Source organism: Spermophilus citellus (assembly GCF_964194105.1).
Source record: "Spermophilus citellus genome assembly, chromosome: 5".
Taxonomy (NCBI): Eukaryota; Metazoa; Chordata; class Mammalia; order Rodentia; family Sciuridae; genus Spermophilus; species Spermophilus citellus.
The window spans coordinates 119,338,634-119,626,991 of record NC_138186.1 but is presented as its reverse complement, the minus strand read 5'-3'; the positions used below and the strand labels follow the sequence as shown (position 1 = coordinate 119,626,991).

At 37.4% G+C, this 288,358-nt stretch overlaps 4 protein-coding genes and 2 long non-coding RNA genes across 12 annotated transcripts; 3 read left to right on the top strand and 3 right to left on the bottom strand.

Annotated features, from left to right (window-relative positions):
- Nucleotides 1–66,541: 66,541 nt before the first annotated feature.
- Nucleotides 66,542–214,329, top strand: LAMA4 (laminin subunit alpha 4). 3 transcript variants are annotated; one of them, XM_081294261.1, is made up of 39 exons: nucleotides 66,542–66,667; nucleotides 66,875–67,157; nucleotides 100,723–100,824; nucleotides 111,472–111,596; nucleotides 116,907–116,987; nucleotides 125,983–126,197; nucleotides 128,726–128,782; nucleotides 130,462–130,613; nucleotides 132,254–132,364; nucleotides 138,244–138,355; nucleotides 140,975–141,142; nucleotides 142,730–142,923; nucleotides 149,806–149,922; nucleotides 156,693–156,841; nucleotides 166,274–166,415; nucleotides 167,024–167,120; nucleotides 171,464–171,580; nucleotides 173,165–173,344; nucleotides 176,050–176,189; nucleotides 178,072–178,245; nucleotides 178,878–179,023; nucleotides 179,650–179,812; nucleotides 180,661–180,794; nucleotides 181,670–181,841; nucleotides 184,212–184,343; nucleotides 185,940–186,082; nucleotides 186,874–187,012; nucleotides 187,470–187,607; nucleotides 189,256–189,389; nucleotides 190,489–190,653; nucleotides 191,695–191,848; nucleotides 196,331–196,518; nucleotides 197,762–197,951; nucleotides 198,861–199,016; nucleotides 199,835–199,994; nucleotides 203,275–203,405; nucleotides 204,531–204,624; nucleotides 205,102–205,221; nucleotides 208,945–214,329. In XM_081294261.1, the coding sequence occupies exons 2-39, from the start codon at nucleotides 66,972–66,974 to the stop codon at nucleotides 209,088–209,090; spliced, it is 5,424 nt and encodes a 1,807-aa protein (XP_081150387.1). In that variant the 5' UTR covers nucleotides 66,542–66,667; nucleotides 66,875–66,971; the 3' UTR covers nucleotides 209,091–214,329. The 3 variants fall into 3 exon arrangements, with proteins under 3 accessions (XP_081150387.1, XP_081150386.1, XP_081150388.1); XM_081294260.1 differs by having other exon boundaries at nucleotides 128,726–128,821; XM_081294262.1 differs by lacking the exon at nucleotides 66,542–66,667 and having other exon boundaries at nucleotides 66,726–67,157; nucleotides 128,726–128,821.
- LOC308649003 lies at nucleotides 173,358–203,245 on the bottom strand. The gene is made up of 3 exons (XR_014021955.1): nucleotides 202,854–203,245; nucleotides 197,759–197,903; nucleotides 173,358–175,350 (listed from the first exon to the last, which is right to left on the bottom strand). It is a non-coding gene; the product is annotated as an uncharacterized lncRNA (long non-coding RNA).
- A 139-nt stretch (nucleotides 214,330–214,468) lies between the features above and the next one.
- Nucleotides 214,469–229,512, bottom strand: FAM229B (family with sequence similarity 229 member B). Of its 4 annotated transcripts, none has more exons than XM_081294267.1 (4): nucleotides 229,365–229,512; nucleotides 220,054–220,213; nucleotides 218,249–218,387; nucleotides 214,469–214,688 (listed from the first exon to the last, which is right to left on the bottom strand). In XM_081294267.1, the coding sequence occupies exons 3-4, from the start codon at nucleotides 218,371–218,373 to the stop codon at nucleotides 214,571–214,573; spliced, it is 243 nt and encodes an 80-aa protein (XP_081150393.1). In that variant the 5' UTR covers nucleotides 218,374–218,387; nucleotides 220,054–220,213; nucleotides 229,365–229,512; the 3' UTR covers nucleotides 214,469–214,570. The 4 variants fall into 4 exon arrangements, with proteins under 4 accessions (XP_081150393.1, XP_081150394.1, XP_081150395.1 ...); XM_081294268.1 differs by having other exon boundaries at nucleotides 229,395–229,507; XM_081294269.1 differs by having other exon boundaries at nucleotides 220,054–220,210; nucleotides 229,395–229,507.
- A 62-nt stretch (nucleotides 229,513–229,574) lies between these two features.
- Nucleotides 229,575–244,473, top strand: TUBE1 (tubulin epsilon 1). The gene is made up of 12 exons (XM_081294264.1): nucleotides 229,575–229,706; nucleotides 229,805–229,878; nucleotides 230,472–230,524; nucleotides 233,030–233,087; nucleotides 235,775–235,890; nucleotides 236,947–237,068; nucleotides 239,394–239,581; nucleotides 239,786–239,961; nucleotides 240,709–240,849; nucleotides 242,802–242,942; nucleotides 243,707–243,881; nucleotides 244,177–244,473. The coding sequence occupies exons 1-12, from the start codon at nucleotides 229,682–229,684 to the stop codon at nucleotides 244,333–244,335; spliced, it is 1,428 nt and encodes a 475-aa protein (XP_081150390.1). The 5' UTR covers nucleotides 229,575–229,681; the 3' UTR covers nucleotides 244,336–244,473.
- Nucleotides 244,474–245,680: 1,207 nt separating this feature from the next.
- On the bottom strand, nucleotides 245,681–262,325 carry CCN6 (cellular communication network factor 6). 2 transcript variants are annotated; one of them, XM_081294265.1, is made up of 5 exons: nucleotides 262,147–262,325; nucleotides 254,842–255,136; nucleotides 250,754–250,996; nucleotides 247,248–247,441; nucleotides 245,681–246,036 (listed from the first exon to the last, which is right to left on the bottom strand). In XM_081294265.1, the coding sequence occupies exons 1-5, from the start codon at nucleotides 262,192–262,194 to the stop codon at nucleotides 245,755–245,757; spliced, it is 1,062 nt and encodes a 353-aa protein (XP_081150391.1). In that variant the 5' UTR covers nucleotides 262,195–262,325; the 3' UTR covers nucleotides 245,681–245,754. The 2 variants fall into 2 exon arrangements, with proteins under 2 accessions (XP_081150391.1, XP_081150392.1); XM_081294266.1 differs by lacking the exon at nucleotides 250,754–250,996 and adding an exon at nucleotides 248,488–248,606 and having other exon boundaries at nucleotides 254,865–255,136.
- On the top strand, nucleotides 247,965–262,117 carry LOC308649004. Its single transcript, XR_014021956.1, has 3 exons — nucleotides 247,965–248,092; nucleotides 260,665–260,757; nucleotides 262,093–262,117. It is a non-coding gene; the product is annotated as an uncharacterized lncRNA (long non-coding RNA).
- Nucleotides 262,326–288,358: the final 26,033 nt, after the last annotated feature.

Genomic DNA, 288,358 nt, shown 5'->3' with positions numbered 1-288,358 from the left:
ATATGACTTAATAGCAGGCAGCTAATGTATCCCAGAGAAGATCTGTAACCTTAAACCAAGGATACAAACCTATCATGTTGACACACAGCAGATGGAAATGAATTGTTTCATTCTTCACCTTCCTAAACAACCCATCACTCATTCTTTCAACTAAACTTAGCATGATTTGCCTGTGTTTTTTACATTCTGTTCTTTATTAGATGAGGGATGGCAGGTATACCTTGTTCATGACATGACTTGATGTAAACACACATTTGCAAACTAATGCTGTCTTCAAGATTGTTATTAGGATGCCCAAACTCCACAAAGAAAAAAGAAAGCTTGTGTCCAACTGTCCTCCATTCTGAGCTCAGTACAGAGAACTCCTCCCAAGTTAAACAGGACTTTTTATAGAATTTGTTCAGAAAAAAATTAATATCCTTCTGAAATATTTCAAAAGAAAAAGGTGGTATCTAAAACCAGCTGCAGACTTTTATTATTAGTAAATTTGAATACTCCTCAATATACAGTAGGATTACATCCTGACAAAACCATCATTAAGCTGAAAATATTCTAAGTCAAAAATGTGTTTAATCCCTCTAACCTACTAAGCACCATAGCTTAGTAACAGAGCACACTGTAGTGTCTCTGTTTCCCCATGATCACACAACTACTGCTCATCACTGTCCAGCACCATGAGAGTGTATTGTAACCCATATTACCAACCTGATAAAAGCACAAAAATTTAAAAACCGAAATACAGTTTCTACTGAATTCATATCACTCATAAAGTCAAAAATTGTAACTTGAACTATTGTAAGTCAGGGACCATCTGTATTGCATACATATTTATATATTCTTCTCTGTGGTTTGTATGTTCATGACATTTGCCCACTTTTCTATTTCAGTGCTTATCTTTTTCCATGATATTCAAGTCCTCAATATTAGGAATAATAATAAGGTCATTAAATAGATATCAAATATTATTCTAGTTTTGGGAAATGTAATCAAATCTGTCTTTTCTTTCATGATCCTTTTCATTGAAACATTTTTCTCTTTATTGTAACTTTGTGTTATAACTCTACTACTGGCATTTAATGTTACACAGAGGTTTAGGGAGATGAGGACCCAAGAATTAGTTATTCCATTAAACTATTAGAATGCCTTTTTCACTTTTAGAGAGCAATGTCCATATACTTGTGGGCTCTGACCCCAAACTGCAAGAGTGTGAGCAATAAGTTCAGTCTAACATTTCCAGAGCATCTCTATGCAGGAAACAGGCACCACAATGTCTATGGATGGGAGGAGCGAAGGTGCTGACCTCAGTTTTTTATTTGGCTGATGTAATGTGCCTTCAGAGTGACGGTGTTCTTTCCTCATGTGGCAGTGACCCACTTTAGTGATTAACTCTATCCTCAGAAAGGAATATTTCAGTCCCATGACCCTGCATTAGGTGACATCTCTGAAATAAAGGAGGTTATGCATCACTGTCATCCTAATGGTGACGTACGTTTGAAAGCTTTGAAGCATTTCTCCACATTATTTCATCCTAACCTCGGGTCAAAAGAGAGAGGTAGAGAGGTATTATTATCTCCATTTCAAAGTACAGAAAAAATGAATTTCAGAAAATTTAATTAATTGGCTAAACCTGGTATGGCATCCCAGTGTGAAATACCAAGCTATATTCTTATCATTAAGAATGTATCCTCAGCTTTGTAATGTTTTGAACAACCAATAAAAAAAAAGAATGTATCCTCTTATGAGTGAGGAAAGATACAGTGAAGGAAAAATTAGGAGTTAAAAAAACACACAAATCAAATATAAATAAGGTTAATATAAATTAAATACAATAAAATATGAATGTATTGTACTAATAAGTGCTGACTAGGTAGATAAGAAAGTTGGCTCCGATCTACAGATTGTGGGGTCGGGCTCCAAATTCCTTAATAGGACACCCATAGCACAAGAGTTAATAACAAGAATCAACAAATGGGACTTTCTTAAACTGAAAAGTTTTTTCTCAGCAAGAGAAACAATAAGAGAGGTAAATAGGGAGCCTACATCCTGGGAACAAATTTTTACTCCTCACACTTCAGATAGAGCCCTAATATCCAGAGTATACAAAGAACTCAAAAAATTAGACAATAAGATAACAAATAACCCAATCAACAAATGGGCCAAGGACCTGAACAGACACTTCTCAGAGGAGGACATACAATCAATCAAAAAGTACATGAAAAAATGCTCACCATCTCTAGCAGTCAAGGAAATGCAAATCAAAACCACCCTAAGATACCACCTCACCCCAGTAAGATTGGCAGCCATGATGAAGTCAAACAACAATGAGTGCTGGCGAGGATGTGGGGAAAAGGGTACTCTTGTACACTGCTGGTGGGACTGCAAACGGGTGCGGCTAATTTGGAAAGCAGTATGGAGATTCCTGGGAAAGCTGGGAATGGAACCACCATTTGACCCAGCTATTGCCCTTCTCGGACTATTTCCTGAAGACCTTAAAAGAGCACACTACAGGGATACTGCCACATCGATGTTCATGGCAGCACAATTCACAATTGCTAGACTGTGGAATCAACCCATATGCCCTTCAATAGATGAATGGATAAAAAAAAATGTGGCATTTATACACCATGGAGTATTACGCAGCACTAAAAAATGACAAAATCACGGAATTTGCAGGGAAATGGATGGCACTAGAGCAGATTATGCTTAGTGAAGCTAGCCAATCCCTAAAAAACAAATACCAAATGTCTTCTTTGATATAATGAGAGCAACTAAGAACAGAACAGGGAGGAAGAGCAGGAAGAAAAGATTAACATTAAACAGAGACATGAGGTGGGAGGGAAAAGGAGAAAAAAAGGGAAATCACATGGAAATGGAGGGAGACCCTCATTGTTATACAAAATTACATATAAGAGGTTATGAGGGGAATGGGATAACAAACATGGAGGGAAATGAATTACAGTAGATGGGGTAGAGAGAGAAGATGGGAGGGGAGGGGAGGGGGGATAGTAGAGGATAGGAAAGGTAGCAGAATACAACAGTCACTAATATGGCAGTATGTAAAAATGTGATGTGTAACCAATGTGATTCTGCAATCTGTATTTGGGGTAAAAATGGGAGTTCATAACCCACTTGATTCTAATGTATGAAATATGATATGTCAAGAGCTTTGTAATGTTGTGAACAACCAATAAAAAAAAGAAAGGATCATATCAATATTGGCCAGATTTTTAGAAAAGGTGGAAACATAGTATTTTAAATGGGAATTAGATTTCAATACATAAAGAGAAAGAAAACATTCTAGAGGAGGACAGAATGAAAAAGCAGCAGGTAAGATTGTAAGCCTGGTGTGGGGAAGAAGGGAGGCAGCCGTGCTTGGAATACGATTTGTTAGAAAGAGAGAGGATATTCGCTGGAGCAATGCAATCAGAAATTGAAGATTCTGGGTGCACATCTTAAATACCGGGGTGAACATCTTAAAACTGAATCTTTGAGTAATGAAGAAGTGGAGCTTCCAAAGGGAGAGGAAAATGAATAAAGAAGTCTTCTTTAGCAGATAAAAGGAAAGGGTGCTTGAAGACTTGAAAAATTAAGGTGCTAAAACAGCCATGAAGATGTAAAGCAATGAGCCATTTATGATGGTAGTGGGGTAAAAAATAAAAAGATAGCAAAGGAATAAATTCAGAATCAAAGATGCTGACAAACTTCTTCCCAAGTGCTGAACTCCAGGGAGTGGAGATAGTCTGATGTCAGGGAAGAAAGACAGGTAAATAGAGAGTTTAACTAAGAAAAGCAAATGATACAGCAACTATGGAGAAAAGTTGGAGAAGAGGGCCTGACAAAAAATTTTAAATTTATATATATTTATATATTTTATACATTTACACACACACACACACACACACACACACACACACACACACTGTGCTCATGTACAGGCACCCAATAAACGCTTGCTCCCTGCTCCACCTCCAATGTCCTGGAGATGACCTATCCTAAAATGTTAGTGGTTTAGACATCATAACAGGACTGTGAGGATAGATAAGCCATCAGATGCCACATATGCAGAAATCTGTTAACAATTGCAGGTGTAAGGAGTAGAACTCACAGAACACACACAGTTAATAGGAGAATCTAACAAAGGAGATTAAGGAGCAGGAGAGAGCCACAGTTTCCTCTAAAAATGCACAATTCCCTTCTAAAGCATTAGGCTTAAAGCTTCATATTCATTGTTAAGGGTGTGAATGGTAAAATGAATCAAGAGAGAAGAGTTATTCTGCCAAGGAGACGCATTTGAAAGTGAAATAGAGGTCAAAACCCCACTGTAACATGAAAATTAGAAACTGCCAGATGTTCCAACGCTGAAGTATAGTTCAAAAGGGGAAGAATTGACGGATTATTAACCATGCCAGCTGGCATCGTAGAATTTATGTTTTCTTTGTTATGTGGAATGTACAATCATAACAGAAACATTAAAACCTGAGTAAGTTCAAGGAAGGGCATAAAGCAATATAAATCAAATTTTATTGTAATGAATAAAACTAACAGCAGAGGGCCCCCTTCGATGCCCAGCAAATTCTTAAGGCAGACAAACTCCCAAATGGGGGAGCTTTAATTTTGTGGTAACTTCTAGTTACAATTGAAATTTTCCATACTTAGGAAATAGAGCAAAGTAATTTTTTTTTTGCAATTAAATTACAATTTAAAAATTTAGACCTTCAGGTTCTAAGTCTCCTTTCTTCAAAATGTTTCCCATTGTGCTCTTTGCTAATGAAAAATTTTATCTGATGTTATTAATGCAATAATTCAGGGAGGTCTAGGTATAAAATGACTCAAGACAGTAGAGTACTTTTTATAATCGTCTAAAATATTCCATATTATTCACCTGGTGACATAGAGAGCATTTCCATAAAATTGCAGGTTTTTAGCTATAATAAAATTTTAAAATCATAAACACAAGAGGGCTGCACTCTGCAACCTGGAATCTTTAGGAATTCAAGGCCTTTGGGAGAACTGACATCTGGCTAAACAACAAAATGTTTTAATATCAAATCACATTTTTATTTATATTTTAAAGGATATTTTTTAAAGTCAAGTGTTTTGAAACATTTATAGAACACATTGTTCCACATAATGAACTCTGTAGGTCATCTGTGTTTTTATAGCCAACTATGTTTATTTATTAAGAAAAATATGGGTAAAAGTAAGGTTTGCCTCAATTATCATTCAATTTGCACTTTGTCCTTGGAAAGTACGATGATTTTTTAAAGACCAGTCTTATTGCTGGTAAAGTAAGGCACTCATTTGAATATTAATTTTTTTAGATGCACATTTTTATGGCTCCTTTGGATTCATTAAGATTTATCAACTACACCAGAATTCAGCAAACAATGACTTAAAGGGCCAAATGTAGCCTGCTACCTATTTTTGTATGATCTGCAAGCTGGGAATGATATTTACATTATTAAATGATTGAAAAAATCAAAAGAAATAAAATATGTCATGACATGTAAAAATTATGTGAAATTCAGAGTTAAATGTCCATAAAGATTTGAAATTTTCTTTAAAATTTTGTGGAAATTTTTTTTCCTGGCACATAAGCATTTACCTGATACCCTCAATTTTGCTTCTTGGCCCACAAAACCTAAAATATTTTACTTACTTTCTGGCTGTATACAGAAAGAGTTTGCCAAACCCTGAACTATGCCAGACCTGAATACTATTCTTTGATGCTCCTTGAGTTCCTCATAAATAATAAAACATTTTGCCCCTTTACCATTAGAAACAAATAGTCTATAGCACTGGTTCCCAAAATAATTTTTATGTTACAATCATCTGGGACGCTTCCAAAAACTATTGATGTTAATGTCCAAGCCCCAGCTTGTGCCTTAATTGGCGTAAAGTGTAAACTAAACCTTAAATTTTTTTAAGATCCCCACATGATTCTGATGTGGGGTTGGGAATCCCTAATTTAGTGCTTTGGCAAATTCAATCTCACCAACTTTATCTGGGCCTATAGATCCCTTTGTTCTTCCTGCATATCCTTCAGCAAATGGGACTCCAGAGCTGTCCCAAGCTCTCTCAACTCAATTTAACTTTTCCATTAATATCACCACAGGCTCCATTTCTAACAGCAAGTGGCTGCCTCACCAACTCAACTGAGAAGACAAAGGCTGACCCATCCCCGAGTTGGCCTGTTTGACTTCCTGAGCAGAATTCCTTCCATAAGTCCATTTTCTTCTCTCCAACACTACATGGTTGAAAAGAAATCTTAAATCAGGCAGACCTGAATGTGAGTCCCTGTGCCTCTACTAAAGATGTGTGATGTGGAACAAATTATTTAATCAGTTTGATCATCAATGCCCTCATTCATAAAGTAGGATTAAAAATATCTACTTTGTAGGAATCTTTATAAAGATTAGTGGGATTTTCATGACACTTGAAGTGTGGTTCCTGTACTAGAATAATTGGCATGACCAAGGCACTAGTTAGACCCTCAGAATCTCAGTTCCCACCCAGACCTCTGCATCAGAACCCACACGTTGATGATATTCCAAAGTGATTTGTGTTCACATTAGAGTTTTGGTGCTAGAAGCTTTTTATTTCACTCCACACCCAGACTATCCCTTCTTAGCACTTTTTCAAAGTCAATGGCATATGTTAATGGTCCTCTTGAGAGTGGCTTTTACATCCAAGAAGAGACTTGCTTGATTCAAAAATCCTCCTCCTCCTCCTCCTCCTCCTCCTCCTCCTCATCATCATCATCATCATCATCATCAGCTATGTACAGCATAATTTGAAACCGGAAGAGACTGAAACAGGGCCAGGGTGATTAAGAGATATAGGGTCATCTTCAGGAAATTTAGAAAAAGATACTCACTCTGAACAGACATGACTCCCCAAATACACCTCTCGTGAGCTAAGTGAGCCCATGTGCAGTATTAAAAAGCTCCTTCCCAGGCTGAATCTGCCCTGTTTCAGACCCTGTGACTTGATGAGTAGAGCAAGGCTTCAGCCAATTGTCCTTGAGCACTATGTGGCAACCAGGAGAGGGTAAGATTAGATGAGGGCCTCAGCTAGGGTGTGGTCAACTGGAACAAAAAGCAAGGAAGGAATCCAGAAAACACCAAGATGGTGGAGAGCAATGGGGAAAAGGTAGGATGGAAAATGAACTTATTACTTATTAAGGAAGATTTCTGGAGGGGATAGGATTGAACCCAAATCCCAAGGGCTTCTAAAATTGAAGTATGAGGGTAAAGTAGAAAAGAAGTTGAATCTTCCTAATCTGAACATCAAAATGTGAAATGCTTCACAATCTGAAACTTTTTGAGTGCTGACATGATACCACAAGTGCAAGATTCTGCTATGGACCTCATGCAACAGAGGGTAGTCAAATGCCAGAGCATGAAAATATGGTATAAAATTACCTTCCTTCTATGTGTAGAGGTGTTTTTGAAACAAACATGAATTTTGTGTTTAGACTTATGATTCCATCCCCAAGATAGTTGCCTGTCATGTATTAGCAAATACTCCAAAATTTTAAAAATAATAAACCCAAATCCTAAACACTTCTGGTTTAGGATACTCAACCTGTATTTAAAATGTCATGAATGGCACTGGGTTATGAGAGAGATGATGTTCAGAGAAGGCCAGCAGGCAGCACCTTATGGCAGGAAGAACAGTGGACCACAAAATGTGATGGGGTCATTAAACACTCAATTCATTGTTATAAATATAACATCTGAGCCTTATTTCATATCTTTTCAATAATTTCATTTTATTGAGAGTTAATGATATGATATATTCAGTTCAAAACTTTCTTTCCCAGTCAAGTGCATGGACTTTATCAGAGGCTTTTCCTCTTCCTCCTGTTTCCCTGACCCATGGCCTCTAGTATTGGGCAGGACAGAGTGAGGCTGTAGACCTCTCCTTAACTGCCACCCCTGCTTGCCGGTGATTCCACTGTGTCTCATCCTCCTCAACACACACCCTCCAACGAGCAGCTCCATGTACTGGCTGCTCCTCCAGAAATGTGACTGCATCTCTGGCTAACCCAGGTAACACTTTTGTGTCACATTCTTTGGTCTCTCACTGGAAGACTCCTCCAGAGGCAAGTTGCCCCTGTTAATAGGCAAACGTTGTGCATTAAAATTGTAGAGAGTTTATTTGAGCAGATGGCATTTCATGAATTGGGCAGCTCAAAATCAGAAGTAGTTTGGATCTCTGATGCCGGGACAAAGGAGAAAGTTTTTACAGGGTAAATGTGGAAGCAGAACAAGAAAATTATTTGCCTGAGTCTAGTTTGATCAATTGCCTTATTTGGACTGTCCCAGTGGGAAGTTCAAGACAATATGACTCATGCCTAGTTGTCTACTTAGGATTGGCTAAGGTTAAGTTTCATTTTTTTTTAATTCTGAGGTTTGCTTTTGCAAGAACTGAGGTTATGAGCCACCTCAGTCTAACAGCCTCCCCTTGAATTATTTAAACACCTCCAACCTCATCTAACCTCCACAGCCAGCTCATTAGTCTACAGTAAGTCCATGTAGGAACCAAGTTACTTCAGGATCTCTTGAAAAGGGACCCATGTCAATGCACTGCAGAAGGGTCCTTTCTAACATGCAAGTTCCTTGTGTGAATACACACACACACACACACACACACACACACACACACACACCCCTAGCAGCTCAAAGGCAGTTTTCTGGCCCTGCTAACTAAGCAGACATTCAAAATGGAATAAAGTATCGTCTGCTCTTCTTTAGCCACCTTCCAGTTTATGAATGAATCTCTTAAAATATTCTTCTCTTGCCTCCAACAGAAAGAATGACAAAAGGAAATGAACACTTTTCTCCCCCAAATGATTTCTATTACCAGTTTTCTTACATCATCAGGTAAAGGACAGTGGTAAGGTCAAGTTTGCAAGTATGCTAAAAATTTTATTTTTTTGTACCGAGAATCAACCCAGAGCTCTACCACTGAGCTAAATCCACAGTCTTTTCTTATTTTTTTTTTAATTTTGAGACAGGATGTCACTAAGTTGCTCAGAGTCTTGCTAAGTTACTGAGGTTGACCTCAAACTTTTGACCTTCCTACCACAGACTCCCCAGCTGCTGGGATTACAGGCATGCACCACTGCAACTGGCTGAGATAATAATTCTCAGAAAGCACTGCAAGGTGGTAGTGTGAGCCAGTAGCTACCATTCTCTGAGCTTAGAATTTGAGGTACATTCTCCATTTGGAGTCCTTTTGACAATCTGGAATTCCAAGAACAGTCCTACTCTGCTCTTGAGGTCACTCTGTCACAACATTAAGAAATTAATTCTTCGGGAACAAAAGATAGTTTCCCAATTTACATATTAACTCAGAGATGGGATTTAACTACCAATATTATCCTCCCTCTGTTTTTTGTAAGGTCACTCCATCTATTGACAACGAGAAAGCTTTTGTACTAGATGACTGCAGGAAATGAAAGGGGACAACCACATTTTAAAAGCACAAGCATCAGTCTATCCCTGGGAGTACCCCGCATGATTTCTACAACTTGAGTTGCTCAACCATGGTGTGGAATGCTGAGCCAAACTCACTCCAGTTACAAACATCCCAATGTATTATGAAAATGAGAAAAAGTAAAATCCATTCACCATTTTCCAAAGTATCTATTATGTCACAGATTGCTTAACTCTGGGCCAAAGCTAAGAGGCATGAGTCCAACCAGTCAGGGAACAGAAAAGAACTTCCTTTAGGAAGCATAGCTCCGCTTACATCAAGACATTCCAATCTATGGTGGTGGACAACTACACTAAGGCCAGCTTCCTGTGCCTTCAGAAAAGTCAAGCTGGAGATTTTCTTAGCTAAACATTTATTTCTAAGTTAGGCCAGGTCTATACAAGAGAGGGAGAGAGAATATTCCACCATTCACTCAAGCATTTGGTTCATCTCCAAGGAACAAACCAAGATTATTTAGAGACATGTGTTAGAGGTAGGACACTGAGTATTTACTTACATCTCCAAGGTACTGAATGTTTATGCCATCCTTCATCTTAGTGGGTGTTAGAAGGCTCATGAGGAAACTGAACTCTGAGAAATCTGGTGCTGGGCTGTGCCCAAGGGGTTCATAACAAAGGTGCTTTGGAGACAATTCAGGTCAAACATTATGTCAGCAAACAAGCACAGAAAAATACTGTCCTATAAGAGGTTGTACTCCATTACTCGATATATCTTCTCTGTGACAAAGAGATCTTTTCTTTGCATTTTGTCTAAAGTCACAATAGAGAGATGGGTGATATGGCCAAACTCTCACTGTCTCATCCCTCCTTATTTGTGCACTGGGCCATACTGCCTAGGTCCAAGGTCTCTACTGCATTCCACATGAAAAAATCTGCTTTCCTTTCTTGATATAATTCATTTTGATTTGATACCACCAGGGAAATCTTGCTTGCTTCCCCTAACTGTGTTGTCAGTCCAGTTCTGAGACCAAATTTTCAAAAAAGAAAGGAAAGGAAAGGGGCAGGTGAGAAAAAAGGCCAAGGTTAATTCTAGCCCCTAGGTATACAGCTGTAATCCATGACTTCTTGAAGTGGAATTAATGTGCCATTCTCCAGATGCTCAATATTGTAGGGGACAGAGCCCCAGAGAAATGTTCAAGCATTGTGGTTAGAAAGCCAATATTAAGTATCTTGTTGTGGTTAGATGATGAATTCCCTCGTTTTTAGGTGGATCTCTTCTTCTTAAGGAGAGATAATAAGTAAACATTTAATGAATGAATAAAAGGATAAATAAATGACCAAAGGCAACCTGAGTGTTTCTGTGCCTACCCATGGAAACTAGTGATCTGTGACAACTGATGGAAGGAAATAAAGGGCCCAAGAAAAGTCTAGGACTCTCAGTAAGTGGGACTGGGAGCATGGATGGAGGGGGGAGGGGTAGGTTTGCTGCCCAATGTGCAATGCTATTGGCCTAGATGTAACTTGTAGATTTGGAACATTTAGATCATGTGGTAGAAACAGTAGAAGCTGCTATATAGTTGGAAGGTGATGTCTATGGAAAAGAATAATAAAAATTGATTCAGTTTCCTTTGTAAAAGTAGCTCAGTGCTGTTTTTGTAAAGAACCAAGCAATGAATTGTCTTATTGGAAGATTTTTTAAAAAATAACAATGGAAGAAATGAGAGAAGACAAGAAATAGAGAAAGAAAAAGGAGGGAGCCGAGAGACATGGGCTCTCTACAGAGAGAGTGGCTCCTTATTTTGGAGTGGACCTGTGATTGCAGTCACAAAATAAAAAGCACACCTCTGCTTGAGAGATGGCATTATATTAGAACTAATACCATGTATGAGACATCAATCCTCTGCTAATGCCACCAAGAAAAGATGAAGCACTTCCAATGGTTTGAGTCAGCTTAGTGAGGACTGGGAGCCCGCAGTCTTTTTGCCAAGTTTGTTTCAGAAATGGAAAAAGAATGAAGTGCAACAACAAAATTTATGTTCCTCCTTGGTCCCTAGCTGAAATAAGCTCTGGTGTGTGAGATTAATGTAATATCATTCCCTCAAGTGTTTTGTTTTCAAATGTGTTCTTGCCTGCTCCAGGAAAATTGATATTTAGTAGAAAATGTGGCTGCATAGAATTCAATGGATGGGCATTGTTATGATGTTGATTTTGCTTTAAAATATTTCAGCATAAGTAGCATGTATTCGTTTAAATAGAGTTTTCCTATTGTCTGTTTTCCTAAGCAGAAACTCCCAATCTAAAGGCTGATTATTTAGCTAATTAGTAGTTAATTGGGAAGCCCACACTCCAGAGACTAGCACAAGTCTTCAGCTATACTTCCTTCCATCTGCACCAGAGATTAGGAAATTGGAAAGAATATTAGAAATGGGTACTCACTGATTAAATCAATAGCATGCTAGGTATACAGATGAGCTAATAAAATGGTTTCAGGACACTCCCAACCCTAGAAAAAGGATCTAACAAGGTGTATGTTTGTTATGGGTTGGATGTGGTATCCCCAAAAGCTCATGTGTAAAACAATGCAAAAAGGTTTGGAGAAGAAATGATCAGGTTATAATCTTAACCGAATCAGTGAATTAATCTCTGATGGGATTAAATGGGTGATGACTGGAGGCAGGTGAGGTGGGCTAGAGGAAATGGTTCATTGGGGGCATGGCTATGGGGCATGTGTTTTGTATCTGGCGAATGAAGTCTCTCCCTCTCTCTCTCTCTCTCTCTATCATCATCATCATCATCATCATCATCATCATCATGTGAGCTGCTTCCCTCTGCCACATTCTTCCATCATAATGTTCAACCTCACCGTGAGTCCCAAGGAATGGAACCTGCTGTCTATGGTTGGAGACCTATGAAACCATAAGTACCTGAATGAATAAACCTTTTCTCCTCTATAATTGTGTTGGTCAGGTCTTTTAGTCACAGCAAAAAAAAAAAAAAAAAAAAAAAAAAAACCTAACTAAAACAATGTCCTGTGCCTGCATGCTTTAACCAGCTAGAAGATCAGAGGCTTGTGATTATTTGATGTCAACTCTCAGGGTAAACATATCCTGCCTGCAGGAAATCAGCATGTCTGCCTCCAGTGAACAAAGCTTCCATTCGAGAGTGTTGAAGTCCCTAAAGACAGAACCAGGACCTCCTCAGGCCTGAAAATCGGGTGTTATGCAAAGTAGCTTATAGATAGAATGAACTAGAGGCCTAATGTACAGCATGAGAACCATGGTTAATAAAATTGCACAGTAAAAGGATTTCGTTAAATAAGTGGATTTTAACTGTTCTGGTCACACTCAAAAGTAACAATGTTAGATGATGGATATGTTAATTTGCTTCACTATAATAACCATGTCACTAATTATTTGTATTCTATAGCATCATGTTATAAACCTCAAATATACATGATTAATTTTATTTTCTAAAAATGATGCATAGGTAGATTGAACTGGCTTGGCCGTGGTGACTCAGAATTTTGAGACTTTCATCAGCAGCTGATATGAAGGTAGTCTGAGAGAAGTGAAACTTCATCCATATCAAGCTAGTTGGAATCTCCTATTTTCTACCAAAGGTAAGAGTTGTGCATTTCCAAAGTGGCCTGAGTCAGTTTACAGTAGATAAATAATTAAACTTCACAGGTAGGTCTGTGCCTGCCTTCTAATTGCCTTTCAAACATTGAAAAGCACAGCTCAAAACAGAGTCCCTTGGGTACCAGCCCCTGCAAGCCTGGACTCTGAGTGACAACTCTAGCTGCTGATTGCAAGAACTATCCTTGCTTGTGATTTTGGCCTTATGATCACTGAAACTGGCTGCCACATGCAACACTGACCATTTGGGTCCCAGCCATGTATGCCTGTTTCAGCATTTCAACATTTGCTTTGGTTTCCTATCTTGCATGATTTATGTGCCCAATATGTCTATGCTTCATTATGTCTAGGGTATTAATGTAGAAGATTGGGATAATGAGGTAAATTACTGTATATTTTAGGCAGAATATATTCCACTAAAGTGAACATTGACTTCCAGGAATGTCAAACATGTAATCAACAATTCAACATTAAGCCATGTTAAATACAAGTCATCAATGTAGCTTGTGTTCAGCAAATACATTTTCAGCTGAGCCTGCATGGTGAGTTTGAAAGAAAAATAACTTAGACAAACAATGTTTGATTCAATGCTGAGAAGTTTTGATGATGCTTAACTGGCTCATCACAACTAATATGCTAAAGCCTATTTCCTCAGATGTCCAAAACATTTTACCAAGAGTTTCATCTCTTAATTTTTAAAACATTACTATGCTGACTTGGTAGATGAGTAAACTGAAGAATAGCAATTCTTGCATCCACTCCTATTGTAGAACATAAAAGAACAAAGACCAACTGAAAATAGTGACTCTGAGAAAATCTTTTTAAAATCCTTTTTCACCCCATAGGAAGGGATGCAATGTAAGTTTCAACTTCCTTTGTCTCAAGTCTAAAGAAACTGTTCTTCAAAGTAACCATGAGAAGAATTTGCATGTGGTCCCTGCAGTGGGAACACAGTAGATGTGTGTTGAACTCTTCCTGCCCAGGAAATCCAAAAGGACTGAGGCCAGCCAGCTTCTTTGAACAAACAGAAAGACAAACAGAAAGCTGAAGGTGTTTGGAAGCAGCTATGCTCCCCTCTGACAGCAGGTGAAAGTTTATGAAATTCAAGGACCAGATGTAGCACCCATGGTGTGTGTGGCGGACGTAACCTAAGGTGACCTCCAATGAGTCATGGCCCTGTACAATCTCCTCCTGTTGAATATGTGCAGAACCTGCAACTTGTTTGTAGCCAACAGAATGTGACAAAAACAATTGGATGTCTTTGATTATGTTAGACTGTGTGGCAAAGTAAAGGGATATCATTCCCTTGATTAGGCAAAGGTGAAAAGACAGTCACCCCTGTCATTATGTCACACTCCATCTTAGTGAGCTAGATAGAGAAATTATCCTGTCTTTGAAAGGCTGTTGTCATGTTGCCAAAGGGTCTGTGAGAGGAACATAGCAAAGAATTGCAAGTGGCCTCTGCAAGCAGCCCTCAGCTAACCTTGGCAAGAATACACCGGACCTCAGTCTTACACCTACCCAGAACTGTATTCCTCCAACAACCACAGGGCTTGGAAGAGGACCCCAAGCTCCAGAAAGCAACTCAACTCATGCAACACCTTGATCGCTATGTTGTGAGTTATTGAACAGAAGAGCCTGCTAAGCCATAACCATACCCCAGATATATAGAAACTGAGATCATAAAATCATAAATGTGTGTTGTTTTAAGCCACTAAGTGTGCAGTGATTTTATATAACAGTAGAAAGCTAATGTAAAAAGAAAGTTGCTTTGCAGTGATATAAGGAAGAATCCTGCCCAGAGGACAAAGAGACCACCAACAATAAGAGTCTATGGGGTTTATCATCTGCAACCAGAAACTGACTGAGGGATGGGAGTAGCCAAAGGACAGCTTGCACAGTTCATCATATCACAGAGTTTGAAGAGACAGGGTACCTGATGATAAATGTCTCCTAAGAACTCATCCCAAAGAACTCATAAGTCAGGGAAAGAGTCAGAACTGTCTATCAGACTAGAGAGCTCAAAGCCGCCACAACTCAGTACTAATTTCTTAATCACTACCCTAAGAAGTGTGGTGGTAAGACACCTCTTCAGAAGGAGCTACTCTGATTGGCAGCCTTTGTGCATCTCTATGGTATAGACACACTATAACTGATTTCAAGCTACCAATGGTTTAACAACCAGCTCATAACATTCCTGGTATTTAACAACTGGTTCTTAGGAGCTAGAGCTCAACACAACACCACGACCTCCATTTACTCCACTTTCCTCTCCACCCTAGGGCAATCAGCCAGCCTGGGGGAGTGGGTACAGACAGCAGATGCCTGACCCTTCAAGAACAGGAGAGAGGTGAGAAAAGACCTCAAATAGAGACTGGAATGTGGATTAACACCTTAGACTAAGCATTTTGAAGATTGAGACTCCAAGATTTTGAATTAAGAGGACATAGAACAATCTATTATATAAGAGTGAGCAAAAAGTCATGGAATCTTCACAGATTTTCACACACACACACCAAAGGCATAAATAGAATATGCTAACAAATTCATTTTATCTTTATATTACCTATCCAAGATATAGATAAAAAATCCAGAGCTACTATTTCCTTTTACTATTCTCAATATTCTTCTGTTTTTCACACACAAAAAAATGTCATGGGTGAGGTGCTTCCTATAGTCTGAAGTTCTGAATAGAAGAATGAACAGTTAACTGACTGAATAAAGTCGCTTTTGTAATGTGTTCCTCTGTTTGAAAGTGCTGTGCCTGCCTCCCAGGAGGCCCCCAGGAGCTGAGCTACTTTTTCATGAAGGATGCATGAAAGTACACTACTGTGAGGAATCTCATGAGAATGCTTGGGATAAACCATCAAATTTTGAAAGCAGTGAGAATGTGATGACTTTGCATAGCTAAACAGACCTGACAGCTAAATGGGAAACAACATGGGCGCTGAACATGAATATTTGCTTCAGGAAAATCACAGGGTGGGGAAAGGAAAGAAACATAAACACAGGGTGGACTTAGACCTCTAGGGTCAAAAGGAATCTGTCTGCATTATTTCCACCCAAAAGCTTTTGGGTGAGTTGTCTGGGAGAATTTGTGCAGTCGTTATAAATTACTCTCGTTTTAGAATATTCTCCAAAGGATCAAGGCCCTGAAGTTTACCTACATCTATGCTGAGTTCTGGAGAAATATTTTTAGCTATATATAAAACAGGTAGACATGAGTAACATATGCCAACTGTTCTTCATACCACCGCCTTAGGGTCCTTCTCAACCCCAAGTCTTGCCTTCATTCTGCTTAAGTGAAACTCTAACAAATAAACACTGTTTAATAGAGATAAGTTCAAAAGTAGTGAATCTGTCAAATTTATACCTTCATGAAATTTCGGACTATCCTTCCTCTTAGCTGCTGACATTAATTCTCATTTCACTGAAGAAATAGAAGCAATTCAAAGGAAATTTCCACAGGCTATGCCAAATTACCTTCTGTTATGGTTTGGATGTGAGGTGTCCCCCAAAAGCTCATATGTGCAATGATGCAAGAAGGTGCAGAGGAGAAATAATTGAGTTAAAACCCTCAACCCACTGAATCAATCCCCTAATGGGATTAACTGAGTGGTAACTGAAGGCAGGTGGAATGTAGCTGGAGGAGGTAGGTCCCTGGGGGTGTACCTTTGGGGTATATATTTTGTAACTGGCAAGTGGAGTCTCTCTCTACTTTCTGATCATCATGTGAGCCACTTCCTTCCATCACACTCTTCACTGACTTACCTCAAGCCCCAAGCATTGAAGCCTGCTGTCTATGGACTGAGACCTCTGAAATGGTGAGCCTCCAAATAAACTTTTCCTCCTCTAAAATTGTCAGGTCCTTTAGTCATAGCAACAAAAAAGCTGACAAAAACACATTCCCACCCCTCCCATAAATGAAATTTTCAGCCCCTCCTTTTATGTACCAGGTCCCATGTGTCTTGCCTAATGAAGGATATCTTTCTTTTTTTTTTTTTTTTGATTTTAGCGTTTTATTGACACGAGAATTAAGAATATGTAATTAGTAATAAGTAGTAAAATAACAAAGGAGCTAGCAAAAAAAAAAAAAAAAACTTGGATACCAGTAACCAAAATACTGCGCAATTGATTACTAGACCTTACTAGTAATTTTATGTGATGTTATTGTAATCAGTCTTTTAATATATATATTAATATATATTGAGCAGCTTCTTTGATTGATGCCCAAATCAGAATTTGGGGTTTTTTTCGTTTTTTTTTTTAATTTTTTTATTGTTGGTCGTTCAAAACATTACATAGTTCTTAATATATCATATTTCACAGTTTGATTCAAGTGGGTTATGAACTCCCATTTTTACCCCATATACAGATTGCTGTATCACATCAGTTACACTTCCATTGATTTACATATTGCCTTTCTAGTGACTGATGTATTCTGCTGTCTATCCTATTCTCTACTATCCCCCTTCCCCTCCCCTCCCCTCCCCTCCCCTTTTCTCTCTCTACCCCCTCTACTATAAATCATTTCTTCCACTTGTATTATTATTCTCTTACCCCTCCTTTCCTCTTATATGTAATTTTTTATAACCCTGAGGATCACCTTCTATTTCCATGCGATTTCCCTTCTCACTCCCTTTCCCTCCCACCTCTCATCCCTGTTTAATGTTAATCTTCTTCTCAAGCTCTTCGTCCCTACCCTGTCCTTGGTTACTCCCCTTATATCAAAGAAGTCATTTGGCATTTGTTTTTTAAGGATTGGCTAGCTTCACTTAGCATAATCTGCTCTAATGCCATCCATTTCCCTCCAAATTCTATGATTTTGTCATTTTTCAATGCAGAGTAATACTCCATTGTGTATAAATGCCAAATTTTTTTATCCATTCATCTATTGAAGGGCATCTAGGTTGGTTCCACAATCTTGCTATTGTGAATTGTGCTGCTATGAACATCGATGTAGCAGTGTCCCTGTAGCATGCTCTTATTAGGTCTTTAGGGAATAGACCGAGAAGGGGAATAGCTGGGTCAAATGGTGGTTCCATTCCCAGCTTTCCAAGAAATCTCCATACTGCTTTCCAAATTGGCTGCACCAATTTGCAGTCCCACCAACAATGAACAAGTGTACCCTTTTCCCCACATCCTCTCCAGCACTTGTTGTTGTTGGACTTCATAATGGCTGCCAATCTTACTGGAGTGAGATGGTATCTTAGGGTGGTTTTGATTTGCATTTCTCTGACTGCTAGCGATGGTGAGCATTTTTTCATGTACTTATTGATTGATTGTATGTCCTCCTCTGAGAAGTGTCTGTTCAGGTCCTTGGCCCATTTGTTGATTGGGTTATTTGTTATCTTATTGTCTAATTTTTTGAGTTCTTTGCATACTCTGGATATTAGGGCTCTATCTGAAGTGTGTGGAGTAAGATTTGTTCCCAGGATGTAGGCTCCCTGTTTATCTCTCTTATTGTTTCTTTTGCTGAGAAAAAACTTTTTAGTTTGAGTAAGTCCCATTTGTTGATTCTAGTTGTTAACTCTTGCGCTATGGGTGTCCTATTGAGGAATTTGGAGCCCGACCCCACAGTATGTAGATCATAGCCAACTTTTTCTTCTATCAGACGCCGTGTCTCTGATTTAATATCAAGCTCCTTGATCCATTTTGAGTTAACTTTTGTGCATGGCAAGAGAAAGGGATTCAGTTTCATTTTGATGCAAATGGATTTCCAGTTTTCCCAGCACCATTTGTTGAAGATGCTATCCTTTCTCCATTGCATGCTTTTAGCCCCTTTATCAAATATAAGATAGTTGTAGTTTTGTGGATTGGTTTCTGTGTCCTCTATTCTGTACCATTGGTCCACCCGCCTGTTTTGGTACCAGTACCATGCTGTTTTTGTTACTATTGCTCTGTAGTATAGTTTGAAGTCTGGTATCGCTATACCGCCTGATTCACACTTCCTGCTTAGCATTGTTTTTGCTATTCTGGGTCTTTTATTATTCCATATGAATTTCCTGATTCTTTTATCTATTTCTACAAGAAATGCTGTTGGGATTTTGATTGGCATTGCATTGAACTTATAGAGAACTTTTGGTAATATCACCATTTTGATGATGTTAGTTCTGCCTATCCATGAACAGGGTATATTTTTCCATCTTCTGAGGTCTTCTTCTATATCTCTCTTTAGGGTTCTGTAGTTTTCATTGTATAAGTCTTTCACCTCTTTTGTTAGGTTGATTCCCAAGTATTTTATTTTCTGGGGGGATATTGTGAATGGAGTAGTTGTCCTCATTTCCATTTCAGAGGATTTGTCGCTGATATACAGGAATGCATTTGATTTATGTGTGTTCATTTTATATCCTGCCACTTTGCTGAATTCATTTATTAGCTCTAATAGTTTCTTTGTAGACCCCTTTGGGTCTGCTAGGTATAGAATCATGTCATCTGCAAATAGTGATAATTTAAGTTCTTCTTTTCCTATTTTTATGCCTTTAATTTCTTTCATCTGTCTAATTGCTCTGGCCAGTGTTTCGAGGACTATGTTGAACAGAAGTGGTGAGAGAGGGCATCCCTGTCTTGTACCAGATCTTAGAGGGAATGCCTTCAATTTTTCTCCATTCAGAATGATGCTGGCCTGTGGCTTAGCATAGATTGCTTTTACAATGTTGAGGTATGATCCTGTTATCCCTAATTTTTCTAGAGTTTTGAACATAAAGGGATGCTGTACTTTGTCGAATGCTTTTTCTGCATCTATCGAGATGATCATATGGTTCTTATTTTTAAGTCTATTGATGTGGTGAATAACATTTATTGATTTCCGTATATTGAACCAGCCTTGCATCCCAGGGATGAATCCTACTTGATCATGGTGCACAATTTTTTTGATATGTTTTTGAATCCGATTAGCCAGAATTTTATTGAGGATTTTTGCATCTAGGTTCATTAGAGATATTGGTCTGTAGTTTTCTTTCTTTGAAGTGTCTCTGTCTGGTTTAGGCATCAGGGTGATGTTGGCCTCGTAGAATGTATTTGGAAGTTCTCCCTCTTTTTCTATTTCCTGAAATAGCTTGAAAAGTATTGGTGTTAGTTCCTCTTTAAAGGTTTTGTAAAACTCTGCTGTATACCCATCCGGTCATGGGCTTTTCTTAGTTGGTAGTCTTTTGATGGTTTCTTCTATTTCCTCTATTGTTATTGGTCTGTTTAGGTTGTCTATATCCTCCTGACTCAATCTGGGCATCATATGACTTAAGGAATTTATCTATGCCTTCACTATCTTCTATTTTATTGGAGTATAAGGATTCAAAATAATTTCTGATTATCTTCTGTATTTCTGAAGTGCCTGTTCTGATATTGCCTTTTTCATCCCGTATGCTAGTAATTTGGGTTCTCTCTCTTCTTCTCTTCATTACCATGGCTAAGGGTCTGTCAATTTTATTTATTTTTTCAAAGAACCAACTTTTAGTTTTGTCAATTTTTTCAATTGTTTTTTTTGTTTCGATTTCATTAATTTCAGCTCTGATTTTAATTATTTCTTGCCTTCTACTTCTTTTGCTGTTGTTTTGCTCTTCTTTTTCTAGGATTTTGAGATGAAGTATGAGATCATTTATTTGTTGGTTTTTTCTTTTTTTAAGGAATGAGCTCCAAGCAATGAATTTTCCTCTTAGAACTGCTTTCAATGTGTCCCATAGATTCCGATATGTTGTGTCTGTGTTTTCATTTAACTCTAAGAAGTTTTTAATTTCCTCCTTGATGTCTTCTAAAACCCATTGATCATTCAGTAACCTATTGTTCATTCTCCAAGTGATGCATGATTTTTCCTTCCTTCTTTTATCGTTGATTTTCAGTTTCATTCCATTATGATCAGATAAGATGCATGGTATTATCTCTACTCCTTTATATTGTCTAAGAGTTGCCCTGTGACATAATATATGATCTATTTTTGAGAAGGATCCATGTGCTGCTGAGAAAAAAGTGTAACTACTTGATGTTGGGTGGTATATTCTATATATGTCAATTAAGTCTAGGTTGTTAATTGTGTTATTGAGTTCTATAGTTTCCTTATTCAACTTTTGTTTGGAAGATCTGTCCAGTGGTGAGAGAGGTGTGTTGAAGTCTCCCATGATTATTGTATGGTGGTCTATTAGACTCTTGAACTTGAGAAGAGTTTGCTTGATGAACATAGCTGCACCATTGTTTGGGGCATATATATTTATGATTGTTATCTCTTGTTGGTGTATGGTTCCCTTGAGCAGTATGTAGTGTCCCTCTTTATCCCTTTTGATTAACTTTGGCTTGAAATCTATTTTATTAGATATGAGTATGGACACTCCTGCTTGTTTCCGAAGTCCATATGAGTGGTATGATTTTTCCCAACCTTTCACCTTCAGTCTATGTATATCTTTTCCTATCAAATGCGTCTCCTGTAGGCAGCATATTGTTGGGTCTTGTTTTGTGATCCATTCTACTAGCCTGTGTCTCTTAACTGGTGAGTTTAAGTCATTAACATTTAGGGTTATTATTGAGATATGGTTTGTTCTTCCAGCCATATTTGTTTATTAATGTTACTAAACCTGATTTGTTTTCCTCTTTGATTACTTTCCCCCCTTTACTGTCCTACCTCCCACTGTTGGTTTTCAATGTTATTTTCCATTTCCTCTTCCTGTAATGTTTTGCCAAGGATTTTTTGAAGAGATGGTTTTCTAGCTGCGAATTCTTTTAACTTTTGTTTATCATGGAAGGTTTTAATTTCATCTTCCATCCTGAAGCTTAATTTTGCCGGATACACGATTCTTGGTTGTAACCCATTTTCTTTCAGTGTTTGAAATATTATTCCAGGATCTTCTAGCTTTCAGAGTCTGTGTTGAGAGATCAGCTGTTATCCTGATTGGTTTACCCCTAAATGTAATCTGCTTCCTTTCTCTTGTAGCTTTTAAAATTCTCTCCTTATTCTGTATGTTAGACATCTTCATTATAATGTGTCTAGGTGTGGATCTCTTATGATTTTGCACATTCGGCGTCCTGTAGGCTTCTAGGATTTGGGATTCTGTTTCATTCTTCAAGTCTGGGAAGTTTTCTCGTATTATTTCATTGAATAGATTGCTCATTCCTTTGGTTTGGCGCTCTGTGCCTTCCTGTATCCCAATGACTCTTAAGTTTGGTCATTTAATGTTATCCCATATTTCTTGGATGTTCTGCTCATGGTTTATTAGCAGACTTGCTGAGCTGTCTATGTTCTTTTCAAGTTGAAATACTTTGTCTTCATTGTCTGATGTTCTATCTTCTAAGTATTCTACTCTGCTGGTAGTATTCTCAATTGAGTTTTTAAGTTGGTTTATTGCTTCCTGCATTTCTAGGATTTCTATTTGTTTGTTTTTTATTGCCTCTATCTCCCTGTGAAATTGATCTTTTACTTCCTGGATTTGTTTATGTAGTTCCTTGTCAAAGTGATCTTTCATTGTCTGATTTTGCTGTCTCATGTCTTCCTTGAGACTCCAGATCATCTGAAGCATGTATATCCTGAACTCTTTATCTGACATTCCATCTGTTGCAGCTATTACCTCTTCTAAAGTTGAGTTGACCTGCATTGCTTGTGGTCCTTTCTTTCCTTGTCTTTTCATACTGCTCGCGTTTCTTTCTGCTTGGTGAAACTGTTGTGTTTTTGAAATTTTCCCCCTATTTATTTATATTGCTCTTGTATAGTTGGGAAATCTCCCTTGCAGGGTGGTTAGTGGCTGTGCTCCTCCTCTAATTAGGGTGATCTGTCTACCACGCTGGTTGGTCGCAGGTCTGCCCACCCTGCGGGCGCGGGTGGTAACTCTGCTCTGCCCCCACTCCAATTGTGGTGATGTAACTACCACACCCTAGGGTCGTTGGTCCTGATCCGGATGTGGGCGGCGGCTCTGCTCGGCCCCTACTCCAATTGTTGTGACGTGTCTGCCATGCTGGCAGGCCTCTAGGCCTGTTCCGCAGGTGGGTCGCATGTCTGCCTACCTTGCGGGCTCGGGCGGCAGTTCTGCTCAGCCCCCACTCCCAATGGGGGTACCTGACTGCCTCTCCAACAGGTCGCTGGGCCTTTTCCGGACACGGGCGGCGGCTCTGCTCCACCCCCACTCCAACCAGTGTGACGTGACTGCCTCGGTGCTACTTGTTCACCACGCTGGCAGGCTACCGGGCCTGTCCTGCCAGTGGGTCGCAGGTCTGCCTACCTTGCAGGCTCAGATGGCAGCTCTGCACAGCCCCTACTCCAAATGGGGTGACTTGGCTACCGCGCCGTCGGGTCGCTGGTCCTGTTCTAGGCGTGGGTGGCTACTCTCTTCGGCCCCAGCTGCAGTTGGGGTGTCGTGATACCACGCCGGCGGGTCATTTGGCCTGCTCTGGGCGCAGGCGGCAGCTCCACTCTGCCCCCCTGGCCCCAACAGCACCCAGCACAACCCGGACCAAGAAGCAGTCACCGCAGGTTCCCCAGCCCCAGGCCAAAGCAGCCCCGGGAGCCAGAGCCCGGTGCACGCTCCGCTGGGAGCAGGCTCAAAGACGCAGTCCCCGCGGGCTCCCCAGCCCCGGGCCAAAACTGTTCCGGGAGTCAGAGCCCAGCCACCCCGAGCTCAGCGCACGCTCCACTTGGAGCTGGCCTCAACACGCAGTCTCCACAGGTTCCCCAGCCCTGGGCCAAAGCAGCCCGGGGAACCAGAATCCGGCCGCTCAAAGCCTGGTGCACGCCTTGCCAGGAGCGAGCCCCAAGGAGTATTCTCCACAGGTTCTCCAGCCCCGAGCCTGAGCAATCTGTCTGTGAGATGTAGGCAAGTACCAGCCTGAAATCACCTGTTCCGTAGCTGAATGAGCTGAGATCAGTAGATAACAGGGATGATTACATCCGCTCTCCAAGATGGCGGCTGCTGTCCTCCTCCGTGGTCCGACCGGTGTTGAGAATCGAACTGGACCGCTTCTCTCCTCTGTCTCAAAGCCGGAGCTCAGCACTAAGCACGGCCATTGCACCACTGGCAGGAGTCCTCAGAATCCGCATCGCTGCACTCCCGCTCCAGCACCTCACCGCTTCCCAGCGTGCGCTGCAGACTCCAGCTGCTGGGCGGTCCGCTGATCCTAATGAAGGATTTCAATCTACCAAATTCTCCTATCTCTGATACCATTCGTTTTTCACTGTTGGATAATTCTATCAGAATTCAAAAATGCTGCTATTTGTTCCATCTTAAGTAGAAAAGAAACTCTCATATCTCTCTCTCTCTCTCTCTCTCTCTCTCTCTCTCTCCCTTTACCTTTCCCACTGCCCCATTTTTTTATTTGCTCCCCTTTGCAATAAGCCACCTGGCAATTCTAGTTCCTTTCTTCTTCCATTCTGTCTTGGAATCCCCTCAATCAGGTTATTGCCCCCACCACACCAGACCCTACTCACTGTTCTTGACAAAGCCATCAATAATTTCCACATTGCTGAATCCAATGTTCAGTTCTCATTGATTTTCTTACTTGGTCTGTCGGCTCCACATGTCACAAGGTTGATCACTCACTCTTCCTTAACATAATTTCTTTGTGTGTCTACCAGGAGAACACACTTCAGTTTCCCTTCTCACTTACAGGTCACTCTTTCTCAGTCTCCTTGTGTGCTTTTTCGACTTCTCCCTATAACTTAGTGTTGGAGACACTCAAGTCTCCGTCCTTGACCTCTTCTCCAATTACTCTCAGTCCATTAGTGATCTCATCAAGTCCCATATCCTTCCTCATTGTTGGTATGTTGATGAATGCTAAATTAGTATCTCCCACGCAGACCTCTCTTCCATATTCTAGACTCATATAACCAATTGTCCCCTCTGTGTCTTAAACTGCCTCCTCCCTATCTGCATCTGGATGCCTAACCATGCAAATTGGGGAGGTTCAAACTGATTTTCCCACAAAAGCTGCCAGACTAGTAACATTCTGCATTTTGATTGGGGACACCTTCATCCTTCTGGTTTCTCAGGTCAAAAACCTTGGATTCATCCTTGACTCTTCCTTCTCCCACAGACCCCTCACCACCAGTCAGCAGTAAATTCTGGCTTTACTTGCAGAATATATCAAGACTTTGACAAATTTTCACTACCTTTCCTGCTCCCAGGATGACCCCAGTTACTACCTTCTGTCAACTGAGTTCCTGCAATTGTCTTCTAGCCCCCTGCCGTCCAGTGTTGCCCCCTAGTGTCTTGCCAACACAACAGCAACAATAACCCCTTTAAAACATAAGTTTTATTATTTCTCTTTTTAAAATCCTGCAGTCCTCTAAATTCCCCTTCAGGACAATTGCCTCAGGTTGTGGTAGGTTCTTCTGGCTAAGGGAAATAAGTCTTCTAGTCAAAGAAGAAAAACTGCCTCTACTGTCAAAGTCAACTACATTTAAAGGTTCAATTTCTTCTGCTACGTTAGAGTCTGCCTGCATGTTCCCATCCCAATTTTCAGGGTCTACTTCTTCCTAAACAATGTCATAGCTTCAACAAAAACAATCCCAAGAGATTTTAAATCAATTCACTGCTTCTGGGTACTGTACTGATTTTATCAAACAGATTTTTATATGCAGTGTTTTCCTTGTCATTCATTTTTGCATCATTTGTAAGTTTGAGTGATTTCCTTGTCAAACCAAAATTGTTTGTCAGGTGGTTTTCTGCAAAAGGGGAAAAAAATAAGGCACTAGAAAAGGTAGAGTCAAAACAAGCATGTGTAGGTTTTTTTATTTTTCATTTTCTACTCAAGTTGCAATAGATGCAAATATGCTATTAAAGCTTTTCTATTCTTATTAATGTCTACTTTGTTGTGCTACTGAGAAACAATGCATTGTTGTGTGTGGTTTCTTCTTTCTTAAACATATTTATTTCAAGTCAAATACATGGACAATGTTTATAACGTTCCTGTGTGTTTGAAAAGCAAAGCCATACTCGATTTTTAGAACTGATTCATTGCTGGCAATTCATATGTTAAATTTGTTTATCAGTTACCCTCTGGCATTACAAACTTTGTGTTGACTTGAACAAACCAAGCACTGGTGGTAACTCCTACACTGCGTAGAGATAAAGCTCAGTCCCTGTGGTGTCTGCAACACCCTCGCTGCCTCTATTACTGGATTCTTCCAGTTTTTCTCCTCCTTCTCTGCTCACTTGGTTCTTGGTAGAAGCTTCCTCACTGCCATACAAATATTCCCTTTAAAGGAGATGCAAGATGGCAGAGTAGAGGAGGGCAGCATTCCTAGTTGCTCCATGGCTCAGGAACTAAGCATCTCGAGTATAGCTTCTCTGTGAAATGGATAAAAATGGGATTTTGCAAAACTTCAATATTGGACAATATGAATGTCTTGGAGACTCAGAAATTCAGGAGCATTGAACAAGGAAGAAGGAATACATTGGAACCAAGCATGGTTGTGGCACCAGCAGCAGCAGTGGCGCTGGTTCACCACAGAGGGGAGGGAGAACACAGAAAGAGAAACAATGGACAGATTTGGTACTGAAAGACCATAGATCTGAAAAGCAGCCTGAACTTCCTGATCCAGAGGCTGCACCATGAACTGGTGTTTGAAACCTGCCCTGTTTCTCCACAGACCAGAGAAAGCTGAGGCAGGAGCCTTCTTGAGACAGCCAGCTGCTATTGTGGAGCTGGGAGATCAGAGCAAATATTTCCTTTTGTCCAGGCAAGCACCTACCATCTAGCCTTGGGTATTCTTAGTAGAAAGTAAAAAAGGCACAGAAAAGATTGCACCAGGAGGATTCAAGTCATAAAAATGAAGGGGAGCCCTATTTATTTTTCCTTTGAGTCTGGCTGCTCACATGACCAGATGAAGTGGGTAGGGAATATGACCAGGTGGGTGTGAATACACTAAGGGACTAAGTCTGGGGAGGTTGTGTTTATAGGCAGCAGCATTGGGGTAAGATTGGCCCCCTACCCCATGAATAGAATTCTTGGGACACTTTTGAGATCTAGACACCCAGAGAAATGGGCAAATGCCAGGCCCTAGGGATGTGTTGATCTAATCTCTCCAGAGAAGGTACCACCCAACAAAGCCCTAAGGTCTGATTAGATTAAGCCCCTCTCACCCAGGATTCCCTCATAGAACTCTGCAGCTGACCCACCTTGGGAGTATGTCAATCTGGTCTGTGCAGACAAAGCTCCAACTGACCATACTTCCCACTTCATCCTACCTTAGAATGGTAACAAGGGGGCTGACAATTGTTTCAACCAGCTTTAGTCTTAGGCCACTTCAACTGGCAGCTCATTGAGTGACACAAAAAGAGAGAGGGGTTAATGCTTCCCAGCCACCACCACCGCCCCCACACACTCTGTACAAATCCCAGGAAGAAAGACACTTGGGCATAGACAGTCAACATCTGCTCTTGTCGATTATTTTGACCACCTCAAAGATTCTTTAATTTTTCAGTAAGAATATTTATTCTTTTTTTTCACTGTTTTCATTAGATTGTTTGTTTGTTTGGTATCCTTGCTGTTCTGATTGGTTCATGAATAGATAAATAGATAGATACATGTGTATGTATATATATATTTTTTCTCATTCTTACTATTTTTAATGAAGTTATTTTTCTTTGTCTTATCTTTTGAGAGTTAGGGTTTTTGCTTTGTTTGTTTTATTTTTGTTTTGTTTTTGTTTGTTTCTCTTTCTCTTTTTTCTTCTCCCACTAACAGCCAAATTCTCTTGTTCTTTCATTCTCTCTCCCATTACTTTGTTTTTCCTAATTTTTTTCCTCCTTCCTTATAATCATTACTTGCTACATCTCTTCTGCATTCTCTCTGTTCACATTTTGATCATTGTAAACATTCTTCTACCTTCCTATTGCAACTAAAGTTTTAAGATGAAACTCCATCCATTGCTTCAGCAGGCAGATAGGGTCTACACAAGCTTCAGACCTCTGCAGACAAGAAATGTTGCAGCTCTTAATGGTGGACTGTGCACCTGCAGAGTTACAGCAGACCTTAGCAGCTCACTATCAGTTTTTTCTTTCTGGGTCTTTGTCTTGTGAATTTGAAGAGTGAAATCCAGAGACCAGGATGTAGATGTCATAGTAGGAACTGGGTACTTATTCAAGCATGCATAGGGTTGCCATCTGAGTGTGCTAGTCTAGGGGTTTATGGGCCAATGTTATTCGTCCAAACTTATGCTAATTGGGATTTGGAAAAGTAATAACACTATTGGTTAACCCTGAATCCCTTTCATGTTTGCCTTACTCCAATTTTCTCCCCGCTTTTGGGAAGTGGAAGATTGAAGTCATTGAATTGTGCATGCTCAGGGGCCTGGTCTGGAGCTGCAGCACCGTGTGGAGTGTTTCTGCAGTGAGCACCTGCTCTGTGTGCAGGCTGGGCTGCCGTGCGGTGATAGGTCAGTTTGCCCTGGCTCATCTCTGTGATAGCCCACCTCACCTCATGCCCTCACCACCATGGTAGGCTCTGCCTGGCAGCCTTTCCTTCTTGCCTGTACTTCAGCCCTCTACAGCTGTCATTCTGCCACTTTATCACTCCCCTGTCCCTTCTCATCAGAGACCAGAGGGCTGGCTGCTGGCTTGGTAGCCAGGAAGCCATGTCACCATCATATTTTCTTTCTCTTAATGAACTGTATTCTTACAATCTTTGATAATTAATTGGTTTATATAACTTCTGCTCCCACCATTCTTGTTGTGGCACTTGTTACTGCTATAGATGACATAGTTGATACCTGCTGTTTGCTTTAACGCTAGATCTAGTTCATGGTCATTTATTGGTTCTGCTGTTGTCAATTGCCATCCTGTTTTTGTGGTAAATACTATTGTAGATGTAATAGTAGGAACTGGGTATTTATTTTAATGTTATGTATTGTTTGCATTGGTTGTTGTTATTGTTTGTTCCTCCCTATTCTGTGCAGTGCTGGAAACCTACAGGTACACTACAAATTCACAGGGTAGAGACTGCTGCTGAAATATACTCATCCATAAAACAGCACGCCTTGCTCCTTACACAAATTAACAACACTCAAATTTTAGTTATACATTAATACAAAGAATAGAAGAGACAAAAACCCAAACAACCAGGTCCCAAGTAGGAACAGCTGAGGTGGGCACTCAGGTACCACTCATGGACATCCACACTACAACAAACACAGAATTAACACAAAGGATAGGGATGCCATATCTACATGAGGATCTCAATTTGGATCCCTCTGGGGCAATTTGGCAAGGGAAGGATGTGTCCTAAAAAGGTCCACATTTAAGAGTAAGTGAGAAATCCATTATAACGAATGCATAAAACCTAACAAAGGAATATAAAAAACAAAGTAACACAACACCTCTTAAAGTTTATAAATTTACCAGCAATTGACTCTAAAGATACTGAAGTGGTTGAAATACCAGATAAACAATTCAAAAGAATGATTATAAAAATAATCAATAAATTCTAGGAGTACACAGAAAAAACAACTGAATGAGTTAAGGAAGTCAGTTCAGGATATGACTGAGAAATTCTATAAAGAGATGGAGATATTGAAAAAGAACCAAACAGAAATTTTGGAAATGAAAGACAAAATAAGTCAAATGAACTGTTCAGTCAAAAGTCTCTCTTAATAGAGTATACCATGCTGAAGACATAATCTCAGAGCTGGAAGACAAAGTGGCCAACTTTGTACTTTCAGACAGTATTAAAGAAAAGAAAATAAGCAACCCTGTACAGAAACTCTGGGACAACATTAAAAGATAAAATTAAAGAGTCATTGGAATTCAGAAAGATTGTGAGATGCAGGGTAATGGCATGGATAACAGACATTTTTCCAAACCTAGAGAATGATATGGCATTCCAAACTCCAGAGGCATTCAGAACTCCAAATAGACAAAATCAAAAAAAGAACCTCTCCATGACACATTGTAATTAAAATGACTAACATACAGAACAAGGATAGAAGTTAAAGTCCTCAAAAGAAAAACATATCATTTAGAGAAAAATCAATAAGGATTACTTATGATTTATCAGCACAAACTCTTAAAGTCAGGAGAGCTTGGAATGAGGTGTTCCAAGTCCTGGAAAAAAAAAATCTCAGATTGTTATATCTAACAAAACTATCCTTCAGTATGAAACAGGAAACAAAGTCCTTCCAAGAGAAGCAGAAACTAAAGGAATTCCTCACTACTAAGCTATTATTACAAAATTTACTTTAAAAAATACTCCACATAGAAGAAATAAAAAACAAACCCCAGAACTCACAAATAAACAAATCTCATTTGAAAAGTAGCTAAACAAATGAGACACAGGAACAAAATAAGTATTAGAAGTGAATCAAAATTGCAGGAATTAATAAAATCCCTCTCATAATAACATTGAATGTGAATGGTCTCAATTCTCCAGTTTAAAAACATAGGCTGTCAGAACGAATTTAAAAAACAATACCAAACTATATGTTGTTTGCAAGAGACTCATCTTTCAGGCAACGACAGCAACAAGCTGAAAGCAAAAGAATGAAAATCAATATACCATGCAAATGGAGCCTGAAAACAAGCCAGAGCTCTTGTATCTGATAAAAATAGACTTCAAACCAAAATTAATCAGAAGAGACAAAGAAGATCACTTCATACAGTTACAGAAAACATTCCAACAAAAATATATAACAATAGTAAATACCCCAAACATGGTTACAACTAATTGTGTAAAAGAGACACTGCTTGAATCAAAGCCTCAGACAGATGCCAGTACAATAATACTGGGTAATTTCAACACACCTCTTTCACCAATAGAAACTCAGTAAAGACTGTTTGGACCTGAAAAATATTACAAATCAAATTGATTTAACATACACTATAAAATATTCATTCAACAACAGATGAATACATCTTCTTAGCAGTTATGGAAATTTCTCCAAAATAGACCATATTTCAGGCTACAAAGCAACTCTTAGCAAGTGAGAAAAATTGATATAATTCCTTGCATATTATCAGATCATAACGGAATGACATTAGAACTGAATAACAAAAACAACAACAACAACAAAAAAAACCCTACGGAAATTATGTAAACACATGGAGATAGAACGATACACTTTTGAATAATGAATGGGTAAGAAAGAAATCAGGGAAAAAACTTTTACATTCTTAGGCTCAACTGAGAATAGTGATACAACATATCAGAACCTCTGGGATGCTGTGAAGGCAATTCTAAGAGGAAAGTTTATAGATATGAGTGCATACATAAGAAAATTAGAAAGATCTCAAATTGTCAACCTAATAATGCATCTCAAGTCTCTTGAAAAAATAAAAGAGCAAACCAATTCCAAAACCAGTAGAAGGAAGGAAATAATTAAGATTAAAACTGAAATCAATAAAATTGAGAACAATAAAAACAACAATAACAAAATACACACAAAGGATCAGTGAAACAAAGAAGTGATTCTTTGAAAACAAACAAGATTGATAAGCCCTCTGCCACTAACCAAAAGAAAAAGGGAGAAGACCTAAATTAATAAAATTAAAGGTTAAAAAAAAGAAGAAATCACCAGAGATGTCACAGGAATCCTACAGATCATTAGGGACTATTTCAAAAACTTATACTCCAATGAATCTGAAAACTTAGAAGAAACAGATACATGTCTAGATACATACAACCTGCCTAAACTGAATCAAGAGGACACAGAAAACCTAAACAGACCAATCATTAGCAATGAGATAGAAGCAGTAATAAAAAAAAAATTTCAACAAAAACAGGCCCATTCCTCGATGTACTTTCAGATGAATTCTATCAGATCATTAAAGAATTAATCCCGGGCTGGGGATGTGGCTCAAGCGGTAGCGCGCTCGCCTGGCATGCGTGCAGCCCAGGTTCGATCCTCAGCACCACATACCAACAAAGATGTTGTGTCTGCCGAGAACTAAAAAATAAATATTAAAAATTCTCTCTCTCTCACTCTCTCTCCTCTCTCACTCTCTCTTAAAAAAAAAAAAAAAAAAAAGAATTAATCCCAATGCTCCTCAAATTATTCCATGAAATAGAAAGGGATAGAACCCTTCCAAATTCATTCTATGAAGCCAGTATCACCCTCATATCAAAATCAGATAAGGACATATCAAGGAAAGAAAAATACAAACCTATATCCCTGATGAACTTCTTTCCAACAATGCTTAATAAAATGTTAGCAAATCATATGCAACAACATATTAAAAAGATTGTACATCATGACCAAGTTGGTTTTATCCCAGAGATGCAAAGGTGGTTTAACACAGGCAAATGAATAAATGTAATTCACCTCATAAATAGAAGCGATTAGGTAAGAAAAGGAAATAAAAGGATAAAAACAGGAAGGAAAAAAGTCAAATTACTATTGTTTGCAGATGATATGATTCTATACTTAGAAGATCCAAAAAGCTCCACTAAAGACTGCTAGAGCTAATAAAAAAAATTCAGCAAAGTAGCAAGTTACAAAATCAACATATAACAATTAATAGTTTTTCTATATCCCAACATCAATCTGCTGAGAAAGGAATCAATCACAATCACAATAGCCTGAGGGCCGGGGAATGGGGGCAGGGGGGTAAAGCTAGGCATAAATCTCACCAAAGAGGTGAAAGGCTTCTACAATGAAAAGTATAGAAATAAATTGAAGACAAGAAACTAGAAAGACTTCCCATGTTCATGGATAGGTAGAATTAATATTTTTAAAATGGCCATCCTGTCAAAAGCAATATACAGATTCAGTGCAATCCCCATCAAAGAAACAATGACATCTTTCACAGAACAACAACAACAAAAATCAGTCCTAAAATTTATTTAGAACATGAAAAGACCCAGAATAGCCAAAACAATTCTAAGCCAAAAAAGCAATGCTGGAGGCATCATAATACCTGACTTCAAATTATACTACAGAGCTATAGCAACAAAAGCTACTTTGTGCTGGCATAAAAACAGAGACATAGACCAATGGTCCTGAATAGAAGATACAGAAATAACCCACAAAGATACATGTCATCTGATTCTTGCTGAATGTGCCAAAAACATACATTGAGGAAAAGAGAGCCTTTTTAACAAATGGTGCTGAGAAAACTAATTATCAATTATAAAAGAATGAGACTAGGCTTTTATCTCTCACCCTGCTCAAAAATCAACTCAACATGGATCAAAGACCTAAGAATTAGACCAGAAACTAATGAACCACCTATAGGAAAATGTAGTGTCAATATATCAGCAACCTCCTTAAGCTGCTCTAGTTTTCTCTATTTCACAGCATTTGTATCACAAACTGTAACATCCTATACAGTTTACTTATTTTGCTTATTTTTTATGGTATGTCTTCTCTAACTCAATATGAATTCTATTAGAGACAGATGTTTGCTGTTTTTTCCATTAAATTATTCCAAAACCCAGAACTTAATCTGGTACGTAGCAATAGTTTTATGAACACTTGAAAAATGAAGGATCTAGCCTTAGATCAGAGCTTCCATTTGGGTGTCCTTTCATGGGATAGAAGTTGCAGTCTAAGGCTTTAATCAACACTCTGTTGGGAAAAAGTAAATAAGCTCTAAATTAGCAATAGGTCTTATTATGAAATCAGATCACAATACATCTGTATTTTAGTTATTTGATTTAAGAATTCAATTTAAGTTGTATAAAATTATGCTATTACTTCTTGAAAGATTCCCATGTTTGGTGTTTATCAATGTTTTTTAACTCACTATCCTCATTGAGAACCTCCAAGAATAAGTACACACATGTATTTTCCTTTAATTTTCAGAGAATCCAAGGAAACCCTGACACTTCTACATCAATCTGTAGGTATTCATGGACCCCAGTAAGCAGCTTCATGCACACACATACTCACAGAGACATATACATACACACATGGCCTCACAAATTTCAATCTTTCATTACCAGTATTTTTTACAGGCTTTATTCTACATCTTACTAAGTTATTGTTGTGGTGTGTGGGGGGGGTTGTTATTGCAATAACTTTAAAGTGTTTCAGATTCACTAGAAGCTTCCAAGTATAGGGCAGCCATATGAAAATCTGGATATACATCAAATGCAAATTTTTACTTCAAAGCAAATGGAATGCAAAATAAAGATGTGAAAATAATCGGCTGGTCCATAAATATTTATTAAGCTCTTGGACTCATTATGGTCAAGTGGCAAAGTTACAATATATTGTATTTAGAAATAAAATATATATGTTTCACTCGATTCTTTGTGTGAAAAACTATTCAACATATCAATTGTATTTCTTATACTTGAATCACTTATGTCTTTTGAAGTAACATATTCATAACTAGAATTGTCAAAGACAGGTCTGTCTGAGGTATCTGAACAATTTTTTTTTCCTATAAAGACCTTAAAAGTCTCTTCTGGGGAAATGTCATAGGCAGGTTCTATTTGTCCTAGAAACACATGGTTTTACAGCACCTAAACTGTACAAGAATCACTTGTGGCATTTGAGAGTTAGGCAGCTTCCCTCAGGCTTGTTGAATCAGTCTCCCAGGTGGAGCCCAGATGTGTGTATGTTTGCTTTCATTTTTTTTGTTGAATTATACTTATACATAATGGTGGGACTAATTGTTACATATTCATACATGCAGATGATAGAACAATATAATTCAGTCGTATTTTTTAAAACTTCCAGATGACTTTTTCAGGACAATTTGAGAAGCATTGCACAGGCAAAGGGAAGCCATGATCTTCACTTTTGCTTTTTAATTTTTTATTTTGGAATAATGTCTAATTTATAGAAAAGTTGCTAAGATAGTAGATTTTCCACATACCTTTCACCCAGTTCCTCCTAATCCTAACATCTTGCATGTTCACCAAGCAACTGTCAAAAGAATAGAATTAGCAATGGAACATTACTATTTATTAAACTAGAGATTTCACTTGGATTTCACCAACTTCTGTACGAATGTGCTTTTTCTTTCCTAATATCTAGTCCAGGGCACCACATTACATTTAGTCATCATGTGTCCTTGGTTTCCTCCAACCTGTGAAAGTTTCTTAATCTTCCTTGTATTTCATGACATTGACACTTTCCAAAGAATATTCATCAGGAGTTCTGTACAACATCCCTGTTTTAGTCAGCTTTTTAGCTGCTGTGACCAAAGACCTGACAAGAACAATTTTAAAGGAGGAAAAGTTTATTTGGGGGCTTACGGTTTGAAAGGTCTCTGTTCATAGATGGCTGACTCCCTAGCTCAGGGCTTGAGGTGAAGCAGAACATCATGGTGGAAGGGTGTGGCAGGGGAAAGGGACTCAGGATAGCATCTCAGGGTATGACAATCAAGAAGCAGAGAGAGAGAAGGGGAGTGGCTCTGTTCACAGGACAAAATATATACCCTAAAGGCGTGCCCCCAAGGGTGCACCTCCTCCAGCCGCACCCTACCTGCCTACAGTTACCAATCCTTTAATCCCAGTCTGGGGAGCAATTCACAGATTGGATTAAGGCTCTTATAATCCAATCATTTCACCTCTAAATCTTCTTGCATTTTCTCACACATGAGCTTTCGGGGACACCTTATATAAACCATAACAATCCCTCAATGTCAGTTTTTCTTATGTTTTCTCATGATTTGGGAGAGGGGGATACCCAAAATGATTAGAACCTGGAGTGAAGTAGAGGGAAGAGGAAAAAAAAAACTCTGATGTTTTAAGATGCAACAAATGTGTCAACAATGATAACATTTACCAATGTTCTTCTAGAATACAAATTGGAAGAACATGCTTTAGAAGCTAGGTAATGGTTTTGTTTTGGGATGTGTCAAGTTTGAGAATCTTCAGGTCATCCAGATGGAGCAGTTTAACAATCAGTTTGGGAGTTTGTGCCTGATGCTCAGATAAGCGGATCAAGCTGAAAGCAGAAATTGTAGAGAAAATGTTGGAGCTCAGGCCAAGAGATCAGTGGAGCTTACTAGGGTGATTTGCAAAGCTGAAGAAAAGAAAACCAAATACAGTTGGAAATTTAGATAGCATTTAATATTTGACTGGAGGAAGAGAAACAAGTAAAGGAAAGAAAGGAGGGAAAGACTTGGTCTGATAGCTAAGAGAGAACCAGATGATGTAAATAGAGTCTATAAAGTAAAAATAGCGAAGTTCAGAGAATGGAGTGGTCAACTATGTCAGTGCTGCAGTCATAAAAGATGAGGAGGTTTCCAAGGACAGAAAGAGTCAAGGACACATAGGTAACACAGGTCCCCTCTGCTTCCAAGAATATGAAAGGGAACAAAACCCAGAAACACAGGGTGGCCTGTTGAGGAGATGCTAAGGTAAAAGAGAAGTACTGTTTCCTTTCTTTCCTTATTAGAATCAGAGAGACTTGACAAGTGAAAGGGCTGGAGGTAGGCAGACTCACAGAAGTATGACTGGTCCAGCCGGGTCTCTTGCCCGTCAAATTACTTTTATAGCCCAAAGGCTTAATGAGGAATTATAACAATAAGTGAGGAATGTGACAATCTTCAGTGTGAGATAGGTGAAGGTAAAGATGACAGAAAAAAATAAAGTCTTCCTAAGGAATGCAAAAGAAAATAACAAAGAAGTTAATTTATGAAAAAATGGTGTTTAGGGGAACTGTTACATGTAATTAAAACTAAAACTGGGTTTATTTGGGGAAAAAATCATAACAACACAACTTTGTGCTTTTTACCCAGGATATGGTTTTTGAAGTCAGTCAATCTATCTATAATGCTCCAGTGGTTTGAGAAAAATAATACAATGTGTTTCCTGAGGGCTTCAGATACATAATGACCTTGAGCATGGATGGAACTCCACTATAATACTGTGAACGGCATCTAAGCATCAAAGGAAAAATCAACATCTCATTCCTCACATGGGAGTAAATGTTTTAGACTTGTCTGAACAAACAACTTCAACATATTTATTTATGTGACATTTTATAGAAGAATGTATTGGAAGCATAAACAATACTGAACTGAAATATGGGCTGTTTATTTATTGAACAGCTCTTTTAAAATAATAATATGCATCACAGAAGTTTGCTTTTCCCTTTATAATACAGCCTAGAATTTTCTTTTGATGTGAACAAAATATTTAATGATAAGTAAACAAATGGAAATATTTAAATTCAATTTTTTAAAAAATTAAGAATACTGATTTAAATCAAACTTTAGCTGAACTTAGAATATATACCCTTTACTTACTATATTATACTATTCTGTACATTTATTATGATGTAAGTACATTCTGTAGAGGAGTGTCCCTGGTGAGGAGTGACAGATAGCACCTTGAGTCCTAGTCCTAGTAATGTAGCCTAGTGGCAAGTCTTTTCCTTCCCTGGATTTTGGTCAGGATATATTTTGCAGATAATTTTATTCTAATCTCCATTATATGTGTAAACCTCCCATAATCTGGGGAAAGCAGAGAGAGTATTTTGATGGCGATACAAAGGTGAAAATAATTCACTGGTTTATTAAATATAAAAAACAAAGACTTGGAAAGAGATGAAGTAAACCAGAAACTCTTAATTCACAGCAGCACAGTGCAGTGGGTTAAGACAGGCCCTAGAGTCAGACTGAGTTCACACCCAGCCTTTGTAATTTACTAGCTGGAACTCTGGAGTGAGTAATTTAACCTCAGTATCCCCATCCTAAAAAATGGGCTAATAATAAACCTGACTGTCCGGGGTTGTTGTGAGGAACAAATGAGTCAATATAAGAAAAAGACTTAGAATGGTGCCTGCCTCCTGTACAGACTCAAAAACAAAATGTGTTAGCTTTCTATATTTATTTGCACAACGTTTTTCATATTTAACCTTCAAGGGTTTGAATTTCTTATAAATACAGATGCATTCGTCAAACATGATATAGATTGAACTATTGCTCAAAAAGTCACTTGATCAGGGACAGACCCAGGTAGTAAGTGGCCTAAAGATTATACAATTCGGGAGGGCAGTTTTAAGAAACAGAACACAGAGTGATAAATTATGAATGCAACAAGGCTCCTTCCTGCCAGAACCCAGACATTTAAGGAGCCTGAATCTCACGCATGGATAGTGTCCCTGTAGGGCCCCTCTGACCTCCACCATGCTGCAGAATGTAGTGTGTTCCTGTGACTTGAAAGCTGTCTTCTTGCTGTCAAACAGAACAAATGCTAAGAATTCTTCCACAAATTAGCTACAGCATAATCCTGACTCCTCGGAGAGGTTCTTGGATCTCCTACAACTCAAAGCTGAGAGACTCACAGAATATTCAAAGTTGGAAGAGACCAACTTGATGTTTTTTTATTATTAAAAACATGCTTTACGTGCAGGCTCAGAGGCCAACTCTGTAATTGCCGGGCCCTGAAATCCAGAAGGAGCAGGGGGGAGTTGTGAGGCTGCCAAGAGCAGGGCCCCAGCAGCTGCCTGTGGTGTGTGAGTGCTGAGAGAGGGCCTTCCCAGACGGTCCTCCAGGAGGGCTCAAGTTACCCAGCGCCTGGGAGAAGTTGGACTGTTTTTTATTCCAAAAGAATATAGCTGAGAAAGGAAAACAGAGAAGATAGGGTAAAAGAGAAAGAAGGCAAAAGTTGTTTCCTGTCTATCCTCTTGAAAGGCAATGAGACATTGCCCCCAAGGGCTTCACTCTTGACAGGGAAACACCCCCTTGAGGACTTGACAGTTAGGAGGTGAATGGAAGGCCTGGCCTTTGGAGAACAGGAGCAAATAAAGCAAGCAACCAGAGAGAATATTTTTTCTTTTCTTTTTTTTTTTTCAGTTTGTCTTGCAAACCATCCAAGACCCCTTCAAGTTGTCTTTAATTTATCTGCATGAAGCAAATTCTATAAACTAATAGGATTTTCTTTTCTTTGAAGGGGAGCAGGAGGATTGTGTTGTAGAAGAAAAAGAGGAATATTAGAGTTATCTTTATAGCTCATCTGTAAAACTCCTTCTCTTTTGCAGGAGACAGAATAGTTCAGTGATTAACATGGGCTTGGGTGCCGTGCCTAGCACCATCAAGATCCCAGCTGCATCTTGAACAATAGGTAGACCTTTCAAAACTTCAGCTTCCTTGTACATAAATGGGGAAGAAACATAGACCTGCTTCCCTGGAGGTAGAAGATTGCTGGGAAGATTGAAAGGGATACAACAAATCAAACTCCCAGCAAGGTGCCTAGTACCTACTAAGTGCTCTAAGAGTGCAGCTATCATTATTCTGTTATGCACGATTTGATATCTTCTTTTTCCAAAATATATATCACTTAACCCATCAAAGGAATTATGATCCAACATTTTCTTGAAAGTAGCAATTACTAAGCCCTTTCTTCTTTTTCTTTATTGCTGACTTATCTCTCCGATTGTATGTAGACCTGTTCTTTTAATTTTTTAAATGTGAAAAAAATGCAACTAAAGGCCCCTAAGTTATATATTTCTATAGAATGCTTGCTATTACTGAAACTGCTTTAACCTATAATGTCCTACAGAAGAACACAATGTTTGAAAACTTGTCATTAACATCTTAGTAGAGCAATAATATATGTTTAAGTTTCAGCCTTCTTGAAATCTTTCCTTGGAAGGATATCCGGACTTCTTGCAGAAGTAGAAAGTGTGGTCCTTTCCCTGAGGCACTTAGAATTTAATATAGCAATTGGCTATACACAGAATTGCATAAATAAATATGACAAAAGCACATAAGCAAACATTTATACATAGCTGAGCACAGCTGCACAGGTTTACACAGGTGCTAAATAACATATCAGAGGAAAAATTAAGAAAGTGGGGGTTAGTACAATGCTTGACAACCAGACTGAAGAGCAACATTTTTTTTTAAGTTGTAGTTGGGCACAATACCTTTATTTTGTTTATTTATTTATTTTTTAATGTGGTGCTGAGGATCAAACCCAGTGCCCCACACATGCTAGGCAAGCACTTTATCACTGAGCTACAACCCCAGCCCAAGTTTTAAAAGACTTCATTGACCAGGCTCAGTGGCACACGCCTGTAATCCCAGCAGCTTGGGAGGCTGAGGCAGGAGGATTGCAAGTTCAAAGGCAGCCTCAGCAAAAGTGAGACCTTGTCTCTAAAATACAAAATAGGGCTGGGACCTGGCTCAGTGGTCAAGTTTCCCAGACTTAAATCCCTGGTACCCACTGCCTCCCCGCCCCCCAAAAAAATAACAACTTCATTGGTGTTAAGCAATGTCGAGGCTAAGGAAGCTCAGAGATTAGTGAAGACAAACAAATTCCAAGTTACAGAAAAACCAGGTATAATGGATTAGATAAAAAGTAAAGTTGAACTGTTGTTGGCAAATATTTATGGCCAATACTGGAATGATTCCATTTTGTCAAGAATTGGGATTTACATAAATTATTTGCAATTCTCATAACAATCGAAGAAGGTTGTGTTACTGTTACATTTTATGGATCAGAAAACTGAGGCTTAGGGACATTAAGTAACTTGAACAAACTTTGGGTATATTAGCAAGTGTCTTTTCTGGGATTTGAACCTGCATGGGTCTGGCTCCAAATCTGACCTCTTAAACAATTGCTCTTCTTCCTTGCTGTTAAGTACTAAAAAGATAGACGAGATGAAAGGAACTATTCGAAAAGCAGACAGTGAGACAGTGAACGAGAAGCCAGTAGGAGAGCACTAGGAGTACACATCTCTCTTCCATCCAAAGCTTTGCTGCAGCTCTTCCTACACCACCAAGAAAGTTGCTTTGACCTAAATACTTTATCTCCTTAGCACATACCACAGCATGACAAGACCATACAAGAGAAGGCAGGTCATCCCAAGTATGCATGTAGATAATCAGAGATAGTACTGGTTATCCACTTGGTGACCTGCCCAATTGGTAATTGAACTGAAAAGATATCTCATAACTGCTCTCCCAGGCAACCATCTCTCAATGAGTTCCTGCCAAGAGCTTTCTATTGAGTTACCCACTAAGAGAAGCGTGTCTTTGGGGAAAGATGGACCTGAACTTGAATCCAGGTGCTAACATTCACTGGCTCTTTGACCTTGGACAAGCTCTCTCGGGAGTGCTCCAGGCATCATTTGGAATGTATGCATACTAATTCTATTCTCATTTTATGCAGAGGATCAACTGAGATGATATACAAGAAACATTACTTAGTGCTTGGCCCATAATAAGAGGCCAAAGAGATTAGCTGTTGTTATTAAAGGTAAGCTCTTCAAAGCAGTCAGAGGCATCCTTCTTCAAGTAGTTATTGAAATCAACAATATGATTTTTATATTGGGATTCAAAAATCTACCATTTAGGGCATTTCGAATAGACAAGCATATTTTCTTTCTGTTGGTTCACTACTTATTTATGTGAAATGAACTATCAAGTTAAGCACAGTCCATTGGAGTGCCAGTAACCAAATTCTATGGCTGCAGTGGTCTGGGGTGGCCATCCCTGCTGATTTGAACATTTCCTATCAGGCTTTTTATTTCCCCTCTCACTTCCTGTGACGCTATCTCAGATATAATTGCCACCAGGGTTTTCAGTGCAATTTAATGACACTCACATTGCAAGAGGTTTTGTTTGGGTGCTGCTCTATCAAAATGATGTGGAGGGGCTGAAGAGTACAATCTATTGCAGCTGTTTGTCATTACCCAGATAAGCTTGAGAAGCCTCCCAATTAACCTTAGTGTGTAATAAAGCCAATCAGTATACGAAAACAAGAATTTCTCATTTACGGAAATGATATTTGGCTTGTAATTGCTGTCTGGGAATGTTGAACCAAGAAGAAAACATTAAGGAAATTGCTCTCCTCCTCCTCACAAATTTAACTTTAGTGATTATTTTAAAAAAATCAAGAATATCATCTGGTCGTCTCAGCTATTTTGTCTTGATTTCAAAATAAGCTTAGAAATATATTGTCTATTTAAATAAAATAATATACTAAAACATACTTGTAGTTTAAAACTGAAATAAATTAGTAGAGCATAAATTAGTAAATCATAAATTCCCATTAGTCCTTATGATTTAAAATCTAAATAGCAGAAATTAATTTGAAAAATGTATTTTCTTTACAAAAACTTTTGATCTTTATGGAGAAAGAAAATGAAGCATTTAAATAAATAAGTGATCTATTACAAATCACCATAAAATTAATAAAGCAATTGACCAGCCAAATGATCGTTTTTGAGGTCTTACTGTATGTTTGTATGTATATGTTTATCACTATGCTACACAGGATGGACGGACAATATAAGATTAAGGGTGTGTGTTAGTGAGGTGTCAATGACAAAATACCTGAGGAAATCAATTTAAGAGACGTTAGGTTTAATTGGCTTCATGGTTTCAGATGTTTTAATCAGCTGGCTCCATAGATTTTAAGCCTGTGGTAAAGCAAAAACATCATAGCAGAGGGTGTGGCAGAGGAAAGCTGCTTACATTATGGCAGCTAAGATACAGAAAGAGACAGAAAGCAAGGAAGAAACTGAGGACAAGTATTACACTTTCACGGTACCTCCCCCCACACACTTATATGCTTACTCTATCCACCGGCCCATCCTCTACAGTGTCTTCTACCTCCCAATAGTCCATTCAATTATGAACCCATCAATGGATCAGGCCATCGATGAGATCAGAGTCCTCATGATCCAATCATATACCAAAAAGCTCCATCTCTGAACATTGCTAATTGGGCAACAAGACTTCAACCCATAAGTTCTTGGACTACATTCCAGATTCAAACCGTAACAGAATGAGAGGACTTACCTCATTAATTGTGTACATAATAGAATTTCAAAATTTTACTGAAATGAATTGAAAAACTAAATTGGCTTGAATTAGGATAACTATGAAACAGTGTCACTATACTTAGTTCTCCAATCTAGTTATGAATTTAATACCCATGAAGCTTTTAAAAAATACAACTAATGGATAGCAATACATAACTGCAACCTTTTTGTTTTGAGATAATCATAGACACACAGAAAGTTGCAAAAATAGTGTCTAGAGTCCAGTGAACCTTTAATCCAGATTCCATGATGTCCTTTTATATATTATATACAATATCAAAACCATGAAATTGACATTGGTGCATGTGTTAGTTTTGTGACCAAAACACTGACAAGAACAACCTAGAGGATGAAAAGTTTATTTTGGCTCATGGTTTTAAAGTTAAACCTCTAAAGTTGAATCCATTGTTCTGGTACCAAGGTGAAGCACAACATCATGGTGGAAAAGTGTGGTGGAAGATTGTAGTGGAGGAGTATTGCTCCATTCATAGCATCAAGGAAGCAGAGAGAGAGAGAGAAGGGAGAAAGGAGTGGGAAAGATGAATCATTCCAGGACATGCCCCCAGTGATCCACCTGCTTCAGTCATGCCCCACCTACCCATAGTTACCACCCAGTCTATTCATACTAGGCCCTCATAATTCAATTATTTCACCTCTGAATATTTCTGCATTAACATAGAAGCCTTTGGGGATCACGTAATATCCAAAACATAACAACGGCTAACTATCCTACAGACTTTATTCAGTTTTCAGTAGTTTTTAGCTGCCACTAAATTAGATGGAAGAGTAAATATATGGGTGGAAAATGAATAAGTGGGTGTGGCTATATGTAGCTCTATGAAATTTAATCCCATGTATAGATTCCTATAACCATGATCACACTCAGAATACAGAACTATTCTATCACCACAAAGGAACTGCCCTGGTATGCCTCTTTTTAATCACACCCATCGCTATCCCTGGTACCCACTTACCTGTTCTCCATTTCTATAGTATTGACTTTTCAAAAATGTTAAATAAATAGAATCATACAGTACATAATCTTTTGAGATTAGATTTTTGAGCATATTGCTCTCGAGATCTATTCAATTTTTTGAATGTGCCAATAATTTGCTCATTTTTATTGCTGAATAGTAATCCATCATTCAGACACATAAAATTTGCTTAATACTCATTTATTAAAGGATATTTAGGTTGTTTCTAGTTTGGGCCTACTAGAATTAAAGCTGTTATGAACATTTATGTACAAGATTTTTTTTCTCAAACTAAATATTCATTTCTCTGGGATAAATGCCCAGGAATGCAAATGTTGGTGATATGACAGTTGCATGGTTAGTTTTACAAGAATTAACAGACATTCCTACAAGTTATATATCAGAGACCCAGTTTCTCCACCTTCTCTCCAGCAATTAGGTTACCACTAGTTTTATCTAGTCATTCTGGTAGATGTGTAGCAATATCTCATTGTAGTTTTTAAGTAGGTTTTCCCCAATACACAATTACAATTTAAAGAGACATCACAAAACAGTTCATTGATTTCCAAATTGCCTGGATAAATTTTCTTTTATATCCTTATAATTCCCAATCTTAATGTTATATTAGAATCATCTGGAAAGTTTTTAAACCATCCCAAAGGCCAGAAAATGCTTCAGACCAACTGAATTCTAATCTTTCAGCATGGACTCAGGCATTATTACTTTTCAACTTTTCCCAGATAATTCCGGCATGCCGCCAAGTTGAGGACCAATGCTGAACCCAGTTTCTCCACTAACACTAGAAATGTGACCATATTGAAAGTCCTTTGCTGGTTCTGCATAACCTGTACTACAAAGCTTGCTCTTTGCTTATCTCTTTTTCCTCATCTCCCTCCACTTTGTGGTTACATTTTGCACTCTGTAGTAACCAATTACTTGTAGCTTACTTCATAGACCATTATGTTTCATGCAAAATCCCTACAATTAGAACCTAAGAGTATATATTTTTTATCAAAGTACTCCAAGTAAAGTTGAAGTGAACTTCAAGAATGGTTTCAAATAACATTAGAAGGCCATTTTCCTTCCAGTAATTAGAAAGTGATTTACTTATAGTCCATTCCTCTGTTTCTCATTTATTCATTCATCCAACAAGAATTAGGTGAGTATCTAGTATATACCAAGCACTGGATTGAACAATGGATTCAACTTTAGAGGTTTACCAAAAAGAATGGCCATGGTGTAGTGATGGAAAGTCCTAGCAGACAAGTGAAAATGTGGCAAACAGGTGGGTAAGGACAAAGGTTCAGAGAGCTCACAGGAGTGGTACCCCACCACTAGGAACTCAACACACCAAGGATGAGGAATTAGCCAGGCCAAGAAAGGCAGGGGAAAACATAGTTTTCCTAAATGAGAAATTGCTCAAAACTCTTTAATAACTTTAGTATGACTGGAGTAGAAAGAAGGAAAGATATACACCAAATGTTTTCATTATACTAATGTCTCTAGTAATATCAATAAGCAAGGATCAATGGAGTAAATGAATGAATTAATTTTCTTAAGTAAATATAAAATGGTAACTGCAGTTTAGGGGCTTTTGAAGACTCAATAACAAATAGCCCCTACCCCATTAAACTCTATTAACAGCCTTTTTTTCCCCTCAGTTTCTGACCCTGCCCAGTAGTGGTTAGCCTTAACTTCAGGGTCAAGAGATTTGTTTGGGGCACTTATTTGAGATTCTTTTATGGGAACTAAGTACTCTCTGTTAATACAAGTGCTCATCTCTGATGGAGAAAATTGCTCTGTTCCCTAAACGACTAACACTTCACTTTTCAAATGCATGTCAGCTGGGCCTCCAAGCACCCACAGCAGATGTCATTCTGCTGCTTGAGTCAGCCGCTCAGAGCAGTTTCCTTCCCAGGGTGTGTGTGATGGCGGAGAGGTGGGATTAAAGCCTAGAGTCCAAATCGAAACCCTTAAAACTGTTAAAATTGTCGTCGTATTTCACTGGAACAAAAAGAACATGAAAAAGTTGTTGGAAAAGTTATCAAGAAAACTGGAAAGGCAAAAGAAAATAAATAGCATTTAATTTTCAAAGATTAACTGACAGAAAAAGGCAAGTCTCATCTCACTGGAGAGCTTTTGCTGTTCCAGAATGATTCTAAGTTCACTTCGGGATATTTTTGTTATATTCATGTTTTGGCAAAATTTATGAGCTGAAGATCATTTCCTGAAAAAAAGACAGTCCCTGCCAACACTGTAGTACATTTCACTTTGTCAAACAGAACCGCCCATGATCACAATTTAAAAAAAAAGAAAAAAGAAATTGTCTTGGATGCTACTGAAAAACTTTTCTGCCTCCTCTGGATGGCTGAAAGGAATGAAACCCCTGTGTCCACTCATGGAAGTAACAGGGCAACAGAACACCCTGACGGAATGTCATCACTAATCAGCTACAAATTATGACCTGCCAGGTAATTACCCATTCCTCTACCATTGCCACAAACCTTTAATTAAAAACCTTTCTGAAAGTAAGGCCATATATGCAGAGTAGCTACTGGGCGGATCTTCTGATCAATCTGGATTTTTTTCAGGGAAACACAGAGACCAACAGCTGACGCCAAGGGTGTCTTAGAAAATTCTGTATTGATACAGAAAATGAGGCTAAAGGAATAAAAATCCTTGAGTACATGATAAACCTTGCTATGAATTTATATTCTCAGGCACTAATCTCTTTTTCACTATCAGCAGTTCACAAATCCTTTGAAGGCTCTGAGCTCTTTAATTGAAGGGGACATTAATAGACCCCAATGGCTGGCATCTCAGCCACTCACCTTTGCCAGTTTACGAAGCAAGCAAAACTCTCTCTCAACCAGAATTGAAGCTAGGAAAGTGTGTGTGCATGTTTGCTGAGGTAGTTTAGAGCTGGAATCCCAATACAGAGATTCTACCACATCCTTATTAAGTATTTATCCCATTTATGACTGCCCTATTTGGAGAGTAACTCTGGAGAAGCCAGCCCTTGTAATACCAGTAACTCTAACATTTCCCTGGAGATGGCTTGGGAGAACCAAAGTGTTTTTCTCCTGCTAATAAGTCCATATTCACCCAACTTTGGCCATTTGTTTAATGGAGAATTTGATATTAGAATAAATAAGAATGTCTTCCAAATACTGCCAACACTGGGGTAGTTGTTCTACTCCAAATGTCTTATATTATGTGTCTCCTCCCTAACCATCTCAAAAATTAAATAGGACAGGTAAGTAGAGCAGTAAATTTCAAACAAACTTTCTCCTTTCTACCTCCCACACCCTGTCATTGAGTGTCTGTTTCTGCCCCAAAAGTGGTTGGTCACACATACCCCTCCTTGTCAACTGGCAGACCAAGAATATTGGATGTGATTTGAAGAAATAACATCATATTATGGAAACATTTTATTTATCTAGGAATGACAGCATATGTTAATACATATATTCATTCTCTAGATTGCAGTGCCATTTTTAGGGCAAAGAAAGGGCTTGGATATGGTCTTTATGCTATTTCTCAAATTTCATATGCTGTGAATAAAAAGCAAAGCCTGCCATTTTTCATTTTTGCAGATTTATGAGGATTAGGGAGTGCTTTCTGCATCTTGGGATTTAACATAACTTTGAAAATTGCCAGTTAACTTCCAGCAAGATTTTGATGTTATAAAACCCTAACAATCTCTACAAGGAGAAAGCAAAATATAGTTAATGAACAAGAATTTCTTCCAGGGAATGACATGGTACTCTTCCAGGGTCTGGCTTGGCATAGATAAGAAAAGTGATTGATCCTCAAAAATATGGCAAGTTCAGACTTTTTTTAAAAGTGCATTTAATTTTTTTATTTTTATTTTTTGGTACTGAGGATTGAACTCAAGGGCCCTTAGCCATTAAACCATATCCCCAGCCATTTTTTTTTTACATTTTATTTAGAGCCAGGGTCTCTCTGAGTTGCTTAGGGCCTCACTAAATTGCTGAGGCTAGCTTTGAACTCCCAATCCTCCTGCCTCAGCCTCCTGAGTTGCTGGGATTATAGGGATGAACCACCATGCTTGGTAAGTTCAGCCTTTAAGCACCCTTGTCTTTCTGCAAGTGTGAGCTTTCTTGTCAGCTTACATATTAAACCCTGGCATGTTCATGAGCTGGCTGTTCCTTCCCTGCTTTCCCCTTACAATCCTAATTCCTCTCTTCCATAAGAATTAAGCTGCAGGAGGGTGAAAGGAAATGATTTCATCTGGGTGGAGAAGGGAAAAGATGCAACTCTAGTCTCACATACTGTTAAGTAAAATGTGCTGCATAAGAAAACCAGCTGGCTTACTCCAGGCTGCATCCCACAAAGCAGGGCCTTGCTCTAGGTCTTCCTGAGGGATGGAGCAGCACAGGATAGGGACTGGGAAAACCCACCACCAAGACCCCTGCCCTGGTTAAGTGTTCTAATTCTATCTTAAGTCCTTCCCTTTTTATTTTAATAGGAAGATTTCTCCTCAGAGGTCTACAATGCTGTTCTGCTTACCTCTAATAAACTATGGAGAGAGGTAAAAAAAAAAAAAAAAAAAAACACTACTAATGGATGATGCAAAATGTCCGTGTCTTAGATTTGTACAGTGTGCTAATTCTGAAAGCTAACCTAGAACTATATCCTGAAACCAGAAAAGCATAGTTCATCCTCAGAAGGAAAAAAAAAAAAAAAAAAAACGTTGCAAGACCCATGCTAATGAAACTTTTTTACTCATTATATTGCTATTTAACTCTAGCATGCTTCACCCAAGAGGGCATGCCAAATACATTGAAATAGTCTGGGTATCGGGATCAAAATCACACACACAGTTGATGCTGGTGGGCTTCTGATCTGCAGTAGGGCAAATAGAGTCAACTTCTAGGCTCACATTTGAAGATAGATGTGAATTTACCCCTTTACGTCTTCACATCCTCTCCTTTTCACTCTCTCCACCAAGGCACACCACAAACAGACTTTTCTGTTCTTTTTCAGTGTGGTGGGAAATAGATCCTTTATGAATTGACTTCTGAAGACCTCAGCTGCTAATTTACCAAAATTTCATCCCAGACCCTCCATGGGCCTTTGGATATGAAGAACTGGATTAATCCTAATCCTGTTCACAATATACTCTCATCGTTGACATATATATGTCCTGCTTTTATTTATCAAGTTAACTATATAATTGAATATTTTAAATAATTCTCTAAACACCTAGAAACTACCCAAATCTCAAAAAAGCTGGAACTTTGGGGGCAAAAAAACCCCTACATTTATTCATTTATTCGTGTGGTTTCACTTCATTCCCCAGCCATCTCACCGCCTCAAAATAACACAATCACGAATCCAGTATTGATCATATCCTTAGTTTCTTTGTTAAATTGTTTTATTATATTTACATACATTCTAAAATGCAATTTTTATTTTACCTGTTCTTAATTTTAGAAAAGTGACATCAAACTATTAGTATTGTTTTAGTACTTAATATCTTTAACTTAATATTATATGACTGGAACTCATCCATTCTTTTAGACTATAATCTTCCTTTGTCTAAGTCTTGCATTTTATTTACCATCTTCCATTGATGGTGCATTTGGACTGCTTTTGTGTTTTCCTTGTTGTGAGTAGCAAAACATTTTTGTGCACATGTCCCTTTGTGCAGGGGCAGGGGCTTCTGCTGGGAACACCTAGAAGTGGAATTTCTGGTCCACAGGATAGAAGGGGTTAACTCCATAGTACAGTTGAATATTCTCAGGTAAGTGGGACTCTTAGTTTAGATTTAAATACCATCCTAAAAGAAAGTTGCTCCTCCAGAGATGAGTGAAGGGTTCTGGCTCAGTTATCCTCGGTAAATTTTTTTTATTACTTTATGAATCTCTAAATTAATAAGCTTCTCTAAGTTTTTTATTTTCTGAGGGAAGGCAAAACTTTGACCTGGGAAAGTGTTGGGGGCAATAACATATCTAGCAAAGTAAGCAAATTAGTTACCTTACACTGTTTGCAGAAATTGCCTTACAGACTTTTACAGATGCTTTATGAACCAAAATTATAGTGCTACCCTTCCACGCCAGTAAAATAGAACTGATTTCATTTTCCAAAAGGGATCCTAATACTGTATTTTTTAAATCCATGAATTTAGTTGTTCAGCTTTCTCTCTTATCCTTCCTGCCACTTCCCTTTCTCTTGCAGTTGTGACCATCTTTCCCCTTTGAAATACTCTTCTAATCCACTGTAGGCTTAGGAACTACTACCCAGGCCTGTTATAATTATGTATGACAAAGAGTAAATGGGTTCTAGAGATAGTCTGAAGGACTCTTTTCCAAGTAAAGTGAATTTCATGGGCTTTATAATGTAACTTACAAGGGTTAAAGGCCTCTTTTGCTCACTTCCTTGTTCTCAATTGTGTTTTGGGCAAGACAGTTTACTAAATGGAAAAATTCCAACTTCTTGATACTTTTGTATTTCTTGAGTGAAACACTTACCCAGCAAGACATGCCAAATGGCTACTAAAAACATGTCACTTGCAAATAAATATGTTATAGTCATTGTATAAAGGGTGTCTTTCAGGGTTTGGGAAGAAGCTGGAGAAATTCATAAAAATGATATATTTATTTTCCAATTTTCCACATATTTTAATATTATTTCCATATTTCTGTAAATGTTATTAGAGATGAAAAGAAACATAAAATAATGCTGTAATAGCAGTGAAAATAATTCCTAGGCCATAATTTTAGATCTACAGGCTAGAGTAGGTTTCAAAGAAAGCATAATGTGTTTGTTCATCTGTTTCAATTTATAGTTAGCTTTTTAGAGAAGCCAAATTTATCAGTGTATTTGAATAACCTTGGAGCATAACTTTTCCACTTGGTGACATGTGAAATAGTAGCTTTCAATGGAAATTAATAGATATCACTTAAAAGACAACTGTTTTATAAACCCAATCAGGATCAAAGTAGAAACAAAGTGAATTGTGTGATAATGTCTTAAAAGAATTCTGATCTAAGGTAATACTAAGTAAGTATGAAATTATTTTAACCCATTTTTAAAAGCCTGTGCATCTGTGGTTATTTTCACACTGGTTATGGAACTTGCCTACAATAAACTGCACAGATGTTTACTTTCTGGAATCATAGATGGTGTTAGGCAAAAAGCCCAGCACCCATTCTGCATGGCTTTCTCCTATTGCTCACTTCTGAATGAATTCTGTGAAATGATACATCAAAATGCTTTTACTAGAGAATGACATTTTTTTTCTATGCATGCAATTGCAAAAACATATTTCTTTACTTCCTGAGAAACCTCAATAGGTTTCTTGTGTAAAGAAAATGTTCTTTGGTCTAATAAGTGGAGAAATGCATAAAATCTTTCCTTTTGAGAGATTCACAATGCAATGAGAAGCTGTAAGAAGCACTGTAGTTTAATTTTTCTTAGCTTTGTTGAACCACTGTTCTGTAAGATACTGGTTTGTGAAATGCTGTTTTAGTAGAATCTATTGACTTGCCAATGGATGGGAAATGAGGTTCAAGGAAAAAATACAAGTAAAAATTAATGTTTGTATTTTGAGCCTGGAAAAATAGGAAGAATTGTTACTCTGTTGACAAGAAAGGAACCATAAATAAAGTTTCAGGTGGAGGAAATTATGAGTTCCATTGTGAGCTTACTGAGATTAATGTGAAGATCCTTTGGGGTTATAAAAGTCCAGAGACTGGAAATTCAGATATAGAGACATTAGAATGGTCCTGATGGGAGATGACAATTCAGCCACACACAGGAGCAATAATGAAGCCAGGGAAGTAGTTTAGATTGAGGGAAAAAAAATGATGCAAAACAAGGAAAGAATGCCAAAGGCAAAATTTCTCCCTCTATGTTGGGACCCCTCAGAAAGTTGAGAAGAGAAGGGGAGAAGGATGTGTTTTCAGAAGCCAAAATAAGCAAATCATGAGAAGAAAAAAAATGTTACACAGAGGTAAAATAAATTAAAACCTCAGGTAAGGTCATTGAATGTAGTGATTTAAGTAAACTGGGAACCTTCTAGAGAGCATTGTGGCATTATGATAATGACCAAAACCTATGGAAGCTCATGCAAGTGTACAAGGGATTCATTATATTAGTTGTGATAATAAATAAATGGAAAATTTAAATGTTCTTCAATAAATGAATGATTATATAAATCATGGCAGACCTCCCCTATAGAATGCCATACAGGCCTTAGAAACAATGAGTAAACTATGTGTGTACTAGAATAGAATGAAGCTCAAACTAATTTTTCTCTGTACTGTAAGTGAATCTGGAGTATCCCCCAAAGACCTTCGTATTGAAGGCTTGGTCCCCAACCTTTGGCAATATTGGGAGGTGATGAAACCTTTAAGAGGTAAGGCCTGGTGAAAGGAATTGGGACATGCCCTTGAAGTGAATATTAAGACCTTGGCACCTTCCCTTCTCACTCTGTCTTTCCTTCCCAGCTGCCTTGAGGTGAGCAGCATTGCTGCACCACATACTTCCCACCATGATATTCTGCCTTGCCAAGATCCAAAATCAATGGAGTCAGTTGATCACAGACTGAAACCATAAGCCAAAGGAAACCTTTGCTCCTTATAAGTTGATCATCTCAAGTATTTTGTCACAGTAATAGAAAGCTAACACAGGCATGAACCATGTACATTTTCTCACTTTTGTAATGCCTAATCCCTAGCATAGATGTGTGTCTCAATAAAGCAGGAGGCAATGTCACTTACAAGATTAAGGGCAGTGGAGAAGAACTGGCATCTGAGGAAGGATGAGAAAGAACGTCCAGAATGTGGACTCTAATTTTCAGCTGGAGACCATTCATCCCAACCACCCACATTCAAAATAGGTGAATAGGTAGACTTTGAGGCATTTGTGAATATTCTGTTAGGGTTAAAACCATGGACTGGTGTTATGTAGACAGCATGCTGTTCTGTGACATTCTTTGGCAATGCTGGACAGCCTATGAGCTGGAGTAGAACAAGGCAAAGTGGGTGGACAACAGACAAGATGGTGAGGGAAAGAGTGATTACTGCTGGAAAGTAAAAAGGGTTTCATAGCAACAAATGATAGAACAAAAAGCTGGAATCTGTTGGTTAATGAGAAAATTTCTGAACTCAGGAAAACAGCAATAAAATAAGAAGGCCGGCCTCTCACTGATGACCAACAGATTGGCCTTAGACTGAGTGAGTGACTCAAATGAGCAATAGATCATTGGATTGCTCCACTTTCTTCCAAAGAATCACAGCTTTGCTAATGTTAAGAATAGGTTAACTGAGTGGAAGTATTTCTCTAATTGTAGAAACAGTGCACCTTGACAAATAAAATGTGGAATCAAATTGTCCACTGGCTTCCAGAGTCTTGGGTTGGATTCTGACCTACCACTTTGAGTAGCAGTTCAGTCCTTCATAAATGCAGTGGCTGATTAAAGCTATTCTGGCAGTTGTTTCTGAAATAGTATCTCAGTCAATTGATCAATCTCACTCCAGCAGCCTGTTGGACTCAGCATTGGTATTGTGCCTTCTGCCCAGATCCAACTGGCTTTTCCCAGGCTATTGCTGGACATCCAGCCATAATTCAGTAATTCCATTACTCTGGTAATGGAATTGCCAGAGTAGAGGGTGGACCACAGTATATGGTATTGTCCACCATTCCAAGAAAGGATCAGAAGCAACTGTTTAAGTTATTAAAAGGGGTGGGAGTAGGGAGACGGAAAGCACAGACAATGTTCTTCTGATCTCAGTGTGATTGCTTTGTGTTTTAATGCTCCTGGCTTTTGAGTTTTTGTTTATTTTAATTTTTTTTCTTTTTATTATTTGTCCTTATGATTGTGTCACATGTAAACCAGAGGGTTGAGTTTGCTAGTGTCCTGCTTTAGCCATATGTGCTACTCAAAATTGCTTAATGGTCTTGGTTTCATAACTACTTCAGAGAATTAAATAAGAACGTTTTCCATGAAAGATTGTGTGAGTACTACATTACATAAAATCCGTGAGTAAACAAGGAAGCCACAGTTAAAAATTACGTACATACTGATCCCCCATGTTCCTCAACACCCTGCATACCAGCAAGTGTTTCTGTTTTTCACAGTCCAGCCAGGCTTCTATTTTATCTGGCCTTGGGCTTGGGGACTTCAATTTTTAGCTTTTCACCATTTGTAATTATACATTCAGGGTCTTCACAGATACTAAGAATAAGATGATTTCCTGCACAGAAAACAGAAGTTAAATGAAGGAAATGGAATTCAACTTCACTGAAATACTGTAACTCAATGTCTTTTTGAATAGCCCTGCAGGTGGATTAATGTCAGAACAGAACAACCATCCTGGTTGTCAAGTCACAACTTCCTGTTACGGTGTCCTGTGTAGTTTGCCTGGTCTTTTTCCATCTCCGGCACTACATGATTTGATGGCCTATTGTTCTAGGAAGCTATGTTATATGGCCGGTGAAGAGAAGGGCTCCATGATACAGGGTGAATTAGGGACAGGAGACATTCACAAATTCTTTTCCTTTTGTGGCCTCATGCAGCATTATTATTTTTTTTTAATCTGGACTAGAGTTCCGAATCTGGCAGAGTTTAAAGTTATAACTCATGTTTCTCTTCCCTTTGTTGCATTTGATTTGTTGCCTGAACTGTCCTCAGGCTTTTCTTAGGCACCTAAAATATAGCTTCAGGAATAAATGGCCAGACCCTAGACTTAATTATCTCAGTGTGAGAGGCTATAGAATAATGCTTTATGTGCTGCTTTCTGAATTATCCATATCTACTCCTGAATGACAGGAACAGTGAGTGTCTGGGAATTGTCCTTTCCTAGAATAGGACACCAGAATTTTGCATTGAGTGGGACCCCACACTCATTTTGTCTCACTTTTTATTTTGCAAAGGAGGAAAATGCAAACCCAAAGCTTAGGAGACTAGCTCAAGGCTGTGACGAGGGAGGGGAAGCCTTGGGATGACAACAAGCTTCCAGCCCCCGTCCTTTTGCTCTGTTCTAAGACCTCCGTGGAGCTATTCATCATCACTAATCTTAACACCAGGTTAAAAATTGCATTAGACCTTTTCCGGAGGCTATCCAACTAAATTAAGCATAGAAATGCAACAGGCCCATTTTTAGTAGCTGGCTGAAAGAAATGCTTATTTCAAGGTCTTTGGTATATAATCTTATTCACCCAAAAGATCTCTTCTCTGTAAGACTGAACCATGACAAGCCCAATCCTTAAATTCTCTGTGCTCAGATACCCCAGTTAATAAAGACAGAAATAGAACAAGCTTTCATTTTTATTCATTCACTTAAAGATGAGGTATGTCTCCTTCCAATAATGTTCTCCTTCTCTCCTCCTATCTTATCATCAGTTTCTAGTCATTTGTATCTTTATAGTCTAATAAATATTAATTTAAGAATGATAAGAAATGGAATTGTTTAACAAAATCTAATGGATAGGAATATTGAGACTTGTTCTTTGTGCCTTGCCACTTAGCTGTTCCTTTAACCATATCAAAGGCTGATAACTTCAGGAGCCAGGAGAAATGGGAAGAAATCACACCAAGCTTCAGGTTTCAAAATCAACCACTGGGTCCTGGTCTACTGCTCCCTACTGACACTTCATCAGCTTCAAGTTGGACATTGATGCTCACTCCATAGAGTTCTCAGGAGAGTTATTTAGGACCATCTAGGTGACCGCATTCTGCATACTCAAAAATGATGAAAAATTAGAACCAATGTGAAATGCCATAACTTAAAAAAACCTTTCATGAGTTACAGAGTTTGAATCTATGTCCCTGAGAATACCAGACAGGGAATTGGCCCCTAAAATATTGCCTATTCCCCTAGAAAACTCTGTTTGTTTACAAGCACTTATTCCTAGAAAGTTTTATGATTGGCTGAGTCTACAAATGGAGATTCAAATAGAGAAGTGAATCAATTAAGGACAAGATTCATACCTGAAATTACTTTGAATGGGGAAAAACCAAGTAATTAAGGCAGACTGGTTGGAGCCCTGAGTTATCTGGATGGTGCTAAGAATTAAGATGGGACCTGTAAGCAAGGGCTGGGTGTTGTCTTAGGTTCCTAATGAGACTGTAACCATGTAGCAGCAGTCTCCATGAGAAATGTTAGCAAATATTAAATGCCATGTTGATAATAAATTCTCTGTGACTATTAAGTTATAGCTTCTAAATATTAAAGTGACTGAAAAATGAAAAATACTTACTGCAGCATGCTATAGATAGCAGCAAATTCTATAAATTATGTAATCATCAACCTTCCTCTCTGTCTTCGAGTTTTCTCCAGAACATTAGGCATTACTATTATCAGTAATAATAATGGCATTTAAAGTTTATGGAATGCTATGTGAAAGCTATTTCTCAGGGAAATTTACACGTATGATCTTATTATCACAAAAACTCTGAGACAGGTATAGTCCACATGTTGGAGAACTTAATTCAGCAGTCTTGTGGTAAAGGTCTGAAAGCTTTACTAAACATGTGACAGCTAAAGTTTTGAGAATAAAACAACTTCCCAAGACCACATGGCTGATAAGTAGAAGAATGAACATAGGCTAGCTGAATCTGTAGCCTGGGTCTTTTAACAACTACTTTGAATTTCCCTTTTAAAAATGTCCACAGGCTGATGAAATTACAGAAGATAAATATGTCCTATATGCTGGTTTTGCTTTCATGATGACTTTCTTCAGATGACCAGCCTCCCTGCCCAGAAAACCACCTCCTTCTTTTTCACTCTTCACAATCTCTTTCAAAATCATATTTTTAAAATTCCTACTGTTCCTATATCAGAATCATTTTGGTTGTTAGGAACAGAAAATCTAACTCAACTTGGCAATAGAGGGTATTTATTTCTTGGCCCATTAAATTGGCAAATTCAGGACTCTACAGCTAAATGACATCTTCCAGGACCCTTTTTCTTCCTCCCCTTTCATGCTGCCCTTTACAGGGTTAGTTTCTCTGAAAGATGGCTTTCTTTAGGACTGCCAATGACTCCAAGGGCAACAGAGTCCCTCTCCCACATACAAGAGACAAAAAGCTGTCTAATTCTTGAATCTCTGTCCAAAGAAGAAACTCTTTTCTTCTCAGAAGACTTCAGCAAACCTATTCTTCCAAATGACTCTTGCAACATTGGTCATGATACCATTACTGAAGCCATAATTGTGCAACAGGATGAAGTGGGATTTCACCAGGTAGGTCTGATCCCAACACTCCACACTAGAGCAGTGAGACACTAGCACAGGAACTATATGGAGGAGATATGATGGATCCAAGGAAATAAATGCAGGTACCAGGAGCTCCCTGCCAACTGTCCACTCAAGTTCTTACCAGCACCACCAGAGTCCCAGCATGCCAGTGTAAGAACAAGTCTAGAGATTGCCAGAGAAATTTGTCTATATTGAAAGATGAAAACCTTCGTTTCATAGGTTGTTTTGCTAGTAAAAAACTGCAGGGATTGAAATCCCTAATAGCATCATAATTATTCATCTTTACACACACATAATTTTTTAATTTTTTTATTTTGGTACTGGGAATTGAATTCAGGGGCACTCGACCACTGAGCCACATCATTTTTCAATTGTTCAATAAAAGTGGCTTTGGGAGGTGATTTAATGGGAACGATTTTCTTTTTGTTAAATAAAGGAAACATGCAATTTACTTGAGAGACACATAATAATGTCAGGGCAGGTCTCTTAAGAAAACAAACGAGGACAAAAGAGAAGAAGAGAAAAGGAAAAGAAAACAAAAAGTGAAAGAGGGAAGAGAAACAGCTGTTACTGGGTTATTTAGAAATCATCAAAATAATCAATGTAGACCCTGGGCCAATCATTCGTGAACTTTACCAAAGTACGAAGTATGAAGTGTGTGATAGATAGAATTGCTATGCTATCTCCTAGGAATTACTCCTAGGAGAACACCTTCTGTAGCCAAGAAGCCAGTGTGTTGTGGCTTGGTAAACTCTTAACACAACTATCAAATGTTGCTTTCTTTCCTAGCCTACTACCCTCCCATCGAATGACTCCACTCAAGATCAAACTTACCTCAGTTAGCAAGGATATAGTGATTTTACAACTAGGATATTTGTGCTTCATCTGGATTAACCCAGGGATGGGAAGTTGTGTTCAGAAGATACAGTGACAGTTATAAGTAATATTCTGTCCTTGTCACCTGAGGCCTAGACTATTACTGCAGCAATCTCCTGGTTGTTCCTTTAGTTTCTCTACTCCATTGCATACTTCACATCTGTATCTGATCAAACCCTGTGAACTTCCTTGTGATTCTCTCTTTCTCTTTAATTATTGAACTGTAAAGAAACCAGGCAATACCTACCTTGTCTTTATTATCTTTAATTATTGAACTGTAAAGAAACCAGGCAATACCTACCTTGTCCTTATTATCTCCCATTTTCCACCTAAACCTACTCAGTTCAGTGCTCAGCAATCTGTCCACTTGCATTTGCCTGAACAAGAAAGTATTTTCCAACCCCTAAGACAGCCTTTGCTGTTCCATTCACCCAAAATCCCTTTCCCCACGCACCTCTCCCACCAATCTTCCCAGACTAAATTCCTTTATGTGTGTGGAAATCCAACTCAAATCTCTAATGAATTCTCTTTTCATTGAACACAAAGAGATCCTCTCCTGTTGTAATCCAGAAGAGAAATGGATTTGTGCTTGTCCGGGTACTTAGTGACTTGAATTGCAGGTACTAGGGTTCATGCTATAAATCTCCTTCATTGGGTTATAATGATGACATACAGTATTACCCCGTTTAAAAAAAAAAAAACTTGGGGGCTGGGGTTACGGCTCAGTGGTAGAGCACTCGCCTTGCATGTGCAAGGCTTTGGGTTTGACCCTCGGCACCACATTAAATAAATAAATAAATAAATAAATAAATAAATAAATAAATAAAGTTATCATGTACAACTACAAAAAAATATTTAAAAAGTTTCTTCATTGTTTACTATATATTATGGGTAAATGATGATGTAAAAACAAGTATGTTTTACCACTTCCAGATTATATATTTGTTATTTATTTTTATTAATTTATTTTAATTGGTGTATTATAGTTATTCATAAAGTAGGATTCATTGAGATATTCATATATGTGCATAACATAGAAAAACAAGTATTTTTAAAAGAATAGTATAAGAAAATAAAAAAGGATATTAGAGCTTTAAACATAATTCAGGGCACTATAGAAAGTACTGACAGGAACTTAAAGCAATCCAGTCTCCCTTCATGCTTTTAAGAGACAATGATCCTTTTTCATTGACTAGGTTGACAATCCAAACTGCTATATAATATTGACATAAATAAATATATGTCAAAAAGGAAAAAAAAAGAATAGTGTTAGAACCTGAAAAATATCTCATTTTTTAAAATGTCCCAAACCAAGCTTTTCATCATTTTAATTATCCCTGACTTGCTTTTCCCATAGTCCTTTCCATTTTAATAATTGAAAATCCATCCATCATTCAAGCCTGCTGAGGGCAAAAACATGTACATCAGCTTTGAGTCCCTAAGCAACACCTACCTCGATCACCTCTCACCTATATTTTTGCAGCAGGTGTTGATAGTCTCCCTGCATCCCCACTCACCTCTTTCCCTATTATCTTTTCTCCAAATAAAGACAGAATAAGTCAGATCATATAATTTCTCTGTATAAAACCCTCCAAGTGCTTCCCAGCTGACTCAAGTCCAATCTTTGTAAGTATCTCTAATGTCCTGTATAATTGACCCCACACAGCCCCCCTACCTTTCTGACTTGATCTCTTCACTGCCATCATTTCATTCTAGCCTCTCCTCAAAAGGCAAGCACTCTCCTCTGTTCTGTCACCTAGTTTCTGTTTTTCCCCTCTGACCTACTCTTCTACTCTGAGAGCTGCCTGGCTTCCTCCTTAGCACCTTCCCATCTCTGCCAAAATCTTGTCAGTGTGGCCTCCCTGATGGTCCAATTTAAAATAGATTCATCACCTTCCCCAACTTGCACATACTCTGTCCCCTTTTCCTGCTTTATTCTTCACCAAGGCAATTACCATTTGACATAACTCTCTATTTCATTTACCTAATTGTTTGTTCTCTATTGCTCTTCTCACTTTCATTAGAATGTAAACTCCATGAAGCCAGGAATTTTTGTCTTATTTCTTCTTTGATGCAGAGTCTAGAAACGTGCAGCTTGCAAAGTATACATTTTAAAAATATCTGTTGAATGGGTGGACGATGAATAATCAATCTTTAAATTCAGAGTGTTAATTATTCAAGGAAAAAGGATGTTGCTTTAGTCAGATTTTTCTGCCACTGTAACCAAAAGAACAATTATACGGGGCTAGAGTTGTGGCTCAGTGGTAGAGCACTTCCTTGCATGTGTGAGGAACTGGGTTTGATTCTCAGCACCACATATAAATAAGTGAATAAAATAAATGTCCATCAACAACTAAAAAAAAAAAAAACAATTATAGACGAGGAAAAAAACTCATGGTTTCAGAGGTCTCAGTTCATAGATGGCCAACTTCATTCCTTGGGTGAGGCAGGACATCATGGCAGAGAGTGTGTGAAGGAAAGCATCTCAGGACACAGAGAGATAGCTCCACTGTCCAGAGACAAAATATATATCCGAAAAGCATGCTCCTCAGTGACAGACCACCTCCAGCCACGCCCTACCTGCCTACATTTACCACTCAGTTAATCCATATCAGTGGATTAATACACTGATTAGGTTAAAGCTCTCATAACCCAATCATTTCACCTCTAAACTTTTTTCCATTGTCTCACACATGAGATCTTGGGGGATACCTCATATCTAACCAAAAGCATTCACAGAATAGATGATGATTTGAAAATCTTTCTCTCGAAAGTCTGGATCTACATTTTTTTCCTTTTAGAACCAGATCAGTTTCTCACTTGCAGGAAAAGCAATAAGTCTATTTCGATTCCAAACTAAAACAATGTGGAATTTTGAGGCATTATTATGGTTATGCCCTACTTGCTTTAGAAATATTTTTTTCTAAAATTAGTTGATTTCCTAAAGTGAGCATGTTTGGCATACGTTTTCTAGAGAGTAATGGAAGGGAGGCACTGGCTTATAGAGCTTTCGAGTTAAAATATTACACATTCATTTCTGTAGCTTCTCACAAAAAGCAGGTTAGATCAGACTTAAAGCCCTCCATCCTGCTCATGTACCCACTATGGTGACAGCAATATTTCTCTTAGTGAACAGTCTCTTTGTGGAACTGAGAGTGAGGTGGGTGCGGGGTTACAAGAAGACAGTTTCTCAGTGCTTCTCTTTTGAATGTTGTCCAATTCTTCCTAATTATATCATTTCATTATCACGTCCCAGGAGCTTCTATTTTTATATTGATTTTATTGCTGAGCTAATTGATGTTGACACCTGCTATTCTCCTTGAACACATTACCAGGAACATCAATAACTTTCTTTTTGCATTGATGAAGTAATCATCCTATTAAACCTGAAGGGCTGACTGCAGCACAGGCAGGTCAATAATCCTTGTTAGGACCATTTTCTATCATCTGTGTTTCATTCATTAGGCCAAACTACGAGCATCAGGATGTCTTTATTGCTACTATCGTTCTCAAATGCTAAGTCCCCCTGTTTGTGGGTACAGTCCTTGTCCTCAGGGCTAACACAGCCTACTTGAAAAGAAAAGGTTTTCCTGGCCTCCTAACTCATCTCTCAACTTGCCCTCCAGTGGAGGCTGCATCCTCACAAGATGATCCTCCTTAAATGCAAATTTGAATGTGGCATTGAAAGTCACAGTACCATATTGGAGTCACACTGATGTGGAGAAAAAGTTAAAATTATTATGTCCCTTAGATTTATTTTTATAAAAATATAGAAAAATGCAAAATGGGCAAAACATACAATATATGTAAAAACGTGAGTATATAAAATATATATAAAATATAAAATTAGGCTAAATGCATTCATATAGATACAACAAAAGTCTGAAGGTATTTGCAGCAAAACATTTTCAGTGTTATGAGTTATTGCCCCCCAATGGTATGATTCCTTGTGACTATTATTTCTTCCTTTTTCAGTATCTGTGATTTCCAATTTTAGTACAATTATTCCATCTGGTACATTTTTAATTCTTTGAATACAAATATGACCACCATATCATTGCTAGGCTTAAATTTTTTCACTTAAAGCAACAATTTTTTGATAAGATCAAGCAGAGAAGTAAGTGCAAGCTATCCCCTACCATGAGGGCTCTAACTGATCCCCAGGTAGCAGAGAAAATCAGGTGACTTTTTCTGCTAATTCTCCTCTGCTCCCAGACAGAGATTCTCCTTCATGAGCAACACTGATGGAAGTCTAGACCACTGTGAATAGGATTCATAGTAAGAGTGCTAGGAGATGGATGAAGCCTTTTGAAAATGATTCTTGCTCCCATTAGTTTGCTCAAGATTTTGTTCAGGGTATAAATATTATAAATAGCTCCCTAGTGCTCATATTTGCACAGAGTATCCTCTGTGGCATGTGGGGCCTGGACTGAAGGGCAGTCTGAGAGGCCAGTGGGGGACTGGAGAGGTACTTTCTTCCTATGCAGGCTCAGTGAAAATCACATGACTTCCTGCCCTTCCAGTGACACCACTGCATCATTCCTCTTCATAAGCTTTTCTCCACTCCTGGAACTCAGTGCCTCCCCTGCCCTATCTGTTAAGACTCTGCACAGTTGCCACCTTCTTCTAGAACTTTCCCTGACTTCCCCCAGCTGCATCTGAGTAAAGCCTTGTTCTATTAGTTATTATTAGCAGTTTGTCCAGACTTCCCCTCTGAACGCCTGATAATCACTTTGCGTTCCTTACAGAGTCTCCTTATATCTGGCCCATACAACCCTTGACTCTTTAACAGGGCCATGATTTGACTACTTTATTCTTAGCATCTGAACTTGAGATTTCATAGTATTCAGTAAATGCTAATTAAGTAAATAAATATGCAGATGGATGGATGGATAGATGGTGGATGGTAAAGAATACAGATAAAATATGCTCCAAGCCAAATAAGGCTGTGACAGAAAAAGAGGCACATTAAATAGAGCACATACCATCCACATCCTGAATAAAAACTTGAGAAAACTAATGCTGGAAAAACAGCTTTTAAAAAACCTCATCCATCTCTGAGCTCTCTTGCTGTGTTGCTCCTCCTCAGACTGTCTGAACTTCCACCAGGGCAGTTCATGAAGGAGAATCTCAGTATAAGAGGAGAGGAGAGGAGTATTAGCAGAAAAAGAGACACAATCTTACATTTTCCATTCCTACTACAGGATTACCAATTAGAGACCTCACAGGAGGGGGTAGCTCAGCTCCTGCTCACTTCTCTGACCAACATCATCATGAAATTATTGTCACTAGTACACAGTTCCCACAACAACCCTCTTGTCTAGTTATGTCAAGATTAGCACCTACAAATCCAAAATAGCATCTGACGCAACTTTCTATTTACAGAAGGGCACATGGGATGTGTTAACAACACCCTCACTGGATCCTTGGATGCTGAGAATAGGCCCAACAGCCAAGGGATAGGCAGCCTTGATATTTACCTTCTGATAACTGCACTGGGGGACTCATCAGGGAATTTTAAAACTTTCTTTTGATAAAGCCTAAAAACCACCAGGTCTGCTGTTGCCAGAACTAAAACTAGCTTGGTCTGGTTTGGGAAGCAACAAGAAGTCTGGCAGTTAGTTGGAAGGTGTGGGGTCCTCATCGTGCACAACCTGGCTTGGTATACTTGGATAAGCCATTTCATCTCATAGCCTTCCTGAAATTCCTTGCTTTCTGCTGTGCTTTGAAGGTGATGGATCAGCACTCCTTTGATTCTGGGGAAGGTAGGAGTCCCACCAGAGGTAATGGCCACCATAGTGCTTGGCAAATATTCATCCTCAATCCCAGGAAAAAGAGAGAGGAGAAGAGTTATGCTTTTAAAGTAGAAGCACTGGAAATGCTCTCCAGTTGTACTTTTAGCAAGAATAAAATCCTCCTACCCTCAGGCCTTTGGTGGTCTGGGGGTGGGCCTTTGGTAAGGAGATAACTCCCTTTGTTCTGCTACCTTCAACTTGTGGTAAAAGACTCATCCATGACCTCTCCTTGCCCGTCTGTCCCATCACTCTACGATCCATGACAGCCTCACTGAATGGTTGATACATGGAGAAGCCCAATAGCAGTCAGAAATGGGAACGGCTATTCTCAGCAAATGGGAGGTTACTCAAGCCACAGGTAAATAAACATGGTTGCTTATTTTAGAAATAGTGTGTTCTTCTTTAAGTCTTGAAGATATTATATAATCAAAGAGTTATTACGTGAGCAGTCAATGTTAGTATAGTATTTGCTTCAAAAATAGTAATAGTGCCTACAGAAAGATAAGGAAAAATTGGGGGAAGAATATATTTAATCAAAAATAAGATCCCAGATGAATATACAACTATCCTCACAGCTCGGGCCTTCTTTCAGAACTTGGACACTCCCTGCTGGACAGGAAGAAGAGCTCTTAGGTCAAATTAAAAAGTGTACTGATTAATTGACAGCTAATGATGAAGAGGATATAATCCTTCAGAAAACAAATATGGACAGATTTGGTGTACTGCAGTGATAGAATATTAATCACTAATATTTTAATTAATATTATTATTATTATTAAATTTTTTAAAGGAAGATAGAACAGGATAATTGAGAATTATTATTTCTCCTCAGAGTCTGGTCATCTTGTCACCCAATATAAATCTCTCAAAGAACCAACCAAACCAAGCATATATTTTTAAGCACTTTCACTTAATTTAGTAGGTTAAGCTGTTTATATGAAAGATGACCACAATTTAGTGTAATGGTTCCTTTCATTACTATTTTTATATTTTCAAATTAAAACATTACAAAAAAACTCTGGAATCTATGAGAATTCATTTTGTTTTGTCAGGCTTTGGCTATTTTATAATTTAAAATCAGGGTCCTTACTGTTAACAAGCAAGGCTTCCTGCCCCATGTATACAGGGCACCTATCTGCTATATCACACCAATAAGCTTTAAGGAATGTAGGCCGACAAGAAAAGAGGACACACAGTTAAATGTGTCTCCCAGATCAGTTGGTGGTGAAGGAACTTAAGCAGCCAGGGTAAAGGGATATAAAGGGCTAAGTGGTTGTAATGGGAGTCTTGCTGGGAGAGTCCATACCCGCTCCACAGGTCCAGGTGAATTTGTGCATAACTCCTGTTCATCTCACAACTGTTGACAGCACCCCTCACTTCTAATCTAAGTCCACTGGACTTGTTCTCATTCCTTAGCAATACTCCTTAGAGAGTTTTGGTTCCACTTGCTTCTCAAGGACAGCTTAGATCAAGTCCTACAGTTCTGTTTCTGAATCCTGAAAAAGCTTGAACAGTTTTTAGGAACAGGGAAGTTGATATTTTATGTCTTAGATTCGTTACCATGAGACTTAACCTAGACCATAGTACCATTTACCCACTGCCAAATAGCAAGACTGGCTTCTTGGGATTATTATTAAGATAAAATTAAAGGAGATAATTTATATGAATTTTGGCATGGAAGAGTCACTCAAAAGTGGGAGAATTTAATTCTCTTGCCTCTTAACTTTTCATTTTTTTGTGTGTGAGTTTCTGTGTAATATAGACATAAAGGGGAGCTTTAGTCCAGGAGGCCCTGATTCAAATTTCAACTCAGCTTTCCAGCAGCTGGGTGGCCTAGGGAAAATGTCCTGGTCTCTCTGAACCTCTCTTTTTTCTTCTATAAAAAGGAAATAATAGGAAATAATAGACTTCTTTGCAAGAATGCTATGAAGTCTACAAATTACATATACCAAATATCCGGCATATGTTAAGTACAGAATACATGATTGTTCTGTTTATCCTTAGACAAAATACCTTGCTCTATGAAATGAAGCTAATGATTAGGTTTCAGAAAGATGCTTTATTGCATGACTATCTGTGATTTCAGATTCCTAGAATCTTACCTGGATGTTATTTTATGGTTGTCTCATCTGGACATTTTTAAGCCACTTTTGGGTCTTGTGGAAATATTTAAAGCTTCGTCATGAAGGCAATGTAAACAAAGACACCTATCAACTGCAGGCCACTGACCCACCCACAGGGGCACCCTGGAATAATTATAGCCCAACTTCTACCAGAGTCTTGGAAAGGTTACATGACGCAGACAGATGTAGTAGGCATGAGATTACAGGCCAAGAGGAAGAGGTCGGGTTTGTGGGCAGTATATTTGACAAGCTCATACACTACAAGCCTTGTTCCGGGTCCCTTACAAAGCACCTCTTTAGGATGAAAACAAGATGTTCTTTGTAAATAAAAGTTCATGCATTTGAGTAATGAAGTCATTTTCCAGTGCTGCAGCAAAAGATATTCTTCTCCTAAGCCCTCTGGGTGAAGACTGCTAGGAAGAAGCAGGGTGGTGGGCAAGACTCAAGACAAGATACTAGCACAAAGCATAGCAGTCCGTCTCTAGAAAATGACAAACCTTGCTCAAGAAAGTGGGCACCCTGCCCCTCTGTCTCCTAGGATCATCTACCACTGGCTCCTACCCCTGGAATCCTTTTTCCACCCACTTTCCTGCAAACTAGCCGGGGCCACATAAAAGATCTATATAAATATAGATAAGACATCTGGCACCTGGACTAAATAAATAAGAGATGTGAGGAAGCATTGCAAATTCTGAATATTCATCTGGAGCCCTTGGAGGGGCTCCAAACTGAGAGGGGAGGGGAGGCCACAAGGAGAGGCTGGACCTCAGTGTCTGAAAAGCCAACTTAGAGTGGGAGGGACTGGAAGTGGAAGGTGAAAGGGAGTGGTGAGAATGAGTGTGGGAAGGAAGCCAGAAGAGCCAGCGCAGTCCTCCGTCCTGGCCGCCGAGCGCGCTGGCGGGTCGCACCCCCAGTCCCGTCTTTTGATGCTGGGCTTTAAGCTCCGTCCATCTGTAGGTTCTTGAACCAAAACCTCCTCCGGGGCGCCTGTAGTGGGGGGGGGGTGGGGTGGGGAGAGACCGAGTGAGACAGAGTGAGGGAGGAAAAGAAGGGAGATCAGAGGGAGAAAGAAAAACTCTGGCTAACTTTCTCACTCTCCCTTTTTGCCCCCCTCCAAATTTGCTGATTGGGCTGCCTGGCGTCCCAACATCTGGACCCAGAGACGGTAAATTACCAGACAGCAGCGCACCCCGTGGGGACCGGAGAAGACCAACAGTTCCAGAGTCCCGGAAAGCGCTGTTAGATGTCCGCGGGGAGATGGCTTTGAGCTCAGCCTGGTGCTCAGTCCTGTCTCTGTGGCTCCTCTGGGGTGTTGCCTGTTCCAGCGCAGCGTCGGGGGACGACAACGCCTTTCCTTTTGACTTCGAAGGGAGCTCAGTGGTCGGCAGGCCTGAGACGAGTGAGCCCCGCATGGCTCTGGGACGCCTGCCTCCTGCTGCCGAGGTACAGTGTCCCTGCCATTGTCACCCTGCTGGGGCACCTGCGCCCCGCGGGCTGTGCCACAGTATTCTCTCATATTCATTCTCTCTCTCTCTCTCTCTCTCTCTCTCTCTCTCTCTCTCTCTCTCTCTCTCTCTCTCCTTTCCTCCCTCCCTCCCTCTTTCCCTCTCCCACTGCCTAGACTAGAACAGTTCAGAAACTTGAAATAGAGAGTTCCACATTGTAAGTTGGGTTTGGGTGTTATGAGTTACAAGTTGAGGCTTTGGAACATGTCTATTCAAACTGACAAAAGTGCATGTGTCCTTCATGCTCTGAGTGGGTCTGTTAGACTCATCTAGGACTGTAGCAAACACATCAGTGATTTTATTTATTATTATTATTATTATTAATGCTTTTTTTACGTCCCAGTGGTCATTTTTGTCAAGCCACAGTTCTTAATGTATGTGCCCCGCGTCACTGCCTTCCTGCTCCTCTGCTCTTGGGACAAGGGGAACATAACTTTTTTCCTCTCAGGACTTAACTTTTTGACTAAAATTAAACAAAAGGTCTGTACAGAGAGGAGTGAAGGGTTAAGTGGGAGGTAATGGGCCATCAAAGAAGTTGTTAGGAAACTACAGAGCAGATACCTTAAATAGAAATAAACCATTATATTCCAGAAGCAAGACTAAATCAAGTCCCATCCCTGAAATTAAAATGATCAATATATTCCATTGGTAATATGATATATATTCAAATTATAGTTGCTGCTTGAATACCTTACAATAGCTTTTAAGTTGAAAACATAACCAAAGCATGGAAATTTGGTGAAAGAGAATGACTCCAGAGTAAATGATTTAAGAGCCCCCTGAGCTCAGACAGACAACAGTATGTCCAGTGCGTGGGAGATACTTAATAGGAGGAAAATGAAGTCACCTAAGTTCATGGGAAAGGAAAGAGCAATTGGCCTAACAAAACACACACACACCATATCCTATATCTATGGTTACAGTAACCATTCAACTAAAATAGTTGAGTGGAGTGGAGTGAAGCTATTTCTAACATCACTGAAGTCTGTACTGTTGCTCTTAATTCTACCAATTGTTAACATAACTGTAGTTATTAATTATTGATTTAAAAAAATAAAAAGATGCATGAAGATGATCCTTCTTCAGAGTAAGCCCTACTCACAACCCCCACCACTTAGGAGGAGAGTAGATACAGCCCTTACACCCAGCTCTTGTTCTGGTGCAAAACATAACCTCCCTGAGAAGGAGAAGGACATGGCTTTTGGTCAGCTTCACTCCTAGACACTTGGGAAAGGCTAGACCAGGACAGACTCCACACAATGGGACAACATTGCTTCTCTGCAGTCTTGGAATTAATCCTGGTGAAGCTTTATCTTCACCTGTTGCTTTGAGCATGGAAAGTCCCTGAATGAAACGCTTGACTAGGATTGGCAGATAGAACACAACATGCCTAGATAAATTTGAATTCCAGATAAACAATGGATAAATTTGGGGTCATATCCCAAATATTGCACAGGACATATGTATATTAAAAAGTTTATGTGAAATTCAAATTTATCTAGGAATCTTTTTTCCTAATAAATCTAATATAACTTTTTGTAATTCTCAATCCATAAAATATTAAGAAAATAATTATTTTGAGTATTAGAGTACCTTAAAATTAATGTTGGACAGGGGTGTAGTTCAGTGGTAGAGTGCTTGCCTGCCTAGCATGCATGAGGCCCTGGGTTCAACCAAAAATAATTAATTAATTAAATGTTGAGACTCAGCAATGTCATAATGCTCATGTGTTCCACAAAATAATAAATAGGAAAGTAGCCCAACAAATTGTTTTAGATTTCAGGCTGTTAGACTGATGGTCCCAAGTTTAAATCTCAAACTCCTTGACCTTGGGCAAATTATAGTTGCTCAAAATGCATATCAAGAAACTGATTGAGGCTTAGAGAAATTATTGATATCTACTTTATATCTCATATTTATTATAATAAAGTTATATAAAATATAGACAGAATGCTTAACTGGTGCCTGATATGCTATAAATATTTTATACTTGCTGAGTTATTATAAAAATACATAGATGATTAGATTAAATGAAATCCTTGTTTGGGAATATTTCTTAGAACTTTATTTTTATGATACTATTTTTCTTAATACTATTTATTAATATTACATGTATGTAATATATAATATCTTCCTTTGTTGTATCCTTCCAATTAGAAAGAATGTCCCATAGTATGTTAAATACGTAACATTATCAGAGTCTAGTAGGTTCAAAATGCCAATTGAGGCCTTCGGTTTAAGCAAAAAAAAAAAAAAAAAAAAAAAAAAAAGATATTAGTCATTCCCAGAAGGTCAAAGTATATGGTGTAGAAAGGGTGGGATTGAAGTAATTATGTTCCCAGTGCATAGTTTCACATAATGCCTCCGGTTAGCCTGTGGTCCCAAGGCGATTCTCGGCGCCCCACCATTAGGTTTCCCATGCTCTTTATAGCTAGTAAGCAGATCTTAAACCAAATACATTTTGGAGACTTAATGACATGTCATAACCACTTCACTGGATTGCATCAGGGGATTGTGTGTGTGTGTGTGTGTGTGTGTGTGTGTGTGTGTAGAGAGAGAGAGAGAGAGAGAGAGAGAGAGAGAGAACATGGACACATTATTCAAGGAAGAACTTCAAAATTCAGATGGGAAGGTATTCTAAAAATGCATTCTCTTTATTTGAATTGAATTTTTGTGAATGGTTATTCCTCAAATCTCCTTCAAAGGGAAGAAAGAAAATAACTAAAGGGAGCATGGAGCCATGGGAGGTGCTTGTGCTTGGCTGAAGGCCTTCCTGAGCTCCTTCCCAGCACCTCCACAGTGGGGCTGTGTCTGCTCCATCCCTGGGTGCTTGGCCCAAGGCAGGAACTCTGGCACACTGTGGCACCCACTGTGAGTTGGGGAGCAAATGTATGAAAACTGCACGGATTGAAGGGTGGAGAGTTCTGGCTGACCAAGAAGAGAAAGGCCCCTCCCCTTTTTTTTTTTTTTTAATAGACCAAGCTTCCCCCAGGATGGAAAGAATCTGAAAAAAGGCACATAGGTAACTCTGTACTAGTTGTGGGGAGGATTTTTCCAAATTCTACTTTAAAAGAAGTTCACTGAATCATTGTTGATGAATTTATGGTGAAAGCAGTAATTTTCTGTAGATGAGGGTGGGCAAAGGGGAGACTAGGTAGTTCCTAAAAGAATATTCAATATTGTAATATTTCACTTTGTTTTAAAATGTCTATTCTTTTTGTCCTGCACATGGAAGCAAGTAAAACTATACAAAATTCTCCTTAATCAATATAAAAATGCAAAAGAATTTGAGGGGCTCCAGAGACAGAGATGAAAAGATCCCTCAAGGAGATTACCGGAAGAGTGAGAATTCTTGTCAATCAAAAAGAAGCAGGAGTTAAACAAGGTTAGGAAGACTGGGTTAGAGGCTGACACTCTGTGACTGGAAAAGAAGCCACACAGAGACATTGAGAAATAGAGACAAAGAGGACCAGGTGCTGTTCCTGGTTTTGATAAATAATGAAAAGGGAAGCACTTAACAATTGTTAATCCAAGAGGGGAAAAACAGGACCTTATCTCCTAGTAACTTGACTGGATTTTGCTGTTATCATTTTTTGTTGTGTTAACTTCCTTCCAAAAAAAAAAAAAAAAATCATTGCTCCATGAGTCCTGTGTCTACCCAGCCCTGGACAAATGAGGAGCTTGCTTAAAAGATGCTCTATCAAGGAGAGTAATTCCAAATTCTCAATTCTTTTCATTGTTGATATGTGATCCCATTCCAGAACACATTGTTAGGCACCCTGCCATTAAAGGATTGCAGAAGATTTATTAAAAGACAGTTATGTCTCTTTCACTACCTGCTTTTCTTTTTCATATCTTGGCCCTTTACTTTGTAAAAGATCTCATAAGACTACTGTAAGACCTCTAGTCACTAGCCAAGCCCATCATCCTGTATGGCTATTCCAAAAATTTAGTTAGGTAAATTGAATTCCCTACATATAAACATTATTTCATTCACTTAATTATTCACACAAAAAACACATTTGGAGTTTACCATGCAGAGCAAGAAAATAGGCACCAGCAGGGATAGAAAGAGAGCAGGGTCTCTCTCATTACTCTCAAAGGGTAAGCAATCCAAGAGAGGAAAATATATGCAAAGCAGAATGAACCCATGTTCTATGGCAGGGCTATTAGCAAGTGCTGTAGAGGAAATGTAGACGGAGTGTTATTCCTGAGCTACTCAAGTAGGTCACAATAATCTATTCATCAAACACCAAAGAAGCTTTTAAAAAACTTATTTTAGAAGAGTTGAAATATCATAGTGGTGGGATAGCTAACACTCAATGAATACTTGCCACATGCCAGACATTTGTCCAAAATTTTCCACAGTTTTTTCCTTGTACCTTCCTGAAAAAATCAGTGGGAGTATCTTTATCTCATTACACACTGGGAAACAGACACATAGTGCAGATGTCTAGGCCCCGTGCTTAGTAAGTAGCACAATGAGGAAGAAGTTTATAAAAGCAGTTGACTGTACAGAAATATGTAGGAGAAGGTGATTGAGTAAGTAGAAATATCTGTGAGGATAATTTTAGTAAAATTAAAATTGTTTATAAAAGCAGTTGACTGTACAGAAATATGTAGGAGAAGGTGATTGAGTAAGTAGAAGTATCTGTGAGGATAATTTTAGTAAAATTAAAATTTTAAATTCTTTTAAAATTTTCTAAAATAAATAGAGAATGCCATTCAGACAACATTTATGCAGTGCTTGCTAGAAGAGTAGCAAAAGCTGGAAAAAATTAGTTGAGGATTACCAAAGATTTGAGATAGCTCCCCTTCCTGACTAATCTAATAGCTATTTATTTATTTCTATTTGTTCATTTCTCTGTTTATTTATTTATTTATTTTGTGGTGCTGGAGATTGAACCCAGGGCCTCACATGCTAAGCTAGTGCTCTCTCACCTACCTACATTTCCAGTTCATAGCTATTTTTTAAACTACTCATTAAAAAAAAAAAAAAAAAACCTGACAGTTGTTGATGTCTACTATGTCCCATGAACATAGGTGTAGGAGATAACTGATGTTTGGAGATGGTAAGTACCTTGCCCGAGCTTCAGGATTCCGTTCTCTTTCCCAATACACCACAGGGTCTCCCTGGCTCTCTTTTTAAGTATAGCATCACCCTGCATCCTATGTTCCCTTTTAAACATGTCTTCCCCATGATGTTAAGGTCCTCATTAGCAGTTCTTGATTTAGGGCAATAGGTAAAGGACTCAAAAGAGCACTACCTATAGGAATACAAGATCTGTCTTATAGACTTTATTATTTAAAATACTAGAAAATAAAGAATCTTGTTCCCGATAATTCCAGAGTTCCCTGATTTAATCAGAGGGTTTTTTTTTTAACACATAAAGACATTTATAACATAAGTTTTATGATTTTCACGATTGTTCAGTATACTGTTCAGTGGCACCAAGTACATTGATATTATGCACACTACCACCATCCATCTTTAGAATTTTTTCATGTTTCCAAACTAAAACTCATTAAATAATAACTCCATATTTAGCCCTCCCCTCCAGCAAACACCATTCTGCTTCCTGCCTCTGGTACCATTCTGCTTTCTGCCTACTCAAGGTACTTATTATAGAAAGAATCACAGAGTATTTGTCCTTTTGTGCTGGCTTATTTCACTTAGAATAAGGTCTTCAAACTCATCCATATTGTAACTTGTGTCAGATTTCATTTTTCAGAGCTGTTGTTTATCCATTCTTCCATCATTGGATATTTGGGTTATTTCTACCTTTTGATTGTTGTGAACAATGCAGCTATGAATTTTGGTATACAGATATCTGTTTGAGTCTTACTTCAGTGATTTTGGGATATATTCAGAAATGAAATTGCTGGATCCTATAGTACAAAGGAATTTTTGAAATTCAGATACCTACAGATGCCAGGAAAAAAAAAATAACTTGGTGGAACTAGCTCAGTGAAAGAAATACATCCAAAGAGTGAGGAACCCCTGAGTCACAGGATATAGAGGGGTAGCCACCTCTCAGCATTGCCAGGTTTTCTTGGCTTGCTTTTTGGGTTTTTGGTGTGGTTTTTTTTCCCCCAAGAGAAGACAGAATTTGGATTCCTAAGTGAAACTGCTGAGTCAGTTTTTTTTTTTTTTTTTTTTAAATACCCTGTAGGCTTAGATCAGTATCTAAAGATCAGATTCAGCCCGAGGGCTATTTATTTGCAATCTCTGTTTTGCAGTATTTGGAATTCACCTTTCATCAGAGGCAGATCATGGGCTTGTGACCAGATGAATGTGGTCAGATGCATACATCCAGCTCCAGGACTTTCTAGCCAGTTGACTTTAGGCAAATTAGTTCATCTTTGAAAGGCTCAGTTCTTTTGATTGTAAAGTAAATAGAAATGTATTTGCATTGCAAGATTGTCATGAAATTTAAAAATGAAATAGCATATAAACTGCCTGACACAAAGTTAGCCCTTAGTTCTCTCCTCTGTCCCTCCTTCCACTCCCTCTTCCTTCACTCTTTTTATCTATCCACAGGTAAAGCTATGTAATATCTTGTTAAAAGTATATTGCTATATAAATCATTGTTTATGCTCCAAATTTGGTTGCATTCAACTTTTGCTTACAATTTTGCTGGTTATACAACCCTGGAGAAGAATGCAACTACCGTTCAGCTTTTATAATCGTTCTCTTTAATGACTCTTTAAACAATCTTTCCCCAGAAATATAGGATGATCTGTACAGTTGGGAGAAATGAATGGATTTGTCTAAAGCCCTAGAAAAGCTAAACAACCAAACAAACAAAAACCCCAACACCATTGATATGACAAAGACAAAAACCTTTCTTTTCTTTTTATACAAATCCTCAACTCTGACATATCATAGTTTTGTACGGTAAACAATTACCCAAACACTCCCCTATTTTATGGTTTTTCCCCTGCTTTAGTAACCATATAAATATGATGGCCACACATAATTTTGAAACATTTGATTGGTTAGAAACTATTAAATTCAGATTTCCAGTATATGCTTTGACTTTCAGGATTTGGCATTTTCAAACAGTTATTTTTCTAAAATAAGTAAATCTGCTAGTTCACTGAGATATAGTGACCATGTCGCCAAATATTTAAATATCTACTCCTGTATTTGCAAAAGAGCAGCATTCTCTGTTCAACTGTTTTTCTTTTTCACTCCTGGTGTAGTAAAGTTAAATTCTGGGAAATGGTTTACTAAAGGGAAGTTTAACCACAGATGTTTGTAATTCCAACTAAAGTTTCCCATCAAAGTCTTAATGAAATTCAGCTGCCAGCAGTTCACTCTGAATCTGAGTCTTTTTATCCCGAGAAAGTTGGGGGAAACAACATTCCCAGTCTGAATGGTAGTGGGCAAATTTTCATAGTCAAACCCAAATTTTCTGCATAAGAGAAAAATACATAAGGAAACAAATTCACCTTTAAAATCTAGGGAAGAGATAGATGCAAAATGACTCTCTTTTCACTTTCAGGACTTTCTTAGTTTTTATGTTGTGTTTTGGTGACTACTAGAGATCTTGTGTTTACTTAAATGTAATGAAGGATCTACATTTATGACTTCATGAGAACTGGTAAGTTGGAGAAATCCCATAACATTAACAGCTGCATTAATACAAGTCTCTTAAAGATTAGAATGGTTATAATGCGGAAGCCTATAGCTAAAAGGGCCCCTAAGCCCGGTGCAAACTTTGTATATGAATATTTATTTTGATATTAGGCTGTCCATTAGCAGGAGTGGCATGATTGCATTAAAGGAAATCAGAGATTCTAGGGATCAGGAATGACTTCAGTAAAACCTGCCTTGAGGACATGACTACTTCACGGAATATTGCTGTCTGTAAATGCATTGCAACATGACATCTTGAGCTAAGCAGCACTATAAAGCCAAATGTCAGCTCAAAGTACTACATAATATAGACACCCACCGTAGACAAGAGGATTATCTAGTGATTCTCAGACCCAGGGGTGCTAGGCCTATAGAAAAATCTAGAATCTGATAATAGACAAATCAAAATGGCTGCAGAATGGTCAAAAATAGAGCAAAAATCCTTTCCTAAGCTTGTGATCATAGCATAGCACCACAGCACAAATTTCAGGTCTCAGGCTTAAAATTGCTGGCAAGCCTGTTCTTCCATAGCAAGTTAGTCTACAGTGCCTTTTGACTTTCATGACCTGTTTCCCCTTGATGAACAGTGATACAATTGGACAAGCTGAGCATGCCCTAAGTACTACCTCTCTTCCTGCTGATCTGCTTGAGCCCTGGAAGCAGCAGGCTGTTTTCTGTCATGCCCCAGGTCACAGGCAAGGTGCTAAATCCCTGCTATTTGAAGACAGACAGAGTCTGAATGTCTGGACATAGGTTGCTGTTTCATTGTAGTACACGAATAATTGCCTCATTCCATTGTGTTCCCTGAATATTGTTGTCTGTCATGATCAATGGCAATAGACACCCAAAACTCTACTCAGAAGAGGCAAGCTCAGAAGCCTCTACCACCACGGAATTCAACATAAGGGAGACCTGGTTGAGGGTGTTTGAAGCCTGTTTGAGAGTTAATGGAAAGTTATTATCAGATGCATAATTCTTGAACCATGAAATCAAAGGAATTGCAAAATGTTAGATATAGAAAGGAGGTTTAGATATTTAATTCTCTCATTTTTCAGAGGAAGAAACTGAATTGGGGACAGAGAGGAGGTTGGGAAACTCAGGAATAGCAGTACAAGGAACAGTGTCTTTTCACTCTGGCCTTAAGAGTCTTTCCAGTTGTTTTAATGGACTTAATCATCCTTAGCATTAGAATAGAGGTTATTACATGAATATATTTTAAGAGATTTTAAAGAAGAATAATTTACCTCTACTATATTATTATTCACTTTACTCTTTGTTTTTTTCTCTCTGTCCTTATGTTAGATTGTCAGTAGAAGATTCTCCACAGAATTGAGTAGAGCTGGACTTAAGTCTGGAACTAACTCTTCTGAGCCCTGGGAGCAGGGCTGGAACTAACTCTTCTCCAACACTTATAAAAAAAATCATATTCTAGGCCAAGGGACCTGGAAAGACCTTTCTTCTTCTGTGGCCTCAGTTTCTTTAGCAAGAAAGAAAGAAAAGAAAAGTTTATTTCTAGCAACAAAATTCTAACAAAGTAGATTAAAATGTGCATGAGGGAAAGGGAAGCAGGTTTAAGGAGCAGAATCACATAGTCAAAACCATTGTCCCAGCCAGAACCCCAAGATTTAGAAGCCTGAGGGAAACACAGGACACTGACAGGGTTGAAGGGGTCAGAACAGACATTTTGTGGGGTACTTTTTCCTGTTTCCTACCATTTCAGAGTGTGGCAGTTGGAGATGATCTGCAGGACAGAGCATGGGTCTAGCAGTAGACATAAGTCCTTCCAAGGTGACACACTGAGGAGGCTCCCCAGGCAGTATTAGTGGCGGACACCAACATGCATACAGGTGCATCCTGGTGTGCCCAGCCAATGTCAGTGGTCTCCCACAGCGGGATTCCTAAGTACCACCACCTACCCTATATATATCCTTCCAAATGACCCTAAACATGAAGCTCCATTACACAAAGACAGCAAAGTATAACAATGGAAGAGAACACAGATATGGAGAACCACTGAGAGGAAACATGTGTCACTACCTAATAGTTAAATGTCAAGTAGTAGGAGGGTCCAGAGAAGAATTTTCACTCAGTGAGAAAGTAAGGACAAGCAAGCAAAAGATTGTTGATTTATTATAAACATCAAATGAAATCACCATTTATATTATACACCATACTTTTGTCCATGAGGTCTTAATGATGCTTTAAAGACATTTAAAAGCTTGCTCTAGATTAGGCAGAACATGACATTTGGAAGCAAACATGTTCAAGAAATTCTCTGGAAGGTGGGGGACTTGCCCTGGAGTATGAATGCCCTGATTATTGGTGGTTATGGGGAAGTGAGTCTAAAAGGTTGCTACTCAAAGTGTGGTCCATAAATAGCAGCATCAGTATCACCTGAACACATATTAGGAATGCAGAACCTAAGGGCGAGAATCTGAATTTTTACCATATCCCAGGCTATTCATGAGTATATTAAAATATAAGAAATTCTGAGCTCTAAAAGGCTGCTGGGCTTGAATTTTGAATGGACTTAAGGGGAAATTGTGAATCCAGAAATGGAAAGCTCTTCTGATATATGGGGGTGGGGGGGCCAAAAATATTAAGCCAAATCTTGGCCAAGTGAAATTCACAGTCTCACTCAGATACTAGACCCCAGTCCTTAAAAGGCAAGCTTTAGAATTATAAATAAATAAATAAATAAATCTCAAAGCAAACTGCTGCTTCAGGACAGGCATCTGGAGGAGTTGAAGATGTAATGCTCTTCTTGAAACCATGGTCCGCCCTAGCAGGAGCCCAGAAAATGTGTTTTAAGAATAGACATGAAATGACATAGAGGGTTTCTGTTCCCACCTGACCCTTCCTGACATCTGAAGTGGAACTGTTGGAAAACGTCCTTGAGGGAAAGGAGGGGAGAGAAGGAGAGGGGAAGAATTTATGTGTGAAATCTGCTGGGAAATAGGGTGTTGATGAGACTCTAGGAAATGGTTGTATTGTGATGTTTTTCTTGGAAACAAGGGAGTCATCCTGAGTCAGGATAATGAGGCTCCACGGAGTGAGGAACACAATCTGTGTCCTAGACTGGAAAGATAATGTTATAAGACATGTAAGAGCTGGTTTCCCCAAAGCGAAAATTGCCAAGGCCATTCCTCATGTGAGTACTTTGCTAGAGGAACTGGGGTGTGCATTTGAGTCAGGGTGTGTATTTTCTTCTGTATCAAGCAGTATCCCATCCTCCCTGTAGGCGCCAGGCTCCTTGATGAAGTCTTATCCCTAAGAGATTACTATTTTATTGTGGCCTTAAAGGACGGTGATGCTTCAACTCAGACAGCTAACTGGCTGATTTCTATTATCCTTTTACCTTTAATTATTAAACATTTGATTAGCACCTCTTGTGTCTTGGTGGTGTTTTAAGTAATTTATGTGTATTAGTAATTTATTTATTCCTCATAACTACCTTATTAAAAATCATTCATATTACCCCATCTTACAGACAAGGAAACTGAGTCATATAGCAGTTGAGTAACTTACTTTAAACCAGTTCAATCTTGCTTCAAAGTTTAACCTGCTCTCTATAATGCCTCTAACATCTGCTTCTAAATCTTAGCAATAGCTCAGCTAATGATGGTCCCCAGTAGCATTCAGGAATGCTGCATTGGGCTTGGCAATTGATGAATCTGTAAAGAACATTTGAATTAGTGGTATGTTTAAGCTTTGACCTTTTTTTTTTTTTTTTTGAGGTGATAGAGTTATGGAGCAAATGGACTATATCATCTTGGTAACCATGGGAAATTCTTCTCTCAGACATAAGAGAAACAAAAGTTGACATATTTCTGAATATATATAAATACACACATACAGTCATATGTATGTGTAAGTGTATATATATATATATATATATATATATATATATATATATATATATATATATTCATGAATCTCCATCTTTGCTGAGGGTTGTTTTTTTTTTCCATTGGAGTCCTGATTTCATTTTGTAGACCTACAACTTAGAAGAACTTAAAAAGGATGAGAAAAGAGCCTGACCTGTAGTAAAAATGGGACCTGAGGGGAAATGATTAGACAAAGTATGTCAATCGCAGGAAAATGGAGTTAAGGCTTAGGAGCAGTTTACCTTTAAATATTTTTCACTACAAATGAAAAAAAAAAGGGAATTTTAGCAAGAGAAAGGATTTAAGTCATACCTAAGAGAAATGCGGGCTTTTAATGATTTCCTAAAAATGGTCAAGCAATGAATAAAACAAGTTGCTTAAATAAGTGAGTTATTCACTCAGCACATAAGGAATAATAACCTAGTGCTAAAAGGCATCATTCAAAGCACCAATGATTCTGTGTAGGACAGAGCCAGGTAGCCTCTGCCCTCTTGGACTAGGAGAATGGCTGTGGCAGTACTCACTGGTGAAGTCCATTATAACCAGAAGAGGGGAATGTAAGAGAGTAGTGGTCCCCAAAACATTTTGTGCCCATGGATTTCTACTATCTGTCATCTACCTCTAGCCTTGTATTTTGTAATAGTTCGCCCATTGCATTAGTCTGCTAGGGCTTCCATAACAAACACTTAGACTGGGTGGCTTATACAATGGGACAGTATTTTTTATTTTTTATTTTATTATTTGTTTATTTATTTGTTTGTTTGTTGGGTTTTGCTGTTCTAGAGGATAGAAGTCCAGTGTCAGCTGGTGAGGGCTCTCTTCCTGACTGACAGATGGCTACCTGTCACTAGGTCTCCACATTGCCTTTCTTCTATGTACATACACAGAGAGAGGTCTCTGTTGTTTCTTCTTCTTCTTATAAAGACATCAGTTCTGTTGATTAAGACTTACCCATATGATTTCAGTTAACATTTATTACCTCTTCACAGGTCTTATTTCCAAATACTGTCACCCTTGGGGTTAAAGCTTTAACATGAATTTTAAGAGAATAGAGTTCAGCCCATAACATTTACCAAATGAAATGTTAAGTAATATCTCATTTTTAATGAGGCAAAATAATTTATAACTACAAAGGGAGTTTCTTATGGAATAATTAGTGTCATTACCCTATTTTAACTTTAGCCCAAACTAAAAATTTAGCATTTCATATTATTTATACATGTTTTATTTTAATTAAATATTTTGGAGTATGGAAAATAGTACCCACGCCTTGTATTGCTACCTTGTTTTCCCTACATGTCCAAGGACACATGATGGATAAGTATTTATATCTTCACTCTCATATTTAACAAAAAGTACCTACAAAAGATGAATAAAACACAAAAAGACCAAACAAGCACACTAGTAATGTAATACAAGTAAATTGTTGTGTTATAAAAACTCTTAGATGTTTAGAAAAAGCATTTGTTTCTGGTGGGAATTTCCCAGTAACTTCATGAAAGAGGTGGTTCTTGAGTTCAATCGTAAACATTGAGGAAGAGAATATAGGCTGAGGGGATAAACTGGATTAAAAAAAGAAACAGGGTTTCTTCTAGGAAGGGAAATATTCCCAGTTTTGTTGGACTGGACAACACTGAAGATTTCAGAGCAGAAGAAAGGGAAACACAATAAAAAATTGTCTTTGTCAACATTAATCTGGAAACAGGTAACTGGATGGGTGGTCTGATAGGCAGCAGAGAACCTGGAATCAGGACAACCCATGTTGTGCATTGGTACCTGTCCAGGGAAGAGTCAGAAGGACCTGGATTTGTATGGTGTTCATGGTCTGGAAAGGAGAAAACCTTGGATCATTGCCAAGGTTCTATCAAGATGGACTGTCACATGTATGGAGAACAAGATGAGGGAGAAGATGCTCCTGATGTTTATAGAAATGTATTAAATCATGGGAATATGTGCAGGGACCTTTTAATTTTAAAAGGCCTACTAGATCCATAGCTTTTAAGCAAGGCAACATAGAAATGCCTTGGACACAACATGAGCTGAGAGAGCATGCACATCAGAAGTTTGGGGTCCTGTCTCTTTCAGCCAGAGCATCTTCTTTTTTAGCTGAGTTATAGATAAATTCCATATAGAATTTCACTGGTTTTAAAAAAAAAAAAAGTTTGTTTGCTATTTAAAAAATTGCAAACCACTGTACTGAAGCCTCACAAATAGATATTCTAAATCATGGCAAGTCTTCAAAATATTACCCAAAATCTTATTCAAATCAGCTCATTCATCCCAACAGCACCTATACCTGCCTCCAGCCAGTATGTGTTGCTGTCTGCAGGAAACTGTTGATGTTCTGAGCACCTCTGTAACAGTTCCAAACATGAGCTAAAATCTTCAAACAATTGGTGCTCTCCTGAGAGATATTTTTATGCTTCCTGTTCCTTGTCTGATGATATTTTTGGCTCCTTCCTAGGAAATTCCACTTTTGTCTCAGTCATTACCTGGGAGTGTGAGGAAAACAACACAAAACTTTTGGAGAAAGGATAGGATGGTAGTAGACAGGCAAGTTAACCACTATCTTTTGATCTGTGTAGGAATGGCCAGATGTTTGTGTAACTTTTATTTTTCTATATCAATTATTCCATACCAATGAATATCATCTTATCTTAAAATGTAAACTATATTTTAATATAAACCAGGTACATCTAACCTCTACTGAGAGCTAAAAAGACAGCCCTCAGGCTTATTTTCTTTTCCCTCAGTATACCATCTATAGTCCAAAAGCCATTTCTGTGATATCTAAAAGCCAAATTTCTTCCATTATAAATGTTATGTCAGAGAAAATAAAATTTAAAAACTTTAGTTTTTTATTTAAATAAAAAAGTGAATCACTAAATATTTTACAGTCATGAAAGCAAGCTATAGTTTTTTTCCCCTTGGTTTTTTTTTTCTTTTTTTACTTTTTTTTTTGGGGGGAGGGCCTTATAACATATTCAAGTTCTCTAGGGAGAACTAATCAAATGGATTAAGAAAGCTTTCTATATCTCTTTCAACCTATTACTTGAAGATTTCAGCTTTTTACAAAGTTATTGTATTGGACAAATGTTATTTTGACCACCAAACATTGGAATTTTCAATTATTATGTCAGTTTAAAAATATTATCAATATTTCAAGGTTTACAAAGTGTTTTATTAGATATTTCCATCTTTAATCTTCATAACCATTTTATAAACCAGATAGTCATGATTATGAATCTAACATGTGAAAGCATAGAGATGTTAAGTGATTTGTCCAAAGTCTCCTAGCATGTAACCTTATTAAGTCAGCAGGAAGTTTCATACACCTATAGATTATTAGGATAGGAAAAGCCTAGATATCATTGTGCTGCTAAGATCACTGAAGAGGAGGAATCTAGCACTAGAATTTGGTCACTTCCCCAAGATCCCACAGAAGGTTTCTAAACCTGGAACCACACCCAAGTTTCCTGGCTTTGGGGGAAGTCCTCTTGGCCCAGAGCCAGGATGCAAGGAAAAATGTGGATGAGTAACACCTGAAGATATGTATGTTGGGACATTAAATGAGCTGTATCATGTTTACCTTCTGTAGCCATCTGTGTCTTAGAAGTAAGTATTTACTAAAACTTTAAAATTTCTCTTGGTTTTGGATAATTATACTTATCTCAATTTTGAATTCAATTTATAACTACATCATTCATCCCTTTTATTTCATTTTGGGGGATTTTTGCCTTGTCTTCATAAGGCCATCAGCCCCCTAAACAATGCTCTCTGCACGTATTCTGAGAAAGTAAGCATTCAAGAGCTATTGCTTTTCAGACTTGAGAATTTCCGGCTGGAGATTTCTGATGGTCTCAGAAAAATAAACAGAACATCCTTGATCTTAAAAGAAAAAAATATCTATTTCAAAAATGAACAATAAACCTTTTGTTTCAAAACTATTGAAGAATTAAGTTTTAATATTCTCAGACCACATCATGTCTGGTATTCCCCCTGTACACAACCATCAGTCAGGTCTCCACATGACTTTAAGAAACTTCTCTCTAACATAGAAAAACTGTTGAAACATGAGAAATTAATGAAGAAAATGAAATGTATGATAGCACCAAAATGGTTTGCTCTGGCACTTGTACCCCTACTATGACTTTCTTGACCTGTTTTATAACAATTTCAGCATCCCCACCTTACTTAAGAGAACTTTTCCATTGTTGATTGTCAAGCCAAGTACCCTGGTCTTCTAACAGCAAGTAAATATGTCAAGCTTGTTTCCCAAAAGAAAAATTCCCAGTTCACAAAAGAATTATAGAATTATATATGATATAATCCACGGATTTGGCCCAGGAACACCATCTGCTCAGATGTACATTGAACTTAATAGACGACAAAGAGTTAAAGGTATTTCAGGGGATTGGGGCAGTCCACACATGATCCAACCAAGTTTGATACCAAACAGAAAGGTATTTGGAAAGCACGGCAGCTCTAAATGGCTGCTTGCTCCATTGTTCACTTTCAATGTGGTGGATATTGTCATCCCTTGTTCTCTCCCCAATCTGAAAATCCTCAGTATGTGAAGGTAATACTACATTTAGATGATACTAATATCATGGTAAGGTCAGGGAATAATCTTTATGAGGGGAGAATAATACTCTGTATAAGGTGTTTAAAACCTCTGGGTTTTTACTAAAGGGCTAGGCTCTCCCTAATCTCAAAAAGTATTTGTGGTTACTTTGGCAGATGAAACACATTTTTCCTGTGCCTGTGTTCTTGGACATGCAGTATTTATCAAAATGTTCAGTGTAAATAACCATTTTGGTTTGGGATAATTTTTATTTTTCCTGTAGGACATCTCTTTGTTTGCTCTTCCACTTAATTATTTTAAAAGCTACATTGTGGGCTCATTTTTTAGATATAATACATTGTATCTTCATCTCAGATTATCTAAACTATTCTGGCTTTTGTTTGACTATGATCTCCTTGTTTAAACCTTGAGCAGAAAGTCATATTCATCCAGAAAATGTGCTTCTTCCTCAAAGTCATAAATCAGCATGGATTTTCTTTGTATTTAATCATCTAAGAAATCTGTAAGTTTCAAAAAAGGAGAAAACTGGAAATGTAGATAAAGCTTTAAATGAAAACAATTATTTGCTTTATTGTTACTCAGAAATGGGGCTATTGACTGTCGAGTATTGAAAACCAAGTGTACCAGGATCTTTTATATACTTCCTGATAGGCTCTAAGTTAGTGAAATGATACTCAGAGAGACACAAAAACAAGTACTTTCTCCATTTCCTTGCTTATCTCAGTTTGAGTAAATACATTAGATAACATAGTGGAAGAAGATAAAATTAAAATCTCTTTTTATAATTAAATAATATTGTCCTTATTTATAAGTTGTAACCTGAAAATAATATTAAAATTTCTAAATTTCAAGCCACATAAGAGTAACTCGTGGGATTCTGGTGGCCACAAAGAATTAAAGAGGCCTCCAAATACATCTGACACTTATTTTAGGGATTAGGTTATGCCTCCATTATTATCTATAATGTATGCAGAAAGAATCGTTTGACCATGAGAGTATACTGTCAGCCAGAAAAATCACTGAAGATGTCACACAAATTTAACTGCTAGTATTAAATTAATCTTTCCAAAGAAAGTTCCGGCAACTAGAAAGAAGTAAATCCATCTGCTCTTTCTTGAGGTAGATTACCAAAAGTGAAAGATGCCCACTTCGAGCATTGGAACAACAAACAGAACATGAGTTTAAGCCTCCCTACCTTAAAATGTATAACTAAAACCATTTTACATTTAAAATGTAAAACTAAAATCCTATGATTCCCAATGTTTCAGCTTCAGCTTTCTTTCTTCCAGAAAACCCTGCACAAATGCTTCCTACTCCAAAGGATTTTTCTTAACTCCCTCCACCCCGTTCCATGTTGATAATAATCTCTCCCTCCTCTTTACTCTCTCAGCATTTCTCTGTATCTCTCAATATACTGTGATTCTTACCACTTTCTTACATATATTACAGTAAGTGACAAAAACAGAACTTACATGCCCCCCACTGAACTTTTGCAGGCCAGTGGGGTATGATTCATCTTCTGATTCCCCAAATTGCCTGTCCAAGTGGTCTCAGTAGAATTGATGCTCAAAACCCTTGTCTATGCATTCCTCAGTTATTTGTTGAATGCCTGCTTTGCCAAGGCCTAAACTGGTCCCTGAGTAAACAGAGGTACATGAAACTGAAAGATGAAATGAATAAATGACCACACTGAATACCCAAAGCCAAACAGTGCCTAGTTTTCTGCTTGTGGCAATGCATGTTCTGATATAGTTCTGTCTCATAATTCTAATGAAGGAGTCCACATTCAGCTTGACATCAACAGTGAACCATGAAGTCCCTAAACTGCTCATTCCAGAAGCTCCATGCTGCAGGCGAGAATGCCTTTTAAGCTAAAAGCTTTGTCTTTCCCACTGTATATGGAAAAATTGACTATGCACTTTCATGGAGAAGGTCTAGTTAAGAAATGTTTATATTGGAACAAACCCCATCTCTAAATCTGGGTTTGTTACTGAATGGTATTTTGTTTCCTTGGATTAGGGAAGGGGTCTGGAAACATCTGTAACTAAAGTATTGTTTTAAAATCAGCAAAATTTTTTTCTTCAAATGACAGATAACAGAATTGCTTTAAATCAGACACTCTTAGCCTTCCCCATCCATTTCCTCTCATAAATGTGTATTATCTTGTTGTTATTAAAAAGGCAGCGTGTAGATTTGAAGTACTCTGGGCCTTGCCCATCCCCTTTTAAGTCACTTTATTTTCATTTTAGTTTGTATACCTCACCTTCACTTTTATGAACATGCTATCACATAATAATTGAATCACAGCAGTTATTTGGGGGTAAAATTTTAAAGCTACAAACAGTTGATAGATTACAAAATGATTCTGAGTCTATCCCCCAGAATTTTGACTGGGAAAAAAATGTGCATATACAAATGAGAACTTAAATTTTTACACTGATATCTAAAATATTTTAAATGGTATTTCATAAAAATTTCAAAATGAAACCTTTGGACAGGGAAATTGAGGAGAAACATCTTAGGACATACCCTTGAATAGCAAGAAAAGATGTAAATTCTGTACTGAATTTTAATAATTAATTCTAATATCTAAAAATAATAGAAAAAATAAGAATAGTTCATGATATTGTATTTAAAACTTTATGAGAAAAGATTTTTCGCTTGTTGGGAAAGCTTTGGTTTTGTATTGTTTTGTTTTGTTTTGTTTTTCAAGAGCTCCCCAAATTAAGGATACAACATTTGGGATGGTAATCATTCTTCTTGTTTTCTGTAAGCAGTTGGTGCTCAGTAGGTTTATTTATTTAAGAACTGTTTGAAAACTGTCTTGTCATCAAAGTCCCTGAACATATGACCACTCTGAAATTCTTGCATCTTGGTCTTTTGAACCTTTTAGGGTCTTTTTACATAGTACACATTAAAGTAATTTTTAAATACATTCTATGAACATCTGGATTGACACTTATGTGTCTTATAAAATCCATCAATGGCAGGGTAGGAGTTCAAACACAATCCTCAGTTTGGAACTTGTCACAAACCCTCTGTGAGATCCAGTCTCTCTTAGTGTTGAAGGATAAAGGTGTTTGTTTGAAGTCTCAGTCAAAACTTCAGTGATGGTGTTTTATTAGTACAATTTATGAGCCATACTTTCTTTGTTAGGTGCAGCCAGATATATGTCAAGATGCCATATATTCTGCTTGACCAGACATCTGCTTCTGATTCATGAGGGGAAACACCTGCACACATGCTGGTGTATATTACACAAAGGGCATCCTTTCCCAAGGCCCATTATCAGATCTCTCACTTGGAACAAGGGAGGTGTCAAGGATACAGCTGGATGTCATACAACCAGCTTCCAACAAGAAATGACTTCTCTAATGAGTAATCTACATTATTTGCTTCATAGTCTATTTCTTTCTGCACTACATAAAAACAACTAAAAACTAAAACACCTGCTACAGATTGTTATATTTAAATTAAGAATAACTGTCTTTTGCCAAACCAAGTTATTACAGAGGGCTAATGGGCCATGTTTTCCCTCTGGAGGCAGTCCTATGTTTATGGAGCAAAACTGAATCATCTTAGAGTGTTCACTCCATTCCCACCATCCTTGTTCCCCACTCCAAGATGCCCAGGGAGGTATTAGGACCTTTTGATGTTGATGACACTACCCTGTGAAATAAGGGGAATGTACTAACAGAATATCTTCAATCAGATTCTTGATAATTCTGATAAACATGAGTTCTTGGAGAGAAACGAGTAGCATAGGGTTGTTTACATCCCTAAAGAGGTGTGAGTGTCAGCAGTACCTTTTTCATCATTTTCCTTATTATCATCATCATCATCAAAAAGTATGGTTTAGTGGCATGAGCACTAAAGATGGCCTAACATTTCTCTATATAAATAGCTTTTAATAAGTCTCTTACTTCACCAGGTCTCAGTTTCCCCAAATTTAATATAACAGGTTAGTTAGAGAATAAGTTCCTCGCCAGCTCTAGCATCCATTATTCTGTAATGCCAAGAATACATTCAATACATATTTATTAAGTACTTATTCCAGGAAGGCACTGAGAATACAGTAACAAATAAGCTAACTCCAGTTTCTGTTCTCAGGGAGTTAAGTCTTCTGAGAAGAAAGACGGTATACCAATAATATCTTCAAGCATCATTACCAAGCCATGTGCCATAAACAGAGAGTTGTAGCTCACTGAGAAGCTACTAGTTTAAACAGATAGCAATGGCACAAACAAGTCCAAAATCACAAGGGGAAAGTACTAGCTATTGAACATTTCTGTACCATTATATTGAACCTGAAATGCATGATATTTGTTGATCCTCATAGCCACTCCAGAAGATAATATATCAATCACTCCAATTTTTCAGAAAGGAAAACTGAGACTTAATTACCTGGGTAAGGTCACTAGTAGTAGAGCTGGAACTGGAATCTAGATAATCTCAGGTTTTCCAATATTCCAGGTTGTCTCCACAGGACATAACTATACTATAAGGAGTACAGTAAACACACTGTCAAGTGCAGTGTATCACATCAATGACTACAGAGGATAAGTCATTGAGGTGTCCCTAGATGCAAACATATTTAGGAGAGATATTCATTCATTCATTCAAAAAGTATTTTTGAGTAGCAGCCAGGTGCAAGGTGGACAAATGTGTATTTGACCTTGGGTACACATGTGGACATTTCTTAAAATGCCAAAAAGTAGATTTTAATCAGATCCTAGAAATTTGGGATTTAAATACTAAAGAAGTAACACCTAAATGTGTATGTTCCTGGGAGGAGAAAGGGATTTGTAGAGCTGCTAGAAGAATAAAAATAAAAGGAAAAAGAATATGAGAGGAACTTTTTCTTATCTATGAAATGCCCTTAATTTGTTCAATTTAACATTTAATTCACTGAGATTACACTGTAAAACCTATCAATTCTGATTAGTTGAAATGGATTATACCTTTAAATAAAACCCTTATCTATTCAGACTCTGAAAATATGTTCCACTAAATGAATGAGGGGAAAATATCACTTTTCTCATATTGTTATAAATGACAATAGAAGAGTCCAGATAAATAAAGTGCAATCCATCTTTAAATAGTGTGATTTCAATCCCCAGAATTCAGTTTGTTAGCTCTTTACCTTCCCTTACTAGTTATTCCAGAAGCATGTCTTATAACCAGCATTTATATCCATGCTGTTTCCTAACAATAGCCCCTAATGAGGCCACTTGAAATTCTGTTGTCACAACCCAATTAATCTTTAGAATAAGTACCTTTAAAGAGAACTTTCACTTTAGGATTCACTTCAGCAAAACAATGATCTCCCAAGAGTTGATTTAATTTTATGAAATGTAAAGCTGAGTTCAGGATGTTGGAGGAGATGATGGATATTGTTATGGTTTGGGCTATTTTTGGCAAACTATGCCTGAGAAAGGCTGAGGAGCAAAGCTAGCAAAGGAGACAAAAAACACCAAGGAGATGCACTACTCTCCACCAATAAAATACGGTCTGGGGCCATGAGGAACAAATGATTGAAAAGAGGTTGGGTACAAATAATCTTAAGCCTTGGGCCTCTTTCTCCCTGGGTCCACACAGCCACACATTTCTAAACCATCATCCATTCAGTTCTCTTCATGCTCTTCGATTTAACCCTCCGCAGTGAATTCTATTTCCTGCTGAGCCCCTAACTGATGAATTGACTAAATCAGTGGCAACCCTCTCTCAAAATTCATGACTCTCTCCATTTCGTGGCTTCTCCCTTGCCACCATCATCCACTTCAGTCAATTGTTTTTAATTCACAAACCTTTTTACCTTCAAAAGAAGAAATCATGCTGAAGAGATTATATAAGACAATTAGCAAACTATAAGAACATAATGTCAGCTTTATTTGGTTTGAATTACTGTCCAGTCTTTTCCTGATCCCCCCTTTAGCTAGAGAAGACAATCTTTGGCTCACTCTCCTCATGTTCTGCCAATTTAAAGCCAGACAAGTTGAAGCTCCCATTATTCTTGTTATGGTCCATTTGGTTCCCAACTACCCTCTTAGGACAGAAAACTGGCCTATAAACCTTCTTACTTGGATTTTAATATTTTAGTTTGTCTGTCAAATAGGAGTATTCCAAGAACCTTTTATCCCTGTCTTTAATTAGTAAGGCCCAACCCAAATAAATAATCACCTAAAAGTTCTCCAGGCTGCACATGTAGCCTAGACCATGTGGCTGACTGCTAAAATGAAATAACCAGAGGAAATCACATTAAATAGCCATCCAGAAGAACCTAAAAGCTGACGGTGCTTTCCCTGAGACAGGCATAAAGACCTGCAAAAGTGGAGGAGGTAGCTGCTAGCTGGAAGGTGGAAAACAAAGGAAGAGCAAATTAAGTAAGGAATGTTCTTATGCTTATTTTTTAAACTGTGTGTAATGATAATGGTACATAACATGAATAGGCAGGAAATTGAGGAAATTATACACACACATCTGAATTCATTGTCAAGACCACATTAGTCACTTCCTAGGGATGAAGTTTTAGAGACCTCACCAGGTCTAGACGTGGAAATTCAAGACATAACAACTGAAGTAGTCTTTGTTTTCTCTTTTCTTCCTTTCTTTCCTCATTTCTTTATTTCCTTCTTTCATGAGAATTTGTATGCCCTCCATGTAGCATGATAAATAAAATGCCAATATAATCGAAGTTTATACACCCTTCTCAATCTCATTCCCACCTTTACTCTTAACTGGCTTGATTTCTTAGATTCCCATTTATTTTTCCTGCTTCTCTTTATATGTGTGTACCCTTATACAACATATTGCACTGTGTCATTTTTGTATGTTTTTAAATACAATGTAAATATTATGCTGTTTGTCTTCTACAACAGGTTTTTTTCCTCAGTATTATGTACAAAAGATTCATTCATAGTTAGAAATATATTTACTGTGAGATTTGGCAAAATGTTCTCCAAAGCATTTGCACAATTTGCTCTTACTTTGCTCATTCTTTTCAGAATTCAAGTAGATTGTTCCCATGAACATATTTCAGCATCTACTTGCTATTTGCTAATCACTATTATAGGTGATGAGGACATTATCCCTGTGCTGAGGACATTATCCCTGTGCTGAAGGAGCTCATAGGGATTTCAAAAGGCAGGAGTGAATAGCATGCTCTATGTGCTCTAATGATGGATCTTCAAGGTGCCATGTAGGTAGCTGAGTCTACGAGAGTAGTGAAAGGAAAAGACATCCTTGGCCTCCATGACAATATGTACAGACACTAGGTGGGAAAGAGGAAGGTACATAGGCGAGGGGGGAGTAGAAAATCTGGTTTAATTACAATAGAGGGAGCCAAGGTTGACCCTAAAGAGTTGCATTGGGTTTGTAAAAGTTAAGCTTTGAAGGTCAGGCTAAGTAATTTCATTTACTCTTGTAGAAAAAGAATGAAGAGTAACTAGGAAGAGGTTGAAGTAGAAATGTAGTATTATAAAGTTTTTTAAAATTAATTCTGGTATAACAAATGAACTCAAAGAGAGACAGTTTTGTGAGAGAGAGAACAGTAAGTACAATATTTTAAGAGGGAAAAAATGCCAAGATTCTAAACTAAATTATGGTGTTGGGAACAGGAAGAAAGAACCATCTTGGTAATCTTTCAGAGGTAGAAAGTAAACTCTAGGCGACAATGACATACAAAAGACAACAGAGGTGGGAACAGTCTAAACCAAGTGGAGGCAAGAAGGGGGTGTATTGTGTGTAGAAAATTTAAAAGTAGTAAACAGAATTTATTCAAACTCACTCTGCTTTTGCTTATGAACATAGGCCAGCAACTCTAAACAATGCCAATGACAAAATGCTCCTCCCCGAAAAATCTTTTGTTGTTCAAATTCTGGGCAGTTGCTGTGGTTACTGTTGAGTTCTAATAATGTAACAAATATGTAAGCTTCAAATTAGCACATTCCAATTACTTAACCTTTGATAAACATGGTGTTCAACACAAAAAATAACTTGGAAATAATAATAACTTGAGTCCTGCAGTCCATCCCAACATAGGTGGGATCTGTGAGTTTAGAGAGTAAATTTATAACAGTTCATTATTATATAAGGTCACTTCTGATTTGAGACTCTAATCTCTGTGGTATTCCACATGCCTGCATTTAAAACACAGATTTGAAATAAACAGGGAGAGCACAGTGACTATGAAAATGAAGAGACAGAACTTGAGCACATAAATACTGCCATTCTGCATGCAAACCATTCTCTGATTCTGGCAGAATTCACTCTTTTGACAGCATTTTCAAAATATAGTAATGTAATTTAAAAATATTAATACATTGCTTTTTTCCTTTTACTTTCTATAATCTTTATCATTAACTGAGACACAATATGAGGACAAAAATAGGTTTTAAAGAGGCTGTAATAATGTTGGCATGGGACACATTCATGTCCATGAGCTTATAGAACTGGAGATGGACTTGGGTGAAATGCCCCTGGAGAGAAGAGGGTGACATAAAAGAATGAGATCAGGGATGTGTAGAGAGATTTGGAGACACCAGAATATAGATGGAGGATGAAATTTGGGGAGGAGTTCACATCATCCAGCAAAAGCAGGTAGATAGAAAAAGGAAATGTGTGCCTTGGAGGTACCCTGTAGAACACTAACCACATAGGGGCAACAGAGGAAGAGAAACCCCCTAAAAATCTAAGAAACAAAGATGGGCATGAGAAAAATCAGAGGAAAGAGTTGTCTTGGAAACCAAAAAAAGAGAGAGAAATTCAGGGAGGGGATTCAACAATGTCAAGCACTAAAATGAGAACAAGTACGACTGGGAAAGCCAAGCTATGGATTTCTTTTTCAGCTCAGTGTCAGTGGTGTAATGGAGGCAGAAACAGATGACTGGTAGAGGCATTGACTGGCATGAGGGAAACAGAGCCAGTGTGAATGAATTCATAAGGTAGTGGACCTGAGGGAAGGTGTTCTTAGAATCTGAGCTCAGAGGAAGAAGTAAAGTCTCATCCAACAGAGGATCCAACACCTATCTGTGTTCACTATCTCCCTTCATAACTGGACGTGTGAAAAAAATGGATAGTGCTATAGTTTGTATTGGAGTGCCCCCCACAAAGATATACATGTTCAAGTCTTGGGTTGTCAGCCTCCAATGTTATTGGGAGATGGTGAAACCTTTAGAATGTAGAGTCTAATGGAAGGCACTTAGGTCACTGGAGACATGACCTTAACAGAGATATTGGAACCTCAGTCCCTTCCTTTCTCTCTCTTTGCTTCCTGGCTGCCATGATGCAAATAGACCTCTTCTGCAACATGCTTCTACCATGATGTACTGTGCCATGACAGGCCCAAAGTGACAGAGCCAAGAAATCTGAAACCTCTGAAACTGTGAGCCAAAGTAAAACTTTCCCCCTTAAAAGCTGATTTGTCTCAGGTATGTTGCAAGAAAAAGCTGACTGACCCAGATGGTATGGTCGGGAGAGATAATATGGTATGATGCAGGGTCTGAAGGCCACAGATGTGTGGGTCCCAGAGCACAGAGCTCATCTTTCCTGCCACGGGTAGCACTGCTTCTTCTGGGATGGGTAAAAGGACATAAGGATGCATCAAGACAGAGGGGAATTTTACAAAGAAGAGAGCTGGAGTGAGATTTTCTGCCCAGTTGCCTCTGTGTTCTCATTTAGAGTCAAGATCATCTGCTGAGATTAAATGGATGCAATAGAAATTTGGAATGCATTTCTCCTTTCTTACTAATTCATAGTAGCATTCATTCAGTGATGCATAAACCTATAAGAAAGGAAGATGTTTTCTGCTAGTCACTTTCTATTTTGCCTCTTGAGGGATCCAGGTTGAGGGTGGTACTGAATGAAGTACACAGAGTCCTTCAAAACCAAAGCAGTTTCATCTTCTAGCCATGGGAACTAACAAAACATCCCAACCAGTGAAAAGTACTACTAGTTTCCCTGAGTCCACTGAAATCATGTCATTTATAGACAATTCAACCTCCAAACTTCTTGTAAAAAAGAAAAGATAATTTAGGCAGATATTTGCAAGACTGTGGGCCATTAAAAGGTAATAAACAAACTGTATCATCCATGAAAAGCACTTAACTCAGTGCCTGGTGTCAGTCCATAAATATTAGCCATTATTGTTCATAAAAACCCAGATGAAGATGACAGAGATATGTGTCATCTCACAACATTGATTGCTACGAAATCGTTAAGAAGTCACATCAAAATCCCCCAGATGCCTGTAAATCTAAGGTTATTTCTCTTTACTCATTATTATAGCTGGCCTTTGTGGGCTACATCTCTTCCTTTCTTGGAAATGTGTCCATGGCATTTGCCCCAATAAATTAAATAAAACTGAGCCAGTTTTCAAATAAAAAAAATCTGGCAGAGACTAGGTTGTGTAACCATAGCTCAGAAGGCAAGGAGGGAAAAGGATAATCCAGTTACAGGAGGCAAGTGAGGAGAATCCAGAGCAAAAGGCCAGATGTTAGCAAGAGAGTTATTTCAAGACAAAAGAAAAAAGACACCACTGAAGCCTCATTATGTTATGTAAGTGGCAATCACTACTATAAATGAACAATTCAAAAATTATTTCAAGTAACTTTTCAAGGAGAAAATTAAAGAAATATTAATGAACATAATCATTCCCAACTCCAATACTTCAAAGGAAAAAATCTGTATGGCTTTAGGGGCTGTTAACTTCCTTGTTTGATTCTTTAAATTTTGCACATAAAGAGGGCTTTATTAGCAAAAGTAGTATTTCAACAGACCTCAAGTCTGTTGGTATCTATGGTCCAAGTAAATGTTTGATGAATAGGTTTTGAGATCTGTGAGTGGAGCAATGGTTTCCACCCATGAGAGTACCCATTAGTCAATAAAGAATAATGAGGAATAGCCCCATATGTGTGGCATTAGTACTATGAAAATAACTTCTTTCCACCCTACTAAATTAAAGGATCAGGCTTAAGATTGTCCAGACATCTCTGTGTTCCTCAGAAATTCTCAGGATCTGAATCACTGTCCTTTCATTGGTAATTCAATTGAGAGCTGGAATGTTTTGTAAACTTGACAAGGTGTGGCAGACATGGGCCTAAAGCAATAAGCACAAAGGTGGCTCTCAGAGCTAGTTAGGAGAAACCAGCAAAATGGTGCATGTTAGCTTTTATCCTAGTTTTATCACAACAATCTTAAGAAGAAATGCCTTTGAACTGGGTATATCTTGGGAATGTTGAAACCAGTTTCTTAATCAAGCTATGGTGAAATCACTGTCAAAATCTAAAACTTAACTTTGTCTATTAAAATGTGGGGAATTTCAATTACGCAAATAAGAGCTTAGACATACCCAAGGGAGGATACATGGGTAATTTTCTCCAGATTTAAGTAAAATCAATCAAGAGGCCAATGTCTGTATAAGCACATTGCATAATGTATTTAACTCATTTGGGCACTTTGATCATAGGTCTGTATATGAGAAAATCAGTATATGTAAAGCCCTACGTGAAAAAAATAACAGAACCTGATAGCCTTGTTCTGATAACAGAATAAAAGTGGATAGCTTAATTGGGGACTTCTTTCCATCTCAGACATTTTACCTTTTACTTTTATAGACACATAAAAAAATGAAATGCCTCATCATCTAATAAATTCACTGTTCTTAGAAGTCATTTATTCTCAATAAAGTCTAAATTGATATTTTTAAGTACATTCCAATTGGTTGATTCCCACTAGAAGATCTCTGCATTCTATCAGGTTCCAAGTCTGCCCAATTTTCATGCAGATGAAAGTAGCATTGTACAGGACTCACAGACTCTGGGAGAGGGCATAAAGCTTTAGCCCTTCAGTGAGCATAATATTCTATCTTAGGATAACTTTTATTGTGTACTGACAAAAAATGGAGCTCACTAACACTAAAACTAGAGCTAAAATCACTGTTGCCTAGAAACAAGAAGAAAGTGGAGTCACACACACACACACACACACACACACGCACACACACACACACAAAACTAAGCAGAAAGATAATTTAATGTGGGTTGTTATACTAATTTGGAAGATAGCAATGCTGGATATTGGTGCATAAATTTAGATTTCCACTTTTGAGCTTCCATAAATTAAAGAAAGAATTGGTGAATCAAAACTCTAAAAGTTTAATTTAGGAATGAAGATGAGTTGAGTTGATATTTGTAAAATGTTTATAGATCCTTAGTTGAAGACGCAGTGCAAATGTCTATTCCAGTTATATAGGTCCGATCCTATTAGAGTAGGCAGCAGAGTTATAGAGTGTGCTCTTTGTAATGGAATTTTATTACAATTAATTTTTTGTCATTCGTTGGAACAGGAGATTACATCTGATTCTCTTTGGGTCATATATATCTACTCAGAGACTACAGGATGTATCTCACACCATCAGATACTAACTTTAGACTCATCTTAAATACCATCAATTTTTTACCATTATTGTTTGTTTTAATGAGTAATTGAGTACCTTAGATTTGTAGAGGATGCTATTAGAGCATTTAAATAGTTTAGTCAATTAGGAATTTCAATAGAAATTGTGACACGAACAGAGATTCATGCCTGTGTAAAAATTAATGGCTTGTGGTTAGTTAACTAGCTCATCTGTGACAATATTTAGAAAATAGAGTGAGATTTCTCTGAAAATTTTTAATCTGAAATTGAATTACTTAGCTTGGTTCTCACTTTATTTAATAATTCGAAATGGCTTTTAGACATTAACCACACCCAAAGGGTGCAGACTGGTCTGTTCTTCAAAATAGCACTATTTTTAAATTTTTAAGAAAAAAATTTTAAGAAAAAATTCTGTACAATGACATCATTGTTGGTATGAGTCTAGTGTTCTCAAAGGGACTTCTTCAAATAAGGACAAAAATGATCACATAGTTATATAAATACTATTCCCTTTGTTTAAAAAACAGTCTTAATTTTTTATAATTCTATCTCATTAAATAATTAATATTATGATTGCATAATGGACTTCTGGAAATAATGCCTTCTACAATAACACCTATACTTTCCCAAGTCCCTTTAAACATGAGTTCACATGTGGACATCCCATACTCGTTTCCTTTTAAACTTCTCTCTAGTTCTGATTTCTACAAATGGAAATTAGACAAGTTCACAAACACTGATTTTTTTTTTTTTTTTAACTACAGGCCAGACCTCATGCTACTCCTAACAAAGTAGCTAAATGGGAATTTTTATTCTTATTCTTCACAGGCAGAAGTAAATGGTATTGATTAATCCAATTTAGGGAGGAGGATTATTAGGGATTGAGCCTAGGGTCACTTTACCTGAGTTACAGCCAGAGTCTGACTAAGTTGCCAAGACTGGCCTCAAACTTGCTGTCTTCCTCCCTCATTCTCCTGAACTGCTGGGATAACAGGCAGGCACCTCTATCTGCCTTAATCCAATCTTAATGGTAGAGCAGGAGGAAAGCTGTAATAATGGAGAGATATAAAAATGTCTCTTCATAAAATGATTTTGTGGACAGTAACTAGTCAACATGAAAAATTTTTTTAAACAAATTACTTTGAAAGGAAATATTCTCACTCAGTGGTTTCATACATTAATAACCTATATATTTTAAAGCATTGTGTTCATTTTCAAATATTTTTCTGGGTTTAAAGATGATTGTTTACACATTTTATCTATTTCAGCCTGCTTCACAATGTCTATAATAACAAAAATTTTGGAAACAACTTAAAAATTCAACAAGAAAGACTTGGCTGAATATACTAATGGTATATTAAGAGTTCAAACTTGAAAAAAAAAAAAGGATCTAAAGCCTGTGTCCTCCATTTCTTATATGTGTTTCTTGGGTCTATAAGTCCCTATATGCCACAACTTCCCTATATGCAAAATGCAGATAATAGAACCTACTTCATAAGTCTGTTGTGGGCCAAAAGGAAAAATTATGCAACATGACCTACCCAGAGACTTAAATATGTTCAATTAATTAAAAATTTACTTCAATTATTTATTTACTTATTTATGAGGGACAGCATGTTAGAGTGGAGAAAGAAGAAGATTTAGATCAGTCTGAACCTCTTACAAAGTTGAATGACATTGATGGTAACTAATTACAATTATAATTATTATTATTATAATAATTTTTTAAAGGCCATGGCACCATCCCAAGAGATACATGTCCTCTGAAGTTTGCCTATTAGTTGTCTTCTGTAGGTCAGTCTTCTCACATAGGAAAGAGTGTGCCATATGGCACCTAAACCATCAACTATAAGATTTCTTCTCTAGCTCAGGCGCTCATGTGCGTACCCAAACCCCATCTTTGTTCATTAAATTCTGGAGAATCTTCCAAAAGAAAATAGCCATCAATTTAGTTTGTGAGAAGACCAATTCCCACATGCCACTAAATAACACAAGTGTTAGAATTACTATGGATAATGTTTATTAACCAGAAGCAAAACTGAGAAATATAGCTCTGCTTTCATTCTTGAAAATATTTGCCTTTTATTATTGTAAAAAGTTAATTTACCAGTTTCTGTAGAATTTCAAGAAAAGATTCGGTGAAAAGATCCCAGGATTCTCAGGAGCCATAATGAAATATTTCCACACAAAGAAACAAATTTGTCTTCCTTCAGGGTAATTAAACTTCTCTAAAACCATTTAACAACTCTATTTTAGGGAATTTCTAAATAGGCTCTAGTGGTGGCATCAGAATCTCTCCATGCCCAGAGCTTCCACTTCCCTATATGTTGCATGCATGTGAGTTTTTAAGTGGTGATGCTTGCCCTCTGAAGAGAGGAATTGGAAAATGTAATTCATTCAGGTGGACATTCTCCAGCAGGAAAGGAATTCGCTAGATTTCCACCCTCCACCCCATCCCTTTCTTGGCAGGAGGCCAAATGACTGCTCAACACAGCCCTATCCCCACCTCCCTTTTTTCTTCCCATCTCTCACAGTATGAGACTGGAGCAAGTCATCCTTCACCCAAGGTCATAGCCTCACCCAAGGTTATAGCCTCAGCCTGGGGAGTAATAGATAAGTGAATAATGAGTAATTCTCCAAGTGAAGTTTTCTCCTAAATTTGGCACAACATAAAGATTTCATCTTGCATGTAGTCAGTCCAACTGGACTATTGAGAAATACTTAAGACCAGCCCAGCCCTAGCAGAGAGCAGTGGGTAAGTTAACAGTATATACCAATGGTTTGCAAAAACTTATCTCAAGTGTGCTATGCTGGTCCAAACCATTCAAATCACCTAGTGTTAGCTGAGAAATTAACATACACTAAGCACTGTGAGAGATGTTTTCTATACCTGGTGGAATGAATATCAGAATCTTGGGGGCAGCTTTTTAAAACTGCAGACCCTTTTCAATTCTTCTATAAATCTAAAGTTCTTTTAAAATACAAAATTTATTTATTAATAAAGTCCCAATTACTTGGCTTCATTATTAGAAGTACTGAATCAGAAGCTCCTCAGATGAATATAATATAGTCAGAGAGCTTGGAAACCAGTTTTGGGGATTACTGAGATGACTAATATTAAGACCCATGCTAATCTAAACTACTCTTATAACCAAAACCCTGCCACTTGCAAAATGTAATGCATTCATGGGTCATCAAATCAATTTTATGGATTACAAGCAATATTCATTTTTAAATAAAATGGAGAAGTTCAAGTTACAGCACACATAGTAAGTTATTTACTTATGAATCTCTGAGGTACATACAACCTGATACTTATACACACATATGTCTAGATTAAGGTCTATATTGGTATCACTGTAGATGTGGATATGAATATCTAGAAATAGATATAGGCAAACACATCCATCTGTCTACTGCATCAGAGTGAAAACATGCATGTTTTACTTTATGACAATACCTAAAAACATGAAATTAGAAGATCTAAATTAAATGCTTCCTGCTGCAATTTTCATGCCTTTTCCTCTCTTTTATTACCTCTCAATTTGGAAAAACTGAGAAAAAAGACTTACAATCAGCCACAAACTCTCCATTATAAATTATGAATTGTCCCTCTCAGTTTCCCTTTCTCTCACTTAAGTGAAATATCTTTTCTTCACAGACAATGTCATTATTCTCTATTAAACCTTAAAATGAACATATTAAATTTGGGGTCTACAAAGGTGGTATTTTTTTAAATTTTTTGCAGTTATAGATGGATAGCATGCCTTTATTTTATTTGTGTATTTTTTTATGTGGTGCTGAGGATCGAACCCAGTGTCTCCCACACCCAAAGCAAGCACTCTGCCACTGAGCTACAGCCCCAGCCCCAAAGGTAGTGTTTTTAATGCTGTGCATGGTGTCTAGTCATTCTTTATTTACAGAAAAAAATAATAATAAGAGGAAATGGGTTTGTAGAGCAGTCAGAAGGAATTCAGCCAGATATCATGAAAAATTTCCTGGTAGCCAAGACAGTACAAACTACAATGGGTCCATGGAAGGGGGGTGATGTTGAATCTCATACTCTGTAAGACTGTGAAAACAATCACCATTCTTTTCTGTCTGGAATTCTTCAGATGGAAGCCTGTCTGAAGGGTCAGAGTGCACTTCCAGGCCTATCATGACATTTCTGCCCTTCATCACAGAGACAGACCCAAAAGCACATGGAATACTTATCCTAAGCCCAATCACATAAACAGCAGATCATTTCACAGTGTTTCTCAGATGAAGGCACTGGTGATGTTTGGGGAGGGAAATTCATTATTGTGCAGGTCAACTGGTGCATTGAGAATGGTGCAACCTCCCCACAAGCCACTTAGCTTCTCTGGGTCTCATTATCTCATCACTAGAATAAAGGAAAATAATCTGTTCCTCTCAGAATTGTGAAATATATAATCAGCACCCAACAGGGCCTAACAAGTATAAGAATTCATTAACTTCCTTACCCTTCCCTTTAAAATGTTATAATCTGAAGAAATGAGTTTTTAAGAGGCCACATTTATGAAAGCTACAGCTCTACGTGAGGCCATAGTCAGTAATTTCTGAATCCAGAAGTCTTTGTTTATAGAGAACATAATGCAATTCCTCATCATGAATAATACTCAGTCACGGTTTGTTTGGTTTGGTTTTGCTTTGCTAGAAAATTTCTCTCTTACTGTTATTAAAATCTTCTTATTCATCTTTTCACTGATGGAACAGTGGTAAGGGTGTTCCTCCTCTCCTGCAAAGTGAAAGAAGAGGGAAAGAAATTATGCAACAAAAAACATTGTGTATACAACATCTATCACTAAATGGTAGTATAAATAGTTCATTTTAGTATACCTTTAAAGACATATTTAGTTTGTTTAATAATCATCTTCTATTGCTTCTCTCAGAAAATACTGACCAAAATGGAACTTTTTGAGAATTAAAATGCTTTTTACTCCATCTGTTGCAGAAATGTGACGCTGGATTCTTTCGCGCCCTGTCAGGAGAATGCTTACCCTGTGACTGTAACGGTAATTCCAATGAGTGCTCAGATGGCTCTGGATTCTGTGTGGTAAGTTGGGAACATGCAGGAGCAAACTGCTCTCTTTTTCCACCCTTCACTTTTTCCTGTAAAACACAACATGTGAACGCCCCCTGATTTTAAGTGGCCCCCAAGGCATTTTCTTGAATGTGCATATGTGCTCAGAGGCTTGTGCCTCGCCACCCTCTGCAGCTGGTTTCCTGCTGTAGGCCAACAGTGATGGGATTATAGATGATACACAGAGGGGAACCACCCATCAAGATTCCTCTGTAATAGTATAGTTTGCCATATGTTTGACTTCATCACACATAAAACAGGAGAGTAAAACAGTTGTTGCATAGCCTGTTATAAAATGTAAGATAATCAGGCCTATAGACCAAAATCAGTTTTTAAGTTTGAACCAAATGAAGATGAAGCTTTGGCCTTGTGATTTAATTCTGTGTTCAAGTCCCAAAGAGATTTTTTTTCCTTAACTAAAATGAATTCCTCAATAGGCCGTTCTTCAGTGAAACATGATACAGATAAAGACTGAAAAGCCTTCCATACCTGTTACATATTTCTCGTTTTCAATAAATGAAGAAATGACTTGGTAAATATGGCCACTGAAATATTTATTACAAGTGACTTCAGTAGAAGTCATGGGGAAGGCGGCATTTTTAAGTACTTATGCTCTAAGATCATGGGTTGTTTTCCATCAGCCTTTTGATGTAGCAAGAAAATTGAAGTTTTAAGTTCCTATGGGGCAAAAGAGCCTTTCTCAAACAGCAAGAGTAGTTTTGCTTAAGCTACAAGAGCACTTATTTAAATACACTCAAAATTAGCATAATTTCCCTATTAAACAGTTAATCTTGATCATAAGCAGCCTCCAAGGTGCATATAGGAAGGTGCTATTTTACTCACACTTCACATTAAGATGCAAATCAGAATGCTTTCATTTATTTTTAAACCTTAAAGTTGTCATTTTCCTAGGGACAGAGAATTAAGAGGCATAATGCTAAATGTTGCTATCTCTTTGTAGTGTTTGTACAGTCCTCATATTTGTCTTCCCCTTCCCCCATCTTCTTAAACAACCATTACATCCAGGATGTCCTCCGTAGCAGTGTAGGCACATGCAGCTGCCAAAGTCTACCCCTATCTAATGCTTCCATCTCCGGTTTCCTGTTATTTTAATCCCAGTGACATTTGGAAAAGAAAAAAATCCCATGCATACACTTGAACTAATAATGTACATCTCTGATAATTTGACCAACTAAAATTTCTTCCGTTATCTGGTTTATTAAAACAAAACACAATAGGGACCCATCAAGCCTATCAGCTGCTGTTAAGCAACTGGTAAGATGAAAGACTGAAATAGACTAAAGGGGAACAAAGTCCCTTCTTCTGGTGCCTATCAAGAGAAGTGACAAAGCCTTTCTTCTTTACAATGACATTGTCAGGACAAAAGCAATCATGGTTTCATCTCTGATCTAGACATGAACTTCTGAGAGGGATGGTCATCATGGGCTTTCTTCCCAGTTTCTGGAGCATATGAAGTTTTAATAAAATCCTTGGTGTGGGCTAGGGTGTTTAACATTTATTTACATGTACACCTAGAGAAGTTCTTAATCTTCCTGCAATTACTTCATTCCAAAACAGAAAATTTAAATGAAAAGAAATAGCCATTCTATTCTTCTTAATGGTAATTCCCTCATCCCACCCAATCTAGAGAGAAATATAATTTATTCCCTGATTAAAGTTTAATATATACATATATGTATATTGTGTTTGAAATTTGAAGTAAAAAAATCTCCCACAATATATTCTCACAGAGATACCCATATTTGTATTCTTACAAATTTGATTTCAAAATGAAAAAGATATAATTTATATTTAATTACATGTAAGTAAAGGTACAGAAAAGGCTTGCAAATACAGAAGTAATATTTGGTCACTTAATTGGCAAATGTATTGTCTATAGAGTCACACTGGAATGAAACTCATTTTTTCTGTTTTCTTTGATGTCCCTATTCCAGTCTACCAAGAGAGCAGGTTAAGGTGGGTTGGCTCCTACCCTGTCACCCCAGATTATCCTCAGCTTTCAGGGAGCCAGAGAAGCAGAGTCTCCAACACAAACACTTCATGCATCTTATTATGATCACTAGTGTTTCAGTCAGTTTTTACAGGTTGCCTGATTTATCTCTCCAATCTTCCATAAGCAATCAAAAAGGAAAATCTTCTTTCAGTTTTTGCCTTTATTTTGAAGGGTTATGGAGCCCCTGTATCTTCAGTGTCTACTCCCAAGTGCTTCTAATTATTCCTAAATTCCACTGTCAAGTTGATCTTATAATTTATAGACAGACTCTAACTAGTTAGTGAACTAACTCATTCACCAACATAATTATGCTACCATTTTAGACATCAGACAAGCAAAGACACTTCACTAGTAGAACACACATCTTCCCAATACAAAAAGGTGACTGAGTGAAAAATGGTTTCAAAATCTATTATGTGTTGAACATATTTCTAAGAGGACCCTTTGCATTTTATCAGAACTACAGCGCCTTAGGCAGGATTCTCGGTGGGGTAGGGCTCCATAGTCTGGGCAATTCCAGTAGATAATGACCAGTCAGCTCTAGAAGGATCCCGGAAGGAAGTACAAAATAAGATTGAGGGAGAAAAGCAGCTGGAAGCAGACAGGTATCTGGAAGCAAGAATGTCTGGTCACAGATAAATCTGTATTTTCTCCTAGCTCTAGAAGCTAGATACAGAGAACCAAGAAGGGGCCTGACTAAGGCAAGTTACCATCTAAAGAACTGACACTCAGCAATTTGGAGAAAGCCAGAAGCTCATGCCTAGTACTGGAGTAGAGCAAACCTAACTTGAAATTTATCACTGAGCTCCTCAGCTTCCTTTTGATTAAAAATTTATTTGTCTATTGACTTTTTTTTTGGGGGGGGAGCACGTCTTTTTTTTTTTTTTTGGTTGTTCAAAACATTACAAAGCTCTTGACATATCATATTTCATACATTAGATTCAAGTGGGTTATGAACTCCCATTTTTACCCCAATTACAGATTGCAGAATCACATCGGTTACACATCCACATTTTTACATGATGCCATATTAGTGACTGCTGTATTCTGCTACCTTTCCTATCCTATATTATCCCCCCTCCCTTCCCCTCCCATCTTCTCTCTCTACCCCATCTACTACAATAGACAATTCAAAAACAAGGAGAGAAATGAATTGTCTATTGACTTAATGCATACATTTAACAAATATTTTTTAAGCACCAGCTCAGTGTCAGACCTTTTCTAAACTCTGTGTTAAGTACTCCCACTGTGTGAACTGAAGGATGGTAGTGACAGAATACCTATCTGAAAATGCTTATTAACATTACCAAAGTCATGAAGCTTGAGACCATTGGACTGGGCTGGGGTTACAACCCAGCTCAGTGGTAGAATGTTTGCCTAGCATGTGTGAGGCACCGGGTTTGAGTCTCAGCACTGCATATAAATAAGCAAAATATAGGTACATCGACAACTAAAAAAATATTTTTAAAAAAGACCATTGGACCTTTAGAAACATGACACAACTCCCATTTGTTCTGTGACAATAGAATAAAAAAGATTTCAAGATTTGTGTCAGCATTTCAGAAAAAAACAATCCTAAATGTGAAGCAAATATTCAGATTTGAAACCACCAGAAGAGCTACAAAAATATCATTAAGATCTAGAAAAAGCACCTCAAAATGTTAGATATTTTTATTTGAGTGGTGGTTTTATTATCTTTTTTTAGCTTTTGACTATTGTACACTTGTCTAAATTTTCTGAAACTCCCTGAGTAGTTTTATAATTATATATTAAAAATATATTGGTATTTGGGCTGGGGTGGTAGAGCATTTATCTCACATGTGAGGGGCACTGGGTTCAATCCTCAGCACCACATAAACAAATGATGTTGTGTCCATCTACAACTAAATAAAATTTTCTTAAAGATATTGGCGTTCAAATGGAGTTTTAGCCAATTCTAAACACAATGGAGAAGGAAAGTAACTGAATATATTGAAAACTACTAGATTTTTATTATTCTCAAAGCCTAATTAAAATCCTATCAGAAAAGGGAAATCATTTGTAATTTCTTTAGGCACTACTATCTTCTTTTTTAAATTCTCCTTTTTTACATGTGATGGGCAGAAACAAACCACGTATGTTCCTATAAGACTAAACATGTGTAGCAAAAAAATCACACTCATTTCCAGACCAAGAAGGAACCAAGAAGGAACTGAAAATACCGACATATCTTATTGTACTTACAATTGTAAAATTGATATCTAGAACAAGAGCATAATCCTTACACTTAAGTTTTGATAATTTTCCAATACACTGAAAATGTAAAAATCTGAAATTTTACAAATAGTGATCACTCTAATTCTGTGATAGCTAAAATTCTGATATAAAATCAGACTTACATAAAAGATTGATAAGGATGAATAGTTAAGTGAAGTCTCTTTTTTTATTTATTTATTTATTTATTTATTTATTTTGCTCATTGATATAAGAACATGACAGAAGCTAGGTTCTCTATACATTGTTAATTCTCCCTTTCACAACCTGAGCTTGCTCCTCCTCTTGTATTCTCCACCTCACTTAATGACAGAGCAATTCTGTGGGTCCCTGATGCTTGGTGCATAGAAGTCCCAAATGCTTCATCAACTTCCATTTCTTCCTTACTAACATTCATTTTGACAACATATACCACTAGTGCAAACTAGGATAGAGGCTTCTCTCTTCTATGCCCTGTTACTGCCTTCATTCTGGACTTCAGCATCCCTTCCTGACTGCTGCCCCATCTTCCCAACTGTCCTTCCTCTAATCTGCCTCTTGAACAGCAGTGGAGATGTCTTTCAACAACACAACCTAATAAAGGGACCCTCTTTTTAAAATCCTCTGGAAGTTTCTACTCCAGCCACCCTGAGCACACTGCCACATAAACTTGCATAACCTTATTCCCTAGATTGTGTGTGTGTGTGTGTGTGTGTGTGTGTGTGTGTGTCTGTGTCTGTGTTGTTGGTGGTGGTGGTGGTAGGGATCTAGACCTGAGAGTTCTAGAAGGATGACTTCAAACCTAGGTCACATGTTACCACCTCCAGTAATCCTTCAACTTTCTCAGGAGTCCTCCTGAGAGGATGCATTTTCCTTATCTTTGTAGCAGAAAGGAGCTTCATACTTGCCTCACTCATAGCCCTGAGCACAAAATATGTTTTACTTATCTCTCTGTTTCTTGCACAAGTCCATGAGTTCCTCAAAGGCAGAAACCAGGTCATCTTCATCTTGGTAACAATCATATCTTATTGTCTATCATGATAGCAACTTAATCCAGGTTTATTAAGTGCATGAATGCATTGGTTACTAAAATGACAAGATAATATAAATGCAAAAAATTTTAATTGTGTAATTTATGAAATACTTTGTTCATTCCTTTATTGAAGTAGATTGTACTATTGGGCTTGGGCCCAACCCTGAGTACCAGTAAGCAGTGCTATCAATACTAGGTATTTCTGTCTAGATCTCTGCTTCTCAGAGTGTAGTCTAAATAAGCAGAATTAGCAATATATTAGAGTTTGTTAGAAATGAAGATTCCCAAATTTCACCCAAGATGTCCTAAATCAGAACTCATAGTGTCACCAGACCTTTAAGGGATTTGTGCACACTTTGAAGAAGTACTGACTAATTCAGCAAAAAGCTTTTATCAAACTGTATGGTTTTACACATTCTTTGTGCTGTTTTGATTGAAGATACTATCTCTATGGTTTGTATTTGCTAAGAGTTGCTTTGTGGCCTAAGATATGGTCTATTTTAGAGAAGGATCCATATGCTGCTGAGAAGAAAGTGTATTTCAGTCATTGATAGATGAAATATTTTATATATGTCTGTTAAGTCTGAATTATTAATTGTATTTTTAGTTCTATAACTTCTATAGTTAGTTTTAGTTTGGAAAATCTATCCAGTGATGAGAGAGGCATGTTAAAGTTGCCTATCCAATATTATTGTGTTGTCATCTATTTGATTCTTGAAATTGTGAAGGGCTTGTTTGATGTATGTATATTCTCTATTGTTTGGGCCATAAATATTTAAGATTGTCATACTTTGTTGATGTATAATTCCCTTAAGCAGTATGAAATGGCCTTCTCTGTCCCTTCTGATTAACTTTGGCTTGAAATCCATTTTATCTGATATGAAGATAGAAACCTCTACTTGTTTATGAGATCCATGTGAATGATAAGTTTTTTTCCCATAATTTTACCTTCAGTATGTGGATGCCCCTGCCTAAGAGGTCTCTTGGATGGAACTAGAGACCATCATGCTAAGTGAAATAAGCTAATCCTCAAAAAACAATGGTCAGATATTCTCTCTGATATGTGAATGCTAACACATAAGAAGGGAGGGGGAGGCAAAAGTAGAAGTTCATTGTATTAAACAAAGGAGAATGAAGGAAAGGGAGGATGGATTGGAGTAGGAAAGACAGTAAAATGATTTAGACATAACCTTCCTATGTTTATATATGAATGCACAACCAATGAAACTCCACATAATGTACAACCACAAAAATGGATCCTAATTAGAATAAGTTATATTCCATATAAGTATATGTCAAAATATACTCTACTGTTATGTATATGTAAAAAGAACAAAAAAAATGTTTTTAAATGAAAAAATAAAGAATAAAGATACAAGAGCTTTTGTTCACTGAATTTTAAATTTAAACTGAAAAAAATTATAGTACTTACAAATTTATTTTAAAATATCATAATAAGTCTATTGCAAATTAACATAAATCATGTTTTTATAAAAGATAAGCATATTTTACAAATTTAAAATATGTCTAATGTCTGGCTTAATGGAAGACAGTTGGATGACTAATATGTGTGAGGCTCTGGGTTCAATCCTCAGCACCACAAAAATAAAAACAAAAAAGAAAGCAGTTGGATCCTTCTACCTGCTTCCACATCAGTCTGTGATGATGTGATGATGCCTATGTCAGGTACCTTCTAGAAAACCTTACCTCATGCACATGAGAAAATGAACATCCAAAATATAGATGAAATATTAACTTATCTGGAAAACAGGTTTGACCTCTTTGTATATGCATTGAAATCCATCAATCTAGTTTTGCATAAAGCATGCTGACAACTCACGTGAAGGCTAATCTGACTCTTTGCAGCTCTTTTCCTACATTAAAGGTAGAGGGGCCCTGACGACTGAAATGAAGTAAATCAAATTCCATGCATGTCTGATTTTGTCCAAATGAAGTCAGCTATTATGCATAACTATAATGCACTGATAAAAGGAAGTCCTAATCAAGTGCCTATGCTCATGTGGTGACCAAATGTATTTCCTCTCTTGTGAAGGAGTTAGAGTCAGTGCCTGAATGTCTTTCTTAACACTTACCTGCAATCAATTGTCTAACTGTAACTTTCTTAACCACTGGCTAAAGATTCAGAATGTTTATTCTATCTTTCGTTTTTAATTTTTTAGTTGTCAATGGATCTTTATTTACTTATATGTGGATCTTTATTTACTTATATCGAGCCCACTGCCTCACACATGCTAGGCAAACGCTCAATTACTGAGCTAACAACCCCAATCCTATTCTATCTTTAAATGAGATAAGTTTTATTAAAATGTAAACTTTCTCCCCAACCACATATTTTTGTCATTTTGTTGCCTGTTTTTTAAATGGCAGAGTATTGAAGGTTAAGGGGAAATTTTGCAATCTCAGGGTAAAAGATTTTCAGAGCAAGGAGAAAACTGACAGGCCATCTAGACTGAATCTTCATTTTACAGATAAGGGAATAGAGACACCGGAAGGTCGAGCAACTTGTTCTAAAGTCAACCAGCTAGAAAATGAAAGAACTAGAGACCTTTTTCCCTGCCTCCAGCACTCTGTCTGCCAATCTCCCAGAACGTACATCAATGCCTTCTAGGGAATTTCATAACAAACCTTTAAAAGAAGGCAGATGAGGAAAATCAGTGTTTGCACTCTGAGCTTTTAGAGATCAGGAGAGATTTGGTGGCTTTGCCCTTGAGGGTAATTGCTGCCCAGGGCTGCTATGGAAGAATTAAAGTTCCAACAAGGAATCCAAAGCATTCATCAAGCCATAAGGGGACAGAACTGGGAATTTTCTCATTTTTGCAGCTTGATAGTCAATTTGGGCACAAACCATGGCCTAACAACTTATGACGGGCCTGTTTTCTACACAGATGGCTTTCATGTGTCCAAAAAGGACTCAGACAAATTTGACCTAAGTCTATGAATCGCCCTGCTAAATTGCTTATGGCTTGGTTTCATGGAAGTTGGACAAGGATCGTAGATGTTCTCAGGGTTGAGAGATTGCCACCAATTTTGAGCTTGCTTTGGGTACAGATAAATTTCCTGGATTTGCTCCAAACACTAGTTTATTAATTTATCCTTTCCCCTTTGCCTTCATTTCTTCCCCAACAAGTATTTTCTGAAGGCTGACTTAGTACAAGACAGTTTTAGGAACTATGAAGGAAATATATTAACAATCTCTCTCTGCATGTTATACTTTATTTTTCAGTGTTCTCATTGATCGGGCAGTCTTAAAAAGCTTCTAAATTCTATTATGTTACCCAATTCTAATCAGGGTCCATCTTAATGGCTGATAAAATGCCTAAAGAATCTCCAGTTGGGATATTCTGTCATCCGCATTAGGATTCTTCCCTTTTGACTACTGATTTATACTTCCATGTTAGTTAGTCTTTGATTGCTGTGACCAAAATACCTAACATGTACAATATAAAGGAGGAAAGATTTACTTTGGCTCAGAGATTTACCATGGTTGTCTGGCTCCATTGCTCTGGACCTAAGTTGAGGTAGAACATCATGGTGGAAGGATTTTGTGGAGAAAAACTACTCAGCTCATTATAGCCAAGAAGCAGGGAGAAAGCGGGAGGAAAAGGGCTGGGAACAAGAAATTACCCTTCCGGGGCAAGCCCCCGTGACCTACTATCTCCAGCTAGGCCTCACTGCCCATAATTTCCACAACTTTTCAATAATTCATTCAAATTTTTAATCCACAAAATGGATTAATTCACTGATGAGGTTAGAGCCCTGATTCATTTCCTCAAAGCCCCACTTCTGAGCATAGTTACATTGGGGACCATGCCTTCAACACATGAGCCTTTGGGGTCCACTTCAGACCCAAACCATAATGACCTCATGTGAAGCTCAAGCTGTTAGTAAAATAGTCTGACACCTTCTCATGCAGTCACTCTGACTCATTTAAAAAAGGAGCTTTGTTTCTATTATTAGAGAAATAAGAAGAATTTATCAGCCTCGCCTCTGGAGCCAGATTGCCTTTCCTGCCTATTATCTGTGTGACTTTGAGAAATTTACTTATTTCTATCTCTTTATATGTAAAATGCATTGTTGTGAGAACGAAAGTGCTTAAAGCAGTTCATCACTGTTAAATTATTCAGAACATATAGATATAGACAAAAATAGCATATAGACAAAAATAAAGGCTCAGAGTTCAAACTACTGCTTTCCATCTTGCTTTCCCCAAGGTTCCTCCACAGAACACTGCTTGGAAGAAAAAAAAAAGCAGTTGTTCCGTTAAAGCTCTTGTATGTAAATGTTATTAGGCAATTAGGAGGGTGCTTCCTTGATAGCATTTTAATTCTTACGGTATAATTCTTCACTGAAAACCCTATTCAACCTTCACATACCCTGGTGAAAGTAAAGATGAAAGTATTGTCGTGCAACAGACATTTTGTCTTGTGTCATTTTATTCAATCCCACAGGAGAAGGCCGTGTCTGTTGGCATCACTGGCTCTTACAACAATAAACCCATCAGCTCTGCAGCTACGGAGGACCAACGCCATTCACATTAATGGCAATTCAGTGCTGAAAGACACAGTGTATGAGCGAGAGGCACTGAGGCTAGGAACATGTACAATGTGGGTTATGGGAAGAGGGAAGGACACAAGAGAGAAGAATAAGGGAAGGTTTTCTGGAGATTTTGAAGCCTGATCTGTTTCAAAATTGTATGAGGAAGAGGCATTACAGGTAGAAGGATCAGCCTGTTTTGTGCTTTCCTTCCTATTTATTATCCTTACTACAAATGACAAAATCATGCAAATCAACCTATTTACTATTTCTTATGTGTTGTTACTGACTCATTTGCAGAATGTTCTTTATCTATCTGCCTTCTGCTTAATTTGTGACACAGTCTGAGATATTATTTTCCTCAATGCCTATAAATCCTTATTGTTCCCATTGTCATGGCCAAGCACCAAGCGGGTATTGTTTTTTCCATTTCATATTCATCCCAAGTCAGTAAGCTGATGCTTCTGGAACATCCAGGATTTGATCTTTCTAATTATCTATCAGAATTGAAATGAGTAACTGATGCATAGTCCCCTCTGCACACAGACTCTAAAGAGAGTCCCCAGGCTGTTCATGTGCACACTGAAGTTCAGGATGAATTCATCTACCATTTGTCTACACTTGCTCGCATCATCTGGGGCTTACATGGCTCCTTTGTGCTGCCCCCTGCCCCATCTATTCTATCAAGCGTGGTGTCTCTTTGTTTAAAGTATTTCTGGGTTGCTACACTTGCTGTCTGCAAAATTTCTTCTGTCTCCTTACCAATCTTTCTTTTTTTGTCTCATAGCACTGCCAGAGGAACACGACAGGGGAGCATTGTGAAAAATGTCTGGATGGTTATATTGGAGATTCCATCAGGGGAGCACCCCACTTCTGCCAGCCATGCCCCTGTCCGTTGCCCCACCTGGCCAAGTAAGTCCTAAAAGAAGATGGTCTCTTCTATTGTATATCCCCATTTTTCCCTGAGATTTTTCCACAATCAAAACCTCATATTGAGATGGGACTGAAAAATATATAGAAAAAGTCTCTAATGCAAATGCACTTTGGGGAAACATAAGCATATGCAATATATGTAATGAGGTGATGATTCTGTTCCCAAAATACTGGAGTGTCTCATCAGGTCATGAAAGGTTCCCAAGTTCCACAGCAAGGCTGGTCTCACCTTTTCTTAGCTATCTCTAGACCTAGAGAGATCTCAACTGGTATTGCCAACAGTCTCGTTATATATAGCATTTTTGAGTAGTATCACCTCTTCTGACTCTCAGAGTAGAAATGTCCCCACATCAGGCAACCAGATGTACTTTTCAATCAGAATTAGAACACAGATCAACAGAAGGCATCTTTAAGGTCAGTTGGCTCACAGAAGACTCAAAAAAATAAGTTCTCACTAACTTCTAACTATATTTTAACCTAAGTAAGAAGTTAAAGAGAATATACATGCATATTGATGGAAATAGTAGAATTATTTTTCATCACATAAAATGTTTAAATCCAGTAACAAAGTCATGTCTGTCCATTTTATTGACTGAAAAGTGGTGGTAAGTAAAATTTAAATGGGGTAATGATGATTGGTTTTCCAAATAGCAACCAATTCTCCAATTTTCTGATACCAACTGGGTGTCCTATAATCAATTCAGTTCTGACTGTAAGTATCTGGAGTTAGTGCATGTCCCTGAGGTTAAGGAGTCAGTTTCACAAGACTGCTCCCATTCAGCTTCCAATAAAAAATGGGGTCTCCTCACTACCCAAACTTTGGTCCAGCAGGCTACAAAGGTGGGGGCTCCCTGAACCCTTCCCTCGGGTTAATGACTAGAATGACTCATAGAACTCAGAACAGTACTATACTTATGATTATAAATTTATTATAAAGAACTTGGGAACAATCAAAGGAATAATTATAAGGAAAATGTGGAGGGGGGAACAAAAGGAGAGGGTACAGAGTCCACACCTACTCCAAAGACACATCCAGGTGTACACAATCCAGATCTCCTATCAGAGCTTTCTTTCTTGAGTTTTTTATTAAATCACTAGCCATTAGTGGCTGATCTCTACCTCCAGCTTCCTCCTCCATCCTGGAGGTTGGAAGGGAGAGTTCTAGTTCCATGGTTGTTTCCCCTGTTGACCAACCTCCACTCTGAAGCCATCTAGGGATCTAATGAGTCTCCTCATAAACATAAACATAGGAATGGTTCAAAGAGGCTTGTTATGAACAAAATGAAAAAGATCCTTTTCACTCAGAAAATTCAAGGGTTTTCAAAGCCCTGTGCTAGGAACCAGGGACAAAAGACAAATATATGCTTTTAATTATACCACAAATAGAAAGACTAACCAACTCAGGTTCCTATTTCTGTTTTACCTACTCTGGATCGCAGATTTTTCTTTAGTAAATAAATCAAACTAAGGTAGGATCTGCATCACAGGCTGTGAAATTGGACTAGGACAAAATGTGTGGGAACTTTGAGTTGGTGCCATGCACAAAAAAGGATGAAAAGGATGTAAGGTAGATGTGGACTTTGAAGAAAACATAGTCTAGTATTTTCTCTAATGCTCACATTCTATGTACTCTATGGCAAGCCCTGTTCTAAATGTTTAGATGCAATATTTATATAATTGACAGCTGATGTGAAGATTGAATTAAATAACACACATAAAATGACTTCCTAAAAAAGCCGAAGTATCTCTCCTTTCCCCACTTCTCTCTCTCTCTCTCTCTCTCTCTCTCTCTCTCTCTCTCTCTCTCACCAACCCACCCCCACACAAACACACCCATACTCACTGATAAAGAGAAAGAGAGAAGATGGCAACCAGATTTCTCTCTCATTGTTTTCCCTAATTGAATACCAATATTGACTAACATTTCATTCAAGAGTTTATGACAGAAGCCTGACAGTTGATGATGTCAGAAATTATATAGCCCATTTTTCCTTAGAAACCATTAAACTTCTTCCTTGGTTTGTGATCTTTCATGTCTGATAGTATTAATAACGTGTGCAAGATAAATGGCACTGAGTATGAGAGTAAAAAAACACAAATATTAAATGTTCCGCTTTTTTCACTCAAGGATGTCCTGATTTATGAGCTTCCTTTTGCCTCATCTAGGTATAATCTTTAATTGTTCATTAATATTCTCCTCTGGAATATGAGTCCTAGCCACACCTGATCTTTATCACTCTTCTTCCCTGCCATGGCATAGTTATTTTGTTAAATATATTACCTTTAACTTTCTAGTAACCAGTTTGGTCATTCAAGCATGTAAATATAGATACTGTATAGCATAATCTGCTCAAAAAGGGTTTTATAAGCTTTGAACTACTGGCAATTTCTTTGGAAAGTAACATGAACTAGGAAGGCATTCTCAGATGTTTTCTTCTAATTGCATTGTCTCATTTTTGCACTTTTCCCCCCCTTCCCCTGACAAAGATTTCTCATGTAAATTATCTGACATTAATGTCTTGAGATACAAAGCTTTTAGAACATCATTCCCTTTGGACTAAGACTTGGCAACATGAAATCAATCTTACAGTATACTTACTGAGCACTTATTATGTGCCAATATAAAAGCTGATATTTTTGAGAACTTATTATGAACCAGTCATGTACTAGTTACTGGTGATACAGCAGTGTATAAAACAGTCAAAAAGTCTTGTCTTCATTAAAATAGGACAAAATACAGCAATTTTTGAAGCTCCTACAGTAAATGACTTTACCTTTTGAGCCCAATTATCCAGTATTTTACTTGAACAAGAAGCACTTCTGAAGGCTGTTAGCTTTTTCCAATAAATGAAGCAGAAACTTGCCAGTTGGGTAATGAGTCTCCTTAAAAGTGTCCTAAAGAAGGAAGCAGTTGCCAAAGATATGAAGAACAACCATTTCTAACCAGCTCTGTGTGTGTGAGAGTGGATCCACGGTTCAAAGCAGCAGCTGAGGGACCTCGGCAATATGTCCCCAAGTTAGTGCTTACTCACAGAGAGGAAAACAGATTTGAGGTCAAAAAACCTACTGAAAATTAAAACAGAAAATGTGTTACTTATAAGTAAACAGCATTATGTGGTGGGGAGAGGAATTAGGAAGAGTGTAAAAGACCTCTGAGATTTTGCAGAATTTTCTCTGTAGCCGCAAAAGTTCTACTGATGGGGAAATACTGGCTATCAAAGGGTAGGAAGTGGGCAGCCTATGATCACAGCACTAAAAAACATTTGCTTGGGTCCTATTAAGTTCTAACCTTTGATTTGTTCTTATTATTGACTTATGTTTAACTGACCTCAAATATTAACCACATATCATACCAAAAGTATGATATCCCTTGACTCTTTCTGCTTTTTAAAAAATACTCATAGTGCTACATTCTATAAAATGAAAAGTGTCAGAACATTTTTTTTAAAGCTACCTGATATGGAATCTGAATTCCACTTGAAAGATCCCTGGGTGGAGCCTACAGACCCAGGATTTAGATTTCAGTTACAGTAGCCACATCAGAAAGCATGGAAATAATGCTTGAGGGAGTTAAGCAAACAAAGGATTGAATGGTTTTTCTTTATGTTCCCTGTCGGTTTTCTCAGAGCAAAAAGCATCTTTCCATTTGAAGGGGGTGCCACAGTGGTTAGAGTGGGCTGAGAAAGATTCTTTGTTGTCATTTTCCTAGCCAATAATGGAAGTTGCTCTAAGAAAAACAAACAGTTAATGCTTATGAAAAACAAAAATGAACTTCCTTGGATGGCTGGTGCTGCCTCTGAGTCTGCCACCATTGCAACCCATGGCCATGCAGTTGTTCCCAGGGACCATTTGCATAGAGTTCATTTATTTATTTTGGGGTTGACCAGAGATCTCCCATGTCTACCAGTAGCTATGGTAATAGCTCCAATTAAAGAAAATGTCATCTGTTTGAAACAGTAGGACATCAGCTAAGGCAGGCGACTTCAGACGCCCCCACAGATGTTTCATCTTCGAGCTGTGGGCGGTCTGCTGGTGGAACACCTTCAAAGAAAGATGCATGAGGGGTTTGTTCATGTTCTGGACTCAACTGAGGCGTTTCTTTAAGTCAGCTGAGGAATAAGAACAAGCAAAATAAAGGGTAAAAGGCCAAGGAAATGTAATTTCCTTGGGATGTTTTTACCAAACTGTTAGAAAAAATAAATTGTGGGTATTGCCTTACACTGAGAAGCACGTACTATTTTCTGACTGATTTTATAAATGTCTTCAAACAAAGCAAACACATCCATTTGCTTTCCTTCAGAGATCATTAGGGTAAAATTGCTGATACATGTAGGATCGTGAGAGCAGCAGGTCACACTCCATCAATTACCTAGTTCTTAAGCCTAAACTAATTTAAAAGTCTTTAAAATTTTTCACACTCACCCCTTACACCTCACACAATTCATGTGTCTCCTAAGTTAATAATTAGGATAGCTATTTATGCTGTTGAACCAATGTATTAATTACATTTCTGCCCTGTGTCCTAATTTTTATTATCCTAAAAACAAAAAGGGAAGGGTTCCATAGATTTAAATCTTTTTATTGTGAGTCCCATTTCTTGCTTGACAACTTGCTTTGCAACTTTGATCAATTTCAGCCAATCTCTTCACCACAATTCTTAATCTTTAATGTACACAAGGAAAGAAATTAAGGTTCTGTAAAGATTATATAGTTCAGGACTCTTATTAATCTTTAAAAGAAGAGGGCTACTGCAGAAAAATATGGGGAAAGTTTTAAATGTACATACAGAAAGTAGTGGGATAAGAGGAAATTCTTATATTAATCTAAAATCACAGGTAAATTTTGATTATTTAATTGCTAGCTTTGAAGTATATATTTGAGACTTATAGTTGAAAAGTAGATGATAGATAGATAGATAGATAGATAGACAGACAGACAGACAGACAGATACATCAGATATACTAGAAATTCCCACAACTTTAAACAAAAATAATGAAGTATCTCTCTGGAGAAGTAAGGTATACCTGGAAAATGGTCCTGCCAGTGGAGAGGCATTTTCTCTCTGAGCCTGCTGGTCCAAATTTTCCTTAAAGGTAATGATTCAGTTTAAATAAATAAAGCAAATGATCACACCCATTAATATTTAAGGAGGACCAAGGTAAAAATTATGTAATAAAAAAATAACATAGTCTTTTCAATGATATAAGGTAAAAATTATGTAATAAAAAATTAATATAGTCTTTTCAATGATATATGGAATTGACTTCTAACATTCACTCACAATTCCAGTTTTGCAGAATCCTGCTATAGAAAAAATGGAGCTGTTCGATGCATTTGTAAAGAAAACTATGCTGGACCTAACTGTGAAAGGTAGGTGAATAAAATTCTCCACTTTCAGTGTGGGTCTAAGGAAGCTTTCTGCTTTTTACTCATTTCTCTGCCACGCCTCTCTTCAGTAGGTCTTACAGTGGATGCTTAAGAAGAAGGGCTGGAGGACCACATTTCAGAACCTCTTGGAGAACTTTCTCCAAATCTCATGCCCTGATACAGCTATGACAATAGGTTGCTTTGGGGTCCAAGCCAGGACTACATCTCAGAATAAAAAGATAAGGAGAGAGGAAACTGAGACTGTGCATGTTGGGAAAATACTCTAGGTAGTTTTATTAACACTCCTTTCTCCATCTTTAAGAATAAGTAAAAAAAAAAAAAAAGAAAAAGAAAAGAAAGAAAGAAAAGAGTGAAGCTTCCTGGGTAAATTTTATAAAACACTAACCTATTATTTAACTCATTTTTACTCCATCTCCTGAAACTCATCGGTGTTTGGATTTTCTGAATCCCTGTTTTAAAATTGTTCTGGGCTTTGCTCAAATAAGGAAGACCTTGGCAACTAAGGATGCATGCAAGGCTTCTCATTGAATGATTTCCTAAGATATTTGCCATTAGCCTGCCTGTCAGCTGCTCATGATTTTCTAAGATGAAATGTTTTTCACTGAAAGAGAAGCAAGGTCTTTGTATTTTTAACAGGAACATCATTAACATTGGCCTCACCATTGTGTTTAAGCAGCTAAATGGTGTATAGTTTTGTGAAGACAGGGAGGGAAGGTCCCAGAGCTACTAGTCAAATTTCCAGTGTAGTCACAAGTCTGTGGGCTGCTCCTCTCAGTGACAACACACTCAGAGGAGCCCCCCCCCCCCATCAGATTGGGGCTCACAAATGCCACCTGGGATTTTAACAGTAAGCCTTTAATTATAAGCAATCTTGCCTCCAATAAAACACTCCTGAGTCTCTCAAAAAGTAGTTCTGGAACCCAAAAGAAGCCACAATGTCTGTGTTACAGAGAGAATTTTACAATATTATTATGATTATTAAATGTGTGAAATGAAGATACTGCTTTCACTCAAGAGATTTGAATTTTTTGCTTTTTGTTGTTTTTGTCTGAAAATGGAAACTGAGACTGGGGAATTTCATCCCTTAGAAGGGACTGACAAGAGTGATCAGATTACATTGAGTTTATTAATGTCATGACACACTTATTCTATATTTCCTTACTTGGGGACATAGGAATATGAAGATCCTGATTACACATTTTCTGGTTCACTGGGGGTCTGAGAAGTTGTTAATCAGCCAGTGATGAAAGTTTTCCTCCTCAGTATTTTAGGTTAAACTCAGTGTACTCAGGTAGGATCTGAGCAGCATTGCTAGTGGGTATGTAGTGGTTTTTATGAGAGGAGTTAGTGCCCCTAAATAGAGTTCTGTTGATCAAGTGCAAGGCCTGGCAGAAATGACCTAGCCTTGGCCCTAGGGAACATCATAGCACAGTCATGCAGATAAGTGTTCTGTCAGCAAGAGTGGCCCCAACACTGGCACAGCATGCCTACCCCAGATGTGGAACTGTAGATAACAAATCCGCCTTTGCCCAGCAAGGCTGAGTCAGGCCCTGGAATTATAGGATTTAGAAAGAATTTGGGACATGGAAGGTGAGTGGTAAAAGAGATTTAGCATCAGCCTGTATCTGAGCTCAACCATTTGTGATGCTCCCGGGGAAGTTATTAGACCTAAGTGCCATTCCCACATCTACAGAAAGGAAAAGATGAAGGAATCCACCTCATAGGGCTGTTTCGAGCTGATACCAGAAAACTTTTCATACAGCACCTGGCACTTAATAAATGTTCCATGAAAATTAACTGATGGCAACTTGAGTCCTTGTGGTCATTGTCCACCTGCTACCTCTGGCATAATGTGTTCCTGGGATGAGTTGGCTTATCTTCTTGAATCTCAATCTCCTGAGCTAGAAATTATGTCCTTGGACGAAACAATGTCACTTATGAATTGTTTCCTATGTTCCTGTTACTTTGCATTCCTCACTAGTCAGCCTCACAACACTCTGAGAGGAGGTCTTGTCATTTTGCCAGTGAGGAAACCAAGCTGAGGGAGGAGGTAGGGCTCATCAAAAGCTGAATTACTCCTAAGCAGGGGACACAGACTTTGAACCATTTGGCTGAGAAGTCTGATTCTTGTCCTGTCCTCACTCTGTTCTTCCCAAGTGCCTTTTTAAGTGTCTTCTATTTTAGAGGGGCTTTAGATGATCAATCAGTTAGATGAGTTGCTGATGTGCTGGGGAACCACTGCTGATGCTATTCACTTTGACAGGAGGCTGCACCAACCAAGGGACCAACCAGTAAGCTTGCCCGCTAGGACCTTTCATCTTTATGGGAAGGCACAGTTTGAGGGACTTTCTTAGCTTTTTCTTTTTTCCTATCCACCCTGCTTCACACCTTCACCCCTCTTCTACCCTTCTTAAAGGGACAGTACTGAGATCTTTTACATAAAAAAAAAATCAATCTTCAATTCAGTGTGGAAGGGCACAGTGCAGATTCATCTAAGTCACAATTTCTTGTCCTCAAGGAATATCAAGGCTAAGGGAGGAGACAAACCAGAAAAATCATTCATTACAAAGCAGAAAAAAGTGAATGTTAAACACAAGGACAAGCATAATCTACTCAAGAGTGTAGTGGAAGAAGTGATTTCTGCCCCATGGAGGGGCTGGAGCATTCAAAAAGAGGTAGCCTTAGCTGTTCCTGATTTGGGTTTGACCCTGGGAGGGTTGGAGAGCTGGGGTTCTGTTTTGAGTTTAACAGCCAAGTTCTTAGGTTGAGTTAACCTAATCTAAGTTTTCAATATATTGATGAATTTTAACCCCTCTACAAGAGCTTTTCAAAACTTGCAGATGACTTGTATGGATATCAGTTTCTAACAAGAGTACAAATTAATCCAAACCAAGAATGCTGTAGGTCTTTCTTCATTTAGAGATGATTTCATCAAGTGATGTTAACTTAGTCTGTTTTGTGTTGCTCTAACTGGATACCACAAAGTAATTTATGAAAAAAATAAATTAATTTCTTATAGTTCTGGAGGCTGAGAAGTCCAAGTTGAGAGTCTGTGTCTGGCAAAAGCCTTCTTGCTGGTAGGACTCTGAAAAGTTCCAAAGTGGCACCAGGCATCACACTGCAAGACAGTGCAAGCTAGCCAGAGAGAGCTTGCTTTTATAAATAGCCACTCATATTCCTACCCATTAACCCAAGAATGGATGAATCAAATCACCTCCCTAAGGTCCCACCCCCTGCTCAAATACCATGAACATGGGATTTTGAGGGATTAAATTTCCAACGCATGAAATTTGGGTAAAGCATTCAAATTCAAGTGATTTTTCAAATAATTGTGTGGTAGTGTCTCCTAGAAACTCCCCAATACCTACTTCACCACCCACTGAAAAAAAACAACATCTAAGGGGAAGGCCTAGAAACTTTCTTTGGGATCCTCATGCACCAGAGTTCTCATTGCTTTGTGAACTATGGCTGTACTCCAACCTTCAATACCACACCAGTATAATAGAAAAGGATTCCTTAAACTGTAGCCTAAGAACCCCTGGTGTCCTTAGAAATCAAGGAGGTTCATGGATTCCCAGTGGATATTTTCTTAATATTATGTTTAAATTTAATCAATAATTTTGCTTGTTGACTTATATTCTGGACTTTCTGTAGGGTCCTTTTATAACAAAGGGAGATTTATCTCAGTTTAGGAGAGAAAAATTATAGGAGTGACAGTGTGTCAAGAACATGCAAACTTTAAAACTAAAGATTCTGAAAAGAAAATTGGTGGGAGAGATGAGTCATCACACAGCACCCGCCAGGATGTGCATACAGAACTCAGACAAAATATCACATCATGTTGCTGGTGGCCATTCGATTACAACAGAACATCATCCATGGTTTTGAATTAATGTTGTTAATTTTAATTGGATGAGTTTGTGGGTTTTTTTGTGTTTTATTAGAAAATTTACTTTGGTTTTCAAGACATATAAAATTCATAGACATAAGGAGTTTTGACCTAATTTTATGTTTGATAAAAGATAATTGACATGAACACTGGAGAGTATTTCCTATGAAAATGTCTTGCCTTTAAAAAAGGATCCACACTATATACAAGTGTGAGATGCCTAAAACATAAAACCCATTTTGCTTACTCTACTATACAATACAGATCAAACACAGACACTCACCCCATCTTAACAACATGATTCTTAGTCTGCTAGGGCCCCTTCCTGCCTCTTGTTCCTAAAGTCTGTCCCCACTCACAATTTAAACTCCATGTGCTCTCAAAAGCCACCAGACAACTGGAAAACTTACTACATCTTCTTGCACTGATACTATGAACATGATGGTAAAAATGACAGCTGGCATTTATTGAGTGCTTGCTCTTTATCAATCACTGTTAGAATCACTTTACGTATAATGACACATCAAAGCCTCAAAATAATCTTATGAGGTACCGTCTTTACTTTATTTACAGAGAAAGAAACTGAGACACAGAGAAGTTAAGACACTTGCTCACAAATCATACAATTTAACTATGAGCTCCTCCACAGAAGCAGTATCTGATCCACCCACTCTTCTTCCATCACAACTTCTGGCACTCTGCAGGCATTCGGTTAAATGTATTTCAGTAATATTTTTTTTTAACTAAGAAAACATTAACAGCACTTTTATTGGTTCCTTTAGGAAAGGAATGATGCAGCAAGAGTCAGTCATTTCCTACCTCATTATTCCCCCCAACTCCTTTTCCATCTCAAGAAAATTGCAAAGGGTGACCCAGAAGTGACTAAGTAAGTCACTGCTCTGTGACTAAATTTTCAAATTGCAAATAGAACTGGCCTGCCAATGCAGATAATTATAAAATGTACAAGTGTTATGGAAGGAGTTTTGCAATTCTCATTCTCATCCCAGCACGACTTTTACTCCACAAGAAGTACATTCTAAAGATGGGGAACATGAGACTTAGAGCCATGAGGGGACTTATTTTCAGGTCATACAATCAGTTAGTGGTAAATCCCCAAAAACAAAACGCGGGACCTCAATGTTCACTGCAGTGTTCAATTGATAAACTTAATGTAATTTCAGTGCTTTGGTATTCCAATTGCCTCCCATAGCAGCCTGAAAAATAAACTTTCATTAATTTGATGTTGTGGTGAAGTAAGAAATGTGCTAAGACTCTATGTAGGTCTTGTTGCTTGAGGATTGGGAAAGAAGAATGGGGCAAGTTAAAGCATATCCAAGGTGACCTTGAAACTCTAATGGGAAAGGCAGAACATAGTGTCATCAGAAATGATGGTAACAGTGATATTGGTTTTGAGAATGGCCTTAGTGACAGAAAAAAAGAATAAGGAAAAGGATGAAGAGAAAGCTAACAGTTATTGACGCTTTGTGATCCAGGAAAGTAGTCTAATTTTTTCTGAAGGCCCCATGTCTTTCAAACAAGCTATTAGCTCTAGAATTTGCAGAGTTCTTCTTACAACTTTCTGCTTTGGGCTTTGCCTCTGGACTCCTGCCATGTTCTTATTTTCCAGTCTTTCATAAAGAAGTAGAGAACATTTGAATGGCACCTACTATGGAACAGGTGCTTTCTTCTTTCTTTAACATCTTCTTATTTACCCTCAAGAACAATTACTGGGTGATACCCCTTCCAGCCCAGAAAAGTTTGTGCTTCCCAGGCTGGGAGTTAGGGCCCCCTTGAAAAAGGCATTCAGTGACAGATATAGGACCTAGGAGGAGAAACAGAAAAGAAAGAGGAGAAGAGCTCCCCAAAATCCCAAAACAATAATTTTTGGTTAAAATCATCTTTTCTCCAAACAACATATCTTTTGGTTTTGGGTTTTACCCAAATATTATGATCACTAAATGAAGTGACAAAGTTCATATGTTGTTTTTCTTGTTTGCATTGTATAATTATCAATTCTATTTTCTCAAGATAGAACAAGCCATTAATAGATCTAGAAATGAGATTATGTAAGAAAAAAATGGACCAGGCTATTTTGGGGGGTTTGTTGTTTTGTTTTGTTTTGTTTTTGTTTGTTTGTTTCCTTTTCATACTGGGGATTAAATCCATGGCCTCTGGCATGCTAGGCTAGCGCCCTACCACTGAGCTACATTCCCAGCCCTCCAATCCTGATTCCAAAGCCAACTACTGGACCTTTTGTATCCTTGTCATTAGCTCTTTGAGGGTGGGACATAAATAGCATTTGATTATTCAACTGTGATAATCATTAACTTCTTAATAAGTTAATTCATTAATTCCAGACTTGTGAAGTGGAAGCATTAAACTTAAAGTCCCATAAGAGGGCTGAACCCTGCAGCAATGAACAGGTCACTTAGTTTTCCATGCTCAAGCTGCCTTATCTAAATACACAGAGATTTGTAAGAGCTACCAAAAAGTAAACCTTTGCATGCCCATTTTATGAAATAAGTAGTGTCTGCAGTTAGGACTCAACTTCAGAGTTGCCTTTGGAACTATCACAAACAGGTGTTCTTGAAATTCAGAGTAAGTCAGAGTAGGTTTCCCTGTGATTGAGATTCCAATTTACAAAATAGAAAATTTGGCTTTTCTCTTGTGAAAGACCAGGGAACAAACTCTGGAGATCAAATGCAGTGGAAATAAATGTAAAAGCAAATAAATGCATCTGGAAATGATCTTGAGACAGTCCCTTCACTCCCTGTCCTCAAGATTCCCAGCTACACATCAAGGTGGTAGATGTCACTCTTATTGTAATGAGCCTAAGAGTCTAATATTATTCTTTTGTTGAACTGCAGAAAAGGATAGAAATTCAATCCAGCCACATATCCCATAGAAGGATAATTTATGCTAGCATAGGGAACAGAGGGTGTAAGACATGAGAAAGTATGAATAACAAGACTCACTGTATATTTCCTCTTGGCGTCTCTTTGTGGGATGTGTAGAACTTACATTCATTCTCATCTTTTTCATAGACTTTGGTTTCTAGAGTTTATTATATTATGTGTAGTTATGTTTAATTCACTTATTGTCCTTTCAAAGCATGGGCTGTGTGCTTTTGCTCTTCCTGTTTCCTTCTATGCCTTACATAAGATGGACATGAATTGTCCCTCTGTTGAATGGATTCACTCATTCATTTATAGCAGCAGCAGGAGCAAAGGAAAGAGCATCAGGGTTGGAAGGTCTGAGACTTGCACTGTGACTTCCTAGCTATGTGACCCCAGAAAACTGAAGTAAGTGGCCTGTAAGCTTCAGAAGGCCAGACCTCTGTGGCCTTTATCCCAAATGTCAGCAGTCTCATATAGGTGGAACCATGGAACACACTGCAAGCAAAGAGCATAAAGATTGAATACAAAGTTTTGGAAAGTCATTTTATTAGGGTCCTGGGATTTCAGGTGTGATTTTTTTTTCATTTCTCTATTTCTCAAGTGTTCTGAATCATGACTCTTTAAAAGGAAGCCTTTAAAAAACTTAATGTCTTATTATTACTGGCGAAGGCCTGTTGATTTCCTTGGAATGCTCTCCCTTCCTTTCCACTCCCAGTCCAAGCCCTCTGTACCCAACCCGGGTCTCCCTGTTCCAGCCTGGAATCCATCCTGCACACTAAGGCCAGCACTGGCTTCCTTCACCATCACTTTCATCATACTGGAAAATTTTCTCTGGCTTTTTCTTTTCCCCTGTCACATCAGAACTAACTCTCTACTGACCTTCACTCCCCTTATGGTGTGACCACATATTCCTTCCAGCCACTCCCAAACTCTCTTCAGCTCCAGTTAGCTCATCTTCCACACAAGTTTAGGATCTGAAGGAAAGGAGATTCCACAATTAACCAGCAAACATGTATAGATTTACCCATACACTATTCTTTCAAAGCTTGAGCCAAACTTTAAAAATTGCAATTCCACATAAAAACCCAAATGTTCACTTTTTTCTTCAAACACAGGAAGATCTGACAACAAAAACCCTTCATTCCCTCAAGGCTACATTCTGGTAACAATTGACTGTAACCAAGTAGCAGCTCCCCACTTAGATGGGGCCCACGGTCCCACCTCTCATGGCAGGGACTCTCCTGGTACATTTGGGAAAAGTAGAGAAAGGCATTTTTTCCTTCCTCTGGACAGAGACAGCCCCACCCAGAGTGCACAGCTTGGCAAGGTGAGCAAAGGCTGGATAGATTTCAGTCTCTACTCTCCAACTCAGCTGGACTCCCTCATGAAGAGCACAGCCAGTATGACCATAGGCATTAGCTCTGTCCCCAGAGTAAGTGCAGGTAGGAGCTTGGTCTCTACAAGCTCACATATGGAAACATCCAGAAGCATGGCATTCTGGGCTCCAGCTCTATTTATTGGTGGTACACCCAACTCTGCCATCTGTAGTGTCTCCAGACTGGCTTCGCTCAGTCACAAGATGGCAGCCAGGAGCTAAGAGTGCTGCCTGATGGCCTCTTCATGCCTGAAGATGGAAGAAATGCCTTTCTGTAACTCTCAAACAGGAGTCAGAGCTACAATCCCATGGAACTTCTCCTGAGCTAATCCCTTTGGGCCATGAGAACACTTGGCACTAATTGTTTAAGCAATTCATTATGGCAAGACAGATGGTAATTTCCACCAATGATTATCAGTTAGAGGTGTTATTAATATTTCAGCCAGAACGTTTTTCAACTCTGCCCTACTGATGCATCTCATTGCAGTATATTTAGCTATTCTGGCCCCACCCGTCATCTGCCAGCTGTGTGCACGGATCCCTGGAATGACCAGCAATGCCCCATACACTAATTTAATCCAGACACTCCTATATCTGGGGCCAAGCTGAACTCAATGGCCTACAACACAATGAGAAGGGATAGCTCCTTAGAAGCAAAGTCTGGTCCTACTAGGAAGATGGGAGAGTAGGAATGGATTCTGGGTGGACAAATTATAATTATGCACTACACCTTCCCTCTGTGTAGAAAAGATTTTAAAACATAAAAAGGAATAACAACTATGGATGCTAAATGTTTAACATATTAACACCCTTCAGATGTGCTCCTGGTTACTATGGAAACCCCCTGCTCATTGGAAGCACCTGTAAAAAATGTGACTGCAGTGGAAATTCAGACCCCAACCTGATCTTTGAAGATTGTGATGAAGTCACTGGCCAGTGCAGGAATTGCTTACGCAACACCACAGGATTCAAGTGTGAACGCTGTGCTCCTGGATACTACGGGGATGCCAGGACAGCCAAGAACTGTGCAGGTGCAGTATTGTAAATCCTAAGCCAGCTGCCTGACTGGTATGGCCCTTCATTAATACTGAATTTAGATAAAGAATTTATCTCAGAGCCAGGCATGGTGGCACATGCTGGTAATCCCAGCAACTAAGGATGAATAAGAGAATCACAGGTTCTAGCTCGGCCTCAGCAACTTAGCAAGATCCTTAGAGAGACCCTGTGTCAAAATACAATAAAAATAACTGGGGATGTGGGTCGGTGGTTAAGCACCCCTGGGTTCAATCACTACTACAAAAAGAAAAAAAATATCTTGGGAAAATATTGCAAGAAGCATCCCCTTGTCATTTTCTCAGGGCAATATACATTCTCAGGAATCTGCATCCCAAATTTACCAGGTTAGAAATTTTAATCAAGGCTATTTGTAACTAAGCTTATAGGTATAATGAACCAAAAAAAAAAAAACTAATACAAATGAATTTTTGTCTTATCATCTTAATCCTTCCTTGATCAAAGATATAAATCCAACTTCAGTGGACACCTGAAATGGATCAAAGAACTGAATGAAGCTTTGCATGGTTTAAATCAGTTTTCCAAACCTGGAAGCTATGTCTCCTTTTTCTGTTATGTTTATTCAAACTGACATTTCAGGGAAGTCTATTAGCAAGTCAAGAGTACAGTTTTATCATGCCCCACCCTCATTTCCTCAATTGTCAAAAGTAAATGTTTTAAGGGCAGTGTGAGAAATCTTTCTGATTAGACTTCAGTTAAACTGAAGTGTACAAATTTTATTATTGATTTCTCCAGTCCAGTTGATACAGGGAGTGAAGCTCTTCAGAAGTGAAATGAAGTTGTTTCCCTCTAAGAGTAAGGAGGGCTGAAAATTTCTTACTCTTGTGTGACTTTGAGGAAGGAAGGAAAGGAAGAAGAGATTGTGCTCTTGTGGCATGCTTCTGTAGGAGATCCCCTCACTGAAACAGACTCCTCCTTAGAAGACCTAAAAAGTCAACAGTTCAAAATCCAGAAGGTACATATATGATCTGAAGAAGCCTCAATAAAGTAAACATGTCAAGCAGAAAGCAATGCATCCAGAGCCATAACTCCAAGACTCAGGAAAGAACAAAGAAGCACTGTGTCCATTCAAACTAGAGAGAGAGAGGTCATCAGAAAGAGTATTGGTAAGATCAAAGCCTGGGTGGCACACACCTGTAATCCCAGCAGCTCAGAAGCCTGAAGCAGGAGGATCACAAGTTCAAAGCCAGACTCAGGAACTTGGCAAAGACCTCAGCAACTTAGTGAGACTCTGTCTCTAAATAAAATATAAAAAGGGGCTGGATAATATGATTCAGTGGTTAAGCACCCCTGGATTCAATCCCCAGCACAAAAAAAAAAAAAAAAAGATAAAAGCCTAGAAGGTTGATGCTCTTACTCTCAAAATATCTACTAAACCTATATTTACATGACAAAGATGACAAAGAAGAGAAACTCGTACGGAAAGAAATAAAGCATGATCTTGCTGAGATATTCAGTAAATCTGCATTTTGTGGAACATTACATAGATGAAGTGTAATAAATAAATGTCACCCTTGAAGCTCTTTTTTTATTATTATTTTGTAAAGGCAGTTAAGAGGTAGGGAAAAATCGAAATTCTATTCCAGTTTACTGCTGGCAGAGATAGTTTAGGAATTCCTCTTTAAATATTACAAATTAATTCCCACACCAAAACTCAGTGGAGGGGCTAAGGGTGTGATTCAGTGGTAGAGCACTATGCTTAGCATCTGGGAGGCCCTGGGTTTAATTCCCAGCACTCAAGAAAACAAAACAAAACAAAAACTCAGTGGAAAATGAGCAGCCTGAAAAGATTGGGGTTTTGGTTTCTTTGGGTTTTTTTTTTCAAAAGGCATTATTGAAAATCATCAGTAGATGAATGATGGGCTTTCAGGTCTTTTAAACTCTTGTAAATATGTTCCTAATTGTTTCCCTGGCATTATTCCTAGCCATCCCACTGATAGCTATCATTTGGAAGTTTGGAGTCTATCTTGCCAAGGGTCAAATGCTTGGAAGCCAAGAGTTGTTCCTGGGACTCCTCACTCACTCCTCTAGGGGCTGTTCCTCCCTCACACCTGGCAGGGACCAACCCTGAAGTTGGATTGAACTGGAGAATCCATCCATGATGAAAGGATGGCTTTCAATTTCAAGTTGAATGCTGAACTCTCTGTGGCCATTTAGTACTTTGTGAAATTTACCAGGATTTTTTTTGGAATAAAGTAGTTGAATGGTCATTGAATAATCCCAAAGAGTTGAGAGAGATGCTAGATACATTTAGATACAAATTGCCTCAGGATCACCTTTGATAATCTCATTTGCCCTCATTTCATTGGGCTGGGAGTGCATAATCTCTACATTGTCAATTTCACACAGTCTTAAAGGTGAATGTAGTTAATCCCCACTGAAGAATTATACCCTGAAAAGCATTATGTCTAGAAACTATGAATATATTGCCCTATTTTAAGCATTAAGAGGTGATTCCCTGATCACTTGTCTTTGTTTCCCACAGTGTGCCATTGTGGAGGAGGCCCATGTGACAGTGTGACTGGAGAATGCTTAGAAGAAGGTTTTGAACTCCCTACAGGCATGGACTGCCCAACCATAAGTAAAAATAACCCACATGATTGACTAACCCCACTTTCTCTAATGTGCTGTAGGTGTGGGATTAAGAAGAGCTATGCAATATCACTCTCTCTGGAAACTGATGCTTCATTTCCACTCCTGGGTTTAACCCTGCCTGCACCTCCTCCACATGGACCCTACACAAAACTACTTGGTGGTCCACTTGATTGCAGTCAGCCATTAGGTGGTTTACATTTACATGGCTCTATTTTAGAAAACTTATTTATCCAGTCTTCACATTCAGCATCTTGCTCGTGAGTAAATCCCTGTGATGGGGCTCAATTGGCTCATGTTTCTCTATTATCCCTCCAGGTCCTCAGATAACATGATACATAGACTATGTTTTATGTCATCTGCCACAACTGAGACCAAAAGACATTAGCACCTTTTCCCAAATCACTCCAAATATAAAGTGGGACCAGAAATAAAATAGTCAGGCATTAGAAAGTGGACCTGCCTTATTTCTTTGATGGATTATTTTGTCACTCCTGTTCATCAAATCACAAGCATAATGGCTTAAAGACTTCTGACTTAAAGACTATTTAGCATTAGGCATCCCCTCCCCCAAACAAAAGTATCTTCATCCCAGAATCCCTCCAGGCAGAGATTGCTACCAGTGATCCCATCTTGAAGATGGCACAGGATATGAGGCACAAGCAGGGCAGTGATCAAATGGATCCCCCTCCCCAGCCAGGTCCATTTAAGGACATCAAGATGCTCGCCTGGCCCTACCTCCCCCAGCAGCCTGATGTGCTGGCTGGGGACTCATTTCCTGAGAGAGTTTATAAGTAAACACATATTAACCTTTGAATAACAAATTAACATATTAACAAAATTAACCCTTTAGTCTCTGTTTACCAGAGCACAGCCTGAGGGAAAGGGCAAGTTGTAAAGGGGGTCAAGATAGGTTTCAAAACATGGTGTGTGTCCTTCTGACTGCTGGGTCCCAGGGAGTGATCCCAGTGGTCAGAGGCACTCAAGTGTGAAAGGTGAGAAGCAATGAGAAGCTGGGGCCTGCCTCCCAGGAACCCAGGCTCAGCCTGAACTTTGGCACCGTCTCAGAGACCAGGACATGACATTGGTCAATCTGGCAGACCTTCTCCTGCTGAAGTTTTCATCCAGACAGGAAGTGAGGCAGACCCAGGGGAGGAGCTGAGCCCCGGAGGTACTGGCACTGAATGCTGATTTTGACAAGCTGACTTTGACAGACTTAGCAAATAGTGCTTCACTAGCTGGCACCAAGCAAGAGACCAAAGCCTGACTAGAGTAGAATCATCCAGGGGCTTTCCCAAGGCTAACAAAAAGCAGACAGCATTCCTCTTTGCCTGTGTCCCACAGATGGCTTGCCCTTTTGTGTTTCCTTTCTTTCTCAATGCAGTGTGCAGGGTTCATGTTAATATACCTTCCCTGTGGCCTTTGTTTTCATCATGTTTTAAGTGGGGATAGTGCCTGATGTACAGTTTGGCACTTGTGTGGACTAGTTCTGTGGTACAGAGTAGCTTCTCAGGAAACAAAAATAAAATTGGTATTATCCAAGGAAGTACACATTTATAATCCACTTATAGCCATGTGCTTTCAAGTGACTTTTGCATCTGAAGAAATGACATGTCATTTGACCTCCAGGCTGTGATAAGTGCATCTGGGATCTGACTGATGACCTGCGGTTGGCAGCGCTCTCCATTGAAGAAAGCAAATCTGGGCTGCTGAGCGTGTCATCTGGTGCCGCAGCGCACAGGCACGTGAATGAAATGAACTCCACCATCTACCTCCTCAAAGTATGCAGAAATGTTGTACTTTCTGCTGTGTTTTTATTCAGGTTTTACAGGATCACACCTAGTAACTTCTTCTATGCCTTTTGGTATCTGAGCCCCATAACTATATTACAGATTGCTGAACCTGTAGGTCTACTATACAGAACACATAGTTTCATAGGGAATTATGAAAAGTTGAGCTTTGGTCTTACCATCAATAAAATGAAATAACTAAAAGACCAATATCTACTGAGGGAAGATAGACTCAGGAAGATTTCCTTTGTGAAGCTGTATATCATTCAAGTCATTACCACAAACCTACCATTACCTTGCCTCAATGCACAAACTTTTGAGGAGTTTCTCCAAAACATTTCTTCTCTTTGTCTCTCTCCCACCTCTCCTTATCACACACATTCTCTCTCATTTTTCCAACATATCTTCCCCCACCCCACCCCTCACATACACATACACACAAGCACACACACACACTATGGAATAAACAAGCTAAAGGCAGACAATGGAAAAATAGACTAAAAAGATCCTATGAGTCTAACCTTTAAAGGCTTTTCCCCTAAATGATGGACTTCTATAACAACATCCCAACCAACTGATAATTTTAAAAGCAATAGTAGTTAGCCAAAAGGACAATAAAATTAATACCAGCATGGTTTTACTGTGTTAGTAAAGTTAACTTAATAGTTAAGAGCATAACCTTTGAAACCAAATTGCTTATGTTTATATCCCAACTCACACTGTGTGACGGGTAAGTTATTAACTTCTTTATTTTCATTGTTTTTCATCTGAAGATAAGGATGGTTATTGTACCTATTTCATGGGTTGTGAAGAAAATTCAATGAGTTGATATATGTAGAGCAGTTAGAACTAGCACCTGTCAGTAGTAAGTGCTCATTATTTTTTGGAAGGGCAAATCATATCCTCAGCAATTGACCAAAAGTATGCAGTTTAAACCACAACAAACATCATAAAGTCATAGCTCTAGGTGAAATCTTAAAGAGAATTCTATTTCAAACTTAGAAATTGTTCTTGACCAAATTTTTCTGCTTGGACACAGGACATAGTTCTGAGCCAATGAGCCACGCAGGCCCAGGCCCCAGAGCATTTAACTCCTCCTTCCTCAAAGGCACAACTCCAAGATGGATATCACTGTCACTGACAGGAAGCCAATACCAGGATGAAAGGGCTTAATCCAAAAAAAGCTACATTTAAGAACAAACTTCTCAGAAATGTGAAAGAAGGGGCAAGTGGCCTTAAACAAAGAGAATTGTTCCTTTTACACCAAAAGGAGAAGAGTGAGGTTCTGAAGTCTATTTTCACTGATCCTGTTGTATTGATCACTTCCTCCAAGGCCTGATCAGGGACATTCAAGAATACCATGAGCCTATATTATGCCTTTGTGCCGATTAGAAAAAGATACCCTTTCTTCCTGGTTGCCAGCCCACCCCAGAGCAGGGTCTTAGGCCCAGTGATTGGTGCTCATACACTTTCAGCCCCAAGAACCTCAATCCACTCGTGTGGACCCCACTATTAAGAACAGAGAGTCACATTCTACCTTGAATCCTCCTATGCTGGAAGAGGTTTATGTATGTTTTTTAAAACCTGGTGTGTGCATCTACTGATAATTTCCAAAACATTTCTTTCCATAGGCAAAATTGTCAGAAAGAGAAAATCAGTATGTCCTAAGAAAGATACAAATCAACAATGCTGAGAACACAATGAAAAGCCTTCTGTCTGACATAGAGGAATTAGCTGAAAAGGTATGTGATCAGTGCTGGGACTGCCTTCAAAGAGGGGGGTTAGCCGATGGGAGCCTGGCTAGTCCCAAATGACTAAAGCTTAATGCAGCCCAGAAAAAAATGCAGTGACCATAAGCCCTAAAGTAAACCAAGGTCAACCCATGGAGAAAGTTAGCACATGACATCTCTACTGTCTTTTCCCATTTTGATGTATGTGCTGCTTGTTTATGGTGAACTTTCTGTGTTATATATTTGATACTGATTAAAGCTGTTGATGTATGTTGCAATTAGTACAGTCATTCAACTGTTTACCTTAGCATTTTATGGGTAAGAGCTAGAGCATCCAGAAATACACTTTATTATGGAGAATATAAAATTTAAATGTTTGCTAAAGGATGCATTAAAAGACAAAAGAGGAAAAAAAGAAATTGTGCTGAGAAAGCAATTTTGAAAGTTGGTACAAAGTCACTTTCAACCCTCACTTTATAACATAGAATGAAATAAGTTCCACACAGGTTAAAGAGTTGGGCATAAATCTCATATCCACAAGAAAATAGAACTAAATAATTATTAAACCTCAAAAGGAAATAAGACTATACTAAAATATGCTATGAAGAATAACAATTAAAAGAGATAATAAATTTGACAAGATAAAACTTCAAATGCCCAAGGAAACAATTAAAATTTTTTTAAAAAGTCAAGTGAGAAACATATTAAGGGTAATATGACTTGTAAAAACTTTTACAGATTAACAAGGAAAACATTAAAACTGGAACTGAGTCCATGTGAGAGACTGTAATAGCTGTCCCAAGAACCTAATGGCAATATATCCATCCATCATTAATATTCGTCAAAATATATGAAACATGTCACAAGGCACCATGATTGTCATATTTAACACTTAATTTCCCCCCTCATAATTCTCCACCAATGCTGTCCCACATACTTTGGAACTCCTTCTTTCAGGCCCTGGTGTTTGACATTATAAACTGTCAAAACTCTTCAAAACAAAGGTTTTTTTCTATGAAAAATAGGGCTGGAGAAGTGGCTCACTTGCCTTGCATGCACACGATTCCTGGATCCAATCTTCAGCACCACAAAATAAATAAGTAAACAAATAAATCATAGAGATTAACCTAACCCTGGTACTTTCTTTTGACCTTGGAACTCCTTAACTTTTAAGAGATTATACTTCTAAAAATGTAAATTATTCCAGTTTCGCCCTTGAAAGATTTACCTTCTTTAAAATGCATATGAAAATTGTGTCCCTAGTTCTTGAGCAATGGTTCTTATTAATCCAACCACCAGCATTTGAAAAACAGTGAAATTCCTTATGTTTCAAAGGAGATACTAAGAAAAAAATCTTTGTGAAAACTCATTGTTAATTCCTTTTGGTGTCATGGTTGGAATTTATCAAAAGTGTCTCAATTCTCGAGGAAATGTTTTGACCCATATTAGCTCCTCCCACAGCTCAGACAGTGTTACTGATCCTTTTGTTGTGCAGTCTTCCCACTTCAAAGGTAAGTTCAATGCAGGCATTCACCAGGAGGAAAAAATGCAAGCTTAAAAGTGACATCACAGTAGAAAAGGTTCCTGGGTGACAAGATCCAACCATTAAAGCAGGATGTTGATGATAAAGCTACTTGGAACTTTCACCCAGCTGTTCTCACCAATTCTTATTCAAAAATAACATCTGACTCTTCCAGTCCTGGTGGTGCAAGAGCATGCTGAAACATTTCAAAACAAATGCCCAGAGCTGTTCCTGATGATGTCTCAAACATCCTTAAGCCTTTGGTCTAGAAAAATCCATGACTATGTCTTAGAAGAATTTAAGAAAAGCTTTGCCACAGAATGCCTATGTCAAGAAAGTAACTAATATTTAGCTTTAAGTAGAATGAAGTGTTTTACTCAATGTTCCCACAGTAATAAAAATCACATTAATGTTGCCTCTTGAACTTAACAAGCAATACCTCTGTTTGTGAATTATCTGTCACATGGGTCTCATGTGGCCCAAATCTTGCAAATTATATCCACTTCAAGTTACTGGTTTTGTGCCAACCTCCATATCTAAGTCCTCCAACCCCCATTTGGAAAGTCCTACAGCCTTTTCCCACCACCTACTTCTGGGAACTCCTTAACGGATACCCTTCCGTCTGTGTTCCAAACAGCCAGGGCTTGAAAGTAGCTCCCTGTTGCTGCTCTTGATCTTGTCTGTGATGAAAATACCAGAGATTATGCCAACATTTCACTCTCCTATGTTCCCAGAGCCACCAGGCTCAAGGTTAGAGTGGTGCCCCTGCCACTCTGCAAAGGTAGAGATGGTGGCTCTTTCCCAATCTCTGTGCTGCTCTTCACTGCCTGGATCTTGAAGGGGTGTTGGTTGCAAAGCCTGGAGTCACAGATCCCAGTCTGCAAGTATGGTTTATGGAGTACTATACCATCCCCTCTACTTCTCCATCACCTCCCTCTCTGCTTTTCTTCCTATTCCATCAGCTACAGCAAAAGCTCCCTGTATATCAATTCACACAAAGACATCCTCAGGACTAAAAGGAAAGTATATCGAAAGTATCTGAGCTTCATTACTGGTTCTTCCAAAAACGCAGGATGAAACGGCAGTTTGTACTTCTCTTCCAGAACTGTGACTCTATACCTGGATACTAAAGTGAATAGAAGGCCCTGCTTTCAATGGCCTAGTAGGAAATTGACTTGTAAAAACAACTGTGACATAACATTTAGCAATGGAGGCAGTGAAGCTGAAGGATAGCTGGAAGGAAGGAATAGTGAACTCTTTCAGCAGGGATACACCAAGAGGCTTCTTAGAGAAGGTATTGACTTGTGTACTGAGAAAGACTACCAGTTTATCTTGATATCCAAGCAAGTGGAAAGTACTACAATGCAAGAATGTGAAGCAACATAATATTTGTTTGGTACTAGAAGAATTTTGACCTTGGTCTTGCATAAGGCCAAAACAAATATCAGGAGATAATGCTAAACAGCTTATCAGTGTATAAATTATGAAGAACCTTGCCCACCATGCTCAAGAACACGTAGACTTCATCTTGTGGACTTTGGAAGTCATGGAAGTATTTACCCAGAACAGCTGACCTGATTCACATTTTGGAAATGTTCTTCTACAGCATGGGTAATAGATTGAATAGTGAAGACTCAGATTACTAGGACACAGTTGAGAGACTGCCACAGTATCTAGATAAGAGAGGGGTTTGTTGCTGTCTTGCTTTCATTTGAAAAGAATTCGCAATATACTAGAGTGGACTGACACTGTGGTAGTAAGAAAGAGGAAGAGAAGCCATAATGACAAGTGAAAGAAAAAAGACCTGGTAACCAATTGAGGAGAAAGAAGGGAAGCTCTGTCTCAAATGAATGAAGGACTAAGATTAAAAATGCAAAACAGGTTACTCGGGACATTTTAAGAATGAGTTATCTGTGGATGCCCAGAAGGCATTTAGAGACTGGAGTCTGCAGCTCTGAGAACACATCAGGGCTGGAAAGATATTTGAAAGTGATTAATGTTTAGGAGGGAGGTAAGCACACAGAAGTATATATCATTGTTCAGATTCTAAAATAGCACACCAACATTCCTACTACTAGTTTGTCCAAGACTAGCCCATTTACATGTCTCGGAGTAATTACTAAAATTTCTCCCTTTCACTTGAAAAAAAAAATCCCAATTTAAAAAATAAAATATTTTGTCCTACTAGATATTGGGTATCATCCTCACTTCATCAGGTTGGTGTTATTAGATTCACTATTCTGTGTACACTACTCTTTATGCACCACTATATGACCAAAGATTTCTTGCCACTTTTTATATAATAAGTACAAGAAAAATTCACTGCTGAGTTGAGTAAATGATTAATCTTTTGTAATGGAAATCATCAACCAGTTTATAGTTGTGAGGTAATTTTTTTTTCATTTCAGCTTTTCTTAAAGCAAGATATACCTGTTTTATGATATGCCCACATCAGTATTCCCCCCCCATAGCAAAGTTACAGAAAAAAATAAAACACAATAAGGTGTGCTTTATTAAATTCAGGAATTTTGCAATTTAAAATAATAAATATTCCCCTTTGCAACTGATTGGGTCTTTTATATCTATCTATAGAGCTTTAGAACTCCATCTATTCATCTCTATGTCTCACAGCGCCCTCTGGTGCTTGTCAGGAAGAAGAGATTTTCATACATAGGCATCCTCCAGCTATTTCTTATCACTTGAACGCAGTTTCTATATCAAAAATAAGGTTGATGACAGAGAAATTATAATAGAATTTTCCTTTGAAGTATGAAACCAAAGTTAAAACTATGAGTTTTGTACTTTGTAAATATAACTCTAAACAGGATCAAATACAAACTTATTAAAAATTGTTAAATGTTTTGTATATCTGTGTCTATATTTAGCAGGGAGAAGGGGACATCAAGAATAAGATACATTTTATCTTATGCATCATCTAATTATAAAATGGCCCACAAATATGTTTTCTCTGGAAATCTTTGCAACAAATCAGGAGGAAGACTGGAATTGGGGGAAGGACAAAATGACTTGGAAGATAGTGTTCACTCAGAGAGTACGTAGCTTGTGAAAGCACTAATGGCCATACTACTTACACGTGGAGTTTCACAACCCCAGTGGCACTGCTTTGTGTGAAGGAGTTACTGATTTGCCTGAGAAAAAGCCTCCATGCTTGTGTTTGCCATGATACCTTATCTTCATTCTCTTCCTGGACCTTCATAGAGACTATTTACTTGGGTCATACCTGGAAAGAATAAAAACACTCCAGATGATACCGTGGCATAATCCTCTGGGTGGAACAATGTGTGAGAGCAAAGGGATTTGGAACAGCCACTTCTGCACACTGGATCCAAAAGTGCTCTCTGCAGCCAACCCACCTGCAATGTGTGCAGGCATTACAGTCCTTTGTTATAGAGGTGAGCCACAAAAGCACCAGAGGAGGCAACTAGGCTTTTACCAAATGCAGACAGAATAACCCCTCCTCCTCTTAAATATAACCCAGGAATTGGTCTTTCAAATACCAAAAGGAAGTGCACATCCCCCACGCTGTTCACACAAGGCAGTGTCCTAGCCTTGAACTCTGTCTGTGCCATTAGATCAACTTCTGTCCTTGACCACACACAGAAACACACACTCATACACACACACACATACACAACCCCCCACACACACTTTCTTCAGAAGCCACGCTGGAATTAGGATTTAATTCTGACAAATACTATGTGGGAGCTCTGAAACAGAAGCTTCCAAGTTGAGAGAGCAGAATCGGCTCCTGGGAGAAGAGCTCCATTCACACTGAGCCAAATCTGCTTGAGCAGTTATTTGTATACAAGTGCCATCCATGTTGATGGGAGTTTGGAGTGAAGCTCTGAAAACGGCAGTTAGCCCAGTGAGCATAATCCTTTAAATCTCTGTGGTAATTCAGTTTCAGCAGTGGTTGGACCACCCAGGAGCTACTGGATGCATACAGCACTTCAAGGTCTGCCTACTTTCTCAAGAGTATTCTCTTTGAAACTTTAAGCTCTTCAGTTGGCACATGTCAAACTGATCACAAGACATGGGTCACTTCATAGTCTGGTGTCTAGAGATACAACAACAATTCAAAGGATAAATTACATATGAAAGGTGATTGGTTTGGATTGAACTGTGACTTATGGCACAAGAGTAGCATCTGATTTTATAGCATTCTGTGGTCCTAAAACTGGTCATCACATCAACCTTTAAACTTAACTTCTGGGAGCATTTTGTGTGATGGAATATTCTTTTGCCAGGAAAATTTATGTTTATGAAATTAATGTGTTATGCCCACATGAACATATACAATGTTCCTTTATCGTATATTTAATCTAGTGCTCATTTGGATTATTTGTAGGAAAGTCGAGCCTCCAGAAAGGGGCAACTGGTTGAGAAGGAAAGCACAGATACCATTGACCATGCAACTCAGCTTGCAGAGCAGGCCCATGAGATGAGGGATAAAATCCAAGGTAAATATATTCTCTTCTAGTTCAACTTAATGGTAAAGAAACATACACTTTATTAATAACAATAAAAATAATGGCTACTTTCAGTGATTACTCTGTGCCAGGAACTTAAGAGCAGTATAGATTTAAACTTACATAAGGTCTTCATTTCAAGTTTGTTTATCCAAGATTTCTGAGCATCTATCCCTATTTACTATCTGTTGATGTTCAAGCATAAATGTACAAAATCATTCCCTTTTCAGGCATTTCACAGAAGTGTAATGCCAGATTACCTTCCAGCAGAGGAAAGTGCACCGCTATGTGTCTCTAAAATGAAAGAGTTGAGTAGGAGTCACACATTTTTTTTTCTGTTATTTGCAGACAAAAGAAAATTGCCTTTTGCATGGTAGTAAACCAATTCAAAATGCCTTGAGTTGTTTCTGTGATACTGTTTCCCATAGATCAGGCAGAACTTGCTCAGATCCCCAACCCAGAAGAAGAGAAAGGAAGGGCCATGTGAGATTTCTTTACCTTAAAGCATTGTGATAGGTTAACACTTTCTATTGGAGGTTTCCTTCATAGCTTACCTAGAGCCACCCTCAATTTTCTAACAGACACAGATTGCATTTGTTCTATCATAGAGACTTTCCTTGGGTAGAATCTGCTAAGATCCAGTATATGTGTATTTTCACAATTTTTATTATACTATATATTTAGGGTTGGATGAAACAACAAGTACATCTCAGGGCCCAATAACAGTAAAGAGACCCACAGTGGAAGATTCATATCTTTATGCTGAGGTATCAGGTGCAGGTTGCAGGTAAAAGGCTATCAAGTAAAGCCAAGATGAATCATTTGCTACGTTTCTTTTGGTGCCTATAATACACAATAAAAACAAAGGCATGCACTTCAACTCCCCACTCCCACCCACATGAGCTCATGTTTTTGAATGTCCTGACAGAATATTCTCATCTCATAGCATTTTAAAGTTACTATTATTTGTTCAAAAAAAGTATGCTTGAACCTAGAAAATAAGATGACTTCAACCAATTAAGAAATTAATGCCCCTTTAGGCAGCAAATAAAGCCAGGACCTTAGTAAGCCATTCAGAGAAAATAATTCACCATTGCTATTGAAACCCAAATTTTGATTCTAAGGTGTTTCATTTGAAAAGAATCTGAACCTTCTTATTTGACCCTTAGGCATGAGAAAGGATGAAAAATACAAAAGAAATGTAAATGGGAAACAGCCACTTTTATCATTTTTAATCTCTTTAAAATAATGCATGAACGGTCTCCAAAGACCAAAGGCAAAAATGTTATTGTCTATATTTCATTTCTCTAATCCAAACCAGACATAACTAAAACAAAATAGGCCAAAATTGTGAACATAATATTTGCATCAGAATGCTAAAGGGCCCAGCATTGCAAGTGCTATAAATGAATGTGAGGAAAAAGTCTGTATTTAGTTTTTTTCAGAGCTTAGTATTTTAGACCTTACTTAAAAAGTGAATGTTTAATCCCTTCATAGTTTTTTAACATATCTTGATTTCCCTCTAACTCTCTCAGTAGTATTTACAGCTTTAAAAACTGCACCCCTCAACTTATCTGCGTTCCTTCCGAATTCAGGGATGCCTTACAACACCCATAGTTTATCACTGTTCATTCTCTACACCTCTAAAATAGCTGCTGGTGACCTTCCAGCTATTATCCATATAAAATACAGCCCCTTATCCTGGTGTGATTTGTGTGACACCAGTGTTTGTTTACCTATCTTATCTGATCAACCACATAGATCATAGTAAACCCTATAACACACAATTTCATTTTTGCCAGGAAGATGAAATGCTTCCTCCCAGAGCTGCCATATGACAAGGCAGCAATTGCGTATCTTTCTTCTGATCATACATAGTTGGAATGAAGGAGTCAGAGAATTGTACCAGCTCTGCATGCAGCTCTGGGCACTATTGTTTAAACAAGTCACCTGGTCCCTCTGAGCCTCAGCTCTTTGGTTCTTAAATTTTCCACCCTGCTTACAGAAGTGGGGCAAAAAGATCCAGAGTCAAAATGGCCCAAAATGTCACTGCAGACAGCAAATACAAAAAAACTAATGAGCAAAAACTCACATCATACTATAACAAATCCATATTTTATATCTAGTCTGAAAGGCTCATTAAATGATTATCCAAATGGTCTCATTTTGGTTTAGAGTTTGTTAAATCCTTAGCTGAAGTGCAAAATACTTCCAGTACATCCCACATATGGTAGGAGATACCTCCAAACATCTGCTCCAAGCTAAATATTTCTATAAAGGTTGATCAAAGACCCCAGATTTCTGGACTTCAAATATTAACATTCTCTAATTGCCGTGGAAACCAGATGAGAGGATGAAGGCCCCATGGGCATTGCAGCAGTGTGTTCCCATTCTGAAGCAGAGCAGGGTGGTTTCCTTGGGTTTTACTCCTCCTTGGAACTTGTGATGAGCTGAAGCTCACAGTTCATGGCACAACACTGGCTGCTTCTATGAATGAGCCTCTTTCTGCTTCAGGATCAGCCCTGTGCCTGGCCACCATCCCTCACTCCTCTGCACTTTCAGTGGCATCTTCCCTCCCTGATGCCTGCTTCACCATGTTCTTCCTTTCAGAGATCAACAATAAGATGCTCTACTATGGGGAGGAGCAGGATCTGAACCCAGAGGAAGTCTCTGAGAAGCTGGTGCTGGCCCAGAAGATGCTTGAGGAGATTCGCCGCCGCCCATCGTTCCTCACCCATCGAGAGCTCGTGGATGAGGAGGCCGACGAGGCCCATGAATGTAGGTGTCTTTGTCTCCTGGCTGACCCAGCACATACCTGCTTCTGTCATGGGTCCAGGAGAGGACACACAGTAATTGTGTGCAATAATTGATTAAGCAACCAGTTTTTGATATTCAGAGCTATGTAGGATTTATCTGTGGCTTCAGGGAATCATTCAAGGCAGCTTGGCTATATGACCAAGATTTTTAGGTCCAGGCCCCACTTTAAGTCCTTGAGAAACAGCTGAAGTTCTTCAAGTAATCTATAGAATTGTTACTTTTATGAAGAAGTAAGGACTTAGCAGAAGGAAGGCTCAGGGGCAGCAATTCCCAGAACGATAGTAAGAGAAATTTTACCCAAAAGACAAATGCTGCAAACCCAGCAACATTCATGTTCCGAGGGCCCTCAAAGGTATTTCATCACTTTTAACCTCCTTTAACTTTTAAGTAGAAATTTAACACTTCCTTTAATGATGAATGTGGACACCAAACCAGAGTAGTATTGTTGAACCTATGACTTGATCAATTACCAATTACTATCTACCAATCCACCTCAAACATATTCAATGGCACAAAAAGGGTTAAAAGTTAAGCACTAGTCATTTTCCTACAATTATTACTGCCAGCTTCTGCTAGAAATTATTGTGGATGCAATAGAAGAATAGTATTATTGGCATAAAAGCTTATTATGGTAACAAGTATGTAAAGTCTTAGCAGAAATGAGAACCAGAGAAGAATCCCAGGCCCCATTCTGAGTTAGGATGAGGCCCACAGTAAGAAAGCTAGAGCTCTAAAGTCACAGCCATATGCTCCCAAGCTCTTTGCCTATTTGGGAATTGAACAAGACTGTCCTGGGGGAATGACGCCAGTCACCTCTCCCACTTTGACTCTTTTTACTTCATGAATGCATTTTCAACCACTTTCTTTACTCATCCATGAACTTGCGTTTTTCTCCTCACAGTAATGAAATAAAATGTAAACCTCAGCAATACAGACCAATATTCCCTGAAGAAAAATAGAATTGAGGCACATAGTCAACACATGTGCCCTTGAGCAAGAATAAAGGACACACACAAAGTTTAAGAATATCATATCATTGCCAATTAATCTTTATTCTATCCAAAATCATGGTTTGGGTTTGACTTAAGGAGCTAACTAAAAACAGTTTCCTGGAGACATTACAGAAAATGAATAGTTATGAATATCATAACCTTTTACCTTAGCACTGCCAAGATAATGTTGGTTACTTTAAATAGTAAAAACTATAGTATATCCAAGTCCCCATTATAGGATAAAATTATTACTAATGTGAGTAACAGTATGTGGAGCATAATGACATGGTTTCCACATAAAACAACCTCTATGGTAAAAATAATCAAAGTCTTCTTTTACTAACTGTTGTCCAGGGACTCACAAATCCAAAAGAAAAAAAAGAAACAGAATTTGTACTACAAATGTAATATGTAAGGCTATTTTTGTGAATGTCCACTGCAATCTCAATCACTGAAGAAGCCACAGCCAGAAAATTTTGCAACTTTATTAAATTCTGGAAGAATGGGAGGAGACAGGAGAAGATCAGACTGAGTTTCTGTCTCCATTTCTTCCCAGTGCTGACCCAGGCTGAGAACTGGCAAAGACTGCATAATGACACTCGCTCTCTGTTTCCTGTTGTCCTGGAGCAGCTGGATGACTACAATGCTAAGTTATCAGACCTCCAGGAATCACTTGACCAGGCTCTTGACAATGTCAGGGATGCTGAAGACATGAACAGGGCCATGGCAGCCAAGCAGCGAGACCACAAGGTACAGTGGACAGTAAATGTAAATGTGTGTCAGGCATAGGCAACACGAAGTAACACCAAGAAGGGACAGGTGATGTAAATTTATTAAAATTTGATACATCTAAATATTCATATTTTTAAATATGGGCATATTTTTGCTACTATAAATTAGTAGTATAAGTGTGTGTACCTAAAATCAATGAAGCTATGATTATTGCTTTGTTCTTGCTTTGCTAAGAATGTGGTTGTTCAGGTGGTTGTGTCCATGGGTGTGGATGTGTTGTTCTTGTGAGTGGGTAAGCAGTGCACTATTCTGATGTATAAATTTTAATATTGAGAGCAATACTATGCGTGATTTTTGGAAAGGCACATTACACATGCTATGTTATTTTTGGAAAGACATGACAAGCAAATCTCAGAGCCTGGCTGGTCAGCAGCTGCAGAGATGGGGACACTAATTCAAGCCAAGGCCATGCAAATACAGAGGTGAGGAAAGTCCCAGACACTGCCATAGGTTGCAGAGATGACCATCCCTTGGGATACCCACAATGAGAGGGCTGAGAACTGGTGGTCCCATGTCCACTCCAACACATACTTACAACCACCACCATAGAAAAAGGTCATCTTCTAATAGGAATGACACATGCAAATATGTTCACATTTGTGACTGTTAGCCTGAGAAATCAATGTGAACAAATAGAAAACAGCTGTGAGCAAACCCATCAGTTCAGTAATATAATTTTACTGCTGATAAATCAACTTAAACTAAATTCTCTTCCCTGATATTCAGTCATCTCTGCCCCTTGGTAAGTTGCTACAAAATTTCCCTAATAAAAGTAAGTTATACTCACCACCATTGTGTTCTAATAGGAGTGAACTCTTATCCAATATTTTTTAGAATAATAATGGTCAGCATAGCATTTGTTAAGTGAATACATGATTATTTTGCACAATAAAAGTATTATGTATAACACACAAAAAAAATTGTTTTAAGGCAGTCATTCACCTTTTCCTCTAAGTTTCTCTCTTTCCCCTTCCACATCCATGCAAGAACAGAATCCTCCCAATTTTATTATCTGAAAAAGAAAATGGGTTTTTTTGTTTTTGTTTTTGTTTTTGGTACTGGGGATTAAACCCAGGGGCACTTTACCTGAGTCATACTCCCAGTCCTTTTATTTATTTATTTATTTATTTATTTATTTATTTATTTATTTATTTTTCAATTTCAAGGCAGGGTCTAAATTGCTGAAGGCCTTGATAAGTTGCTGAGGCTCATCTCAAACTTGTGATTCTTCTGCCTTAGCTTCCCCAGTCGCTAGGATTACAGGCAAGTGCCACCACGACTGGTCTTATCTCTTCTCGGTTTTCCATCCCTCTACAGTTTCTCTGGCCTTCATCACTCCTCAACCAAAAGTTTCATCCTCCCCTTGATTCTTCCTCCTTCCAAGCAATCTCCCTAACCTGCCAGAGTGGCCTGTCTAAACCACAGGTCTGAGATTGACTCTCATTTTCTCCTTGCCACAGTTAACAGTGCTTTCAATAATAAAGCTTTTGAATCATTTGGTGGATTATAAAATAAGTTGGATTATTGTAACTGTCATTTTTAAAAAGAACAAAAAAAGAAAAGAAAGTGAAATAGAATAGAAAATATCAAAGCACAACATACATAGTATGGTTTCACCACATTTTTGCTTATGTGTTGGCTTGTAACACACTTTTTAGTCTGCGTCATGGCTAACAACATTTGAAAGACATTTTTCTACAGGACAGTCTATGATCTTTCATGCAGCATGCAAGACTCTTTTTGATCTGCCCCTCCCAGATTCTTCAGTCTCTTGCTGCTTCTGCCTCACCCATACTCATTCAGGCAGAAGCAAACTACTCATAATCCCTCCTGCCTGGAATGGAAATCTTTGTTGGGGGTAGGCGGGATAGCAATTGAACCCAGGGCCTAGCAGAACAAGTGCTGTACCACTGATGTAGAACCCCAGGCATATTTATTTTCATTTTTTATTTTTGAGACAGGATCTCACTAACTTGCTCAAACTGGCCTTGAACTTGCTATTCTCTTGCCTCAGTTTCCCAAGTCACTCAGATTACAGGTGTGCATGCACCACTACACCTAACTGGAGACCTCTTTTTCTTTTCTCTTCACCTGGGCAACCCACTCATTTTTTCATTATTCCCTCAGCATCACCTACTCCAGCAGGCCTATCCCATAATCCAATCTCATAATGCCTTGTGTGTAGTTCTGTTTCTGAATAGTGATTGCCGATGGATCTCTGTCTTTCCCATTAAATTGGGGGAAGATACCGGGTAATATATGTTCTTCATCTTTGAATCCTAAAGCATCTATCACAATGCCTAGGACAAAGAACAGTAAATCAACATTTGTTGCTTTAATGAAAACATATAAGGATTTTCCATTTGTAAAACACTGTCACCTTGATAAATTGTGCCCAAATTTATTAGAAATCTATTTTCAGCTCTAAGTAATAAGTGATTCTGGAGAGATTTAAACCCATCTCTCTAACCTTTAGGACAGTACCATCCTATTCCAAAGAAAGGATTCAGAGTATTTACATAAAACAAGAAAAACACTATAAACTCATGCAACAATTCCAGGAGTTCACTGATGAAGACCCCAAACCATGTTCAATACTAAGAGCCCTAAAGGAAGAAGTGGCCCTGCCAACCCAGGCCAGTCCCTATTGAACAAGAGTAAGCAATGGCCCATAGGAAACCCCAGACATACTAGAACTGTCTCTTAGCCACAGGAAGTATGGTTTTATTAGAAGAAAAAAAGGATACCTATTATTACTAGTACTGGTAAACTATATGTGGTTCACACTTCAGATTGCAAGTCATTAATCTCAGCAAAGTGCTTTGTCTTCTATATAGAATGCTAAAGAACACATGCAAGTATACTGTGTGTTAATTGTTCAGTCTTCTATGTATTTACTTTTAGGATTGGATTATGTTGTCAAAAGTCCTTTTTAAACACAGAATAGTAATACACATGAACTGAGTCCCAAAATACATACATAACACAGAACAACTGATTTGCTAGTGGTTGGTAAATATCAGTGTGTGCATCTGGGCATGCTGGACTTTGTAATTGTAATAAGCAATGAGTGAATAGTGTTACCCATATGAAAAGGCTTCAGTTCTAAAAGTAAATAGATGCCAAAATAGCTTTTAATTAAACTTTTCTTATGCACAATTAAAGGAAAAAAACTACGCATGTGGATACCAGGAATTTGGCATTTTTGTGATTCAAACAGATGGTAGTCCTCATTTTAGCTTTGCTAAACAAATTCTTCTACTGGTACAAATGAACAGCCTGAGCAGGATTTCAGGAAGAGAACAGCAATGCAAGGAGGCATTTCCATGCCCTTCTCAGTCTTGGTCCTCCTTCTTTGCAGTTGGCATTAGCCAATGCTCCATCCAATTTGCCCTCATCCCTTCTCCTCTTGTAACTTTACCCCAACCCACCACTTCAGTCTTTGAAAGCAATTTGTGGTCCATATCTGTACTCATAACTGAGCCCATAGCAAACTTACATGTTTGAGGAATAGCCACCTACATGGCTATGCCCTGCTATTACCCACTAAAAACTCTATTAACAATTTTTTTTTGTATCAGGGATTAAACCCAGGGACACATAACCACTGAGTCACTTCACCAGCCCTTTTAATTTTTTTTTTAATTTTGAACCAGGATCTTGCATCTTGCTAAGTTTCTCAGGGCCTCACTTAGTTGCTGAGGACAGCCTCAAACTTGTGATACTCCTGCCTCAGCCTCCCCATTCACTGGGATCATATAAGTGCATCACCAGGCCTGGCTCTGTCAACGCTTTTTCTTCCACTTCCTCATTTCTAATTTTTCCATTCCTGTTGAGGCATCTTTTCTCCCATTCAAGTCCCCAGGCTCTAGGTCAGCTCCCCTCAATGATTCTATGAGCAGTGATCACTCCAGCCCACTACACCTCACTTGTGGACCTTTTGAGTTGCCTCCTGCCTGCTGTCATCTTCAGGTTACTGCTAGATCACATTTCAAGGCATGTCTACAATTGTATGAAAGCTATGTGATAAAACTCCATCAATACCCTTCAATTGCTTCCTACCTAAGAATGGTAAATCATCCAGCCAGCCATGATCTGAGCCCATCTATGTTCCAGGAGTGTTTCTTGACTCCCCCACAATGCTGCTGGAGATTGTATGGGTTTTCTTCTTGTTTCTTTTGCTAATGTTGTGTCCTTTGTTCACATCATTCCATTTGGAAATATTCCAATGTGAAAGTTGTGCTGTGGGCTCAGTTATGAGTACAAGTATGGACCACAGATTGCTTTCAAGGACTGAAGTGGTGGGTTGGGGTAAAGTCACAGGGTGGGGGGATGAAGGCAAAAAGGGTGGAACTTTGGCTAATGCCAACTGCAAAGGCTAAAGAGGAAGGAGGGCCAAGACTGAATGGAAATGATCTAAACCTAGTCTTTAAAAGGCTCCCTCTGCAGAGTACCTCACCTTCTTACTAGAGTCCAACAGTTCTCACATTGTTTCAGTGAAACTCCTTTTGAGAAATTAGTGAAAACTAGGCAACACACACACACACACACAAACACACACACACCATCAAAAAGATGTTCACTTGTTTATCTGTATCAGTTCCTCCTAGGTTAAGCACTTAACCACCAGTAGGAGTCCCTCCCTCCTCTACATTGATACAACCTTAGGATGTACCTCTAGAATGATCACCAAGCTTCATTGCACTTGGCATATAACTTCTATGTTTGTGTCGTGTGTGTGTGTGTGTGTGTGTGTGTGTGTGTGTGTTTATGTTATGCATCTAGTCTAACCTTACTAGATTGTAAGCATCCAAAGGGCATCCTCCTACTTTGCACAGATTACATCTTCCTGTCACTTAGCAGGATGTCTTGCATTTGTTACATCTGTTGATGAACAAATAAATGAAAAGGGCACGGAGCAATCAGATTACAAAAGTGATTTGTTTTAATTTCACATTGTACCATTAAACCTGTGGCGTCAGAAAAGAATGACATCAAAGTGTCAGACTTTATACAAAACCAAAAACACCCATATGGATTCAACACTGATGTGTGCAAATAGTAACCACACAACAAATAATTACATTATTTATTTTGTCATTCTACTCTTAACCCAAAAGAATGATAAAATTATTTATCAGACAAGTATAAGATGAGGATCAGATTTTGAAGTAGGTAAAATATTCTTTAAAAGGCACTGCTCAGGAATTCTCATAACCAAAGCTCTACTTTACCAGGACTATTGCTAAATACTTTTAGATCAGGATTTTTTTTTCTTTCCTTTTGCAAATATGAAATGAATACTGATGTATGCTGGATAGCATTAGTTGTGTTATTTTCATAATTATTAGTCTTCAAAACTTTCTTTTGTTCGGGTTGACCATCTTTCTATGGGAAGAAAATCTTTATTAATTAAAAGCTAATTTGATTTCTGTCTAATGCTATATACAGTAAATAGGAAAAGTCTTTAGCTTAAAGCATATCATTTTCCAACTACTACATATAAGCTCACCATGCAGTGTTGGTAGCACACTGTTTTGAAGTTCAGCTCTGATTTCAGTATTAGGAGTATTCTCTTATAAACACTCCTTACAGAAGGTGTTGCAGCTCAGAACCAATAAAAGGAAAACAGCCCTGTGAAAGCTAATTAATGTCAATTTTTTCCTCCTCCCTTCCTTTACACACACATACTTTACACTATTGATTTAATGAGAACCATATAATGACCTCTCCTTATAGAGGTAATAACTGGCCCCAGACAATCACACTGAATTAAGCGTGATGGATATTGAGGGGACATTGTTTTTAATGTCCGTGCATTAAGAGGAAGTTCAAATACGATTCTTTTCTGTTTCTGTACCTCCATTTACCCCTGCAGCAATGTATCTGGAGAAGATGGACCCCATTCTTTCTTTTCATTAAATTGAGAAAGACTGTAGGGAGTAAGAAAGGACACTAAGACAAACTTAGAAAGTTTTAAAGTATTTCCTTCTATGTCTAGCTCTATAATCACTTCTATGATAGCCTAGGGTATACCATCACATATATTTCAAATCTAATTTAAATTACTATTTATAAAGTAACTTCAACTCACATTTTCCTCAAATTGTAAAATGAATCTTTTACTTTTCCATCTTAAAGATTATTTTGTGTTGCTTTCAGACTCTGAATTCATTTAAAGCTCCGTATTTCTTCAGAATCACAACCTGCCTGCCTCTAGAACCCAAACGTGAAGGTAGAAATTAGACATTTATCAGAAAATGTATTAGCAATTTCCCTTCTCAAAAAATGTAAGCATCAAACACAAAGAACTCAGAGAGGCATGAAGATCACAATTTTAAGCTTTGCTAATAGGGTTATTTTAATTTTTTTAAAGGATTTTAGGATCATATTATATATACTTTGTTTCTGTCCAAATGGCTACTATTTCTACTATTTCTACCAGGCCCAAAGTTGGCACATTATATGTTTTTTAAATAAAATCATTTTCCAGTTATATAAGCAAATATAGAGCCTATGCTCCATCCTGTACCTATCATCCCACTTTATATAATGGAGAAAAGAGTCAAATGTCAACTCTTTGGAGATGATGATGTTATAAGTGATAATTATAACCAATCATAATTACAACTAATAACTTCAATCTCCCAAAGTGCATACTTTGTTATCCCCCTTATAAATGAGACAAATTAGCATCAGATAAGTAACATATTCCCCAAAGGTGCACAGCAATTACGTTATGGGGTTAGTACATAAACCCAGTTAACATTAACTACTCTCCAGGATGCTTTCTCTAAAGACACATTCTCTACCTCTCTTCCTTCTTTTTCCTTACTCCAGAGACAATATGAGAGAGTGAGAGAACAGATGGAAGTGGTGAACACTTCTCTGGGCACATCTGCAGATTCTCTGATGACACCTCGTCTGACTCTTGTGGAACTTGACGATATAATAAAGGTAAGAACATGAGCAATATGTTCAGAGTTATTGTTAATTAATTAATTTATTTATTTGTTCTAATTTGCTATACATGACAGCAGAATGCATTTCAATTCATACTACAAAAAAATGGGGCACAATTTTTCATGTCTCTGGTTATACACAAAATAGAGTCACACCATTCGTATCTTCATACATGTACTTAAGGTAATGATGCCCATCTCATTCCAAAGTCTTTCCTGCCCCCGTGCCTGCTCCCATCCCTTTCCCTCCTCTTTGCCCTAACCAAAGTTCCTCCATTCCTCCCATGATCCCCTCCACCCCCGCCATTAAGGATCAGCATTCACCCTATCAGAGAAAACAATCGGCCTTTGGTTTTTTGGGATTGGCTTACTTCACTTAGCATGATATTCTACAACTCCATCCATTTAACTGCAAATGCCATGATTTTATTCTCTTTTAATGTTGATTAATATTCCATTGTGTATATATATAAAACACAATTTCTTATTCATTCATCTATTGAAGGGCATCTAGGTTGATTCCACAGTTTAGCAATTGTGAATTGTGCTGCTATAAACATTGATATAGCTGCATCACTGTAGTGTGTGCTGTTTTTAAGTCCTTTGGGTATAAACCAAGGAGTGGGATAGCTGAGTCAAATGGCAGTTCCATTCCAAGTTTTCCAAGGAATCTCCATACTGCTTTCCATATTGGTTGCACTGATTTGCAGTTCCACCAACAATGTATGAGAGTGCCTTTTCCCCACATTCTCACCAAAACTTATTGTTGTTTGTATTCTTAATAGCTGCCATTCTAACTGGACTGAGATGAAATCTTAGAGTAGCTTTTTTTTTTGTAATACCTTTATTTTATTTATTTATTTTTATGTGGTGCTGAGGATTGAACCCAGCACCTTGCACATTCTAGGCGAGTGCTCTACTGCTGAGCCACAACCCCAGCTCCTAGAGTAGTTTTGATTTGCATTCTCCAATTGCTAGAGATGTTGAACATTTTTTCATATATTTATTGAGTTATTGTATATCTTCTTCTGTGAAGTGTCTGTTCAGTTCCTTGGCCCATTAATTGATTATTTTGGTGTTAAGTTTTTTGAGTTCTTTATATATCCTGGAAATTAGTGCTCTATCTGATGTGTATGTGGTAAAAATTTGCTTCCATTCTGTAGGCTCTCTATTCACCTAACTTATTGTTTCTTTTGCTGAGAAGAAGCTTTTCTGTTTGAATCCGTGTCACTATTGATTATTGATTTTATTTTTTATGCTTTAAGAGTCTTATTAAGGAAGTAGGGGCCTAATCTGACATGATGAAGATTTGGGCCTACTTTTCTTCTATTAGGCACAGGAGTTCCACTGGGTTGTTTTTGTAGCAGGTTGCAACAGGGACTCAGAATCACAAAAGAATAACCAAATTATATTCAAATCTATCAAGTTAGCAGGCATTATAAAAATAAGATCAGGTGATAATGTTTTCAAGTTTCTTATGCTATACTGTTACTACTGGCTAGAGATGACTACTTTAAAGTTAAATTACTTAAGATTAAGTAAAATTAGAAATTTGATTATTCAGTTGATTTAGCCACATTTCAAGTCCTAAGTAGTGGCTAGTATATTTGATAGCACAGATATCATTGCAGAGAGGCTATTAAAGTGCTGATCTAGATTCACTCTATTCACTCTTTACTCAAAAAGTTGTACATAAATAAAGCTAGCAATAAAAGCCACACTCTCTAAAAGTAGAAATTTTCCAATAAAATGCTGCAAAACAAACTATCATGAAATTACTCTAGTTCATTATTATTGTCATTGAAAGGATATCAGATTAAAATCATCTGATCTAGTTTCATTCTTTTGACTATTTAAGCACCAAGTTCCCTCTCTTCTTCTCTGCCCCAACTCCCCTCACTATCCTTGGTGACATCAAAATCCCTATGTATGAGCCCACCAACTCTGACCTCCAGTTCCTTGAGCTTCTTTCCAACAAGCTTTTCCTCCAGTCTACATCTGCTATTCCTCCTGTGACCACACCTAGATCTTGTTATCAATTCCTCCTCCCAAATCTCAGGTTCAAGCCCCTATCTCCCTAAATACCATCTCTTATCTCACTTACCCTGGAATACTCAAGCCAATAATTCTTTGACAATAAAACCACCTCACCTCATATACCTTACCCCTTTCATCTCCTTGAGCAGCTAAAATTACAATATAGTAATTCTTTAAAAATACCTTTAACTTACATATCCACCTGCCCCCATGGTGCTGAATTCACCTGAGAATGCTAAACCTACATCTCCAATAATACCAAGTATCCCCAGCCTCATGGCTGCACCAGGTGAATGTGGCTAGTAGGAGACCCCCTCCCTTTCTATCAGTTCTGGATGGTTACTTTGCTTCATGCTTCACTGCAAAAATTAGAAACAAACAGAAGAGAACTACCCTCATCTCTCCTCCCTAACTTTGCCAGTCCCTCTGTCTGTATCCACACTTCTACCTCCCACTTATAAATGAGTATCCCTTTTTTCCATGCATTCTCTCTACCTGTGCTGGGAATCCCATTCCTCCTTGCATTGAAGACAGGGTTGCAGAGCTTCACTCCTGAAATCATCCTTCTATATCATCCAAATCTTACTCTTCTGAATCATTACTCATACAACCTTGTTCTAGAATCTCCTGTCCTTTAAAAAACAACAATGAACAGCTTTTGAAAAAATATATTTTTAAAAACGTTTACATCCCCTCTAACCTCTGCCCAGCTTCATAGCCCAATCTCTCAAGAGTCATTCAATTTGCTGTTTCCACCTCTCAGACCCCCACTCAGCCCACTCCAGATGGTACCCCAATCCCTGAGAACATTCTGTACACCCTTTGCATGGCAAATATTTTAGGCTGTGCTGATCAAATACAGCTGGTGACCCTTATCCTTTTGGAGTTTTTTGTTGTTTGTTTTATTTTGCTTTTTTAAAACCCTTCAAAAATGTAAAATATATTCTTAGCTTGAGACTGTAAAAACAGACTGTGAGCTATCCTTTGTACTAGGCCATGTTGATCCCTGGTCTGGACAATGAATGGCTCAGTAATCAGTCTTGAGCCCCCTTTTCTACCTGTACTCTCTCCCTGTTTGACTTCATTGAATCCCATGACTTTAAAGTATAATTGTACACTATAATGATTCCACAGTTTACACCTTTATGACTAACACCTTCACTGAACTCCAAACTCCTGTGTCTAAATGCTAACTTGACATTTCCAAGTCAAAATTCAATGTGGCGTATCACAAACCACAGTTCCATCTATTGCGTAGTAAGCATATCTAAGTTAACATATTCTGAATAAAACCTGCTCCTCCCCCAGTCTCACCTAAGTCAGTAAATGACACAACCCAATTGCTCAAATCAATACTCCTTGACTTCTCATTTCTCCTTACTCCTACTGCAGCAAGACCTGTTATTTCTCTCTCCAAAATGAACCCTGCTTTCTGGCCACTTCTTCATCTTTACTGCTACTCCTTCATCCACCTCTCCTCATCTCCAATGTGAACTGCCATGAAAGTCTCCTCACTGATCTGTTTGCCTGAACTCTTATCCATCAATACTCATTCTCGATGAGGTAGCAGAAAAATCTTTTAAAAACAATCAGATTACATTATTTCTCCTATTAAAGCCTCTGTTGGCACTTAAAATAAGAAACATACTCATTTTACTATGGCTTATGAGGCCATAAGTAAGCTGCCTGGCTCTCACTAACCTCTCTGATCTCAAGTCTTACTCCTTTCTTTGCTCGGTACACTCCAGCCCAACAGACTCCTCTCATTTTTCAAGAACACCATGCTTGTTCCTGTCTCAGAACTTTTATACCTGCTGTCCACAAATCTTCAAATGACTAGTCTCCTTGTTACCATTTAAGTCAAATGACCCCTTTACCCTCATTCACTTTTATTTCCTGAAATTAGCTCATCTATTTATTTGATCACTTGTTTATTATTTACATTTTCCACAGGTTCCTTAAAGGCACACTGTGTTCATATATATTTTATCTCCTAAAAGAGTGCCTGGAACACAGTGGATACTCATTAAATGAATAAATGAGTAAAAGTGAAATGACCAGAGTATTTTTTCTATTTATACAATTTTGAACTATTTTTTCAAAGTATTGTTCTCCAGATGATCAACCAAATGGCTAGAAGCTTAATATAGTCTATAAAATATAAATCCTATATGGTAGTAATTGTGCTACATTCTAGAAATACAATAATATGTTGAAATTGGTTCCTGTCTCTTAGGATTATGTAATCTGGTGAAATAATCATGTAAAGTGATTACAGTACTGGGACACATGAGTAACAGAAATATGTGGTAACATTAACTCATCCTGGAGAAGTTAGGGATGGCTACATGTAGGAAGTAAAATTTGAACTAAATTTAGGATAAGTAGAGCAGAAAAGGAGGAAAAGGTATTACAAGACAGGGAAATACATGCAAAGACACAGCAACTAGAAAAAAAATATGCATCATTAAAACAACAATCAGACAAGGCTGGACCATGGGAAATAGTAGGGTGGGAATAGTGGAAAATAATGACATGAGCAAGGGAGAAGGGGTCACTTGATGAAGCCATGCTCAGGAATTGGACTTATCCCTGCAAAATGATTGGCTGATTCTAAGGAGGAAGATAGCATCATCAGATTTACGTAGTAGAAAGATCACTTTTCGGTATGGGGTTGTGGCTCAGTGGTAGAGCATTTGCCTACTATGTGTGAGGCACTGGGTTTGATCCTCAGAACCACATAAAAACAAATAAATAAAATAAAGGTATTGTGTCCATGTACAACTAAAAAAATATTTTTAAAAAATAAGAAAAAGAAAGAAAGAAAGATTACCTTTCCTGCAAGATGGCAGAGAAGATTAAAAGCCTGGGCTTAGAGAGAAAAGTCAGATTACCCAGAGGAGAGGAAAGAACTGGGAGACAAACCCTGAGGAACACCAACTTTAAAGGTCTCTTTCCTGGTCAAGAAAGAAGAGTTAGGGGATAGCAGAGTAACAGAAGCTACAAAGAGAATTTTAAGGCAAAGACAGTGACCAACAGTGTCACAAATCAGAAAAATCCAATAAAAAAAAGATGGGAAAGTATCAAATGGATCTGGCCTTGGGCTAAGTCCCTGGGGACCTTAGCAATGATTATTTTTGTGGTGTGTACTTCATCAAAGCAAGAGAAGAAGCCAGAAGAGGATCTAGAGTCAAGGGATAGAATTTTGTTTGTTTGTAGTTCAATGAGAGAGAAACTTCAGCATGTTTATACCTGAGAAGAGCCAGCCACTAGGGATCAAGAAGAACAGAAAACAGTCACTGTGAAAATGAAGGAACGTGCCTTATTCAGAAAAGGAATATTTTTTCCTATAAAATAGGAGAAAAGTTTTGGTGTAGATATGTGTGGGTATAGCTATGAATCTATGTATAGATTTGGGAGGGCAGGGCTAAAGGATGGTGGCAGAAAATTGAAGAAAATTCTTTTTGTGTGTGTGTGTGTCAGTCTCTGAGGAGGCTACCAGTAGATAATGCCCCTTTCTAGCAAGTTTTAAATAAACCAAAAATTAAAGTAGAAAATACAGATATTAAGAGTGTCACCTTAATGGCTTTAGGTCTCAGCCAAGTGGGGCCACTGATACTCAGTGCCAGAAACAGGCAGCTCTACTCACCCTGACAGGCCACAGTTGAGCTCAGGTTGGGTTTCTGCCCAAAGAACATTCAGATGGTAGAGCACTCAGATTTTTTGCGGGCAACTTGCTCCCATAAAGAGGATGGAGTTGAGCCCAGTCTGTACAGTTATTCTTCTCAAATTTACCAATCAAGAAAATCACTCCCACTCTCAGGTGCAAAGTGAGGAAAAGGAGAGGGGTCTGGAGTTTCACTAATTGAACTCCCCTTCATAGGGAGGAAACATCACAAGTGTGGAAGAAGAGTTCCCCACTAACAGTTTCTGTCTTCTAAATAAAAAAGTAAAGAGATTCTGTTTAGAATCAGATAGGGGTAAGGGAAGAAAGTATTATTGATTTACGATACTGACAATGTTTGGAATTCCTATGTGGGTAAACAGGAGGGGGGAAATCTCTTTTTATCATTGAGAGACCAGACATGGCCGGAAGTCATAGATTTTTCAGGAACATTCATTCATAAAACTGTGTGATCCTTAGCTGAGATTATACATCTAGGATTGTACAGAAAATCAAGGAAACTGTCTCACAGGGTGAGTTTCAAGAAAGGAGTAGTCAACTATAGGAAATGAAGCTGAGAAGTCAGGTGAAAGGAGACTGAATGATGTCCATTGGATTTAGTGACTTGACTGTCATTAAGTGAACTTTTGTTTTGATGGGGTAATGTGGTAGAAACCAGACTGAAATAGGTCAAAGACTGAATAGAAAGTAGGAAAAAAGAGACACAAAATACATAAATAACTTTTTCTTTGGAGAGAAAGATTTGGCTAATAGAAATGTGGAATAGTAATGGAGAGATATGCAGATAACAGAAGGTTTTGTTTAGTTTTATTTTATTCTTAGATAGTAAATGTCAGGCAATGTCTGAATGATAAGAAAGCAATCAGGAGAGAAGAGGGAGTGGAAAATAAATAGATAAATCCCAACTTCTAATACTTTAGACTTGAAATTTACTGAACTTCATAATAAGGAAGAATCGAGATTATTTTTTGGGTGTTCCTTGAGGAGAAAATGTTTAAGTTCTTCTGAATTTAATTCACTGAATTTTTCATTTTTTTCTTTAGAATGCATCAGGAATTTATGCAGAAATAGATGGAGCCAAAAACGAACTACAAGGAAAACTATCTAACCTAAGTAACCTCAGTCATGATTTAGTCCAAGAAGCTATTGATCATACAGAGAACCTTCAACAGGAAGCTGATGAGTTGAGCAGGTAATATCCTACTTTTAGAAACACACTTATCTACATGAGTTGAAGAAAATTTTTATTCAATTCCACATGCTAGAGTTACTAGGATACAATATTAGCTAATTGGTTAGGTCTGGCTTTGCTTATTTGTTGATGTATTTGTTAATTGTTCCCTCTGAGAGCCGGTTATCACGTGTCAAAACTGTTTTAGGGAGACAGTTTTTTTTTTTCTTTTTTATTGTTGGTTGTTCAAAACATTACATAGTTCTTGACATATCATATTTTACATTTTGATTCAATGGGTTATGAACTCCCATTTTTACCCCGTATACAGATTGCAGAATCACATCAGTTACACTTCCATTGATTTACATATTGCCATACTGGTGTCTGTTGTATTCTGCTGCCTTTCCTATCCTCTACTATACCCCTCCCCTCCCCTCCCCTCCCCTCTTCTCTCTCTACCCCCTCTACTGTAATTCATTTCTCCCCCTTGTATTATGTTTCCCTTTCCCCTCACTTCCTCTTGTATGTAATTTTGTATAACCCTGAGGGTCTCCTTCCATTTCCATGCAATTTCCCTTCCCTCTCACTTTCCCTCCCACCTCTTATCCCTGTTTAATGTTAATCTTCTTCTCATGCTCTTCGTCCCTACTCTGTTCTTAGTTACTCTCCTTATATCAAAGAAGACATTTGGAATTTGTTTTTTAGGGATTGGCTAGCTTCACTTAGTATAATCTGCTTTAATGCCATCCATTTCCCTCCAAATTCTATGATTTTGTCATTTTTTAATGCAGAGTAATACTCCATTGTGTATAGATGCCACATTTTTTTTATCCATTCATCTGTTGAAGGGCATCTAGGTTGGTTCCACAGTCTTGCTATTGTGAATTGTGCTGCTATGAACATCGATGTAGCAGTGTCCCTGTAGCATGCTCTTTTTAGGTCTTTAGGGAATAGATCGAGAAGGGGAATAGCTGGGTCAAATGGTGGTTCCATTCCCAGCTTTCCAAGAAATCTCAATACTGCTTTCCAAATTGGCTGCACCAATTTGCAGTCCCACCAACCCACCAACAATGAGCAAGTGTACCCTTTTCCCCACATCCTTGCCAGCACTTGTTGTTGTTTGACTTCATAGTGGCTGCCAATCTTACTGGAGTGAGATGGTATCTTAGGGTGGTTTTGATTTGCATTTCTCTGACTGCTAGCGATGGTGAGCATTTTTTCATGTGCTTGTTGATTGATAGTATGTCCTCCTCTGAGAATTGTCTGTTCAGGTCCTTGGCCCATCTGTTGATTGGGTTATTTGTTATCTTATTGTCTAATTTTTTGAGTTCTTTGTATACTCTGGATATTAGGGCTCTATCTGAAATGTGAGGAGTAAAGATTTGTCCCCAAGACGTAGGCTCCCTATTTACCTCTCTTATTGTTTCTTTTGCTGAGAAAAAAACTTTTTAGTTTGAGTAAGTCCCATTTGTTGATTCTAGTTATTAACTCTTGTGCTATGGGTGTCCTATTAAGGAATTTGGGGCCCGACCCCACAGTATGTAGATCGTAGCCAACTTTTTCTTCTATCAGACACCGTGTCTCTGATTTGATATCAAGCTCCTTGATCCATTTTGAGTTAACTTTTGTGCATGGCGAGAGAAAGGGATTCAGTTTCATTTTGATGCATATGGATTTCCAGTTTTCCCAGCACCATTTGTTGAAGATGCTATCCTTCCTCCATTGCATGCTTTTAGCCCCTTTATCAAATATAAGATAATTGTAGTTTTGTGGATTGGTTTCTGTGTCCTCTATTCTGTACCATTGGTCCACCTGCCTGTTTTGGTACCAGTACCATGCCGTTTTTGTTACTATTGCTCTGTAGTATAGTTTGAAATCTGGTATTGCTATACCGCCTGATTCACACTTCCTTCTTAGCATTGTTTTTGCTATTCTGGGTCTTTTGTTTTTCCATATGAATTTCATGATTGCTTTATCTATTTCTACAAGAAATGCGGTTGGGATTTTGATTGGCATTGCATTAAACCTATAGAGAACTTTTGGTAACATCGCCATTTTGATGATGTTAGTTCTGCCTATCCATGAACAGGGTATATTTTTCCATCTTCTAAGATCTTCTTCTATTTCTCTCTTTAGGGTTCTGTAGTTTTCATTGTATAAGTCTTTCACCTCTTTTGTTAGGTTGATTCCCAAGTATTTTATTTTTTTTTGAGGATATTGTGAATGGAGTGGTTGTCCTCATTTCCATTTCAGAGGATTTGTCACTGATATACAGGAATGCCTTTGATTTATGCATGTTGATTTTATATCCTGCCACTTTGCTAAATACATTTATTAGCTCTAATAGTTTCTTTGTAGACCCTTTTGGGTCTGCTAGGTATAGAATTATGTCATCTGCAAATATTGATAATTTAAGTTCTTCTTTTCCTATTTTTATGCCTTTAATTTCTTTCATCTGTCTAATTGCTCTGGCCAGTGTTTCAAGAACTATGTTGAACAGAAGTGGTGAGAGAGGGAATCCCTGTCTTGTTCCAGATTTTAGAGGGAATGTCTTCAATTTTTCTCCATTCAGAATGATGCTAGCCTGAGGCTTAGCATAGATTGCTTTTACAATGTTGAGGTATGTTCCTGTTATCCCTAGTTTTTCTAGAGTTTTGAACATAAAGGGATGCTGTACTTTGTCGAATGCTTTTTCTGCATCTATCGAGATGATCATATGGTTCTTAATTTTAAGTCTATTGATGTGGTGAATAACATTTATTGATTTCCGTATATTGAACCAGCCTTGCATCCCAGGGATGAATCCTACTTGATCATGATGCACAATTTTTTTATATGTTTTTGAATCCGATTCTCCAGAATTTTATTGAGGATTTTTGCATCTAGGTTCATTAGAGATATTGGTCTGTAGTTTTCTTTCTTTGAAGTGTCTTTGTCTGGTTTAGGAATCAGGGTGATGTGGGCCTCGTAGAATGAATTTGGAAGTTCTCCCTCTTTTTCTATTTCCTGAAATAGCTTGAAAAGTATTGGTACTAGTTCCTCTTTAAAGGTTTTGTAAAACTCTGCTGTATGCCCATCCGGTCCTGGGCTTTTCTTAGTTGGTAGTCTTTTGATGGTTTCTTCTATTTCTTCAATTGATATTGGTCTGTTTAGGTTGTCTATATCCTCCTGACTCAATCTGGGCAGATCATATGACTTAAGAAATTTATCTATGCCTTCACTATCTTCTATTTTATTGGAGTATAAGGATTCAAAATAATTTCTGATTATCTTCTGTATTTCTGAAGTGTCTGTCGTGATGTTGCCTTTTTCTTCCCATATGCTAGTAATTTGAGTTCTCTCTTCTTCTTCTCTTCATTAGCATGGCTAAGGGTCTGTCTATTTTATTTATTTTTTCAAAGAACCAACTTTTAGTTTTGTCAATTTTTTCAATTGTTTCTTTTGTTTCGATTTCATTAATTTCAGCTCTGATTTTAATTATTTATTGCCTTCTACTTCTTTTGCTGTTGTTTTGCTCTTCTTTTTCTAGGATTTTGAGATAAAGTATGAGATCATTTATTTGTTGGTTTTTTTCTTTTTTTAAGGAATGAACTCCAAGCAATGAATTTTCCTCTTAGATCTGCTTTCAATGTGTCCCATAGATTCTGATATGTTGTGTCTGTGTTTTCATTTATCTATAAGAATTTTTTAATTTCCTCCTTGATGTCTTCTATAACCCATTGATCATTCAGTAACCTATTGTTCATTCTCCAAGTGATGCATGATTTTTCCTTCCTTCTTTTATCGTTCATTTTCAGTTTCATTCCATTATGATCAGATAAGATGCATGGTATTATCTCTACTCCTTTATATTGTCTAAGAGTTGCCCTGTGACATAATATATGATCTATTTTTGAGAAGGATCCATGTGCTTCTGATAAAAAAAAAGTGTAACTGCTTGATGTTGGGTGGTATATTCTATATATGTCAATTAAGTCTAGGTTATTAATTGTGTTATTGTGTTCTATAGTTTCCTTATTCAACTTTTGTTTGGAAGATCTGTCCAGTGGTGAGAGAGGTGTGTTGAAGTCTCCCATGATTATTGTATGGTGGTCTATTAGACTCTTGAACTTGAGAAGAGTTTGCTTGATGAACATAGCTGCACCGTTGTTTGGGGCATATATATTTATGATTGTTATGTCTTGTTGGTGTATGGTTCCCTTGAGCAGTATGTAGTGTCCCTCTTTATCCCTTTTGATTAACTTTGGCTTGAAATCTATTTTATTTGATATGAGTATGGACACTCCTGCTTGTTGCCGAAGTCCATATGACTGATATGATTTTTCCCAACCTTTCACCTTCAGTCTATGTATATCTTTTCCTATCAAATGTGTCTCCTGTAGGCAGCATATTGTTGGGTCTTGTTTTGTGGTCCATTCTACTAGCCTGTGTCTCTTAATTGGTGAGTTTAAGCCATTGACATTTAGGGTTATTATTGAGATATGGTTTGTTCTTCCAGCCATATTTGTTTATTTATGTTACTAAACATGGTTTGTTTTCCTCTTTGATTATTTTCCCCCCTTTACTGTCCTACCTCCCACTGTTGGTTTTCATTGTTGTTTTCCATTTCCTCTTCCTGAAATGTTTTGCCAAGGATGTTTTGAAGAGATGGTTTTCTAGCTGCAAATTCTTTTAACTTTTGTTTATCGTGGAAGGTTCTAATTTCATCTTCCATCCTGAAGCTTAATTTCGCTGGATACACGATTCTTGGTTGGAACCCATTTTCTTTCAGAGTTTGAAATATGTTATTCCAGGATCTTCTAGCTTTCAGAGTCTGTGTTGAAAGATCAGCTGTTATCCTGATTGGTTTACCCCTAAATGTAATCTGCTTCCTTTCTCTTATAGCTTTTAAAATTCTCTCTTTATTCTGTATGCTGGGCATCTTCATTATAATGTGTCTAGGTGTGGATCTCTTATGATTTTGCACATTCGGCATCCTGTAGGCTTCTAGGATTTGGGATTCTGTCTCATTCTTCAAGTCTGGGAAGTTTTCTCGTATTATTTCATTGAATAGATTGCTCATTCCTTTGGTTTGGTCCTCTATACCTTCCTGTATCCCAATGACCCTTAAGTTTGGTCTCTTTATGTTGTCCCATATTTCTTGAATATTCTGCTCATGGTTCCTTAACAGTCTTGCTGAGCTGTCTATGTTCTTTTCAAGTTGAAATACTTTGTCTTCATTGTCTGATGTTCTATCTTCTAAGTGTTCTACTCTGCTGGTAGTATTCTCAATTGAGTTTTTAAGTTGGTTTATTGCTTCCTGCATTTCTAGGATTTCTGTTTGTTTGTTTTTTATTACCTCTATCTCCCTGTATAGTTGATCTTTTGCATCTTGGATTTGTTTATGTAATTCATTGTCAAAGTGATCTTTCATTGACTGATTTTGCTGTCTAATGTCTTCCTTGAGACTCCAGATCATCTGAAGCGTGTATATCCTGAATTCTTTATCTGAAATTCCATCTGCTGCAGCTATTACCTCTTCTAAAGTTGAGTTGACCTGCATTGCTTGTGGTCCTTTCTTTCCTTCTCGTTTCATACTGCTCGCGTTTCTTTCTGCTTGGTGAAACTGTTGTGTTTTTGAAATTTTCCCCCTATATATTTATATTACTCTTGTATAGTTGAAAAGTCTCCCTTGCAGGGCGGGCAGTGGCTGTGCTCCTCCTCCAGTTGGTGTGACGTGTCTACCACTCCCGCGGACCCCTGGGGCTGTTGTGCCGGTCGGTCGGTCGCAGGTCTGCCTACCTTTCAGGCACGGGCGGCAGCTCTGCTCTGCCCTTACACCAATTGGGGTGACGTGTCTACCACGCCGGTCGCTGGGCCTGTTCCAGGCGTGGGCGGCGGCTCTGCTCTACCCCTACTCCAATTGGTGTGACGTAACTACCTTTTGAATTTTAGAAAATCTGTCAGATCACAGAACTATGTTCTTGGCTGAGGTGCACTTGGACCTGTCCCACAATTATTAACAGAGCAACCTAAGGCATTTTGGTCAGGGACAATAAAGCAGATCCCTTCATGATGTCTAATTCTACTGTCCTCACCTACTTCATAGATAGCATTTGCTTTCTACACCCAAGTATCTCAAGTAAAGCTCATTGAAACCTGGAAATACAACTGACTTCTTGTAAATACTCTAGTCTTTCTGCAGTGCCCAGCAGGAACTATTTGATTTCAACACCTATTAAGAGAAAATCAATTGACAATTTTCCTCTCAGCATCTAGAAAAAAGTCACACACCTCTTGGGCACTCAATTAATGTTAATTGAATGTGCTGAAAGATTGGAATTGAATTCATGACCCTGAAATAATAGGTAAATAATGAGATCATTATAGAGAACAACTATAGATCAGGTGGTTAGAAATAAGGACCAGTAAAGGTCGTGAGTGAAATAAGAACCAATATTAACTACTGTTCAAAACATACATCACCTTTTTATTCCTATTTACCAAAATTTTCAAACACCCTTCCAAATCTCCTGGGAAGGGGGCAATGGATAAAAGAGAAAGAGAGAATAAACTCTTGGTGTGGGGGATGGTATTATTTTCAGCACAGGGTCATGCTCCTAGGAAATGAGCTTTGGAGGAAGGCAAAAGAAAAAAAAAGGAACTTAAGGTAAAATGCTGGTTTTGACAGTACACTGTATTGGTAGGATATTGTTTTTGAAATCCATCCTATGGCTTTCTTCATCATTCTTTTGTCATTTTAGCAACACCACTCCTACTTGTGATCCCAAAACATACCTAATCCAAATGCCACTCTGCAGATTGTTCATGCTCAATGCTGGGGAAGTTTTACTGCTTGCTTCACATGAAACGTGATTGAAAGTATCAATCACCCTGAAGTCCCTTTTGTGTTTCAAATATCTCTAACTGAACATATTCATGGAAATATTCAAACTTATAGCCATCTCCCCTTCAAAATGTGAATATCCCTCAACATCTGGTATGCATGATTTACATGTTGTGCTCGAACAAAGATAAATATTATTCATTGAGAAGCTTCCATTTCAAAAGCACTTTTTTCTTAACATTGATAGAGTATCTGTTTTGTGCATGGTGATAAAAACAAAGTAATAAAAGCTTTGTTTCAAGCTCTTCGGTATTTCTACCACTCTAGCCAACAAAATCTTGAAATATTAATAGATATTTATAGCCTTTTGTTCCTTTTATCCCTTTTATTTTAATTTTTTTTTCTTGTCTACTTTCCTTGGGTGTTTCTCTCTGAGCCATTTCTGAAAACAAGTAGCATTGGTGTTTGGACCATCTCTACAGAGCATGGCCTTGATAGGTTCCTTTCTCATAAAACAAAATAAATTAAAACTCCATGACTACATTAGTATCCAGACTAGCATAATTATCCTCACTCTTTCTTCTGATTTAAAAAAGTATTAAAGAGAAAACATTCTTTTTTTTTTATTGGATGTTCACAACATTACAAAGCTCATGACAAATCATATTTCATAGATTAGAATCAATTGGGTTATGAACTCCCATTTTTACCCCAAATACAGATTGCAGAATCACATCGGTTACACATCACATTTTTACATACTGCCATATTAGTGATTGTTGTATTCTGCTACCTTTCCTATCCTCTACTATCCCCCCTCCCCTCCCCTCCCATCTTCTCTCTACCCCATCTAATGTAATTCATTTCCCTCCATGTTTGTTATCCCCTTCCCCTCGTAAACTCTTATATGTTATTTTGTATAACTATGAGGGTCTCCCTCCATTTCCATGTGATTTCCCTTTTTTTTTCTCCCTTTCCCTCCCGCCTCATGTCTCTGTTTAATGCTAATCTTTTCTTCCTGCTCATCCTCCCTGTTTTGTTCTTAGTTGCTCTCATTATATCAAAGAAGACATTTGGTATTTGTTTTTTAGGGATTGGCTAGCTTCACTAAGCATAATCTGCTCTAGTGCCATCCATTTCCCTGCAAATTCCATGATTTTGTCATTTTTTAGTGCTGCATAATACTCCATGGTGTATAAATGCCACATTTTTTTTATCCATTCATCTATTGAAGGGCCTCTGGGTTGATTCCACAGTCTAGCAATTGTGAATTGTGCTGCTATGAACATCGATGTGGCAGTATCCCTGTAGTGTGCTCTTTTAAGGTCTTCAGGAAATAGTCCGAGTAGGGCAATAGCTGGGTCAAATGGTGGTTCCATTCCCAGCTTTCCCAGGAATCTCCATACTGCTTTCCAAATTGGCCGCACCCATTTGCAGTCCCACCAGCAGTGTACAAGAGTACCCTTTTCCCCACATCCTCGCCAGCACTTGTTGTTGTTTGACTTCATCATAGCTGCCAATCTTACTGGGGTGAGGTGGTATCTTAGGGTGGTTTTGATTTGCATTTCCTTGACTGCTAGAGATGGTGAGCATTTTTTCATGTACTTGTTGATTGATTGTATGTCCTCCTCTGTGAAGTGTTTGTTCATGTCCTTGGCCCATTTGTTGATTGGGTTGTTTGTTTTAAAGAGAAAACATTCTTGTGAGCTCCTACTGTGTCTAATGGGTAAGCCCGGACACAGGGAGATGGAAGGATGATGGAATTGAGCAAAAGGGAGAGAAGTAGCTGAGTAAATACAGAAGTCACTCAGAGCCTAAGAGGGTATACAGGGACTGCACTGGGATGGAGAAGGCAGAGCAGTAATTGACTGAGCTCAGTAGTTTGGATGGTTTGAAGAGAGCAGCCTGCATGGCATCTGCAATGTCATATACTGAATGGGTCACAGAGAACCTTCCAGAGGGTACTGAAAAATAAAGTGATACTGTCATCAGTGTTTGGGGCTGAGAAAAAATACGGAATCGGGGGATATAAGTCTGAATGAAATTAAGACAAGTGATTAGAATAAGCTGTGGAAGTCAGAGTAGAGTTTATATCATAGAGGAAGAAGTATTTTTCAAAAAAAAATCATGTGGATACATACAGTTTACAATTTCAATTTAGGAAATAGTTTAGGTATAATAATAAAGCCTGAAGTTCACTGGATGCCAGGTGCAGGATGTCAATCATTTACACACTTCATCTCTATTATGCCTCACATTAATCCTTAACAAACATACAGTTATTAGCCCCTGTATGTGAGAGTACCTGGTGCGTGATGGGTACTCAGTGAATGTTCAATGAACCTTAAAACAGGCTGGAAAGGCAAAGGCAGAGAGAATGGTGTGTGAGGACAGAGACAGAGGGTGCAGAGCTAGGGTCACACACTTCAGGGGTGCAGCAGGGGCTTAGGAGTGAGACCATCTTAAACCATTGTATCCCCCTGGCAAGCAAGGCCCCTCTCTGAGGGCCTCAGCTTCTCTTTAGAAGAGTGGGTAACAATGCTGACATGGGTAAGGAGAAGGCAGGGGCCCCATTTCCCAAGGAGATCAGAAAGAGAAATAATAATACATTTGTTTATTAACAGGAATTTACACAGTGCAGACATGAATGGGCTGGTGCAGAAGGCTTTGGATGCATCGAATGTCTACGAAAATATTGCCAATTACGTTAATGAAGCCAATGAAACAGCAGAAATTGCTTTGAATGTTACTGACCGAATTTACGATGTGTGTATTCCCTTATTTTAAGGTTCATTTATATGTTGTCTCCCCACACTTTGACTTTCTTGCCTTCTAATGAGGTCTCTTCAGCTTCTAATACAAAGTAAAAATGGCAGAAAGGGAAAGCAAGCTAAGAAAAGACCATTTTATGCCATGAAGTTTTCAGTTTGTAAGTTTTTCAAGATGTGCTGTGCTACACTCAGCAAATGCTAATTCTTTTAACAGTTTTTTTTTTAGCCCAAGTCCCCAAAGAAAACATAACTTAAGACTAGTTTCTGCTGATAGAGAACATGCTTTATGCTTGCATTCTGCTTTTTTCAACTTGAAATTATTTATTGAGTGACTTCTATGTGACAAACACTTGTTGGAGCTTTGACCAAGACAATGTTCTAGGTTTGCTGCATTCCCCCCCCCCCAAAAAAAAATTGTCTTGGAAAAGCTAAAGACATTGTTTTCTCATGTTCACATTTGACCTTTTCCTTGAGCTACGAAAATGAAGCTGTGTGATTTTTGCTTGGTGTTTAGCAGATAATTTGACATTTAAAATCCAAAACCCATGAAAAACTGATTTCTTCTGCTGTCATTCTTATTCTCTCCACCCAATTCCTTTGCAGGCTGTGAGTGGAATTGATACTCAAATCATTTACCATAAAGATGAAAGTGACAACCTTCTCAATCATGCGAGACAACTGCAAGCAAGAGCAGATTCAAGTAAGTATATTCATTTTTCCTATATTCCTTCTGTTTGATAGCTGCTTCTCTCCTTTCATACATATAGACAGATATTTATAAAATCTAGTCTTAAAGAGTAAATAAAATTATAGCTGATGCTAATAAAAAAAGAAATAAGTAAAAACTGAAAAATATATCAATAGTTCCTACCCAGAATCAAGTTACAAAAAAAGCAAAGATTTGCTATTTTAAAAAAATTTTTGATCAAAAAATAGCTTCCATGTTGTACAACCACATGGAGACATGTAGTTATTCAATATATGGTGAGTATTATTGCTAATCAGATAGGCCATTAATAGAAATATCATAAATACCAATTTTTAAGGAGATAATGCCATAAAACATACTTAATATTAAAACTCTGTTGCACACAATCTTTCTTAAACAATTCAGAAGGCCTTTTTAAATTTTTACCAGGAAAGGATGGATCAACGCTGTGAGCATTGATTAGGATGACAGGGAACCATGAAGCCATCTGGTTATTTGCACTCTCTTGTAGTTTGTGTTTTACACTTGACTGTACTTAGGACAAGCCCAATGACCATATGGAAACAAGCATTTACAACGGTGGCCAGTGTTTGCATCTGCTAACTACAGCAAACACATTGAAGATTAGGATAGGGAAAGAAAAATAAAAGTGAAGTCATTTCCATCTACTTTAAATCCCAGGAGTTACTCTTAAAAACAACTGAATGAATGGCTAAGAATTTCACTAAACATTACTCATCTCTGGGTAGTGAATTCATTCCTAAGGATATTTGTTCATTGACTAATGAGGTTGGAAATTCATTATCTAGCTAACTTTTAACTACCACCTACAATCAAAGGCCAAGTTTCAAACTGAAAATTTCATGCAATTTTTATCAAAGTAATTAATCTCAAATCTAACTATGCATTTCCCTTTTTTCCCTTTGCAAAGAACTATTATATAAAGAAAATAAAAGGACTTTAATTTTCATATGTGGAATACTTAACTATTTAGTTACTACAAACATGGGTTGTTGTTTTTTTACATTTTCTAGGTAAACAAATGCAATAAAAATGCTATTAAATTTTTCTAACAAATCTTAACAAAAGTGTAATTAATTTATTATATTCTAATCCTGAACATCCTTTCTGGAAAATAATTAGCAGTAATGAATTAGACTATTTGCAGCAAAATACTTTAAAATAACTGTTGTCACATCTACAAGTTATTTTTGTTTCTTGTGTTTTAAAGACCAGACTATGTGGGTCCTCATGACACAGTAATGTCAATGTTTTATTCTCCTTGGTGGATTTGTAATGTATTTTCTCCATCCTATCACTATTGAATTATTGAAGCTCATAAAAGCAACTTTTCTGCTCTGGGAATGGCATGTCTTCAAAGGTTCATATTTTATGTCCAGTAAATCTATCTGCATCTGGATCTTTTAAATATTCTGCAGATATGGTCACTCAACTTGATCTTTTTTGGTTAAATCCCTTCAGTATCTTTGTAAAAGGGGAGGCAAACCAGAGTTAGGACTATGTGGCTCAATGCTTTATACCACTGTCTCCTTTAATAGTAGGAATGTTAGTGACATAAATTTAGTTTTTTTAATTAAATAATTATTATCTACTGAGGTACTCTATAATTTCAGATTACTATTCATTTCCAAGTGATTTGCTATGAGTAATCTTTAGTTCCCAGTTTTCCTATTTTTTTTATTTACCTATATCAAATAGTTTATGTGTAATAAACTCAGAATGCTGCTATTTGAAACAATCATCAACAGTAACAGTAAGTTCCAAACAGGACACACTTTTTATGAAACATTTCTTTTTATAAACATCCAGCTCCAAATAGATTTTTTTGTCCTACTTTTATCAAAAGTTCCAAATATAGAGTTAAATATATTTTTTTCTCAGTGTTCCAGGCAGTGTTTTATGTGGTCACAGGTCCAAAAGGAAGAGCAGAAAAATGTTTTATATCACAATATTTGAAAATTGAAATTTAAAAGAAGGAAAGGAGGTGCATTGTCACTACAAAGTATGTTAAAGTCACTCATGGAATTCTGGGAAATCGTTCAAATCCCAGAGGAAATAAAAAGAAGTGCTTGTCCTTAGTACACTATACTTGGTAACAGTACAATTAAGCGCCACCATATATGTATATGGTGATATATGCATATGGTGATATATATATATATATATATATATATGTATATATATGTATACCACCATTTTACACATATATGGAGGGAAAAAAAAAAACAACAGAAACCAAAACACACCAAGATTGCAAAGTAGAAAAAGGGAAGTACACCATGAGAGAGTGTGTATTTACAAGCCCATTGGGGAAAAAGACAGTTTATAATGAGAAGTAAGGTGAGAATTTTGTAATTTGTAAGAAGCATAAATTCTTGAGGTTTTGAAAGTAAATAAAGCACAAACATAAGCAAAGAATTACAGGGAAAACTGATCCTTCAGTTCAAATAAAGAAATGCTACATCATGACCTGGTTGTATTTGCTCAAAGGTAACCCCAGCTTAGGGACTGTGCCAAGCACACTTTCAAGAATAACTCTGTAAGAAAGAGACTGTCAAAACTGATAGACTGAGGATAGAAGATCTGATAGAACTGCATGTACACAGAGATTTACAATGTGTTTGATCAGTAATTAAATTCTTCTTAAAAAGAAATCTCCAGACTCCTCAGTGGATTCTTTCAAACACTTAAAGGATTAACACCACTCTTACACAAACCCTTCCAGAAAATAGAGAAAAAGCAAATTCTTTCTAACTCATTCTATAATATCAACAATAAATATATACCAAAACCTGACAAGGACATATAAAAAAGGAAAAATACAAGCCAAATTCTCTTACAGATATAAAAATTCTAATCAAGATATTTTCAAATCAAATCTAGTATATATAGAAATTGTTATGTGACCAATTTGAACTTATTCCAGGATTTCAGATATTTTAACATTTAAACCATCAATTTTATTTCACCATATTTATAAAATGTGGGGAAAAATTCATGTGATCATCTCACTACATGCAAGAAAAATCATGTAATAAAACTCAATACTCAGTCATGATCTTAAAAAACTCTGAGTAATCCAAGAACAGAAGTAAACTTCCATAATCTAATAAGGAATAACAAAATAATAAACAAATATATTAATAATAAAATATTAAGGGCATTTCCATTAAGATTGAAAACAAAACAAGGATACCCCCATTGCCAATTCAGTGTGTAAAAAATGTCAGAATAATTTTATATAAATAAATAGAAATTGACTTTTTAATATAACACCATTTGCAGTAGCATCAAATACTTAAGGAAGAATCTCATAAAAGATGTTAGCTAAGATCTCTACACATAAAGCTATAGTACACTATGGAAAGAGATTAAAGAAGATCTAAATAAAAAAATATCTAAGTAAGTTTACATATAAAGAAGAAAAAGTAAATACCATACGCACTGAAAAGAGGATCCAACTTTGTAAAATTGACAATTCTGCCAAATTTGTCTATAGATGCAATACAATACCAATTAAAATACTGTGGGGGGGGGGGCGTGTAAACAGTATGATTTTGGAATTTCTATGGAAATAGGAAACAATTGTCAAGAATAGCCAAAATAATCTTGAAGAATGAAAACAACGATAGAAAACTTAAACTATGAGATATCAAGACTTATTCTAACTCTATATAAATCAAAGATATAAAAGATTTGTCATGCCTTTGGAATAGAGTTAAAAGCCAGACAAGAGTAAATGGAGATAGAACTCAAAATAGTGGTCATCTTCCAGTCATCACAGGGTCACAGGGAGCTTCCTGGGTGCAGATAAATGCCCTTTTTTCAAGGCACAGGTGCTAACTGTATTTTGTGTTTGCTTCCTGAAGACTCATCAGCCTGTGCATTTATAATGTTTGCCCTTTTGTAGATAGATGTATGCTATAAATCAATTAAAATTTTACTGAAAGTACTTTAAAAATGTTCTTAAGTATAACCAAACCAGTCATTATCATATAGATAAATTGATTTCCTTTTTTTCAGCTCTTTATCAGAGTGCTGCTAGGTGTTATCAGGCATAGCACTGCTATACTTCCCAAAGATAATAGCCATGATGGCATCCTAAAGTCACTCCCAACCAGGGTTACAAATTTCATATAATCCTATGCCTCTTATCCTAAATGCCACTTTCCAAAAGTAATGATCTATGTCCAGCATATTCAGAATATTGCAGATGACTCCATGGTGTAAATCAGGATTTGCCTTCTTGAAATAAAACTTTTTTCCAGTCATCTTGAACCCACTGGTTACTTTTTTCTGCTGCTTCTCCCCAGGCAATGAGGAGGCGGTAGTTGACACCAGCAGGCGTGTGGGCGGGGCCATGGCCAGGAAGAGTGCCCTTAAACACAGATTAAATGACGCTGTTAAGCGACTGCAAGCAGCAGAGAGAGGTAAGGATCACAGAATTTAAAAGTCTCTTCTGTTTGTTCACTGGTAAAAGGAGAAACCTTTGAGAAAGGATTAGGTGATTCCTTATTTGTCAATCTTTTAATTTTTTTCTTATGACAAAAGAAACAATGTTCATTACACCCCCTCCCCCCAAAAAATTATCTGGAAAATAAAAAGAATAAATAAATGCAAAAGCTGTAATCACCACATCCAGAGATGAGCTTTAAATTTGAGAACATTTTCCTGGCATGCTTGTGTGCCTGTGTGCACATGTATTTTTAATGGTGTCTGCTATTTATACTGCTTGGTAACCTGCTTTCTTTCAAACATTCATCCTCATTAACAATATGCCCTAATTTGGTTGCTGGATTTCTCTGGCCCCATCTGTAAACAGCTTCCCTCTGTTATATGTCAAGTTATTCTTATCATATAAGCAGGAAGATCAACAAGTCAAATAGAGAAACAAGCACACTCATCATGCCTAATTTGGTACAGTAGTGTTTTAGAAAGATGTGATTAGAAGCAGATGTGCCTTCCTTGGCCTAGCAAAAGTTAAGACCTTACTGCTGGTCGTGGGTGGTTTACTAAAAGAAGCAGTAATGCAGTACTATTAGACAAAACTCTAGCCTGCCCGGAGAATGGTGATCCATTAAGAAGCTTCATCTTCAACATCATCAGAGCTGCTGTTTATTGATACTTACCATAATCAGGGTTCTGTGCTAAGAGTTTCACATTCCTTATTTCACTGGGGATAAGTATTATTACTACCTTTAGATATTTAGAAACTCAGAGGCATGTCAGGGTTAGGGAACTTGCTTCAACAAGATCCAAGGTTCAGACCAACATTTATCAGAATCCAGAGTGTGGGAGGCTGAATTAAATGTTTCCTCACTTTAAATTTGAAGCTGCAACATCTCCTAAGTGATTTTAATTATTTTTATTGTGGAAGTAATACATACAAAAAAATAAGAAAATATTGATAAGAAGAATCACCTGTAATCTCATCACCTATGCAAAATTTATTGTTGTAAGCTGAAGTTATTTTTATTTTTAAATATGTAATGATTTTAAAACAAAAGTGGGATGTTACTCTTGAAATTTGCTTTTCTTATGCAAAAATACCTTTTCTTATTAATTTAGTTCTGTACTAAATGCATCATTATCTTAATGACAAAAGTGTTCCACAAGAATACTTTTCCATAGAGATATTTATGATGACTTTCAGACACAAACATTCTATAATTTAAGATCTCATATGCATTTTCTATGGCTTTCTCACCAGCTCTCTAATGTAAGGAAACACTGTCAGATTTTGGGTTTTTTTTTTAATTTACCTTTTAATTTGAAATTCTTTAAGTGAACTACTTTGTTTTAATGAGAAAGTAATCTTTTGAACTCATTAAAACTGTTTAAAATATTCTTGTACACTTCATTTATACCATCATTAACATATATTTTAAAATCTTAGTTTTTGTTAACATCTCAAATTTGAAGTCTGTTTCATCCCATGGATTGAATGGATGTTAATGTTCTCCAACAATTGTCCTGCTGCCTGCAAAATGCGTGTCCTTGTGCTCTGTGTGAAGGTGATGCTCAGCAGCGCCTGGATCAGTCCAAGCTGATTGTTGAGGAAGCTAACAAGACGACCATGGAGGTCCAACAGGCCACCACCCCAATGGCTAACAATCTCACCAGCTGGTCACAGAATCTTCAGAATTTTGACTCTTCTGCTTATAACACTGTGGTGGACTCTGCTAGAGATGCAGGTATATGTATCACTTAGACATTTTGAAAATCAGATTCAGTTAAAATATTGTTCATTAAATTCTCCACAACTTTTGATGAGAAACACTATATTTCATTTGGGTTTTGCTTTGAAATATGGTAGAATTTAGTTTTAAAAAAGAGAAAATTTTTATCTATAATCTATGCGCCTGTGTGTGTGTGTGTGTTTGTGTGTATATACATATATATATAAAGCAGTAGATAGACCTATATTTTTTTCTATATGAAATAATGGCAGCAATTGTTTTCAATGTAAGACCAATCTTCAGTGAAAAAAGGTCAATCAAATGTTAAATAACCTTAATAAAATATTGTTTCTTTTTAAGGAAAAATTTCTAAGTGGCAATGCTTTTACTAAACAGAATTGCTTTTTTCCTTAACTGAGTAAAGCATGTTACTTCCAAAAAATACTGACTATAACCAAATATAATAACTTTCCATTAAGAACAAGGTATTGGCCAATTTGAATGTGCAATTTTATAGCATAAAATAAAATATTTTAATGTTTACCTCCTTCAGTTATACATGATTATTAAAATCATATAATATTTGGTAAAATTTTTTCCATTCTCACATTTTTATTCAGTATCTTCATAACCTCTTAAATATCAATGTCTATCAATATTATGATAAATTATTACTGAACTTTTAGTCATTCTCTAAGAGCCATTCTTCAAAACGGTGTAACAGACTCTTTTTTCCTATGTTTGAATCTAAATTAGAAACAACCATAGAAATTCATGTCAGATCTGTCCATCACTAGAAATGTTATCACAATTTACAAATACCCATTACTATAACAGAAAAATGGCTCTTTTATATCATACTTTCAGTATATATTCATGAGTTCTTTCATGTGACCACTCATTTACTTGCTTTTAAATTTTAATATTTTGTTACTTTTTTTCAAAATATTGCTTCAGGAATATTTGTTCTGTGTTATTTTTTCTCCATTTTCATCAGTCCTATCATGTGATTCCAATAAGCATCCAGAACTAATTCTAATTGAAATTGGTTCAGAATACTATGTTTTCCTCAAATAGCTATTTGTGGTTCAAAACAAAGTGAATGAAATGGCTTACAATAATATGAGAGACTTTTTAAAGACTCTACTATAAGTTAGCTCTCTTTTTCTGAGAGAATTGGGGGGTACCCTGTCTTATATAGAATTCTACAACCACAATTTAATATAACACTTTCATATACTTTATTATTTTTAATTTTTAAAGATTTTTATGCTATAAAATGCCTGTTATGGTCAGTGATCCAAACAACAAATATTAATCAACACAATAAACTGAGAATTGCTATTGTTTTCTTAATTGTATTCCTTATCCTGGAGAAACACCTTGTGTCCAAAGTACAAAGAAGTGATGTTTCCTTGACCTGCATTGACATATCTCCTCAATCTGAATTTAGTTTGGCTCTCGTCAGAAGCTTGCTCTTGCCCTACCGCTAATGCTCAGTGACCATGGTCCTGCCCTTAGGCAGGAGAATACACAAGAAAATATTCATTCTCTGGTCCAGTGGTTCTCAAATACTAGTGTACATCAGAATCCCCTGGAGGCTTGTTAAACCCAGGTTGCTGGACCCTACTCCCAGAATTCCTCATTCAGCAGGTTTGGGATGGGTCAAAGAATTTGCATTTCCAGTAAGTTCCTTTTGAAGCTGATGATACTGGCTGATGATACTTGACCATACTTTAAGGATCACTGTTCAGTGGCTGAAAATTTGAAAAAAGTAGTGCCATCTTCTGTAGTTTAGGTTTCTCTCATCAAGTTGCATCCTTGTGACTTGTGCTCTTTTCTATGTGTGCATTATGCATTCCAAGGGAGGAAAAAAACTGCATATGATCAGTCACAGGCCCCCATGGAGGAAGCACAGCCACACTAGGCTAGATCTAAGGGATTGTGTACTCCATCCCAGCCAAGTCCTCTTTTGCTATCCCCCACACCAGATGTTATTTTGTTCTCCAGGAGCTCCAGGCCTAGAAAGAAAAAGAAAAAAGATCAGTAAGGTCTGCTTGCAGAATCTCCCTTGTCTGGGCCTAGAGACCATAGCTGCCCACACTCAACTTGGCACAGCTGCCATTTTCTGGGTGCTATCTAGTTTCCTCTGTTCAGTTCTGCCTCTGCAGGACAGTAGAGCAGCACTGTGATATATGCACAGACATCATGGAAAACAGCCCTTTTTACCTCCTTTTACCTCATGAAAATTCTTTTCTTCAGTCGTATCAAGTTATATTAGAAATGCAAGCAGAACCTGTGCTGTATGATTAAAAGAACTTTAGTATGTTTGTCATGGGTCCTCCTCTTTAGGAATTTACATTTTATGTCAGCATGTTCCACATTTATAGACTATGTACTACAAATATGACAAGATAGAAACAGATTATGCTTTGGGATTTACTATAAATTTGGTAGGATTAAAAATAATTTGTTATAGGGCTGGGGTTATAGCTCAGTTGATGGAGCGCTCACCTAGCATGCATGAGGCACTGGGTTCTATCCTGAGCACCACAGAAAAATAAAATAAAGGTATTATGCCCATCTACTATAAAAAATATTTTTAAAAAATAATTTGTTATAGATCTACCAGAGGTAATCAGTGCTGTCTCTTCACTTGATTCCTGAAATATACCTAATATTGAGACTTTCACTCAAGTGATTAACTTTTATTGTTGCAGTAAGAAATCTGACAGAGGTCGTCCCTCAGCTCCTGGATCAGCTTCGTACAGTTGAGCAGAAGCGCCCTGTAAGCAATGTTTCTGCCAGCATCCAGAGGATCCGAGAGCTCATTGCTCAGACCAGGAGTGTCGCCAGCAAGGTAACTTAGGAAAGGAGTCATCAGTCACTTGGTGATAATGAGATCGTGATGCTGATCCAGGGTCTGGAACCTTCCTATTATATTATCCAGCTCAGTAGGTCTCAGTCCCATTTGTTCATTAGAATCCCATTGAAAAATAAGCCAATTCCTCATCTTAACCTCAGAACAATATATCAGGATCTCTAGATGAAGGGCTCAACAAGTGTATTTTTTTAAAGCTTCTGGGGTTTTTCTAAATCTGTAGCCAGGATTAAGAACCACAGAGTTTGACAAATCTGATATTACAAATCAAGAAAGCCCAATTAAAAAAAATACTCAATTTAATATCATTATCATTTGTTATTTTAACAGCCCTTTAGTGCAATTAGCATATGGGATAATCTTGCCCATCTGTCCTACCTCTTCAAGCAATTCTCTAGTACAACATAGATTATGTGAAGCATTTATTGCCCACTCTGCAGGCTTAACTGAGGAATCACATACAATACCAGCTAAGAGGAAGAAACTCGGGGACCCTCTTCTGAGATACTTTCACAGAAGCAATCTAGCAAGCAGATAACTAAAGCCAGTGTTGGTAGGGACACATCTCCATGTGACAATTAATGTATTCAGTGTGACAAAGTAGCATTCATTTTTGGACCCTTTTTTTGTTTTTATATTTTTTAATTGATCTATAGACCAGCCTTATTCTTTACAACCAAATTACATGATTTTATTTCTCAATTAAAAACTGGCTTCAAAAGACTATAGGTCCTAATTACTGACAGAAAGAAGAACAAGGAATCAAGTATTTTATAATGATAAAGATTATTCTTGGTAAATATATCCAAATTTTAAATGATAAGTGATAAATAGTCCTATACCATAAATTATCTTATTTGGATATCCCAGTGAACACTTCAAAGAAAGTTTATCTTAAATGTACATTAAGAAATGGCATTTTAAAAGCTAGGTTTCTGAGAGTTATTTCTCATAACACTATATCCATGGAGTATAACCTTGGGGTCTTAATTACCTAAAACCATTTTCTAAAGAGAATACGGGCCTTACCCTTGGGAACCTACCCATTCTCCAAAGTGAGGGGCTTTTTCTGTAGACACACCTCCTGCTCAGACTCTCCATTTTTACAAAAAGACCTCAACTCCACACTGCATGATAGTATGTTAAGATGTACTCATCTTTACTCAACTGGCAACATAGAACAGCTGTATTCTAGAAACTTAGGAAGAGATTCTGATACTATCAACATCAGCCAAATCAATGTTAACTGAGGTAGACACATCTAATTATTCAGAAATATTTATACAAATGGCATGAGTATACACAGTCCATCCATTTCTGAATACTTCAAAAATCCCCTATGAATCAGATCAGTTTAGCATATCACATAGGGCCTCTTAGAAATGAGCTGAAACAGTGCTTTGTTGTTATGCCTTTCCAAGAATCAGTATAAGAAACATGTAAGGAATTTGTCATTCCCAGTAGCATACTGATAGAATCAGGGACTGCAACATATATAATATAATTCTTACAGCAGATTTATTATCCTTACTTTACAGATGAAAAACTGAGAGTTAACTAAACTCATTCATGATTAGTAGTAAGTGGCACAGCCAGGCTGCAAACCTGAGAAGCTGTGTCTAGACTCTTCTAGACTGTGCAGGTTCAGTCAAGGGTGTTGCCTCACAGCCTCACCCCATACTCCTTTTATGGTGACCTGGGAAGAACTTCTTGGTACCAAAGACTAGTTAACACTTATAAATAATTCTTGAATACATTTTAGTAGTCTTGTAAGGCTCTATCAGAAATGAGGGAAGACCAAGGAAAAGCTTTCTGCCCATTTCTGCAGAGTACTTTTAACAGAACAATTTTGTAACTCCAGATTCAAGTCTCCATGATGTTCGATGGCCAGTCAGCTGTGGAAGTGCACCCCAAAGCCAGTGTGGATGACTTAAAGGCCTTCACATCTCTAAGCCTGTACATGAAGCCTCCCATGAAGCAGCCAGAACTGTCTGGAACCACAGATCAGTTTATTCTGTATCTTGGAAGCAAAAATGTAAGAGCATGAGGAGGGGATAATATGGAAAAAGAAAATTGCTTTTTCTCTGACTAAAACAAAGCTACCTAGGGGGTGGAAATTCACAGTCAGGTAACTCAAAAAGTAGAGATTATTTTAAGGCAGGATTGAAGTACTGATTTAAGAGCAAAGTGGTTCCTTCACTACAAGGGATATTTCTGGGATTGTTTTCTTTCAGCATCACATTACTGACAAGTCTGAACCAAGCATTTCAAAGGCTTTTTGAATAACAGCAAACTATGCTTGCTGCTTAATCCTGTTTGTAGACATATAGCAATCAGCATTGTCAGGATGCATCATATCCCTGATTAGCCTGACAACATTAGTACACTCCTGGAAGCCATCAAATCTCCACAAGCATGCAGTTCCTTTCCTTCCTGTCCAGGATGCACTTAGAGCAAGCACAGGGACAGCAATCTCTGACACAGCCACAGGAAAGCTGGGTTGAGAAGAGCTGATGCCCAGTCTAGCAGAAGCTTTGGCTGATTAATTCCCACCAGAAGTTGCTGTGTATGCCAAAGTATTAGGGTTGCTGATTGTGCTTTTAAAAAATGAAAATTGCTAATACTCATTTATATAAATTTTATTTAAGTGACTTATTTACATTTCAGTCCAAAAAAGAGTATATGGGTCTTGCAATAAAAAATGATAACCTGGTGTACGTTTACAACTTGGGAGCTAAGGATGTGGAGATTCCCCTTGACTCCAAGCCCGTCAGTTCCTGGCCTTCTTACTTCAGCATTGTCAAGATCGAAAGGTAAAATGAACCCATGACACACAACTTTATATAAACATTTCATAAGAAATCTGTTGAATATACTCACACAGGCTTCCTGTGGATGTTATAAGTAGCATTTTATTCCTTTTGATTTTTGCTCATTTCTCTTTCATTATTTCTATAGTCTGTCCCAAACACCTTATGGACAATAAAAGATTAGAAAAAATGGTCACTGTTTCCAAATAGTAATCTGATTATTATTTTTTTTTAACCTGGCCATTCCATGAGATAATCCCAAGAATGAAATGTCTTTTTCCCCTTCCCCTTAATAGTTAATAGTCTATAGGTGTTTCTTTTCTTTTTTTTAAGAGAGAGAGAGAGAGAGAGAGAGAGAGAGAGAGAGAATTTTTAATATTTATTTTTTAGTTCTCGGCGGACACAACATCTTTGTTTGTATGTGGTGCTGAGGATCGAACCCGAGCCGCACACATGCCAGGCGAGCACGCTACCGCTTGAGCCACATCCCCAGCCCTATAGGTGTTTCTTAATGTAACAAAATCAAATCACCAATTTTGTGATGAAGGAACATTAACATTTTGACCTTAAGAACCTATTTCCTTCAAATTATCAGGCTAAGAAAGAGTGAATATTCCTTCTCTCAACAGGGTAGGGAAACATGGCAAGGTATTTTTGACAGTCCCAAGTCTGAGTAGTACAGCAGAGGAAAAGTTTATTAAAAAGGGGGAGTTCACCGGAATAGACTCCCTGCTGGATCTGGACCCTGAGGACACTGTCTTTTATGTTGGTGGGGTGCCTTCAAACTTCAAGGTAAGCTATCCACCTAAGTTTGACTTATTAAAAATCTACAGTTTCTATCCATAAAACCTAAAATGATACAAGGAAGAAACTTGATATCATTTTGAGAGTTCAGCTCAGTGGGTACTAGAATTCCACATCAGGATCTATGAGTCTCTGCCACCTATATTTTTACTGTCAAAAGCTTTCATGCTATAGCTAACACTTGAAGATTAATTAATTTCTTTCTGATATGTATAAAGGTGACTAATATTACTCCCAGCTGCTGAAGGAGTGTCTGTGTCTTGTGGTGTCACCATGATTTGGATCTAGTCTTCAGCTTTGCATGTGGCAATTTCAAAAACTCTGTTATCTAATACAAGCATGAGATAAAGTGTATGGGATGAGAGAGAGTAGGACCTTGGGGAGAATTTAAGACCTGTTGAAGGGTAGATAAAGGAAAGGCCCAAAAAGAGTGGAAGTCAATCTAGGATTTCCATTCCAGAACTATTACTTACTACTGTGGGCACATTATTGAATCTAAAAATTACTTTCCCCCTCTTTATATGAGAACAGGAACACCTGCCCTACAGAGCTGGTGTGAGGATCGATTTTTATCATTAATTCACTGTCTAGCATATACTGCATTTTCATAGCCTACATTCAACAAATCCTACCTTTTCTGCTAAGATCTATATAAATGACATATCACTGCTTAGCTAAATGATTTCTCAGAGAGTAGACACAAACCTTGGCCTAGACAAGATATGTATATCAGTGGTCAGGTCTCTCTTGATGTGTGTTTAATTTCACTGCCTGTTCTGTGGTGTTGGGATGAAACTTGACCATGGAGTAATTGACTTTATCTGTCTTTTGCACAGCTCCCAGCCAGCTTAAATCTGCCTGGCTTCATTGGCTGCCTGGAGTTGGCCACTTTGAATAATGATGTGATCAGCTTGTACAACTTTAAGCACATCTATAATATGGATCCCTCCAAGTCAGTACCCTGTGCCAGGTAAGAGACAGTTAAGGGTGCCAAAGACTTTGATAGTCAGGCTAGACCAGCATCAGGACAAGTATGAGTCGATATGCAGGTTTTCAAACTTTTCTTTGGGGAAAACAATTATGAGACCACACAATAGTCATGCTTGAAACTGTTGAGTTTTCTCTGCCACAGAGGAGTGCACACAAGTATTTAAAGTGTTTACTAGTTTGAAGCTATGATATGAGAAACTGGAATTTCCCTGGAGACTTCAGTTTCTTAGTGCATAGCATGGAGAAGAAATCCACTAAAAACAATTAGCTTACTTGTTGTAGTCAGCTTTTATGCTGCTCTGACTAAAGGACCTGACCAGAACAACCTGTAGAAGAGGAAAAGTTTATATAGGGGCTCATAGTTTCAGAGGTCTTGGTCCACTGACAGCCAGCTTCATTCCTTGGGGCTCAGGGTGAGACAGGACATCATGGCAGAAGAATATGGCAGAAGGAAGCAGTTCACATGATGATCAAGAAGCAGAGAGAGAGACACCACTTACCAAATACAAGTATATGCCCCAAAGCCAAGTCCCCAATGCCACACCTTCACCAGCCCCATCCCACCTGCCTTCGGTTACCACTCATTTAATCACATCCGGTGATTAATTGACTGATTGGGTCAAGGCTCTCGTAATCCAATCATTTCTTTTCTGAACCTTCTTGCATTGTCTCATACATGAGCTTTTGGGAGACACCTCATGTCCAAACCATAACATTATGAGTACTTTTCCATGTGGACAACAGAACTTCATTTAAAATGTCCACAGAAGATGCTCTGAGAATGGGTTCAAAGGGTCTCACCTGAAAAGCCCAACTAAACTATAATGTTCATCCAACCCTGAACTTCCATTTCAGAGATAAACTGGCCTTCACTCAGAGTCGGGCTGCCAGTTACTTCTTCGATGGCTCTAGTTATGCTGTGGTGAGGGACATTACAAGGAGAGGAAAGTTTGGCCAGGTGACTCGCTTTGATATAGAAGTCCGAACACCAGCTGACAATGGCCTTGTGCTCCTGATGGTCAATGGAGTGAGTAAAATAACTTCTTTATTTCCTTTGCTCTCTGCAGTTCATGTTTCCAGGAACCTTCCCAGGTTGAGTGTGCCATGCCACAAACCAAATTTCTAGTTAAAAAACGAAAATCATACTTTTTTTTTCAGGGAAGTATGACAGCACACCTGGAATGTATTTCTCTAGGCTACACTTTTGAGTATATATTACATATGCCCATTTTCTGTATTTTAAAAATACAGAAAAATCAGCACCAAGATCTAAAATGTCATAGCTATGCAAAAATTTCACAATGGTCTTCTAAAATTTCCAAATCATATATTTCAATTGGCTTTTTTTAAAAACCTTGACAGCTTTATATACATATATATGTGTGTTTGTACCCTTTATAATGATATAGATGTACTATATACAGATGTCATGAAACATTTCAAAGTAGTAATTAAAAACAACCAACAAACTATATAAAGATAAAATATTAAATAAAAATGGGTAAAATATTTAAAATAACAATAAAATTAAATTAATATTTTTACTAATGATACCAAGACACTTTTGCTCTCACTAAAGATTATTTTAATAGCAACGTTAGTGAAAATGATATAATTAAGTATGCTAAATATTTTTTAGACTCTTGTTGAATTCTTTGTGATATAGTGATTCAAAAGTCAGTTTATTTCAATACTGTTTTATTGGCTGTCATAGCTAGATAAAATACCCCACAAAAATAAAAAATGTGAGACACGTATCGCTAGCTATGCCTACTAAATCATATGCAGTTTTTCAATCTCGTGCACCAAATGACAAAGGTAATCTTTGAAATTTGGCTGGAACATTTTCTTTTTCCTTATGTCAGTTCTTGCTAGTTAATCATATATTGTATCATTTTTCAAAGTTTAATGAAAGAATTCAAAGCCATTGAAAATCTTCATCCAAAAGATTTTTAAACAGATTTGAAATTTCTCCACACCAATGTTTTAATAGTACAGACATGAGAGTATTTTATAGAAAGAAATGCTTAAGTTATTTTATCAACAAAATCATCAACAGAAAAATTATGAAACATCTTTTTTAAAAGCCATCTTTCCACATCATAACTTTCTTCATAAATAATACCCTTGCCTTGGTGTGACAAATCAAGTGTGTTTATTTTTTTAAAAATAACTAGGTTTCATACTACTGAGGGACATTTGTCATCACAAAGTTCAAATTTAGCATATTTCTTTTTATAACAAAAAATATGTAACCCTTTAAATGTAGCAGCATTTTTAGTAGTTTACAGGAAGTAATAAGCAAACATCTATGTGTCCCAAAATATTTTAAATATTCTATTATTTAAGTCTTATCACCCACAAATCCATGTAACTAGGAACAGATAAACTGCAATAAATTATAATAGGCTAGAAGTGGGTGAGAGGCCACCTTGAACACTTCAAGTATGGAACTTTCCCTGAGAAGCCTTATAGACCACATGAATCCTATGTAAGTCTGGTAAAATAAATGAAATGAGGGTCCAAGACGAATAATTCATGCATTAAATATCAAGGATTTGTTTATTTCTGAATTTTAATTTTTAAAATTAGTATAAATAGAAGTTGAAATGTTTTCTTCCTAAACCCCAATGGATTGTTTTCCACACTATCAGGAATACTCAAACTCCACTCAGGAGATCACTTTCCATAGAATGGCAATTTACCACAATACTTTACTTTCAAATTCACTGAATTCTTTTATGTATAAACTATTCTCTGAAACAAACAAACATGACCACTAAATTACTTGAGTGTTACAGAATTAATTTGGTTCTTCAACATCATGTGGTCCAGGTGTATAATAATTCCATATTTATTTACATAAATCCAGTGAGTCAAAATAATACAGAAATAGCCTTATTTGCCTTTTATCATTATTAATTGATATTTGGCAAGGAGGATTCTTTTCAACATAACTTGAAATTATTTTTCAGTATTACAAATTTTCATCTTAAAATGAATGCAGCTGCATCTTTTAACCTGTTACAGCTTTCAAAAGACAAGGCAGTTGAATAATCATAGTATATTTATATTCTACTATTTGGAAATTTTTTAAAGATCAATGATATAGACTTAAAGCTTCATTCATTAATTTTTAAAGTAGAATAAAAAATGAAAGAAGATTGTTATTTTAAATTGTGTGTAAATACTAACACTTTGTATATTAGCATGAGAAATAAATATCTAATGGGGAAGTAGGTATTATTTTTATTTCATAATAAGAATTTTATGAGACCCTTCAAATTCAATAATGTCAATACTAAAAAATTTAATGTTACATCTCAAACTCAGCTAAATCTGACTGCACTTTGATGATAACAGATGATCCCATCTTACAACTTTTTTCTCTCTACAGAGCATGTTTTTCAGCTTGGAAATGCGCAATGGTTACCTACATGTGTTCTATGACTTTGGATTCAGCACTGGTCCTGTGCATCTTGAAGACACATTGAAGAAAGCCCAAATTAATGATGCAAAATACCATGAGGTACTGTAGTTGTAGTTTGGGTGGCTTTAGTTTGGGTCTGGGTTTTTGTATCTAGAGCTATTGATCTAATCAAATGGTCAAATGAGACAGGTAAGACAGTAATTAAAGTGAAACTTCACATCTAAAGAGTGACTGAAGAGCCCTCATCTACTCAAACCTGGGGAAATATTTGCTTTTAAATGACTGGCTGTTCTTGTCATATCAATATTTCTAATAAAAGAGTCACCAAAATATTCCTTTTGATTATTTCACTGACCAAAAGACTCCTGGTTAATCTTAAATAACTTAATTACAATAGAGCACCTATAGAGTTCTATCCATTTGTTGAACATGCTAGAATATAGATACAAAGCCATTTTTTTACTTAAACTTTGAGCCCCACTAAATGTAAAAAGTAGTTAAATAAACATAGAATTTCATTTTTTAGCCAATTATCTAGATTTTAGAAAATACTAGTTTTCCTTAACTGAGAACCTAAAAATAATGTTCTTGGGTCTTGAACCACAATTACAGTTTACTAAAAATGTACTTCATCTATTTTTGTTAACAAGAACTTTAAATATACAATTTAATGATGCAGATATAAAACATAATATATCTTTTAATTTGAACCAAAATTGAGGGGAGGACAAGAAGTTATATTTCCTTTTTTAGTTCAAAGTCCATAGTCTTCATAAGGATGGATCCCAATAAAAGAAGATTTTAACTATTTCTCTGACTAGGATTTTTGCCTATTCATTAGAATAGCTCAATGTGTCCCAAAAAAATGACACCTGTCAAAGTGCAGTCTCAAATCTAGAACACACTCACTTGAGAATGCAAATAGTCACTAGAGACTGGACAGTAGGGAAAATGAGGAACTGTTCAATAGGTACAAAGTTTTAGTTGTGTTAGATGACTAAGTTCTAGAAATCTGCTAACATAGGACCTATAGTTAACAATAACTCAAAATTTGTTGTTGGGGGTATAGCTCAGTGGTAGAGCCCTTGCCTACCATGCATGAAACCCTGTACCAGTACCTCAAAAAAAATTAAGAAGGTAGACCTCATGTTAAGTGTGCTTCATACACACACACATATACACACAGAAAAATAAAATTGGGGGGAGCACAACTTTGGGAAGTGTTGGCTATGCTTATGACCTTGCTTATGATAATACTCTGATGGGTGTTCACTTATGTGCAAAATTCACTGAATTAATTATGTGTGGTTCTTTGTTTATCAATTATACCTCAATAAAGCTGTTTTTGTTTTGTTTTGTTTTGTTTTGTTTTGTTTTTTAAGAAGAAGAAGGCACCTGCTATAGTCCTTTCCCAAATCCCTTCAGAAGGGACAGGAGAAAATAAGTCTCATGGCAAAATTTTGCTTAGGTCCAATCCCTCTTCACATAGGCATCCTTCCAAAGGAAATGTGAACTGCTGATTATAAAAGTGTTTTTGTATCTGAGTAAGAAAGGAAAACCTATTACCTATTGTGTAAACAAACAAGCATAAGGACAAGGAAGACCAGCTGTTACAGCCAGCATAATTATAATATACAGAAGTCTTCAAAATGCTGCTAATTAATTGATCAAGACTTCCTGTATTGTTTCTCCCAGATCTCAATCATTTACCATAATGACAAGAAAATGATTTTGGTAGTTGACAGACGACATGTCAAGAGCATGGACAATGAAAAGATGAAAATACCCTTTACAGATATATTCATTGGAGGGGCTCCCCCAGAAATATTACAATCCAGGTAATTTTTTCTTTAGTTAAATAGTTGTTTGTTTCTAATGATATACTGGTGTGTATTCAATATCCAGAAGAGGTTCAGTAACAGGTGTAAGCATCCCTACCTGCTACCTTTACATGCATTACTAGGTGCAGGCACACATTCATATACCTGCAGGTCCTCTGCAGCCCATTCTTATAACCTCCCTAAGTTAGCATCTCATAGATGTAACTTATAGGTTATTTAAATTATTGCATTGCTCTTAGAATATAATATAATGGAATATTTCTTTTGACAAGAGCAAAACATGTATATTGTGTAAAGATGAAAAAGCATTGTGTTCAATTATTTTTGGTTTAAACTTAATTGATTTTGAATGCTCTAATAGTATCTGCAATACTTATCTTCAGGTTATCCAAGGGGTTGTGAGTTATGTATACTGAAATATTATTCTAGTGTATTCAAAAATTCAACCTTACTATAGTCAATTAATAGAATCAGAGACTATAAAACTGAGAGGGCACTATGTGTGTGTGTGTGTGTGTGTGTGTGTATTACATAATCTGTATGTGATAATGTAAACTAATGGATTTTGAAAACTATAAAGGTGTAAACAAGTTGTCTTGAGTCAAAATAAAACTCCTCAATAGGCAAAGATTAGACATTGCTGTGTTCTTGTCAAAGAAAGCTTGAGAACATGAATGATTATAAAGCCATTACAAATAACTATAAATAAACTCAAATTGCATAGCCTATGTGTGCAGGGTAATGTAACTATTATCACCATATCAGTGAAGATTCCTTTTCTTTTCCAGGACCCTAAGGGCACACCTTCCCTTAGATATCAATTTCAGGGGATGTATGAAGGGTTTCCAGTTCCAAAAGAAAGATTTCAATTTACTAGAGCAGACTGAAACCCTAGGAGTTGGTTATGGATGCCCAGAAGACTCTCTTGTAAGTACCATTTGGTCAAAAGCTTTGAAATAAATAGACACAGAATCTCAGAAGCTGTAAAAGCCCTTTTAGCTTTTCTGAGATCCTAGGTACATCTTGAGTTTCTTTCTGCCACCAGCAGAAAGAAGAACCATTAAGCTAGAAAGGCTGTGAAGCTCCTCTGTGACTTGTGCAGTTGCTTTAGGTTTTTGTGGGTGGGGCATCTGAAGCCCAGACAGTCTGCTTGAGCATCACTAATCGCTCAGGGTGAAGGAAAGTGAAGAAATTTCTAACAGAAACCACATCCCTTAAAAGAATACAGAGGGAACACTGGCATGCCTGAATGCCACCACAAACCATAAGTTAAACCCTGAACTACTATATAGAAACTAGTGAGTAAGGCCCTTTCTATATGAGAAATTGACATAATAAGCATTTACAATTATAAATTATTATATTCACTTTTGTTGGCACACAGATATCTCGTAGAGCATATTTCAATGGACAGAGTTTCATTGCTTCAGTTCAGAAAATATCTTTCTTTGATGGCTTTGAAGGAGGTTTTAATTTCCGAACATTACAACCAAATGGATTACTGTTCTATTATACTTCGGGGGTAAGTATTTGTTGTTCCCTTAGGAAACTTCTTTGTGCTTAAGTGTTTTAACTATGAATGAATTTTTATTAAAAGTGAGTTTCTATTCATATTTTGATTTACACATGCAGAATGTCACATTTCAGACACTGTAAAATATTATGTGTTTTGTACATCAGGAGTTCTTAACCTGAGACTCACAGACCCATTGCTTAGAAGAGAATTTAAGGAGTCTGTGAACATGGATATGGATGGTAAAAAATATATCTTTATTTTCTGTAGCTAAAATTTATCATTCTTCAAATATAAACATGGCAACAAGCCACAATAGTGTTAGCAGTACCTGTGATTTTGTCATTAAAAGAAATCACAAATAATTTTATTTCACATTACAATTGTGATAGATATTTGCAAATATAATTTTTGTTCATGGCTACTTCCAATTTTAGAAGTAATTAGGTCTTCTACTAGATCCTATTATTTAATGCCTTAATCAAGGAGTGTGTACATATATATGTTACCATACAGATCTATTGCTTTAAATTTTTGAATACTATTTAAATATAGTTGATTTCCTTTCTTCCTGAATAGTCTGTCTTTAAAACATTATTTTATGAAGAACTCCATATGTATAACCAAATTCCCAAAAGCATTCATGGCTCAAAAAGGAAATGGTAAGAACCTCTCTATATTATGAAGAAACATATCTGTGATTTAATCTGTAAATAGAAAAGAACATATAGACTTCGTTGTTCTTGAATTTTTCTTAATATGCTTGAGCTTAGCTTATAAAGATGTTATTTCAAGAATAAAACTAAAATATGTATAGGTTTGGTGACCCTAAGATCCTACTGATGTATCTCAAAGAGCTGTCACACTAGTATATATACTAATGCTCCCCATCAGAATTTTTGAAAGCAACTTTATATCCATCACATTCACATTCAATTTAATTTAAGTAGGTAGCATCTGTGAGAATTTTTCCAAAGTATTTTGGACTTCTGTGCCCAAAGCTGCCTCAGATTACCCTGATTAGTTAAAAAGCAGGGTTTTTTAATTCACAAAAAGTAGTTTGTTTTGAATAGAACTCAAGGAAACTGTGCACTGAGGGTTGACAGAAGTTGGTGCCCATATAAGGAAAGACAAGCAGGATTATTATCTGCCAATATTTTAAGACAAGCAATAAGCAAATTCAGAAAAAGAAGTAACTTCTGCTTTTTGAAATTTCTCTTCTGCCTCTATAAGTTAAAAAAAAAAGTGAAACATTTAAAAAGCCAAACTAGTAACTTAAATCTTACCTAGTCTTCTAGCTACATCCTCAAGGAGATTCAAATATTGCCTTTTTGAAAGAAATTAAATGAGACTGATGATAGAGTAGAAATGCCTGGGATAGGAAGATGACTAGGACAACTCTCAGAATAACAAAATCACCAACATTTTCAGCTCAAAATGTAGAAGTATCTTTTTTCCATTGAGACATGTCTAATTTTGTAAGCAACACCAATACAAGCAAAAGTGGGGTTTTTGTTGTTATTCATTGAAATTGCTGGGCAAGAAATTGCCTATACACTGTTTATTCCTTTAAGCAGTACTCTTAAATAAATGTTTAAACTGTGCCCATTTTTTAGGTCCCTGCACTCCCTACTTAAAACCTGTGCTTGCATTTCAGTCAGATGTGTTTTCCATTTCGCTGGATAATGGTACTGTCACCATGAATGTCAAGGGCATCAAGGTTCAGTCGGCAAATAAGCAGTACAATGATGGGCTGTCCCACTTCATCATAACCTCTGTCTCACCCGGAAGGTATAGCTCCTCACCTACTGTTCTTCCCACCATGTGTCTTTATTTGTAAGACATGATTCTGTCAAATGCCACTGTGAATAATAGATTATTCTATTGCTTTTCTACTGTTTAAAAAAATGTGAAAGGAACAGATTTGTGTTATTTTTCTTTTTTAAAAAAATGCTAATACTTTTTAAGACATGCCAAATAAATCATCATCAAGTTACTTAAAGGATTTTTCCCAATAAAATGAACGGTTACAATCTTCTTGAGGGCAGTGCCTACCCACACTATGTACTGAATGGATTGTAATGTGTTGTTGCACATAGAAGGAACTCAGCAAATACTGGTCTGGTTTAATAAGGATGGTGGAATGTGATAGACATCATTATCCAAAGTACATGTATGAATTGGATGTCAACATACTTTATATACAAACAGAGTTATGAAAAATTGTGGTATATGTGTGTAATAAGAATTATAATGCATTTCCACTGTCATTTTTTTAAAATCAATTAAAAAAACAAGAGAAAAAAATGAATTTTAAACTGACCAATTAAGGATGCTACATTTGTGGCCACATTTTAAAAGTTCTGGCTTTGCATTAAATTGCATGATCCTGTATTTTCTTTTTCATAATAAGAAAATAGGAAATAAACCTCTGTTGTAGTTTGATGCTCATCTATGTCCACTTCTGGTTTTTGATGTCCACCCATCAAAGCAAATATTAGTAGGCATTTTCTAGACTCCATTTCCAATAAAGACAAAACCACCCAATGTACTTTGCAATCAAAATGATCTCCCACAACTGTGATTAAGTGATCACCGTGAGGCATGTGTTTTTTGTTTTTTTCTCCACCCAAGAAATAATACAAATGATTAGTTGTTTGACCTTCTTGCTCTAGGAGTTTAAATTCCAATGGTTTTGGGGGCAGGGGTTGCATATAGAACTATTCAACTATTTTATCCTGGGCCTCTTGAAGAACCTGGAAACTCTTTGTTTTTTCATTAATCAGATGTTACATTTCAGTTCCATAAGAAAACCTGCTTATTTAACTAGAGAGAAACTCAAGGTAAAATGGTAACTGCTCAGTATGTAAAAAAGCTTTTTATTTTGCAGATACGAACTCATAGTAGATAAAAACAGAATTGTAAATAATAATTCTTCCAATGGGAAAGCAGAACAAATTCAAGCAGGTGAAAAGAAGTTTTACTTCGGTGGCTCACCCATCAGTCCCCAGTATGCTAACTTCACTGGCTGTATAAGTAATGCCTACTTTACCAGGTATAATATTTTTATTACCTAGTTTTATTCAAGCCAAAGAGAATGAGTTTCTTTTATGGTTAACAAGGAACTTAATAAAAATAGGAGCAGCTCAGAGGGCTTAGATACTATATCTTTTGCTATGATATAGGATTGGTTTATATGGCATGAACTATTTCATGGACTCCAAAAACAGCACACTCTGTGTAGCTTTCCAACAAACCAGCTCTAAAATAAAGCAAGCCTTGAGAAACTAAAAAAAAATTATTACCAATAAATCTATACAGTTGATTTTAAAAGATCAAGATAGTAGTGAAAATATTTACATAATTAAAGTTGAGAAGTGTGAAATTGATCAGAGGCACTAGATGGCTGTAATTAAAAGCTCATATGTTTTTGAACAAATGACATACTTGGATTCGTGTGTAGGGTTTTTTCCCCCTATTATATTTGTATTACTGTGGCTAAGTAAACCTTCATTTCTGTACCTACAAGATGCAGATAGTAATAGTACTTATTTGGTAGACTTGTTCTACAGAATAAATGAAATAATACACATAAAGCACCATGCACAGCACCTATTACACAACAGCCTATAAATATTAGATGTAATTATTTTGCACTTATTATTGATGGTGTACTATAGACTAATATGCCAAAATCCTTGTTCAAAGTTTAATAAAGTCTTGATTTAATGCATGACTTTTTAAAAAGCCATTAATCTTAACAAAGACAATAAAAGTTCCTCAAGTGCAAAAACAAGCAAGGGAGACTTTAGTGCAGACAAAGAAACACAGAAGTAGACCCAGTTGTCCAGAGTGTGATGAGGGAAATAACGTTCATTTGTCAGAAAGTGTGGTGCCAGGTACATGGTTGATAATTAATTGCTCAAATGATAATTTCAAGGATTCTTGTTAAGATAGTGACAGGTAAGGACCCATCCCACATGCAAAAAAAAAAAAAAACTTTTTGAATTGTCAGAGTTCTTTGACTGTCATAGCTTTCATCATATAATTCTGAACAATGTTTTTAAAGTTATTTTTTCCTCCCTTACAAATACAGGTTGGACAGAGATGTGGAGGTTGAAGATTTCCAGCGGTATTCTGAAAAGGTTCACACTTCTCTTTATGAGTGTCCCATTGAGTCTTCACCATTGTTTCTACTTCACAAAAAAGGAAAAAATTCCTCAAAGCCTAAAACAAGCCAGAATAAGAAGGTAAAAGATACTGCTGTGCAGATTTTCCACCTGCCCTCATATTCCATGCATGCAACTCTAGACATGATTGCTTTATAGAATTTACTCTAATTTGCAACTATGTACATATGAAAGATAGAATTCTTGCAGTATCAGATATTCCAGTTTACTAGCTTTGTCGCCTCCATTCTTGTTCTCAAAGAAACATGTCCAATCACCTGTTTACTCTTACCTCCAACTACTTTTCAATGCAATGGTTAAAATTGTTCTGTTATTAATTTGCGTAAATCATATTTATTGTTTAGTACTACTATTCTCTAGTATCATTTGCTTTCATATAATTATCTCAAACTTTGTCACAATCATGGAAATTATTAAAGTCTGTGATTTTTACCCTGTTTCCCCTCCCTCTTGACATTTACTTCAACCATTTATGTGCAAGTGATCTATGACATCATCCAGACCTGTTCCCTCATCAAAATCTTAAGTTTTAAAATTCTATTCTCTGATTACTATTCTTTCTCATTCGTTTAGTGTGTGTGTTATTTACCTTCATTACAAATGAAATCCTAATCCCTTCTCATTCTTCCAGTAATGGTCTAATTTTAACATTGCACTCAGGTGTCAAGGCTCCCATTCTGGCCCAAGCCATTATCATCTCTCATCTGAATTACTGTCATAGTCTCGGAATAGATTCCCTCACTTCTGCATTGTTTCCTGAGGGTCTACTCTCAACATGACACCCAAACCCTTATAACTATAAACCATATCATGTCACTCCTCCGAATTCAGAGTAAAAGCCCAAGTCCCTGCAATTCATAAGAGGCCCAGTGTGATCCATACCCCTTTCCCTCTCTGAGTCCCTCTCTTCCCACTTGCCCACCTCATTCGCTCTTCTGCCCACACCAGCATTTTTACTATTACTAAAGTAGGCCACCTGCACTTCCACCTTAGGATCTTTATTCAAGGTTTCTTTCTACCTAGACCATTCTTCCTCCAACTTCTTGGATCACTTAACTCTTGACCACCTATTTGTTACCACAGCAGGCCTCCTGCCTCCTACCAGCACTACTAATATCCTTTGCCCTTTTCTATTTGTTCTTTTCTCCTTAGTGAAGAATATAGCTACCACACTTAATGTAGCTACGTGAAGCTTGCTAGATGTAGTTTTAATAGCTACTAAGAAAAACGTGTGGCCTCTGGTTTAATTTTTTTCCAAGGATTAAAGGATTGGTATTATAATAATTTATTTTTGCAATCATTATCTAATATTCCATTTTATGCATTGTTATAATTCATTTAACCACTAATAGGCTTTCAGCTGTTATCAGTTCCCTACTTTTATAAGTGAACATTCTTAGACATAAATCCTTGAGTATACTGCTGAATAAGTATTTAGGATAGATTCCAGGAGGTAGAATTACTAGATCTAGCAAATTACTTTCCAAAAAGCTAACACCGATTTGTTATTCCCCATGGATACTTGAGAATATATGTCTTACCAACTATGTTCTAGACTTACATTTTTTCATAGTTTGTATATTTCAAATTTAATTGGGGAAACAATTTCTCATTTAGTTTGTAATGTAATAATGAGTATTTTATGTAGTGCAATGGACATCCTTAAGGAGTATCTAGCCAGCTAGTGTCTTCTCCAAGAACTGATTCTTTACCCACAGGGTAAGTCCTATCACCTCCCTGGATTTAGATGATTGAACCAGTGGAGATCATGTGAACTAAGCTGGACTTGAGATTCTGTTCCTTGGAATCTTAGAACCTAGAGAGCCTAGCTTGAGCTGGTGATTGAATAGAAAGCCCTGAGAACTGTATGTTAATCATGCACAGATAAAGCAAGCTGCTTTCTAGAAAGAATGAGAAGTTGTCCTGCTGAGAAAGAATAATGAAAGCAGACACCCTGAGAGACAAAGCTGATATAACAGAAACCTCCAAAAAAGGAATGCTCTGGTGCTTTTTAGCTTTCCAATTCCTGCTTCTGGCACCCGGTGGGATCCTGCTATGTCTTATCTTGGTTTATATAAGATAGCACCATATCCCTCTTTTTCTTCAATAGCTCAACTAGCTTAACTAGTATCTCACACACAAACCTCTCCCCCACCAAAAAAAAAAAAAAAAAAATCTTGCTAAACTGAACTTGGTACAAGTAGGATTATATCTAACAGGCCCTTGGAGAAAAAAATTATTCTGGTTAAGTAAATGTCATTGGGATTTACTAATAACCCCCACACATATAACTTTTAAATGTAATCTTTGTATTTGAAGTAATCAGTTATAACTTGTCTTTGTCTTTTTGATCTGTATTAAGAGCATGGAGGCACAAAAGTAACAAGTATCTGGTTACCATATAGCAAGACACCAGAGTTTACTCATTTTTGCTACAGACAAAAAACAGATACTACTTGGTCTATGCATTCCCACACTGAGGCAGAGTAAGGAAAGCTAGTCAGTGAAGACACTGTGGTCCACAGAACCCCACGCTTTGCTGAGCCCCTGGGATCTAATTCACTGTTGCACTCTCACCAAGGGTAAGTGAATGCACTAATTGAGAAAGCGTGAGATCTTCTCTACCAAGACAGAGAAAATAGAGAAGACTCAGAGTTGGGGGAAGTCCACAATCCCTACCAAACCCATACTCTTACCCCTACCCTCCAGCCCCTGTGTAAAATATGTCAACGCTGGGCCCCTCAATGAAACAAAGGTGGACATATTTCCCATTAATATATTCTACTAGTATTGGAAAACAGCATAGGGTATGGAAAAAATTTCTCAAGATATATAGAGGGGGGAAAAGTCTCCCTGTAGGCCCACTCTAGCTCATTCTGCAATTTATGGCTTGAAACTATGGCTATTCCATGTAGGTGAGGCCTGAACCAAAAACTATTGATAACTGGGTATATTTCTTCCATCCAAGAGAGAAACCTTGCTTTTGTAGCAGCGAGTCAGTTTCTGGGTTCTGATGGCTATGTTCGGAAGGGAAGAGGGGAAAGTGGGAACCAAATGGGCTTTTCTTTAGGATGTGTGAATCTATGAGGCCTATCTCCCTTTCTCCAACCTAACCACCACTGCAGAACCCAACTGGAGGAACTATTGTTCCAGGGTAAAGTCACTGGTATAGCTATCTGCCCTTTAACTAACCTGCCACCATACCAAAATTTTGAGAATAATTCTGGGATTTGGCTGGAGCACTGAATTTTTTTGGAGGTTTTAACTTTTTCTCATATGAGATTAGGCATTTCATTATCACTCTGTTCCAATCTGCATTACAGCTTCCAGAAATTTCACATTACTTTGTTCTGCTGGTGAAAACCCTCTGAGATTTCCAGAACAGCTGTGGATTTATTTTTATGTGAATAGTTCTTCTAACATTTCAATGGGAATTAGGGATGGGGGGATGTGCATAAAATTGTCTTTTCTCATCTAACCCTGTCTCTCCTCCTGTTTCTTGCTGTGTTCTTCAGTCCTCCCCATGACAAACATTCCCTCTCCTATCAGGCCAGCCTTTGCTGCAAGCCATCTTCCTGAGTGGGTCACATCTGGCCATTCCCTGCTTTTAAAACCTGTATGCCTCCTTATCACCTAAAAAACAAAACTCAACTCCTAGCACCTAATATCTTTATATCTGGCACCAACTTGTTTTCCAATTGCTAATTATCTATCTTTCTCCAAATTGATTTTCAGTTCTTGAAAAAACACGGATCATTTCTCACTTTTCTGTTTCCCACTGGTACCACCCATGGAAGACATGCCAAAACAATGGTTCTTTCCTCTCCACTTTAACCACTGATAATAAATGGTTGCTTGAATAAGTGAATAAATTATTAAATGATTGAGTTTATTTACATTTACTTTTATTTTGCTTCAGAAATTAAGACTAATCATTAAATATTGGCCTATAGTTTTAAAACTTTAAATTTTAACATCAAAAGTACAATTTGAAAGGCACAATATAATGTTTAGGTTGTTCTGTATTTATTCTGTCACAGATTTTGCCACATATCCTATCACCAAAACTATTCTTAGGTATTTTAAAGATGTTGCTAAGTATCTTAACTTTTTACATAGCATGTGTAAATAATAATAATGTGTGTTAAGGTGATATTGTTGCCTACATGAGGGTTTTAGTTGATTTTCTCAACGTTATTTTATTGCCACTTTTCCATTTTCACTATTACTTGGGATGTGCACTTAATTTAAATTATAGTTATCTCTATAGCTTCAATTTATCTCTGCTTTACTGTCACAAACTCATGTGGGTTCGTTAACATGGTATGTTTTTGTTGTTACTGCTGCAGCTACTGCCACCATTTACGTATGGTGTAGGGGGAGAGAAGAGAGGTGCCTTCTATTTCATGAATGAAAAATGCATAAAAAATGCCTACTTTATTATTTGATTATTGATATTAATGGTGAGGACATCACAAATTAATTTTTGCTGCTAGTGTATCACTTTTATACCTTAATTTGGTTTATTCTCTACTTTTATAGGGAGAGAAAAGTAAGGATGCACCTTCATGGGACCCTGCTGGCCTGAAGTTCATAGAGCAGAATGTTCCCAGAGACTCTCTTTGTCACCTTTCCAATCGTCCTAAAGCAATAGAGCATGCCTATCAATATGGAGGGACAGCCAACAGCCGCCAAGAGTTTGAACATTTAAAAGGAGATTTTGGTGAAAAGTAAAGTAACATTCTATGCTTCCAGAAACTTAATCTCACGCTCCATCTTTGCCACATATCAACTTTTTTCCTATGATCTTTCCTTTCTGAGCCACTTTAATCTGATTATCATCAACGGGTGTTCTAAATAGTGTAATTCATGCTTTCCAAGAAATTATGTTCTCTGTGACTATTATCCCCAAATGAAAGATACATAAACAGCATTCTCCCAGGAGTTTGCAATGTTTGATCAAAAAGAAATGACAATCAAGGACAGGAAAAGGGGGCAAGTTTCAGATGACTCATCATTTAACCTTGGTATCATCCTCACTACCCCACACAAATTGCCTTCAGATTGTAAATGGGAATGCACCTGAATTTCTAGGTTAATTGGGAAAGACACTGAAAATACAAATACATGTATATGTCCATGGCCCTCCAGCTGTCTCAAACCCATCACTTCTTCACAGCGTTCCAAAAGCCTCCAACTATTTACTATTATTGAAAAACAATTTTTATAGCTTTAGTACACAAATATTCTTATGTCATCTACTTCTATCAGTTATACCAGGGAATGCATCTAATAATAAAACTCTAAATCCTTCTAATTTGCTACTTACCTAATAGAAAGAATCAGTATTTTGTATTCTTCAGGAAGAATTTAGAGTTAATGAAACTAGAAGTTATAAATAAAGTTATAAAGTTTATTTTATTTGTAAAAGAACAACTGATAAATATATCTTATACAAACTTGGAACTAAACTTCTAGAAAATTTTCTTTATATACACATTTCTACACAATGGGTTGGCTGCTTTTAAGCATGATATACACTGATTCATTTTTACTTGGAAAATTTTCAATATGTAATTTAGATAGTACACAAATAATATTATTTCTATAAAAATTTCTACATGCATATTGATAATCACTAGTATTTTTCCACACAGATAACCTTCTTTAACATAGAATTTTTACTAAGTTGTAACCATATTGTCAGAGAAAGACACAATAAGATCCTTAACTAAGACAACATTTCCATATGTGGAAATGTATCACTACTATATAATGGAGTAGGAAGAATTTACATTTTTGAACTAGCCACACTTACCCATATTCATTAGTAAAACTAACAGCAGTAATGCTGCTTGGGCTAGATAGAATGGCTGCTTATTTATTCTTCCTTATGCTACATTACTTTTAGAAGTGAAAGATTATCCATAGTCTCATTTTACAAATGGTAAGCTTTTTCTTTTCACTTACCAGATCTCAGTTTTCCATAAGTCTGAAAACTCGTTCTTCCCATGGTATGATTTTCTATGTCTCCGATCAAGAAGAGAATGACTTCATGACTCTATTCTTGGCCCATGGTCGCTTGGTTTTCATGTTTAATGTTGGCCACAAGAAACTGAAGATTAGAAGCCAGGAGAAATACAATGATGGATTATGGCATGATGTAAGTTGAAGGCAGAGAATAGCATTAATGGCAAATATACACCACTGTCTGAAAGATTGACTCTGATACTCCACCATTGGTCTCTAGAAATAACCTTTTTAAAATTCTGCTGCTTTACACTCAGAGTTCAATTTCAAAAATGTATTAATTCCTTATAAAATTCTTAAATGTACTTTTTAAAGACAGGCAAAGGATGAGTATAATTATTTTAACCAAAGACTCAGTAGCCAATATAAATGGAAGCTTGGTTTCTAATAATTTTTTACTTGAGTTTTTCCCACTGCCTAGAGGTTTCTAATGTCAACAATTATTATTGAATGTCTTTTATAGGCTTTTATAGCTGTGGAAGATACTAAGTGAGTAAATCTGTAAGTCAAGCCACAGAGGGGGAACAAGATGCTTTATATTTAGTTACAATAGCTTTTAGAGAAGGAGAGGCCATGTGAGCTGGTTAACTGGAAAGAGCTTCACATAGATCTCTGCTAAATATAATCAATTTTGAGAAATTAAGCCTGTAGCTTTAAATCATTCTATCTAGGGCTCAGAAAATATACAGATCACTTCCTCTAACACATGAAGTGCTGAAGCCAAGGTGAGCCAGGAAAATACACCCATGTATATATAAAGCAAGGACTGGAGACAATCCCCAATAAAGACATATGATGTAAAACAAAACAGAATAAAATAAAGGATGAAGTTTCTGACATTCCAAAAACTAGATAGCCAGAAGTCTAATAAACAGAGGAAAAGATAAAACTCCTGACCTTCAGAGAAATGACCACCTTTTTATGAACTTTCTGCAGATTTCCCATGGTGTTTCAACTTCAGAGTTGGGAGCAGATATGGAACAGCCTTTTCCTCCATCTTGGGATTTACCTAAGATATGCTATTTTCTTTCTCTCTATCCAGGTGATATTTATTCGGGAAAAGAGCAGTGGTCAACTAATCATTGATGGTCTCCGAGTCCTAGAAGAAAGTCTTCCTCCTTCTGGAGCTGCCTGGAAAATCAAAGGTCCCATTTATTTGGGAGGAGTGGCTCCTGGAAGGGCTGTAAAGAACGTCCAGGTAAGCCATATGGAGCTAAGCCAAGCCATTGACCTTTAGGACTGGAAGGTCACTTCATCCTGGTCCCCATTTCACACACAAGGAAACTAGCATAGTTTTTTCCTAAAATTGTAGTTTTGCTGAAGTTGGAACTTCAAAGTGAGTATTGTCCCACAGGCAGTCTGTCCGCCTCAGGACAATACAAAGTCGGGAGTGACCTCTTGATTTTAAAATAGAGGTGAGATGAAAAGTTCCAGAGGTACAAATTATCATGAAAATCACATCTTATGAGAAATCTTATTTGTTTAGCAAGTACCTATATTTTTAATATAAAGAGATACCAAAACCAGAAAGCAAGTCATTCCATTATAGTAATATTCCATTATATTATTTTAAAAATGTTTCAGGACATTATGTAAACTATAATTATATTATAGTTTATGTAAACTATAATTTTATTTCTTAACACATTCACATATGGAATTTTTAAATGTGTAAGGAATATGGGTACCCAGAAAAGTGAGAAAATAAGCATTATTTTTATAGTTTAAAAATCAAAAATATAGCATCTCTAAAAAGTTGCTTAGCAATAAAAGGACTACATTGAAGAACTAAACTTTAGTTAACATAAATTTGTAAAATGTAAAATTTTTCATAATTCCTATAAACTGATGTTATCAAATACAAAATTCCAGTCTCGAAAAACTAGTTAAAAAGCAACTCCCCAGAAAATTATTAATTGTTCAGATAGTTAAAATAATTAAGGAATTACTTGGTTTCTCATGGGGCATCTGTGAGTGTTGAGAAAATGGATTTTAAGAAATGTCTTCTTCTTTCAGATTAACTCAGTCTACAGTTTCAGTGGCTGTCTTAGCAATCTCCAGCTCAATGGGGCCTCCATCACATCTGCTTCTCAGACATTTAGTGTGACCCCTTGTTTTGAAGGTCCAATGGAAACAGGAACTTATTTTTCAACAGAAGGAGGATATGTTGTTCTAGGTAACACGAATGCTGTGACTTGAATGTGGTTTACCTTCACTTAAACTCATGTTAATGCTTGATCTCCAATGGAACAGTGTTGAGAGATGTTGGGACCTTTAAGAGATGGTTAGGTTGTTAAGAAAGATTAATGCTTTTCAGCCAGGCACAGTGGTGCACACCTGTAATCGCAGCAGCTCAAGAGGCTGAGGCAGGAGAATGGCAAGTTCAAAGCCAGCTTCAGCAATGCTGAGGTGCTAAGCCACTCAGTGAGACCCTGTCTTTAAATAAAATACAAAATAGGGCTGAGGATAGGGCTCAGTAGCCAAGTACCCTTGAGTTTAATCCCCGGTACACACCCGCCACCAAAAAATAAAAAAAAAAGATTAATGCTTTTCTCATGGGGTGAGTTCTCACCCTTCAGGGACTGAATTGGTTATGGCTAGTGGTTTGTTAGACCGTCTAGCACCTCCCCTCCCTCACTCTCACCCTCTTGTATGCATATCCCTTCTACACAAGCATGCTTGCCCTTGCCTCTCCATTTCCACTATGTTCTGGAACCTTCCAGTCCCCAGAACTCTGAGTCAAATAAATCCCTTTTCTTTATACATCATTCCATCTTAGGTATTCTGTTATAGCAACAGAAAATTGACTTGAAAACATGAGTCATGGAATGCTTTTTCCTGGAGGTGGCTAAGAGGGAACATCAGGCTCAGAGTAAAAACTTAATGTGCCAAACTTGGGGCTGGAGATTAGACTAGACTCATTAGTAGAGCACTTGCCTAGCACCACAAGAAACAAGGTTCAATCCCTAGCACTGGCAAAAAACTTAAAAACTAAAATAAGGCAAACTCCTCCAAAAAAATAACCTCTTTTTCCAAGAACCACCATGGTTCCCTTCCACTACGCTAAATCAAATATGCAATTCCTACCTGTTGCTCTACCTTCCCCAGGTTCTTCAGTCCTGAAATCTTCTCAAAACTGGCCATCTTGACATCTTTAGAATTTCCTGTGCTGTTCCATGACCTCATCTGTATTGGCTCTTGGTTACCTTGCTCCTGAAAGTCTTCCCCTACTCCCTCTTAACATGAACCATTGTTCCCACTAAATAAAATTCCACTTTCTCCCTCTGCCCTGCAACACTAGTAGATGACACTATCCTTCAGATATCTTATTTCTGGGTTTTTATTCTCCTCAGTCATTACTCTCTTGCTTATTCATTCAACAGTTTTTATTGTGTGCCCCCTGTATGGAAGTTGCCTTGCCAGAGGATGGAATATAATTGTTTTCACAATAAATAAAATCATAAACATTCTATATAACAATCACTGAGTGTGAGGAAGATACCAGAGTAGGTGCTGGGAATGAGGATAGAAGAAGATATAAAAGCACATGTCTCCTATTTCAAGGCACTCAGGTACTCTGTACATCCCCTGAATAAAGAGTATGCAGCAAGTATGCTTTCTTAGACTACCACAATGTTCAAGAGAATAACCAGCATTTATCTTTCCTGTCCTTGTCTGGCTCCTAAGTTTTCTTTCCTTCCCTGTCCCACCTGCTTTACTCCTACTAAAGTACACATTTCTTAGCCCTTCCCTGAATTTCAGTGAGAAATCTAAAGGTGTAGACAGCTTTAAATTCATAGCAAAATGCACAATTTATGTTCTTTTCCATGAACATTAATAGCTGGAACATTATTAAAGTGATTTATAAAGAGACACATCAAGAAGACACTATTATTGACCAACTTGTTTTCATTCTGGCCATCTACTGTCAACATTGCCTTCATTAACAACGGTGTGAAAGAACATATTGTTGAGGGCAGTTTCTCTTTCAGAAATCTGCTATCTTAATTTAGAGGGACAAATGAAGTACTCATCAAGTAAAATCCCAAAGCTTTCCTTCACATTTGCATTTTTTTTCTTGTTGGATAGGAAGATAAGTAAACAGAGTCCTGGAAATCCACAGTTATTACTGCCTTCATGTGAGAAGACAATAAGATGGCAGAGTTTTTAAGTTTCATCTCATTTTGTAAGCAATAGCAATGTGGCCAGAGATCCTTCCAATTATTAGTTTTCAAGCTAAAAATCATAATGTTAGCACACAACAATCTTTATGTGGATTCTACAATTGATTTTTGCTGATTAATCAATCTCCCATCGTGTTGCAGATAGGTAACTTCTTAATCAGAGAGGAGTTTACTTTCAAATGTGAAATCAGGTCAACATTTTAATCCAAACTCAATACATTTAACACACAAATTTAAAAGTTTTAAATCATGAAAATTGATTAGAATACCATTACAATCCTATGGAGATAATACAGTACAGAAAAGTTTTGTCTTCATATTAACCAACAAAATCTCAACAATTGCATTTCAATCTCTTAGATCATTAATCAGTTTAAAGGTGATCTCTGTAAAATCAGATTTTAAAAATATCTTCTACAATCATGATTTTTGTCCTTCATTGTTCAAGTAAAATCTTGTGTCATCCAGTTGCAAAATCTTATTATTGGCAACAGGTACATATGTATACAGACTACATTGCAAAATAAAAAAGAAAATTGTACCCAAAAAAAAAAAAAAAAAAAAAGAAGACACTATTAAGATGCCCATGTGTTCAATGAGCCTCTTGGAGTGAACACAGTTATTCTTAATAAAAATTGTTTGGGTTCATCATAATAACAGCTCCTAAATACTTTTGCTGCTCTCATTCGCTCCTCTGAAATGCTTTGCAGCACTGGCACAAGTTAGTTCTTTAAGAATTCTTTCAAAACACAGATCTAGTCAAGTCATCTCCCTTGATAAGTGACCACAAAATAAAAACAAACTTCCATCTTTGAGCATTGGAGCTCTTCCAGGTGTGGATCCCCACTCACCATGCCTGCTTCTGCCCTTACAGGGCAGCCACCCTGGGCTTCACTATGCTGTCCACATGTTCCATCCTCTGTAGCTGGGTCCAAGCTCCCTCCTCTGCCCAGATTGTCCTGTCCTCCTTCTCACTCCTGAAATAGTAAATGGTGCTGCTAGTTGGAATTCATTTCTCTTCCCCTGAACTTCCATAGCACATAGAGTATTTTTAGTGTGCTGGCCCCACCTCCATGCCCCACAAGAGTGATATGTTATTTATATTAGTCCCCTGAGTTTTATGTGGTGTTGGAAAATAGCCTTTTCTTCTTACCTGTTGAGAAATGCAATGAATTTTTGAAACTAGATGCAAAAACATATAATTATAAAATCATGCCATAGTTACAAATTTTATTTTGCTGTTCTTGGGGCTTATGGTATTTCTCTCCACAGATGAGTCTTTCAACATTGGATTGAAGTTTGAAATTGCATTTGAAGTTCGTCCCAGAAGCAACTCTGGAACGCTTGTCCATGGCCACAGTGTCAATGGGGAGTACCTAAATGTCCACATGAAAAATGGGCAGGTAACATCTTTTTGAAAAATTTAACAGTCTGTCTCATTTAACCTTGCATTCTAATCTAAAGCAGATTTATTTCACATAATTATTTTATCTTATCAATCAATAAAAACCCGAAAGCTGTAACATGAAATTTAAATGTAGGAAACATTAGAATTCACATTGATATGTTGGGATTCATCTGATTAGAACAATGTCAGGAAATTACGGCAAAGGTTTCAGGAAAAAAAGATCACCAATCACAGCACAGAGTTTTAACCAATGAATTGTCATTTTTTTCAGCAAATTAAAGCAAAAAAAACCCAATTATCAAAATCAACAACACAAAAACATCTATCTTCCTGAATATCTATAAATGTTTATCAGATAATATACATCAAATATACATGTATATATATCTAGACATATGTATTATTGTTACTATAAATTTTTAATTGTTACAATTAAATTCCACTTTCACCTTTAAATACCACTTAAAACACTACTAAAATACTACTTATGAAGGTATTCAAATAAATAATAAGGAAAAGATATATTTATATTATGCCTCTCGAACTTAATGTAACTGATTTTTATTTGGATTCTAGTATATTTTATTAAACCGTATAAAAATAGAATATCTCCAGATATGGTATTTACTACATGTCAGGGATGCTTTATATGGATTTACCCATTTAATCTTCCCAATATCTCTAGGCTGTAGGTAATATTATCACTCTTATTTTACAAAGAGAAAACCAATGCAGACAGTAAGTTATATGGGAGTCAGGCAGTCTGGCTTCAAGTCCCATGATCTTCAACAATATTTTGAACTTCTTTGTATAACACATTCTATCTTGAGAAATTAAAGGAATTAATTCAATTGCATTTCCTATCATTCCTCTCTTCCCATCTTTTCTCCCTTGTGATTATTTTGCTGTCTCTCCATGGAGCACTCCCAGTTTAAACTATTTCTATTGCCTACCAAAGAGTGACCCCTTGTGTTCAAATTGCAAAGTTACTCATATGTGGATATTTGTTAAGAGTATTGTTTCCTTGGGTGGATTTTTGTTAAAGTATTGCTTCAAGAAATTCAGTTTTACAATGACAAGGAGAAATTAAACTAAATTATATGTTACCTCTCTTTTATAGGTCATAGTGAAAGTCAACAATGGCATCAGAGACTTTTCTACCTCAGTGACACCTAAGCAGAGTCTCTGTGATGGCAGATGGCACAGAATAACAGGTGAGAAAATATAGGTGTCCTGGGTTTCCTTTACAAAGATGAGCCTGCACACCCACCTGAGAAATGGTGGCCTGGCAGAATTTATGTGATATGCATGACGACGACGGATGATAATCTAAACGTGACCAAGAGAAGTGTTATTATATTAAAATGTGTATATTGAATACACATGTGATTTGAAATATAAATGCTGCCAAAATAGTGGAGTTGTTTACATAATGAGTAACTTATGAAGCAAAAAAGTAGCACAAGAGTATCCTAAATATTTTCCCTTTTGAAGAAAAATGTTAGTGATTGCTCAGTTAGACATTGTTAGACTTAATATATTGACATCTTACTGATATAGGAGAAAGTGTAGGGTTTTATTCTGGAATAAATAAAAGTCATTGTTGTGATAAATTATTCTCTTCATGTGAAAATTAATCACTCTAGTTCCATTTATGACCAGTCTTTGCCCAATATTTCACTGTATTTCAGTTATTAGAGATTCAAATGTGGTTCAGCTGGATGTTGACTCTGAAGTGAACCATGTGGTTGGACCCCTGAATCCAAAACCAGTTGATCACAGGGAGCCTGTGTTTGTTGGAGGTGTTCCAGGTAAGCATTGTTTAAAACAAATAAGTTTCCAAATCAAAAAAAAATAGTAAGTTCTTATGATTTTCATTATGATATTAAGAAGTAAGCCATGTGTTTTCATACTTCACCTAATAACTCAAAGGATTTTATGTCCTCTAATAGGAAAAGCAAACAGAAAATTGTGATTTCTTATCCAAGAAGCACATAAGAACTGGTGTTATAGCCAACAGATATTACTCACATCTTGATGTATTTGCTTATTTTTTGTCTCCTTTTACATATCCTATCTATATACAAACACACATTGAACCATTCTATTTTATCCCTAACACCAAAAAAAAAACCCTCATTTTCTAATACTGCTCTAAGATCTGAAAACCTTGAGGATTAAAATTTTGCTATTAATTGTTCCCCTTCTATAAAAGGAAAAAATGTGAAGTACCCCACCCCACCCCATCCAGGATTAGTCTAAATTGTGAAAACAGCTGCAGACCATAAGTTATGTTGTTCTTGTTCCCTAGGAGAGGTTCCCAGCTGCAATTCTATAAACATCATCATTAGCATCACCTTGTCTTCTGCCAAGAATGGCATATAATCCAGGACAGTGATAAAAGGATACTTATACCACTCCCCCCTACACAATCATTTTAAACCTCTAGAGCAGGGACCATATCCGTATGTTGAATGTGATTGTTGTTTTTACACATTTCACTACCTTGAAAAGACTGAAAGCTGTGAGGAATAGAAAATATATATATATATATAATTTCTGCATCTGGAATTTGGTGGAGATTTTAATAGTCTCCTAACTAGATTATCTTAGATTTACCCACATCAAGACAGCCAAGAGAATGAAAAAGCATAGATCAAATAAAGCATCTCAACTTGGGTCCCCAAAATAGTAGTAATTAAGTACTCCTCTCCTTTGTAATGCAAATATTTCAAAGGTCAGTTTTAACAATGATAGTAAATCAGGGATCAAAAGAAATACTTAAGACCCTCACAAAGCAACCTTTCCTTTCTTTCACTTCCCTACCCACCTCCCATTGCCATTCCCTAGTTCTATTGTCCAGTTCCTGGCTTTGGTTCTGAAAGGAATTCAGCAAAGGTCTCTACTTCACTTCATGCAGATGGAGTGTGAAAAATGTCTCACATCCTTCCTTATATTTCTGAGTATTGCTTCCTTCCTAAAAATTACAATGTAATTTAAAATACTTCACAGGTTCCTAAGGGTCCACAGGATCAAATTCAGCATAACAAGCAAGATCCCTGATCATCTGTCCCCACCTTCCACCTACCTCTGGGATCTCCCCATACCTTCTGGAACTTGAAGTTTCCTAAATTTTCAATGGTGCTCTCTTAGCTCCAGGCTTTTACACAAGTACACAGGGCTACAGTTTCTGAAAAATATTGTTCTTTCTTTCTTCCTCTAGTACCTTTATAGAGAACAGCTTCTCCCACTCCCCCCCCCAACCTAATTCCTTACTGACCCCTTTAGGATTCAGCTTGGGCTTTTATTTACACATGCCCATCTCCTGAGGATGTGTATGCATACCAGTGTTGTAGCATTATCACAAAATGCTGTCAAAGCTAAGCAGTACACCCCTTGCTGCCAAGGACCATGACTTCACTCAACATAGAGCCTTATGGAGGGTCTAATAAGCACTGTGCTAGGCCCCCAGGATGTGGATAAAACAAGCATAGGCTTTCATCCTGGAAGTTACAGTATTTGTTCTTCCCTCTGTACCCCAAGTGCTTACCCATCATTCAAACAAATATTTCTCTTTGATTTTTGTTGGTTTGTTTTTACAATCTGATCCTAGCATCCATCACACACTGCTTCCATTAAGTTCTACAGACTAGGTGGACAAGATGTACCTAACATCAAATTCAGCCTGTCCAAATCATAATAACAAATTTTAGCTAATGAGCCAACACACAGGAACTAGCAGGGTAGGGTGTTCTAACCACCAGCCCACTGCCACATTGCAGCTTTTAATTCTATCTAGGAAACATGCCAGCAAGCATAGAACAAAAGCAATTATAATTTAAGCTGAATGTAATTAATTATATCATTTTGAGCTATTCCATATTAATTCTATCAAAATCACATCAGAAACCAGGGAATTAATAAAACCCCTATGTACCCTGAATTCTCTTGGAATCCCAGTCAGTCATACCACTCAGAACTCTGCTGACTCATTATTTCTACCACCAAAAAAATAATGAATAAAATTCATGAAACTACTATACAAAAAGAGTCAACTTCATTGTATGATAATTTAAAAATTAAAGTTGAAAATTAGAAAAAACTTTTAAGTTAATGGAGCCCACACATGGATCTAACCATTCACTTTTCTTTTATGAATTCTTCTTTATAATATAGTCATGGGAAATTGAAAATGTTCCCTCTTAAAAACATGCATTGACCTTATCAATCAATTACTTAGGGTCCTGAGGAACCTTTATGTCACTACTTACAATTAATTGTGTGATATATTATGCAAACCATAATTGCTATATCAATTATTTTCTCCACATGATTTCTTCCATGAACCAAAGGGTGGAAAAGGTGGGCAGAATCAAAACCCATGTTCTAAATACAGTCTACAATGTGGGCCAAAGCATTAGATGTTTCTACTCCTTATAATCTTTCCTATTCACTCATTTTTATTCTGATGAAATATAAAAAGCAGACTTGAAGAATATTTTTTTTTCATACTAATCTTGAGGCAAATAAAGTGAACTGATCTCTCAGGCCCCTTCCAAATCTAAAACTCAATGATTATCATTCTAAATATGAAATGCTATTTCTGTGATTTATTTTCAGTACACAACTTCTGCACATTATAACTCTTCTTTGCTTAGAAAATTTATTACAGCTGCTTGATGTTTAATTTGCTGACCTATTTTATGTTCTTTCCCAAGTTACTGATTTCTAAGTGTTTTCCATCTTTTATCTGTTACTGCTCACATAGTTGTTTGTACCTAAGAAGCTTTGACTAAATAGATTTTAATTTTGTGATACTTCTAAGCTCTCTAAATTGCTTTATATTATATTGCTATCATCCCAACACATTTAACCATGTCTGTACAATTAATAAACATAGGCTTCTTCTGTGTCTAATTAAGATAAGGAGAGAGAGTCCCCCTGGCATACCACAGGGCACCTGGGCTCACACAAAGACTATGCTAGTTATCACTACCCTATTTATAGTTCTTAAGCCCTGAACTCAGGAAAATTAAATTTTATTTATTTTAATTCATTATTTTCTCATTATATTTCATGAGCTTGGCAAAAAAATAGTTCGAAGATGAAGAGTAATGAGATGAATTAACATTATGTCCCAAAGTAGTGTGGAATCTAAAATTTCTTTCCCCCTTCTCAACAAAGCAGAGAAAATAATTGAAGCCCAGGTGAAATTAACTCTAAAAAGCATAGGTAGATTATGAAAATTCACAGCTGAAGCTTTGTGTAAATGGTAAATTTTCACCCTAGAAGATAGCTACAATATACACAGAAATTTGATTACGGAAAGCCAGGCAAAACAATAAAATTACCATAATGTTCATATTACTTCAGAAGCAGATGATGTTCCTGAGAGTCAATCCTAACTATATTCCATTTTTAACATACAAATCATTTTGATGATATGAGCAATTATTATTTTTATCCTCTACCAGGAAGTTATAATTGGGCTTGGAATACCTCCATTGCAAATTTTGCTTTCTTTCTCTTTTCAGAGTCACTACTGACACCACGCTTGGCCCCCGGAAAACCCTTCACAGGCTGCATCCGCCACTTTGTGATTGATGGGCGCCCAGTGAGCTTCAGTAAAGCAGCCTTGGTCAGCGGAGCTGTGAGCATCAACTCTTGTCCAGCAGCCTGACACAACCAAGCACAGTTGCCCAGCATACAGAGTTCTTTAGAGCACTGAAATAAACATAGGGCCAGCCAGGAGGACTAGCAACTTCTCCTCCCGTGGAAGCTCTCGTAGTTGAATGGGACTTAAATGAATTATCAGGCTATGGAGGCTTCTTTTCATTTGGATTCCTTCTTTGGATCCAAAATGTCTACAAAGGACGACAATTGTATGGGTAGTAAACTTGTATTGAGAGCACACATAATTCCTGCTGGTGAAATGTCTGTTCCTGTCTAATAAAACAGAAGGGATTCTAAATAAACACTGGCACACATTTTTAAAGTGAAGCTATATTCTTGGATTCATCATTCTTCTTTCAGGAAAGATAGCTTTCAATTTATACCAAAATATCTTTGTCCCACGCTATCTTTTTATCTTAAAAAGATTTAATAATTTGTGTATAATCTAAAATTAGATGATAGATTTGCTTTTCTCCCTTTTACTTGATCTATAAACTTAAGACTATTTTAGTTTTATAGCTGCAAAATGGCAGTATAATTATTTCTAAATAAGAAAAAATAATTATCTAATAATTCCTTAAAAGAAAAATAAAATTACATGAAGGAAGGCTCATATATTATATTATTATTACTATTATTTTGTGTTGGTATTACCAAGGACATTCATTACAACAGAGATAACAAAAATTGTAAAATTCAACTCAAAAACATAAAAGTCCTTTTATTAAAAGTTTTTCTTCCACATGCCTGCAACACAACCAATCTTATTTCTAAAATTTTAGAATCTTTTTCCTAAGCATCTTTGTAAATAAAGCCTAGAAAAAGAAAAACAAATTGAATAGCTGCTAGAATATTAAAAATACAGAAATTGGGATAAAAAAATTACATGTGAAAGGATAAACAACTCTAAAGTCCAAAGTCCGAATGAGAGAAGACAGGCCCCACAATCAGTAAGACAGAGTATACATAAAAGGAATAATTATTGAGGGAAATGGGTATAAATATTTTTAGGAATTACCAAAGGGAGTAAAAAAACTCTTAGCTTGAAAGGAACAAACACACACACACACACACACACACACACACACACACACACACACACCTATTTATATTCCCCCACTAATTTTTAATCTCAGATATATAAAGATAACTGACAATATTGATGAAAATAACTACATCTGTTCATAGAGGACTTACTGTCAGCTACCATGATAAGCTAAACTAAACTTGTTTCCGATGTTCATCATGTTAATCCTATATGAGACAACATTTGCAGCTCAGGTCACCAGTCCACTGACATTCAGCCAGACCTAGGATCCAGGGTTCAAAACAAGGCTGCCTGCCTCCAGCAGCTGTATGACTGCCCCCTTACTTCCCTGCAAGAGGAAGGAAGAATGTTTCCCTTCTAAGGTGAAAGAAGCTTTTATTTCCTTTTAGTTAAGCTACCATATCAGTACTTCACACAGTAAAAATATAGGTTAAGTGCTCATAGTCATTTTGACCAATCATTTGTAGCTCCTATCAGTTCAGTGTCCCTTCAAAATGAAGAGGCCCTTGCATACCCTTGGCTTGAAGAATATTTGGGCCTGTGTTCCCCCCTCCTCCTTTCATGGCCAAAACTCCCTGGACAAGAAGAGAATCATCCTGTGGCTTCCCAGTTACACCCATTTCATACACTAAGATATTTTTAAATGTAAACTTCCAGTTTTCTTCCCATCTTGTTGCTATTATCATCATACATTATTTTTATGTTATCCTTCCTACTAATTTCCTTTAATCACCTGTTTTAAAATGAGGAAATGGTTTATAAGTTTATATATTTTCCATTTCTTGTGCTATATCTATAGATCTAAATTTCTATCACCATTTTCTGTCTGAAAAACTTTTTTGAATCTTTTAGTACAGATCTACTAGGGATGAATTCTCTCAGCATTCATTTAGCTAAAAGTCTTGTTTATTTTCATTCTTGAAAGATACTGCAAACATATTATCTTGAATATGTGTTTTCTGATGAAAAGTGTGCTCTCATTATTTTTGTTCCTCTGGTCATTTACTAATCAATTATAAGATTCTCTTTTTAATTATGGTGTATCACTGTTTTATTTTTTCCATGTTTCTTCTCCTAGAAAGGGGTTGGTTACACTGCTTGGATCTCTTTTCATCATGTTTGGAAAACTTGCATATTATTTTTTCAAATACTTGTCTATCTTCCTCCTACCTCCTCCAGGGAAACTTTTTTATATACATGTTAAGAGTGCTTGATGATAAAACACAAGAATTCATGTGAAACAAAAATTAATGCTTTTTATTAATTCCTTTTTCTTCATATTCCATTTTTGGAAAACTTGAACAGCTATGTGTTTAAGTTCATTAGTATTTTATTTCCCATTATCTAGTGTTTTAATTCTATTCAGTGTGTATTTTTTATTTCAGATATTTTCATTTTCTAGTTCTACTTAGGTCTTTTAAAAAACCTTCATTTTCTCTCTTCATCATTACAATGACTTCACATCTACTCAAACATATATGAGTATATTTATGGTAGTTTGTTATTAAAGCTATCATTTATCATTCTATTTTTCTACTGAATGAAGCTTCTCGTGACTATGGATTATATTTTCTTTCCATTTTTGCTTGCCCACTAATTTTTTATTAGATGCTGATCATTGTGGATTTTACATTTTTGGTGCTAGATTTTCATTGTAGTTCTTTAAATTTTGAGTTTTCCCACACTTGAATACAGTTAAAGTAATTGGAATCAGTGTTGTCTCTTCAAGTCCTGATCTGAGCATTGTTAGGGCAGGTTCAGAGCAGCTTTCCCAATCATCCCCCCCCCCCCCCCCCCGCCCAAGTCCACTCCCAACCCCACTCTGATAATACTTGCTAGAGACTCAAAATCCATTTAATAAAAGAACTTTTCATCATGCTAGTTGAAACACAAATTATTTCCAACCTTGTATGAATTGTATTTTTTATCACTACTCCTTTCCTGTTATTCTTTTTCCTAGCCTAGGGCAATTTCCTGTCTGGGTTTTCTTTTCTTTCTTTCGGGAGTGTTACACTTTTTATCTGGCATACAATTATGTTACTTAGGCATCATCTTGATTGTCTGAAGTCTTATTTTTAAGCTTTGTTAAAGTTGGTACACTAGTCTTTAGGCTAGAGCTCATTTAGTCTTCCTATAGACACATGACTTTTTTGAATCTCAATATCCCACATGTTCAACAAGGTCTTTTCTCTTTGGTTGGTTGTAACTTGAATATTTCCCAGCTGACAGTGTAAGTTATGAGAGTTTATCATTTTATAACTTCATGGCAGTTTTTTTTCTTTTTTAACTAATATAGTACATATGCATCTATGTACATATAATTATAAGCTAATAGATTTTTCATTTTTAAAAAAGACCTATGTATCTCTTCAGGGACAGTAAGAAACTGAGAGAATTTTAACTGACTCTAAATCAGTCATTTGGAGAAGACAATTTTATTGGATGCATGGTGACAGCCATGAAGAGGAAAGGAAAGCAGGCTGAGTCCTGGGTACTACTGCAAGAAGAAAAATAAAACATAGAGCTGGCCTAGACCTCAAAGGTTATCCTTATCCTTTTACTAATAAAGTAAAAAGATCCATCAGAACTTTTTCAATACTGATAGACAATTTCAAGATGACTGGTTGGGACTTGGGGAATAATGTGATAATGGGTCATTTTTCCTGGAAAAGATAAGGGTTAAAACCATAGCCTTGACCTCATTAATAAATTTAACCAATAATCTTAGCTCCCAAATGAAAGCAGTTAAAATACTTTGCAGATTAACCATGGACTAGGAACTTCTTTGATCTTGGGTATTCTTCCAAAAAGCACAACGCCCAGGCTCTATTGCTTACCCAATATAATTTTTGGCAGAGCATTATCAAAAGATTATCAAGCCACAAATGAGCTAGGGTATTCAGATGAAGGGGCTTAGCTAAGTATTAACCTAAATATAAACAAAGGAAGTTAACTTAAAACACATGAAGTATTTAAAATAGGCCCCACATGAGAAGAAGCAAGATGATAGATTAGGATCATCCCTCACAAAAAATAAATAAATTTGAACAACTATGCACATTAAAAAAAACTTCATTAATACCTAAGGAAACCAGATGAGAGACCCTGATAATACAACAATTACTAATAGGGCATTATGTAAAATTGTGGATGTGTAACCGACGTGATTCTGCAATCTGCATTTGGGGTAAAACTGGGAGTTCATAACCCACTTCAATCTAATGTATGAAATATGATATGTCAAGAGCTTTGTAATGTTGTGAACAACCAATAAAAAAAGAAAGAAAATTATGCATTGAAGAGAATAGAAAAGACAATTTTCACATTACCCTCCTAACTGCTGGCAGAACAGCATGGAGAAAATCCCCATCTACTTGGAGGAAGGAGAGGGAAGTAAGCTTAGGAATTTGCCTTGTAATCCAGCACTCGGCCACCACAGTAAAACCTAGCACCAAGCAGAACCTCTTGACTCAACACCAATATTCAGAGACAGAGCCCCTAGACCTACTTCAACTCAAGATAGGAAACCACAACTCCAGGAGGATGAGCTCAAGTTCTGGCCTATGTCACCACCAGCAAACTATGGTAGCCTTGGGCCCTGAATAAACCTCAGCAGTGAGCTGGCCATCTGCCTGACATTGTGCTGGCCTAGCAGCCACAGGCTTTGAGTTTGACCAAGTAGAACATTGGCCATGGCAGCCAAAGGATCCTGTGGGCAGTGGTCCTCAGTATAGGGTGCTCCCTAAGACTGCAATGACTGAAGTTGTCATAGGCTCAGTGACCTGATTAGGTTGACTGATTAGTCAACTTGCCCTGAATCTCTGGACAAAGTTATGGAAACTCCCAAACACATCCAAACTGTGAATACTGTATTAGGTACCTATGTCAGTATGCAGATATCAACTCATGGCCAAAAGAGGATCAACCAAGAAAACATGATGGCGTCAAATGGACAAAATAAGGTACCAGTGACTGATCGTGAAGATATGGAAATGGAATTACTGCCTGACAGAGAATTCAAAATAGATGCCTTACAGAAGTTCAGGGACTTCAAGTATTTGAAACAATTAAGAAATTCATCAGAGAAATTTGTAACAGAGATTGAAATAATTTTAAAAAAACAAATAAAATAGGCTCCATCTGACTGATAACCATGGTAGATTAAGTTTCATCTTGAATTATTAATATTAATCATCCAAGATGATCTCTAAGGCACTTCTAACTGTGAAATATTATTCTGCCTTGTCTGTTACACATAACTGATAACTTATAACTATGTGTTTTTTATTGGTTACATTTCTCCTTTTTACTAAAATAAAATAGTTCAACTATTGTCATCATCCAACGGTGCCACCACTTTTATTTGTTTACCAGATCATAAGATGATCTTGGCCCATTACCCTTGACCTAGTCAACCCTCAACAACAGACTTAATGATGCTATTTAGGATGCATTTCCTTGCTGCTTTGTGCAGGTGGCTTTCGCATTGTTGCATAGACAGTGATGGGAACATCAGTTATTGTCAGACAATGACTTCCAGGGCATCTTCGGAGTTGCCTGAATAAAAGAGCAAATAACATGTAATAATTAGATACTAAACAGGAAAATTTTTAGAGCACCAAAGTTTGAGTATATATTCAACTGTTTTAAATCACTTTGAAATCTTTGAATGGTACAGAATAAGTATAACACAGAGGCATTAATGAGACAAACATTGTAGGCTTATGTAGCAAAGAAATTGTGGCTGTTGCCAAATATTTAATTACTGAAAGTTCACAAATATCAAAATAACCCTCCAAATTTTTATTTTGAAGGGTATGCAGGAATTGCTAAATGGCAAATTAAAGTACACTGTTATAAACCTAAGTGTTAATACCATGGCAATTCATTCATAAACGTACCTTAAGAATCAGATCATTCATATACTAGGCCTTTGAGTGGGCATATGTTTTCGTTTATTTAGGTGTAGAATGGCTGAGTCATATGGTAGGTTTATGTTTAGCTTTTAAGGAATCTGCCAAACTGTTTTTCCAAACTTTTATATCATTTGATATTTTCTCCAGAAGTGTACAAGATTACCAGTTGCTCTGCATCCTTGTCAACACTTGGTATGGTCAGTCTTTTTAATTTGAGCCTTTCAGGTGAATATGGAGTGAGATCTCATCATAGTTTCCATTTATAATTCTCTGATGAATGATGATGTAGAACACTTTTATGTGTGTTTTGGCCCCTCATAGATCTTCTTTTTTGAAATGTCTGTTCAATTTTTTCCCGTTATATAAAATATATTGTTTGTCTTCATATTATTGACATGTAAGAATTCTCTATACATTTAGAGTACAAGTCCATTGTCTGAATATTTTTTCCCAGTGACTTGCCTGTATGTTTTTTTAATTTGTTCTAAATGTCTATCAACAAGTAAATAGATAACAAATTGTGCTACATCTATGCAATGGAATCCTACTCAGCAATTAACAGAGCAAAATATTGATTGAATGGATGAATTTAAAAATCTTTTGTGCTCCTCAAAAAAAAAAGAATGCATAGTGTAGATTCCATTCCTATAAATTCTAGAAAATGCAAAAGAATATGTAGTGGCAAAGGTAGACCAATGGACATGAGGGTTCAGGGAAGATGGATTATTAAGGGGTATTAGGGAACTTTTGGAAGTGATGGAAACTGTTGTCTTGATGGAAATGGTTTCATGAGTATAGACATTAGTTGAAGCCCATTAAATTGTAGTTTTATATGTGTAAAAAAAGAATCATTTTAGTTGGATGATTTCAAATCTAGAATATTTATTTAAAAAATTGAACAAAATATTCCACATATAATCAAATGTTGATGGAATCTCAGGTTTAAAATAGGTCTTAAATGTCACTTAAAAAAAATGCATGTAGTGTCAATTTCCTTTCCTACATTCCCACCAAATACTCAGCCTTGAACACTTCTAAAGAAAAGCTCAAAACTTTCAAAGTAGCCAATTACATCCTTGAAAACTACCTTATTAATATTAAATTTGTGACCCCCAAATCTCTAAACCATGGAAACCTAACAATATAGTATTTACTGTTTTGCTACAGAAAACAGCAAAAGAGTGTAACACATCCAATTTATTTGTAGGGTTTTTTTTGCAACTTTGCAAAAAATGATTTTTTTCATAGAGTCTTTTTTTCTGAAGATGATCTTTTTTTAATTAGTTGCTCAAAACATTACAATGATCTTGACATATCATATATCATACATTTGATTCAAATGGGGTATTAATTCTTATTTTCCCATGTGTACAGATTGCAGGATCACATTGGTTATACAGCAATGTTTATACATACTGCCATACTAGTGTCTGTTGTATTCTGCTGCCCTTCCTATCCCCTTCCTATCTCCCCGCTTCCCTCCTCTCCCCTCCCATCACCTCTCCTATCCCATCTACTGTAACACATTTCTCTCTTTTTTTTCCTTCCCCATCACACCATCTTATATGTAATTTTGTATAACAATGAGGGTCTCCTTTCATCTTCCATGCAATTCCCCTTCTCTCTCCCATTCCCTCCCATCTCTCGTCCCTGTTTAATGGTAATCATCTTCTCATGCTCTTCCTCCCTGCTCTGTTTTGAGTCGCCCCCCCCCTTATATCAAAGAAGACATTTGGCATTTGTTTTTCAGGGATTGGCTAACTTCACTTAGCATAATCTGCTCTAATGCCATCCATTTCCCTGCAAATGCCATGATTTTGTTATTTTTTAGTGCTGAGTAATATTCCATTGTGTATAAATGCCACTTTTTTTATCCATTCATCTATTGAAGGGCATCTAGGTTGGTTCCACAGTCTAGCTATTGTGAATTGTGCTGCTATGAACATTGATGGCTTAGCTGTATCCCTGTAGTATGCTCTTTTTAGGTCTTTTGGGAATAGTCTGAGAAGGGGAATAGCTGGGTCGAATGGTGGTTCCATTCCCAGCTTTCCAAGGAATCTCCATACTGCTTTCCAAATTGGCCACACCAATTTGCAGTCCCATCAGCAATGTACAAGTGTACCCTTTTCCTCACATCCTCACCAGCACTTGTTATTGTTTGACTTCATAATGGCTGCCATTCTTACTGGAGTGAGATGGTATCTTAGAGTGGTTTTAATTTGAATTTCTCTGATTGCTAGAGATGGTGAGCATTTTTTCGTGTATTTGTTGATTGATTGTATATCCTCCTCTGAGAAGTGTGTGTTCAGATCCTTGGCCCATTTGTTGAGTGGGTTATTTGTTTTCTTGTTGTTTAATTTTTTGAGTTCTTTGTATACTCTGGAGATTAGGGCTCTATCTGAAGTGTGAGGGGTAAAAATTTGTTACCAGGATGTAGGCTCCCTATTTACTTCTCTTATTGTTTCTCTTGCTGAGAAAAAAAAACTTTTTAGTTTGAATACATCCCATTTGTTGATTCTTGATTTTAACTCTTGTGCTATAGGTGTCCTATTAAGGAATTTGGAGCCTGACCCCACGAGATGGAGATTAGAGCCAACTTTTTCTTCCATTAGACGCAGAGTTTCTGGTTTGATTCCTAGCTCCTTGATCCATTTTTGAGTTAACTTTTGTGCATGGTGAGAAAAAGGGTTTAAATTTCATTTTGTTGCATATGGATTTCCAGCTCTCCCAGCACCATTTATTGAAGATGCTATCCTTTCTCCATTACATGCTTTTAGCACCTTTGTCTAGACGTAATTTCGTGGATTGGTCTCTGTGTCCTCTATTCTGTTATAACACTCTTGCTGCCAAAGACAGTGTCTAATTAAAGTGACACTAAATCTGAGATCTGTCTTTTTTCTATTTTTAGCCTTATGCCTACCACGGTGCCCAACATATAATAATACTAAAGATTTATTTAATTGAGCATTCTCTAATCTTGAAAACTATCAATAAAACAAGCAGCTGAAAATTTACCAAAAAGAGAAAGAATTACAGAGATACGAAATAAAAACTCTATGTTTTTTTTTTTAAATGGGCTCTCTTAACACTAATTTAATAACAGCAGTGTTTGAATTCCTGGGGTTTTTCTTGCTAACATTGAATATGTATTGATGATAGAGAATACATATTTCTTCAGTTGTCAGGTCGAGAAGACTTTACCTATTTGGTGACATCTCTTTCCCATTACAGGCAGCACTTGAGCTCAGCCCTGATTCTAGCCCAATTGAAGAATCTCCTCCTTCCACTGGAAACCTCCTTGGTTGGGTCCCAAACCGAAAAGGCATAATTCACTGAAAACCTAGACAAGAAAGTTAAAATAATAAGGGAGGGAGTTATTTCCAATGAGTTATCTGAAATTATTAACTTTATTGTTTAACATTATACTATATATATGTTTATATACATAGAAACATTCTGAAAGTAACATTTTAAAATATCTATAAAAAGGTAAAATACTATATTACACAATTATCCATTACATACAATTTTAATTCTTGTAACAATTACAAGACAGCCACAGTAAGTGATAAAAATAACCTATTCCCTTTAGTTAACATAATTGGACTATGGTTAATATTAATAGACTTCAAGTCCACTACTGCTGTGTGGAAAAAAAAAAAGTCAGTTTGACTTCCAGTGGTTGTAATCAACAAACTTACTCCATCTCTAACACCTCTCCACCTATCTACACTTGCTCTTCTCTTCCTCTGAGTTTCACACTCACCAAGATACCTTCAGCTACTCTTTCTCTTCCTATGATCATTTATTCCCCCCACCCTTGCTTCTCTACATTTATAATTCAGCAGAGTTAAGACAGTGGCCTTGAGAGGTTGGACTAATATGAGTTCAAATCTTAGTCTAGTCTTCTCCAACTATGTGATCTTAGTCAAGGTACTTAATTTATGTTTCTCAAAAGTTGTGAATAACATTATCAACTTCCAGGGTAATAGTGAAAATTAAATAATATGTGTAAAGTACAATGCCTAACACTTAAGTGCTCAATAAATGTTGACTTATTACTCAGCAGATGCCACTAAGCATTAGTAAATATATATTAATTTACATTAGTAAATATTTATTAATGTATACCATGAATACCATATGATATATATGATGAATATATATGATGAATACACACACACACACACACACACACACACACGAATAAACTGTCTATTGTTGCCTTTGCTTGGAACTCTTTCCCCATCCATTGTTACCACCCTTCACTTGCTAGGGCCAACTTACTAAGCATGAATTTACATTTCAGTTTCTTAGAGAAACCTCTCAAAACCATCATCATCCAAGTTTTCATAACACCTTTTTTTCTGTTTTGTAACAGTGACCATCATTTTAATTCAGAGTTTCTCAAAAACATGATACCATTGTCATTTAGCACCAGATGATTCTGAGTTGGGGAAGGCAGACTTTCCTGTACATTGTATAATATTCTGTAGCATTTACCCACTAGATGCCAACAGCATCTTTCTCCCAACTGAGACAGTCTCCAGATATTGCTGAGTGTCCCCTGGTAAGGGGGAGAGGAAAAATTTCTCCCTGTTCAGAAACACTACACTAGTAGTTTATAAATGTTTGTTTAGTATCCCCCATTCTATGTCTTATCTTTGTCACCACTCTAATACCCATAACAGTTCTTGAATAAATTTACATGTCTTCAACTATTAGCCCACAGAGGACAGGAAAAATAAAAAATGTCTTAAAACTGTTTCAATGCCTAGCATTCTATGCCTAATAAGTAAATGTTTATTGGTGATACAATAAAACTAAATTATTAAGGTTTAAGAATTTGAATATTATACAATGATTTTTATAGACTGTGTCAATATCATGAAAAAAAAGTGTTTTGCTCAATAATTATTTAGTAAAACCATAGTTAACTCTATGGTTTAGTCTTTCTATCTAAGTATAAAGTTTTAGCTAACTTGATCAAGGAAATATATACTTACCAAAATAGGCCGAGTCTGATTCCGGTAGAGGTGAATAAATCAATTGCTTCTACTGACCTTCCATAGAAAGCTAGAATTGCCGAAGGAATGATGATCAAATGTTCCAGCGACACCCAGAAATTATGACATCAGAAGATTCTTTCACATAGTTTCCCACCTGCTAAAGATCAAATGTCTCAATAACTCTAGCAACAAGATGAAACTTGAATAAAATTTAAGCATTTCGGTGGGGGAGGGTGTAGCTTTATTCTTCTTGTCAGGGCCTTATTTTCCAACAATATTAAACATTCTGACCTACAAATGAAGAGCTACAATCTAATTGACCTGCACGAAATCACGTGTGATTCTTCTCACTAATCCCATTTCCTCATTCTCTTTTTCTCCCAGGCTTAACTAAAAACACAAATCATCCAATCTATCTATATCCTCATCCTCCTCTAACACTCTCAAACCCAAACCAAATTTCTCTATAGCTCTCTTAAATGGGAATATTCGTTATACTCTGGACTATCTCTCTAATCTCTGGACTACCTCTTGTTTTTTCAAGAGATCCTAATTCCAAAATGGAAGAAATAATAACAACCCCAAAAGGAAGAATACATCTTATTCTGTCCTTGTTATTCTGTTTCCTTGTTACTGAGTTTCTTCTTTGCTGATCACATCTTTGCATTTCTCTGAATTGTTCTCCCTCTCCCAACTAGTTCTCCGCTTCTGTATCAACAGCTTAATAGCTTACTTCACTGAGAGTCTGCCCTACTCAGTAATGCTTAAGTTTAACACTTATGGCAGAAAATTACTCTTCAGTTAATAATTTTTCAATTGTCATTGGTAATCATTAAACTACTAAATGCTAGTGAAATTTGATGAAAATCTTATTATTACCTACATAGTAAACTAAGTTCCCACTGTATGAATTCATTATGTTATAAAAACTAGTATTTTATATAATAATCAAGTTTATGTTAGATAAAATCTTACCTCTACCTTCTTTTTCCTTACTAGGGTGTTATCTGTGAATGAGTTAATCACAATTTTAGTTTGGAGAAATCTAGTTTAACCCACTGTGTCACAGTCAGACAAACTGAAATAATTGCTGGCTATTGTTAGCTAATGCATCATTAGAACTTAAACATTTGTTCTTTAGGATGGCAAATTTTTTCAACAGTTTACATGATGGAGAGAAGGTAGCAGTGGAAAATGATAGATTTTGACATCAGAATTAGGTATGAATTTTAACACCATGTTAGCTCTGTAATTCTGAGCAAATCACCAAAAGTTTATATGGAAATGGTATTATAAATACAAAGTAAAATAATCTCCTTTGCACATATTTAATCCCTCTAATTTACCATTAACTAAATTAAACTACTTTTAATTAAATGAGCTAGTTGATCATTTGGTATAAATTATGCCACATTTCATTCATGGATACAGTGAAACCAAACCAAATAGTAGTCCTAATGATCAAACTTTACAGTACTTGAGTAACATCAAAAGACAAAATGAGTTAGACTCTATAGAAGATCCTCACAGCTCAACACAGTGGTGAATGCCTGTAATCACAGTGGCTCAGCCAGCTGGGGTAGGAGGATTTCGAGTCTCAAAGCCAGAAACTGAGCAAGACCCTAAGCAACTTAGCGAGACCCTGTCTCTAAATTTAAAAAAAAAAAAAATATATATATATATATATATATATATATATATATTTAAAAGGGGTGAGGGGGACTGGGTTAAGCACTCCTGGGTTCAGTCCCTGATACAAAAAAAAAAAGGATCTTTACAAAGCAATGAGTAAATAAATGAAGTATAAATGAGAGATACAAAAAGATTATGAAATCTCTTAAATAATCTCCTTTAACTATCATAAGCCCAAAAATTCTTTAGATTATTGGGATATTAATTAATGAGATGTCGAAAAGGAATAATGTTTGAACTTTCATATCCTAAGAAAATAGAACTATGATTACACTTCATTCAGCAAATATTTTCTAAAAATCCACCATGAGCTCTGCATGAGTTAAACATTCAGGATAAAAGACTGAGCAAAAACAAACACGTATTCTGCTCTAGTGAAGTTACATATTAGGGTAGGATATTTCTAGACTAGAATATCAAATCTAAATCTAAAGGATGAGTAGGCATTAACAAGGAGGAAAAGGGTAGGAGTCAAAGACACTGAGATAGGGAGGGGGAAAACAGAGGAAACTGTGTGCAAAGGTCACATGCTAATAAGACAATAAAAGATTTGAAAGGTGGCAAAAGCACAGCATAGAAAACAAAAAAGAGATATGGTCCAAGAGATAAGTACAGCCCAAACCATGCAGGAGTATAAACTCAAAAGATTTTAGAGCAAAGGAGACTGCTGAAGGATTTTAATTTCTCAGTACACATGTGGAGGTTGTATTTGTTTTTCTGTATTAATTTTGTTTTCTAATATATCTGATTTTCTACTCTACTATTTCCTTTCTTCTATTTACTTTGGGATAAATTTTTCTTCTTCTAGTTTCTGAAGGTGTAAGCTTAGTCGCTGATTTGGGACTTTTTTCTTTTCTAATATAATCATTTAATTTCATAACTTTCCATTAAAGCACTACTTTACCTACATTCTACAAATTTTGAAATTTTCTATTTTAATTGTTAAAATTTTTCCTTTTGAAAAAATACATACTACAAATAATTTTAAATGCTTTCATCTTTGTTCTGAGTTATTTACAATTGTATTGTTTAGTTTTCAAACAGTTGGGAATATTCTACTTTTCTGTTACTTATTCCAGTTTAGTCACAGAACAAACATTCTTTGCTTGATTTGAATCTTTTAAAACTGATTGAGAATTGTTTTTATGGCTAGATATGCACTATTGTTGTAAGCGTTCCATTTATACTAGAAAAGGATGTGCCTTTTGCTGTTAGGTGAAATGTTCTATGCAGGTAATTGGTTGACAAAGTTGTTCAATTCTTCTATAGTCTTATCTTCTTTATAATTGTTCTCTGATTGTTGAAATAGGGGCATTGAAATCTCCAACTATAATGGTGAATTCATATTTTTCCTTTCAATTCTGCCAGATTTTGTTTCATTTGTTGTTATATGTATAAAAACATAGTATTGTTATGTTCTTTTGGCAAAATTAAACCTTTATCATTATAAAATATCTTTGTTAATCCCTGATAATATTCTTTGCTCTGAATTTACTTTGCATGAAATTCAAATAGCTTCTTTCTATTGTTTAATGTTAGCAATGATATGTCTTTTCCTATTTTATTTTTAACCTGTTTTATTTTCATATTCTAAGTGGGGTTTTCTTGTAAATAGTATATAGTTGAGTCTTGCTTATTTTATCCACTCAGTGATAAACAAAGATGTTTGGATTATTTGCATTGAATGTAGTAAAAAAGTTTGAATTTAAACATGCCATATTGCTATTTGCCTTTTACCAGTTCTCTGCTGCTCCCCCTTTATTAAAATTTTGTATTTTGGATGAACTTAGTATACTTTATGAATTGATTTTTTTGCTGTCATTTGTTTATTTTTATACATCCTTGTATTTTGGTTTTGGTTTCTTCAGAGTTTATAGTATCATATCTTTTAACTTCTGACCTTCTGTCTTGAAATAAAATTATAACATTTTATGTATACTAAAAGAACTTGATTATAGGATATTCTATTTCCCCTCTTTTGTTATGTATTTTATTGTCATTTATTTTACTATTATGATTACCATAATATTTTAGTTTTCTTTAATTATATTTTAAGGAGATTTTTAAAAGAAGGCTTTTTACATTTACATATATATTTGTATTTTCAATGTGCTTTGTACCTTTTGTGTATATCCACATTTTCACCTGACATCATTTCTCTTTTGCCTGAAGATTTTCATTAAACAGTGCTGATCTTCTGGTGATAATTCATGGAGCTTTTTTTATTTATTTCATTTTCATTCTTGAACAATATTTTCTCTGGGTATAGAAATTTTTTTCCAGTGCTGAGGATTGAATCCACAGCATTGTGCATGGTAAGCAAGCAACTCTACCTCTGAGCTGTATCCCCAGCCTAAATTGAAATTTTTAAGTATTTTCCACATTTTGTTCCACTGTTTTCTGGCTTGCATTGTTTTTTACAAGAAATCTGCTATCAGTTTTTCTCCTCTATGAATGTGTCTTTTCTCTCTGACTTCTATGTTCATTCTTCATTCACCAATATTAAGCAATTGGATTATAATGTGCTAGGTGTAGTTTTCTTCTTGTTTCTTCTTATATTTGTGGGTCCATCATTTTTATCACATTTGGAAATTTCACAGCCATGATTTTTCAAATATTCTTTGTTCCCTCCTTCTAGACCTCAAATGCATGTAACATAAGCTGTTTGAAGTTATACCACAGCTCATTGACCCTTCTTTTTTAGGAAAAAAAAAAAAAACCTCTTTGTTCTCCATTTTATTTTGGAGAGTTTCTATTGCTATGTTTTCAAATTCATTACTTCTTTCCTTTGCAATGTCTAATCTGCGTTTTTTCACCTAAATATTGTACTTTTCTTCCAGTTTGGATTTTGTTTGTTTGGTTGGTTTTCTTTTGGAGTTTTTTATCTCTTCCTAATGTTCTCATGCTTACTCTGCTTTCTTGAACATATGCTGTATATTTATAACTGTTGCTTTAATGTCCTTGTTTACTAATTCTTTCATTTGTGCACTTCTGGTGTGTTTTTAACTGATTTTTTTTCTCGTCATGGGACTAGTCTTTGCATACACAGAAATGTTTATTTGAATGCCAGACATTGTGAATTCACATTACTGAATAATTTTATTTTTAGTCCTCTAAGTACTTTTGAATTTTGGTCTGGGACACAGTTATTTAGAAACAGCTGGGCCTTTGGAAGCTTGGTTTTATGCTTGCTAAGGCTAGATTAAAACAGCCTTTCATCTAGAACTAGTTTGTCTCTACTATCTTTCTGAGAACTCAACTAAATGTTTCATGGATTATAAGAGCTCTTCACTTAAGATATCTGGAATGTGAATAATTAGAATCAACTCTATGTGGCCCCTACGAATTGTTTTGTATGCTTATTTCCAGGGGCTTTACCCTCTGTCTTAGATAGCTTTTACATATGCATGCACTAATCAGTATTCATGAGCATCCCCTCAAAGATCTCCAGAACTTTCTTTTTCTATACTCTATCTCCTCTCTGGCATTCTGCTTTGCAAATTTCAATTGTCTTAGTCCCCCAGAATTCTCAATTTTGTCTCAATTCAAGGTACCATCAGGCTGTATTCTCTATTCATCAGGAAAGAAGTCGCTATGTGTATCCCAGTCTCCAGGAGTGAATAGGAGAATAGGAGAAGGAGATCATTGGGTGTCATCTTAGAAATTGCCTACCACAGATGCTGCAGGTCTGAGTATGTTTATACAGTACTAACAAACGTTCATCAAATATTTCTGAATTTATGAATTTCAGGAATTGCAATTCCTTGTACCTTATGATTATTTGGAGTCCACATAACTAGTTTTGGCCAATAAATTATTAGTGATTATTAGCTGCCAGTGCAAAACTTTCTTGATCTGTCTTTGTCTCTGCCATAAAAACCAGAAATTCTTCTCATGTCACATACAAAAATCATCTGAAAGTAAATTAAATATTTAAAAATAAGATCTGAAATTATAAGACCACTAGAATAAAACTTGGGAAAGCTCCACAACATTGGTCTGAGCAATGATTTCTTGGATGGGACTCCAAATACCTAATCAAAAAAAGCAAAAATGTATAAGTGAGACTTCATCAAATCAAAAGCCTCTGCAAAACCAAGAAAATACTTAAAAGAGTAAACAGACATCCCACAGATGGGTAGAAAATATTTGCAAGCCATACATCTGATAAGAGACCAATATCTAAAATATATTATTAAATAACTTAATAAAGAGTAAACACTTAGTGTAATTTGAAAGTGGGAAAGTTATTGAAAAGACATTTCTCAAAAGAAGGTATAAAAACAGTGAACAGATATATGAAAAGATAGCCAACATCACTAACCATCAGAGATATGTAAATTAAAACCACAATGAGATATATCACCTCACACTCTTTAGAAGGACTATTACCAAAAAGACCAAAGATACCAAGTGCTGGCAAAGGACACAGAGAAAAGGGAATCCTTGTACAGTGTTGGTGGGAGTATAAATTAATATAGCCATTATGATAAACAATATGGAAGTTCCTCAAAAAACTAACAATAAAACTACTATATTATCCAGAAGTCCCCCTTCTGGGTATTCAGTAGTCTCCCCTTCATTTGTGAATTTACTTTTCACAGTTTGTTATCTGCAGTTAAATACAATCCAAAAATATTACATGGAAAATTCCAGAAAGAGACAATTCATTAAGTTTTAAATTGCACTTTCTGAGTTGCATGATGAAATCTTATACTGTCCTGCTCCATCCTGCCCATGAATTACCAGTTTGTCCAATATATCCTCCACAATGTATATGGTAACCACCTATTGGTCACTTAGTAGCTGTCAGTTATAAGATCCAACTATTGTGGTGTCACAGTGCTTCTGTTCAAGCATTTTATTTATTAATCATTTTATTTATTAATGGCCCTAAAGCACATGATATATGATATGGCACTTTTATTACAGCATTGTGTTATAAAAGTTCTACCTTATTATACTACTAATTGTTGACTTATTATTTGCTTCACTTACAGAAACTATAAGTATGCATGTATAGAAAATATAGCATATTCAGAGTTTATTACTTTTACAAAGATAGTAATAAACTATCAGGCATCCACAGATAAGGGAGGAACTACTGAATATCCAAAGGAATTTAAATCAGTTTGTTGAAACAATATCTGCACTTTTGTGTTCTTTGAAGCATTATTTGCAACAGTTAATATATGGAAGCTACTTCACACTTTTAAAAATTATTCATTAGTCCTTTAATGTGATGCAGCTCAGGAGGCTGAAGCAGGAGGATCACAAGTTCAAAGCCACCTGCAGCAACTTAGTGAGGCCATAAGCAACTTAACAAGACCCTGTTTCAAACCAAAAAACAAAAAGGACTAGGGATGTGGCTCAGTGGTTAAGTGCCCCTGGGCTCAATCTTTAGTACCAAAAATATATATTTATATTTATATATAAATATATATATTATGATATTTTTATATATATTCATAAATCATATATATGTGTGTATATATATATATATATATATATAGAGAGAGAGAGAGAGAGAGAGAGAGAGAGAGAGAGAGAAGCTACTTCACACTTTGTAACTATTCATTAGTCCTGAAGGTGTGTGTTTTGGTCTTCAACTTTCTCAGTTCTTTAACTCCATTTTATTTCATTTTTCATTAAATATATATTTACTATCTACTGTATACTAGGCAAGGTTCTTACAACTACTGGTATAGTAGTAAACAAAGAAGGCAAGGCTCAGTCAGCTCTCAGAGAGCTTATTTCTCAGTATATTATTTTAGCATCTTGTCTTCAAGTTCCTATTTTATTATATTCATATTCTTTTGATTAAGTTCTTCTATAGCACAGAGTATATATGATAAATTTTCTTTTATCCCCTTAGGTTAGCTTTTGTTCCAGACCATGTATTTTATCCATATTTTGTATGCTATCCTACTTCCTTTTATAGTAACAGTGTGCATGACTCTCAATGATTTTTTTTGTCTTGTTCATATTTAGCATGTGAAATGTCCAATCTGTTTTCTCTCTGTGTTAGTCAATTATCTCTCCAAGCCTACTGCACTAAAAAATCTCAGTGGCTTCAGGCAAAAAAAAAGAAACCTTTTTTTTACTTAAAGGACAGTGTATGTCCTGTTGTTCAGCTTTTCTTACCTTGACCAATCTGGATTTGCCTATATTGAGGTATGGAAGGTTGTTTGACTCTTAAGTAGAATCATCTGATTCCCTACAGATCAAAGTTATCAATGAGATTTGTTAGTACTTTCTTAATTTAACTTCTTTCCCATGTGCATTTTCTGGAGAATAATGACTCCAGGAGTTGTAATAGGGGTACCGCTGGGCAAAAGCCAGAATACCAGATGAACTGGCACCATAACTCATCAATACAAACCTATTCACATCACTACCTACAAAATTTGTTCATGTTTTCCAAATTTAGAAAGCCCCAAACTTTGGGACTTCAACATTAAGAACTGAAGTGACACACTGCATCTCCACCCTGACTCCAAGCTTACCCTTACTCCAGGCTAACTTTTGAAAGTATTCTTTACATTTCCTTGATATGATTTGTGATCAGGAATACTTGCTCTAAGTATAGAATGTGCTAAAAGGAGAAAAGATGTGTAAACTGCTTGTAATCAACATTACTTTTGAATTTAAAATTAAATCTAGTGATTACAAAAATTTCTTGATTAAAGGTGCTGATTATTACAAGATATTTAAATATTAAGGTGAAAAACACAAATATGGGAAAGCCTCAGCCACATAACCAACCCATTTCAACAAAAAATTTATCAGCTATCAGAAAAATATATAAATATTATTAGTCTTGATGAAGGAATAAGGTGTTATAAATAATTGAATAGTATGGCTCATATTACCACACATTAATGTCACATAATTTTTTTTATTAAATGAAGAAGGTTTCTGTAGTTTCTCAGGATTTCTGTGTAAAATGTCAATTTCATTTGAAGTGCTTGAGTTATTTATTGAAATTTGATCTAATTTGATAAAAATTTGTGGCATTTTTTAATATTTGACAATTTTAAAGAGTTGGCCTTTCACTAATGCATGATTTTTCATTTTTCCTCCTCTAGCTCATCTAAACATTGTACATACATCAAATGCTTTAATCCCATCTCTTCCATCAGACTTCTATTTACCTGGCTGCACCCTTGCCCAACGAATGTACTTATTGTTAGCGCCGCCAATATTATTTCGAGTATTTCCTGCCCGTGTCTTCAATTGACTGTAAGCTTGTTGGCGCTATTATCTGTCTTAACTCCTTTTGAGTCCTCCAGGGGGCCTAGAAATTAATGTTAAGAGTATACAGCGCTCGACATATACTGGTTGTGTCTCTGAACTTAGCTTTATCCTTTGTGTCTTAAGTGTACTTATTTTCGGTTGAGTCCTGGCACTGTGTACCGGTCCGGGATTTCTTTGTCTTCCTCGACAGTGCTCGTTTTCTATTAGAACAAAGGGTTTGTCGGATCGCCAAGCTAAAGGGAGTGTCCCGTGAAATCTGAGTAAACGGAATTTGACCCACTGCCCACATATTGAGACTGGGGACTAAGACTAAGCCTCTGATAGCCCACGCACAGTTTAACGACACATATTTAAAATACCACTCCAAATCCTGGTTATCCGTCAGTTACCCCGGCCTCCGGAGCTCCCGACGCTCAAAGATGTTGACAAGGCAGCGAGGATCTGCGGTCTGGTCGCTATGGTAACGGTGAGATGCAAGTGCGCTTGCGCGACCTTCTGACCGACCGCCCTCCGATTTCCCAAACCTAAAGAAATGTTTAGCTACGGTAGCGACTTGCGACGGCAACGACTTGCGGCAGCAGCGTGACTTACGGCTGCCCCCTGGTGAGGAGCAGTTGCGGACGAATGAGAATGCGGGATTGGGTTCGAAGGTGTCCGGGACGGGCTACCTTCCAAAATGACCCAGTCGGTGGTCGTACAGGGTGAGCTGCACCGGGGCCTGGGGACTCGGTCGCCGCAGAGCTTAGCAGTCGTTTCCCTACCTAACGTTCATTCTTTTTGTTCCTCTCCTTGGTCGCAGTCGGCCAGTGCGGAAACCAGATCGGTTGTTGCTTCTGGGACCTGGCCCTGAGGGAGCACGCCGCGGTCAACCAGGTACTGGTACCCGCCGAGTTCCCCTTGCCTGTCACAAAGAGCAAAACAAAACCAGAAAATGCTTTATTTGAGCACTTATCTGGATATATGAGATCTTGTCAGTGAAGAATGTGACTTTTTTTTTTGACGTATGTTGCTATTAGACACACACCAGTCTAAATAAACACTGGCCAGAAACCTTAGTCATAAAAGTTTTCCTGATTCTCAGGGTCTCCAATTTTTTAGTGTTCTTGTAAACAGTAAGTATGTGAAAGTACTTTATAATATAGGTTACACGTGTGATTATTAACTAGTCCACTTGTCAAATGATCACCAAGAATCCAGAGAAAACTCTTTGATTTTTGGAGAAAACTCTCCAATTCTATGGAGAAGTCTTTCATGACCGCCTGCTGAACTCAACCTATAGATCTCTTTGCATTTACTCTGTACTACAGAAGTCAGAGAATCAGTCTAAACGTTTTTATGATGCTTGCATTTTATTATGACCATTTACTAGCCATTGCATCATTTAATAACAAGAATTATTAAAATTGAAAGGACTTTATTTGGACAAGTGGCAAGACTTAAATTCTATAATTTGTTTTTCTTTTCAGAAAGGAATTTATGATGAGGCAATAAGCAGCTTCTTTAGAAATGTGGATACCAGGTAAGATGGTATTAAAGTCTTAGCATGATGAACCTTTCTTTTCATGTCAGCAGATTAGGAGAGAATTCTGTAAAGGACAATAAAAACAGTTGATAGCTATAAATTTTTCTGGCTTTTTTGCTTTTATCATTGAAAACATTCTCATTTTATCATTAATACTCTTCTGTATTCTGCAGAACAGGACAACAAATTTCCTTTTCAGGCTTTATTGAGGAGCAGAAAGAACCTTCAGTATGTTTCTTTTAGCTTAACCTTGAAATAAATTTTCACTAAAGCTGAAATTTTCCCTGAGAGTATCTTGTTAATCCATCTAACAATGGCTAACTTTTGAAAGTATTCTTTACATTTCCTTGATATGATTTGTGATCAGGAATACTTGCTCTAAGTATAGAATGTGCTAAAAGGAGAAAAGATGTGTAAACTGCTTGTAATCAACATTACTTTTGTTTCTTTAATGAAGGATATATGTATCATAAATCTTTTATATGAAAGAGGAATTTGATATTCAGGATATGTCCATAAGCTTTTAATGTTTAATCATTAAGTTTATATATTTTCAAAGTACTTCCCAAAACTAACTGTGGTGGACTTTCATTGGAAATTATTCTCAATATCAGTCTTTAATTCAATAAAAACTCTAGTTCTAGTCTGAATTAATTGTCTCAGTGTTTGAACCATTATTTTCTAGTAAAGGCTAATTACTCTTCACTTAGTTAGTGAATTCTAGGGCCTAGTGCTCAGGCATGCAAACTCAGAAACCTTGTTGTTTGCACCTTGAGAATGGATCCATTGCTCTCCAGTATAATCAGATTAACCCAAACTGAAAAAAAAAAGAAAGAAAGAAAGAAAGAAAGTGAAAAGTCACTGTAGTAATGGACAAGGAAAAACTATAACTCAGAGAAATTATATTCACATTTTTTCATCACAGGCAAATTCTCTTTTGTAGGAAATCTACCAGATAATCAGAAGGCTTTTTAGTGACCATGGAATTAGATTAAAGGAAGTTAGGAGTGTTATCTTTTTCTTTTTTAATATTTATTTTTTTAAGGTGAATACAATATCTTTATTTTATTTTTATGTGGTGCTGAGGATCAATGACTGTTATCATTTGTCTTTAGTATATGGAAATAGCTATTATAAAGACCGATTCCATCTTATTTGTGGCCCAGAACATCCTTTCCCCTAAATACTATTAGGAAGCTCAAATCTGCCTTTGTAATATTTCTTTCAAATGCTTCCCTAGCTAACTAAGTTCCTACTCTCACCCCTTTCTTTCTTGATAGACAGTAGTTTCATTACATTACATAGTTGAGACTCAGCCTGGGAGCTTTTCTTTCTTAATACTTTATGTAATGGAACTCATATATTCTGTGTGTTGTATACTTTAACCTGAAAACACTCTTATTTTCCCAAAATCAAGTTTGGGGGAGAAGAAGGGGGCTGGGGTGGAGCACCTTGTTCTTTCTGTATACTTTCAACACCTGAAGCTTCTGTTCTACAAATGGATACCAAAAAAATCTTTTTCAATAATGAGGCCACATCTTCATGTACATTTCTTTATCAAATTATACATTTTTAATAGCATGATAGAAACTTATAGCAGGAGTTGGCAAACATTGTCCATAAGTACCAGATAGTAAATATTTAATTTGTGAATCATAATGTGTGTGTCATAGCTACTCCAGAGTTTTTATAGCATGAATGCAGTCATTAGTAGTACACAAATAAATGGGTATGGCTGTTTTTGAATAAAACTTTTAGAATAGGCAGCTAGTTAGATTTGTCCTGAGGATGGCAGTTTACCAATTCCAGGCCTGTAGTATCTGCATTTAACTCTGCTTCCCTTCATATATTCTGCTTTTTGTGTACTGTCTTTATTGACCTATACAAATGTTTGGTTATCAATTTCAGTACTTCAGTAAGTAACATTTTCAATATAAAATTCTAGGAACAGTCTTAGTTTCTCAAAGGTATGTAACTGGTATATCAGTTAATGGGTGTTTGACTGCAATAGGAAGCCTCATTAATGGTAGCTTAATCAATAGGGGTATTCATTTATCTCGAAAAGAAATCTGGAAATAGGATTTTCAAAGGCTGGTGAAATGCTTCAAAGGCTTGGATACCATATGTTTCCCTATTCTTGGTATATTAGCTTTTTTTCCACCTGTTTATTACTTCATGACTAAAAAATGCATTCTCTTCCCCAGGAATCACATCCACAGTCATGTTTGAGGCAGGAAAAAGGAAGAAAGTTGGAACCAGCTCCATTGGGTTCTTTTTATCAGAAAAACTTCCCAAAATACCTATCCTTTTATATCTTTGGTTGAAACTATATTACATGGCCTGTCCTAACTATAAAGAAAGCTAAGGAAATAGTTTCTCACTTTCTCAGCCTAATAAGAGATAGGCCTGGCCTATAACTAGCCTTTTTGTATATATGGAAGTTCACATTATTAGCCATGGAAGATCTTATGACCTTTTTTATTTTTTATTTTTTTCTTTCAGAGTGGTTGGTGGTGATGGCAGCATTTCCAAGGGGAAAATACGTTCTTTGAAAGCACGAGTAAGATATATATATGCTTGACATTCCATGTGTTTTTCAAAACAACTATTATTGTTTCAACTATTTGACCATAAAGTTTTAGTTTGACTTCTTGAAATTTAAAAAAAAATTTACTAAGCCATGTTAATATTAATAAAACTAAGCAGACATTTGTGTCCACCTGAAACAAAAAGGGGCAATTTTCATACTTAAACACTAGATATAGCAATTTGTTTCATTGTTTCAGGGGAGATACATATCTAGATAAATGATAACAAAAGAAGCTTTTTTAACTCTTAAGAACATGTAAAGCAATAAATACAAGTTAACTTTTCATTTAAAGATAATGGAAAATTAATTTTCATCAGGATTATTACCAATTCAAAACATGGATCCATCCACATTAAAGTGAATAAATTCATAAGCATATAATTTCTCCTGAATAAAAATGTTTTGAGTCAAAAACCATATGTACAGTTTTAATCTCATCCCAGCATTTCTGTGATTGTTTCTGTACAAACTGTTTTCTGATTGCTGATTAGTAATCAACAATCTTGATTATAACCAGAAAAAATGGTAGTTTAAATGCTATGGAAGAATTTGAGGTGCTAAGGGTTCAGACCCGGTATAATGACAGAAATACTGGAGAGCTATAGTGGTATGGCATCTGGAAACCATCTCTTGTTCCTTTGATCTCTGATATCCTTGAAAGCAAAACTTAAGGTAGAGATAATATGCTTTTGGACTGTTAGAATAATTGGCTTAAACTTGATGTACTTAATGGTGTAGAGAGAGCCAGCATCACAATCTAAACCTTAATAGAGACTTTGACATTTCCCGGATTACTCCCAATTTGACCTCTTTCCAACCACTATCAGTGAGCAAGGTGGGAGGTGGAAGAAGCACTATTAGGAAAGAATGTAATCAGCATGCTGAAACTTGTAACTTTCCCAGAGGGTACTCTACCATTTTCTGCTTAGGAAGTTCTGGTATTATGTGGCTATGATCACTGAGGAGTTCAGACTTTGCAAGATAACTTGGTACTTGGGTGCCTCTATAGTGTCCAGTATCTCAGGTTAATAGGCAAATACTCATAATTTCGTAAATCTTATTATTACAATTAGGAAAAGACTGTAAGCCTATTACCATGTGGCTCTGAAAGAAAATATAAACATTCCAAGTCCTAGGACAGTTGTGACTCCAGACTTTGGATGCCTAATTGAGGAACCCAGAATACTCTCAGGATTTAATTAATTTCCAGAGGAAAAACAAATCAAGGACTTGATGTGACTAAGGAAAGATTGAAAGAGATATATAAAGATTTTAATGCTAAGTGACTAGAGCAATGATTCTACTAAGAGGGGCCTAAATGTCAGTTTGTATTCTGCTTATTGCTTCCCTTGCCAGATAGTGAGGTAATCAAGAGTGAGATTCATGTACCTTTAATAATTTTTCACAAATCATCCCAATAAATCTGTTTTGGAACAAAACCAATATAAGTTGATTTGTTCCCTTTATAATCTGATACAATATATAATGCTACAATTTGCCCATGTAATAAAATCCTTCTTGTGGTTGATAAGGTATTAAAGCAAGCAGGTAAGATAAGAGTTGCATGTTGTCAGAAACACCAAAAAAAATCCCTAAAATTGCCAGTACATAACCCTATGTAGTCCTATGCATGTAAAGTATATATATAATGATTGCTGTATATAAGAGGGGTACATTTATAACACATGGTTTTATAGTCTGTGTAATATTCTCTATAATTTACTTGTACATACAATAGTAAGTAGCATAGTTAATTACATAAATTTACAGTTTGGGGAGGGGGTGGTTTGTTTGGTTTTTTTTTTTTTTTTAATACTGGAAATTGAATCCAGGGGTGCTTTACCACTGAGCTTTTTTTGTTTTGTTTTTTGTTTTTTATTTGGGTTTGGTTTTAGTGATTTTTTTTCTCTTGGTTTATTTTGTTTTGGTTTGGGTGCTAGGGATTGAAGCCAGGATCTTGTATGTGCTAAGCATACACTGTACCACTGAGCTACACCCCCAGCTCTCATCGTAAAGTATGTGGAAAGTAAAGTACAAGGAAATGGGAAGAGGGGACACATAATCCTACTGCCAAGCTATTCCTGCTTACATTTTGCCATATTTCCTTTCAGTTTTTTTGTTCTATTTTTTCTTTCTATGCTTAAATTTATGTTTTATATTTTTCTTCTTAGTATTGTAAAGTTTTGTGATAATGAATCAGATTGTGAATTACTTGGAGAAAGGGACCCTCTTGTCATGTTTGATATCTGTCTAGTGCCTTGACTTTTGCACATAATAGTGACTTTACTCATTTGGATTGAATGGTTGGGCCATGATGCATAAAGAACACCATGGCTGCATCCTGTGTTTGTTTAGAACTTTTTATGGTTAAGGTTACTCTCTATACTTTTAAGACCTGGTTAGATATTCAGTTGCAATGATTTTTGGGTTCCTTTTTCCCCCAGTTGGCATATTAGAGTAGGACAAAAGTTCAGAATCAACCTTGTAATTGAAGTCTATCTTTAGAGGAGGGTAAGATTACTTTTAATTCTTAACAGATTCTATATAAAGAAAGATTTTGATAAACTATAGAAGGAATAATGCAATTTACAGCTAATAAATTCATTGACAGAGAAAGTAATTCTAAAGGAAATGCCTATTTTATTTCTCTTTTTTAGGCTGTCTTGATTGACATGGAAGAAGGGGTAGTGAATGAAATTCTTCAGGGACCATTGAGAGATGTATTTGATAGCAAGCAGCTCATCACTGATATTTCTGGCTCAGGAAATAACTGGTGAGAATATGCTTTATATAAACATTGAATGTTATCTGAAAAAATTAAGCATTCTTTATTTGGTTGGGTCCCGCTGATATGAAAGCAAGATATACTATTTTACAGACAGAGCTAGGCCTTTCAGCCCTGTCTTTTGTAATAAATGATGGTGTTTCACAATGCTTCAAAGCCACATGTATTTACTTTTACACCTAGTTTCTTTTACCTTTTTTTTTTTTTTAAGAAAAAAAATGAATCGGGAAAAACTGATTTTCTAAATTCTTCTTTGTAAATTAAGTCTCCCAGTAACCCCCTAAACCCCACCCAGCTTATACCCAGGGGCACTTTGCCCCTTTTAAGTTTTAAAAATTTTTTTAACTTGTGTGTATGTGTGGTAATGGGGATTGAACCCAGGGGCACTTTACCACTAAGCCACATCCCCAGCTTTATTTTGAGACAGAGTCTCAGTAAATTGCTGAGATTGGCCTCAACCTTGCCATCCTCCTGTCTTAGCCTCCCAAGTAGCTGAGATTACAGGTGTATGCCACTATGCCCTGCACAGATTTATTCTTATGTAACACTAAGTAGTAACAGAAGTTTAAAGTACTTTTATAAGCTGTTTTCTTACTTTCATTATTTGAGAGTTCTCCATTTGGTCAGAGTTAATAGAATTGATACAAAGATACAAGTCAGACCTGTCTCCTTGCATACAGGTCTGACTTACCTTAAATGAAAACAAAAAATGGGCAATTAAAATCTTATTTTGTTATTATATCTCAAGAGAAAAGTTGAGAAGATGAAATTATAAAACCATAATTTAGGATCCTTTGCTAATGAGTTATCTTATTAGGATATTTGAGGATTATACATAAGTAATATATATATATAAAATTTTCTATCTAGTATCTTCAACATAATGCAGTATGACTTACCGAAGCAAGAATAGATTTTTACTTAGTATAATTAAAATGTTTTTAAGTTTTTTCATTATCTTTTTATTTAGAACAGAAATAATAAAATCAGAAAGTAATAAATGCAAGGATTTTATTTTTTCTAAATCTGTACTCTTATTTTCAGGGCTGTGGGGCACAAAGTTTTTGGCAGTCTTTACCAAGAACAGATTTTAGAAAAACTCAGAAAGTCGGCAGAGCACTGTGATTGTTTGCAGTGTTTCTTTATAATACACTCCATGGGAGGAGGTAAAGTTATTCACTCATTTGACTATAACAATGTTGAAATCCAAATGGGAATTCAATTTGCAAACATAAGTCTTGCTTTCAGACCTATGCTTGATAAAGATATCACTATTTAGAGTATATGTGTGTGTTTGAATGTTTTTACATTACAGCTTACCTTAAAATTCTATAAAATTGGGTTACTAGTACGAATTTTGTTTTTAAGTCCTTTTTAAGAGACAACAGAGCTAAATTGGAAATTTTTTTTCTTTTATCTTTAGCTGCTTTCATAAAATTTTCAGCCACATTTCAGTATATAAGCATTTTGGGGGAATACTTGTTTTTTCTCAGAGTTTGCTTGTTCAGTCTTACATTCTAACCAGGACTAAGCATTTCTGGCACATTATATTTACTTACCAGAGAATATCAATATACTTTTTTTTGGTCCTAGATATTGAACCTAGGGGCACTTAACCACTGAGTCACATCCTCAGACCTTTTTTTTTTTTTTTTCCCTGAGACAAGATCTCACTAATTTTCTGAGGCCTCAAACTTAATGATCCTTCTACCTCAGCCTTCCACACTGGATTATAGGCATGTGTCACTATACCCAGCATCAATATACTTTCTTTAACCACCTCCACAATTTTCTCATCTCCAATAAGAAAATAAAAGTAAATTCTTTCCGTTAATTTCTTTAAATTGTCTATTACATGGTAATTAATGCACTTAAACTAGAAATATATGATCTACATAGCTTTCTTTGCCCAGGGACACCTGTAACTTAGAACTGAAGTATTTTGTTTCCTTGCTTCATAAATTAGAAACAGAATATAATTTGCTAATTTTAAAATAGGATTAACAGATTTTTAAAATTCCATACTTTTTCTCTCCAAGCTGAAATTGATTTTATATTCAGTACGTTATATATGATTGACATGTCTTTATTCACTGTCATGGCATTTTAAAATTGTATTTACTGTGTAACCATGTCTTTAGAAGACCATCATAATCAAGACACTTTTATCTTTGAATTAGTATAATACATTTGTGCCACTATAGCTATAGGCAATATTCCCAGAAAGGAAGATGGGACCAATATGAACTTTTTCATTTTGGTTGATATCATTAATATACTTTCCTACAATATTGTATATATTTATATTAGCCACAATATATAAGTTTCCACTTCCCTACACTGCTATTAAAGACTACCTAAAAAAATATTTTTCATATAGTATTTCTAGCATCATAGCCTTTTCATATTTATCTGCGTAAGTTAGGTCAATGACATGAAACTTTTTTAACCAGAATAAAAAGAAATACATTTAACATCCTAACACAACACTCCCTACACACACACACCCATGAACACACATAGGCTGAAACAAAAGATTCAGAAAACCATATTTACTTGTAATATGTGATGCATTGATTCTTCTTCCTCATTCAAGAAAAGAAAAATATGAGTAATAATCTAATAAATAGTTTATGACTCACTAATAGTTCACATTCTACCATTTAAAAAACTCCAATTAGAAGATCCTAACTTTCTCTTAAAGTTCTTAAAAATTTCTGAATTTACCTGTGTGCAGTGACACACACCTGTAATCCTAGCAACTCAGGAGTCTGAGACAAGAGGATCTGAAGTTCAAGGCTAGTCTGGGCAACTTAGTGACACCCTATCTCAAAAAGGGCTGGAATTTAACTCAGTGGTATAGCACCTCTAGGTTCAATCTCCAGTACCACAAAAGAAAAAAAAATCTGAATTTATATAAATGTAATTTATGCATCAGAAAAGAGTTTTACTGAATTGCTTAGCACCTCGCTTTTTCCTGAGGCTGGCTTTGAACTCACGGTCTTCCTGTCTCAGCTTCCTGAGTAACTGGGATTACATGTCTGTGCCACTGCGCCCAGCTTGACTCATTTTTTTAAGTTACTTAATGGCATGACAGTTTTCTTCATTATTAAGATTGTATTATGTATACTATACCAATGCTGTCAAGATAGGGTTTTTTCCCTTCTAAATTGCTTGATATTAAGCGTACTTTGAGTCTGTCTTAGTTGAATTTTTCACTGTTCAGTTCTCTTGACATCTAATGGTTTAGATATATGAAAAAGTGAAATATAGAAAGCTATCCCAAACTCATAGTCACAGTCAGAGATGGAATTCAGGACTTTGAGTCTAACTACCCATGTGCCCTTTATCTGAAATTGGATTAGCTAATACATAATCACACAGAAATAAGTTGAAAATTATTTCTACAAATAAAACAAAAATTCCAAGTTCCTCACAATTATATTCTGAATCATTCATTGCTATTTTCATTTTGAAATTTTAATCCTCAGGAACAGGATCTGGACTTGGTACATTTCTTTTAAAGGTGCTTGAAGATGAATTCCCAGATGTATACAGATTTGTGACTTCAGTTTATCCTTCTGGTGAGGATGATGTCATAACTTCACCTTATAATAGCATCTTGGCAATGAAGGAACTTAATGAGCATGCAGATTGTGTGTTGCCCATTGATAATCAAGTAAGAAATGACATTGGAACTTATGGACAAAGTTTATGTACACTTACACCTGTATTATGCTCGTGCATTTACATGAACCGTGCTCTTCAGTATTAAGCATTCTAAGAGAAAAAAAGAGTTTAAATTGTTTTTCTTTCTCTTCTTTCCTAGTAGCTCATCTGTGTCCACTCTTCTTAATAGTCTCTCAAATTTTTCTCTCAAAAGTCTTTATTTGACATCATTAGCAAAATTGACCTCATGGTGAATTCTGGAAAGTTGGGTAAAACCGTGAAGCCCAAGAGTCTGATTACTTCAAGTGCTGGGACTTTTAAAAAGCAGCACAAGAGGCCCTTTGATGCAATGAACAACATTGTGGCAAATTTGATGCTTAACCTAACAAGGTAACCCTGTCTAAAAACATGACTATGCTTTTGATGATGTTTTAGATTTTTGTAGATTTAGATTTTATTATAAGTTGTGGGAACTTCTTTATTATATTCTTTCATCTTATATTTTTTTTGTCTCTTGGAATAATAGATCAGATTTTAATTCCTATGACTGTGAAGCAGCTTTCTACAAGTACATTTTATGAAATATTAGTGGATATTTGATAATAATGATTTTATGGTAGATGCACTGGAGAAGTACTTGTTCAAACAAAATTAAGATTTTTTTTGCTATAGAACATTTTAATCTCTTACACCACCTACTAATATATAGCTCCTTGTTAGCTGATCCAAAAGATTTCCATAACTTTGATCTCAAAGATTTATTCAACATTATTGTATTGCAGATTGTAGAATGAATCAAGTATATTAAAAAAATTATTAAAATTTCTACAATAATTATTGACCTAAAGTCTGTTTTAAATAAAATACTTTGTATAATGAGCAGGTTTAATAGTATGTAGTTACACTTTAGGTAATCTAGAAATAAGAATTGCTATAGATGCTATATTTTGTATTTTAATTAATCCTTACAATTATTTGTGATACTAACTTTCAGTAATACCAGAAAAAGAGCTATATCCAAACAGAACAGTGTACAAAATATTTGAGAAAATGCCTGCCAAATAAGTCAAATTATATTAAAAGTGTATGTTTTTAAATTTAAGATGTTTTTTCATTGTTTTAATGTCAAACTTTTAGCTCTTCAAGGTTTGAAGGATCCCTTAACATGGACATTAATGAAATCAGCATGAATTTAGTTCCTTTTCCACAACTTCATTATCTTGTGTCAAGCCTAACACCTCTATATACACTGGCAGACATTAACGTTCCTCCTCGGAGGTAAGATGTAACTTAATTTCAGTTTCTTCAGAACTTTACATACTTTTAAAGAAAATTTAAGAGAAAAGTTTATAGTAATTGTAATTATGTCATTTTATTTGTGAGAAGTGTATAAAATACAGTTGATAACAGCCATTTTTTCATTAGATGAATGCTTGTTTAGAAGTAATCATTTAAAAATATCAAACTATTTGAAATTAAATCCAGTGGTGTGATTTTTAGGCTTTTGGGAGTTTTAAAATTAAAGTTTACATCAGTTTATTTACAGACATTGTGGTTTTAAGGTAATCTTATCATGTACAGTGATGATGAGCCTGAAAGTTCACACTGGCATTTACAGTTGAAAGGAAAAAGGTCCTGCCAAACTCTGTAGATAGTATGTATAGATTCCAGAGCCTGGAAATATAATAAAACTAAAGATTCCTTTTTATAGTTAAGATTCTGGCAAGAAAGTGATTGTATGGTGCAGAAATATTATAAGTGACATTGATAAAACTTTCATTTGAGCCAGTAGCAACCGACCAGTTGTACCAACTAACAAGTAGAATTTCTTTTCTGCATGGGATTATAATGGCCTTGTCATGTATGTACAATATACAGTGTATGAAACATGTTGATCATTGAATGTTTACTACTATCAGCCCAGCATATTAAATTAGTATATTTAATAAGTAGAATTTACACTTTTAATGTGGACACACATCCCACTAATTATAATAGCTCCTCACTAGTTTTTGAATCTTACAAGAAAATAACCTATGTGTCGGCCTGCTTGTTGTGTGGGGGCTCTTAACTTCTTCTGAGTATCAATCTCTAAAGTAATGTCTATAAGTCAACTTCATAAAAAATGCTCAAACCACATGCATTCCAAAATTTTGAACATAATCACAAAGGATTGAGGAAATTCCCCAAACTCACCAGCCCTTTTAAGGAGTCTGCCCTCTCTCCTTCTGTGGAGTAATCAGCATAGAACATAATCTTCATTAGGGCAAGAAGTTTGTTTTGTTTTGGGTGGTGTGTTTTGGTTTTGGTTTTGATGCTGGGGATGTATGGAACTCAGGACCCTGTGTCTGCTAAGCAAAAATTCTATCACTAAGCTGCATCCTCAGCCCAGGAAATTTTTACTGTATTCACTGCTAGCTCTCTTGTGCTTAGAATAGAGCCTGGAATATATAATAAATACTAGATAAATAAATAGCACAGATTTTTGCAACTCTTCCCACTTATTCTGTAGGTTCAGCACATAAAGGTCTGGCTAGAGTTAATCTCAGTAATCTCATCATATTTGTATTGAGTTAAATGGTAATTAAGAACTAAAGTGGGGTCAGTTCAGGACCTAGAATTTGTACATTGTTAGATACAAACTATCAGTTACCTTTTTCTTCCTCTTTTTAACCGAAGACATTCCTATATTTTTTTTATCCTTCAAACACAAGACTTCAGTTTAAAGTCTTCCTCTTTAGCAACATTACTACAGAGTTTAATCTTGCATAGGAGCATCACATTGTCCTTTGATAGTTTCCTCCTAATAATTTATTTATGATGTATTTTACAAAATAATGGTCTTAATATAGCTTCCGTTAGTTTTAATAGTTGTGATACTATTGAATTAGATAAGCATGTTCAACTGAGCAAAAATGATACAAGTTTCAGAAATCACTACCACATTGAGCTAATGCTACTCAACATTTTGTAATTACCTAAAATCATCAATATACTGAAAAAGATTTAAAAAACAAATGAAAAAGATGTTACATAATTATTCCTAATATTTACCATCAAGATTGCTTTGAGAGAATGATAGATGTTTTATATATTTAGAATACATGGTATATATTCTAATATTAGTATAGTATTAATTATTTTTTACCTATGGATGACTATCTTCTCATTTTATAATAACATTGAAAAACTTTTTTTTTTTAATAAACAGTGACTCTTTATTGTTCTAGGTTGGATCAGATGTTTTCAGATGCCTTTAGTAAAGATTACCAACTAATTCAAGCAGATCCCAAACATAGCCTATATCTCGCCTGCGCCCTCATGGTTAGAGGAAATGTACAGATTTCAGATCTTCGCAGAAATATTGAAAGGTTTGGTTTCCATTTTTCAAGATAATTTATTTGTACTGCTTGGAACAGTGTAACATAGTAGTTAAAACAACCTCTCCTCAAATTACAGCGATATCACTTCCTCAAGTATGACCTTGAACAAGTTACTTAGCCTTCCTGTACCTTATTTTCTTTAAGTATAATGTAAGAGTAGTAATAGTACAAAGTTGTTATTTATGAATATTATGTGATACATGTTCTGAAAGTGTTCAAAAATTATACCTAATATTGTTCTTATTACCAACACTATTACTACACAGCTTCTGTGTTTATACTCTGACAGTTTATTATTAGAAAAACTACTCCATTGAATTACAAAATTATAATACCCTCATTTCTTTTTATATTCAAATTTCTAATCTTTTTTAAATAATTTTTTAGTTGTATCTGGACAGAATATCTTTATGTATTTGTATGTGGTGCTGAGGAAAGAACCCAGTGCCTCACACGTGCTAGGCAAGCACTTACCACTGAGCCACATTCCCAGCCCAGATTTCTAATCTTAAAGGATATATTTCTAGCTTTTTCAATCATTAATTCATAGCTGAATTAATGTCTTCCTAATAATGTCTCTTAGCTCCCTATCATATTGTCCCATGATACTGTTAATAGTTTTTTTAAAAAGGATAACTTAGATTATAAAGTAAGCAATTAGAATTATACCATCAGTAATGACTCTGTTTAATGTGCACTACCATCACGTGGTATTTTTGTATCTCAGTTCTTACCTTTTTTTTGTATTTCAGATTAAAACCTTCTCTACATTTTGTCTCCTGGAATCAAGAAGGCTGGAAGACCAGCCTGTGTTCTGTACCGCCTGTGGGCCATTCTCATTCATTATTAGCTTTAGCAAATAACACATGTGTGAAGCCTACCTTTGTGGAACTGAGAGAGAGATTCATGAGGCTCTACAAGAAAAAGGTAATCATTCACCTTCCTAGCTGTTTGTTGTGGCTCTTTTAGGTGTATCACATTACAAATAAGGACCAACCTCATCTACCATTTTGTTGTACTGACTATAACTGAAGTGGAGAAGCTTACTCAAAATGAGATGTATTTCCTGAGTGTATAGGATTTAGGCAAAATATTTGACTGAAGTTCTCATTTCTGTTGTGAAGCTGAACGTACTATAATTTTAACAGTATTTACCTTATAGGACAGTTATATGTATTAAAGTCCCTGGAATGGTAATTGTTACCCACTTTTGTATTTATAGGCTCACCTCCATCACTATCTACAGGTTGAAGGGATGGAGGAGAGCTGTTTCACAGAAGCTGTGTCATCTTTGTCAGCTCTTATCCAGGAGTATAACCAACTAGATGCCACAAAGAGCATGCCTGTGGAGGACTTCCCTAGGCTAAGAGTAGCTGTATGAAAAAGAAACCAAGAAATATGATTGTCACTTTTTCCTAATTTCACTTTTTTTTTTTAGCATTTTTGTGATTTAGAAAATTCACTTTGTTTTTCATATCAGAGTATTGTCTAAAAAAGAGTGGTTTCTGTTTAATCACAATTCATTGATACCAGTGTGTGAAATTAGTAAATCCCATTACCTTCACTATAAGCAGTTTATAAAATAGAGAGAACAGAGTTCTTTAACAATTTGCTTTTGCTTTATTTATTGCCTAATACTTGTACACCAATAATCATGTCTTTGGTTAAAAAAAAAAAAAAAAAATCTTGTACAGATATACTTTTTATACTTATTTATAATTTATATTTTGATATTGTTTAAATTGATTCTTTAAAAGTATATACTAGGAGTTGAAGAACATAAAATATAAATATTTCCATGTAATATCCACTAACTTCAGAGACAGGCTTTATTATAACTGTTAAAGAGATTGTATTTCTTCTATAAAAAACTTGTTTATACTATGTTTTAAATTATTTTTAAGTATCATTGCTTTTTTATCAATCCAGTTGATTTTGTAATAAATGTACATATTTTCAAACAGTACTATTTGTTATTTTACAAACCACCAGTATATAAGTAAATAAAACATTACCAAGCTTGATAACTTTCTTCACTGGCTATTTAATAGTCTATTGAAGTTGTTCCAATTACTATAGTCTCCACTTTGATTCTTTAACATTATTTTTAGTCATATCATTTAAGGAAGTGATTTGTAGGAACAGTTTGTTTTCAAGACAAACTAATCTGTTATGTGCTTTCTTTAGTGTTTGCTTTTAAGTTTCCTTTGCAAAGTAATACGATTCTTGGTCTTTTATCTTGGAAATTTAGTTTTTCATAGTATTTAGTATAAACATTTATAGTACATTTGTTAACAGTAGCCAAAGAAGCTTTATTTTCTCTTTCCCAAGAGAAATCTTAAATGATAGTATAGGGCATTAAAAATTATAAATATGTTTATACTTTAATCTTATTTTCCTATTCAGGAATACAGAATCTTGTTTGCCCTATAATGATTATCTGATAGAAGCCTACATATTGCCACATATAGATTAAATTTTTAAAATTTAATATGCCTTTTTACACCTCATTAGCAAGTGTTCCAGATTATTTTGTAGAACAAAATATTTCCTTATAAATTATGCTTTTATTATATATGGACTGCTTGTGTGGTACCAAAATTATATCATTATAACATATATTTTAAAAATGAGTTCAATTTCAGGTTTTTCAAGTTTTACATATATTTTTAGAACCTCTTTTAGATACTTTTGGTATCTTCAATGCAGTTACCAGAGAATATTATGTTTTAAACTCAAAGTATTGCCAACCTTTTATAAGCACTCTAGTTTTTTGATTATATGACAACTAACCTTAACTTTACAGAATCAAGAGCTCAGAAAACATATCTCCAGGTTCCCTGCAATTTCTTTGACATACACAAGATGTAATCCAGAGCATCTTCCACTTAAATGAGCCTTCATTTGGGCAATCAAATTGGATGGTAATCATTTTAGACTTATTAGGAATGCAACATCTTTTATCCAGGCATATTCCACAAAAAGTGGGTTTGTAACTCTGAGTACTTAAGCACCCAGAAAAAAGAAATTTTTCAGCTTTGGAAAGTTGGAAGATAGGTTGGCATCTTTTTCCTTTAGGAATCTGAAAAGATACATAAAGTTAAAAAAAATCATTCTTTACAGTTGATTATAGTAATTTAGAAAAATATTATGTAAAACATTTTAATAACACCTCGTAACAATAAAATTATTTCTGAGACCCCAGCACTGAAAAAATAATTATTATTGCTGGGCATTAATATTAGTTGCTATTTAGAAACTTCCAGCACTCTTCTCTTCCTTTAAAACCCCCTCTCACCAGAAATCTGCCCTCCCTGTTCATACCATCACATTATGACACTCTCTTCAATGTTTCTTGCTGTCTGTTCTTTACTCAATTCCTCAATAAGTGGAATTTTCTTTAATATCAAAGACTATGGCATATATCTTAATTCATTTAAAATTGGGTTGTCAACTTGCTGATAAGATAGGGAATGTGTTGGTAATCAGAAGAATTTTAAAGAATTTCTAAAAATTACTCCTTTGAGACAGTTGTCTAGTTTAAGAAATAGGACCAGCCAGGTGTGGTGGCACACACCTGTAATCTCAGCAATTCCAGAGGCTGAGACAGGAAGATCCGAAGCTCAAGGTCAGCATCAGCAACTTAGCATGACTCTGTCTCAAAATAAAAAAAAAGGGCTGGGGATGTGACTTAGTGGTAAAGAATCCCTGGATTGGATGACCAGTACCCCCTCCTCAAAAAAATGGGACCAGATCTAGTTGTAACAACACAATCTTAGAGTAAATATTTTCTTACAGTCCATTGACAGGTTTGCTATCTAGTAAGTACAGAGCATTTTGGAAATTGTGTGGTCTACTTCAAAGTTTGTGATATATAACTTAAGATCAGATCTTCTTTACTTGATGGTCTTAATATCTGTTTAACCACAATTCTGTATTCATTACTTTGATTCCACTATGTAAAATTATTATGGAAAAGAAAAAAGAATGTAAGATCTACTCTTAGAGAACACTATGCAGGGTTACCACAACAAATCAGGCTAATCAAGACCCACATTATTAAGATATTAGAATATCTAGGATCAAGAAGTTAGCGTTACCTCTACTAGGTAAAACTTTACCCCACAAAGTGTGATTAGTATTTTCCTCTGAGATAATTTAATTTTTGAGAGTTTCGATAAGATGATTTTATTTTTATAACAAAACTCTACAGCCAAAACACACACACATTATAACTTTCTAGGAATTTCTTAATATTGAATTATAATTAAATGAAATCTAATTAAACTTTACCTTTACTGTATGTGATATATTACTGTTGCATGGCTGAATATAACATAGTCTTTGCTCTTTTCTCATTTTACAGTTGCTATTTTCATTGGTGACCCTGTTAGATATTCCTATCCCACATGTTCTGGAGCAGGGAGTCCACTTTGTAGCTTGAACGAGACATTTTCTTTTCCAACTAAGTGGAAGATTCCTAAAAGCTAAAACAGAGAGAAAGTACATATGTATATATATTTATGAACTTGTGTAGACAGATAATTTTTAATCATTAAGCTAATAAAGATCTTTATGAATAATGTAACTCATAATCAAAGAAGCTTATGGTCTAATTCATTCTATTTCCCTTTTTCTTGCCACCCAAATTATGTTTTAATCAAGTATGATAGACCAATTTCTTAGAATGAATTAAAATTCTGTATCTTTAAAAAACTGAATAGCTTTACTCATTTATATCATTCTAGCTCATCCTGAGTATTAAATCTAAACTTATGTTCTGATTGATACATACCATTTTGATTCTGCCTCAGGCTTAATATTATTCCAACAGATGTTGAAATAAATGTTGGTAGGATTAGAGAATTAAGATATTAATCAGAACAGTATGATCATGTTAAATTTTATGATATATTAAAATCCAAAATATAAAAGTTATATAAGTCATTGTGAATGTGTAATCTTTCATTCAGCTTCTTTGTCACATTCCCTGTAGATCAGGCCCACAGTGCTCTCTCCTTGGGCTAGCCACTTCATATCATCTATGGAAACAATGAATGGATCCATGGATGGGTCTGAAGTGAGTAGACAGAGCCCCTCCACTGTCTAGTGCTTAGGAGAAACAGAAGGAAGAAAAGGTAAATGACTCTTCCATCTCCATGTAAATTCCTGGGAGATTGTTAGACTCATGAATGAGTCAGGTCCTTGGTTCATTTGAGCAAACTATGTGTTGGTTTATTGTCTCAAGGCATTTCCTTAAGATTAATATATATCCTCTATTGGATGCTTTGGGAGGAAGGTTGTAATTTGAGTCTGAGTTAAATATAGCAAAGTTCAGACTGTGTTACTTTAAAATATCAATTTAAAATTTAAAAGATCCAGGAAAAAAATGCCTTCTTGATAGACAATATCAATCACTCTGAAGTATGTGCTATATTTGTATAAAGTGATAACATAATACTGCTTTCAGTATTATTACAGTAGGATCTTGCAGTGCTCATAGAGCTGAGAGGAAGCAGAAACATGAAGATACCTGGAAGGTAGACAGCAGTTTTAAAGACCTCAATGCAAAGCTGGGTAGGGTGGTTGCACACCTGTAATCCCAGCTGACCAGGAGGCCGAGGCAGGAAGATTATGAGTTTGAAACCCCATCTCCAAAAAAAAAAAGAAAAGAAAGAAAGAAAAGACCTCAATTCAGGAAGCAGATTACAAGCTTGTCACACATCTGCAATAAATAAAAGTAGGTTAGATTATTGCATTACCAGTAACCCTGATTAAAGTTAAATGAGCTGCAGTTCAGTAATTTAACATTCATTAAAATGCAGAAAAACTGGAGATTTATAAAGTAAAAACTTAGTGTTCATGAGCATTGAGAAAATATAAAGTAAAAGCTTAGTGTTCATGAGCATTGAGAAAGGCATGACAGCATTAAATGTCATCTCATGCTTCTCACTGACCTAGCTAGCAACAGCTAGATTCCAACCATAAACTATATGTTACTATAACAAATATATCTCAAAGTGTGTGTTTTTGTCATGGTTAATTTTTAAAAGCCAAATTCTTACACAGATCATAAATACATTTCCACAGCTAAGCAAAAGAGAGACTGAACATATTCTTCCCTTGAAATATAACTAGGTCCAACTCTCAAATACCAGAGAGCATTTGGGGAGATTTTTCTCATTTTTTAGAGCAAAGCACTAACCACCAAAAATGACCAGGGGATGGCTCTACCAATCAGGCTCCAAGTGAATCCACTGAAATTGATCCAACTCTTCAAAGGAAACCAACTTGAACTTGATCCAAAGGGCTTTACTTATGAAAGACTGCTGCTCTGAGGTTCTGAGAATCTTCTGAGTCACTCAGATTCTGTACAGAAAACCAACTGTTTCTGTACATTTTGCAAAAGGAATAATTTGGGGACTGATAGTATATCTCTGTGGCAGAGTATACACTTAGCATGTACAAGGCCCTAGGTTCAATACCTAGCACCAAAATATATAAAGAAAAGGGAATAATGTGGCTTATTATTTTAGAGCATGAATTGTGTCATGCTGTTGGCTAAATAATCATGTGGTAAATACAAACTCACCACAATCTATAAATTTTTTTCAAATGAACTGTCATAATCAGGGTCCCTGGGTATATTATTTTCATAGTTAGTTTTTTTGTTGTTGTTTATCTTTTTTTTTTTTTTTTGTATTGAGGATTGAACCCAGGGATGCTTAACCACTGAGCCACATCCCCAGCTTTTTTTTATATTTTATTTAGAGACAGGGTCTCACTGAGTTGCTAAGTGCTTCACTAAATTGCTATGGCTGGCTTTGAACTCATGATCTTCCTGTCTCAACCTCCCAAGGGATTACAGCCCCTGGAATTACAGGCATGTGCCACAGTGGCAGCCAGCTCATAGAGTTAGGTTTAAATATCTAAAACTCTTTTCTCTGATTATTATTGTTTTTATTGAATATCCACATAATAAAAAGCTTAGAGTTTTTAGCATACGCCAATATTCTGTATCTCCATGACAATATTCGCTGCACACTAAATTCAAGAAGATGGCATCAGTGTTGCCCCTTATGAATACTTCCTCTCCTGTGCTTCATTTGCTGGTGTTTTTGAAATTTCTGTCCTGAAAATACTCTGACACTTAAAGAAAGGTGAAAGCAAACTAGAATTCTGTTTGTACTTGCAAACATCTAGGTACTCAAGTAATAAATGCTCATTTCATTTTTCTAACTACATACATGGGTAAGCTACTTTTAAAAGCCTCTGTGGGAGGCATGTGTGAATGTATTTAGAGAAAGCGGTAAATTGTTGAATTTCAATTTTAGAGTGAATATGGACTTCATTTTTCTAGTTTTAGAAATAATATTTACAAATTCAAAACATGTTAGTCCATAAATATTTTTTACTTAGTCGTTTTGCATTTGTTTATATCATATAGAAAGGTTGCCTTTGAAAATTTGGAGAAACGGATGGCCAAACTTCTGCCTATAATAAAACAATACAAATAGAAGTTTTCCCAGGATACATGAGAACAATATTTGGTTAGTTTTCCTTAGGAGAGGTTGGAATAAGCAGAGGTGTAAAATTTGAGTTTCCTGACCTAGTATAGCTTTTTTAAACTGGAATACTTTTACCAGAATACACCTGCCTGAGGCAGAGACTGAGTGGGATGGTACACTCAGACTACATCTCACGTTGATCACCCATTCATTCTGTACTTGTGATACACAAAAGGAACATGAAAGAAAGCCACCAAGTCATATATGAGAAATAGTTCTATGTATAAGCACCTGGCATCGTCTTGAAGCTTGTTGAGAGCTGCCTTTGTAATGGTCCAACGCCGCACTTGGACTGATCAGAATTCTTTCCATCTTTAGCTCTAGAGCACTGGCTGTCAGCCAGCTCAGGTATGAACAGAGGAGTGCATCCAATTGCCCCACTCACACAGAGGCAGCTAAACAGGGGGTTGGGCTGAAACACTTGGCCATTACGATAATGGACCCTGTTGAACTCACATCCAACAGCTACAAGGTCTGAAAAGAGAAAATTCTCAAGCCATAATTTGAGATAGTTGGACTTCCAATTATACACCTTATAAGATGTAACTATCTCCTTCATGAAGTATAACTCTAGATTTTTTTTTTTAACAGCTCTAGATTTTTAAGGCCCCTTTGGAACCGCCTTCACAGAACATCTGTCTAAAGGTTAAAATGGGCATTTTCATCAGATTGTAGGTTATAACCCACAAAGGGACATTATCAGAATTAAAAACAAATAAAAACTCTGTTCTGGAGAAAATATTTTTTTGTTTTTGGGGGGTTTTGTTGTTGTTTTGTGAGGTACTAGAGATCAAGCCCAGGGCCTTGCTCTTGCTAGTCAAGCACTGAAATTAATTTTTTAAAATCATAAGAAATGAGATGATTATAAACTGGAGAGGGAGGTTAATGCCAGGTGAGATGGAAATTTCCCCAGACATCCAACAGTAAAGCTAGAATATATTCTTAGGATATCAGGATAAGTGAATGTCAGAAGAAATCATAATTTATTTATGATTTATTTAACTATAGTATGGCAAGGTAACTAATTGAAAATTAGAGAGGAGATTTTCACTTCTTGAGTATATTCTTGGCCTTCTGGATCAACAATTCCCCAAGTGTGTTCTACTCCTTGGCAATAGCTGAGATGTTTTCAGGGAATCTGTGATCAAGAATTTTCAAAATACTATGGCAGGCTGGCACAGTAAAGTGTACCTGTAATCCCAGTGGCTTGGGAGGCTGAAGCAAGAAGATCATGAGCTCAAAGCCAGCCCCAGCAACTTAGTAAGGCCCTAAGAAACTCGGTGAGATCTGTCTCTAAATAAAATGTAAAAAAATGGCTGGGGATGGAGCTCAGTGGTTTAGTACCACTGGTGGTTCCAATCCCCAGTATCCCCCAAAAAAGAAAACAAATATAGTATTAATGATACATGTTTTTCATTGTTGCTATTTGCATTGAACATACACAAAAACAATGGTTCTAAAACCCCTTGTACCTTATCGTGATTCATATTTTTCCTTGCCATGCACTTGTGCTAAGAAAAAAAAAAAGCCAGTTTTACCTAAGAATGTCCTTGATAGCACAGTAAACTTAATAATTTTATTAAATGCTAACCATTGAGTACAAGTCTATTTAATATTCTGTATGATAAAATCAGAAGTATACACGGACCGTTCTGTGTACTAAAGTACATTGGCCATCGTGAGAAAAAGCACCCATGCTATTATTCAAATTGTGGCATGGGCTATCTAATTTTTTTAGTGGGAATTTTACTTGCTTGAAGAAATAATTTTCAGATAATCTATGGTTATTCAGATTTGGGTATTTTGGAGACATTTTCTTGAAAATGAACAGAGTAATCCTGCGCTTCAAAAAAAAAAAACAATTGACAACATTGGTTGCAACTATAGAATTCAAGCTTTAAAGCAAAAATTAGAATTTTGGAAAATATCTACCATTGAGCTCTATTGCTACCCAATATTTTCTGAAGAGAGTAATATCAGTGGGATTTTTAAAATAGTATATAATGAAATCTAGTTTGAACATCTACATAATACAATAAACCAATGCATGGGATGACAAATTTATGCATGAGCAAAAGACCCATTCCAAGTGGGTCTTGGATATTTTAATGTCACCAAATTGAAAGGTTTTTAATGTACTTTCAGATTTTATGATGCTGCTAATTTTTAATGGACTACCATTTACCACATTTAATATAATATTTTTTAAATACATTCATAATTATTTGAAGTGTTTACTAAAATATTTCTTGCTTTTCTGATTATATATCTATGTGAAGTCATATTTTCTTTATATATTTCAACCAGAAAAATAACAGCCTGGCAGAAGCAGATGTGAGAATCTAGTTTTCTTCTATTAAGCTAGATATCAGAGAGATTTGCAAAAATGTAAAATCATGCCACTCTCTTCACTAAATTTTTCTGTCATAGAAAATATTTTTTTCATCAAAATATATCATTCCTATTAATTTGCAACAGGTTTGTTATGTTTAAATCAATTTTTAAAAATTCCTAATCCATTAAATATCAGTAGATAAAATCCATATAAACAAGTTTTTTAGATCCTTATTAATTTCTAAGACAGTAACTTTTTAAAAATCACTGTTATGGGTCAGAAAGCAACAAATTTTCTCTAAAGGGCTAAACAATAAGTATATTAGCCTTTGCAGGCCATATAGTCTCTGTACTACTCTGTCATTGTAAAGTAACTACAGATTCTATGTAAATAAATGAGCTGTGTTCCAATAAAACATAGTTTACCGTCATAGTGAGCTGTGAGCTAGATTTGGCCCCTAGGCAATAATTTATGACCCCCAGTTATACATTATCCCCATTCCCATCCTCATGTTTACTGGTGAAGATATCACATTTTAGGTGACATTACTTGTAGAAAAATCTGATACAATAAACTTTGGTTCTGTGAGGGGAAGGCCCATATCTCTTTTTTTTTTTTTTTTTAAAGAGAGAGTGAGAGAGGAGAGAGAGTGAGAGAGAAAGAGAGAGAATTTTTAATATTTATTTTTTAGTTCTTGGCGGACACAACATCTTTGTTGGTATGTGGTGCTGAGGATCGAACCCGGGCCGCACGCATGCGAGGCGAGCGCGCCACCGCTTGAGCCACATCCCCAGCCCCCCATATCTCTTTTTTCCTCTGTTGTATTCTGACTTACTGGCCACAATTCCTGGCTCAGTAGAGGATGCTAAGTGTTGATTAGATTACTGAAATAACCTGCCCAGTTTGGGAGAAAAGAGTATTCTGAATGCCAAGATCTTTGATAGGTCATGGTTTCTCTACAGAATTTCCATAAATAAGAAATACTTTTGAAACTCTACTGCACACCAGATACTGTGCTAGGTGTTTTAGATTTTATGACATTTATTTCATCTTCCCAGACAGCTCTATAAACTATGAAGTACATGTAATGTAACTGAGGCGCAGAGAGATTAATCAACATGATTAGGGGTCACTCTGTTAGAAAACCAGGACTGAAATCCAGATCTCTCGTTCTTAATACAATATGGTGCTGACAAGGGTATCAGTTGTTAGACTTGATGGTCTCTTCATAGTCTGACTCCAAAGACTTACTCTCATTTCATGCTCAACCTAACTTCTGGCAGTAAATTACCTTCCCACATGAACTTTTCTATAGAGTGAATAACTGCCCTACTGACCTATTTTTCTTCCCTTAGGAATTTTGTTTTTTATCCTAAATGACTTGGCATTCTGGATCATTACCAATGTGTTGTAGGTGTAGATAATCTGAATCAGAGTTTCAACCCAAAACCTGAGGGTCAAGTTGTGCTTTGGGGTGACACCACCTTCCTTTTTATAAATCTGCAGTAAAATTAAGGAATTTGATGACTGTACTTGGGAAGGCTGAGACTAAAGCAGTGTGTATGAGTTCTTGATATGTACCCTTTTTTTTACGTCACATATTGTTATGCAGGATTATTTTTTAGTTACAGAAAAGGCTGAATTCAGATAGTTTCTGACAATGTTAACAAAAGCCATTGTTTTGTGGCATGTCAAGAAGTCAGACTGTATAAGTTCTCCTGTTTCCTATCATTATAAGCAATTACCCCTAAAGAACTACAAGATCGATTCAATGCAATGAAAATAACAGATTTCTGAACATTCATAGGCATCTGCTCATTTCCCATAGTGTCCAATACAATGAAGCCAGTCCCACTGGTTCACAAAAACTAAACCCACCTTGTACGTAGCCAGACTAAACTCATCATTCCAAATTAATAATTTAAGGAGAAGGAAATCTGTCTAGACTCAGCCTTTTCCAGTGAGTTCAGAAAAGAACACTTACATGCACACACTCCAGTCTCGTACCTAGGCCTGTCTGCTGAGTAGTCACAGTACAGCCCTTTGTGCGGGTCACAGAGGTCAGCTTCATTACAGATGTCTCCTGGTTGTTTGGCACAAATTTTGCAGCATCCACAGCCATCTCTCACCAAACTCACTCCAGGAGAACAGTGCGGCTTCTGACGGGAGCACTTGCAGGGCCAGTGACAAAACTGTTTACGCTGATGTGCTTCTGATGCTTCTCTGGGCCCTTCTTCAATTGTGTCTAATGGCCCTGTGCCCTGTGCCCTGCAGCAGAACTTCATTTGATAATAAAGGCAATGTTAGAAATGGTTCCTCAAAGTAATTTCAGAAATCTTAGAGAAATAGAAGATTTCTCTAAAAGAGGTAAAATACAATGTGGTGAGTTACAGGATTCATTAGCACTTGACACAGTTCACTCTCTGGAAATACTTTCTTCTCTTGGCTTCCAAGATGTTGCTTTCTTATTTCTCCTCTCTAACTTATTTCTCCTTCTCAATCTCCTTTGCCACTTTCTTCTTGTCCTTCTGATGTCTAAACACTGGAGCCCCCTGGGTTAAGACCTCTGAAGTACCTTTCCTCACCATATCTCCCACCCAGATTTCTCTTCCGAATTCAGACTCAAACTTCCTAAGTAATATCTCTACATAGGTGTTTAACAGGAAAAGCAAACTTAATGCAATCAAACCATACTCCCAATTTTCCCCTCGATTTGCTTTTCCACATACTTTCCTATTTGAGCAAATGCCCATTTCACTATTTTTCCAAAACACTTTGCAGTTAAGGTCATTCTTGACTTCTTTTATGTTTTACATCCAATCTTGTCAATAAATCCCACTGGTCAAAACTTTAAAATACACCTCCCGTGACCATAACATTCCTTTGCTATCATTTTGATCCAAGCCACCATTATTTTTCACTTGGATGATTCTGGGAGCCTCCTAAAAGTTCATCTTGCTATTTTCTTTGTTCACTCAGCATTCAAAATGAGTCTTTTAAAATATGTCAGATCACACCACTCCTTGCTAACAGGGCATGGCTTCCCAAACCGCTCTCCAAGGCCCCACACCATTTGGCCCTCACTCCCTATCTTCTTTTGCCAACTCCCACTCACCCCTTGACCACTTCGCTTCAGCCACAGTGGCCACCTCATTCTTTAAGTACTTCAAGCCTGCACTGCCCTTAACTATCTCCAATGCTTGCTTTATTTAGATCTGCTCAAATTTCTCAGTGAGGCCCTCTGCCCTCTCTATAAAGAGCACCCTTCCCCTGCCCTTTCTCCAGACACATCTTACCACTTGCCTCATTACCTATGTAATGTTCTGATTCCTGCATCATGAGAGCAAGGTTTTTACTTCATACCTTTCTAGCTGACTCCAGAAAAGAAAAATGTTTAATAAAAATAAGAACATGATGCATCCTCTGTGTCAGGGACTTCACCCTTCATTTAACCTTTATAGCAACAGTATACATCAATTATTATCCCATGTGACAGGTAAATAGTGATCCCCTCAAAGATGTACACATTCTAGTCCCTGGAACCTGTTAATAGTCCACCTTGCTTTTTTTTTTTTTTGGCGGGGGGGGGGGGTGACTAGGGATTGAACCTAGAGGCACTTTAACACTGAGCTACATCCCCAACCCATTTTATTTATTTATTTTTTTTTGAGACAGGGTCTTATTAAGTTGCTTTAGGCCTCACTAAATTGCTGAGGCTGACCTCAAACTTGTGATCCTCCTATCTCAGCTTCCCAAGTTGGTGGGATTACAGGCATGTGCCACGGCCAGCACACCACCTTGTGTGTTAACAAAGGGGATTTTGCAAATGTGGTCAAGTGAGTCCTGCAAGTATCATCCTGGATTACCCATGTAATCACAAATAAAATTCATCCAAAAAGGAAGACGGGCAGATCAGAGGAGGAGACGTGACAACAGAAATAGAGTTAGAGTCATGTAATTTCTGAAAGGAAATTGTGAACCAAGAAAGGCAGGCAGCCCTTAGATGATGAAAATGTGAATAATGAATCCCCACTCCCACCCCCAGAGCCTCCAAAAGGAAGGCAGTCCTGCCTACACTTGATTGTGGCCCTATAAGACCCATTTGTTGACTTCAGATATCCAGAACTATGAGACAATAAATTTGTGGTGATTTGTTACAGTAGCAACTGTATATCTCAGTTTATAAGTGAGGGTGCTGAGGATATGATTATTTAAACTGTCCTAGATTACATACCAAGTAAGTGGTAGAAGAGGGATTTCAACCAGGCAGGCAGGTCCCAAGCCTGAGCTCCCAACCCTCACCCTGCTTCCTAGTGCAAGTCCCATTGGAAACCAGCTTTGATACCAAATTCCTGAATCTCTGAGACTCCTTCTCCAGCCTAGACCACTTAAATTTACAACTCATTAACTGCTCCTGAGTATATCCACTTCAATGTGCATCAAGGACCTCATTTTTGCCCTCTCCCCAACAGACTGTCCTGTGGCTAGCTAGCAATTCCCATTTTAGTGACTGGTGTTGCCATTCACTCAGATCCCCAAACCAGGAAGCTGGAAATCATTCTGGATTTCTCCCTCTCACTCCCAAAAGTCACTTACTGGCTTACAGGAAAGTTGAAAGCTCCTAAGCACAATATTTCTTGTAGTTCTTCTATGCCTTAGTTTACAAAAAGTCAAAGAGCCTGAAATTCCCTGCATATATGAGGCCATTTCTCCTGCCTAGGATATTCTTAACCATATCTCACTTTTTTTCTTAACTTAGCTATCCTTCAAGACTGTTTAGGTACCACCTCTCCCAGAAAGCTTTCTATCACCTCCCTGCCTTATAAATGTCTTTTAACTGAAATTATCCATGTGAGTGCCCATCTCCTTCACTAACTATAGAGCTACCCAACCTCAGGCACTTGAAGGCATTTGTAGGGATTACCGCATCTAGCCCAGTGCCATCAAATGTTCACCTAAGTAACTCTCAGTGTTTACTTGTTGGAACTGGGGGCAGGCAGACTGAACCAGAAACCAAAACCTCAAAAACTGCTATACTGGGCAGTATCAGTGTGTGTTAGGGTCTGTAAACAAGTCAGGATGGCGCCTGGCATTTTGCCAGAGGGAGTGGTTTGTGAAGTAACGCCAGCAAGCCATTAAGTGTGGAGATTCCTTATTGGTTGACTGCTGTATCTAGTTTATGTTAATTAAGATAAGCTGTGTGTAATGTATATATACCCCTCCTGTCCTACAATAAACGGCTCCCACTCCTGCTGTATCAATGTACACAAGTTGCTCGTCACCCCCCAGTTATTTTGCCCAGCCAGCCGGGCTGCGGCAAGTGTGTAAGTCCACCATTAAACCCTCAGCTTTTCTTTTGCATCACTAGTAAGGCAAGTGTACCCCAGGAAGATTAACACTTCAGCCAACCTTCAAAAGTTGAACACACAATGTGAGAATAGATTTTTTAAAATTTATTTTTATATGGTGCTAAGGATCAAGTCCAGTGCCTCACACATGGTAGGCAAATGTTCTACCACTGTGCTACAGCCACAGCCCAAGAACAGATTTTGATGAGGAAGCTGGGACAATGCTGGGCTTCTGGAGAAGGATCAAGGATCCTTGATTCTTCTTTGTTGATCCTTCTTCTTGATCCTTGGGTTCTTTAAATAAAGAACCCAAAATTAAAGAAGGGAGTAGAAACAATGGAAACTAGAATCCTAATCCTAAAACATTTGCAACCTAAAATCTTTTTTTTTCTACTTCTCAATTTTGCACAGATTCAGCCCTAGTCACTATTGATTCAGATGCTAGGTTGGTGGCCTTATGTTCAGAGTCTCCTCTTTCTGCCCCCACCCTCTATAAAGTTTTGACATTTCCTTCTTATCCCTCTCCTCTCCTTTGGCTTTCATTTCCCCTGGCCCTCCCAGTCCTCCACTATCTCTTGTTATAATTTCTCACTCTCCTGGGCAGGATCCTCTTAGTCCAAGTTTGATTTCAATCTAGGCTTGTTCATGTTTCATGACCTTAGTATACTATTGTTCTCTACACACAGTCTCTGGGCAATCTCATCACCCTCTTGCTTTTAGCCTCCTTCCTATATAACCTCAAAACTAAATTTTCAGCCTAGACTTCTCCATAGAGATCTAGACCCACATAGCTGACTGCCTACTAAACAGCTCCAGCTAAATATTCTAAGGAAAAACTCAGATCCAAAACTCATCACCTTTCACCCCCAGACGTCTCCCAAGTTTGGAGATAGAAAATAGGAGTCATTCAGGTCATCTTCTTCTCCTGCACCTCCTACAGCCATTCAGTGGCTCATCCTGCTTATTTTCTCTCCCAATTCATTGTTACTATGTGCCGCAGTCTGGCTGGACACAATTCAGGAGCCACTTGTCAAAGGAAACAGAACTTTATGTTTAGAAGACACACACCGCACCACACAGCTCTTCAGGAAAACCCTCAGAACCCAACTGCCACCACAGGCTTCCCACAAGCCTGTAAACCTCCCCCACTCCTCCTGCTCTTGAGGCCCATTGGCTAGGTCGCGTGGGCGGAGCCAAGAAAAGTCCCCCAATGAGCAGCTCTGTGGTCTGAAAGGGCGGGGGAAATAGCCCAATGAGCATCACCACAGAGGAGCCAATCAGTTGGCAGCTAGAAGTTTGCTGGGCCGCTGTGAGCCAATCATCAGCTGGCAGCTGGAAGTTTGTTGGCAGCTGGAAGTTTGCTGGGGCCCCTTCGGCTGTGGCTCTCAACAACTATGCACTACTATGCTGTTCCTATTCAGTCTTCCTCCCTCCAAAATAACTTCTCAAGTGTATTTCTTACATAGCTGCTGGAAGGATCTCTCTTAAGAACATATCTGGTTATATTACTCCTCTCTTTAAATCCCCTTGGTGGTTTCCTACTGTCTACAATGTGCAGTCCAAACTTCTGAGCATGGAGCTGTCTGGTCTGGCCCGTGCCTGCCTCTTAACACACTTGCCTTCTATGCCTTTCTGTTTGCTAAACTACCCATGTCAGGTTTCTCCTCTCTGCTTTTCTTCTTGCAGCTCCCTACTCCCCAAACTGCCCATCTGAGAACGCCTATATATTTTTCCAGTCTTGAAGCACTTCTAGATCATCTCTGAGTCAGGAGGTAACACTGTTGAAATCCAAGAATAAAGAGAAAATTGTGATAGTAGCCTGAAAAGAGTGAAATATTACAGGCAGGAGAATAACAATAAGGTCTAATTCTCATCAAAAGAAGGAAAGAGTAGAGAAGAAAATGCCCAGCAGAAACAATCCCAAAAGAAAAAAACAACCCAGCACCCTAGAATTCCACATCCAGTGAAACTATCTTCAAAAATGAAGGAAAATTAAAGGACATTTCCAGATAAACAAACACTGAGAGAAGTTTCTAAGAGACCTGCCTCATAGGAAATATTAAGGGCTGGGATTGTGGCTCAGTGGCAGAGCTCTTGCCTCAGATGTATGGCTCTGGGTTTGATCCTCAGCACCCCATAAAAATAAATAAATGTATTGTGTCCATCTACAACTAAAAAAAATTTTAAGGAAGAAATATTAAGAAAATTATCATAGATAGTAACTTCAGAAATACATGGTGGCTCAGGTCTATAATCCCAGCTACTAAGGAAATTGAGATAGAAAAATGGCAAGTTGGAGGCCAGCCTGGGTAACTTAGGGAGACCCTGTCTAAAAATAAATAATAATTTTATTCGTAGTTTATATGCATATATATATTTTAATAATAGTATTACATATTTTTAATAATTATAGTTTTTTACATAGTTCAGAGGTATAATGTTCCTGGTTCAATACCCAGTACAGAGACACAGAGACAGAAAGGGAGGAAGGAAAGAAATGAAGGAAGACAAGAAGAAATCAAAGAAATGAAAAGGACTGGGAAAGCAAATATGTGAGTGAATATAATTTTATATTTTTTAGACACTTTTTGATTGCTTTCAAAAACAAAATCTGAAGACAACAAGTCATTAGGATAATGCAAGAGGAAGGTTGTGCTTCAAAAACAGATCTGAGCTTTAGCCAAGCAGTGATCTTAGAAGACTTCCTATCATTTGCTCTTCTAGCCTCAATCCTCTTCTGTGAAATGGGATTGATAATATGCACCTGGTAAGGTTGCTTTGCAGATTAGGATGGGTAAAGTGCCTAGTACGGTGCTTGGCACACAGTTGATGTTCAATAAATGGTAAGTATATCATCTGACTCTTTAAAAAGTCACAACAGCAAAGAAGTGAAGCACAAAATAATACTTTCTTACTACCCTGAGCATAACACATTTCTGTGTTTTTTAAATTTTGTATCCTGTACTCATCTCTCCATATTGGAATACTTGCTATTTAGGAACATGTAGCAGCTCAGTCCAGAAAGTGGAATAGGAGAGGAACATCTGTCTCCCACCCCCACTGGGGAAGTGTTCCCCTAGGGGACAATGAGCAAGACCCAGGCCACTGACATTATCATCATGATATTTTTGAAGTCTTAAATCCCTCAATACTAAGTATAACAACTTGCTTTCCAACATATTTCTACTGCCCACTGCTCAAATTGGCTATTAACTCAGACATTTCCATGTTTTCTAAATCACCAGAAGATTTCAAAAGCTCTGTCTCCTGTGCCAACAACCTCAACCATGTAAATGAATCAATAAATAAGTCACCTTGTTTTAATCTTCTCATTAAAAAAAGACTAAGACAACGAATTGCTCATATTAAACTTCCCTTTGGTCTGTTGCTTGAAATATTTCCAAGTCTCCATGGGCCGATTCCCTTTCACACACACAAACGTGAGAAACACATGGATTGAGAAAAGACAAATAGAATATTTTAAAAATGTACATGTTTGTTCCAAAGTACTCCTTTCAAACAAGGACTGGCTTCACTGAAAAAAAAGTTGTTGCCAAAATCCATTTTCCAGGGGCTCTTTGCACATTTTTTGCAAACAACCCTGGAAAGTTGAGCCCCAGCCTGGCAGTGTTCACTCCACTGTGGCCGCCAGCTCTGCCGTTGTCCCAGGGTCACAGTGCATGTTCAACTTGGATAAAATATATAAAGTTGAGGGCTGTTTAAACATAGTGAAAGTAGACTTAAGTGCCTTAACCTGAAAGGGAGAGGAGTTTCACATTTCTCTCATGAAGCTGATGCACTCAAACAGAACTTTACTTGGAGAGAAAAATGGCTCCCTATTTTCCCACTAGTAATTTTCCCCCATCTTCTTCCTTTTTTATTTTTAGCCTGAAGAACTCGAAATGGCTAGAGTCTCTGGAAGGGAAAGAGGAAGGACTTACCTGTGCCAGCCCGGTGAAGAGAAGAGTGGAACAGAGGAGCCCCTGCATGTCGCTGGGATGCGGCTGGCCTGAGAGATGGGAAAGTGGGGGCTCCTCATGCTGGGGACACACAAAGCTTCCCTGTCTTCTCCGAAGGAGCCGCCTCCACCTCCGGCCACTGGCTTCCACACTGTCTCTCCTTTCAGTACCCTGCTTACTTTCATGTGACTCTTCCAGAAATACCTTCACAGCTAGGATGAAGTGTGTCAGGAGAGGGCCAGGGCTTTCCTCCAGGGATTCAAGGGCAGATCCAGCGATGGCTTTTCTTTAAGTAAATGTGCTCCCTTTTCCTGAGATCAGAGTCTGCCCTTGGGCAAAATGGAGGCATTACTTTCCATTGCTGGCCCTCTGCCTTCCTCTGTGATTCCCCAGCTCCAGCTCCTCTCTGGGCTGCTTTCCTTCCTCCTTTGCCGTCAAGCAGAGGGCTAGCCTGGTCTCTCCCCTTCTTGCCTTATCACAGCCTGGCCCTGTTGATGGGTTTCTCACTTCCCATCAACAACCAATTTCCAAAAGGCCATTTCTGATTGGCCAGCTGTTGACTCTCGGATGTTCCCACATACTCTCCATTACAACACATTCCCCACACCAGGTGGACCATGATTGGAAAGGAAAAACCCAGCCTGAGAAAAGCTACTTTCTGTGGCCACAATTCCATGGCAAATAAAAGTAAAGCTAACTCCAATCTTTCCAGGCCTATGATCAAACATTTGTGCTAGTAACAGTCATTTGGATTAAAGTTTTGTTTTAAAAACTTATTACAAGTTTTTCTCCTTTCTCCTTCTCATCCCTCTGACATGTATAGCCACCATCCCATCCCCTCCAATGTGGTCATGTATGACTTTTGCTCATCCCAATTTCTCAGCCCTGGTCTCTGCAGATCACACGTCTGCAATGGAGCTGACTTTCTGTGGGTCCAATGTGAAATCCACTTTCCTGTGCATTCCTGGGGCCTATTTCTTTTCCTACTAGACCATTTCCTGTCCTACTTTGTCCTGTTACCGTACTTATCCTGGATTATTGCTCATGTCTGTGAACTCAGAATCACAGTTATATAAAGACACAGCAAGTAAGGCCTCACTCAGGCCTGAGCTGAGAGTCTGGGAAAAACTGGTTTCTCCTACTACCACAGGGAACCTGGGGTCCTTGGAGAACCAGAGACATCATAAAACATGCAAACTATAGTTCGTTAAACCATAATTGTATGCACATAGGACAATAAGGAATATCCAGTGCAACAGTGCAATACTAACACTTATCCTGTTCCCTAAGAGAGAGGACAAAACCAAAGAATGGCTTTATGAAGAAACACGTGTCTGGTTTTGGTTCAATCTGATCCTTCTCTCTTTATCCTCCTGCTTTATCACCATTTGGTCTTTGGGTTCCCAACCTCAGTGATTCATGACCCACATGGGCCATCAGAATAGATAATTTCTTATTTCCTGGTTTATGTGTCAAAGGCAGGGTAGTCACATTCCACATCTAGTACATTCATGTGTTAGTCAGCTTCCCATGACTGTAACAAATGCCTGAGATAAACAGATGTAGAAAGAAGAAAGACTTATTTTGGATGACAATTTCAGAGGCTTCAGTCCATAGTTGGTGGGTCATGTTGTTCTGGGCCTGCAGTGAGGCAGCACATTCCTGCAGTTAAGGAAGCTGCTCACCTCATGGCAGCCAGAGAGCAAAGAGGGAGGTATTGGAGTTCCCATATGCCCTTCAAGTGCATGCCCCCTGTGACCTAATTTCCTTCCAAAAGGCTCCACCACACAAAGGTTCCAATAGCACCACAGGTTTCAGACCAAGCCTTTTGATTTGAGGAGACTCTTATCCAAACCATAGCAGTTCATCGACCACATTCCTCCGGCTCCAACTCTCCCTTTTCAAAACGTTGCTGCAAATATCCATGTGATATTTGGATTTAAGGAGATTCATCCTTCTCCCATTTGTGTCTGTGAATGCTGATGGCATAAGTCACTTTCTGGAACAGTCTGGCCTCCCTCTGCAACCCCACTACTATGGAAGCAGTGGAAGGTGTCATATTGATCACCCTTGCCTCTTGGTAGAACAGGAACATCGTGCTTGAGAACTGACTTGTGAAAATTCCCCCAGTATGTGGAATCTGTCTGCTCTGGGTTACTCCCTGGGTGCTTCTGTTTAAAAACTTCAAACCTATGAGTGAACTAAGTAAATATGGTTGTTTCTAGAGGTCCCGGTGCCATCTGTGATGTCACACAATAAAGTCTGTCAAGACAGGCATCCTTTTCTAAGCACTCTCCTCTATTATCACATCTAACAAAATGCTCATGTGTGCTGGAGCTCACCACCCAAGTATTCAGCAAGTGATGTACATTCAAACAGACATGGCACTAAGCATAACTAATATTTGCATCACATTTTATGATTTACAAGGACATTTCCCATGTATTATCTTTTTTAATTTCACAGCTCAGTGAAGTAGACAAAAGTGGTATTACCATCCTCATTTAATAGATTAAAAGTTAAAGCCAAATCATTGTACTTGGTCAATAAAACACACTTAATCCCTGCCCTCTAGAGCTATATAATCTGCTGGGAGAGGAGACATTGAATAAACAAACACACAAAATATCCATCATTAAAAATTGAACAAAGTCTAATAATAGAGAAACCAAAGGGGTATGAGGAATGACAGACAAGTGGGAAACATCATCCCCGATAGAACATTTTCTCTTCCACCCAGAGCAGCCATTTAGGCAGGTAAAGGTGAGAACCACACTCTAACTCAGCAAGGTTCATGCAGGATGAGTCTTCCCTTCCTCATTCCCTCTTTCCTTCTCTTTCTATCTTGTTGGTTGTGGACAGGGAGGTATCATTAGAGAGAGCTATTGTTGGCTTAGTGACATTTTGAAAGGAAGGAGGGTTGATGTGGGTGGGCATCAGAAAAAGCAGAAATTCAACTACAACTGACATCTAATAAATCACCCCCCTGTCTTGATACTATATTCAGTGCTGTGGATTATCACTTGAACCTCACAGTGACAGAACAGGATAGGTACTATCATTATCATCATTGTTTTACTTATGAGGAAGCTGGGGCAGGGTGGTGTGGACAGTGAGGGGCAGTGTTGAGAGCCGCTCTGGACAGGAGTTATAGTACACACTTTAAGTTCTGATTAAAGAGGTACTGAACTGGTATTGCACCCATTGCAATGCAATTAGGAGTAGGTATCACCCATTGGGGTTGAATTACATCCACGAGTTTGTTGTGACCCTACCCTTTGCCCTTTTTTGGATAGAATGTTCGTGGATTTGCTTACCCCATTACTAAAACCTAGGTTTGAGACATGCTCCTTCTCTTTCTTGCCTGCCTTGACCCCCTTATGGGAGCTGCGGCTGAGGAGTGGTCACTGAACCCAAAGAAAAAGGTATTTCTCTATGTGTCATTATTTTGTGCCAGCCCAGTTCTCCTGGAGTGACCCTGACGGATTGATTTAGTCCTGTGTCACGACAGGGCAGAGTCAAGATTCCAAGCATTCCATACCCACAGTGCTCTGCTGCCTCTCTGCAGGGCCCATAAATTAATAAGATCTGTAGCAGGATAATTTATTAAGATATTAATTTGCAGGGCTGGGCTGTAGCTCAGTGGCAGAGCGCTTACCTAGCATGCATGAGGCACTGGGTTCAATCCTCAGCACCACATAAAAATAAACAAATAAAATAAAAACATTCTGTCCATCTACAATTACAAAAAAAAAAAAGATATTAATTTGCATTGAGTCCTCAATATTTTTCCTCCCCACTGCTCCACTCTTGGTTTTCAGGAAGTTAGTGGGGTCCTTTCTCTTTCTTGTCACTCCATCCTCCAAGCAGAAAGTAGAAGCTACTAGAATGCTTTGTCCTGTCTTGAACTCACTGAAGAGGTGATGCAGGGAGAGAAGAGGTGATGCAGGGAGAGAAGCCCATGGGCTGGGTGAGGACGGGGTACTTAGGTCCCTTTGATGCAACCCAGGAAGGTGGTCAGAGCCCAGAGGGACTTGATACTCCATGATGCCCCCAGCCGACACCCCATACCTGTATTCACCAGTACTGTTCTTCAGCTAAGCTCCCAGGGAAATTTGTGAGGATGCACAACCTTAAGTGTCTCTGTAGATGTGGACAATATGAGTATTGGCAGAAAACTCAGAATCTGAAGATGAGAGGCCTGGCCTCTTGTGAGGCACCTCCCAGGCCTCCTGGATTGTTGTTTAACCTCCACTGGAGGTGGTGGTGTATGGTATTAAGAATGAGGAAGAGCTCACTAAGTTTTCATTAGAATCAATCCATCTCCAGATGGGAGGAGGAGGAGTGTTCAGAGCCATGTTCCATTTGAATTAAAGAAAATGAATTTGTGCAGTCACATTCATGTGTGCTACGAATACCATATGACTCACAAGATCATCATTCTCTTTGAGTGTATGCTGTCACCTGATAATCGACAAGCCTCAGGACCAAAACCAATGCTGGAGCACCTGCACCACTCCTCTTGGCTCTCTGTTCACTTCTGGCACTGCCTGCAACTAGATCTCTAATTATTCAGCCACTCTTCCAGCCAGGTTGCTACCACAGCCCCAGGAGCGATGAAGAAAATTTACGTGGTAGGTGCTCAATAGAAACAGGTGCTTTAAATGACTCTTTTTAAAACCACATTGTAAGAACCAAAGCTAAGCATGTCTATAATTTTATATGCATTTATCTACTGCAACCTTTTGTGTCCATTTGCTATTACTAATTACTGTATTTCTCACCTTTTTACCATATGTCCTTCTGTTAAATGAATCCACCCCCCCCCTTTTTTTACTTTAGTCTCAACATCCCAAAATGATTTCAGTAATTCATGCATGGAACAGTAGGTTTGTTCTCTTTTCTTCCTTCACTAACCTGTATACAAAGCTTATTAACCAACACCTGTGCATTCTCTAAGGTGCTGCCAATGCTCCCCACCATGGAGGGAGGATGGAAGAGTTATCAAGGTCTGCTTGGCCTTCTGTCCAGCTTTTAGTGAACCAAGTCCAAGAACGAGCAGCCCCTGACAATCACAAAATGCTCTGCCATCTGGGTGGGCCTTGGATACGAGTCTCTTGAAAATAAGCAGGTGCCCTCATTCCAAGGACACAAAAAAGTCAGGCTGTGGCCCAAGGAAAACAAGGCCAAATACCTAAGAACGATATAATTCACTTTGTCACTTGGCCCTGTCAGTCTGGTTTGCAGAAGGAGCTCTGAGTGGGAAAGGGGGCTGAGTTAATTAGATGCAGGCACTGAGGACAGCCACATGAAAAGCAGAAAGGGAGAGAAAAGGAGGACAAAGTATTTTCAGTATTTCTAAATGTGGGTGGAGCTAATGTTTCAGGGAAGGAAAAAAGCATGCAGAGTGTGGTGTGCCATTTCTGATTTTAAAAACGGGTGCACATGTGAATCATAACCCAATTAGATGAGGAGGTCCCTTGGCAGTGACAGGTATGCTGGACTTACACTCAGTGGACCCCAGTTCACATCCAAACTGCCTCTTTTATGAGATCACTGACATCCCACAATCTTCTCTAGCTCTCTGCCTCCATGTTTCCTAATTTCTCTCATCTCTCCTCCACACTGCTATCCAATTTGTCTTTCTAAAACACAAATTGGGTCGTGTCACTCTCCTATGGAAAGCCTTTTGTTCAGTCCCCTTTGCATATGAGGATAAAATCCAGCTTGTGGGAAGCACAGTAGAAGCACAGTTCCATGACATAGCAACCTTGCCTTCACCCTCCCTCTCCCCCTGGTGTGCTCCAGCAGCACAGAACAGCTATCCTGTGAGCCCCCAGCTTCTTGCCTTTGCTTATGCCACAGAAGAACCCCGCCCACTATCTGTTGAGCTTTCATATAAGTGACTAATCTCCAGAGGAGTCTTCCTAACCAGCACCAGAACAAAGTCCAAGCAATTCGCGCACTGCCACCCGCCCTTGCAAAGCCTGTACTGCAATCATCTGTTTATATGGAAGACTGCCAGAATTAGCTAATAAAAATGGTAACCATTCTAGGATATCCAGTTAAATATTTCAGTATATGTGGAGAACACTTAGACTAAAAAATTATTAACTCGAAATTCAAATGTAACTGCTTATATAGATTTTTTTTTTTTCCTATTAGACTAGATCATGTGAAGTAGACAAAGATTTTTCATAGCCACAACGTGACACAGAGCTTGATGAATCTATTTACTGCAGATGATTGGCACTCGGAGCTTCTAGCTTCAAAATTTTTAATCGGACAGGCAAATAAGTAAAAAATCCATTTATTTTTCCTTTGTCATTTTAAACGAGATCTCCTATTGAAAGCTACAGGTCACCCCATTTACAATCTCTTCAGGACCGGTCCCTGACTTTCCAGGTCCAACCTGTATTGAAGCCTGGTGGACGCTAGATGGCGCGGTGGGTCAATGTTCCAGCCTCCGAGCACTGTGGCCTCGTAAAGAAAGGAAGTACCCGCTCTGCCGCAGAGCTCTGCATTATTGATTGTGACGCTGCCGCAGAGGTGGGAGGAGCCCGCCGCCATCTCGCCAGGTCTCCCGCAGTCTCGGATCATCCCTGCAGGGTGCTCTTCCTCCTTTGCAAAAAGTATCCGGGAGGGTGGGGAAGAGCTTTCTCTGCTGCACGCTAGTGTTTTGATTCATTGGACGATCAGACCTTCCCACAGGCAGAATCGTTATTTCACGTGGCCATTCTGAATAGCGGTACCAAACAGCAGCTGTCCCCTTTGAAAGGCGTTGTCTTTAAAATTAACATCTATTGTAGTATATCACTAGAGTAACTAAAAGGAAATAAAACGGGCAGGGGACTGTTCCTCACCTCTTAGGTTTAAGTTGCCCTAAATCACAAAGCATTCTTATTGTAAATAGATGAAAATGCTTTAGACATAAGATCGCTTCATTCTGTTGATTTGACCACAACTCTGTATTCAGCCAACACGGTCACTGGAAATCTGCAGACTCCAACTGGAAGAAAAAAAAAAAAAAAAGCCCCTGCAACTAAAGTGTGGGTGGGGCCTCTACGTGATCCCCGCCGTGGCACCTCTCTCTTCTGACCAGTAGAGGGCACGCATCCAGTCATTCAAACGAAGAATCTTACAAACAATAAAAATGTACAAAAACATTTTATTGCAACAGGGATGTAAAATGTGTATTTATTCAGCAGTCCTTTTATTTGGTCAATGCCTTTTCTTGATTATAATTTACTAATTAGAGTGCTGTATTGTTCCCTCTCTTTGTAAACCGCATACATACTACATCACTGTTGTCTCATTTGGGTTTCCTTAGTGAAATGAGCATGTAAAAACAGTGCAAAGGATCTTGACTCAAGAATCCCAGAAATTCTGTTCTGTAACCACTAAAATATAATTTAACAGCACTTTAAAAGCGACTTTTCTTCATTGAGTCTTTTCAAAGCATTATGCTTATTTTCGCATGAAACATGTCCTTTCTTTGTGTCTTTGTACATTACTGGTTTTAATTGTGTAATTATTGAAATGATATCAGATAGGATTAGCAGTCAGAAAAGGAGCAAACCACACACTGCAAGCATGCTAAAGATCAGCCTCCTGTCCTACCATCTCCAAGCTCTCAATGAGCTTTGGGCATCAGTTAGAGTGTATGTTTCACAAAGGAAAGGGAGAGTTAGTCAATCCCTCCAATCACTTGCATGCAGGTCACAGGAAGCATCTGCTTGATTTCAGCAAAGAAATCATCGTTTTGTTTTTTTTTTAAGACCAATAAAAAAATCTACCATTTTGTCAAATTCATATGTAATTGAATCAATTGCTACATCAAATGCTCTCCTAACTAAAGGATTGTCAGAACAAAACTGAGCTAACTCTTGCACCTGATGGAACTGTCAATTGATGAGACTTCTCCACAAAAGACTCCCCAAAATAAGCCCAGTGTCAAAATTGCAGCGTGTGGAAGACAACTCTTCAGTCCTGGGCCGCTGTTGCCAGAATGCCATCTGTGTCCCGCACCAGTTGCACAGTCATGACCCTTACCTGCCCCTCAGGTTTTGTGTTGATATTAGTATATCCATCTACAGCAACCAAGAATTCTAGTTCTTAAGTTCAGATACACAGGAAATGTATATTTTTAGAATCGTTTAAATCAAGTTACATGTGACCCCAAGTACCCCGTCCATTGAACTGGTAAGCAGTTGAATCATCATCATTATTGGGTACCTCCTCCATTTCTTGGGTTGGGTCAGATTTCCAGGTTCTGCAGCCCAGAGACCACATTGTCCCAGGCCCTCTAGTCACCTTTAGGCCTAAAAACACTGTTGCTTTGGTAACTAGTCTTGGGGCATGAGAATCATTGGTGTGCTGGAACTTCCTGCATCTAGGGTGCGATCTAGGGTCACCTTTGGGGATGTGGTGCCACCTCTCTAGCACACTACCAAGGAGAAGTGAGAAACTCCCACTCTCACAAGACCTCTGACAAGTCATCAAGGGTTCTCTCCCTCGCCACTTAGCTGCTCCAAAACATGACACTTTCCCTCCCACTACAGGATAGAATTCATTGTAAATAGTAACAGCTGTAAACCTTTCAAGCAGGATCATGACCCCCCACATACACACTTCCCCACCAGACAAGGGGTTGCAGAAACTGACTTTCGGCTTGGCACTGTATTGGAATAAGTTCTGTTCTGATAAGGACAAAGTAATGTTAAAGATCCACAGCAGCGAATATTCAAGAATATTCTGTCTTTCTTGGACAGTTATAAGAAAAAGAGAGAAATTTCCCCACCATGGAGACTATGAGAATTCTGGGGTATCTTGAAGCATTTCTACATCTAACCTTTTCATTTGGTTAAAATCGGCATTTCCAGTCCACACATTCCTTCAGTCCTACCTATAATTAAGCAAGTGCATAAAATTTTTCAGCATCAATAATAAATGTTCCCTCCCCAGTCTGAGAAATTTCTATTACACTTGTATGCCTTTTGTATACTAGCAAAGAGAAAACTCAAGTGTGCGAGGTAAATATTGGTTCTGAAAAAAAACAAATATGGGAGCCGGTCAGGAAGTCATCAGAGGAAACCGTGGTGAGAAAGAAAGCTGGGATCCACAGCCCCTGGGAGCAAGAAGGTCTTTCTAGATCATCATGCTAGTGCCATTGGAGAGCTCATTATTTCAGAGACAGTTCAGGCCACCATTTGAACTCTCTGCCACAGCACTGTCCAGTTAAACATTCTGCAGTAAGGGAATATTCTATGGTATAGAACTATATTGTGCTATTGAGGACTAAACCATGGCTGGTGTGACTGAGGAACTGAATTTCTAATTTTAATTAATTGAATTTAAATAGTTTTTTTATGGCTAGTGGCTACCATGTTGAATAGCAAACTGTAGTCTTCTTTCTTTTCTATTTATGATTTATTCTTCACTTACTTACATAAATAATCCAAAGCAGAGTACCAAAAAAAAAAGCACAGCATAAAACTGAATTCAAAATTTTTAATGATAGTGAAAGAAGAAAGTTCTATTAAAGACAGCAGAGAAATGAATGCTCCCAGACACATGGAACGAGTTAGTCACTGCCTTAGAAAATTAAATTTATTTCTTAATTGTTGGAAAGTAAAGGGGAAAGGAAAAGTCCTGCAGGAGGAAATGCTGAAATTTGTTGTTAACAGTTGTCTGGCTGCCCAGCAACCCACACTACATGAAAATGGTTGCCCTAATTCTGAATCTCCTGCTCTCATCCGCCTCATCCGCTTGGTACAACATAGCCAATGTGCATGATCCCCTGGCACCAAACCCAAGAGGCCAACCACAGTCCTTTCTGGGAGAGACTAGACCTTGCATACAGAAAACAGTGATCTCTCCTTAAGCTGATGGATGGCATATATGAAATTTATGGTCTGTGGAACAGAGGGAGAGGAAAATGGTATGCACCAAGGCAAGAACATGATCTGGTGAGAGTCACTGGGGCAGGCTCTGAGTTCACATCTGTTCTCTTGCTTCCTAGCTGGGTGGCATTTGACAATATTCCTTAATTACTCAAGGAATCTTCATCTGTAGGATGGAATGATTTTTAGTTCAGATTGCAGAGTTGCTACCAAAGAAAGCAAGCAAGCAATGGGCCCAAGCAAAAAAAAGCAGAATTCCTAAGACATAATAAGTACTTCGCAAATATTAAGAATTATGACAATATAACAGGCAGAGTCATGACAGCATTCAAGTTTCTGGATTTGTATCTTTCTTAAAGCCTAAGCCTAGATTCCATTGGATTCCATGAAACACTCCTCCCTCATATTTTTTTCCCCCAGATTGTTGAGGTGATATTGACAAATCGCCATAGTCTTAAAATATATATATATATATATATATATTAGTTTATGGTAATTTATATTGGATTTCTGGTAACAGCAACAGAGTTCAAACTTGTACACCATTTTGTTTGGAAGTCTAACTTCTTCCTATACAGAATGACAGGTAAACTGCAAGAGTACCTAACCTTCCACAGGCTTTTATCATAGTGAAGGGGCACAGAATGGCAGAGTACAGATCAGCATGCCTTATCCATATTATCACTACAGATAATCCCTTGAAGGTCATGTCTGTCTGTAGCCATGTGTTGGGCTGCCCAGCACCCCTGCCCTCTTGTTGGGGAATAAACCACCAAGAAAATGCATCTTGGTGAGAAGCAGGGACCCACTTCCTAATATGAGAGATGGAAGTTGCCAAATTATACTTTTCTTCATCTCTTGGAAACTGCAGTGTGGATACATGATCTGGGCTGGGCCAGCTGAACGCTCCTAATGGTACTTTGGACACCGATGTGACTAGTGGTCATGATGGTGATGCTGCTGACAAGAATCAGCCTTAGCAGGCAGTACTCATAGCAATCTGCTGATTTGATTACTCGTCTGTCATGTGATCCTCACTGGCTCCCCTGCCCTGCCTTTCCTGGTTTCCCATTTTTTATATTTTTTTCTGCAAATTTCCTATCAATTCCATGAGCAATCCAATATGTTGCCAATACATTCCATTTTTGGCATAAGCTAGTCAGAAATGAGCCTTTGGTTAGTAACCAAGATCCTTGCTTACCAGTATGATTCTGCAATCTGTACAATTAGAAAAATGAGAAATTATACCCCAATGATTCAAATGTATGAATTGCCAAGATCATTGTAATATCATGAGTAGCTAATAAAAAAAAAGATCCTTGCTTTTCTCTTTCACCCCTTTAAGTAATACACACACACACACACACACACACACACACACACACACACGATTTTGTTCCTTAGGCTCTTGCTGTATCATCAACTCCAGTGCCCCAGGTAGACATATTTATGTTAATTCGTACACAGTTCTAATGTGCTGGGACTGCTAGTTGGTCACATTCAGCCTGGTTATCACGCCATGGCATAAGCTGTGATGGAAAGAGTCAGAAGGACTATGACACATCTCTTCCAAAGCTACCAGTATCAGATTCAGGCTGACATCACCTTCTGTAGAGAGAAAAATAAGTTGTCTTTAGAATGATTGGATTTATAGACAAATCAAATTTTTATCTTCTTTTTAAAATGTCCTAGCCAGAACATTGCTAATAAGGATCTTATTGAGGTTAATAAATTAGACTTCTCTTTTGATGAGGTAATAGAGTTTCTTCTTTTAATTAACATGTACTATGTGTTGTACTCTGTTTTAGGTAGACAAGAGCAAGTACTGTTCCCAGAAAACAGTAGCTAATAAAATTATCTGTTGAACAAATGAATTAAGGAGCTAATTAGTGAGTTAATGCATCAGCACTACACCAGAATAGAGTGAGGAGTCCACCACTTGTGGGGACCCAGAAGATGTGTGTTCACTCTGAAGTGACAGCTCCTATGTGAGCTTAGGAATGGAGAAGGAAAGAACAGGGCTGGTGACCCAGAACATCTACTCATCACAAAAACATGAGGCTCTTTGGTCTGTTGACTTTTCAAAGTGAGGACAGCTTACAATTAAATCTTTCTGCTAAGCCAACCCAGCAGGAGACAGACTTGAGCTATAAACTGTCCCTTGATGGGGCAGGTTGCCAGCCTGTTCAGGGGTGGAGCAACGTGGTCCATCACAACTAGAAGGTCACTGCTGGTGTCGGCAGTTTGGTGCAGCTCCCCTCTCTCCCCTCATCCAGCTTAGCACTCAAGGAACATCTGGAAGGGCAAACTCACTTGTCCCAGCCTCATATGCATGGGGGTCATTAGCCTAATCCATCAGGGCCTCCATTTCTGATTTCATTCATTCTTTATTTAATCCAAAACAAAAAGGAAAAGAACCATTTCTGACACCATGTGTCATCTACATAAATAAAATTACACTTCTGTTTGCTTGTTTTTTTTTTTTTTTTGGGGGGGGGTTCTGCTTCTTATTGCATCAGGGGTGGGCAGAGATTGACAGATCTCCACCAACTGAGGATCCCAACTTAAGCCTTAATCCAGGTGTTATGACTTAAATATGAGGTATTCCTCCCAAAGGCCTGTGTTACAGGGATAGTTGGAGGTAAAATTATTGAATCATGAGCACCACAATCTATTTAGTTCATCCTACTTTGAATGGACTGGGTGGTAACTGAGGGGCAGGTGGGGCATGGTTGGAGGAGGTGAGTCACTGAGGGAGTACCTTGGAGGGCTTCATCTTCCCTGTGCCCTGTCCCCTGGCTCTGCTTCCTGGCCTCCATGTTCTGAGCAGCTTCTCTCTACCACCCCTTTTGCCATGATGTTCTGCCTCCCCCTGGGCCCAAAGCAAGGGCTGGCTGACCGTGAACTAAAACCTCTGGAACTGTGAGCCAAGATAAACTACTCTAATCTGGCTCAGTGTTTCTCACGCTGTGATGCTTCCACCCCACGCCTGTGCGCCATGATTAGGAGCTGGATGGAGCCTGGCTTTCCACATTTATACTCTGCTCTGAGTTTCAATGCTGGTGGTCCTCCAACCCTACCTGGAGTGAGAGGCTCAGGCTCCAAGGTGAATAGCACAGAGTGACCCCATCATTTACATAACTGCAGTTGAGAATTCCCAGAGCAATTTCTGGTCTGGCAGACACATCCAATAAAGGAAGCCCAGACTATAGAAGAAAAAAAAAAAACCTTTCAAACACTAGCATCCCTATTCCTCTAAAGCAGGGATTCCAGCTTTGGCTACAATTAGAATCACATGGGGAATTTTAAATGTCCCAGTGCCTGGGCCCCACCCCAGACCAATGACATCAGCGTCTCCAGGGTGAGACCCAGGCGTCAGTGTGTTGTAAGCTCCCCAGATGATTCCAATGTGCAGCCAGGGTTGAGACGGGCTCCCCTAAAGCAACCTTCACCATGAGTCACTGGTATTGGCCGTCTTCTCTCTTTAAACTTTTCTGGACGTTTCCTAATATTTTAATATTGTTATCAAGTATGTATTTGACTCAACTGACTTGTGTTTTACAGGTCACTATCTTATGCTCATCAAGTATTTCATTAAGACTGGGAGATATGAATATAGCATTGATTTATATAAGACAATTAGAGAATAGCTGTGCTTAACTGAGGCATATTGTTAGAATAAAATAATTTAACAAAAGGGAGGGCTATATAAGCCAAGGAGGTCTTCATGGAGGAAGTGGTACCTTCTTTGAAGACCTTGAAGAATGAGAAGGATCTAGATATACAAGTGAGCAGATGAAAGGGCATTTACTGTGAAGGGGACTATGTGAGCCAGAACCCCAGAGCAGGAACTAGCTAGAGGGGGAAGGGCCAAAGGTGGGAGGGATGCTGAGTGGTCCAGGCCTGAGTACAATAGTAACAGGAAAGCTGATTGCATGCCAATTAAAAATGACCTTGCTTGTAAGGTGATACCCAATTTTCCCAGTGAAATATCTTTCAAGAAAAGGTTAATATTCAACTAGAGGCATAACCCTGTAAGGATGTAGATGAACTCATCAACACGCCTTCTTGAGGTATCCACTCACTAGAAACCATGAGGTTACAGGGTGAGTTCTCCCAGAGCAGATGCTGAGTTGGACTTTGTGGGGACAAAATGTTAACTAGACATCCACACATATGAAAGCAGAGAAGGAAGCTGGACTGAGCAGGGGAAGAAATTAAACTGTGATACAGTCCTAACAAAGATGCCACTGACGCTACAGGGAGCTCTGGAGTGAACATAGCCCACCAGTGAAACCAGCACAATCAGGCCTCTCTACCTACATCACAATGAGTCACCAGATATGAGCTGGGGAGCTCTCTGCAGCTGAGGAAGCCCCCAAGGCACCAAAATCTGGGGAGCAAGTCCTTCCTTCAGGGCACCTGAGGAACACATCTCTGCATCTAATGCATGTGCCTGTTTGCGGTCCCATCTCATGGAACATACCAATATTGCTTTTCTCCATATGTATCACCATTAGCACTTACAGCCATACTTTGAGTCATCCACCGCAGTGTGACAGAGTGCATCATCTTCACGTTATGGGCACTGCTTCACTCCCTGTGTGAAGGAAGCTGTTTGATCTGAGCTTCAGTTTTGTCAGTTCCATCCCCTTAGCTCAGTTGTGTTTTCACTTTCTTGTGTTTTCATTCTCACGATCTCTACAAACTAACTCCTTAGTGTATTTTTCTACTGATCTTTTTAAAAAGAAGAAGAAGAAGAAGAAGAAGAAGAAGAAGAAGAAGAAGAAGAAGAAGAAGAAGAAGAAGAAGAAGAGAGGTTGTATCCCCTGAAGTAATTGCTAAGCCATGTTAAATTCCTTTACCTACTTTTTTTTTTTCAATCTAACAGGTAACCTCAGTAAGCATTCCAAATTAGCAATGATTACAGTCTGCCTTCCCCAAGCAGTGAATTTTTGTTATTATTTTTCCAAATAGTTGAGAAATGCCCTAATATAGATGTTCCTTACCAAAGGCACCAAACTTTACAAAAAATAATATAAAAAGTTACTTTCTCTTGACCAATATTGGGAAAGAAATATTGACTAATATTTTGGCTATAAATGGCAAGTTTGTTCATTTGACAGGAAGCTGGGTCCCTGAAGCTTTGAAGACTAAGGAGCAAGCTTTAGATGGTAAGTCACTGTGGTTATGGAGCAGAGAAGTAGCTGTATAAATATCATCTTGGAAAACTGTGCAGCTAAAAAAATTTTTAAAGATATATTTGGGGAAATATTTTGGAAACAAGAAGGTCATCTAACTTTTATTATCAGATATGATATAGCTTGGTACAGAAAAGAAAGAAAAAGAAGGGAATGGAAAAGCATTTCTTAAAAAAAATGAACATCATTGGCTGAGGCCATGGTAATCTTCTTTGTATTGTTCTAATATCCAAAGGACTTAAAAACAGCATACTACAGGGACACAGCCACATCAATGTTTATAGCAGCACAATTCATATAATAGCTAAACTGTGGAACCAACCTAGATGCCCCTCAGTAGATGAATGGATAGAGAAAATGTGGCATATATACACAATGGAATATTACTCAGCAATAAAAGAGAATAAAATCATGGCATTTGCAGGTAAATGGATGGAGTTAGAGAATATAATGCTAAATGAAGTTAGCCAATCCCAAAAAAGCCAAATGCTGAATGTTTTCTCTGATATAAGGAGGCTGATTCATAGTGGGGTAGGAGAGGGAGCATGGGAGGAATAGATGAACTCTAGATAGGACAGAAGGGTGGGAGGGAAAGGCATGGGGTAAAAAAGATGGTGGAATGAGATGGACATCATTACCCTAAATACATGTATGAAGATATGAATGGTGTGAATATACTTTATATATAACCAGAGCTATGAAAACTTGTGCTCAATATGTGTAATATGAATTGTAATGCATTCTTCTGCCATATACAACAAATTAGAATTTTTAAAAAGTTGGAGGTGTGCTGAGTGATGGGAGAGAAAGTGAAGAGTCAAAAAGAACCTGAGAGGAACACGTCAAATAGTAATTGCTGTCTCCCTGAGAAATGGTTTCATATCATTTTATAACTATAAACTTCTAGTTGATTTTTTTTTTTTTTTGTACTGGGGATTGAACTCAGGGGCACTTGACCACTGAGCCACATCCCCAGCCCTATTTTGTATTTTATTTAGAGACAGGGTCTCACTAAGTTGCTTAGTGCCTCACTTTTGCTGAGTCTGATTTTGAACTCAGGATTCTCCTGCCTCAGCCTCCCAAGCCACTGGGATTACAGGCATGTGGCGCTGCACCCAGCTAGTTGATATATTTCTTGGAGAGGTTTTAGGTCACCAGTGCAAAAGCCACGAGACACAGTGCTGAGTTCCATGCCCACTCACTTGCCCCAACACTGGCTTTTTGTCAAAAAACAAACTCAGATTTCTTTTTTTCTCTACTGTCAGCACTGACCATTGGGTAATATAGAAACACAAGACATTGAAGGAGCCTAAACTGCTTTGCAGCCTCTGCACTGAGAACTGTCAGAGGCTCCTCACCACCCCATGTTACTACCCTCCTGGGTTAATTACTATGACCACAATGAGAGAAGTTTCCACTTTGGAACCCCGATGTTGACACCTTTTTAGTACTTTGATTTCTACATAGTTGATGTTCTATCTGCTCTGTATATAGTAGATATTCTATAGGAATGTAGGCTTTGATTAGATGGGTGACTAGTTGGTTAGTACTGTTATAGAGAAATCCAAGCTGCCTTCTGAACTGCTTGCAAGCTGAACCCTGGTGCTTCTCAGACTTCAGTGTGCATGGGAATTACCTGGAGGTGCTTCTTAAAATTCAGGTTCTGGGGTTGGGGATGTAGTTCAATGGTAGAGTACTTCCTAGCATGGGTGAGGCCCTGGGTTCCATTCCTAGTATCAGAAAAGAAAAATCAGATTCGGATTCAGTAGACCTGGGCTGGCTGGAGTCATGGAGTTTGCATTCTTAGTCTGATGCTTCTCAAGGAAGGATCCCTGGGTGTAGAAGGTCTGCTTGCACATGGGAGCTGGGAGCCACTAGGGACTGACCTCACTAGGAAGTATGCATGCACATGTTGCAGATCAGTGAGCTCTTCATGGTGGATTCAGGAAAGCCAGGGAGCTAAATGTAATAGGGACTTCAGAGCAGGTAGACACACTCTAAACTGACCGGAGAAGCCGGAAGGCCCGGGCTTAAAGTGCAAAATTATAGGAGGTGGGAGAGCTAGGGAAGCCAGCAAAGCAACTATCAGTCAGCTCTCTCTCAGAGGAGGTTAGGAGGGGCACCAATTTGGGCAAGAATGAGGACTATTTTATTATGGAGAACTCCTTAATTATGCAGTTAGAGAACTGTGTGTGGTGCATTCCAGGGCCTACACTGCTCTCATAAGGGTTCCACTGTTAATTTAAAAAAGAGAAATAGCAATGCAACTTTCTCAACTCCCACGCCATTCACACATTGACTTTGTGTGCCAACTCAAAGCATACCCACTGGAAATGAAAACAGAGTCAAAGCCAACCCTCAAACTGAATCTTGTCAAGCCACAGATTTACAGAAGGACTTTGTTTTCTTTCTCTCCTTTCAAAACAAATTTTTCTTTCTGACATTTAAAAAAACTTATATCAGACACATATTTGTTAAACCAAAAATGCCAGGTCTCAAGTCCTTAACGCTGAAGGCCCTCCGTCAGTGTTTGATCATTATTATGGGTGGTCTTGTGCACATTTGCACAGCATCAGGTATGAAGGCCTTTGTGAATATACCCACACCTGGAGGCTTCCAGATTTGGTCCCTCCTTTTGGAAATATAAGCAGCCAACATGAATGGAACTATTAGGCCAGAGGATCTCAGTGGAGCCAATGGAGATGGTGCACCAATGAGATGCAAATCTGACCCCTAATAGGTGGCCACTCCAGGCAACTTTGTTCTGGTGGAACATCAAACTAGAGGGCAAAGGCTTCAAACTCTCATGAGAGGGACTCTCTGGAAGAAAAATATTACGTATCCAATACAAATACATACATCACACACACCTCTGAAACAAGAGCTTTATGAAATCATAATAACATAGTCACCCCTGCTTCTGAATGTTGGTCTCTTCAAAAAGTCATTCAGACTAGACCACATTTTTTTTCACAGTATTTTCATTAACAAAATAACTAAATAGAACTTTTCTTTGATCTCACAATGTTCTAAGGTACTATTTTAATAATTCCTTTTCCTTCATCATTCCCATGAAAGGCACTCCTCTAGTTCCTCTCCTTACCAATACATTTTACTCTTGCCTTTTAAACCCTGGGGAAGCAATTAACATAATGATAGTAGCATAGATTCACCTCCACTCTCTGTGTGATCTTGGACCAGTTCCTTAGCCTCTCTGTGTCTCAGCTTCCTACTCTGTGAAAGGATAATGATAATAATAAGACTGCCTGATAGGGTGGTTGTGGGGATTTAGCCTGCCAATAGAGAGCACAGAGGAAGACACCTGCTACCACAACTGTTGTTACTGCTCAAACCCTATCCTCTGGAGGGAGCGCCCAGCTTGATCCCCCAACACATGCCTTGAACATTGGCAGCACCTTTTCCCATCTGCTGACACTCATGCTACATGCCACCTGCATTTTTCTGACCCCTGGCATTACCATTTTAAGTTTTCCAACTTGTTTGCAACATTTCTAAAATGTATTAGTTAATATAAATGATTTCAGAAGTCACTAAGTCAACTTTAGATATTACTTAATCACAAGTGGTGATAAAAAAAACTTCAACTTTTACCCCAGGAGATATATATATATATATATATATATATATATATATATATTTTTTTTTTTTTTTTTTTTTCCCAAAGGAAAAGTGTTTTGGACATTGTATTAATCATGAACATTCTATCACTCACACACTCATTGGTGGTGGCAGGCAAGGAAACAATTGAAGGCCTTACAGTTCCTTTAAGCAGGGAAAATCCACGGGAAAAGGGCATGCTCCTTGCACATACAGATGGATTTTTTCTGGTGTTTTATGAGTACATTTTTTTACCATACAATTAAGGTCACTATGTACCCCAGGCTATATCGCAGGGCTCTTGGTCAGATGCTTTTCACAAGATGTTTTCACCTTCCATTTTTCTCCAAAGTGTTGTTATGGGGATGGAAGCCTAGAGAAGCATGTTTGTTAAAGGAATGAATAAAATTCTTAGATTCCATTAATGAATTCTTAATGAATAAATGACATGCACTTTGGTGCCTGGGTTTAGGGACATTTTTTTCTGGTTGCTCTGGGGCCAGTGCTCTTCAACTATGTTTCACATAATTGCTATTACCCAAAAAGGGCATCTTGATAAGTCAGGTTTTATGATACCCTGTTCTCAGGCCATTTCCCGAGTGTGCAGAGTTTCTTTCCAAACTGATTCTAGGCAGAGTACAGACACTATGTTTTGTTTTGTGTTTTTTTTTTTTACATTTTATTTATTCATTCTTCCAACAAAAAAAAAAAAAAATCACCAAGCACCCGACATTCCAGGCATTATGCCAGGTGACAAAAAGAATGCCAAGAGTATGTACATGGGATTTTATAGTTGTCAAAGTGCTTTTGGGTAAATCATCTTGTTTAGACTCTAAACTCTGTGAAGCAGGTTACCTTATTCCTATTTTACAGATAAAAGAAATTAGAAAATACAAAAGAAAAATAATGGGGAAAAAAGAAGTATTTATTAACTGACCCAAATCCTGAATGTCCCATCCATGTGTTTACAGAAGGACAGCACACTCAAGAGCATGGAGCTTGCTCTATGAGCTACCTAGTATTTGCCCAGGCCAGCACTGCATGCAGATAGTCACTTAAATTCTTTGGAGGAAGATCATTTTGATGTTGGTGAGGTTTCAGGCCATCTCTTGGAAAGAGAGAAAGAGGATAATAATGAATTCCAGGAACCAGAAGAAAGGAGAAGATTAAAGACGCTGGGACTAGGAAGACCCATAAGAGACTAATGAGGTTTATTTCTGTCTGGGGAAAAAGACAGGCCAAAAGAAAGGATGGATGAGGTTAAAACGAGAGGCCACAGAGTGCAGATGGCAGAGACTTAAGATCCACGGACAGTTTCCAGGATGCAATGAACTGGCCTCAAGAAAAAGAAACTTGCTTCTTAAAGCTTTCATTAACAACTTCCAGCCTGCGAAATGGTTCCAGATTTCTGGCAGCTTTTTGAATTAGCTTCAGTCCCAATTTCAAAGCAGAAACTGTCCTAGATTCCTCTGTTTCTCAAAATGTCCCTTTTCTGCTGCTCAAAATATTCCTTATTGAAGATCTGCTGGGTGCTCAAAGATGGTGGCTTCACAGATCCATCAATGAGCCAAAGATTTGTTGGAGATCTGCTGTTTGCACACCATGGTGAGGAGTGGTGTGATGAGAAGGAACAGTGACAATACAGATAGGAGGGTGGGCTGACAGTGAACAGTGTGTGCTGGTAGAGAGGAACGCACTACATTTACCCTGTGTGATATCCGCTGTTAGCAAGTTGTGTCTTAGTGAAAAGTTCTATTAAACAGGTAGGGGGGGCCATATCACAAAAAATATCTGAGGAGAAAGGAGATTAGTTCAGAAGGCTTTAATCAAAGCCTCACAGCACAAAGATACCCAAAAACTATTTGTTGAATGCATGCATGCATGCATAAGTGACTTAAAATGAGCATATTTTCCTAGACCCAGGACAGTCTTAGATCAATCACTGGGTCAAAGAATGTCAAAACACCATTATGATATCCTCATGTTTGTAGGACCATTCTGAGATGATGGACAGAAAGAGATCTAACATTTTCTCAAAGACAGTGAACTTTGGACTCACTAAATGCGATCACTTGGAATCATGGGAGGGGAAGTGGAAGAGACCAGAGCCTTGGGACATAAGAGGTCCACCATTCTAATTGCTGGAGTCACAGGGAGACGATGAGTGGGAGAGAAAGAGCCTCTGTTCCAGTCACACTCTCCTCCTGCCTGAGAATGTTCCCAGGGAAAGCAGCCATGGAGGACGTGGAGATTTAGGGAGCAGGTCTGCCTATGAGCCTGCTGCGTCATCCCTGCTAAGGCCTCTTCTATCAAGGAAAATCCTTGCTGAGGCTTAAATATTATGATTCTTCATGACTTCCTAACCCTAAAATGTTTTCTAGTGTGTCTTGTTTATCTCGATGGTATCAAAGACATAGGATGTGTAGGACATCTGTATAGTGAAAGTAAATTCGCTGGTTTCTGAAAATTAAACAGTCCTCCACCTGAAGAATGTGCTGGCCCATGGAAGATGTCACCAACCACAGTCTTCAGCAAGGAAACCCCTTCAGAAAACTTCCTGGCTAGCACTGTGGGAGTCTGGCATCTTATATTTCTCTCCTATTACTCCTCCTGCCTCTCTCTGAATCATCTCTTAAATTTGTCTCCCATTAAATTTATCTGAACTGCTCTCAAGCTCAGAGCAGTTGAGAAGAGCAAAGTGCTTCTTGCACAGTCCTTCCGCTTCCCACTGCATGGGATTCAGTGGGTCTGGCAGGAAGAGGTGAGACCCTTCAGGAGAGTCCTATGCTGCTGTGATTTCTTGGTGCCATTTGACTGCACCATCATTTAACCCTGACATAAACCAGCAGTTCCTCTGGATTCTGTGCTTCAGTTAATTTTGCATTCTGTGTATCGTTGATTTTGCATTTTATTCAGCCAATATAAAGGAAGGAGTTACCAGTGAAGACTTTAGAGATACTCGTTGATGTCAAATCTGAAGCCTGTCATTCAAGTTGCATTGACTTTAGGACCTAGGGAGGTATCCCAGAAGCCATTGGCCTCACAAGCCCATGCTTTGTAAAGTGTGTTCTCAAAGTGGGGTGAAATAGTGGAAAGACTGAGGACGAAGAGGGAAGAGCAAGCCAAGGCAAATGAAAACCAGGTTCTCCAGGGAGGGCAGAATCACCCTCTACCTAAGAATTCACATCCCAGACACCTGATGCTTAAAGCTCCCTCCAGAAGGGTCGCAGTCCTCTAACCTTTTCACGAAGACAAAATCTTAAACTGCAACTATGTCCTGTTACTGGGGATAGTTTCTCTGTATATCAAATATCTTGCCTCTCAAGATGAGAGACCAATCGAAACCTGAGACTTTTTAAATGAATGCCACTTGTGGAATCTGCCTTCCTCTACATTCTGAAAGGACCATCTCAGCTCTTACCTGATTTCCAAACAATAGCAACAATAGGCCTCCTACTCAGGATGCAATTATAGAACATTATCATGGGTAATCTTTTATCATTTCAGACTTCAGTAGAGTCGACTGCTTTTGCAAGCACTTGGCTGCAAGAACCTGTGCACAACAGGATGTGGTTAGACAGTCGAAATTCATAGATCTTGGTAGCCCTATAGAGCAAGATGGAACAGGGTGTCTGAAAATCCCCACCCAAATATGCAGGGTCTATTGACCTTGTTAGAACATGCAATTTACCTTATTAGAACATGCAATTCAATTCAATTTATATTTATTTAATGCCTACCATGTACAAGACAAGGTGCTTGGTGCTATGAGGGGAGTAAAGAAATTAATGACCCACTTCGTGCTTGCTTTGTAGTCTGTTACAGACTCAGAATGCAATAAACTTGTTTAAGCTGCATTCTGGAAGGACTGTGCATTTCTTACTCTGGCCATTGAAGGATATGAATTACTAGGTAGGGTCATCTCCACCCAGACAACCATCTAAAGTGACACCTGGGAGGATTCTTAAATTAAGTATTCACAGGAAGAAGACTGAACCTTCTCTCTGGAAGGAGAGCTAGAGGCATGTTACCATACGCCTCACATAGGAATCTCTAAACACACAACTTGAGATGGTATCTGTTGAGTTCCAAGAGACCATGCCACTCCTTGTCATTGGGGCACCAGTGAAAGGCAGTCGGGGACCAACTGGTGTGAGTTTTGAGGTGTGGGGGTTTCCCTCCAGGCCTGTTGCAGGCATGGCTCCCTTTCTCTTCAGGCTGAGAGGCCGTTTCTTGTTCTTTTATTTGGGGACCAACTTTTCTCACAAATGAGTGCTGCCCTGGGTGTGTTCTCTACACCACAAGTACTTCACGCCCTCTGTGTCTTTAGTGAAATGACGGAAGGGAGGAGTATGTCAGAAAAAGCCATTTTTGATAGTTGGAGACTGGTGTAGAGGTGGGTCCTGCCTTGAGGAGAAACATTGCCGTTTCATTCAGTATACATCGTGTTCCCCATGAAGACTGGGAACTGTCCAGTGGCCTGTTTCCTAGCTTCACCTTTGACACCAATCAGCATGAAGGTCAAGAGGGTGGAGAGCTGAGAAGCATCGTGTAGGAAAACCACAACAGAAGGGGGCCCTGGAAAGCAGCCTACCCACTGTACCCATGTATCCACAGTACTGTCTCTTTTAACATATGAAATTATACTCAGGACTCTTTATGAGTTGTAACTGGTGGTTATCAAAATAAAAGGTGGTTCATGGCCACCACCTTCCTTGGGTGGTATTTTAACCTTGGGTCTTTGGGACCTGCTTCCCCCTTCAGGTATGCGTCTATCATATTCTGTCCTAATCTCCCAATGCTACAAAATTGTGAGCTTTGACAAGTCCAGTCTTATGTCTAACACAGTCACTGGTTACTTCTAAGCCCAGCACACCCCCAGGTAGAGCAGAAGGGCTTGATTATTATTTACTGATTAATGAATGCAAAAATAAGTCATTAGCTTTCTGGTCAGATTAGGATGGGGGAGTCGTGCCCACCCATCGCCATCCTTTACTCCATAATGTCCCAATATAAATCCTAAATTCCCAGAGGAAAACCATCAAAACTGTCAGAAATACAATTGAACAGCATGTGAAATTCATTATAAAGAACAGAAACATCTGCCACCGCACCGTTCTATTGTTCCATAGTATTTCTTGGTCATGAAAGCAGAAAAAGGAAATAAATACTCCAAGCACCACATAATGGTGATACCTACAGCTACCATAGCTGACTCTGCCCTTCACTACCTTCATTTTTTCTGTGCTTGTCCATGCTCAGGACTTAGCAAGATGAGGTATCAACAGGGGAAGAGGTAGGTTCAAGTCCTGGGTCTGCCACTTACTCTGTTATGGGTGGAATTATGTCCATCTACATTTCATGCATTTGAGTTCTAACCCCAACACCTCAGAATATGACCTTATTTGTAAATACGACCATCGCAGATGTCATTACTAAGAGATCATGCTATGGTAGGGTGGGTCCCTAATCCAACACAATTGGTGTCCTTCTGAAAAGGGTAAATTTGGACCCAAAGATAGGCACAAAATCGAATCCCTGTGAAGAATGGAATTATGCTGGCCCAACCCTAGAAACTACCAGAAGCTAGGAGAGAGACCTGGAATGCATCTTCCCCTAGAAGCTTCAGAGGGAATGTGGCTCTGCCAACACCTTGATTTTAGACTTCTGGTCTTAGACCTGTGAGACAAGAATTGATGTCGTTTAAGTCACCTGATTTGTGGTACTTTGTTAAGGCAGCTCTAGCAGAAGGAATGGAATGACTTTTGGCAAATCAATCTATTTGTGCCTCAGTTTTATTGGTTTTAAACAAGGTTAGTAAGCATCCCTCCTTCAGAGAGTTATTATGAAGGTTAGATTATTGCTTAGAATGGCCCAGCACAGAAGACCCAAGGAATGTCAGAATGGTCAAAATTCTTTCCTGTTCCCTGCAGTGGTGTCTGGAGTAGATGTCATCTACTGTGACTGTGGTTTAGCCAGGATGATAGTCATAATGCTGGTAATTTGCATGTAGTCCTCAATGAGTCCTCATTTACAAATTGTTGTTGTGTTGGAGCATTTTGTAACAGCTTCAGTGCAGCATGTGGGACTTCAGAAGTCAGCGAGAGAGTAATGGTGTTGCCATTACCTTTATGCTTAATTTAGGAGCATCTCCTTCAGGCATTCAGTAAAACTAAGGATCTCCCATGGCCAGGGGTTACCCACAGGGGAAAATGTTTTATATTATTGTATTATTTCCTAATACTGAAATTTTAACAGCAAAATGATCCTACATTTTCATCAATTTCTCCTGAGCATTTTTATTTTTCCTGAAATTTAAATTGACTAATTAATATTTGTACTACTACCAGGAAATTTAAAAGAGCAGAATAATTTGAGAGAAATGAAAGACATATAAATGAAAGATCAAAACAACTCTTGGGGGAGTGGCAGAAGCCAAAGAAAATTTAATAATTCTTGTCTTTTTTTTAAATTTTAAGCAAAGGATCCTCTGCTTAACTGATACAGTCCTTTCTAGGCTATTTTTAATTAACTTTAACATAACCTTTAGGTATGTGAGTTGCACAGGATTTTTTGAGAAAAAAAAATATGAATAGCTCTATGTTTCTGGCCCAAGTATTTTTAAGCACCTGCTATGTGCTAGCTACTGTCTTAGGTACTGGGGACACATGGCAATAGGTAAAACTACTGAAAGTTCAGGTCTTCACAGAATTCAAAGTGAGAAAGATAACAAAAAATTATAAGCAAGATCTATAGTGTATTAGTTAGTTATAAATGCCAAAAAGAAAACCAAAGCTGGGAGATGGATGGGCTGGGAGGATGGACTGGAGGTGCATCTTGAGATAAAGGGGACCAAGGAGACTTCACAGAGAAAGTGACATTTCAGAAGAGCTGGAAAAGGTGAGGGAGTGAGCCATCAGATATCTGAGGGAAGAGTATTTGAGGCAGAGGAAGTATCAAGTGCAAAGATCCTGGGGCTTAGAGTATTCAAAGAACAGGAAGCAGACAGTGTGTCTGGAGTGGAATGAGAAAGGGTAGGTGTTGGAGATGAAGATGAAGTGAGGGAGGCAACAGGGACCAAGTCATAGAGGGACTTAGAGTCATAACAAAAACTTCAGCTTTGCCTTGGGGGTGATGGGAAACCACAGGACAGATCTTGGCTGCTCTGGTCTCTTTATTAGAGGCAAAAGGGTGTACAAAGATGAGTGAGGAGGCTGTTGCAATAATTTAAACAAGAGGTGACTGTGGTTTAGCCTGGATGGTAGTCGTAATGATGGTAATTTGCATGTATTTTTTCTTTTTCTTCTTTAAAAATTATTTATTTATTCTAATTTGTTATACATGATGGCAGAATGCAATTCATTGCATATTGCACATATAGAGTACAAGTTTTCAAGTCACTGATTGTACACAAAGTATTTTCACACCTTGTGATTTTCACATCATGTACTTAGGGTAATGATGTCCATCTCA

Bases quoted from the DNA above. Each gene is read 5' to 3' on its own strand.
- TUBE1 (XM_081294264.1), top strand. From the start codon at position 229,682: ATGACCCAGTCGGTGGTCGTACAGG. The intron at 239,582-239,785 runs GTAAGAAATGAC...TTCTCTCAAAAG, and splicing joins TGTTGCCCATTGATAATCAA to TCTTTATTTGACATCATTAG. The intron at 242,943-243,706 runs GTTTGGTTTCCA...TTTGTATTTCAG, and splicing joins CTTCGCAGAAATATTGAAAG to ATTAAAACCTTCTCTACATT.
- CCN6 (XM_081294265.1), bottom strand. From the start codon at position 262,194: ATGCAGGGGCTCCTCTGTTCCACTCTTCTCTTCACCGGGCTGGCACAG. The intron at 250,997-254,841 runs GTAAGTGTTCTT...TTCTCTTTTCAG, and splicing joins CGAGACTGGAGTGTGTGCAT to ACCTTGTAGCTGTTGGATGT. The intron at 246,037-247,247 runs GTAAAGTTTAAT...GTATCTTTTCAG, and splicing joins ATATATCACATACAGTAAAG to ATTCCTAAAGGAAAAAGATG.
- FAM229B (XM_081294267.1), bottom strand. From the start codon at position 218,373: ATGCCTTTTCGGTTTGGGACCCAACCAAGGAGGTTTCCAGTGGAAGGA. The intron at 214,689-218,248 runs GTAAAGTCTTCT...TCTTTTATTCAG, and splicing joins AAAGAGATGTCACCAAATAG to GCAACTCCGAAGATGCCCTG.
- LAMA4 (XM_081294260.1), top strand. From the start codon at position 66,972: ATGGCTTTGAGCTCAGCCTGGTGCTCAGTCCTGTCTCTGTGGCTCCTC. The intron at 173,345-176,049 runs GTATATGTATCA...TTATTGTTGCAG, and splicing joins GGACTCTGCTAGAGATGCAG to TAAGAAATCTGACAGAGGTC. The intron at 186,083-186,873 runs GTAATTTTTTCT...TTTCTTTTCCAG, and splicing joins CCAGAAATATTACAATCCAG to GACCCTAAGGGCACACCTTC.